This window comes from Lissotriton helveticus, chromosome 7 (genome assembly GCF_964261635.1).
Source record: "Lissotriton helveticus chromosome 7, aLisHel1.1, whole genome shotgun sequence".
Lineage (NCBI taxonomy): Eukaryota > Metazoa > Chordata > Amphibia > Caudata > Salamandridae > Lissotriton > Lissotriton helveticus.
This window is the reverse complement of record NC_136068.1, coordinates 136155145-136396078: the sequence shown is the minus strand read 5'-3', so window position 1 is coordinate 136396078 and position 240934 is coordinate 136155145. Positions and strand designations below refer to the sequence as shown.

General features: G+C 45.5%; 1 protein-coding gene and 1 long non-coding RNA gene across 3 annotated transcripts; one reads left to right on the top strand and one right to left on the bottom strand.

The window, feature by feature from the left end:
• Positions 1-33816: 33816 nt before the first annotated feature.
• LOC144766664 (uncharacterized) lies at positions 33817-217653 on the top strand. The gene is made up of 3 exons (XR_013597870.1): positions 33817-33885; positions 34015-34060; positions 217611-217653. It is a non-coding gene; the product is annotated as an uncharacterized LOC144766664 (long non-coding RNA).
• Positions 77010-144762, bottom strand: HM13 (histocompatibility minor 13). 2 transcript variants are annotated; one of them, XR_013598502.1, is made up of 13 exons: positions 144372-144696; positions 117528-117626; positions 117352-117434; positions 115266-115354; positions 112968-113053; positions 112016-112141; positions 102663-102720; positions 99912-99995; positions 97324-97360; positions 96299-96401; positions 95932-96017; positions 86178-86378; positions 77016-78433 (listed from the first exon to the last, which is right to left on the bottom strand). XR_013598502.1 is itself a non-coding variant. In XM_078651738.1 (12 exons), the coding sequence occupies exons 1-12, from the start codon at positions 144552-144554 to the stop codon at positions 78361-78363; spliced, it is 1107 nt and encodes a 368-aa protein (XP_078507864.1). In that variant the 5' UTR covers positions 144555-144762; the 3' UTR covers positions 77010-78360. The 2 variants fall into 2 exon arrangements, 1 of the variants encoding a protein (XP_078507864.1); XM_078651738.1 differs by lacking the exon at positions 86178-86378 and having other exon boundaries at positions 77010-78433; positions 144372-144762.
• Positions 217654-240934: the final 23281 nt, after the last annotated feature.

The following is a 240934-nucleotide window of genomic DNA, read 5'->3' as shown; positions in this document are numbered from 1 at the left end:
TTAAGAAAAAGAACAGTCACTTTTTGCCAGATTTGCACATATGTAGTAGAGTTCTTTTCTCCTCTTTTTTGCACTGTAATTGTGTAATTTGTACAAAAATTGGTTTTATAGGCATTAATGCCGTTATTTTGTTTTAACTCTAAAGTTTTATACTTTTACGAGTTTTACATAACCAATGCGTGATATTGCACAAATACAATTTGGTTTTAGAGCATTTATGCTGGTATATATGAATTCTAAAATGCGATGAATTTTAGAGTTTTTAGCCATTTTTAAAAATTTTGTAAATGTAATAATTTTACACATATTTATTATTTATTATTATTTATGGCATATGTTGCACAGTTATAAATAATGCATTTATGCAGAAATATATAAAGTGACTGGTATATATTGAAAACCGATTGCACAAACAGGTGATGTAAATGTAACATTGCATATTTAAGTGAATGTATAGATTGTCAGTAAAAGTATGTCTTCACTTTCTATGCACCACGTGGTGAAAATGAATGAAAAAATAAGTATTTATTGAGGAAGTATACTGCATTGTCGCCATGTGATCAAGGTTACCTGTTAACCGAAACGCGTCATGCCGGAAGAAAACCATGAGAAGAATTAATAAATCTTCCTGAAATACTTGTTTGCTGCCTGGTGGTCCGTCATTCTATGGTCCGACAATGCCGTTTTTCAGAATGTGCTAGGATATATATATATATATACATACATACATATATGTATATATATATGACCGCAACCTCCTCCAAAAGAAAGAGCAGTGACCCAAGGAAAAAGTTGAAGAAGCACTTTATTGCAAAACAGTCCCAGGCGAATGCATTTCGGCGTGTCAGCCTTCTTCGGGGCCCCTCTCCATATGCTTCTTCTGCTGCGGCGTAGGCAGTCCTGCCTCGCTGTTGATACAACCACCTTGCTCCGCCCCCTGATGTCAATGGACACACCTGTGCACTCCCACGTAGAAGGACTGCAAGTCCCAAAATGCCGCTGTGTGGTGCATTTGGGACCGGAGATGCCAGGCGGGGTGACACTGATGGAGTAGGGATCGAGGACAGGCACAGCATCAGGATCAGTATGGGAGGTGGGGCAGTCCAACAGTCCGGTGCCTCCTCAGTTTCCCCTTATTGACCGCCGCAACCCTGCCGCCAGGAATCCATGGCAGGGATCGGCACAGAAGTCCATGTCACCCAAATAAGGAGGTTTGGAAACCTCCTAACCGCTGTCTCCTCCTGGGGTTGTGGTGGGTACTGGGCGAAATTGCAACAGCAATTCAGAAAAGATGCTCGGCAGAGCGGGCCAGAACGTCCAGACCACTTATGCGACGGGGGTACACTGTAATGCGCTCTGGCAAAGCGCATGAATTAAAGATCGCAACCTCCTCCAAAAGAAAGACCAGTGACCCAAGGAAAAAGTTGAAGAAGCACTTTATTGCAAAACAGTCCCAGGCGAATGCATTTCGACTTGTCAGCCTTCTTCAGCGCCCCTCTCCATATGCTTCTTCTACTGCGGCGTAGGCAGTCCTGCCTCGCTGTTGATACAACCACCTTGCTCCGCCCCTTGATGTCATTGGGCACACCTGTGCACTCCCACGTAGAAGGACTGCAAGTCCCAGAATGCCGCTGTGTGGTGCATTCGGGACCTGAGATGCCAGGCGGGGTGACACTGATGGAGTAGGGATCGAGGACAGGCACAGCATCAGTCTCAGTATGGGAGGTGGGGCAGTCCATCAGTCCGGTGCCTCCTCAGTTTCCCCTTATTGACCGCCGCAACCCTGCCGCCAGGAATCCATGGCGGGGGTCGGCACAGAAGTCCGTGTCACCCAAATAAGGAGGTTTGGAAACCTCCTAACCGCTGTCTCCTCCTGGCGTTGTGGTGGGTACTGGGCAAAATTGCAACAGCAATTCAGAAAAGATGCTCGGCAGAGCGGGCCAGAACGTCCAGACCACTTATGCGACGGGGGTACACTGTAATGCGCTCTGGCAAAGCGCATGAATTAATGACCGCAACCTCCTCCAAAAGAAAGAGCAGTGACCCAAGGAAAAAGTTGAAGAAGCACTTTATTGCAAAACAGTCCCAGGCGAATGCATTTCGGCGTGTCAGCCTTCTTCGGGGCCCCTCTCCATATGCTTCTTCTGCTGCGGCGTAGGCAGTCCTGCCTCGCTGTTGATACAACCACCTTGCTCCGCCCCCTGATGTCATAGGACACACCTGTGCACTCCCACGTAGAAGGACTGCAAGTCCCAGAATGCCGCTGTGTGGTGCATTCGGGACCGGAGATGCCAGGCGGGGTGACACTGATGGAGTAGGGATCGAGGACAGGCACAGCATCAGGATCAGTATGGGAGATGGGGCAGTCCAACAGTCCGGAGCCTCCTCAGTTTCCCCTTATTGACCGCCGCAACCCTGCCGCCAGGAATCCATGGCGGGGGTCGGCACAGAAGTCCATGTCACCCAAATAAGGAGGTTTGGATACCTCCTAACCGCTGTCTCCTCCTGGCGTTGTGGTGGGTACTGGGCGAAATTGCAACAGCAATTCAGAAAAGATGCTCGGCAGAGCGGGCCAGAACATCCAGACCACTTATGCGACGGGGGTACACTGTAATGCGCTCTGGCAAAGCGCATGAATTAAAGATCGCAACCTCCTCCAAAAGAAAGACCAGTGACCCAAGGAAAAAGTTGAAGAAGCACTTTATTGCAAAACAGTCCCAGGCGAATGCATTTCGACTTGTCAGCCTTCTTCAGCGCCCCTCTCCATATGCTTCTTCTACTGCGGCGTAGGCAGTCCTGCCTCGCTGTTGATACAACCACCTTGCTCCGCCCCTTGATGTCATTGGGCACACCTGTGCACTCCCACGTAGAAGGACTGCAAGTCCCAGAATGCCGCTGTGTGGTGCATTCGGGACCTGAGATGCCAGGCGGGATGACACTGATGGAGTAGGGATCGAGGACAGGCACAGCATCAGTCTCAGTATGGGAGGTGGGGCAGTCCATCAGTCCGGTGCCTCCTCAGTTTCCCCTTATTGACCGCCGCAACCCCGCCGCCAGGAATCCATGGTGGGGGTCGGCACAGAAGTCCATGTCACCCAAATACATATATATATACAAGGCCGAACTGGCCATAGTGGGCACCGGGAAATCCCCCGGTGCGCCACACGGGTGGGGGCCGGTTTTGGGCCCCTGGGGGCCGTTTTTGTTACAGGGCCGTTTTTGCAGCATAGCTGCAAAATCGACCCTGTACCAAAATCGTCCGAAAACCGTCCCCGGCAAAGAGCTTGGCGGCACCTCCAACCCCCCAATTAGGAAGGCGGGGGGGATGGGTGACGGCCGAGCACTTTGCCGGGGCCGGTTGTGGTTCCCAGTCCGGCCCTGTATATATATATACATATATATATATATATACGTATATATATATATATACATATATATATATATATATATACACAGACACACACACACATATATACATACATATTTAAACTTCTGCACAGAGCCTCGCTTGTGTCTGACACCAGGTTTAGAACCTGGAAGCTGCCCCTGAGAATAAGATAACACTCTTCTAATGTAATATCTTGAGTTGAGATCACAGGGCCTCTTAGATGCTAACACTGCCCAGTTAACCCGGCCGGGGCTTCCTGTTCCTGTTGTCCAGCCAATCACACTGCATATTGTAAAAGAAAGATCAAGACATGCTTCCCTGGTGCAGCTCAGCTCGTGGTTCCTCCATGGAGGCCACAAGGCCAAGGGTGAAGCTGCGCAAACAGAGGAACTGCAAAGTGCCTTCAGTGTGGGCATCTGTGCCCATCACAGCCACGAGCGGCTACTCCAGGGTTTATTTCTCCCCTCGAGGAACTCTTGGCCCTCAGGGTGCAGTTGCAACAATTATATCATAGAAAACAAACTTTACCAGTCTAAATAGTCTCGGAGCAACTGGCTCTGTGCTGGATTAGGGCGAAGACCACACTTCTGGCTCAGAATGCCATCTTCTCTCCCACCATCTGGTGGGTCGACCTAAGTGGTCGACCCAGGGGTGGCATCCGGGTACTGATGATCAGTGCTGGGAACAGGCTGGATAGCTAACTACTGGCATGTCTGGTACTTTATACCTCACAAAATAAAGGGGAAAGCGGCACCTCTCCTACACCACCCTCCTAACTACACAGCCGAACACATACATGAGTAGGAGGAATGAGAAGATAACAAAAGATGAACATGGCACACACAAAGTTTGTTAAAAATGCCCACACCCACTAGTAGTGACATCCTTTATCATTGGGCTTGCTAACAACATCCCTGCACAGACCAACGCCTGGGATGGAGCATATGGGTGGGAAAGACAATGCAAACAAACAATTTCAGGGATTATTCATGTGCAGAAGTTAAGCTTAAATCAGGCTCAGGATTATCCTCTGTATATTTAATTCATGGATTTCCTTGTCAGGATAAACAAAAATATAGAACATGGGATGGTGGTGTTAAGGAGAGTTATTACCCCTACACCCCTCCTATCTGCAAGATTGTCAACATGTTTCAGCCGTTCTTAGTAGCCCATAAGGGTAATCCGGCCTTCGTCAGGACTATAGATATAACCCCTACTCTCCTACCTTACTTAGTTGGTAGACAAAGGTCTGACCAATCTGGTCTGTTACAGTCTAGTCACACTGCACTATTTCCGAGTTTCATATATTGAATCACTTGAATTGGTGTGTGAGCGAGAGCATCTCCCTATTGTCACACATGCGTCAATGAAGATACGCCGCATCCGTGAGTCTCTCTGTACACTGTTCTGTTCGGTGCCAGGGTGGCCTTGGGCACCATCATCCCTGGGGCTTCCATGCCACAGCCTCCTCAGACAACATCTCACCCTGGCTCCATCAGTTTGTCACTCTGCTCCTCGCACACAGGGACACTCGCATGAACCACAACACTTTCCTGGCTACCATTGTGCGGTCTTGCTGGACTGTGACCATAGTCCCCTGGATGTCTACGATCTTCCAGATTTCCTTCTCATATGGCGCTCAGAATTTCCACCCAGGGTGGCGATCCCGCATGACCATTAGGTCACCCACGAACTGTGCCGGGGCAGTAGCCCACTAGGCCCGGCTGGCACAATCGTTGTTGTCCCTCTGTTTATTCTGAACCTCTTGCACATTAAGGGTCACTGGCTTCCAGGTGGGCCCTGCGGGGATGCAGTCTCTGGTAGGCCTACGTAACAGCAGATACATGGGGTCACAGTTCGTGCTGCTATGCAGGGCTTGCCGATACGCCCGCAGGAATCAGTGGCGGCAGCACTTTGTATCCTCATCCTGCTCCACTCCAATGCAGAGTGCACAATTCAACGTGCGCATAAAGTGCTAAACTTCAGCATTCGCCTGGGACAATTTTGGGGTCACTTTTCGATGGCAGATGTTGAATGATGATAGGTAATCCAGGAAGTCCGCCCTTGGAACAGGGACCTGTTGTCGGTCTTTAGTTAGTCTGGGAGCTCCAGCATGGTGAAGACTTTCTCTAGTACCGGCTTCACCTTCGAGAAGGTGGTGGACTGTACCATCTCTAACACCGGATACTTTGTATGACTATCCATGATCACTTCTGTAAACCGCCCATCAATAAAACTTCCTAAGTCCATGCTAACTCGGGACCAGGGTCTTAGGCAGGGTTCCTCAGTGATAGCCGTGGCAGGCTGTGGTTCCCTGCTAGCGATCGCGCAGGAGTGGCAACCATGCGCCTTTTCATCAACCATGGTGTCTGGTCCCGGGATCCAGACTTTGTCTCGTAGTCGCGCCTTGGTCTTCACCGCTCATTGGTGACCTTAGTGAGCCAGGTCAATGACCCTGGCCCTCAGGCATTGGGCATTACGATGCATCACCCTCATAACATCAGTCCTTCAGTACTGGTGCTCAGTTCATCCCTGACCCTCCAGAGCTAGGCCATTGTCGACCGTTCAATCGGAGTTAGCAACCCAGCACTGTCCAGGAAGTTCTGCCAATGCTTTACGAGGAGCGCCACTTCGGCTCTGGACAACCTTGTGTCCGTCATGGTGGCCTCCATGACTTCTTTGATCGACAGGGCCCAGGGGACATACCTCCTGCACGAATATCCATAAAGCCCCTTCAGCCCCTTTGTCCTCCTTAGTCTAGCCATTGCCAGGCTGCTCCTGGTGGTGGTGCGACAGGTAGTACACTGTTTCAAAGGAATAGGGGGTGCAGCTGCACAGCCCACCGCTCAATGTGGGGAGGGGCATGTTGAAATGCTCCTGCGAAGAACGGTACCATCGGCTTGTGATCTGTGATGACTTTGAATTGATGTCCACATAAGTGCAGATGGGAGTGGTGGCATGCCTACCAGAGCATCAGCACCTCTTGCTCTATTTGAGCATATCGAGCCTCAGTGCCTCACAGCGCTCTGCTGGCATATGCTATTGGGACCCATGACCCTTCACTTTTCTCCTACAAGAGGAATACAAGATGACTGCACCCAGCCTACAATTAGCCTACTTCGACCCAAGATGTAAGTTGCATCTTACGTCGAAGTAGACCAATGTGGCGTCTGCCAGCAGCGCATCCCTCACCTAGCGAAATGCCGTGGCAGTACGTTCCATCCACTCACAGGTGGCATTCAACTTTGTCAGTGCTCTCTGGGGTTTGGAAAACAGGGCAGGTTCGGAATGAATCAGGCACAGTGGGACGCCATACCCAGGAAGCGTCTCACCTCTGTGGCATTCCAGGGAATTGACGCCTTCCATGTCACTTGCACCTCCGTGGGGTCCATCCTTAGCCCCTCTCTCTCAAGATAACATATCCCAAAAATTTGATTGAATTCTCATAGAAAGAACACTTCTTCCAATGGAGTTTCAGGCCACAGTCGTCCATCCTCTCTAGCGTTGCTCTCAGCCTTACATGATGTTTCTCCAGGATCTCGGAACAGATCAGGATATCATCACTGATGTTTAAAACACCTACATGGCCAGAGAGGCTCTCACGGATAGTGTTATAAAACACCTCTGTGGATATGCCAGAATTTAGACGCTGTTATCTCCTGAGGCCCATGTGTGTCGAGAACGTTGTTATAAAGCAACTGGTTGGATCCAGCTCCAGCTAGTGGTAGCCGGTGTCGAGGTTAAGTTTTGAAAACCATTGTGCACAATGTAGGTCTGCCACAATGCCATCCATAGTAGCGGTGATATGCTGTTCATGGTGATTGGCCTTATTGGGGAATCGCATGTCTGCACAAAGCCAAACAGCCCCAGGTTGCTTTGGTTTGGGCTTGATTACAAGGGGTGAGACCCAGGGTGTGAGCCTGGTGACTTTAACAATCACCCCTTGCTGTTTCATCTACCGCAGTTCCTCCACCACCAATGGTTGCAGGAGGAAGAGCACTCTCTAATGGCAGAGCACCGTGGGCCTCAAGTAGACATCAAAGTGCAGCCAGACTTTATGCATACATTGACTTGTGCTCAAGGGAGGACTTCCAGGAGTACCTATCATCATTCAACATCAGCCAACGAAAAATGACCCCAAAATTGTCCCTGGCTAATGCGGAAGTGGAGCACTTTATGCGCACATTGAATCATGCTCAAGACCAGTTGGTGGTCTTGAACTGTCCCAATCCTTCAAGCTGCTGGGGAGCCAGAAACCGGTCCTAGGATGCTTGATTCCGGTCCAGAGAAGACATGGCTTGGCAGTTCGGGCTGGACTGTTCCCATGAGGCACAGGGTCAAGACTGATTTGCATATGGCCATGTCTGAACTGGGGTTGAGTGGTTAGCAAAATAGCGATGGATTAAACCCAGATCTGTGACTGGGGGTGAATGTTTTGCCATTGTGCAACATTCCGTCCATCAATAGTTGTTTTTGCATGCTCCAAAGTGAAACAACAGCTATCTCTTTCCCACCCCATCTGTTTCGCGTGTGGTGCAGAAGTAGTTTTGCATTCTGCCAACCCATGTGTGCCTTAGCGGGCGGCTGTTGCTGGATCCACTAGTTCGCTGAATGGTGGCAGCCCTGAGACAGATGAGTAGGCATATGGGCTGGGTGGCAGCGGCAGGGGTGATGCCTGTTGCTGCTCAGACATTGCGTGAGCAACACCATGGGGACAGAAGGCCTCCGACTGCCTTCTGGACCTGGTTGAACGTACAGTTGGTCACAATACGAGGGTTGACATCAGTGTTTCACATGACTGTTCCCCCCCCAACTGAGTGCTTCTTTGCTGGAGATTGAAGGGTGTATGGCTGGTTGCTGCATGCCCTACACGTGGGATGTGTGGGCTGCTGTTTCCGAGACCTCAGGCCAGAAAATACCCATAGGCAGGCAAGGCAACTGTGAGTGTTCCCCTTGCACATCAAAACGTTCTCTCCCTAACTCAGAAGATTCCTCCATGAGGGTTCAATCCTCAGTATGGCCAAGTCACACACTCGCCTGGAAATCATCCAGGCGGCGAGGTGAATGCAACACGCCATCAGGTAGCGCTGCACACTCTCCCTCAGAGTGGGCCACCAGCCGCATGAACCCCACTCACGACAGAACAGACCCGATAGGCATCAGACACCCCAGGGCCTCAGCAGGCAGCAGGGGAGGGCCCAGGTGTGTAAGCCCAACAGGAGCAGCAGAATGAGGCGATGCAGAGACCTAAGCACAAGCCTCATGAGCATCACCCCCTATGCCACAAGCGGCATACAAACTCTCCTACCACTGGAGGTGGGGCTGCATCGACAGCACCAGCGTGGTCGCGACCAGCCTCGTCACCAATATGGAGCCACAGCGGTTCAGTGATACAGGTAGGTCGGGATCGATTCAGGCTTCATAATAGAAAGCACTCAGACACTTAATATGAGCATAGCTGGAGTGCCACGAGCGGCCGTTGCAACGTTTATTTATCCTCTCTGGCCACGCCCGGCCCTAGGGGTGCAGTTGCAACTGTATCGTAGAGACCTGGTTGCACTCTACACCTGGCTATATGCCTCACAAGCTAAATAATGGGCCTCACTACATATCAATTCAGATCTAGCCCTAAACAATCCCCAAATGAAAAAAATCTAGTTGCACTTCCCTGCGTACCCCCCTCCCCAGTCACAAACAACCACATCTTGGGTTGCCACCTGGCTGGATTCTTTTAGGTCGAAGTCTACCAGACAGCGCACCAGTCTGGTTTGCTAACAACATCTTGGGGACATTCGGAAAACATCCCTGGGAATGCATTGCACCCATTGCTTACCATTGGCTTTGTAACTCACATTTGCTTTCTTTCAATTTGTTGGCTTTATTGGTTTTAGACTGTCCAGCTTGATCTTGTCGCCTATGCCCAAACCCTATTTAGTGTAGGGGTGGCGGAATTTGCGCAATCGCGATACGCAAATCTCCGCGAAACGGTAAAAAAATCTCCGCGAACACGCAGAAATTCTGCGAATACACGGAATTGCTTGTTCCCGATGCTTTTTTACTGTTCGCAATCGCTGTTTGCGTGCTCGGGGGGAAATATCTCACGAACACGCATTTTGTGAACGCGAACAAGAAAATTTCGCAAAGTCGCGGAACGGAGAATCTTGGGCAATTACCCAAATTCCGCGAGCGGAACAGAATTTACCGCCCAGGCCTAATTTAGTGTATTCTTCCACTAGTACTGAATTTCTGTAAACAGTCCTTTAAATCTTTTTCCTGTCACATTTGCTGTGCATTCAAAGACAGAGGGCAAATGTCAAACTCTGTCTTGCCGGGAGGCTGGTGTTTACTTTTCTTTCTCTGACTTCAAGGTGAGAGGATTTTTGTGACAATCCTGCTGGGTACCCATGCGAGACAGAAAGGCTGTATGATGGTTTTTTTTTCTAGCTGTACTACTCGGGTGTGCTGTACGATGTTATTTTTTTTTCTAGTACAAACACATATTTCGAACATGGAAACCACAAATGAAGCAATTTTTTTGGTAACGCTGAAGCGTGGTGGAAACAAACATTTTAATTTGACCAAAACAAGTCAATACACTAAGAGATGACATTTCCACACATTGTTTGTGCTCTATATACTTTTATCAGTAAAACTGTATGTTTGTACAAACATAATGATCATTTCAATTGAATATGTGTTGTCTGTAATAGCAGTGCGCTACCACATCATGCATACTACACAACTCTGTATGGCACTGCACTCTACTCTGCACCACTCCACACAATATCAATCCACTCAATGCCTCTCTACACCACACTACTCTACTATGCACTGCTGCACTCTTTGCCACTGCACTCTAAGCTAGTACACTCTAACCTACACTGCAGTCAACAACAATGCACTCTATGTCACTGCACTCTATGCCACTTCCCTCTACTCTGAAATAATCTACTCCATGCTGCGACATTCCACTCTATGCCACTGCAATCTACCCTGCTCCACTCCACTCTAGGACACTCTACTCCCCTGCACTCTAAATCAATGCACACTATTCCAATCTACTCTGCACCACACACCATTATACTGTACTCTGCAACACACTACTATATGCCACTCCACTCTACACCATTTCACTCTCCGTCACTTTACTCTGGCTTCATTCTACACCATTGCACTCTATGACGCTCTACTGTGAGCCACTAAACTCTGAGTCACTAAACTCCAGGCCACTAAACTCTGCGCTGCTAAACTCTGCGCTGCACCACTCTACTCCAATGCACTCTGCACCACTATAATCTACGACAATCCACTCCACGCCACTCTAATCAATTGTGCACCACTGCACTCTTTGCCACTTCACTCTACATATCTCTACTCTGTACCACTCTATTGATAGCCAGTGCACTCTACTATGCACCACAGCAGTCTTCGCGTCTGCACCACTCTACTCTACTCCATTACACTTTACGCCATTGCACTTTATGCCAGTGCACTATATGCCACTCTATTCTGCAAGACTGCACTCTCTGCTACTGGACTCAATTAACTCAATGACACTCTATGCCATGGCACTCTACTCCGCACCACTCCACTCTACGCCAATGTAGTGTATGCCGCTACGCTACTCTACTCTACTCTACTCTACTCTACTCTACGAAATGGGTTCTTATAAAGCGCATGGCTACCCGGAGGCATCCCAGCGCTGTAGCAGTAACCAAAGAGAGAGCACGCTTCTATGGGAAAAGCCAGGTCTTTAAGTGTTTTCAAAATGTGAGGTGGTTGGGTTCTTTGTGGCGATTCAGAGAAAGGGCATTCCAAAGTTGAGCGGCGTTGTAGGAAAAGAGCAGTCCCCCGCTTATGGCTTTCTTGATCTTGGGTCTTACTGCTAAGTGGAGCTCATCTGAGAGTAGTCTTCTGTTGAATATGTAGGGGCAGATCGGATTTTTGATAATAGGTGGTCCGATTCCTCGCAGAGACTTATGAGCTACACACAGGGCTTTGAAATGTACTCTATGCCATTGAAATCTCTGCAACTCAACACCTCTGCACTCTACCCTGCTGGACTCTACTCTACCCTGCACCACTTCATTCCACTCTGAAACAGTCTACTCTATGTTACTGCACTCTATGTCACTGCAATCTGCTGTGCACCATTCTTCTACATCTCTGTACTCTATGCCATGGTCTCAACACCACTTTACTCAAAGCCAGTGCACTCTACGCCCATCCACTCTGCACCACTGTACTATATGCCACTTCACTATAGTCAACTCTATGGCATTCCATTCCATGATACTCTACTCCACTCTAGGACACTCTACAACACTATTCCACAATGCTCTATGCAACTCCCTCAACGCCACTATACTCCACTCTTTTCTACGGCATACTAGTCCACTTTACTGCTCCACTCTACACTACTCCAATTCAATTCAATCCACTCCACTCAATGTCACTCCACTCGGACCCTCTATACCACTGTACACTAACCAACTCTAAAACACTTTACTCCACTCAATGTCATTCCAGTCTCCTACACTACTCCACTCTATAACACACCTCGACACTGCTCTGCACCACTCCACGACACACTTTGCCACTCCACAACACTACTCTGCACCACTCACCTCCTCTCTAGGCCCTTCCACTCTATGACACTTTACTCCCTCCACAAATATCTATGCCGCTCCACTCTATGGCACTCCGAACCACTCCACTTCACTCATCTCAATACCACGCCACTATGCACCACTCCACGACTCTCTATGCCACTCCATAACACTCCACTCTACTACACTTCATTCTCCTTTACCCCACTAACATTTAGCCACGCTGGTGTACAACATGGCTAAAACACATTGGCAAAATCAATAGCTCTTGCATAGGCGAGACTTCTTGGCTTTGCCAATGCTCGTTTTCACTAGCCTGGCCGACGTTTTTAAGTTCAGGGCAGTAAATATATTGGGAAAAGTTGTGAAATCTGATACTTTTTTCCTTAAACAGCCTAAAACAGAAAACACAAAAAAATCAATTGAAACGTATTTGGAAACTGTCCACATCATTTCACAACGATTATCAGAGCAAACAGAGGGGTAAATGCGATTTTACCAAAGAATCTTGACAATTTTATATAAATTCCTTTTCTTCTTCTAGCTCTTGATTGTACAGATCGGCAAAATATAAACAAACTACTGGTATTTATGTTTTCTAAACTGGCAACCGTGGGTGCGCGGGCAAGATTGCTGGCCGTTGAGACGGGCTTCCGAGTCTCTCCGTCCCCACCACTGGGATTTCTCGCCTTGGAGCCTACATGCTGAGGTTTCTGAGCCAGTTTGAGGGGGCCCAGCATTGACAGCCAACGGGGCACCGGCGGATCAGCTTTTTTCAGCCTGCTGCGCTGTGGCCACGGTGAACCAGTGAAGTGCGAGTGGGGCCGCGGCTGCACATGATGGCGTTCTGGCTGCACCGGAGTTGACCGCTGCCACAGCTTTGAGATCCTGTAACACAGCCAGGGCCGAGCCCAGACCGCTGTCACATGGCTAGGCAGCGACACTCCAGCCCAGGTAGATGACGAGGCTTTGGTGGAGCGGCCTTTCACTTGGCCTGCCGTCCAACTGCTGTTGCGGACAGGGAGGAGGCCTGACACTCCTGGGAGCAACTACAGGCTAATCCCACTACCTGGTCCCTGTCGCGCCACTGGAGCCATCCGAAGGACCAGCACCGAGGGTCCAGACGGATTCCTGGTACCGGGGATCCGGAGCATCTGGCTGAGGGCTGTACTGAATCTCCTGCTTAGCAAGCCCCCCACTAGGTTGGGGTGAGAACCTGCGGGACATACATAATAGCAACAGCAAGACAGCCCAGGACTCAGGACAGCAGTGAGAAGAGCACCATCCCCCCTCCCCTCGTTAGCCCCTAGACCCTTGCGCACAAGATTGGTGGCCCTCCTCGCAGTGGTGCCACAGCTGAATACGCTTCAGTGAGGACAGCAGCCGCAAGGCCTTTTGATCTTCTGCTGCCACATTGAGCTTCAGCCCCTACCGACTTCAGATAAGTTCCACAATAATCCACTTTACCCTGCACCATTGAGGGTTTCTATTGAGATTTGAGCTATCATGGACACTGGGCCTCCGCGCACCAGTTGTACTTTGAGCCCTGTATGCCAGGTTAGATGGCGTGGAGGGCAGCAGGTTGACCTTCACCTTGGCTTATCTGAAGGGATTGCACCCTTGGGTTCAGCCCTGAGCACTGCAGTGTTATTGGGTGGACTTAGGCATGCCCGGGGATCAGAGTCTACTGGCATATACCATCCAGAAGTACATCTGGAGTATATAAGTGGATACCTCAATATCACCCTTGCACTACACACTAGTGACGATCCCCATTGGGCTACGACCCACAAAGTCCAGGGTGCTCCTTCCAGAACTCAAATCTAAACATCCACAGACTTTGAGACATTTCTTCGACAGCTCCAGCTTGTATGCCAGGGATACATAATTTCCAGGCGGGAAAACAAAGGGTTCAACTCCAATTATAGCTGTAGGAATACTATAGGTCGAAGACATCATGGCTTCTGGAAGGGGGAAAAAGGCCCGCACACTGAAGGACATGCTCATTAAAATCCTCGGACCCCAATCGGATGAGTCCCTCTCAGACTTAGGAGCAGACACTGCACCGGACTCGGGGGGGGGGGGGGGGGGACAGATGCTCCAGTAACTCAATCCTTTATTGAGGCCCTGTTTGCTTCTTTGCAGATGATCTCCAAACCATTAACAAAGATCTCTCTAATGATTTCATGCCATTACGTCGGGACATAGATAGTGTTTCGACACTTGAGGATCACGAACCAAGCCAGGATGCAGAAATTAAACTTCTCCAACAGGAGGTCCTCCATCTCCGTGACCAACACTTAGACCTACAGGCCCACACAGAAGATCTGGAGAATCGGTCATGGCATGATAACATCCACATCAAGGGCATTCCTTCACGTGCAGAAGGATTAGATATTACATCATTTGTAACTGAACTTTTTCGCTCAATTGTGGAAGCCTCACCAAAGCCTGTAATCAAACTGCACCACATTCATCAGGTGGGACCCAAAAGTCCTGCCTTGGCACCCCCAGCTAATATTTTGAGATGTGTCAATGAGTTTCCGCTGAAGGAAAGCATCCTCCAATTGGCTCGAATCAAACACCCGCTACAATTCCAAGAACTCAATCCGATTCAATATAAGGACCGTGCACACCTACCCTTCAGAAACGCAGGGTCTGTCGCCCAGTCTCTACATACCTCACATCAGCTGGCATATCGTATTCATTGGTTCAAGTCTTTTGAAAAGTTTTTTGACTAGATGGAAAACTGCATAAGCTTTGTTCGTTGGAAGAGGCATGTTAACTACTGGGCATTGAGGACACTCCCCTTGAGCAGTCTCAAGCAGACCAGCGCAAACGGGGGAACTGGAGAGACCTCAGAAGGCAGAGTGGAAGACTTTCTCATTCAGAATTGCACCCAGATCCCGAGACCACAGCTGAAGGCACGACAGGCAGTGTTGGGGACACTCACTGGGGATTCACCTGGTGCAAAGGCAACATGAAGCTGGCTGCGCCCTTCCTCTCTCTTTGTATATACTCAGCAGAAGGTCCGGGCGGAGGTGGGGGGTGGAGTATTGGTTACTGCACACCCTACTGTCTTCTGTTTCATAGTGTTTCATGCCTTGGAGACTATAAAATGTTTCAATGGTTGCTTATTTGTTTACTTTTTGGGTTTATTTTCCTTTTGGGGAACCTACAGACTGTGATCTCACCCTCACTAGCGACATTCATGGGCTGCGCTCCAGAGCTTATAGAGCTTTTCCCCAGCAATATTTTTCATCCAGTACCACTAAAACTACGGGGGGAGCAATCTTAGTTTCAAACTCCATTTGAGGGAAGATAGGCCCCAAACAGACAGAAATTCGAGGTAGATTACTTGCCTACTCAGTGACAGTGGGCTCTCATACTTTCACTTTGGAGACCATTTACACCCCTAATGAAGGACAAGAACTCTTCCTTCGACGTGCAGTGTCAGAGGTGCTCAACACTCCAGACCTGTTGATTATACTAGGAGAGGACTTAAATCTGGTTTTCAATAATGATTTGGCCAGATCAGCCCAGTGTCATGGTCATGACGGGGCACTCTGACGTGAAGGGGCACTTTGGTTGGGTGACATAGGTTTATCAGGCATCTGGCGGACCATACAAACGCAAACACAGGATTATACATTTTAGAGACCTTCAGCCAGGCTGCAGGTTTTCGAGTTAACGTACACAAATCCCAAAACTCTTAACTTTAGGACAGCCACACAGGATATCCTACAACGCAGCTATCCTATACAATGTGCAATAATATCACTCCCCTATTTAGGGACCCAACTCACTGCCACGTCCCAGACAACTGCTGCCCTCATATATAAGAGCTTTACCCACCAGATAAAATCAGATTGAAATGGATGGGGACCCTATCGTCTCTCAGAGCTCGGACTGTACCCACATTTTTTTTTATCTTCAAGGCTCCTTAAGCAAGATGGATTCACCTAGTTTCTCTCTCCCCCAACGGCAATTGTTGGCATCCCAGATTTTACTCCAGGTCTGGATCCCCTAGCTTTCAAGAGGGACCCTTACCCTATGAGAGCCTGCGTTCTGACCATGCCCTGCCTGAAACAGAGGTTCCACTACCTTCAAATCAGACATTTGTTAATGCACCCTTCAGTTTGCCCTAAGGCACAACAGTATCTTACCCCTTTTGAGAAATGGCCAAAACACCCAATACACATCTTTTAACTGATTTGTATAGCCTCCTCCGATCTGCTGTTCCTCAGCCCAAACCCACACGCCGGAAACAATGGAAGACTGAATTGGGCCGTTCGCCGACACTGAGGGAATGGGGAGACATTTACTAACGTGCACAGCATGTAATATGGCCAGTACTGAAATGGCTACCAAGATCATCACATATTGGTACCTCACACTTACCCATTTACACAAAGGCAACCCTCCTCGCAAGCGTGATTGCTGGTGTAAATGTGGCTACCCAGGGACTCTACTGCACTTATTATGGGAATGCCCCAAACTCCCATCTTATTGGGCACAATTGCCTAATGACATACATTTTCAATTCAATACACAGCTCCTCCATTTTCCAGCCTATACCATCTTGGGATTACCCAACACACTCACCTTCCCACTTAAACCTTGTTGAGAATGACAAATTGGTTTGACTCTGGGGGCAGCCCTGCAAAATATTCTTTCACCTTGGGGCACGGGACAGATTCTGACTTACCAGGGATGGTTACACCGAATATGGTGTATCCTAGAGATGGAGCGCCTGACCCTTTCTCTACCAAATCAGGACTCCTCCTTCCCTGACTTATGGTGCCCTTTCCTGGCATTATTAGCTTCGGAGTTCCGAGAACTCACCTGCCCCGGGTATTTACACCTTCTCTAATTAACTGAGGCCCCCTACAGCTCTCCACGAGAGGGCTCTGGTTGACTTGTCCCATCTCAGTCCACGATTCCGCACGCTCACGCCCTCTCGCATGCATTCAGGTTCCCTGACGGGGGGAGTTAGGGTTGTTAAGAGTATTTATAATGGTAACACTGCTGATGGGCCAGTGGCCCTTGTACTGCCTTTCTTTTGTTCTGAAAACAGTAAAGAGATTTGAACCATAAATATGGCAACCATACCCTTATAACACATGTCTCCATGGGCAACACCTTTTTCCCCAAACTTGTGCTTAAATTGTCATAACCACATCACAACCCACCCAAAACCTATACCTCTTTCTCTCACTTGCCAGACCAGTTGCAAGGTTAACCTTAAGTGAAACTTAATTTGAACTCCTGACAACATCCCACCTAGAATACCCCTCTGCAGAGGCCGAGGTGACCCTCAAGAGCAGGTGTACCTTTGTCAGGCACTTGGAGACATCGGTCGGGCTGAAACTGGTCAACGCTGGACCGGACTTTGCTCGTTTTTTGTGCCTGCAGCTTCAGGGAGATAGTAACTATCTCGAGGGAGTTCTTTGGCAATTTGCAAAGTGCTGATGACCCTCCAGGGTTTGTGGAGGCCATGAAGAGACGAGACAGAGGACGGTGATGGTCGAGTTGAGGCGGCAGGCAGTAATTTGCATCCAAAGTCCACAACGAGGTCTGCAGTGCTCGGTCCAACAGTGTTTCTTTGTTCGTCTTCTTCTTGTGTCCGTGGAATCTATGTTAAGGGGCTGGGGATGCCACCTAAATACTACATTTAGGGGCATTTACAAGTGAGTGACAATGAGCCCCTTACCTGGGTTGTCTACACCCTCTATTATACCCACTTCCTGTGGGTGGGGAATATAGCCCTAGCCCTGACTGGAGAAATCTCACTATCTTCAAAATGGTGGGCACTGAAAAATGTGCTTCACCTCGCCTCCAACACCTGTGGGGTGGAATTGACAGAGGTGGGCACCTCCTATTTTTACTTGGTTTTTCCACCAAAAGGGGTGAGGAAAGGAAGGTGGGGTTGCTTCTTCTATCAAAGGTTGCAGGGCCTTTGAAGCTCACCAGCACAGATGGCTCTTCCTGACCTGGGAGAGATTGTTCTAGACCTCTGAGCACTGAGGCGCTCACCGTATGAGGTCAGAACTCTGTCTGTTGGTGACAGGCTGTCTTAGACCAGTCGGTGACCACACTAAGGGTTGGTATGTTTCAGGGGACCCCTCTATGGGGACCTCTGTGTGCAATTATTAACAAATCTAATACTGGAATCAGAGCAGGTTTATTAAGATGAGATGTTTGGTACCAAACAACCCACAGTAGAGTGAAGCCATCATAGAGCTGGGGAACTCGTGTTGACGAGTGTCCAGCCCATGTACTCCTCATGGCTTCCCTGTTCACTTACAATATCCATGAATCAACATGAATACTTCAGGGGGATATCTGCTCATGCAGATGTGTCCTCACAGGAGACATAGTGCACCCTGCCTTAGGACTAGAAGGCCTACTTTAGGAGTGTCTTACCTATATCCCATACAGTATCTGTGGGCACAGCACACCGGGATGTGTACCATGTTGACTCTTCGGTTTTGTCTGCACCAAGGCAAGCAGTCTGCAATGGCAGCATGCATGGCCTTGGTGAGGGCACCCTAGGTGACACAACTCATGCTGCTACCCACGGGGTCCCTCTTCAGTGACAATGCCCTAGGTAACGTGGGTACCAAATACCAGGGACTTAAAAGGAGCACTGAAGTTGTACCAATTGGGAAACAAAAGGTACAGTTTAGGGAAAGAGCTTCTGGCACAGGGGAGCTGGTTGGCCGGGACCCTGTGCACTTCCAGCCAAAATAACATAATTTTCCAGGCAAAAAAGTAGGGGCTAACCATGTCCAAAAGAGGCACTTTCATACATGGCTAATTTGCTCTGAGTACCATGCACCACACAGCTCCCCAAAGAATAAGATACTGTTCTGGGGAAACCAGCCTCACTTTCACCATGGTCTGGCTGGAACAGATGTGCCACAGAGCAGCGACAGGGAGCTTATTCACTGTGACTTCCTGGAAGTGACTCACACCCTAAGGGATCACCAGCTTACCTTCCGGTCCCACTTACCAACTAAGGGACACTACAACATGCTAAACTCTCTCCTTCTGGGGATAAAGCCACATGGGCTCCTCTATGGAGCACGCACCTGTGGGTTTCCTGGTACAGGCAGAGTCTCCTGTTTGTGCCATGACTTGCGACACTCATAACACCTGGGTGGGTGAAAGGGTGCCCTGGGCCCTCCCAACTTGTGCTCTGAAGTGGTATGAGAATTGTTTCTTTCCAAACTTTTTTGGGGTCATTCGGGAAACTTGTGCTTTATCCCTGCCGTCCCCTCTCTCTACTGAGGAGACCTGTACACCCATGCCTTTTTGGACACTCTGGTGCAGATCCAGAGGTCAGCCTCTTTCCCAAGTTGTCTGGGCACCTGGAGCTTGGTATCAACTAGGTGCTTGTATAGCTCAGCAAAACAATTACTTAGAATGTGCTCCTTCGTAAACAAACTGTACAGCCCATTATAATCATTCACTTTTCTGACCTTCATCCAACCATCCAGTGCCCTACTGTAAAAATCAACAAAATTAACCTATTACTGGTGTGTCTGCCTCAGACTATTCCTGAATTTCATGCGATACTTTTCTGGGGTTAAACCAAACTCTGTAATAAGGGGGTTATACCTCATACTAGCCCCCCTATGGAACTCTATGCATACATATGGCCACTGTATATGCTGCAAACCACTTATCAATGTAATTCCCGAACCACATAACCAGGCACTAGGTTTCTGGAGATGTGAACTCCTAACTCGGTTCGGCACTTCACTATCACACCCCTTCACCATCACTGGACTCAGAGGACCTCTTGGCCTACAGGTCCATCTCTCTCTGGCTTCTCTCATGGGCCATTACATATCAATGGTGTAACCCAACAATAACCTGAAGGCCCTGGGTAAAGTGTAATTCGCAACAAGTGTGGTACAATCAGAGACACCAACAGAAGACATAAGACTAAACTCATTTGCTTATCCTAATTTCCACCTCCTCAGTCTTGAGGTACGGGGTAAGCAATCAATAAGGAAAAGAGTATACAATAATACCAATACCTATGTCTGACGTGAAGATCATTATATCGTCGGCATAAAGTGCCACCTTTTTTTCCCAATCACCAAAAATAAAAGGTTTAATAAGTGCGCTATCTCTTAATGTTTGTGCAAAAGGTTCTATATACAAATCGAAGAGGAGAGGAGATAGGGGACAACCCTGCCGGGTTCCTCTGGTTACATTAAATGACGCTGTAAGACCCCCATTAATCAAAATTGAAGCAGAAAGACTTCGATATAAGAGATCTATTGCCCTACGAAATCTATCTCCAACGTTAAACTTCCTCAAGGCCTCCGACAGGTACAACCAATTAACCCTGTCGAAGGCCTTGGTAGCGTCCAACATCAGAACAGACAAAGGAAGTATCTCCTTTATGGCCACATCAATGGATCCTATTAGCTCGTAAGTTAGCTCATTTAGTTGCCTCCCTCTTATGAACCCCTTTTGATTCGAATGAAGTATATCAGGAGCGACCTGACCAAGCCGTTTAGCTAATATTGTGGCAAAGATTTTATAGTCGGCATTTAAGATTGAAATAAGCCGATATGAGCCACAGTCGGAAGGGGGCTTCCCTGGCTTTAAGATAAGCGTTATAGAGGCTTTATCCCAAGAGGAAGGCGGTGCTACCCCTTCCCTCAATATTTGGTTAAACAAGACTGTTAAGATTGGGGATATCTCAGAGATCAAATGTTTGTATACCTCGCTCGGTAAACCGTCGGTTCCTGCCGCCTTACCCCCTTTCGAACCTCTTATAGCCTGCTCTACCTCAGCTACACTTATTTCCTCTTCCAAAAGTTTGCTCTGTTCTGATGACAAAGAGGGAAGGGGAATGCCCTCTAACCAGTTGCCAATATCGTTAGTACTGATATTGAGATCATCCTGATATATTAGCTGGAAGAATGTTTTAAAGATCTCTCTAATTTCAGCGTCACTGGTAAAAGTACCCTTATCTGATGTAATTGAGGCGATGTTATTACGGACCCGGTCTGATTTAGTTTTCCAGGCCAACAGCCTTCCCGCACCCTCCCCATACTGGAAGTGAGAGAGTTTGCTTGCCTCCCATTTCTGCAAGACTCGCTTCTCCATTATCGAGGACAAGTTGTTTTTAAGCTTGTTTAGCTCTGCTAGTTTCAGGGACAGATTACGATTGTCTATAGATCTGTCAGTATCTATACAAGACTGGATAGCTGACATACTATTCTCAATAGAGGAAATTTCTTCCCTATACTGCCTTCTTCTATGAGCTACCCTGTTCTTGACTGTTCCTCTTAGTGAACATTTAAAGGCGTCCCATACTATGCCTACTGAGGCTGAACCCGTGTTGAAAGTGAAGAATTCGCGAGTCTCGGATTGGAGGAATTCAATATCTTCTACTGATGTAAGAAATGACCTGTCAAATGACCAAAGTTTCGGCGGAAGAAGACTTAGTTCCCCACTCCATTTCCAGCTTCATCGCTGAGTGGTCCGATAGATGAGATGGGATGTAATCTACTGAAATGATGGAGTCAACCAAAGATCTACTTGTTAGGATGAAGTCTATTCTTGAGCTGTGTCTGTATTTTAGATTTTTAAAAGAAAAACACTGTTTTTGGCCCTCTCTCAGCCTCCAAATATCAACATAACCATATTGTTTTATTAAACCCAATAAACAATTTCTTCATTTGGAGGGAACAGCTTATCCAGAAGCGATAGATCTTGCTCTTAAATTTGGGAAAGTTTCTGGATACGAAGTAAATGCTTCCAAAACAGAGTCAATGACCTGGAACACAGTCTTAACTACTTCTAACGAGTCATCTAGACCTCAATTACGTTACTTAGGGGTAAATATAGTTAAAGACATTCGGATCGCCTCCTTAAACTTTTCTTCAATAGCAGCACAGTGTCGTAAAAATATGAGGGATTCCACTCACTATCCTAGGTAAGGTTAATTTAGTAAAAATGTGTATTCTGCCTAAGGTTTCTTTCTTATTTAATTCAATCCCACTCTTTTTTGATCCCAAACCAATTTCTAAACTTCAAAGCGCGATTTCAACCTTCATTTGGAACAGTAAAAATCCAAGAATTTCTTGGAAGAAAATACGACGCCGCAGAGAGAAGGGAGGGTTAGCGGGGCCGGATCTTCAGATTTATGCATGGGCTTTTCAGCTCTCACACACCCGAAAGTTGCTAAAAGTACCAGCGGCAACAGGGGTAGGCCAAATGTTCTCTATGTTATTGAACTGTGAGGGAATTGGACAGAGCAGTTTTTTGTTCAAATTCGGAGACCCAAAATTTAAAAATAAAATACAACTAAAGACCTTAAAGGGGATAGCTTCCACATGGTATAGAATGAGGCAGGCAATTAAATTAGGTTACTATCCAGAGAGAGCTCCAATATGGGACTTGCCATCTCCCCCAGCTTGGGCAGAAGATACATTAACCCAACCATTAAGAGCGGCCGGCATTAACACCTGGGGTGATCTGTTTATGGACGGTTCACTACTTCCTTGGGACTACTTAAAAAACAAGGTGGGGCCAAGTTTGTCTAGATTCAAATTTATACAAATTTCAAGCTGGTCCCACGCTTACAACACACAGACATCCCGAAGCAGTAGTCTACCTATAGGAGCCAGTAGCGATTTAGTAACGTGTCTGCTAGATAGTCCCCCTGCAAAAAAAGAAATATCTTTGTGGTATAAGAAGATTATAGAGGAATTAGATGGTCAATTTTGCCTCCCAGCTACATTATGGGCTGACGCATTGCCAGATATAGATTTGGAGGAGCTTTGGTTAGCTTCGTGCGAGGTTCTGTGGGATCTGGTGAAGCCAGCTTGGCTGCGTCGGAACCATATCTTCACAATTCACAGGGCCTATTATTCCCCGTTGAGACTGTCAAAATTTTCATCGACAGGCCCGGTCTCGTGCCCGAGATGCCTAATGGTTGCCGCATCTGATATCCATATGTTCTATGAATGCCCAGAAATAACAACATATTGGAAGTTAATAGGAAGTGATTTATCGTTGGCATTGGGCTCTCACCTTTCTATAGATCTTGCTCTTGTCATCTTTGGTCTGAAGAATAAAGTACGTAATGCAGCTTCCAACCTCATATTCTACTCCATTTTGGCAGCTCGCAGAGAGATCTGTAGACATTGGAAGGATGCTCAGCCTCCCACAATTCATGAATGGCGAACCTCGGTACTCCAAATCTCCAAACTCGATCTAGCTAGAGGTGGAAATCCAAGTAGAAGAGCTTTTTGGACACAGTTGGCACGGTCATATTGAGCCTGGGGTTTTTATTTTTTTATTTATTTATTTATTTATTTCCCCCCCCCCCCCAAGGAGTCCTATGATTAATGCGAGCATTGCCAACCATTGTTTTTAACAAGGAACAAATGGGGCTACAGTTTCACGGGCACTATCTTCCAACGAACAGCCCTAAATGGGAATCTCCAGGTCTGTGCGAATGTACTGATGGGATTTTGCTTCCACTCTCTCCAACTAAGATCTCCCTCCCAGCTAACGCTGAGTTGGTACTGAAACACAGCCGGTTTTTCTTATCTCTGTGGCATATTCCGGATTGGATAGATTGGAGCTATGCACGCAAATGAGGATATAAAAAAAAAATAATAATAATAATAATACCAATACTTATCACACACAAAGAAGTAAATTCATGAGTTTTTTTATATGCAACTTGACAGTGTAAGTTATTTACATACAGTTGCTCCAGATAGAAAGATAAGAGAAGGTGCTCAAAAAGAGGGTCTGTGTAGGAAATTAGGTTAGTGAATGAAAAGAGAAAGTCATACAGATAACATAGCCATTATATAGAAGCGGGTCGGTTACATTTATTTGTACATCATAAATGTGATCTCATTGTATAGGGTAATAGTTTCAATCATAGTTGCCCCTTTTATAGACGAATAATCCAATCCAGGCTTTCCAAAATGTCCCCTGGCATCAGTGACAGAGCAGACAGGCTTAACTTACGGCAATGTGTAAAGTATTTATGCAGTAGCAAAACATAAATAAAGTAGAAATCCAAAAGAATAAGAATCTCAGACCAAAGTTAAAATATATACTACAATTTAAAAGACACAATGACAAAAATCCAGCAAGGGAAACTGGAGATATGATTTTTTTTAAACGTTTTAAGTAGGAATAGTGCCAAAAAGAAGATAGGCCAATGAAAGTCAATGGTAACAATAGTGTAGGACCTAGGCGCAATTTGACGCGGACCGCGATGGAGCACGGATCAGATATACCAACCAGGTTCATCATGGTCAAAGATTTGACCTTTTGACTTTAGTCCTTTAAGTCGAAATCTTTTGCAGGGATACACTTCTAAGGCCCTCAGGGGTGGCACTTAGAGACCCATAGGGTATCAAGCAGAGCCCAAACAACAGGGTCCATTCCACATCCAGTTGCAGGAAAAAGGCTTCTTGTAGCTTGTTGTGGCCCTGTAGCTCTTACAGAAGGGCAGCCTTATGAACCTTGGAGTCCACTTCTCTGTGTTGGTTCCAAGAGAGCAACAGGTCCAGACCCTCAGGGTTCCTAAGTTACAGACAGCAGGTTCAGTCCTCTTCTGATCTCACACAGGTCCAATAGTGTTCTGAAGTGGGTGCCTGGAGAAGGCACATTGTAGGAAGCTGGCTCTTTATAGGATATACCAAAAAGAGATATATCGTGCAGAGTCCAGGTGTTCCCTTACTAGTGGACAGGCGCTAGCAATCCCAAGGGGGTAGTGTGGTCGAGCAGCCTTAGGCTTACCAGAGAGGAGGGTTAGACGTCCGCAAAATATACATACGGTCAATAAATGATGCACATGACTCAATAAGGAGATCCACAAAAATAAATAAATGATATATATATATATATATATCCTTTCAGAAGATGCCCTGCATTAGAGACGCACTCCTCCAGCCGGCGAACTTTCAAAGTTCTTTTATTTCAGAAACAGGCATTTTCATTCCGCTTTTATACATCCTCCTGCCTGACGCGTTTCAGAGCAAACGTGCTCTTTCTTCAGAGGCAAGCTGGGTGCACACAGTGGCTTTGGTTCCCATAGTTCCCTGCGTTAGCACATTAATTAGGCCTCCGGTGTGCCTTACTCAATAGTTTTTTCCTGATGCACGCTGGAACTTGTGGTGTAATTCCATTAATTAATGTCCTCCAGTGGATTTGGTGCAATACAGAAGCAGGTGCCCAATATTAGTCAGAAAAAAACTACCGTAGATTGAGGGTCTATGGGGGAAATATTTAACGACCGCTGAATGTGCAATCCCCAATTAACATAGCACACAAAATGCACAATTGCGGTCAAGGTCATGTGTATATGGAAAATGAGTAGGTTACTCTCTCTAACATCCATGTGATGCCATGCAACTAACTTGGGGAGACATCCCTTAAGGATAAGAACCCTCACTCACCCGAAGGTGACATGCTTCATCATATGGGTCCCCCTTACCAGTGTGGAAACCCTGGTCCACACTGGGAGCTACTACTCCGGGATCTTAAAGGAGGAGCTCAGAGATGTTTTCTTGGGCAAGGGATAGTAATCCCATATGTGAGCAAGGTAGGTGTAGTGAGAATAGCAGCGCTGTGTATAACAATAACAAGTGAGATTAAAACTATCTAAGGGGATGCACTAACTAGTTTATTAATGTGCTCCGCTTGACAGGGTTAAAAAGGAACAGCACAGTGGTATAGAGATAGAACCACTGTCACTAAATGGTCGACATGTTTCAGCCTCTTGATCACACAGTATCATCGGCTTTCTTCAGGACCAGATGGTATAAATCGTGATATTGCTGCTGCCAGTATGTGACAAAAAACAAAATAGGATAGAATAGAAATAATACTCCACCGGTATTCCTGTCTACTTTTCTTATGATCAGGTCATACCCAGGTATCTGTAGGGTGAAGTAACAAGAAGAGAAAAACATATACACATTTTGATCAAACTCACACATGCACCTTGGATGTATATCATCCATTTCAATGGTGTAATATATTGGGTTGTTACACTCATAAGGACTTACCCTCAATAAGTAGGAAATCCTGCCTCACCTCAACCTTGCAGACTGCTCTGGGAGGAGGCCCCGCACTAGGGGAAAAAATCAATACATATTCATGTACCTATACTTAATACTGCAAAAAGCAGAATGTCCAACAAGTACATAGTACAATTTACACTTTAGGGCTCAACATAAACAGGAAGTCTAAAGGCACCAAGAGGGCACATAGTACTAACCCAAAAAACAACCACAAGGGGAAGCATAGAGGGAGAGAGTACTTGAGACTGAGTATATTCCCTCTAACTTGCCTCTTAAAATAGGAGTTTAAAGCATGTTCCAGAAACCCCTATATATATGTGTGAGGGAGCCGTGAGGAAGAATGTTATTACAACTAAGTCTATTTCCAGGACCTCGCCTCTTTACAACAAATTACCAAAACCCCTACAGTCTTACCTGTCCGTCGGTACCTCGTGGCTCGGATAGAGCTAGCCCCGGGAGGTACCAGACGGCAGGAAGAGTTGCTCCTTATGTAGGGTACCGGATTAGTTGATTCACCCCAGCTGCTGCTGCGGGGGCCTGATATCTTCGGTGTGTCCATACTGATCGCCTGTATTGAAAAACGCGCATGCGTAGAAGGTCGCTGTTGCGGACCCAGGCATGCGCATTGTACACACTCCACTGTGTGTTGCGCGACCAAACGCGTGAAACAGTGTCCCGTTACTGCGCATGCGTTAAAAATAGCGCGATCAAGTGTCTAGGTCCCGCGCATGCGCGCGCTGACCTTCCCTGACCCGAAAACGGGAAATCTATGTAAACACTTGTATCAATCATATAAACACCCCATACTGGCAGATAAAGGAGTGCATGAGGAGATACTCCATTTAGCCCATATATTAGTAATTGGCTGAAAAGAGAAGTAAAGACACACTACCCCATTACACCAGTTGGGTGCATAAGATTGGGGTTTGCCAGAGAGAGCAGAGCAGGCCTGCCCCAAAAGGAAATAACCAAGAGAAAAACTGTATTAGGTGTCATCCTGTAAGCCTGTATTCAAGACACAAGCTAAGTGAGAAACCTTACATGTTTGGCACAGCTCTTTAATGTGCTCAAAATAAATAAATAAATAAACTGAATACATAAGTGCAATGAGTAGCTCCTCTAAGACCTCAATTCTGTATTGGCAGCTTAAGTAATGTACTAAGTGAATGTAAAAGCACATTATACCCATATTCACAAAGCCACCCATGGGATGTCATCGTTCAACCCTCCAGTTTCAGTTTTGAGAGTGTAAACCCATTTTTGTTCTCTACGTAGTAAGTAGTTAGTAGAGTCTGTCAGATGGGGAGGTATAGAAGGTTTATCCAGGACCACGCACGCTATTGCAATTGGTGTGGTTTTGTATCAACCATGGTCTGGAAGTGCCAATGTCAATCTCCAGAGTTTTGGTTATTTCCTTTTGGGGCAGGCCTGCTCTGCTCTCTCTGGCAAAACCCAATCTTATGCACCCAACTGGTGTAATGGGGTAGTGTGTCTTTACTTCTCTTTTCAGCCAATTACTAATATATGGGCTAAATGGAGTATCTCCTCATGCACTCCTTTATCTGCCAGTATGGGGTGTTTATATGATTGATACAAGTGTTTACATAGATTTCCCGTTTTCGGGTCAGGGAAGGTCAGCGCGCGCATGCGCGGGACCTAGACACTTGATCGCGCTATTTTTAACGCATGCGCAGTAACGGGACACTGTTTCACGCGTTTGGTCGCGCAACACACCGTGGAGTGTGTATAATGCGCATGCCTGGGTCCGCAACAGCGACCTTCTACGCATGCGCGTTTTTCAATACAGGCGATCAGTATGGACACACCGAAGATATCAGGCCCCCGCAGCAGCAGCTGGGGTGAATCAACTAATCCGGTACCCTACATAAGGAGCAACTCTTCCTGCCGTCTGGTACCTCCCGGGGCTAGCTCTATCCGAGCCACGAGGTACCGACGGACAGGTAAGACTGTAGGGGTTTTGGTAATTTGTTGTAAAGAGGCGAGGTCCTGGAAATAGACTTAGTTGTAATAACATTCTTCCTCAAGGCTCCCTCACACATATATATAGGGGTTTCTGGAACATGCTTTAAACTCCTATTTTAAGAGGCAAGTTAGAGGGAATATACTCAGTCTCAAGTACTCTCTCCCTCTATGCTTCCCCTTGTGGTTGTTTTTTGGGTTAGTACTATGTGCCCTCTTGGTGCCTTTAGACTTCCTGTTTATGTTGAGCCCTAAAGTGTAAATTGTACTATGTACTTGTTGGACATTCTGCTTTTTGCAGTATTAAGTATAGGTACATGAATATGTATTGATTTTTTCCCCTAGTGCGGGGCCTCCTCCCAGAGCAGTCTGCAAGGTTGAGGTGAGGCAGGATTTCCTACTTATTGAGGGTAAGTCCTTATGAGTGTAACAACCCAATATATTACACCATTGAAATGGATGATATACATCCAAGGTACATGTGTGAGTTTGATCAAAATGTGTATATGTTTTTCTCTTCTTGTTACTTCACCCTACAGATACCTGGGTATGACCTGATCATAAGAAAAGTAGACAGGAATACCGGTGGAGTATTATTTCTATTCTATCCTATTTTGTTTTTTGTCACATACTGGCAGCAGCAATATCACGATTTATACCATCTGGTCCTGAAGAAAGCCGATGATACTGTGTGATCAAGAGGCTGAAACATGTCGACCATTTAGTGACAGTGGTTTTATCTCTATACCACTGTGCTGTTCCTTTTTAACCCTGTCAAGCGGAGCACATTAATAAACTAGTTAGTGCATCCCCTTAGATAGTTTTAATCTCACTTGTTATTGTTATACACAGCGCTGCTATTCTCACTACACCTACCTTGCTCACATATGGGATTACTATCCCTTGCCCAAGAAAACATCTCTGAGCTCCTCCTTTAAGATCCCGGAGTAGTAGCTCCCAGTGTGGACCAGGGTTTCCACACTGGTAAGGGGGACCCATATGATGAAGCATGTCACCTTCGGGTGAGTGAGGGTTCTTATCCTTAAGGGATGTCTCCCCAAGTTAGTTGCATGGCATCACATGGATGTTAGAGAGAGTAACCTACTCATTTTCCATATACACATGACCTTGACCGCTATTGTGCATTTTGTGTGCTATGTTAATTGGGGATTGCACATTCAGCGGTCGTTAAATATTTCCCCCATAGACCCTCGATCTACGGTAGTTTTTTTCTGATTAGTACGGCCTTGGCCGTGGGTCTTTCTAACCTATTCGTAGTCATTAGTTTGACTTTACATCTTTGCAGTTTTGGGCTCACTAGACATTGGGAGTTCTTATCGGTTCTTTAGGGTCCTGGTACTGTATCCAATTTTTAACACTTTCTATCATGGCAGAGAGACTGGGCCTGTCCTTTGATGAGGAGATGACACGGGAAATACTAAGTAATCCTAGCATTTTGGACACCGTCCAAACGGCTGGATCTAAAACTAATGACGACTGGACCAAACTCAGTCTCTTGAAGAAATCTCATTCAAGGACTGAAATACATGGGCTGATCATGATTGAATACTTTAGGGCCAATTGTGCTCCATCTGGCCTGATAGTAACCAATACTCCACGTCTCTTTCTTAACGATAAAACATTCTTACGCGATTGGTCTCTGATTGCGTGGAAGTGTACCAGAGACTGGTTAATCTTGATAATAACGACGGCCAAGAAAGCAGCCGATCTTATTTTGGTTGAAATTCAAACTCTTGAGGCAAGCATCAAACAAGCGATTGTAAGCTTAGTTTACAAAAAACAAGCGGATAAAAAACAAGCTGAAGAAACGTGCAAAAAACAATTTGAAGATATCAACAAAACTAATGGGGACTTAAAAGAATCCATACTGACTACCAAAATTGCAAAATTCAAAAAAGATCTTGATAAATTTGCCATGGATAAGGTTTACCCATACACTAGTGATGATTATGTTGCACCTCAATTCAATCAGAGAGGAGGTAGACAAGGGTCTAACTATTCAACATCATCTAGTGATGACGACCAGACCCTAGATGACAACATGTCTTATGGTGCCCAGGGTGGCAGACCTTCCAATCGCCGTGGAAGAGGAAGGGGTCCAAGAAGAGGGAACAATTTTGGACAAGGATTTAATCCCTGGTGGCAACCACCACCATTCGGAAATCCCCCACCGAACCAGTTTGCCCCCTATCCATTCTATCCACAAATGATGCAACCACAGCCTTTTTTAGGTTTTGGCCCCAACAACCCAAGAGGCAGAAAAAGAGGCCAAAAGAACAGAGTAAATTGGAACACACCAATATCCACAACAGCGACGGGCCAATCGTCAGGAACAGCATCGACGAGCGGCACGAACAGATAATTGTCAATTTGAGCGCATACAAGCCTAATACAACAGAGCTACAAATCCTTAAGAGAGGGTTGGGATTTGTACCCACTTTCAAGGGAGACGCATTTCAAACGAGAATGGAATTAGCGGCCTTCTTTAGGAAAATACGGCTCAATGCTTTTTTCAAAGACAAAGACTCTATTGACAACACTGATGTCAACACTGGTCTACGTCCGAAATCGACATTTAATCCTCCAACACATCTGATTCCAGCCAGAATAGTTGCATTTGAAGAAGCAGTGCTACATGACTTTGAGACTATTAAAGTGAGCAATCAGAATCAATTCCAGAATCTTTCCAGGATGGAGAAAGCAGCCCTAGAAAGTCTGTCAAATAACCCCGATCTGGTGATAAAACCAGCCGATAAGGGTGGAGCGGTTGTCCTTCTAGATAAAGACACATACAGAGAAGAATGCTTACGCCAGCTGAATGATTCCAGATCCTACCGTAAACTTCTCTTGGATCCTACCAAACGTTTGATCAAGGAGATTGCAGTCAAAGTGGAAGAGGCCAAGACTAACAAATGGATCACAGATCATGAGGCCCAATATCTAACTGTGGCCTCTCCGATCACACCATATTTCTATGTATTGCCCAAAATACATAAAGCCACTAGACCGCCTCCAGGACGACCGATTGTGTCAGGCATCGGTTCGGTGTTAGAACCTCTTTCAACGTTTGTTGACTCATTTCTTCGACCTATGGTGGAACTAATGCCCACCTTCATCCAAGACACGAAACAATTTCTTAAAGAGATTGAGGACCTCCCCTTTGATACAGCCAACAATTGGCTAGTCTCGTTCGACGTGGAATCCTTATACACTTGTATTCCACAAGAACAGACTCTAAGCACCATCAAATCGCTGTTACAAACCCAGGACTGGAACAGCATCACACCGATCAACTTCGTGATGTTCTGTGCGAGGAAGGTGCTGAAAGAAAATTTCTTTAAGTTTGAAGATCAGTTGTATCTACAAGTTTCGGGAACATGTATGGGGAGTGTTTGTGCCCCCAGTCTGGCTAATCTTTATGTTGACAAGGTCGAGCAAGAGACTATCCTTGCTCCATCAAACCCCTTTCTGCATCATCTATGTACCTGGAAAAGGTACATAGATGACATTTTTGTCATCTGGCGAGGCAATGAAGAAACGCTCACACTGTTTCATGATTGGCTAAATCAGCAGGACGACTTTCTGAGATTCACTTTGGAAAGCTCCAAAACCAGTCTACCGTTTTCTAGATCTGCTGATTAAACCCAACAACGGTGGATTAACAACAGAGTTATATAAAAAACCCACCTCTTGTAACTCTTTACTACCATTTTCCAGCTATCACCCTAGAGCCCGTCGCGAAAACCTGCCATTCGGACAATTTTTACGCATTAGACGTAATTGTACAGGGATGGCAGAGTATGAAAAGCACGCAAGGGCCCTGTCACTTGATCTGCAGGTCAAAAAATATCCCAAACAGCTCATCAAGACCGCTAAGAAAAGGGCTGGCAATAACAACAGGGAGGCTCTTCTGGAGAAAAACCCTCCTAAGGAACCGAACAAGCGCATCACGTTTGTCAACACTTTCTCCAGCTTCTCCAACTCGGTGAAGAAGAGTATTAACAAACACTGGAACATTTTGAACTTGACACACAATACTCTTCCCCGACCTTTGTTCGCTTACAAACGCAGTTCAAACCTGCGCGATAAGCTGGTTCATACCCGTCCTCAAAAAATGAAGAGTGATCACCAACAAAATACCCTCTGGAAACTGCCTCCGGTGGTGGGCCACTTTCCATGTGGCTCATGCTCTGTATGCCCCCAGACAGAAAAAACTCTGGAGATTGACATTGGCACTTCCAGACCATGGTTGATACAAAAACACACCAATTGCAATAGCGATCACTTAGTCTACTTAATCTGGTGTCCATGCCAACTTAAGTATGTTGGCATGACCACCAGAAAAGTTAAAACACGCATCCAAGAACACATGAGCACCATAAGATGTGGGAAGCGCTCAACCAAGCTTACTAACCATTTTTTGGACAAGGGACATCGTGACACTGATTTGCACTGGGTGGTCCTGGATAAACCTTCTATACCTCCCCATCTGACAGACTCTACTAACTACTTACTACGTAGAGAACAAAAATGGGTTTACACTCTCAAAACTGAAACTGGAGGGTTGAACGATGACATCCCATGGGTGGCTTTGTGAATATGGGTATAATGTGCTTTTACATTCACTTAGTACATTACTTAAGCTGCCAATACAGAATTGAGGTCTTAGAGGAGCTACTCATTGCACTTATGTATTCAGTTTATTTATTTATTTATTTTGAGCACATTAAAGAGCTGTGCCAAACATGTAAGGTTTCTCACTTAGCTTGTGTCTTGAATACAGGCTTACAGGATGACACCTAATACAGTTTTTCTCTTGGTTATTTCCTTTTGGGGCAGGCCTGCTCTGCTCTCTCTGGCAAACCCCAATCTTATGCACCCAACTGGTGTAATGGGGTAGTGTGTCTTTACTTCTCTTTTCAGCCAATTACTAATATATGGGCTAAATGGAGTATCTCCTCATGCACTCCTTTATCTGCCAGTATGGGGTGTTTATATGATTGATACAAGTGTTTACATAGATTTCCCGTTTTCGGGTCAGGGAAGGTCAGCGCGCGCATGCGCGGGACCTAGACACTTGATCGCGCTATTTTTAACGCATGCGCAGTAACAGGACACTGTTTCACGCGTTTGGTCGCGCAACACACAGTGGAGTGTGTACAATGCGCATGCCTGGGTCCGCAACAGCGACCTTCTACGCATGCGCGTTTTTCAATACAGGCGATCAGTATGGACACACCGAAGATATCAGGCCCCCGCAGCAGCAGCTGGGGTGAATCAACTAATCCGGTACCCTACATAAGGAGCAACTCTTCCTGCCGTCTGGTACCTCCCGGGGCTAGCTCTATCCGAGCCACGAGGTACCGACGGACAGGTAAGACTGTAGGGGTTTTGGTAATTTGTTGTAAAGAGGCGAGGTCCTGGAAATAGACTTAGTTGTAATAACATTCTTCCTCAAGGCTCCCTCACACATATATATAGGGGTTTCTGGAACATGCTTTAAACTCCTATTTTAAGAGGCAAGTTAGAGGGAATATACTCAGTCTCAAGTACTCTCTCCCTCTATGCTTCCCCTTGTGGTTGTTTTTTGGGTTAGTACTATGTGCCCTCTTGGTGCCTTTAGACTTCCTGTTTATGTTGAGCCCTAAAGTGTAAATTGTACTATGTACTTGTTGGACATTCTGCTTTTTGCAGTATTAAGTATAGGTACATGAATATGTATTGATTTTTTCCCCTAGTGCGGGGCCTCCTCCCAGAGCAGTCTGCAAGGTTGAGGTGAGGCAGGATTTCCTACTTATTGAGGGTAAGTCCTTATGAGTGTAACAACCCAATATATTACACCATTGAAATGGATGATATACATCCAAGGTACATGTGTGAGTTTGATCAAAATGTGTATATGTTTTTCTCTTCTTGTTACTTCACCCTACAGATACCTGGGTATGACCTGATCATAAGAAAAGGAGACAGGAATACCGGTGGAGTATTATTTCTATTCTATCCTATTTTGTTTTTTGTCACATACTGGCAGCAGCAATATCACGATTTATACCATCTGGTCCTGAAGAAAGCCGATGATACTGTGTGATCAAGAGGCTGAAACATGTCGACCATTTAGTGACAGTGGTTCTATCTCTATACCACTGTGCTGTTCCTTTTTAACCCTGTCAAGCGGAGCACATTAATAAACTAGTTAGTGCATCCCCTTAGATAGTTTTAATCTCACTTGTTATTGTTATACACAGCGCTGCTATTCTCACTACACCTACCTTGCTCACATATGGGATTACTATCCCTTGCCCAAGAAAACATCTCTGAGCTCCTCCTTTAAGATCCCGGAGTAGTAGCTCCCAGTGTGGACCAGGGTTTCCACACTGGTAAGGGGGACCCATATGATGAAGCATGTCACCTTCGGGTGAGTGAGGGTTCTTATCCTTAAGGGATGTCTCCCCAAGTTAGTTGCATGGCATCACATGGATGTTAGAGAGAGTAACCTACTCATTTTCCATATACACATGACCTTGACCGCAATTGCCCAATATTAGTCTACAGGGATTGGAGTTCGTGAAAAGAGGCTGCAGATGTCAACTGGGAGGCCAGTCGGGCTGAACCAACAAGGGGGCTCTGGGCTCACAATGCTCAGGATGCGAGGACACCTTGGGTCCTCTTCTCCACTAGCCAGGGGTGACGTGTGCAGAGGTATCCTTAGGCGTTGGGTTTTTGTCACCCGGAGCGGTATAGGGGGCCTGCAAACAGAGGCTGCAGGCGGAATCGAGAAGTCCACAGCAGAGAAACCGAAGGTGGGCTTCGATTCTGGAGGGTTCGGAGACCACATTGGCACTGTTAGCCCACTTCACTTCGGCTAGGTGGCTTGGGTGCAGTGGTGCTTTTTGCCGTTGGGTTTTCAGGGTCTTGCATCCTCACAGTTCTTCCTTGGATCCTGCAAGGTGCAGGGGGAGCAGTTCTGTTGTTCCACAGGAGTTGCTGGTTCTTGGGCGAAGTGCTGGTGGTTCTCTCAGGCTTTGGAGAGGCATCAGCTGCAGGACAAGTTGTATTTTGGTGCAATTGTCGAAGTCAGCAGGCAGGCTGGCAGGGATGGCACCAAGTCAGTTGTTGGTTCTTCTGTTCTCGCAACTCCTCACGTCCGTCGTCTTCTTTCAGGTTGGCAGAAACGGATTTCCTGGTGCCAGGGGCTCCCTTAAATACTGAATGTTGGAGCATTAGGGGAAGTGAAGCATATTTGTAAATGGGCAACTTATCCATGGGATCATTACGCCCCCTATATGACCACTTCCTGTGGGAAGTGGGAATAACCCTGTCCCAGAATCCCTATGTTTACCATCACAAAGAAGGCAGACTCTGAATTTTCGCATTCACTTCAAGTAGCCCACCTTAGGGGTGGAACTTGCCTGAAGGTGAGCACGCCTCTCTGACTACTAATTTTCCCACCTTGCCCAGGTACCAAACCTGATCAATGGGATACAGGGGCAAGGGACTCGACATCCTCCCCTGTAAGGCTAGCACACTAGTAGTTGGTAGGTTTTCAGGGGGCACACCTAAGGTGCCTTCTGGGTGCATGTATTATTAAATCCAAGACTGGAATCAGTGTGGGCTTATTAATACAAGATGTTTGAAACCAAACATCTCAGTCTTCAGAGAAGCCATCATGTAGCTGTGGAACTCGTTTTCACCAGTGTCTAGCACATGTACTTAAAATTGCTTCGATGATCACTTGTACTGGCAGCAATTGAACGTACCAGCACACGGGCATATCTGCTCATATAGGTATGCCCACACATGTAGTATAGTGCACCCTGCCTTAGGGCTGTAAGGCCTGTTGTAGGGGTGACTTACCTATACTGGATGCAGTGTCTGCAGGCTTGGCACACAGGGAAGTGCGCCATGTCGTGTTTTCACTTTTGTATGCACCAAGAAACGCAGCCTGCAGTGGCAGTCTGTGGGTGTTTGGTGAGGGGTCCCTTAGGATGGCATAATACTGCTACAGCTCTTAGAGAACCTCTTTAGCCTCCTTGCACGAGGTACCACTTACTAGGGTCTTACAGGGAGTGTGAAAGGTATTGCAATTGTGGTACCATTGCACATTTTTGGGAAAGAGATCTGCCACGGAGGACCTAGTTAGCAGTAACCCTGTGCACTTCCAGTCAAAATACCTTCAAATTACCAGGCAAAAGTGGGGTGACCATGTCAAAAAGGGGCACTTTTCTACACACTTTAATGCCTGGCACTAGCTAATAAGTGAGAATGACTCCTGTGCACGGCCTAACCAATAGGGTGAACGTTCCTGGGGGCAACCCTACCAACTTTGGGAATTTTTCGGCCACACAAAACTTGGGGGCATATTAGTTATAGGTCTTGCGTCGCCCTGCACCATGCAAAACGATGTAGGGCGGCGCTAAACCTACAACGAGATTTAATAAAGTCACACCATGCAACCCTGTGTCGCTTGGCAAATCTAGCATAAGGCAAGGCAGCACAAGTTGCTGCCATACGTTACACTGCATGGTGAAGGTATTACATGGGTGAAGTGTGGGTGTTCCCACACATCTGCCTATTTATTCTGACAAATTCCCAGATTTACCAGAGTGTTAGATCTGGTAATGCATCAGAACGTTATGCTTTGCCCCAAGCAGCGCAACAAGGAGAAATATCTTCACTTCTCCTCATTGTTTCTTCTTTCTAAGTGTGCTGCAAAGAAAATGCATCTGAGGATTATTTTTGTTCAGGAAGGTGGCCCTTGATGCACAAAAACAATCCTGCCTACCACGCATGCACCCTTGCAGCATGGTGCAAGGGTGCCTTCACTGGCAGAGCATTCCTGCCTTCTCCCTTTCCCTTGAACTATTGCATGAATCCTCCAAATATGCTCTCTCCTTCAGGTTACCGTACCGATCACTGCGCCGTTCTCCCATATGGTTATTTAATCAGTATCGAACATTGTTCCTCCTCCACCTTGCCTTGCTTTGGAACAATGGATTTGATCTGTAAAGAGTGGACTCACCTCACTCAGCCTGCGCACAAAAAGCACTCAGTCACGCCAATCGTTTTTAATCCTTTCTCACCCACTTGTTGCCCCACACATCTCGCCGATTTTAAACCCACGACAGTCACCATTGTTTACATGCCTAGCAACATTCATGTTTATCAACCTATGTTCTTTCTGTTTTCTTCCCCATTTTCTTTCCCTGTGTCATGTATATATACAGTAATGCGATAAAGGCATAGTGCAATTGTAAATTCTTAAAGACAACAATGAATTATTAAGTTGTCCTTAGGATGATGCCCAGTATCTAGTGTTGGCATCGAAACGTCGTCGACACCAAAAAACGCCATATACAATATGATTATACAATATTGTAATGTGCAATGGTGTATAAAAGAATGATTTAAGTCTGTTAACATTTTCAAATAGGAGTGTAAAGACGTATTTCACCTTGCCCTTTGGCCATTCTGTGTTTCGTTGTTTTGTCTCATTGTTTCGTGGGTCACGGCTGTGCCCACTTGTCATCAAGTGTTTCTAACAATTCAATTTTATATATATATATATATATATATATATATATATATATATATGTAAAATAAATTCTTGTCCGGCTGGACAAAAGACATACTACCCATTTAGAGTATGATTATTGTAAATAGGTGATTCTTCCTTTGAAAATAGGGACCAATGTTCTCTATAACATGATACTGCCCAAGGTCCCTATACTATACCTTTTGGGTTCCCTTGTTTTTTTGTAACAGTTCTCCCTTTCATACAGCGCAGCAAGGTGTCTTGCCGTGCTGAATGAATGTTTTTTTATATAAGCCCCTTGGGCTCGGAGTGCTGGGGTTGTGTGCAGGGAGTGTACTGTGGTAATCCTAGTGTCCTACCACATCCAACAGTAAAATCAAGTTTTGTGTAGTCGGTGTACATCCTCCCCTCCCCGCCAATAAACTGAGTGACAGAAGTCTGGTAGAACAAACTAGGGTTTTCCAGCAACCAGACAGTGGATACACAAAAATGATCTTGCTTCCTGTTTTCCTGTTCTCAACACTTGAAGTGTGCCCCAAGTGATTGATATATTGATATATATATATATATATATATAGCGCTACCAAATGTTGTCCACTTTGGAGGCTTATGGGGAACCACTATTCAAGAAATAATTGTCTTATCTATATAATTTTGAATCAATTTGATTGCTACCCCGCCCCAGCTACAGGTGGACCCATGCCGATCCACGGCGAGATTTTGTATTTTGGCACTTTTCGTCCATAAATGTTATTTATACTGGCTTTGAAAATGTATAATATATATAAATGCCTGTATGTTCTGGACTATGCACCTATCCCCCATAATTTAAGATTCACATACTAAATTGGAATTTTTACTAGGCTAAGATGGCGGCCGTAACTGGAATGGTCCTGTTCCACCTAATCCGTCTTCGCTGTTGTTTGTTCAGTGACGCGGGAACATTTAAAAAGGGATGTGAAACTGGTAACTTTGTAACACTGACGAAGGAGTATATCCGAAACGCGTCTGTTTCGTATTCCATCTGCTGAATAAACGAATTGATGGTGGCTTCCTGTGTGCCCGAGTTTCTGTTACAGATTGACAGAGTTGGTAGCGCTATCTATTTCGCGGTAAGCACCGCCGCGTTCGGGCACCCGCCCAGGAGTGCAGAGTTCAGGTGCAAAATTGGAGCGTGTATATGTATGTGTATATATATATATATATATTCACACAAAATGGTTACCCATACGGAGGAGCCCAAAACAAGGTGAGTAATGCTTTAAGTCCATTTATTGATGCAGAGGCTGCCAACATGGAGAGTGGAAACATCACGGCAAAATGTGCAGCCTTACGGGCCAGCGCCCTTTGTCAAAGGCTTGATCCAACATCGACTCTCAGCGTGCTGTTGTTTAAATGTTCACCGGTACTTGTCCAAGTGGGCGTGGCTGTCTCACACAGCCTTCTGGTACCTGTAGTTGTATTCCCCAAGTGAGGCGCTGTGAGGTGAGCAAATACGGAAAATTAAAACCACAGTGGGTGCTCGGGCTGTCTTCACGAACACCATGTCAGCTTGTAATAGTCTCTGGCAAGCTCCTTGTTCCTGTTAGCTGACAAGCGCTGGTTAGCGTTGTCTCAGGACCGCTACTGCAGCTGAGCTTCCTCCACGACCGGGTCGGCCGTAAACATATTCACACAAAATGGTTACCCATACGGAGGAGCCCAAAACTTGGGGAATACAACTACAGGTACCAGAAGGCTGTGTGAGACAGCCACGCCCACTTGGACAAGTACCGGTGAACATTTAAACAACAGCACGCTGAGAGTCGATGTTGGATCAAGCCTTTGACAAAGGGCGCTGGCCCGAAACGCGTAAGGCTGCACATTTTGCCGTGATGTTTCCACTCTCCATGTTGGCAGCCTCTGCATCAATAAATGGACTTAAAGCATTACTCACCTGGTTTTGGGCTCCTCCGTATGGGTAACCATTTTGTGTGAATAGGTTTACGGCCGACCCGGTCGTGGAGGAAGCTCAGCTGCAGAAGTGGTCCTGAGACAACGCTAACCAGCGCTTGTCAGCTAACAGGAACAAGGAGCTTGCCAGAGACTATTACAAGCTGACATGGTGTTCGTGAAGACAGCCCGAGCACCCACTGTGGTTTTAATTTTCCGTATTTGCTCACCTCACAGCGCCTCACTTGGGGAATACAACTACAGGTACCAGAAGGCTGTGTGAGACAGCCACGCCCACTTGGACAAGTACCGGTGAACATTTAAACAACAGCACGCTGAGAGTCGATGTTGGATCAAGCCTTTGACAAAGGGCGCTGGCCCGAAACGCGTAAGGCTGCACATTTTGCCGTGATGTTTCCACTCTCCATGTTGGCAGCCTCTGCATCAATAAATGGACTTAAAGCATTACTCACCTTGTTTTGGGCTCCTCCGTATGGGTAACCATTTTGTGTGAATATATATATATATATATATATATATATATATATATATATATATATATATATATACATATATATATACATACATATATTTTTTTTTTCATCAATCTCCCTATGGTTCGACCCAGAGTGAGCGTCCAAGGACATGGAACTGTGCCGAGTTCGTTTGGGAATGCAGACTGGCTTCACTTGCTGGAATTCTTTCTTCGGAGGCCCACCAGAGGGTAATACTTGTTCTTTTAATCACACAGCTTCACGGAACCTACTAAGGAGAAATTGTTTTAAATTCAGGGGCATTCTCGAAAATAGCAGAGCCTTGGTACTACACATCCCAGAATGCAATGATACTTACCCATGTGAGAGGCCCACTGAAGGGCAAACAAAATAAAAAGCAGACTGGGACATATGCCTCCTGATTGACGCTGTGCACCTGATGTAATGCCTGTGAACAAGGAGTTCAAAAACCCCTAAACGCGTAAGGCTGAGAAAATAAAGCTCCGAATTTTGAAAGCTGGTAGCCCGCACTGAGTTTGTTTTCGAGTGATCCTCGAACCGGAGGGAGATTGATGAAAAAAAAAAAAATATATATATATATATATATATATATATATATATATATAAATAAACAGCAGACCTGTAAAGCAGGATTTGACAATCGAGCACTGCTGCCACTGGCACACATACATTACAGCATGGTATGTAAAGCACATGCTTTTTCAGCACTCAATCCGTCGTGATGTAGGCCAAATATGAGTTAAGCATATAGCAATGGAGCTTCCATAGAGTGGCCCCACTCCCATGATGCAGGTAAACCGGCCTGGCCATGCTACAGAATACTCATCACAAAATGGTATGCTGCCACCACAGAGCTCATGCTACTTAGTTCTTCGTAAGGGCAGTACCCCATTAACATTCAAGGGCCTTTTTCCACTCCCAACAGACCCACTTCCCTGATGAGACTAACCTTATCTGGAGAGGTAGAGTAGTAAAATTGGTAAAACCGACTTGAATGTCCAGAGGCATTCCCGTGGCTCAATGCTGCTCTTTGCTCCACCACAAAACATACTACTTGAAAAGAGATAGACCTCAACAAATTGGGATTCTCGCCCTTCATAGTCATCAACCACTTCAATGGCTTATGATCTGTTTAAACTACAAAGCTAGTGCCAAACAAGCAAGTGTGGAACTTCCGTATGGCCCAAACTATTCCAAAGCACTCTCTCAATACCTGGGTAGTAATCTTCCATTAATGAAGGCTGCCGGACGCTCTCTACCTTTGTCATCAATTTGAGCTAACACAGCTCCAACTCTTCAGTCAGAGGCATCGGTCTGTACAATGGGAGGCTGACCAGTCAGGTGCTTTCAGTAGAGGTGCAGTGCATATCACCTTCTCCTGTTACTCAAAAGCCTTTTGATACCGCTTTGATACCAGTTCACTTTTCTGGGATGCTTCTTGCAGGTCAAAGCAGACAATGGGGAAACAATACTCCCATAGGTTGCCACCAAGTTCCCTTAATCTCCGGTGAGTCCCAGAAAGGCTCTCACTTCAGTCTAGGCAGACTCCATCACAGACTCAATTTTGGCATCCAACAGGCAGCACTTCCTGTTCCCATCCTCCTGCCAGGGTACACTACAGAGGACTGTCCCACCTCACAGTTGGTTGCATTGATGGTAAGTTTCGCCTTCCTTTATCCTATCCAACACCTGTCTAGGTGTCTCAGGTGGTCCTGGCATGATTTGCTAAGCACTATAATGTCATCCAGTTAACCCCACAGAACTCCTCCAGCCCAGCAAGTACCTGGGTCACCAGTCCCTGAAAAGTAGGAGGAGCATTCTTCAACACAAAGGGCATCACCTTAAACTGATACAGACCTTCTGGCATTGAAAATGCAGTCTTCTCCTTAGCACTTGTTGTTAAAGCAATCTGCTAGTAATCCTTGGTCGAATCAAAGGTGCTCAAGTTCTTTGAAGCAACTAACCCTTCCAGTAGCTCTTCCGCTCTTGGGATTGGATGGGCATCAGTCTTTATCACCTCATTGAGGGTCTCAGTAGACCGCTCACAACCACAAGTCAGTATGATGGAGCAAGGATTCGCACATTACGCGACTTGCTTGAATTCATGAACCTCGAATAAAATATAATACATTAATCCAACATGTATGTCTTACTATTTTCCCCGTTATTCCGACATTTTGGGTGTCCCAGTGAAGCTTGCATATGTGTTTATTAACATTAATACGCTTGCTAATGAAAATGGCCGCTGCTTGGCGGGTTTCCTTCTGCGCATGCGTTGGTCACACTCACGTGATGTGACGTACTTGCAGTTCTGGTGGGAATCTTTTGCGCTTGCGCATTGGCTTTAAGATGGCTGCTTTGTGTCCTCACATGGTGAAGCTTGCGATGATGCTTTCGTGTTGTCATTTGTTTGCACTAAAACCCTAATGCCATAGTTTATATAAAGTAAGGGGTATAGAGTAGCTATTCAGGGTATAGAGTAGCTATTCATGGTATACAGTGTATTCATTTATTTTTGTGTTTTAATTTGTTTTCGCTTACTTTTCATGTACCGCGATTCTGAGGGTCTGAGAGACACTCGTAACGCCATGTTGAGCATCCTTACTGCGCATGACAGTCTTCTGCCGGTGGCATTGACAGCGTGCCAACTGAAGGTCTCTGCCAAGAGGCTCCTGAGAAAGTGACCTGCGACCTAGCAGGAGAAGCTGAAATGTTCTGCAAACGCAACAAATTTATTAATTTCCATCGTATTCTGTAGAGCATGTCATGGGAACCCCAAAATCAATAGGCGGTCGCAGAAATGTTAATACCGGCTTGTAGTAATCAAATGTGATTGGTGTGTTGAGCTATCCTACTTGGGGACCAATCAAAATTTGGGATTCTGACACTTGCAACATTTGGGGGGTGGTACACTGACCCGAAAACAGTATAACTAGCCTAGGTTTAGCTAGAGAAATTGTCCAACTTGTCCGAATAGCTGACCTGTCACTGACCCAACGCACTCAATAGGTGACTGATACAGAGAGCTGCGGAGCACTCTGTCCGAACTTTCCATAGACTCGAGGGGTTTTTCTAAGAAACCTTAAGTGCTGGCGGAGCACTTTGCTGGGGAATTCGATACCCCAATCAGGGTTCTGGCTGATAGCTGCAGAGAGTGTGGAGCGCAGGCGTTGCTTCCGAACTGCGGGTGCTGGTCGTTCCTTGGTGGTCCTGTCCTGATCCTAATCTTGGTGTCCTGTCCTGTCCTGTCCTGGGGTGTCCATACTGCACCTGCTGCCCTGTCGATGACTGTCCTTCCTTGGGGTCCCTCCCGTTCTTAACTGACCTGTGGCCAGGGTTGGTCTTCACACCATTCTAGGTAAATATAGTACTGAAACTCTATGCTGCACCTTACTATTTTTCTGTCTTTCGCTTTAATAAAGACATATTTGCATATGTTGATTTTCCATGCTTTCTGCACTACTAAATGATTTTATCATATTACATTGTCTTACCCGTTCTTCAAGTACATTCCTTTATAGTTCATGATATATAGATGTTCCTTTTCTTTACCCATCCTTTAGTGAATTCAAGTAATCACACAGTTTTATTAGCATGGTTTACTCTTACTTTACCTATGGTTCCTCTTAATGGAGAAATATTTCACTGTGAAATTCTAGTATGTTCCTTAATTTTCCCGTCCTGCAGACATCATACTGAGTCTAAACTCTGAAACCTATTTTAGTGGATTTTCTGTTCTTACATTCCTTTTAGACCCATAAATGGCTGGTTTGATTTATTTTCTTTATGGATATATACTCTTTATAATCTTGGTAATAGATGGTCTACTTATTGTAAATCTTATGCTTTCTGAATCTGAACTTTAGATAAAGGTTTTTAAAACGTCTTGAGTTTGTGTTTATTACCTGAGTGCAAATATAGAAAGTATTTTTGGTATCTGCCTTTCTTTTACAGCTAGCTCCCTGATCCATTGTGATCATAGGTACCCGTAACGGTGGATTGGTAAGTCGGGTACATTAGAAATAAAATAGGAAGGAACAGGGATACTGGTATTAGAGTGCAAGGTCACCTGATTAATGTCTATGATAAATTGATAGTTTATGGGCCCAATGGGTATATGGTAAAATTGTTGGTTAGGTGACCTGCGCGCTCTATCAGTAATTTTCTGGTAGCAGAGGAAATGGTTAGGGATTAGTTAAGATAGGTAGGTCGGATGCTGCTATAAAGATTTTGCTGCTAACTGTGAACATTTTATTGCTACTATATTGAAATCACGTGAAATGTTTTTGCTTTGAAAAATTATGAAATGTTTCAAATTGTTTTTTCTATTGTTATATTGATAAATGTACTAATACACTAGTTAGTGATTGTTGTGTGTTGTCTGGAATCCCCGGGGAATTGAATAGCGGGTGGTGAGGAAAATCCACGCCGTGGTGAGGTCACTGGCTCTAGGAAAATTGGTGCAGGTTAGGCAGAACTGGAAGCACTAATTAGGGTTTTCTGAATGTATGCTTGAATAAATGATAGCAGCGAGTTCGCTGGCAAAACTTCTATTGTGACATAACCTAGTAAGGGTCACACACGGAAGGAATAGCAGGTTCGTCGGAGCTTGGGTGATAACAAAGGGGTTCGCTGGTGAAACTTTGGACTTAGTATATATCCCGAAAAGAAGTGGATGAGTCAAAAGAAGTAGCAGGTTCCCTGATGCTTGAGTGAAGGGTAGGCGGAAGAGATCTATCCGTAGTGTATGAAAAGTAGACAGAAGAAGTTTATTTGCAGTGAAACGTATCTTTCCTTTCTAGACACTAGAGTACAGTGGCGAATGTGTTTACGTTGTTAAAATAACTAAAAGAGAAATAAAGTTTCCGTTACCTTGCAAAGGAGGGAGTCAGTTGCGGAGTTGCTCTGACGTCACACTGTGCCGCGCTGGTATTGGTCGAAACAGCGGGTGTGTAGCGGAGCTGGAATTGTAAAGGAGGGGTGAGCGCCGAAAGCGTGAGAACCTGTCTCGCGAAAAGGCCGCGCACCCATTGGTCGAGATTATTTGAAACCGTGCACTTGATTGGTTGCACGAAAATAAAAGACGCATTTGGATTGGGAGTGATTTTATAAACAAAGTCGCTTGTAGGAAGTTATATGTGGCATTCGTATAGACCTGCGACTAGACCTGATCCGAGACAGTTAGGGTTTGAAAACGATCAGTGGAAAGGTCATAACACCAGTATTATGTACGGAAATAAGAGAAAATTGACCCTTGTAAACAAAGTGAAGAATTATTTCAAGAAGGACAAGCCTATCAAAACTAGAGAAGGTGTTGTCATACCACCACCTAATACTCCCGCATCTTTCATGATGTTTGATAAAGGGTACCATTCATGTGTATGGTTGGAAAATTGGGCGGAGTACACAAAGGATGACGGAGTTTTGGCTTTTCCGTTAGAAGGTACATTCAATGGCAGAATTTTATTTAATTTGAGAACCCGAATGAATGATTTACATCCCAGACCTAGATTGACGCAGTACGAAGCATTAGAGGAATGGGAGATAGAGGCTTTTGAGAGAGATAAGCCCCGAATGGATAAAGGATTAACCAAATGGTATCCAAAATTGAAGCAAGAAACCAGAGATAAAAAAATGAAACTGGAGACAGAATATGATAGTAGAAGGACTGTATCCAATGATGGCGATGGGTGGTCCTGTGGGAGAGAAAAAGGCAGAAAAGACCAAACACTGGGTAACTAGTGGGGAATCGGATGACGATTATCTGGAGGACTTGTTCATGAAGAATCCACCTCCTTATAACGAAAGACCCAGATCCTCTAGTGTAGGGGACGCGTCCAGAAGACCCCCTTGTCAGGAAGGGACTAGATCTGTAAATGTAGGAGACGGCTGTCACCTACCTCCCTATAGCGAGGGCCTAGGACCCATGGGTGCTAGAGACACCTGTCCAAGACCACCGTTTAGCGAGGAGTCAAGATACTCAGGTGAGAGAGACTTCTGTCCCAGACCTCCTTACGAGGGTGAGGCAAGACCCTCAAGCACAGGAAATCCGTTCTCAAGACCTCCGTATGTGGAAGGACCGAGATCCTTAAACACAGGAAGTTTGTTCCCTAAACCTAATTATGGTGAAGGACCGAGTATGACGCATCCTACTGCCCCGAGTTATGCTCCAACTTTGACTCCACAAGTATTGCATGAAAAATCCCTAGAGCGGTTATTGGAGGAAAAAGAGCGAGAGGCTCTAGCCAAACAAAGAGCCGAGATAATTCAGAAAATCTCCCAGTTAAATACAAGCCCTGAAGCTTTGACAATCCCACTGACTATTGGACCAGTTGTTCCTTTGTATGGGGATAGACAGGGGAGTCTAAAGGCTCCGATTATTTCCCCAGCCAGAGTGCAGCCGAGAAAAGAGCCCTTAATTGTAGATGATCAGACCAGTGAATGTGAATCTGAGGTTTCACTAATGGATTTGCCAATCAGAGAACTCGGAAGGAGTTCACAGAAAAGGCATAATCCTTTCAATACAGGAGAGATTCAAATGGAATCGACTTCGGGTACTAAAAGTGTCACAGTAGTGAGCCCTGAAGAAATTGATAGATGGAGTCGAGAATTAGAGAGACAAACTCCTCAGTCTAAACCCTTAGATATTTACAAACTGAGAATAGAAATTGAAGAACTGATGGCAGGAAACGTGGGGTTAGACAGATTAAATACATATTCCGAGGAAGAGCTTCTATTTATCTGTAAAAGTCTTACCCGTAATACCACAGTGTTCCATGAGAAGTTAACAGACACTGCCGCCAGTATGGGAATAGATATTGGGAAATCAAAGCCATTACAGAAACCCTACAGAGCAGAATTTTCAGACAAAGATCTAGAGAATATGAATGTGTCAAGAAAGAAGGTACAGATCAAGGAATTGTTGAACGTGTTGCAAAAATGGGGAGACCTGGAAAAGTGGAAAGCCAGGTGGGCAAAGAAAAAGGAAGAGGTTAGATCCAAACAGGCGACTTCTGAGTTTGCTTTAAAAGAAGCTGACAAGCCAGAACAGTTATATCCTATGCGAGAAGTGCCTGGTGGAAAATATGTGCACGTTCCATGGTCCAGACAGGATATTGTGTATTTTACTAATGACTTCCCGAAATTACGAGAAAAACCCGTGGAGTGGTACAGACAGGTAGAAAGGTTTGTGAAAGTACAAAAATGCCTGTGGAAAGATCTGGATGGGTTTTTCGATTTAGTAGTTCCCGTAGATTTGTGGACTGAATGTAAGGTTGCCATTGGTTGGCCTAGTGAAGAATACCCGAGGGACTCTAGAACGGGAGCTCCTTCCAATGAGGTAATGAAAAAAATACGAACAGGTAATGTTACACCTGAAGGGAAAGGTGCCTGCAAAAGAAACTGATTGGACCAGAATAGATAGAACTACACAGGAAAGAGATGAGACTGTGCATTCCTTTTATGAAAGACTGCTACAAGTGTTTAAAACATACAGCGGTATAGATAACATCGAGATGAAGGATATGACCCACTTCATTTACAGGTTTGTAAACGGTTTAAGACCTGAAATTTGTCAATGGATCAAAGACAATAAAATTTGTTGGCAGTCTAAGAAAATAGATGAAGTCTTGCGATACGCAAAGTATTGCGAAGACGAGATGGCTGATAAGAGAAAGGCTCTGAAAGAAAAGGTTATGTGGGCACAAGTAAAACTAGCGGAACAGCAGGAAAAGCAATTGGGTAAAATGAATAAAAATTCCCAAAATCAAAGTTCTGGGGGTGGAGGGAAGCCCAAAGTGAGAACGAGTCGAGAGGAAGCCAAAAAGAAGTTTCCCTGTCACCAGTGCGGAGAAATAGGGCACTGGAGAGACGAGTGTCCATACGCACAGAATAATAACCCTCAAACCCCTGATTTAAATCCGCAGACGCAGAATGAAAAACCAAGAAAGACCCAGCAACAGGTAAAGGGGAGTCAGTTGCCCCGTGCACCTAGGCCGGATTATAAGGGAAGGACACCGCAAGGTGAAGACATAGATATTTGGGGAGGAAAGGAGGATAGAAATGCAGCAGCTTCGCAATTTTTGTTGAATGATACTTTCCTCTGTGACGACCAATACTGACGGGGCCTGAGGGGGGAGGACGAGGAGTGCGTACTTGGCGCCTCCTTGCCGGTAGACCAGTCTGGGCCATACATTGAAGGAAAGGTTGAAGGCAATGATGTCACCTTTCTGTTGGACACTGGTGCTACCCGTTCTACTGTGAGAACAGCAGCCGTTCCAAACCTACCCCGCTCGGGAGAAGCAATCCAAGTAGTGGGTATATCTAATCAATTGATTAGTACCCCAGTTACTGAACCCATGGAGATTACAATAGGGAACTTCAAAGAAATGCATAGATTTGTTGTTTGTGATACCAGTCCAGTAAACTTACTGGGACGTGATTTGTTGTGCAAAATGAACTGTACCATCTTTTGCACACCAAAGGGCGTCGAAATTCAAACACCAGACGAAGATGGAATATACAAATTAATGTTAATTAGACCCGACTCAGAAATTAAAAGACTGACAATACAGTACTTACCTGAAGAACTCCAACAGACAGTGAAGCCAGAAGTATGGGACTTTACTGGAAAGGATGTAGGCTTAATGGCAAATGTAGATCCAATTAAAATAGCAATGAAAGAAAATGCAGTTTACCCAAATACTAAACAGTACAAAATGAGTGCAGAAGTAAAAACAGGAGTTGCCATTGAAATAAAAAGATTGCTAGAAGCGAACATTATACAAGAAGTGTTGAGTAGTCCATGTAATTCACCCATAATTGGAATCAAGAAACCTAGTGGTAAGTACAGAGTAGTGCAGGACCTGAGAAAGGTAAACAAAATCGTTGTCCCTTGCTGCTCTATTGTTCCGAACCCAGCAGTGATCCTATATCAGATTCCCTGGAATGCTGAGTGGCTCACTGTGATTGACCTATGCCATGCATTCTTTTCAATCCCATTGCATCCAGACAGCAAATTTCTTTTCTCATTTGAATTCGACTCACGTGTTCGTCTGGAATCGCGTCCCTCAGGGGTATACAGAAAGCCCCTCAATCTTTAATCAGATTCTAAAAAAGTGCCTTGAATCATTGGTCTTACCTGGAAACTCAGTTTTGGTGCAATACATAGACGACCTCTTGGTGGCGTCTAAGAGCCAGAAAGACTGTGTTGTTGACACCATTGCCTTACTGAACCATCTAGGTGAAGGAGGACATAAAGTATCACCTGACAAACTACAGTTCTGTACCAAATCAGTAAAATATCTGGGGCACCAGATAGAGAAAGGTATCAGGAAAGTTACTTCAGAAAGAATCAGAATAATTCGAGACATGCAATTACCCAATACTCAGAAAGAAGTCTGAATGTTCCTTGGAGTTGTAGGTTACTGCAGGCAATGGATTGTGGGATTTGCAGTCCTAGCAAAACCTTTGATAAAAATGACAAAGAAAGGAGCACAGGACCCAGTGGAATGGAATGAGGAAAGCTTGACAGCATTTACTAAATTACGAGAATGTCTGATTATTCAAAAGAATTTTCACTGTTTTGTGACACACGAGACAATTGTGCACTGTCAGTCCTAACCCAAGCCCATGGTTTGACTAGACGTCCAGTGGCGTATTTTTCTGCTACTCTGGATCCAGTGGCTGCTGGATTACCAGGATGTTTAAAAGCAGTAGCTGCAACTTGCATGAGTCTTGAACAGAGTGAAACCATTGTTATGGGACATCCTGTAACTGTGTATGTCCCACATGCAGTTGTAATTTTACTGACCAGAACTAAAACCCAGTATCTCACACCTAGTCGGCTGACTAAGTATGAGAGGATTCTCGTAGGTGCTCCAAATGTAGTCATTACCCGGTGTAACATACTGAATCCAGCAACCTTATTACCCGTGTCACTGATTGCAGAAGCAAAGGGAGAGGTCGAGCATGACTGCATTGACCTAACTGAGTTCAGTACTAAACCACGCCCAGATATCAAGGAAATGCCCCAGCCTGTAGAAGATTACGAGCTGTTTGTGGATGGCTCATGTCTGAAGACACGAAGTTGTAGGCCTAAGTACTGCTTATGCTGTAGTCACGGTAAAACGCACTATAGAAGCATCCTGGCTATTTGGAGTAAAGTCTGCACAAGTAGCCGAATTGGTTGCATTGACAAGAGCCTGTAAAATTGGGAAAAACAAAAGAATAACCGTATATACTGACAGTCAGTACGGTTATGGAGTTGTGCATGACTTCGGCCAATTGTGGCTGCAAAGGGAGATTCTGACTTCTTCAGGTACTCCTATCAGAAATGGAAAAGTTGTACAAGAATTACTGGATGCAATCCAGTTACCAAAAGAATTGGCAGTGGTCAAATGTGCTGCTCACAAATCTGGCAACGACAATGTGACAGTAGGAAATAAATATGCTGACCAAGTAGCCCAACATTGTGCCAGACATCGAATGTCTGTCAACATCAAATTGGGGGGATATGGAAACAGCTGCCAACTTATGATGTTTGAAGATGTGCTTACATGGGAAGAATTGAAAGATTGGCAGCATGCAGCAACACCAAAGGAAAAGGAAAGATGGAGAAAGTTTGGTTGTCAACAGAGAAACAGGGATGGTGTCATTGTCGGCCCTGATGGTATGCCTGTGTTGCCTGACAGCTTGCTTGCTTCTATGGCCAGATTAATACACGGGGATACACACATTGGTAGGGATGCCATGATTCGTGTTTTCCAACAGACATGGTACAGCTCGAAGTTCAGGAAAGTAGCAGAGTCACTCTGCCAGAGGTGCTTGACATGTCAGCAGTTCAACGCTGGGAAGAAAACAGTAGTTGAAATAGGTAAAATTGGGAAGGCAGGAGGTCCTTTTGTAAGATTGCAGATTGACTTCATTCAGTTGCCATTCAGTTGCCCCTTTGTAAAGGAATGAGATATGTCCTTGTCATTGTCTGCCTATTTTCAAAATGGGTAGAAGCTTACCCGGCCAAGAAAAATGATGCCATCACTGTAGCCAAGTTGTTACTGCGAGAGCTAATACCTAGGTTCGGGGTTCCAGTCACAATTGAATCAGATAGAGGTGGGCATTTCCAGAATGAAGTGATTGACCAGCTTTGTAAGGCATTCAAGATCACACAGAAACTGCACTGTGCATATCTTCCAGAGGCTTCTGGAGTAGTGGAACAAGTAAATGGCACTATCAAGTCGAGATTAGGAAAGATGTGTGAATCTACTGGCATGAACTGGATAGAGGCTTTACCTCTTATTCTGATGGGAATCCGAAGTATTCCAGACCGAAATACTGGCCTGAGTCCCCATGTTATGTTATGTTATGTTACTGTTTGTTTTGTAGAGCGCTCAGCTGCTCCAAAGAGCGTCCCGGCGCTTAAGATCATCACACCAAATACCAGCAGCAAACACACAGCCATAACAGAAAATAAAACCAGAATTAACCATAACAGCATTACATAGCAAACAGGTGAGTTTTAAGTCCTTTCCTAAACACCGAGAGATTGGTGCATGCCCGCAGCGTCAGGGGCAATGTATTCCAGAGGCGGGGTGCAAGGTAACTAAAGGAGCGACCTCCACAGCGAGCACGCATGTAAATGTATTGCGACTTATATAGCGCACGTATCACCCGAAGGCATCAAGGCGCTTGCTTAGGGAACCCGTCCTGGTATTCCCCTGTGAGATACCCCGGCAGGGTATTCACAAGGTGAAAGCCAGGCATCCCGCCACGAGGGGCCGTAGTGGAGATTAAGCAAGCTATTGCCCAGAGTCGCAGAGTGTGACCCCGTGAGTCGAGTAGGCACCGGAGCGAGAATTGTCGAGTCCGTGGAATTTTTGCGCCCGAGACCCACCGAGGCGGGGAATCGAACCCTGGTCCACGGCCGATCTCAGTTTCCGGGTCTGCCGCCTCTAACCACTGAGCCACGCTTCTCCACTCCCTGATGGGAAGAGTGATGAGACAAGCATGGGTACCAGGACACAAACTAATAAACATTTCTGATGATTTGGTACTAGAGTACTGCAAGCAACTGGGTGACCAAGTGCGTTCTATCTCTCGCCAGATTGGGGAAGACGCCGTCGCCAGTCCAGCAACTCCAGTCCATAAATTGGTTCCAGGTGATTGGGTGGCCCTAAAGAAACACACTCGTTCGAATTGCCTTGCACCGAAGTGGGGAAAACCGAGACAGGTGATTCTGGTAACCACAACAGCAGTGAAGTGTGCTGGTGTACCAAAGTGGATCCATGCAAGCCATACCAAGAAGGTGACCGAAGAGGAAGCAACTGAGGCTGAAGGTTGTCCAGCTGAGGGGTCTGCAGACGTTGGTCCCGAAGTAGTTGATGAAGAACAACCGAGCTCCAGTCAAGACGAGTGGATACCCCTAATCGACCTGACAGAAGATCCCATCAGAACCAGAAGCCAAAACTACGCAGATAGAGAGTGGAATAGTGAGGAAGAGACAGGAACAGAAGGAGCTACTCAGATTATTGAGATTCACGTCAAATCTGAGGAGGAAGAAGATCAGATAGGGAGAGAACAGGTGATTGACACACCTCCAAGAACTCCTGAGATTGAAAAGGGACAGACAGAAATTAGGGCGAAGGTTCAAGCAGAAGAAAATCAAAGGTTCGAAGTGCTTGAACAGGATCAGATAGAAATAGACGAAGGTGTTCAGGACACAGAAGTTGAAACTCAGGAAAGACAAATCCAGTATACACCTAAACAAGGCCAGCTTAGCAACCAGGCAGAAGAAACAGATATAAGACCTGGAACTAGTCAGACAGGAAGGGAAGAAACAGAAGCAGAAGTGCCACAACAAAACGAGAATAAAAGAGCATTAGAAGAAAGCCAAACCACAGTGCCAGCTAAAAGACTCAAGAAAAAGAAAAATAATGAACCAAGATTTATTAAAAGACAGACAGACTAAAAACAGTAGAAGAAAAGCTTGAGGAAAGAAAGCAAAGTTCCAGTAAACCAAAGCAAACTGGAGAGAGCTTCAAGCGAAGAAGCGATCGAATAAAAAGACAGAACGAAAAGTACCAGGATCCTGAATGGACTTACTTGGTGTTGGAGGAATTTGAGGATCTTGATATAACTGACGAAAGTGACGAAGACCTGACTGCTGTCCAGTCTGCTGAAGAAGACGAACCAACCTGAAATTGCCCAGTGTAAGCTATCTGTGCAAAGTTACAAAGAGGGGTTGGAAAACTTCTGTTAAGCGGAGATGTCTGATTCAAATGTGAATGGAAGACCTAGACGTAATTGTTGTAAAACATGCTGCCAAGTATGTTTATGTAGTGTAGCAATAGTACTGATCCTTTGGATAGGACTAACTATAACCCTTCCTTCAATGATGAGTAAGAACCCAAGTTCGTACCCAAATAATAATTTACCTGACGACACTGTAGAAACACACACTAAGATTACACCACGAAGAGTAGACACATTGGACAAACCACTGAGCCTGAAACGGAGACAGTTAAATTTAGAAGCACCAGATGAGGAAGCATTGCACTTTAACAAGATTAAGAAAAAGACTTATTTAAATGTTTTCGCAAACCTATTATTGCATTATGTAGAGACCATGGAAATAGACGACTGTTATGTCTGCATCAAGCTACCTACTTCTGTAGCTGAAGGCGTGACTTATCATCACTTGCCCTTAACCTATGGAATTTCCTGTAGTATACTGACTAGCTTATTTTACAAAAGAGGACCTTTAAAGTATTACTATTCAAACTATGACGTGACATTTTCTGAACTCCCTGTTCGAAGAAATCTAAACCCTGTAAAGACAACTAGAGACGTAGCTAAGTTCATGAGTGATTATTTTCTAACGGTAGGAAAAATTAATATAGATGATGCACATAAAAATAACCTGACCTGTTCTTTACATGAAAAGGAAAACGAGTTTCTGGACATGGTAGAGAAAAGAAGAGAGAGTTTTCAAAAGAAAGCCAAAGACAGGAACCATAAAGTTCCTAAATGGGCAGATAGTATAGGGAGCACCTCAAATGGTGGAGCTACTGCTGCTATGCTCCTTGACTTCGAAAAGAAGGGGAAACTGTCTTAAAAGGGAAATGACTAGTTATTATAACAAGGTTTTCATCGGTTCCAGTGAATGTGAGCATAATTACAAGGTAATTGGAGGTTGGGGTTTCAAAGATGGGACCGAGCCTGTGTTTCCTGGAATCTATTTTATTTGTGGGAACAAGGCTTACTTCAAATTGCCCGACCATTGGTACGGGAGTTGCTACTTTGGTATCGTCTTCCCGAAGATATACCATGTGGGGAAAATCACTGGAAGCAATGAAGAAACTAACAAATGAGTACGCAATAGAAGAGAAACTGCTGGAGAGATCGTAGGAGATATTTTTAGCGCAATAATACCTGCAGTGGGAGTGGTTCTGAACTCGAACAAACTTTGCAGATTGTCTACCGTAGTAGATCGGTTATCTACCGACACTGCTGGAGGTTTCCTGATGGTCAATACCGAAATGGTTGCGATCAGATCTATGGTTTTGCAAAACAGACTTGCTCTTGACACCTTATTAGCAAAAGAGGGCGGAGTCTGCCGAATGTTGAAAGCGCAACATTGTTGCACTTACATACCTGACAAAAGTGTAGGAATTCAAAGGTATGTAAGGAAGGAATTAGTTACTTACCTGTACACTATAGTTCTCCAGTATTATCTTTCATAGATTCACATGCTTGTATCTTCCCCGTCGTCATGGTGGGAGTCTCACGGTAACAGAATGACCATAGCAGTATCATAGAGAAGAAAAAACTGCATAGAAAAACCCCTAGGGACTGTAATATTTGGTAACCAGACCTCATCCTTGTTTGGTCCAAAAGTCAGCCAATCAGCATTGCTGCCCTGCCCTCACACTCCCCAGCAGAAGCTTCCTGCCTTAGATTTCCGGCCCCAAGTGAGAGACCTGGATAATACCGAGACAATAAGTTCTGCCTGAGAAACGGGGAGGCGGGCGGGCGCATGTGAATCTATGAAAGATAATACTGGAGAACTATAGTGTACAGGTAAGTAACTAATTCCTTCTCCAGTATTACATCTTTCATAGATTCACATGCTTGTATCAGAGTAGTAAGTAGTATCCACAAAGCTTGCAGCGTTTCCAGGATAGAACCCAGAAGGAAGTTCTGCAGCTGAAATATCGTTATAACATGATCTGAAAATACCTAGGGCAAATAAGAATATAAAACCATGTATAAACAAATCAGATTCTTCTTAAAGATATGAAAATATATATATATACACATATACCTCTACACATTGTATAGAATATTAAACAAGCAACATAGAATACCTTATTGAAACAGACGTTTCAGAACAGCTTGCCCCACTGCCGTGTCCTCCTTCCACGCAGTGTCGAGACAGTAGTGCTTGGTAAAAGAATGCACACTTTTCCAAGTTGCTTCTCTGCAGATGTCAGGTAGAGACACTCCTGAAAACAGGGCTATCGATGTAGCCATCTTTCTTGTGGAATGAGCAGACACTCTGGAGACAAGTGGTTTTCCGGCTTTCTCATGGCACTTAGTGATAGCCGATGATATCCATCTGGCGATACTCAGTCTTGACAGAGGTAGCCCTTTTCTCTGTCCTTCAAATGCAATGAATAATTGTTTTGATTTGCGGAAAGTCTTCGTTCGTTCGATGTAGAATTTCAAACATCTAGCAATGTCTAGAGAGTGCAGCGCTCTCTCTGCCTCAGATGAAGGATTGTTGAAGAAGGTAGGCAAAATAATAGGCTCATTCAAGTGAAAAGTAGTAGGGACCTTGGGTATGAACCTAGGATTTGTTCGTAGTATCACCCTGTCTTGTCGAAATTGCAGAAAAGGCTCTTCCACTGAAAAGGCTTGAATTTCGCTAACTCTCCTCGCCGAGGTTAGAGCTAGCAGCAGTGCTGTCTTCCAAGATAAGAATTGTAAGTCTGTCTTGTGTATAGGCTCAAATGGTGGTGCCATAAGCTGCGTCAAGACTGTATTGAGATGCCAGGGTACTGGCGGACGTAAAATGGGTGGAAAGGCTCTAAAGAGACCTTTAACAAACTCCTTAATCAGTCTGTGAGACCAGAGGGACGGCTCACCAGGAATTCTTCTAAATCGTGAAATAGCTGCCAAATGCACCTTCAGCGAAGCATGAGATAGGCCTGCTTTTGATAACGACAATAGGTAAGGAAGAATACCTTCTGGGGGTACCGTCAACGGATGTAGACTTTGACTGGTACACCAGTGAGAAGCGTGTCCATTTGGCTGTGTATGTCTTGTTGGTTGACATAGCTCTGGATTGCGAAAGTATTTGTCTGCAGTCTTGTGGAATACTCAAGGCTTGAAATTCCCGCTCATGAAGTTCCATGCGGATAATTTTAGCGATGCTAGGTCCGGATGCAGGATTTGTCCGTTGCTCATTGTTATGAGGCTCTGGAACGTTGGGAATTGCACCCTGTTGCCTTTCGACATCTGCAGTAGGTCTGAAAACCATGCCTGCCTTGGCCAAGCCGGTGCTATCAGGATGACGTGACATGGCTCTGATCTCATTTTGCGAATCACTCGTGGTATTAAAGGAAATGGCGGGAACGCGTAAGCGAACATTCCCGTCCAGTCCATGTGAAACGCGTCTCCCTTGGAATCGCGCTGAGGGTACCTGGACGCAAACTGAGCGAATTTCGAATTGTCCCGGGTTGCGAACAAATCGAACGTTGGTGTGCCCCATCTTTGGAATACTCTGTGCAGCTGAATGTCGTTCAACTCCCACTCGTGCAAGACACTCGTCGTGCGACTGAGACCATCTGCTCGTGTGTTGAGGATGCCCTGGATATGCTGCACATGAATAGAAATGTTGTGTTTTATCAGCCATTTCCAAATTCTTTGCGCCAGCGCAGAAAGGGGTTTGGATCTTGTTCCTCCTTGCTTCAGAAGATAAAACATAGTCGTGGTGCTGTCTGTCTGAATGAGCACCGACGAGTTCTGGATTCTGGGCAGGAAAGCTTGAAGTCCCAAGAACACCGCTTTGAGTTCCAACATATTTATGTGAAGCTGTGCTTCCCACTCTGACCAGTGGCCCTGGATCTCCAGCTCCTGGAGGTGCGCGCCCCATCCTTGTAACGAAGCATCTGTCGTCATCACGTATTTGTGATCTTGAGGTGCAAAGTTGAGACCCTGATTCAAGTTCTTCAGAACCTTCCACCATGACATCGCCACCTTCATACGATGAGTGATGACAATCCGATCTTCGAAGGTACCTTTGGATTGAACCCACTGCTCGTCCAGATGTTCCTGCAAGGGTTTCATTCGAAGACGGCAGTTTGGAACCAGTGGGATGCAGGAGGACATCATCCCCAACAATGTTTTGTACATCCGCACAGAAGTGCACCTTTTTGTTTGAAGGGATGTTGTAAGGCTCATTATCTTTGCCATCCTTTCCTCGGAAGGGTATGCTCTCGTTTCCTTGGTGCATATCCAAGCTCCCAGGAATTGAATGCCCCGATTTGGAATCAGTGAAGACTTTTCCAAGTTGGTCCTTAATCCTAGCCGATGGAAAAGGCGGATGCAGCACTGAAGGGACCTTCTGGCTCTTGTGAATGATGGACCTGTCACCAGCCAGTCGTCCAGATATGGGTAAATGCAATGCCCCTGTAATCTTAAGTGGGCCGCCACCGGAGCCATGCATTTGGTAAACACCCTCGGGCCGACTTGAGGCCGAATGGTAACACTTTGAATTGGAAATGGCGACTCTCCACGGCAAATCTTAGGTATTTCCTGTGCTTCCGATGGATAGGAATATGGAAGTATGCATCCATGAGGTCCAACGAAGCCATGAAGTCTTCCCTTCTTAACAGTAGGAGGATCTCCTGTAACGATAGCATTCGGAAGGGAATTTTCTTTATATATTGATTCAAATCCCTTAAATCCAATATCTGTCTCCACTTCGTAGTTTGCTTCTTTTTGATGAGGAAGAAATGCGAATAGAAGCCTTTCCCTCGGTGTTGTTGAGGTACTTCCTCTATAGCCCCCTTCTGCAAAAGTGAATGGACTTCCTTTTGCAGTTCCTGACGATATTGATGTTGTCTGAGCACCGGGGATGATCTGGTGGTATTTGCATATACTCCAGGGTATGGCCTTTGCTTATTACATCCAACACCCATTTGTCCGATGTTATGGACATCCAATTGTCGAAGAAGAGAGACAGATAATGGTCGTTTTCCGGGATCTGTTGTGTGGGGAGCGCCAGCAGTAGATCATGGTCGCCTGTGAGATTGTTGGTTCCTTCCTCTATTGGAAAACCTTCCTCTGGGTTGTTGCTGGAAAGAGGAATTTGAAGGCCTATATTGATTGCCTGCGTTGTATTGCTTATATCCCTGCTGGTTATAAGGCTGATATCTATTGGATGGAAATGAAGATCTCTGAGTAAACTGGCCCCTTCCACCTCGCTTACGAAAGGACTGGAACCTTCCTTGCTGAAGTGAGCCTAGCGCCCTGGCGGTGTCCGTATCGGACTTGATGCCCTGCAGCGCCTCATCAACGTGTTTGCCGAATAGATTTTCGCCATCGAAAGGCATGTCGATAATCTTCGCCTGTACCTCCGGACGGAATGATGTAGCCTTCAGCCAACCCTGTCTTCGGAGAGAAACTGCTCCTGCCATCTGTCTGAAGGCCATAGAAGAAACATCCATGGCAACATCAATGGATTCCGCGGCCGATTTTGCCCCATCACGGAAAATAGCAGCCGCTTCCTCTTTTTTATCCTCTGGGAGTGCAGCCATAAGTGGTGCCAAATCCGACCACATTTGTCTGTTAAAACGGCTAATCAAGGCCATCGCATTGGCCGCTTTAATAGTGGAGGCTGCCATGACTGCAAACCTCTTCCCGGCTCCATCCATTCTCCTTCCCTTTTTGTCTGGCGGCACCATAGAAGTAGCCACTGGGTTTTTGGAATTTCTTTGAGCCGCTTGTGTCACCACCGACTCCGGTCTCGGGTGACCTATCAGGCAGGCCGGAGAAGACTCTGGAGCTCTATACTTCTTTTCGATTCTAGGAACCGAAACTGCGATGGAAGCCGGCGTCTTCAAAATCTTTAGTCCTTCATCCCACAGGTGAGGAATGATCGGGATTGAGCGAGCAGACTTTCTGGCGTCATCCTTAAAATCATATAAGAAACATTCAGTTTCTTTGACCTCCATGTCCAGGTCAAACCTCTTAGCCGCTTTTTCCATAATGTCATGAAAACCTCCGATTTCCTGAGGAGGAGAAGTGGTTGGCGGAGGAGTAGGTGAAGGATGAGACGGCAAAACGTATTCATGCCATTCCTGCCCTACTATAGGCTCTTGAAGGATTTCACCTTCCTCGGGTTGCTCATCCTCGTCAGTGTCCGTAAGGTCATCCCTGATCGTGACCACTGGAGGTGACCTCACAGGCTGAATGTGAGGAGTAGAATGGGCTCTTGGAGGCTGTGAAGCAGGCGCCTGTGTAGATGGTATAGGCTTATTCGCCTCTGGGAAACGACGATAATAGTCGTCAATCATGAACCTTAGGTCAGAAACCAAAGCCGTAGGAATGGAGATTGACTCTTCTCGCGACTCCTCTCGCGACTCCTCCTGCTGCTCCTCGTCCTCAGTATAGTCGCAAGTCTCCTGAAAGGATTCATATCTTGTAGATTGAGACTGAGCCCTCTCCTTAAAGGAAAACACCTCTTAATCATCTGTGTCCTGGCTCTTTATTTTAAGTTGCGAAGGACTGTAGGCCACTCCAGACGAGTCCTCTCCTTCCGAATCCTGCTCCAGCAAGGAAGATGGAAGCAGAGGCGAAATCTGCGTCCACGACGTGAATTCTGCAGATTTGCTGATGGTTGCTGAACCTTTTGAAGACTGAAATGAGCGAAACGATATCAAAGTCTTCGATTGAGGTGATTTGAACGCATTTGCCGTTGAAAGTGCACTCGTCATCGACGGAGACGTCGTCGACGGAGTCATCGTCGTCACTAAAACCATCGTCGGCGGGACCGTCGTCGACGGGATCCCCGTCGACGACTTCGACACCGATTTTGTCGTCGACGGTGTCGTCGATGGATTCTTCGTCGTCGACGGATTCCTCGTCGTCGACTGATTCTTCGTCGTCGACGGATTCTTCGTCGACGGTAAGATGAAGCTCGTCAACGTAGTCATCGTCGATACGGTCTTAGCTCCCGTCGTCGACGCAGCTGTCGTCGTCGAAATAGTCGTCGTCGACGGTGAAGTCGTCGACGGAGCAGAAGTCTTTGCCACAGATTTTACAGCAGGAACCAGGGAACTGGTCGCAGGAGCAGACCCTGCCCCCTCTGACCTGACAACTTCTTGATAGGAGTAGGGGGAAGAGAAGAGGTTTCCTTCACCTTAGCTTTAGCCTTTTTAGACTCCACCATTCCCTCAGAATGTGAGGCCTTTCTCTTTTTAGGTGTCAAAGGAGCAGAGTCCTCACCAGAGTCCGAATCTGATGCGGCCTTCTTCTTCTGAAGCCACAACAGTAGCCGAGCCTCTCTGTCCCTCAGAGTTTTAGCAGAAAAGGTTCTACAATATTTACAATCCTTAGCCACATGCTTTGGATGTAGGCAGTATAAGCAGTCCTTGTGAGGATCTTCAGAGAAAAGCCTGGCCTTTCAACAGGATCTGCAAGGCCTGAAAAGCCTCTTTTTAGAGCTTTCAGCCATCACAAAAGTAATAGGTACACACAATACCTTAATCCAGAAGGTTAAACAGTTGAAAAACCAAAGGTCAATAGTTCACACTGGAACAGTAAACTGAGCAGAACTCAGGGAGACTCCTTTCTCACACGAAGGCGGTTGGAAATCTGAGGCAGGAAGCTTCTGCTGGGGAGTGTGAGGGCAGGGCAGCAATGCTGATTGGCTGACTTTTGGACCAAACAAGGATGAGGTCTGGTTACCAAATATTACAGTCCCTAGGGGTTTTTCTATGCAGTTTTTCTTCTCTATGATACTGCTATGGTCATTCTGTTACCGTGAGACTCCCACCATGACGACGGGGAAGATACAAGCATGTGAATCTATGAAAGATGTAATACTGGAGAACATTACAAATTTGGAAAAAAGAACTTAAACCACTGGAGGTTGACAGTGCCTGGAAAAGACTTACTGATAGTCTCTCTGCTGTAGGTCATTGGTTTGCACAATTAGGTAGAGGTTTGTTGTTTAAGGTACTGATGCCAATTGCCATAATAAGTTTCATCATATTCCTCATATTTGTCTGTTGCAAATGTCGCAAACACCAAAAGAAGTACTCTGTGAATAAGAGGTGTGAAAAGGAGTGTGGATGAACTTGAATTAGAGGAACTGAATAATCAAATTTACAAGAGGGTGAAAAATTCTCACCCTAACAAAGAAGTTAAAGAAAAACTGAATCGAATGTTGGAAGAGATTGAAATGAACAAAGTGTGAGAAAAAGTTGGCATCTGATTCCATTGGTTTTGTGATGATAGTAAATATCATCAAAGAGGGGATTGATGGAGCAAGGATTCGCACATTACGCGACTTGCTTGAATTCATGAACCCCGAATAAAATATAATAAATTAATCCAACATGTATGTCTTACTAATTTCCCCGTTATTCCGACATTTTGGGTGTCCCAGTGAAGCTTGCATATGTGTTTATTAACATTAATACGCTTGCTAATGAAAATGGCCGCTGCTTGGCGGGTTTCCTTCTGCGCATGCGTTGGTCACACTCACGTGACGTGACGTACTTGCAGTTCTGGTGGGAATCTTTTGCGCTTGCGCATTGGCTTTAAGATGGCTGCTTAGTGTCCTCACATGGTGAAGCTTGCGATGATGCTTTCGTGTTGTCATTTGTTTGCACTAAAACCCTAATGCCATAGTTTATATAAAGTAAGGGGTATAGAGTAGCTATTCATGGTATACAGTGTATTCATTTATTTTTGTGTTTTAATTTGTTTTCGCTTACTTTTCATGTACCGCGATTCTGAGGGTCTGAGAGACACTCGTAACGCCATGTTGAGCATCCTTACTGCGCATGACAGTCTTCTGCCGGTGGCATTGACAGCATGCCAACTGAAGGTCTCTGCCAAGAGGCTCCTGAGAAAGTGACCTGCGACCTAGCAGGAGAAGCTGAAATGTTCTGCAAACGCAACAAATGTATTAATTTCCATTGTATTCTGTAGAGCATGTCATGGGAACCCCAAAATCAATAGGCGGTCCCAGAAATGTTAATACCGGCTTGTAGAAATCAAATGTGATTGGTGTGTTGACCTATCCTACTTGGGGACCAATCGAAATTTGGGATTCTGACACTTGCAACATTTGGGGGGTGGTACACTGACCCAAAAACAGTATAACTAGCCTAGGTTTAGCTAGAGAAATTGTCCGGCTTGTCCGAATAGCTGACCTGTCACTGACCCAACGCACTCAATAGGTGACTGATACAGAGAGCTGCGGAGCATTCTGTCCGAACTTTCCATAGACTCGAGGGGTTTTTCTAAGAAACCTTAAGTGCTGGCGGAGCACTTTGCTGGGGAATTTGATAACCCAATCGGGGTTCTGGCTGATAGCTGCAGAGAAGGTGGAGCGCAGGCGTTGCTTCCGAACTGCGGGTGCTAGTCGTTCCTTGGTGGTCCTGTCCTGATCCTAATCTGGGTTTCCTGTCCTGGGGTGTCCATACTGCACCTGCTGCCCTGTCGATGACTGTCCTTCCTTGGGGTCCCTCCCGTTCTTAACTGACCTGTGGCCAGGGTTGGTCTTCACACCATTCTAGGTAAATATAGTACTGAAACTCTATGCTGCACCTTACTATTTTTCTGTCTTTCGCTTTAATAAAGACATATTTGCATATGTTGATTTTCCATGCTTTCTGCACTACTAAATGATTTTATCATATTACATTGTCTTACCCGTTCTTCAAGTACATTCCTTTATAGTTCATGATATATAGATGTTCCTTTTCTTTACCCATCCTTTAGTGAATTCAAGTAATCACACAGTTTTATTAGCATGGTTTACTCTTACTTTACCTATGGTTCCTCTTAATGGAGAAATATTTCACTGTGAAATTCTAGTATGTTCCTTAATTTTCCCGTCCTGCAGACATCATACTGAGTCTAAACTCTGAAACCTATTTTAGTGGATTTTCTGTTCTTACATTCCTTTTAGACCCATAAATGGCTGGTTTGATTTATTTTCTTTATGGATATATACTCTTTATAATCTTGGTAATAGATGGTCTACTTATTGTAAATCTTATGCTTTCTGAATCTGAACTTTAGATGAAGGTTTTTAAAACTTCTTGAGTTTGTGTTTATTACCGGAGTGCAAATATAGAAAGTATTTTTGGTATCTGCCTTTCTTTTACAGCTAGCTCCCTGATCCATTGTGATCATAGGTACCCGTAACGGTGGATTGGTAAGTCGGGTACATTAGAAATAAAATAGGAAGGAACAGGGTTACTGGTAGTAGAGTGCAAGGTCACCTGATTAATGTCTATGATAAATTGATAGTTTATGGGTCCAATGCGTATATGGTAAAATTGTTGGTTAGGTGACCTGCGCGCTCTATCAAGTAGACCCTGGCTTTGGGTCTAGTGTTGCAGGACTAGACAATGAACTACAAGATCTCACAGAGATACCCAGGGCCAACATTTTGGCAACTTTTGCCTCAATGCATCGCTGAACCCGATCAGACATTCTGCCCTTCACCGGCGGACTATTCCCTGTGTCTACATCATGCACACAGATGGGTGACAACCCTAGCGCCAGTGAAAAGGAACTGGAAAAATGTCCCAATACCTCACTACGATATCTCTGCTGCTCAGACCTTAACTCAGGGGGTAGGTGAACCCCTTCCACAGTGCTATACCCCCTGACACCATGCAACTAGTAAGGAAGAAGCTCACCACATTCAAAGTACTCAGCCGTAGCCATGCTATTCACTGTAATCTCGTCGGAGGTAAGACTCCAGCCTATTCACATGGAACACCCTCGTTGGTTTCCTTGTGGCACCGGTGTCCCCTAAGGGACTAATTAGGAGTGTGGCGGTGCGGAAGTGGCCCGCCAGATTACGAGTTTCTTGGGTCCGGTGGGCTGTTTTTGGCAGTGCCTCTGAAAAATAGGCACCGCAATGGGCAAGCCAAAAACAGTCCATGCACTGCAAGGACTATAATGTCCATGCCTTGCAGGAAATGGGGTGCATGCACACATGGAGGGCACAGTTTGTACTCTCCCCCCCCGCATGCATCCCCATGCAAATGAGTAACAGGGGGTCCTGTAGGGCCACATTTGTTTCAGGACCACCAGCCTTTACATGGAGGAAAACCTCATGACACCGCTGGTGATCCTGAAACTTGTAATAAGCATGGCGGTGCCGCAGCAGCACCACCAGCATATTATCACGGAGGCCCTGACCGCTGTGCCACCGTAGGGAATGGCGGTTCCATGGCGGTGGTGCAATGGTGATCCGACCACCCCATGTGAAATGGGGCGGTCAGACTGCAGTTGGGTGGACCGTACCTGCCACACCCCCGCAAGTCTGGCGCTCCTTAGACAGCAAAACTCCTAATAAGGCCCTATGTAGCTTACCTCAAAACTTCTGAACTACTTTGTATTGCCAACAACATTTGTCCTCCAAAGCCCCAGGACAAATTTGTTTTAACACCAACTGCCCTTGATCTTCCTGATACCCAGTCAGCGTAGCTCTCTGGTCGTAACATTCATTCATCAGCACTGGGCTAGCCTAAAGGTTTTCCTTTTTTTTTTTTTTTATATTTTTATTGTAAAACAGAAGGGTTTTTTCTGGCACACACACAACACAGAATACAAATAAAATTAATACATATAATAAATCAAAGTTACTATCAAGAAAAACAATATAGTACTAAACATAATCTTCAACACACAAAGAAGAATAAAGGTGGAAAAAAGACCATAAATCAAATTAATAATTCATCAGTCTACATTTGCATTTGACCTTTCCTTCCATTGATGTACCGGTTCCCAAATTTTCCTTCCCCAACTTTTTACCCTTTTACCTTTTTTCCCAAATATACCCTTTTCGAGGTTAAATGTCCCTAATAGTAAAGCAATCCACTGCTGTATTCCTGGCGGTAGGGGGTTCAGCCAAACTCTAGCAATCAACAACCTGAGAACCGCCATTGCTACGAATATAAATTCACTATGGTCGCCTTCACAGTCCCTGACACCTAACATAATTACTGTCGGTGTTAAAGTCACATTTACGGCAAGTGTATGGACCATAAAATCCTCAATGCCTTTTAATAAGGGCCTTAATTTAGGACAGAGCGCAAACATATGTATACTATCTGCGGCAATAGCATTACATCGCCAACAATTAATCCCTGTAGTTGCACCCCACTGGGCTATGCGATCTGGAGTATGATAAAGTTGGTACAGCGTTTTAAAGTGTTGCGATTGTAATGGGGCAGAATAAAATGCTGAACAACCTAACTGCAAGGACTTCAGAAAAGACTCACTCGAAGACCCTAATTTTCCAGCCCATTTATTACCAAATCTGTCAGTATCATCCTTCTTCGTCTCAGCCAACTGGGCATAGAAATACCGAATGGAGCACACCCCACTTTGCGCTATTGCTTCCATAATGTTATTTGTATTAAATCCACCTGCCCCTCCTTTTTTCTTAGAGAGAAAACTCCTAGTCTGCAAGTACTTAAAAAAACTATATCTTGCTATATTAAATTTAGCCATCAGGTCTGAAAATTGCAGTATGTTACCATCTAAGTTTAGCATATCTCCTATATTTTTAATACCTTTACTGTTCCAGTCTGCCATAATGGTATCAGAAAAAATTAAAGGGGGTAGGGATTTGTTCCTATACATTCTAGTATACCTGTTAAATCTCCCTAGTCCACAATTTTTTGCAGCAGCACACCATACATTATAAGCTGCGGCAACTGTCTTGAAACGTGTACGTTTGTAGTATGATGAATCTGTACAGTTTAAGAAAGCATTTGCTGAATCTTTGCCCAAAACAATTGAATAAATCCTAGTTGAGATAGCTTTAACTTTCAGATCCCCTTCATTTGCTCCGATTAGACCTTGAATATATTGTAATACCGATGCCCAGTAAAAAACCTAAAATCAGGAACCCCCCAGCCTCCCCTATCCCTTGGCAACGTCATAAACTTGTATGCCCGTCTTGTCTTCCCGTACGACCAAATACATTTATTAAGAATTGCCTCAAGCTTGTTAAACCAAACAGACTCAAACAAAGGAGGAATAGTACGAAAAAAGTAAAGAAATTTAGGAAGTATAAGCATTTTAATAATATTAGTGCGGCCCACTAACGTAAGCCTAAGATTATTTATCCTCAGCAAGTCCGAGCTTACTTTCTTTAATAAGGGCGAGATGTTACGCTCAACTACTGTCCCTAAGTTGGAGGAAATTTCAACCCCAAGGTAGACTGCTGCAGGGACCACTCGTGGATCATTACATTGAGCTGCTATATTTTTAATAATCTGTGTTTTGGCTCTATTAAGCTTATAGCCAGAAATATTGCCAAAATTTAGGGCTTCTTGTTCTATCTCGCCAATTGCCATTTCAGGATCAGGAGTAATTATCGCGACATCGTCAGCGTATGCCATTACTTTAAGTACTATCTCATTTACGCACATGGGGGGGATACCGGGATTAAGTTCAAGTTTGCGTAAATACGGATCCATATATAATGCGAACAAGAGAGGAGAGCTAGGACAACCTTGCCTTGTTCCTCTTTTAATCTGCACTGCCGTTGTTAATTCACGATTGATTTTAATTCTAGCTGTTGGATCCCTATAAAGAACCTGAATTGCTTTTATAAAATTATCACCAAACCCCATAGAACTCATTAGCACCCACAAGTACTCCCAAGCGACCCTGTCGAAAGCCTTCTCGGCATCTAGAAATAAAGCCGCGACAGGGCCGCCAGAGACCTCCATGGCATCAAAACAGGTAATCACAGTCCTGACGTGTTCTGCAGTCCCTTTCCCCGGAATGAATCCGTGTTGAGCTGGGGTAACTAATTTTTCTATGACAGCTGACAGCCTTGTAGCCAGAATTTTCGAATAGAGCTTTACATCAGCATTCATTAAGGCAATAGGTCTGTATGACCCAGGATTTATGGCGGGTTTACCTTTTTTCAAGATAACTATAGTTTCAGTCTCACCCCAAGATTTTGGAATTGAGATATCCCTCTGGGCTTGAACTAGTGTGTCCAGTAGCTCCACTCTAAGAACTGATATAAAAGTTTTGTAAAATTCAATTGGTAACAAATCTGGACCTGCAGCCTTAGAGGATGGGAGATCTAATAAAGCTATTGACATTTCTTCGAGCGTTATAGTGGCCTCGAGTATAGTATTTTCCTCAGAATCTAGTTTCCCAAGTTGAATGTTTCCTAAATATTCCCTAATTTTGTCAATATCTACCTCAGTCTCTTTGTCATATAGTCCAGTATAAAACTTCCAAAATGCATTCCTTATTCCAGCAGAGTCAGAGATCAAGTTGCCTGAATCATCCACTATATTTTTAATGTCCCCTGCATTGACTTTTTGTCTGGACCTAACAGCAAGAATATGACCAACCCGCTCGCTGAACTCACAAGCCTGCTCCTTCTTTGTTAAATAACTAACTGCTGTCTTATTAGTAATTTTTCCGCTATCTCCGCCCTTAAAACCATAATCTCCAACAATGGTTGATCCAGCGGGAGCCCCCTCATGATTAATCTACTTAACTCAGCCTCAGCGTTCAAAAGGGAGTTAACTTGCTGATCGATCATTTCTCTTTCTTTTTTCCGTCTATATGTTGAAAAACTAATTGTCTCTCCCCTGACACCTGCTTTAAAAGCATCCCAAATAAAACCACTACTAGTGCTCCCCATATTGTTGAGCCAAAACTCGCTAATCCATTTTTCCATGTGTTTACAATAACCCTCGTCTTGTAACAGAGCTCGCTCGAATGTCCATCTGTATGGTTTCCTACCTAGCCCATTTAAACTAAATGACAATAACAGTGGGTTATGGTCAGACACCAAACGGGGTAACTTCTTAATCTGCGTGTTAGAAATCAAAACATTAGAAATTAAAAAATAATCCAATCTTACTGTTATATTGTGAGGAGCAGAAAAAAACGTATCCCCATCTATCTGCGGCTGCAAATTGGCCCATACATCTGAAAGAGCATTATGCGATGCCATATCTACTATCGCCCTATGCACCCTTTTCTTCCTCGCCACATATGAATGGCTCAGTTGTAGCTCAATATTTGCCGGTCGACTAATATTAAAGTCTCCGCAGCAAACGATTGGCTCCGACCAAGTTGAGAGTTCATGATCCAGAAAATGGAATATATCTGGGTCATCACACGTTGAACCGTAGATTGAAACCAGTGTGAACCTAGCACCTCTGAAACCTATTTCTGTAATCGCCCACCTACCCCAGGTATCTTCTTTATTCCTAAATACTGTACAATCTACTCCTCTCCCCAGAATCGCTACCCCACGGGTTTTGGAGGCTTGTTTAGTATAAGCTAAGACTTTAAAGCCAGTCTGTTCTAGCAAAAACCCTTTTCCACCCTCCACATGAGTTTCCTGTAGACAAATTAGATCAGGAGACACTGATTTACAAAATGCAGAAACTCGTAGCCTTTTTTGGAGATCATTGAGGCAACAGACATTAAATGACAAAATTCGACAAGTCATCAAAAAACATCATAGATTAGCACCAACTTCCAATTCCAATTCCGACTCTTAACCAACCCCACCACTTCCTTTTTCCTCCATTTGTACAAAAACTGCACCTGCCTCAAACTACATTTCACTGTGTATGGTGTGTGCCATTTCCCCCCCCCTCTTCCCCCTCCTCCCTCCCGTCTCCCTGAGCCCCCCCACACTGCCCCTCCCCCCTCCCCCCCTACAGGCAAATAGGTCACGAATGACCTATATGTGGACCCTAGGGAAGCAGCAGCCGCTACTCCTCCCCACCGCTAAGCCAACAAATCCGGCATATACAAAATTTAAATCCATTATTTGTTCTCCTTATATCCCAAAACTTCCACCATGTAGGCCTTCGCCTTAATCTCTGAAAGGAAAAATTTAAATTGGCCCTTGGTCACAATTTTCAATTTTGCCGGGTATAGCAAATAAGCTTCAGAGCCCAGAGCCTGAATAAGTGGTATCAGTTGCCTCAACCTCCATCTGCGCTCAACTGTGGCATGGCAAAAGTCTGGTCTTGCAAAGAACGAGACATTGTTATAGGAGCGTCTTGACTCTGGCTTCGCTTTGTCCAAAATCAGCTGCCTAAGGAGAAAATTCCCAACAAATATTAATAGAGCCCTTGAACGCCCACCCTGTGCACCAGCCTGCGGCTGACCCCTTTTAAGAAATAAGGGAAAGCGATGGGCCCTTTGAATTTCAGTTTCCCACTGCCAACTAGATAACTCTGGAAAAGCCCCCTTTAGCAAATTAACCACAAACAATCTGGGGTCCTCCCCTTCAAGACCTTCCTCCACGCCTAGCAGTCTGATATTATTACGACGCTGCCTGTTCTCAAAATCTTCCAACTTCCAATTGACATCCTCAGCCACCTTTTGATGCTCTTCCTTATATGTTTTCAAGTCTCTCAAGTCATCTTCCACTTTACTAGTCCTTTCCTCGACATGTCCAACTCTCTCCACCATCTCATCTTGTCTTTTACTTATGGTTCTAAGCTTATTCTGTATCTTCCTTGATTCCTGTCTTGCCCTCCTACTCTCCCCTCTAGCCTCAGATTGCATTAATTTCAGAGTGTTAAAGAGAAGATCAAGTGTAACAGGAGGCTGCGAGGATTGAGTAGGGCCATGTTCTCCAATCAGTGTTGCCGGACTGTCTTGCTCCATAAACGAAAAGGTAGTGGTAGAATAATCCCAAGCTAGCCTTTTAGTAGGATCAGTAGTACTACTTGCAGTGGAGGGTTTCCTTTTAGAGAGGCGTTTTTTCTGTGAGGTTTTCCTAGCGGGGGAGCTGCTGACTGAGTCAATACCCGTGGATTCATCTGATGGCTGAGACTGTGACTGAGACTGTGACTGTGATTGCGTATCTTCATCGACAGAGTAAAATCTTTCCACAGAAGCCGAACCACTAGCGATGCCGATCTCGGCAGAGGTAGAGGATTCACCTCCTGATCTAACCACCCCACTTTCCATGCCTAGGTCCATAGTTTCTGCCCAAGTTAGAGGTTTAGTCAGCAATGTACCTCCATAGGCTCCATCGGTTGCAGTAGCCTCCGTTCTAACAATAAGATTTTGACCAAATAGCTCGGTCTCCAACTCTGCTGCTGGTGTCAACGCAGAGGGCCTTCGAATTACACCTAAAGGTTTTCCATTGCTTGACTCACGTATTGCTCAATCAACTTACTCAGGCCAAACACAAAATCCACTACATCCTTCTGTGAAGACTGGCGTCCCATTTCACCCCTTCTCCAACTAAGGCTCCCCAAACCAGAGGTCAATACAGAATCTCAAAATTAATGAACACTAACCCTCTTAATGCAGAATCTCTCAGTATACAAACAAGAGACATGTCATGGGAAGATCCTCAGTTCCAATTCCTAATTCAATGAGTGAGATCTTACAAAGGTTCTCTGACAGAGTTCCCATTATGCTCTTAAGTGTTTTATTAAACCGCTTCACCAAACCATTAGTTTGTGGATGTTATTCTGTGGAGAAATGGTATGTAATAAAAACTTGCTCCCACATCTCTCCGATGTAAGAAGAGTTTAAGTTGGTTACCCAGTCTGAGATTACCGTCCTTGGAAATCCAACCTTAGGACGCTCTCCCGCCCAGGAGAGCTCTTGCTACCACCCATGCAGTCAAGCTCCTCTGAGTCACTGTTTCTGCGTACCTGATGGCATGATCCACCACAACCAAGACCAGCCACTCACAGTCATACAGCATATGAAAAAGATTTCACACCTTATGGAGGTCAATCCAAGAGAGCCTTCAATGACACTTGGGATCAAAACTCAACAAGTGGTTTGCTGTGGTTAAGTTTAGGAAAAAAAGGAAATTAAGCTGAATTTGTTACATTTTGGTAGTCCTTTCCATATGACTATCAGCCATTCTCCAAAACCAAATGGCAAATTTAATTTATACTCTTCTCAATAAACAATCCAGGAGACACCCACTTGAGTCTTCTTCACTCAATGGATGGTTCTGCCTCTATTGAGAGGGGCTTTGTGAGCTTTGGCTCAATGTAGGAGTGAAGCATTCAAAGCATGACTATGACCAGGGCCACTCTAATTATGCGGCAGCAGCGGAGGACCAAATTGTGCGGCAACAAAATTAAAACTATGCAGTGTAATCCAGCACATTTTGTGATCGTATTCCTTTATTAATTTATCATTCGGTCTCGCCTAAGCCAGCGCACGCGCTGTCTGTCGAGACTTTTAGTAAGGGCTTCAGAAAATGCTACCACTGTGGCCTAGAGTTGCGGTTACACACGCGCTCCCGTCATGGCTCATTAAGTGCATCGCTCGCGGGCACCCTTCCAGCCCGCGATCACTTTCACTTTGATGGGCGCGTCACGCGCACAACTCCCGGGCTTGTCTTCCATGTCATCACTTGTTTAGCTTGCTTTTAATCAGTTTATGTGTTTTTACTCCCTTTTAATTTGCCTTAAACATTATTTTCGCCAGTACTCTTCCTACACAGGGGAGCCTGTGCTTCACGCCAAAGTCGCTGGGACTCGGTTTGCATTTTACTTTTCCCTACCGGTTTTTATTCAACTCCACCGGACCGCTTGCAGCACTCGCCACTCTCCTGATAACACACCTCCCTTGAAAAAGCAGCTGGGAGCGCATCTGCGCGGCTGCAACAAGGTTGGTGCAAGTTAATTTCCTTGTACAACACGGAGGTGCCGATTATTGGAGTGCCCTGACTCCGTCAGTAGCACCACCTTGGGTGAATGGCTCATCCCTTTTTAGCTTGCTTTTAATAAGTTTGTGTTTTTACTCCCTTTTAATTTGGATTAAACTTTATTTTTGCCAGTAGTCATTCTGAACAGGGGAGCCTGTGCTTGAGGTCAGAGGACTCTGGACCTCAGTTTGCATTTTACTTTTCCCTACCTGCTTTCACTCAACTCCACCGACCGCTTGCGGCACTCGCTACTTCCCTGACCACGCCCCTTTCATGACAGGCTTGAAAAAGCAGCCGGTAGTGCCCAGCACCCATTCCCCTGGCCGTTTTATTCCAGCCCTGGGCCAAAGACTCACCTATTTCCATGAAGCACTTCTGGCCTTATATTTCCCTGGTAAAACCATGCAATGCGCCACCTGGTGCCCTAATACCTTACTGGAACCTGTTACTCCACTGGGCAAATCACGCAATAGAAGTGGGCGCTCACCACCTCACTTGAAGCAGTCATTGGCCATTAAACCAGTACTTTCTACCATTAAGGTTAAGGGTCACAAGGACTCCTCTCAGTTCAACTGCTCTTTTTGAATAGCAGATCCTCAGTGAAGCACTTTTCAGTATTGTGTGAATTCTTACTAATGTACCTCATTGATATGTTTGTGACAGAAACTTGGGCTGGTAATAACAAAAGGAGAGAGAGGGTAAAGGGCACTCTTGGTCCCCCTGATCAATCTTGTAAAACAACGAAAGAGTGTAGTGAAAAAGTGTATAAGCACTAGACACAGAGTAGAAAAAATAGAAAAAATACCCCTGAATGAATCACGTTGGAAATCAGCGGAGATTTTTCAGGAAGCCCTCACTCACCACCCTGGGTGGTGACATGCTTCATCATCGAGCCCACCAGGAGAAGCCGAATGCCTCCCTGGTGTGCTACAACGCCAGATTACTACGGAGCTAGTTCTTTGTGGCAAAGGTGTCAAAAAGAAATGTGAATTAAAAATGTCAAAGACTGTACCATACAAAAATTTATTCAATGGTCAGTTTGACATAAGTAAAATATGTGTGGGAAACTTACCAGTTAATGACTTGGTTGTTTCCACTTAAAGTGGGGTCAACATGTTTCTGCCCAAAGAACCAGCTCCGCAGTAACTCTGTCTAGTGCTTATACACTTTTTCACGACACTCTTTCGTTGTTTTACAAGAAACTTGGGCTGACCAATGCTCGGGCCCAGATATCATAGCTTAGAAAACAACAATGGGTTTGCCCGGTGTCCCCCAGGACCTGGGATTAGGATTAAATAAAATAAACAGCGGTCCTGTCGGGTGTGTCAATTTCTTTTAAGATTCAAAACAATATTGGCTTGTAATCACAATTCATAAGTCTTTTGGTAAAAGAACAATGTAACACACACCGGAAAATAAGTTTCAAATTATAGATTTGAGGATCAAATCAAATATTGAAGGCTAAAGCAATATACATATTTAGTTACGCACAAAGGGAATCAAGTGACTGTGGTCACTTGTGGTGATAGGGGATATGAAAAACACACTATATACAGTACAAAAATGCAGTGCAGTGAACAGGGAGAGAACATTCTGGTTCGTCTTGACAACTTTGTACATATGGCCCACAGTCAATTCAATTGTTTCCTTATATACATGGGCAGTGTAAAGACATATTGTATGAGTCGACGTTTCGACCCAAATTATAGCGCAGGGTATGATGCGTCTTAGAAGGGTCTTCTTCAGGACAAGTGTGTGGGGGGGGGGGGGCGGAGGTATGTAGCAGAGATGCAGAATGCTAATAAGTCTCTGCAGAGGTGGGGTCCAAGCCAATCAGTCCAAGTTACCTTAATGAGTTTCTTTCAGGATGTTAGATCTCCACCAGCCGGTTGGAGTCTGTGACCAGTTAACGCGTGTTTACGGATTCAAGCTGCATCCTGCCTTCTCTTACTAAAAGGCAGGACGCGGCTTGAATCAGTAGGATGATTAGAAGGATCCATCCAGAACATGGAGCAGAGGTATCTTGGCAACACAAGCGGTCCAAGATCACCTGAAATGGGTCATATCCATTAAGTTAGGGTCTTTGACTTAATGCAGCACAATTATGCTGGAGAGAGGACTAAGAGTTGGGTTCACTGCTGACCGGCAGGACAGACGTCTAAATCAAAAGAGCTGATCCTCCTTTTGTAGTAATACACTGAGAATCATTAAACAGGATAATAGTAACAATGTGTATTGATAGCGCTTAGTATTAGCAAAGCTGTGGTATGAAGCATTCCAGTACCAAAGCAGTACTGTTCAGGAATCTCACACACAAGCACCTGAATGTGTGAGATTTTACTAAGGTATACCACACAAAAGGTGCTGGGAGTCAGAGACGGAGTGAGCAATTTTGTCACTTCTAAACCAGCTGCAGGTATCCAAAAGGTATGTATAGGTCACCCCCCCCCCCTTGTTATTGTGGCATGCTTCTTTATTGGTGACCTACCCACCACAATGTGGGTGGCAATCTCAACTGCTAGACGGGAGTTCAGATACATTTAACTGAATAATAGCAGGATCCAGAATTATGGTAAGAATATCTTGGGACATACCTCAAAGGTATTTATTGGGACACTCTAGATAGGATTAAAACCGTATATTGTGGCGGTCAGGTGAATTTTAATGAATCATTCATTCACTTTCATCTAACCAACATCTTTTGGCCTTCATCCATGCCCCTACGAGTCATCGGCCTTCGTCAAGCCTTTAATTAGTTCAGTATTCCCACCTATGCTACAAGGAAGGCAAATCACTGTTCAACATACTTGGTTCAGATTGGTACCTCCAAAGATATTAAACAAATTGTTCAACAAATAGCTTTCTTAAACTGAAGACAGCTCCCCGAGTGGAGTGGACATTGGGAAACCCCATATAATAACAAATTATCCAAATGCACAGTGGTAGCTCCATCATGGCCACACAGCAAACCTATGTTCATGCATGTGTTTTCACACTCCTCTATTGTTCTCACCCCAAATTTGGTTTACTTTTGTGTTTAGGATAAGAGGGGGTTCTGCCCTGCAGTCACACACAATTGTGGCCCTGACATGTGAGAAAAGAGACTCTACAAAATGAACGTCCATTTTAGTTCAACAAGCCCTGAAGTGGCAATTGAACGTAAAAATTCACTAGGTGGACTTATGACAGCAGCCATAGACCAAACATTATAGATAATCGTGTGGGTTGCTTATTTTTTTCACATATCTAGCTTATCATGTGCTCCTTGTGTATGTCATTTGTTGTTGAGACAAAACAATATCCATTCCCCACATACAGAAATAAAAGTAGCAACTAGATGGGTTAATATCAGATTTTATTAGTTTGGCTTTTTGTCAGTTTCATTTGCTTCCTTCTTGGTCAAAGACTTTCCTTCCTCTTCCTGTGTGTATCTCCTCTGAAGCGTAGCCCTGCTGCGCCTCAAGTTCCTCCATGTATCAGCCACCACGTCCTTGACTTTGTTTTTTAATTTAAAAACAGTCGCTGCCATGCTGCTCCTATTTCATGACACGCTTCAGCACACTTTATTCCACTTTTTATTTTTTTTACCACTCAAAGACTGCTCTGTCTTGGGGCGGTGAATAAATTACAAACTATACTAGAAGGATGTCACTGTAGCAAGTGAAGTCCAACCCGTTAAGAGTACAAGGGAAACCTGTAAATAAGCATGTGCATCTTACAGGGGTCTGTCAGTTTGGTGTATAAGCAATTTTGGGAATGATCTGGAGGCAGTAGATTGATAGGAGGACTGACAATCTCTAATGCCATATATTGCAAGGCCCACTAAAAATCCGAATAGCGGCTTCCAAACAATGTTATTATTTACAACAACCATTGATATTTCGGGCCAAGGCCAAGGATTGTTCAATATTTATAAAAGACATAAGCACACTAAAAAGGAATACACTACTCTACTAAATCTGGGTTCCCTCTTTAAGCCACAAATCCCAGAAAGAAAGGTAATAAGAATCCACAGTGTGTTTTTGGAGAATCTCAAGTTTCCTCTAAAGTATTTGTGCCTTCTACCCTCAGAGTGAACAGATTATTCTGAGGTAGGCGCATCTCAGCCAGTTCTAAGAACAACACCCAATCTATTAGGTTTAGTAACCAATCAACTCACATCACTCACCCTTATGGCTTAAGGGGTCTGAACAGTAGATTTCCTGCAGGTACACTCCAAGTCAAGAATAGATTATATCGGATGTAAACTGAGAACTGGGTTACCGTACATGATTTAATTGTGGTACCCAGAGACGTAAATTTGAGTGCCATATTACAGAAGAAGCTTGGTGATCTAATTTTAGGTTTATGCCTAGTTCCTCTATCACCAAGTAAAGTAATCAAGGACTAACAGGAAACACCACCAAGCAGTAGTTGTACCATGTCTTCTATAGGCAAAAAAAGGGCAGTGGACCACTGGACCCGATCTTGTCCCTATGGGCTTTTTGCTCCATGATCCTTATCACTTATGGGTGGCCCCACAAACACTTAATAAACATACAGAGATTGCCTGGTTTCTTCCAGACTCCTGGCTAAAAGCCACTACCGCCATTAAACCAAAGCATACATGGTCATCTAAAACTCATCCGGTTTAAGTGGTGGACTGAATAGGAAGATTTTTCAGTAACTTGCTCTGCTCCAGGCTGAGGATTACATTGAATTGATGAAATTGCTGATGAACTGCTAAACTGATTTCAGACAATCAATACATCTTTGACCTTGGCGACAAACTTCAATGAATATCAGCAAATCCACTACATGTGCAGAACACCATAGTGGAGGTTTTTGTCTTTAAAAATGTCCAAAATAAGACCAGGCAACTGCTGTAGACTAGTAGCTGATCTACAACCAAAGGCTGTACAGTACACAACACATACAGACCTCTTTTTCCAACATATTTGTATTGTGTGGCACAAGACCTTACATGTTCCAGTTCAACTGAATTATACTCATGAAACATCTTCATCTGCACAGTCAGGTTTAATACCTCAGAAAGCAAGTCAACAATACAAAATGTAAAAATGGCATGTTTTTCCTCTTTTCCCCCAACCTAATAATTAAACTTGACAACAAAAATACTTACAGGAAAGGTTGCGGGTGGCAGAAGCTGGACAGAAGTAAGAAAAGGGCTTGGGGAAGGCACAAAGACAGAAGAGGTGGTAGCAGTGCCTGTCCACAAACATGAGTGAAGGGGGTGGGACCCACGCCTGCTCACACAGGAAGTGGGGACGCAATAATACCTGCTCCCAAAGACACAGGATGACGAGCTGGTATGTTAACAGAGTATGTTCACACTGATAGAGGATACAGCAAGAGCAACGCTCACAGAAAATGGGTATCTGGAGAGCGACTGCACGCACACTGTATGTCCGGATCAGCTGTTTGCACAAACACTGGATGTACGGAGTGCCTGCTCACACTCTGTATCCGGAGACCGCCCACACAGACATCGGGTTTTGTAGCAATTTCTGCACAAACAGACACAGCAGGGATGTCTGCAGTGCCTGTTTGCACTGATTCAGGATATTGGGAGCACCAGTTCACATGGGCATAGAATCATGGCAGTGGATGCGCACTCGAGAGACTGGAGGGATGGTACGTCGCATGCCTACACACAACCAGGGATGTTGGCAGAGCTTTGTCTCAGATGTGCACAGCTGTGAGTTCCTTTTCAAACGGAGACAAACACACCTGCTTGCACATATACTACAAGGAAGGTAACAGTACCTGCTCACACAGATATGAGCAATAAGAAACAGCTGCGGGTGGGTGTCGGCACACAAACCTGTGGGTGCCTACTTGCACAGGCACATCAGGTATGATCTAATGATCTAATACCTGCTTGTATTGAGAAGCAGGATTGCATGTGCACAAAGACATTTTGGAGATTGCTGGAAAACTTGCCTGCAATCTAACATGAAAGCGCCTATTCTCATAGATAAAACGTGGATGGCGAGTGTCTGCCAGCACAGACCGAGCTGAGATGAGCACCTGCTTGCAGAGAACAGTGGGGTGGTGGAACGCCTGCTTTTACAAATAAAGTGTTCATGTGCGGTGCACACAGACACAGTACAGATGGTAGGAATGTCTCCTTTTAGACACAGGGAATCATAGGAGGTGCCTGCTGGCACAGGCAGTCCAAGGATAGTAATGTGCCTGCTCAAGCAGGCAAGGGATACAGAAGTCTGCCCTCCATTTTCCCAAAGTTTCTTTTCCTCCTGAAATAGGGGGCAAACACTTTTGCAGTGTTTTTCTCTTGGTTTTGGGATGACGGATCCAGGCTGGCATCACAAGTACATATTCAGCTGAACATCAATTGTCTTTCTTCTCAGTCTCTGTCTCACTTTCGGTGCCTTCAGACGGTTCCTTTGGGCTCTCGTCATACCTGTGGACAAGGAAACAGAGAAATCATATTATTCAAGACATAAATCTCAAATCCTCTGCATCCGATCTGGGTTGGAGGCACTAGGTGGGAGCACACCACTGTCTGCCAAAGGGTGCCGATAAGGAGGGTGGTTTGGTAGGACTGGAAGGCTCTGCAGTGCACGGCTGAAGGCTTGCACTGCAGATCAGAAAGGGACTGGGTATATGCACGGGGTCTGCCCATAGGCCAATCATGCACCAGCAATTCCTGGGCATTGCTGGTTTGAGAGAGTTAGGGTGCATCGCCTGCCCAGGCCATATTCTCCGCCCTAAGACTGCTGCATACCCACAAAAGTCATACAAAGTGGTTTTCCATCGGCCAGGCACAGCTAGAGGCCATGCACAGCTTATTTGGGTGGGACAGGGCTCAACATACAGAACCTGCTAAGGTGATGATAGGCACAGGGTTTTGCCACAGGCTTTTTTGCATGACCGAGGGTATTGCACATCAGCCTTTGTGTGGTATATCATAGAAAAATAAATTCTACGAAAACCTTTGTTAAATGGTAGGTTGTGGTTACCTTTGCAGACATAAAATTAACATATGTTAATAAAACCCTCTAAAATGTCCTTTAAAAAACTACCTGTAAAATTGTGTTATGGTTACAATGCAAAAGAAAATTTCCCACTCATGGTAAGCTCAGCAACTACCTGTACAGCTCAAGAAAGCATTATGACATCTCAAATGACATCCATCACTCATAGGGAGGGGGGGGGGCAGTTTAGCCAGTCCACAGTGTGTACCACTAGTAGGAGTAGTTCGTTTTGTGGACTTGAGGTTTTTACGGTAAAAAATGATGTATCTGTAAGAGACATATATTAATTATAGATTACTTATCTTAGAATTACCCCCAGACATCAGACTGGATCCTGAGAATTTTTTTCTTAGCAGTAACCTGTGAGTCGGTAGGTGGCGTCAGTCAACCGCGTCCGTCGTGATCACCGGGGTGACGTTGCGGTGTCTACTTAAGACGCCTTCCCCGCAGGCTCACGTCAGTTCTGACACGACTTTTCACGCCAGAAGCGCAGAGCCATGCAATACACTGACCACTGGTGCACAAAACTAGGGCCCTGCAAGGGAGTCCCTATAAGTCAGTTCGCAGAACAGGTAGGATGGGTGGGGTGGGCAGGAATCGATCACTAATATATGTCTTACAGATACATTGTTACAGAAGGTAAGTAACTTGTTCATCTGAAATAGAATATTAGTTATAGATTCCTTACCTTAGAACAGATACCCAGCAATTCCAACCCCGAAGGTGGATCTGTGAACTAAGTTCACACCAGAAAGTCCCTGAGAACAGGGGCGAAAAAGCGGTCTCTCTGGACTTGGCTTTCCAGGTAGTAATGCTTTGTAAATGTGTGCAAGGATGCCCATGGGGCTGCCTGGCAGATGTGAACCAGCGGAACTCCACGTCCCAAAGCAGTAGTAGCTGCCATCGCCCTGGTAGAGTGCGCGCGCAGTCCTACTGGAGGTTCCTTTTTAGCCAAAGAATAGCATATCTTAATGCGTAGGACAACCCATCGACAGATGGTACGTTTATGCACTGTCCAACCTTTCTTGGCACCCACATAACCCACAAATAGTTGATTGTCCACCCGGAAGTCTTTAATGCGGTCAAGGTAAAAGGACAGCGCACGTTTTGGGTCCAGATGGTGGAGTCTCTCCTCTTTGGAAGGGTGTGGAGGCGGGAAGAAGGTGGGCAATATGATGGTCTGACCTATGTGGAAGGAGGTAACCACTTTGGGCAGAAAAGAGGGTCTAGTGTGAAGAATCACTTTATCCGGATGGACAGCAAGAAAGGGAGGTTGGGAAGATAAAACCTGAAGCTCACTCACCCTGCGAGCAGAGGTGATAGCAAGCAACAAAGCAGTCTTCAAAGTAAGAAGATTAAGAGGACAATTATGTAGTGGCTCAAAGGGTGTACACAAAAGATAATTGGAGGACAAGATTTAAGTCCCACTGGGACATTATGAAAGGAGAAGGAGGAAAGAAGAGTAATGCCCTTCAGAAATCTGTTAACAATAGGGGACTTGAAAAGAGAAGGCTGATTAGGAAGGCGACAAAAGGCCCAAATGGCTGAAAAATAACCTTTAAGAGTGCCCAGAGCAGAGCTCTGCTGGGCCAACGAAAGAATGAAGAGGAGAAACTCTGAAAGGGGGCAGAAAGGGAACCCGCAGCCTTTACTGTGCACCATGCCAAAAATGTATTCTATCTACAGGAGTGTACTGTTTTAGTGGAGGGACGCCTGGCTGCCAAGATAACATTACACACTAAGGGAGAAAGGTCGAAAGCGGTCAACTGTTGCCGCTCCACCTCCATGCAAGGAGGTGGAGGCTGGACAGGTTCGGTGGAGGATCGTCCTGTGCCGCTGCGACAGTCGATCCTCCCAAAAAGGAGGATCGATGGCCATGCTCAAGAGCTCAGGGTACCAGAATCTCTGTGGCCAGTCCAGAGCCACTAGAATGACTTGTGCCCGGTCGCGCTTGATCTTCTTCAAGTCTGGGCAGAAGTGGTACAGGCAAAAAGACGTACAGGAGGCCACAACTCCACTTGTGACAAAAAGCGTTGCCAGGCGAGAGATGCCTTGAAAACCTCAACGCGCAGAGCTGCGGACATTGAGAGTTCTCTTCGGTGGCAAATAGATCTAACCAAGGCTCTCCCCACTGCTGAAAGAGACCTCGCACCACCTCAGAGTGAAGACGCCATTCGTGATCCATCAGGCACCGGTGGCTGAGTTTGTCCGCCCTGGGATTCAGGGAACCTGTCAGGTGTTGACCCGCCAGAAAAATGCCCTGTTCCAGCCATGTCCAAAGGCGAAGAGTCTCCTGACATAGGGTGCACCACCCAACCCCGCCCTGTTTGTTGCAGTACCACTTGGCGGTGGTGTGGTCTGTGAACACCTGCACTACTCTTCCTTTGACAGACGGAAGGAATGCCTTCAGTGCAAGACAAATCGCTCAGAGCTCCAGAAAATTGATGCGGAGCCCGGACTCCGCCGGAGACCAAAGGCCTCTGATCTCCACCTCGCACATATGGCTGCCCCATCCCAGGAGTGACGCATCGATCACTACCGTGAACTCTGGTTCGGGAAGGGAGAGGGATCTCCCGTTGACCCAATCCTGGTTCGTGAGCCACCACTGCAATGGACTTGCAGTCCCCTCCAAGATCTAGACAACATCAATTCCCCTAGTGCTGCGCCCACTGGAACTTCAGGACCGACTACAATGCCCGCATATGCCATCTGGCATGATCCACCAGCAGGATGAAGGAGGCCATAAGGCCCAGCAGCCTCAGGGTCCTTCTCACCAAAATTCGGGATAGAAGCTGAAAAATCGGTATCATAGCCCGAATGTCCCGGACTCGCTGCTCGGGAGGATAGGCCCGAAACTGCTCTGTATCCAGAACTGCTCCGATGAAAAGGAGCTTCTGCAAGGGAATCAGGTGTGACTTTTGCATGTTGAAAGTGTACCCCAGCGAATGAAGGAGGTCTGCCGTAGCTTGGATGTGGGGGGCGACAGCCTGGGGCGGGTCTGCCTTCAACAGCCAGTCGTCGAGATAGGGGAAGACTGGAACCCCTGATCTGCACAGATGGGCTGCGACTGCAGCCATCACTTTCGTGAACACCTGAGGGGCGCTGGTAAGGCCAAAGGGGAGCACTGTAAACTAAAAAATGCTCATGGCCTACCGTGAACCATAGGTAACGCCGGTGGGCAGGCAAGACGGGGATGTGAAAGTAAGTGTCCTGCAAGTCCAACGCTACCATTCAGTCTCCAGGGTTGAGGGCAGAGAGGACCTGAGCCAGGCTTAACATTTTGAACTTCTCCTTCTGGAGGAAGCGATTGACGTCCCGGAGGTCCAAGATAGGACGCAGGCCTTTCTACTTCTTGGGGACCAGGAAGTAGTGGGAGCAACAACCACAACCTACTTCTGGCACAGAGACTCGTTCAATAGTTCCCTTGGCCAAGAGAGCCGTAACTGCCTGGCAGCAAAGGGCCAAGTGATCCTCTGACGCACAATGGAGAGTTGGTGACACGGAGGGAGGGACAGTCTCGAAGGGGAGGGAGTAGCTCCTTCAGACTATGGGCAAAACCGACCTGTCCGACTTGATGTTGTGCCAGTAGCGGAGGTGATGTCGAATCCCGCCGCCCACTGGCAACTGGTGACCCTGAAAAGTCACACTAGGAAGTTTTGGAGGCTGTTGCAGAGGGGGCATTGGTGGACTGGCCTGCTCGCTGACCCCTAGACCCGCGACGCTGGGTCCCATGTCCCAGGCCATGCATAGGCTGGGTAGCGAGCGCAGCCCTGTGGTTCTGGGAATCCCTTCCGTAGCCACGAAAGGCAGACTGCAGGGAGCGAGAAGTTGCTGCAAGGCCCAAGGACCTGGCCATAGCCCTAATGTCCTTTAAGCACTCAAGCACGTTGTCCGCCTTGTCATTAAACAGGCGACGGCCATCAAACGGCATGTCCAAACGTGTGGATTGGACATGCTCCGAGAAGCCAGATGCTCTCAGCCAGATGTTCTCAGCCAGGTGTAGTGCCTCAGTGCTACGGACGTGGAAACAATTCTACCCAGCGATTCGGCAGTATCCAGCCCACACTGGATGGTGAACTTGGCCGTGTCTCGACCCGCAGCAACAGCGCGGGTGAACACGGCCCCGGCCTCCTACAGGCACTGTGGCAGCACTTGCGCGACCTTATCCTACACTATGTGTGTATAACAGCCAAAGAGACATGCGGTGTTCACCGACCGCAGTCCTGAGCTGGCGGAAGATAACATCTTCTTACCAAGGTGGTCCAGCTTCTTGAATTCTATATCTGGGGGAGCAGTAGGGAACGCACCGTTTCAAGATGAGGCTTGGACCACCAAGCTCTCAGGGGTAGGGTATTGGGAGAGGAAAATTGGGTCACTCGGGGATGGGTGGTGGCATCGGGCAATCATCCTAATCACAGGAGCCCCTGTGCTGGGCTTGGGCCAAGTGCCCAGAAGGATGTCAGTGAGAGCCTCATTAAAAGGCAGCAGGGGCTCCGAAGAGGCTGCTGTCGGCTGAAGCACCTCAGTCAGGAGGTTAGTACTGAGCCATTGTAGGAAGCTCAAGTCCCAAGGTATCAGCCACCCCCCAACACCACAGCGTAGGAAGCTCCCTCCTCCGTAGCCACGGTATGGGAGACAGCATACCAATGTCTGGGGAAGTATCCAGACCACTGGCATTATCCAACTTCTCGCGCCAGTCCGGCTCCTCAAGTTGGTCTGCTAGAGTGTCAACAGATCCCCTGCCAGTCCTCCTCACCCTCCCCTCTGGCTGCCACTAGAGGCGATAGGGTACGTCAGGGATTTACAGCGGTATCAAAGTACCCCCAAGCGCCGGTACAGATGTAGGACGACGCCGGTATGGCACCGGGTCCACGTCGTTGGTGAGGCTGGGGTCGAAGCCGGTTGGGGGCACAAACGGCGTCTGGGGTGTCGTCACTGGAATCGTCACTGGGGAAGGTGTTGTGAGGTCGACTGGCGCCGGTACGGACCCAGGCATGGATCCATGGGGGCCCCAGAGGCACCGAGGCCGGAGCCGCTGGCATCGAAGGCCCAGGGCCCCCAGCAGAGGTTGTGGGGCCCAAAGGCGTGCCAGCAGAGTCAGGCTGCCCAAAAATGCTATGGAGCATGGTAAAAGGGAAAGGGAGGGAAGCGCGGAACCGTCCCAGGAGGCTCCGGAGATGGAGCTGGAGAGACACGACGCTCTGGGTGTTGCGTCAGCCGACGGACAGGGAGAAGGCGAAAAGCGACGATGCTTCTTAGCCTTCTTTTTGTGCTTCAACTTGCTGGAGGAGTGCGAAGACGTCAAGGAGGAATGGTGATGACTCCGCAACTGGTCCCACGACCTTCCTCTCGACTGGGATCTAGAGCAGCACGTAGCAGATTGCCGGGCCTCCAAAAGCTTTCGAGACCGCTCCTGCAAAGACTTCAGGTTCATGGCCCAGCAGTTGGAGCATGACTTCGGATCATGGTTGTGCTCCAGGCACCAAAGGCACGCGAGGTGCGGATCGGTAACCAACATCAACTTGTGACAGGAGTCACAGGGTTTGAAGCCAGTCAGACGATGGGACATCCCTCATACTACCAGGAGTCAAAGACTTAAAAATGACGTTGACAAAAGTCGAAAAAGGGTTAGTCAAAAAGTGACTAACGAGCACACACTCCCCACGTCTGCACGGGGTGATGCAGAAAAAGCAGTAACCGATGTCAGCGCACAGGGTGGTCGTCTAAGTAGACACCGCAACATTATCCCGGCGATCACGACGCCAGACGCGGAGTCGACCAACACCACCCACTGACGCGCAGGGGTACTGCCAAGAAAAAAATTCTCCGGATCTTCGGATCCAGTCGTACGCCTGGGGATAATTCTAAGGTAAGGAATCTATAACTAATAGTCTATTTCAAATAGGCAATATGCAGCTGCCTTCAAAAAGTTGACATATATGACATCATTAGATGCAAAGCGTTCCCAGTCCACACTGCGTTTAGCCAAAGTATGTGCTCAATCAGCTCCGTTGACTAACAACTGGTATAGCCACAATTTCACCCCTTTTCCAGGTTTGGTTACTTGGAAGTTCTTTGAAATTATACAGTGCTGCCTTTAAGCGTTTCTTGTGGTTACTTCTCGTTCACAAACTCATTACACATTATCCGAAGACTGTGCGAGGATCTAACCATTTTACATCACAACCACCACATCATGTTGAACTAAGTTGGCACTTTCCACGAGGCACTCTGAGCCCATGCATACAGTGGGAAAAGAATAAAACAGTTCTCAAAATTCTAAGAAATCCTGGTGCTAAAGCCAGAAGTGACTGTGCCGACTCCTAGACAGCGGCCAGCATTTTTTTATTTTTAATACGAGGGCACCTAGCAAAAATGGATAGCATGAACCCAAAGTTAATATTTTCGCGGAATTAATATGAAGACATATTATTTTAAGCAAACTAAAACACTACACCAAGGCTTTCTTGCCAAGAAAAGCAGACAACGAATATTTAATTTTATTACCTACTGTATCACAAACATATGCAATGTAAATAAGCTGAAGTGAAATATTTCATTGGCATTTGAAAAGAAATGCCCCAAAAGTCATGTTTTGTTTTCTTTTCCAACAATAAATAAAGTATGTGAAATGTAATCAGTTTTGTGGGTGGGAGGGACATACACCATGAAATGTTTCTGAGAGGCATGTTTAACGGTACCTTTATTTTCTCAGTATAGCATATGATGCAAGAAATATGGCCATGATATTGAGCATTCCTGCTTTAAAGCACATTTTCCCAAGTACATTTTCAGAACATCATTGATCTTCACAGAAACATGGTAAAAAGGGCTGATTGAGCCGGAAACATGCTTACCACAACCCACCCCCTGGACATCTCTTTTCACCTGTAGTGGAGGTCACCCCTACCTTGGAAGGCATGCCCTTATTTTATAAAGTCAGAATAATGCTATACTGGGCTCTGTAGTCAGAGACTGACATGAAACCCCTGGATCGGAAGAATAGGCTTCTCTCAAAACCAGAGATGGGTCTTACCTCCCTGGAAAAAGGATTAGATTTTTGGACTGCTCTCCTGGTGGGGTGGACAGACTGTTCTAAACAAAAGCATGGGTTTTCGGGCCCTTTTCGAGGAGCAGATTCAATTAAGACAAACCATCAGTATTCCCTACCTGGACAATGGGAGGAAAAGTGATAGGAGGGAGGGAACAGGCTCCCACCCCTACATGGTGCTGGGGTTGAGTTGCCGACGTCGGCGGGGAGAAGCAGACTTCTGCTGCATGGAGTTAGCGAGACTGGCTGGAGAGCCGGAAACCGTAGGGAAGTGAGTGAGCCGTGGTGTGTGAGGCAAGATTTCAGTAGAAGATTCATAGCTGCAGAAAAGGAGCGTAAGACAGGAGTCAGACAGAGAGGGGGAGAGAAAGGGTGGACAGAAGGGGTGAGAAAAAGCGAGAAGGAAGAACATGTAAGAAAGTTTTTACTTGCAGCCATTTTGCGTTCCACCCCTCCCATCAATCTTTTTTCTCTGTAGTCACCCTCAGGTTTCATCTCATCCGCTAAGCGCACCATTAACATCAACTTTTATTGGCGCTGGCCTAAGGGTTAGTAGCCGAAACTTAAATGAATTAATATGGAGAGACAGCATTATTGGTAAAATGTCAATCCAAAATAGATCACCTATAGATTTCACCAAACACATATATTTACCTGATCTGCAGTGCACTGAGGAGCTCCTCTTAAAGCTGTACAACTACTCCATGTTCAGTCACTTTAGCAATGATTCTGGGTTTTACAGAAATATTCTGCACTAAGTTGCTGCAAGGGCAGATCCTGAAAGTCTGGATATTGTATGAAGCAAGCACTTACCACTTCTGTTATAAATGCTTAGTGCAAAAATCTTCTGCATGCCACTGTGATTTAGTGGGCACAAGTGTTTAACCACAATGCACCAGACAGCTACTATGAATTGAGCCAAACATCTTATAACTGTCCTTCATGGAGATGTAGTAATGTAAAAGCAAAGCATAGCAATGTTGATAGTAAATATAGTCATTAATGCTTAATTCAATGGATTATTATGTCTCAATAGATATTTACTTTGGGCAGTACAAATGATTTTTCCCAACCTGCACTGGTTAAAGTGGTTGGAAAATGACAGGAAAAATAGTTCAGAGTCAAAAAGAGATTAAAAAAACATGAAGTAGTACCTGCTAGCGAGAACTAAACCATGTATAATGAATACATTTGTTGGGGTGCTTCCAACTCGGACTACAGAGAAACAAATTCATATCACTTCAGTACTTCAAAGTCTTTAAAAAAAGTGAACATGCCGACACACACGTGTGTCTTCAGCAAGGGGTATTCTTTGGGTCCAGTGCTTGGCGACATTGTTCCATTACATAATTAGGGGGGGGGGGGGGGGGGGGGGGGGGGGGAGGGAACTCGGAACAAGTGCTCATATTTAAATATAAAAAAACCCAAGTCAATGCCACACCATTTTAATGTTATTCTTTTTGCAGTCACATGCGGCCTTCTGAAAGCTGCTCCTTACGTTTCATTCCGTTAAGAGTTGGAAAAGTCCTTTGTGTCTTCATGACAACAACGCTTTCAAAGCCCAATACAAATCTGGAGTTCTGAAATCAAGGCGCCCTCTTAATAGCCATGTGAAATTTTACTGTGGAATACATAAAATCATGAAAATAAGTAGGTAGAATTGGCATACAGCTGCCTACTCCATTGGCTTTGAAAAAATATTTAATTCATTGTTTTGAAATCATCGAGTCTGGATCCACTGGTTAGAGCCAGTCATGATGATTCAGAAGCAGACTTCCCTTTACAGTTCCAGAGAGATCATGATGGTTGGACTTGGTACCTAACTTTAAAGACCATTTCCTAGATGGTATATATAAATATTGAGATATAGTGCAGCTGCAAATGGATAATCTTGACCACGACTGCCCCTTTGATGCCCCTAGGGTACTTCACAGAGGGTGCTAGATGAAGGAACTGTAAGACCAGTTTGATGCTCAACCGGTCAAATTAACTGCATTCATAGCGTCCCTAAGAAGCTGGACACAGATTATCTGCACCCTGAAACTGTTTATTACTTCGACTTGGGTGTGACCACTGTTCGGAGGGTGGCGAGTAGCCTGGGGTTCAGCATACTGAACGGTCTATAAACCCAGAGATAAAGACAGTGAAATAGGGTGCAGACGTAGAGTAATCCTGTTGCACTGTATTTCTAGGTGTGCCTACTCTTGTCACATTGACAGACATGGAGGTTGTTTAAAAACAGAGTAAAGCAGACGAGCCACACAAATGGGCAACAGCTCAACAGTTCCACAAAGTAAAACAGAAACTCAGCTGTTACTAGAAAATGTAATGCTAAGCCTGTACACACTACATACCTTTTTTTTGGGGGGGGGGGGTGTCACATCTTCATGTATTATGAATTGAACTCCCTTATTTTTTACTTAACTGGTAATAAAGATCCTATTGTTCGATGAGATAAGAGCACTTGTTGGACACTGAGTTACTAACAATTCCTATGCCTACTCAAATTACTAACCCCTACCACACTGTACTGCTAATTTTGTAACTGTTGGTGGCCCACTGAGACCTGTGCTTCGGCAAGGCAGCTCACTATGGGCTTTCTAAGGGACCTCCTATAACAATTTCCGAAAATAACAATAGGGGAAGAGGAGAATGATTCGGATAGGGATCGTTATTTTGCATGATCTGACCTGAAACGGCTGGAATTCTCAGGAATACCGATTTTGGTACATGTACAAAAGGAAAAGGGGAGATTTGGGGGAATGAGTCTTTAGAGGACAGGACCGGATTGGCCTGCTTTGGTGGGCTTGTCACATGTGTTTCCATTAAGTAGGGTTTAAAGAAATGCATTATGTTTTGGCACATGAAAAAATGTAATTAAAGTTCAGAGCCTCATCCATGCTTCCATGTTCAAAAAGAAAAAGGTTTTAAAATATATAAATATAAATATATATATATATATATATATATATATATATATATATATATATATATATATATATATATTCCTTCACACCACCAAGGATTTTATGATCTCTCTCACCGAAACCCTTCACATGTATGTCACCCTAAGCCTAACCCAACCTGTAGATCTAACTTTACCATTGACCCTAGATCTGAAACAAGTTTATCACACCGAACTCCAACTGTAGCGCCCTCTCTCTTACCTGAACGCTCACCCCATTTATCTACCTTTTTCTCCAAACTTCTCACTGCTCACTTTGTTTTCTCACTAATTGTTTTTCAAACCAGTTATTTAAAACCACATATAATTTGAAATGAATTGAAACTATTTATGGACTGAATTGGATAAAGGTCTAGAGCAGTTAGGCCCCTTGTACATAGCTTTTTTCTCATTCATCATGTCTCTACATTGATTTAACTAATGTGCAGTTCGACATTTTAGTCACATGGCGCTATCGCCAAAACTTTCCCCAAATTCCATGCATGTCGCAGTTACTAAATTTGTTTAGGAAAGGTGGAAAAAGTGAAAGATGTGTGGCTTTCCCAGGGCGCCACAGCCCTGATCGTGCAGGAGGCTTTATGTCAGTATCTTCTTCCATTGCTGCCACTGTGACTTCCTCCATGTCCACAACACTGAGGGTGCTCATGGAAGAAAGAGTGCCTCAACTATAGTAACATCAGAGACCATCTGGTTAGAGCAGCATTACCTAACAAAAAAACATCCCAGACACTTACTGCGATGTGGGGCATACCACCCGTGCGAGGCCATTTTACATGTGGAGGATGCAGTGTGTCATCTAACCATTGAGAGTAAGAAATTGGTCTATGGCACCATTGACGTAACCTTGAACAAATTCTCCAACTGTAATACCAACAATGTTGTTTATGCTATTGTATGCCCTTGTAATCGGATCTATATAGGTCAAACAACTCAAAAAGTCAGGATTCGAATTTAGCAGTATCGGAGCCGGCTAAGATGCCAAACACTGAATGCACCTCCGGTGGAACACCTTATCAGGCATGGACATACAGAGAATGACTTGCAATGGAAAGTTATTAACGTGATTCAATCACCACCGCGCAGCACAGACATCAACAGAATTCTCAATAAAGAAGAACTAAAGTGGATTCTGCGCACTAACAGACTACATACTGGCCTGAACCGCAAGGAGGATTGGACCAACCTGATCGAATCCCCTTTTGAACCATGGCTGTTACAACCTTCCTTGGGTCCCTTTTACATGGGCCTCTGTGATCCCCTTCCAACCGAGAATCCGGGCACTTCACCACGATATTTATTTCCTGGTTCTATACAGTCCTGATAACTATGGACATTGCCATCTGCCAATATATGCTGTATCCGTTACTCCTGCATACATATGAGACTGTAATTGATTAGCTACTGTTGTTTATACATATGCTATCTACTATGGCCATGGTGTTGGTCCCCACTATTGCTGGCAGACTTTTATTCTGTGTATAATTCATTCTACAACCTGGATGCATATAACCTTTTACATGACCCAGTTTTTGGTCAGTATATGGACTTCGTTTTTCAAGTTCCCTCTAATTTTCTTGGGCCATATACATTATGGCTTAGTCCTCCTGTACATATTGAATTTAACACTCGCATCCCTTCTCTCCAATTTCGGTAATTTTCCTAACAACGCCGCCCCTCTTCTATCTCTCGTTGACCCTCGACTGCCCTTATACTCATTCAATACGGCACCTGCGGATTTCCACACCACTCGTCCTTCAGACACTGTTCTAAGTAGTGCATGCGTGGCTCTTAACTGCCACTCACTCTAGATTTACTGGCACAAGCATTCAGCAATCTCCCGGCTCCCGGTCAGGAGCACGTTCAACTACCAACAGGTGGGTAACCTTCCAGGCGGCTTGCCAGAGAAGTCATTTTTGTGACTCGCTTGCCATCGCCTTACTTTCCTCCTTTTCCCAAGTGCCCTTTCTATCGCCTCATTGAACGCGGACCACAGGGCGTTTCGGGCAGGACATTGTTTCTTGACTTCCTTTCATTGTCACCGACACATCGGTTGTTCGCAAGCGGCTCTATTTTATTTTCACCAACTGTGGTGTCTACGTCGAATTGCTTGCACAGTCTACCCTCCGGCTCCTCTCCTAGATTGGACTCCCTCACCAAGGATCAATTAACACGGATCGCCTTCGCAATCCAGGTCATTGTACCTAGGTCAGTTCCCTCTGGCTCCACCACCTAGCCACTTCACAAGCAGTAGAGTACCTTGCCCTTCTATTGCGACGGCCGCAGCACTGTTTTCCACCTGTTCGTGTTCATCATAGCACTTATGTAGACAGCACATATAAATCACCACAGTACCATGTAGAGTCAGCCTGGTATTGCGCGCTACCGTCGTCTTTTTTTGGTCACTCTTCCGTCAATGACAAAGGCATGTTTTATATTTCACCACCCAACTGCCCCTTCCCTAACCCCATTTCTTTTTGCTTTTTTCCTCCTTCTCTCCTTGCCTCAATTCGGGCTCTCAGGCATTTTAAACCTTTAGTACTGATTATGTCCCCCCCCCCCAGGGATCGAAACGTCGTCACCCACACCGTGACTCCTTATGTATGATTATTTATGTGGAGCACAAGTTGTTTTTTCCCGCATTAGGACAGTTCTCAACATGTATCGTTAATGTCACATCTTGGAGCGAACGCCTGAGGTCTGGAAATCTGTTGATTTCCATACCACGCCACGTTACCCATAGGATTGTTAATGTATTTATTCCTTTTTAATGTATGTTTAAATAAATACAATATTTTCCATTTGGATATACTAACACAGTTCTAATTGTAGTTCTGTGATTATACTCTTATGTTGTCTGGTAGGGACCCATGTCTCCTTCAATAATCAACTATAGTTATAGTACAAAAATGATGGACCATTTGCCTCATGCCCCTTAGTCTGTTGCGACAGCTACTTCCAGCATCCTAGGTAATGAATCCTGCTCTCAGCAACTTCACATCGCACAAGGCAGAATTGTTCATCTGCTGTTGACTGAATATGGAAAATGGGGAGGCTGGTGTGGGATGGTTGGACGGGCTACACTACTGTGCCACATTCAAGGGTCCTATTGATGCTCCTCTGGTCCTTTTTAGGTCTCCCGACCTGTCAATGCGCATGCGCATTGAGCGGAGCGAGACTATAGGGGCTTAAACAGACTTTAACTAACTGGCGATTTGATGCTGTGCCCGTGCGCTTTTAGGTCAATGCGCAAGCGCATTGACCTAAAATGCGCGTGCACAGCATCAAATCGCCAGCCATCTGTTCTCCTGCAGCTCTTCCCGCTCCGCCCCACAAGCTTCCCCCAGCGTGCGCTCTGGCTCAGCCGAGCCGCACTCCTCCCACACCTTTGAAGTGAAGCTTCACTTCAAAGGCCCCTGCTGCTTCACACTGTGTTGCATTTCTCCTCCCCCCTCCCCACAGCAATGCCCTCCGCCATCCGTACTTTCACTTTGACGGCCGCAGGCCGTCTCTCGTGTTTCTCCTCCCCCCTCCCAGTGTTTTTTTTTTTTTAAAACTTGTTTTACTTGTTTTTAAAGCACACATCTTTTGCTTCTTCCTGCGTTTCATCTTTGAAATGCTGACAAAAACAAATCTGGTCCATTTCTTTTCACGTGAACGCAGCAAAATACTGCGTAAACGACGGCTTCGTTACCTATGCTGGCGATACATATAATGTGAAGCAAAACCCTTTCACCCGTTTCCTATGGTAAAGGATGCAAACGTATTAGCTAGATATTCAGCACATATTCAAAACGATTACAAACATGGCCCTGAGCAAAGTCGTACAAGAATTTGGCAACTGCAAGCAGCTAACTTACGAGATCACAATAAAAGGGACTCGGAATGGTGCACCCTAAAGACTAACAGTGATTTTGCCTAGTGATTCGGAAAGCGGACTAACAAGCATTTGCAATGCAACAGGTCTCGCAGTTTTGAGAGTCTGAGCTATTGGCATTGTAAATGGTAATGCCTTTATTTCTGTGTTGGTTTTCAAAACATAAATAAAAGGCATTGTCATTTACAATGCCAATAGCTCAAACCCTCTCAAATGCGAGACCTATTGCATTGCAAATGCTTGTTTCAGGGTCCCCACTAGCCGAGGCTGGTTTTGCCAGGGCACAGACAGTTGGTAAACTAAAGTCTTCACTGGAGGGCACAAAAGTAGTGGCCTTTCTGACCCCAGGCTGGTTACACCCCGCAATTAAATACTTTTAACCCCACGTTAGGATGATCCCCTGAGAACAGCGACAATGTTTTCCATGAGTGCGAGTAGAAGACATGCACACTAAAGAATCCTTCTTACAGATATTTACCAGCTTCCTTAAGCATCCACAACCAATGACTAAACAAAAGAAAATGTGCAGGAACTCCATTACCCAGGACTCAAGTAGAATAGCTTGGACTGCTCTGGCTTCAAAACCATGCTAGAAGGAACATTAAACAACCATTGGCATAGCCAATAGGTCGCGCTTTTGGGACCTTATGTGTTTATTTTGAAGTTTTGGCTATGTTGTAGAGTATTGTGGCTGATGTGCCTTATATAGAAAAGTTCTAATAAAAAGTATATATATGGTACTTAGTGGTAATATATGGAGTGTATGTTGCATTTAGTAGTGTTTAATTATGTGGCATGATTATGTGGTTTTGAGTGGTGCTATGTGGAGTGTATTTATATTGCATTGCGTAAAGTGTAACTATGTGACACTGATTGATATTATGTGTTTTGTATTTATGTTGTATTGAGTACAGTAATTATGTGGCATGTAATGATGTGGTATTGAGTGGTATTATGTGGAGTGTATGTTGTATTCAGTAGAGCGTAATTATGTGGTTTTGAGTGTGGTTGTGTGGAGTGTATTTATATTGTATTGAGTAGAGTAATTATGTGACGTGTTATTATGTGACACGGATTAATATTGTGTGGTTTGTATTTAAGTTGTATTGAGTAGGGTGTAATTATGTGGCATGTAATTATGTGGCACTGAGTGATATTATGTGGGGTGTATGCTGCATTTAGTGGAGTAATTATGGGGTGTAATTATGTGGTTTTGAGTGTTGTGTGGAGTGTATTTATATTGTATTGAAAAGAGTGTAATTATGTGGCGTGTTAATACGTGGCACTGAGTGATTTTATGTGGATTGTATGGATGCACATCCACAATGCTCTGCAACATAGCCAAAACTTCAAAATAAACACATAAGGTCCCAAAAGCGAGACCTATTGGCTATGCCAATGCTTGTTAGTGAAGTCACAACCAGAGTGTTTAAATGTTTTTTTAGAGGCCCATTTTTATTCGAGGCTTCCGTGTTTGGTGAGGGTGTTATGCTCATTGCCTGTTGTGTAACGTTTTACCATTGCTGTCACACTTAAAAAAAAATATTAAAAAAATTAATGTAAAATAAAAAAATCTGTGCTCTTCTAATGCTCTACTCAGGGCAGTGTTTGCTGCCGGACGTTATTTTATTTATTGTTAGACTATTTCTATGGCACTGACTGACCGGCCAAATGGCAACAGAACGCTGTAACAAGCACTTTCTTGTGCCTCTGCAATTAGCAGTAGGTAAAGCTGCTGCCTTGATAGTAATGCTTTTACCTCCCTGGGAAGGATGAAAGGTTCAGCTGCATCTGCTGCGAGTCAAACTCGTACTCTGCTGCTTCTTCAAGAGCGCTGCAAGATGCCTTAGCCCGCTAGGCTAGAGTGAGAATGTTTTCATCCCTGTTACTGTGTGTGTGTGTGTGTATATATATATATATATATATATATATATATATATATATATATATATATATATATATATATATATATATATATATATATATATATATATATATATATATATATATATATATATATATATATATATATATATATATATATATATATATATATATATATATATATATAATTTTGGGACCCAGTTGTCAGAGCATACAGAAATGAATGTGTTGTTTTGTAAAAGCACAGTAAGCGAACTGGATGTGTAAGAATGTAGTTTAAACATAATATGCTGGAAAGCACACCATGGACGTGTAAACATAATCACTTTTGTCTTCTGCGGACCCATGTGTTTTTAGGAGAATGGCAGGCATAGTAGCTCTTGAAATGGTTACTTTTTTGGGTTTACATTTCTGCATGCGTGAAAGTCCGCAAAGTTGGCTTAGGATGTAAAACTGTGACCGCAGTCCTAGTATCCTGCAAGTGCGGACGAGTGAGATGGCATGGGCTGCATGTGTTCACACCCTCCAGTGGAGGAAGGGGGGGCCCATTGGTGGAGGAGAAATGGGCGAGAGAAGGGATTGCAACTTATCAAGGGACGGACTCCTGAAAGAGCTATGTATTGAGGGCAGGTAGAAGTGTGTGCAAGCAGAGAGCAGATTGGAGTGCTTGTGTAATCAGAACCAAAGATCTTTTGGGGTTAGAAACTGACGAGCATAAAAAAAATAAAAAAATAAAAGACCCACAGAGCATTTCCTTTACGGGACCGAGCAGGGGGCACCATCTGTTTGCAAGTTAATTACAAACATATGTCGCCAAAGCTCGCTCCCGCAAGGGAATCGCCAAACGTGCATGCGTTGCCATTGAAAGCAATACAATGCGTGCACGTTTTGGGCCTAATAAGCAAATCGATTTCAAGAGGTCTCCTCCTATGCAGCTCATAGGCGAGACCTAAAAAACGAGTGGTTGAGCACTGATGCACATATCGGCCCATGACTTCCACGAACATCATCCTACGTATGCCATGCAGAAATGTGGACAAATATAAAAAACAAACGCAAGTAAACATGAAATACACAGAACACAACCATCCACTGTATAAAACACGCCACCTGCAGATATTTGAATTGCACTGTTTGGAACGAGTCTTACCTGAACATATCTGCGATTTCACCTTTCACAAGCGCTACCAGCAAGGGAAAACCAATACAGGCGGGAACCAGGTAGAGGAGAGCTGGCTGTGAGAACAAAGCCAAGAATGGATTAATGGAAAATAAAGAACTATCAGAAACCAGAATCCACAAAGCACAAGTGACGCATTCATAATAGTTAATGACGCACTCCACCAGTAATAGGTTTTCTCTCAGGATACCATCATCACACAACATGATAGGGGAGCGTGTCTGCCTAGGAAGGGAATGATTTCTATTGTGCTTCACTTTTACATATCTTCACACTGGCTTCAGCAGTCGAGCACAGAATAGCGACACAAATGGTTATAACAGCAGAGAGGACATACCTGTGCATGCTTGAAGGTGTGCATGACGAAGATGGTCAAGCCCAGTCCAAAGATATAAGCCAGGAAGCTGGTATAAAAGTAGGTGTGGGAATTCTTCTTCAGACTATGGAGAAAGACAAACAGACTTAGCTTCTAAACCATTTATGGAGTTATACAGAAAAAGCAACAATGCTTCCTATGACACAGGAATCCCATCCCCGCATTGTAGCCTCACCAAAATACATACTGATGCTTTGTAGAAGATCAGCTTTCAGAAATTGCTCACCCATTCATTCTCTTTAGATCACCACTGTCCTAATGTACACAGCTATGTGGGCTGAAGTGGGTCTGGGAGTCAGTGATTCCAGGATCACCTCTCCAGCATTCTTCCAGATCTAAAAGTACTTACACAAAACAATGCAGTAAGTAAAACGACCATAGCTGGTTACGCGTATAAACGCTGGTAAATCTGCATGTTGTTCCTCTTTTCACTGCTGGTGGTAGTTACCTTGGAAAACTGCTATTTTTGTATTCACTCCAGCACACATGTAGCTGTACATAACACAGAAGAGAGGAGTAAACTTTTCCACCCATGTTTTTCACTTGCCTTTATGTGCCAAATCTTAAAGCTCTTGTGTGAAGTTAAACAGGCTCACAACACGCACACCAGAAAAGTCTTGGCTGAATGTAATTATCTCGACACTTACCGAGATCATGGACTGAAGGATAAGGTGGTTTAACTAGAATATTTCTGTTTTCACCTTTTTTGCTACATTGCACGCACTAATCAAGCGCAGACGTAGCACCACAGGACCTGGACCACCGACGCACTGTGGAAGACGTCGTCAGTTACAAATCTCCACCCCAGTCCCACCACTACACCAGTGCCTAACTCGCAGCCCTGCTGCAACTCTGAATCCACAGCGACCAGTCCGCTTAAACTATTCCTTCGCTTCCAGAACTCTCATCAAAACCTCTATAGGCTAGTGCCCAATACAAATATGCCGCCTCATCAATATTCCTTCTTCATCCCCGCCCCAATTTACCTGACATCAAATCGCAGAAGGAGGGCAATGAAGATCCCTGTTAAGGAAGTAAAAGAAAGAGCTTTTAAAAAACAACAAGACAACAGTAGGCAGGACAGAGTGCATGAACATAAAACTAAGGCAGCTGCCTCCCAAGCCTCTGATCATGTGAAGTTTGGAAAGAACCTTCATGACAAATGAAGTTAAAGCACTTGTTGCCAAGCAAATGGCCTACTAGTTCAAGTATATGCCGAAATGACTGAAACATACGTTTCTAGCATGTATTTATGGAGTAAACATGACTTGCATACAACTAGCGTGGTGTTTAGAAGCGAAACAGAATTTTGCTTCTAATAGGAGAAACCCAGCAGTATTTGCCTATTGAGCACAAAATCATTAAATTCAGTATTCCATTAATGTGAACGAAATTTAAAAAAAATTTAACACATACATTTGGATGTCTTAAATTGAATTTATTTATTCAAAGTTTTATATAGCGCGAACAAGATCTTTACAGATATCAGAGCGCTTCACAGAGACAGGGGTAGGGGCAACAGGACTCATTGCCATCTGTTATTTATGGTTAAATATTTTAATTATATAAATTGTGCTGGGAGGAAAGAAGAATAAGAAATATGCGATCAAAAATTATACAGGAGTGCTTGTCACTGTAATTAAAATGAAAGCGTGCTCACCTTCGGTATGAAGAGACATCTTTTAGTACTGTTCATCTAGTCAGCAACCAGAAGTCTACTACCAAACACGACTTGACTACTACAAAATGCTTTTTGGTACAAGTACGGTTCTCATTACAATAAGAATTAAAGAGCAAGACGCAGTTTCCACCACAAAAATGTATATGTGCATGTGAACAATGTAAAATTGAAGAGTGTAACACATATGATTCAAGTTCTACTACAAAACACGCACACATCAGTAAGGGACAGATTGTATTGTGCAATGACATTTTGGCCATCGGCCCACAGAATAGTTTGTCTTACAGTAAGTTTTACTATGCCTTGGAGGGGGGCACTTAATGTTTTAAGGAAGGCAGTGAGTGGCCCAGGTGCAGGCAGAAATGGGTGCTGAGGGTTTACATTGCCAGCATGTACTTCCTGTAGAACTGCATTTGAATGAGCCAATGCTTGAGGGTCACAGCAGGAAGCAGTCATAATGCAACAAGTATGCGAGAATCAGACGTGTAAGGGAAGGTGAGAGGTGTGGGACTAAAACGGCCTCTGGGTAACAGACACACTATCAAATTCTGAACACCTGGAACAGACACAACCGCTGACGCACTGATTAAGAGTAAAGTGCTCAGTTCGGATCTCTGTACAAACAAGCATTGGCGCAGGATTTGCAAATGTGAGTCACTTGATACTAAACCCTCACTGTCTACATACCCTCACCAACCCAGGTGCAACCAGCCAAAATGTATCAGAGAAAAGGGGCCAGGAATAGGGAACCGTGCTGAATTCGAGATTATAAATACTGATTTCAGATATTATGCCACATTTCAAGCCAAATACTTGAAATAGGTGAGATACCCAACCCTGAACACACCCGTGTCCGGGCAAATTGTATTTAGTGAGTGCGGCAAATACTTCACTTTTTACGTGACCACGAGATGGGAGCACAAGTACTTCATGCGCCAACGCGGGATACAAATCTTGCTGCACTCGAGCTGTGTAGTTAACTGGCAAACTTTGAAGATTACCGTGTAATGAGCATCATTACAGTGCGATTCGGGATAAGTCTCAAGGGCAGAGGGCCCTTGGTCCACTGTCTACAATGGACACCTGCTTTATGTTTTTTCTGTGGAGTACTTCACCGCCTGTTTGGTACAGCATCACTCACTGTACAGGGTGATTACAGGGAGATGCGTGTGAGCTCCCAAACACGTTTACTTGAATTCACACAATATATATATATTTTTTTTAAAAAGGAGGTGCCACAAGAGACTTGCTGTTTGCAAGTGCGAGCGTGGGGTGGGAGGTCTGCTTGGGAAACCTCACTGAAGGCAATGCAGTTCCAAATGACTACTAATGATACATCCATCCCCCCACCAATCACCGTGCGGCACATTTCAGTCAGCTGTCTCGCAGAGTCAGAGAGGGTCTCCTTCTGATGGCCAGAAAGCGCGGGTAAGCCGGGCGCCCTGCCTGTTCTGGGCGTCATTGGCTGACAGCCTCTCCTTTGCCCTAGTATTCACTCTAAATACGTCTGCCACCCACAGGGAAAACCCCGACTACTGTTCGTCCCACGGACGGACCCAAAACACAGACCCAGAGAACGACTGACAAGAGTTGGGACAGAGCGCCCTCGTGAGGGGGGCGTGCATATTACAATATGTTAAAGGTTTACAGTGAAAATAAAGAGGCTGCTGAGACTGGACGTTGACTGGACTACAATGGGGGCCAGGACGGAAGGTGATTTTCGGTGAACAGAAAAAGTTGTATGACATCGTGTCGTTTCTGAAAATCTAAAAGTGACAGATCGTTGTAGACTGATGAGACAGCTGAAGGCCGGTAATACTGAAGGGCACGTGAATCTATTCCAGACACACTGATGGAGAACCATCATTCTCTGCTTTAGGGGGATAAACATACCTGGAATCACTATATCACCGAGCCCCAACATGGCGAAGTTATTCGCCAGCAGCCCCTTCTCCAGCAAGTCCTGGGGGAAAACCACTGGAAGAGAGAGAAAGCACAACCATCAACAGAGGGAGAAACAGTGACAGGGCAGAGAGAGAGGGAAACGCAGTAGTACAAGAGGAAAGGGACAGAACAAAGAGGTGTGAAGGGATGGGCAGGACAAGAGGAAAGGGACAGAAGAGGTGTGAAGGGATGGGCAGGACAAGAGGAAGGAGACAGCCTAAAGAGGCGTGAAGACATGGACAGCACAAGAGGAAAGGGACACAACAAAGAGGTGTGAAGGGATGGGCAGGACAAGAGGAAGGAGACAGCCTAAAGAGGCGTGAAGACATGGACAGCACAAGAGGAAAGGGACACAACAAAGAGGTGTGAAGGGATGGGCAGGACAAGAGGAAAGGGACAGAAGAGGTGTGAAGGGATGGGCAGGACAAGAGGAAAGGGACAGAAGAGGTGTGAGGGGATGGGCAGGACAAGAGGAAGGAGACAGCCTAAAGAGGCGTGAAGACATGGACAGCACAAGAGGAAAGGGACACAACAAAGAGGTGTGAAGGGATGAGCAGGACAAGAGGAAAGGGACAGAAGAGGTGTGAAGGGATGGGCAGGACAAGAGGAAAGGGACAGAACAAAGGTGAGAAGGGATGGACAGGACAAGAGCAATGTACAGAACAAAGAGGTGAGAAGGGATGGGTAGGACAGGAGGAAAGAACAGAGGCATGAAGGGATGGGCAGGACAAGAGCAAAGGGACAGAACAAAGGTGTGAATGGATGGGCAGGACAAGAGCAAATGTACAGAACAAAGAGGTGAGAAGGGATGGGCAGGACAGGAGGAAAGAGAACAGAGGCAGGAAGGGATGGACAGGACAAGAGCAATGTACAGAACAAAGAGGCATGAAGGGATGGACAGGACAAGAGCAATGTACAGAACAAAGCGGCATGAAGGGATGGGCAGGACAAGAGCAAATGGACAGATCAAAGGTGTGAAGGGATGGGCAGTACAATAGGAAAGAGACCGAACACAGAGGTGAGAAGGGATTGGTAGGACAGGAGGAAAGAACACAGCGTTGGCACAAGAGGAAAGGAACAGAACAAAGAGGTGTGAAGGAATGGGCATGACTAGAGCAAAGAGACAGAACAAAGAGGTGTGAAGGGATGGGCAGGACAAGAGGAAAGAGAACAACTAGAGAAGTGAAGGGATGGGCAGGAGAAGAGGCAATGGAAAGAAAGAGGTGTGATGGGATGGGCAAACGGAAAGCAACCAAGCATGAGGAGGCGTTCAGGACTAAACAAGGCATGGAAGGTGCGGCAGAGCAGATGAAGGACGAGATGAGATGGACAAGGCACAATGAGACTGAAGGCTAAGGGGAAGGTTTATTTGATGGGCAAAGTGAACAAAGAGTAATGTAGGGGGGCAGCTGACAGAATGGGCAGAAGGAAAGAAAAGATCTAGGTGAGGTTCTAATTGATATTAAAGACACTGGTGGAAACAGACAACAAGCATTTTCAATGCAATATGTTTAATTAAATAAATAAGCGCGGCCGCTAAACTGAAAGCGGACTGCGCCGTGAATCAAATAAGTGAATAAGTGTGCTGCTATAGTTAAAGCAGACCACATAGTAATTTAAATAGATACAGTAGTAGGCGTGCTGCGATGTCGTGTGTGGAATAGGGGAAGAGCATTAAGGAAAATAGTGCTCAGCAACTTATAAAGCACAGCATGTCACACCACCAGTAAAAGGTCCAGTCCTTATGGGCGGTAACTAAAGGAGACAAGGCGGTATCAAGGAGGGACTAACAAGCCGCAGAATGAATCGGAAGCAAGCGTTCGCGAAGGACAATGGCACAAGCCAATTAAAAATATGGGTGGAGAGTGGGCGGGGCTTACAGTGCATAGCCTAATACAGCATGCCTTGCAGAGCAAGTAGAGGACAAGCGCTGCTGCTAGGCTCAACCTAAAAAGTGAGAAAGAAGAGGGCAACAAAACTGAATCAAAGAAACAAAAAGTAAAATAGGCAACGACAAAGCCAACTCATCTGGCTTGTGTGTTAAGAGCTCTTCTGAGTTGCCTAGGGAGAACAGTCTTCAGTGGGATGGTGCCGAGTGAGTGCGCCCAGCATGGCTAGAAATCTCTAGTGTTGAGCCCCGGCGAGAACTGAAGAAGCTACATCGGTTTGCTGCTAAGATGTGCACACGTGTGTGCGGTAAGGAACGTCCTTTCCTCATCACCAAAACCACAAAGTAAAGTTAATGGCATAGTGTAACCATTCGCAAAATTCTATGACTTCTTATTGCTTACATAAGCGCTCACAACAGACAGTTGTAACTAGATGCTAGTGAAGAGCAAGGAGTGATGGGAAAGAGTGAAGGTGAGGATTGACAAACCGGTGAGAGGAGTCTACACAGGAATCAGGGGAGATGCAGAGTATTTTGAACTAGAGTAAGAAGCCAAAAGAGGCTTCCCAGAGGGAACATGACAGAAGCGCCAAGGAAACAAAAGGGGCCAAGTTAGGGCAGAGGACCACCACAGGAAAGATTCAGTGAGGCAACAGAGGAGCATAGCCAGGTGGAGTGATCAGATGAGAGAAAGTCCAAGTTAGGAGACGGCAAAGATGAAAAAGAAGTAGGGAGTCAAACACGGACAAGCGAAGCGGAGGCCAAGCAAAGGTACAGTGGTGGGGAGCATAGGGAAGAAAATATATACTTACATTTTATTGGTGCCTCAAATGATTTCGCAACAGTGACCATGACGTTAGTCCCAAACACCTAAGAAATGATTTAACAGATTGTTACATATCAAAAAACACAAAGTTCCTCATTCACATAAAAACACTTCCCGGGGCTGTTCTTCTGCCCATCATCAGATCTCATGTTTCTCTTATCAACCCAGTGGTGCTCCAAGCACCATGTGACTTCGCCCTCACTAAGTCAAGGAGGAAGTCTGTGGACAGTGAAGGAGGTCACGACTTTGGTAAGTGGAGGATAGTTATAGCAGTTATGGTAAAAAGTGTGGAAAGAAAAACACAGTATCACAATTTTTTTTTATATTCCGTGTTTTTGACAGTCACTTTAATGTGGGATTGTTTAACTTCAACCAATTGACAACACCCAGAAACTCGCATCACGGATTCAAGGAGCTTTACAGCTGCCACGTTCTGCCAGACTCCATGAACAAGAACTACATATAGGCTGAATACGACTCGCTTGCCCCTAAAGCCTGTGCTTCCTGGGAGCAGTAATTAACACCCTCCAAATTGTAGATCTGGGCAATATTTGCTGGAATCTTTATTTGTGCATGTTTTTCTAACACTATCATGTCTCCTGATAGAAACTCATACCCAATTTGACTATAAAGAAACTCATACCCAATTTGACTATAAAAAAAAAAAAAAGGTCATTAAGGGATACAAAAAAATGAATAAAAAAAAAAAAAAGACAGAAGCTAAACCTACAAGAACTGAAAACCAATAGTTCACAGGCACCAATTTACAGAAGATATCACCAAAGTATAGCCGTTTCGCTGGGATTTCGACAGACACGACATAGCAACAGTAACTTACGTCACAAGAAACTAGAAAAATGTAACATTCAGCAAAGTATTCAAAAGCAGATAACAGCTTTGTGGCCTGCTGATGAAACCACCCGTGTTCTATATAAATATATATATCAAAAAGATACAAAAATGTAGGGTTCTACTGTTCAAAGAAATTTTAGAAACGCCAAAAGGTAAAATTCAATTTGCTTTTGGAAAGGAATCAAACAGAAAATTGCTAGTACTCAAGAACACAGGTTATCTATCCCTAATTGGCCCCAATCACTCATTTGTAGACATGCAAAACGATTCAATTTGAACAACATAGTTCAGACAGCTGAGCAGCAAGAATATGTGAGAAAAGCTTTAGTCTAAAAAGGCCCAAAAGCTTTAGTCTAAAAAGGCACACTCAAAAATATCACAAACCACAAATTCACAATTCTTCCCATCACTAGCACAGAACAAATCTATTCCACCCATCAGTCTATTCTGTCAAATATGTCAATGGGGCTGGACCTGCTCCTGGATAGGTATGTGTCTTTCATGGGGAACCTGGACTTGACGGCTAATTTATCGAAGTCTTATGTGATGGTAGTGGGCCCCAAGTCAACTAAGAGCAAGACCTTTAAGGTCACTAATTTTACTTTGGGCAAAGTCAAGTCTGTTCTCTTACTTGGGGTGTCCTATTTGATGCTAACATTTGTTGGAAACCTCTGGGGAAGGCAAAAAGAGCATGGGTTCTCAGATCTATGGTCAGTTTTTAGTTTGGCACAGAGGGTTGGGTCTAGGGTGCCGAGGGACCTGCTAAAAAAAATCTATCAGGCTAACTACATCTCGCAGGTACTATACAGCAGTGAGGTATGGCGGGTATGCCAAGCTGGACCGAATCCAATCTGCCGAAAATAATTTTCTTTGCAGATTGGTACAGGCTCCATACTCCACTCCAGCTTTCCATGTACAGGTGGGGCTTGGGCTTGTCCACGCGTCCGATTTGATATCCCTTCGTCCCCTCCTGTGTTGGATTAAGATTTGGAGCACAGCGGAATGGTCATTAAATTAAATGATTTTAGCAGACGGTTTGGCTCTTGATCGGTCACACAGAATATCTTGGGTGGTCTATATTAAAGCAGCTTTTTATCATATTGGTAAGTCAAATATTTTTGAAGATCCCTCCTCTCGCTCAGAGTGGGAGGTAGGGCATTTCAAAAGGCTGTTCTTAGAACATTTACTCCTAGAGAGAGCGCACCTAGAGCTCCAGAAAACTTCAGTTCAGGGTCACGTAGTGCTAAAAACTGAGCAGGGATTGGAGCCATATCTTGCCACGGTCTGCTTACAGCTCAATAGGTTTTACTGGATAGATTCAGGTTTAACCATCTGCATTATATTTTGGCTTTCCTTCCGGGGTGGTTACGGCCTGAGGCAAGAGAACCATGCAGCTGCGAAAATATGTCTGCGCAGGATATGCTGCATTTACTATGTTTTATTCTTACTATAGATGGCTGCGGAAGCAATTTTTAATTACTTTGCTGAAATCCATGAATTGTAATGAAGTTAGACCTGCCTTAATGTATCTACAGATGTTTCGAACAAATACTGTTATCTTCACAGTCCTATCCTTTTTATGAGCAGCTTGGCTGTCTAGAACATCGAGATTTTATTACTTGCCTTATTACTCACTATTTATTATGTCATTTTATTTGTGCTGTTATTGTCACAGAATTGATAGCAAAGTTTTGGTTTGCACTATTTCCCTTTATGAGGATTGCATCGCTTGAATCAAAACTTTATGATGAACTTAATCCCTCAATATTAGGCACCTTATTAACCTGAATTCATCATTGAGTCATTAAAATGTTGTTTACATGGAGTGGTTTTGTAATGCATATGCACTTTATGAAGGTTATTTAGTGCAGCCTGGTACGGTTTCTTACTGATTTTAATGGATGTTACTTGTATTTGTATAACCTTGTATTTATAGAGGATGTGATAATATCATATACTACACTGTAATGGATTATGTATTTTATATGATGTGTGTGTGTGTGAGTTTTATGGCCAAAATTGACTGAATAAACATATTTATCTATCTAAATCTATTCCACCCATCAGCCTGTTCCATCAAATATACTTATGGATGCACGGATATACAATTACGTTTGATAATTCAGATCCGCAACACATCCAGTTTAAAAAAAAAAAAAAAAACTTAAAATACAAAAATGTTCAGAGAGATTAAAATTCTTAATCTCGCTCACGGAGAAAAAACAAAATCAGGCAAGGAGGATCAGAGCATGGTAACAGTGCTTAGTGCGTGGGCCAATATCAGATTTAGTTGAACTCAGTTAACACACCGGCACGAATTATGTATTTAGTAATATATTATGAAAGGCATGGAATTGCCTACATGCATTTAGATCCAAGTGTGTAATATTTAACAATTTTATATAAAGATCCAGCATTACAGAGAGTATTAGGTGTTTTTTTTTTTACAGAGAACTCGAATTGTACAAACTACTATAACACTTTTCCATCGTGAGGTTCTTCTAATGCATTTGTAATAACGTTGTTTTCAGATATTCCTTTTAAACCATTGCTGTTTGTTTGCAAACTAGAGCCCAATTATGAGATAGTCAAGTCAAGTCAAAATTTGTATAGCGCACTACTCACCCAGAGGGTCTCAAGGCGCTTGAGGGAGGGGGTTCGCTATTTATCAAACAGCCATGTTTTTAGGGTGCGGAGAACTCCAAAGTCACCTCTGCCTCCTTGCCCTGCCTCCCCAACATCTAGTAGTCTAGACCTAGCCCCTCTGTTAAAGTCTGTCAACAACATTGCCCAAAATACCTACAGCTTTCATTGTCAATCGGTCGGGTCTAAGAGGGATTTGCTGGGAGGAAGTGAGGGCAGTGTAGGCCATCTCCACCCACCATAGGAACTGTTGCAGGTGGAAGTTCTCTAAGTTCAGAGGGGGCTCAGGGGGTGTTCAGACTAGGCCACCACAGTTGACAGAATGGCCACCTTCTGGTAAACATTGCTGTAATTGGGCACAGAAGAGAGGGTCTTTTATAGAAAGATGATCCATAATGCTCAATTCAGAAATGCAATGTGCATTAGGTCCAGAAAGATCATCACTTAAACACATGTTTGCAGCTAACATTCATACAACAATACGCTATCCAGAAGTGTTTTTGGGCAAAGGCACCGTGCATGTTTTCAGTCTGTGATACAGCAGAGATTGGGTTACTGCTTTCTACATCTTAAATGTAAGCAAGATGTGGGCCCCACGTCCACTTAATCACCAGCCCTGAGGTACGGTGCTCATGGACAAGGCAGTCTTGTCCATAATGCGAGTAACATGCCGAAGATAAAGACGCTATGACACATTCGAACATTTTGAAATCACGGAATGGAATAACCAACCTTGTCATTAGTGTATATTTTTCATTCACACGTCTATAAAATGCTATGACTGGCTCCTCCAATATGAAAGCTTAGAACGCTGGCATTGACTGCATGTTAAGGGAGGCTGGGTACCAGTGATATAAAGCAGTCAGGGTCAGGTGGCATATCTTTCTAGGCTATTTCTTCTTGCATCTGCATGCTTCAGCCTTCTACCGGTCAGGCAAGTGTTCTGCCGTCAAAGATTTCTCTCAAGGGAGGGCTTCCTCACCTGAAAGGGCGTGGCTTTGGCCTATATCACATCCATAGTTGGTTTTCACTGCTGCACAGCATCCTTTTATAGAAATTGCTACTTCTATCATAATTTTAAGCAGTTTTTGTCATTGTTGGCTATTTATTTATTGAAATGGAAGGGAAAAATATGTATGCTGCTTTTAACAAACACAAACAAAATATTTCTTCTCCACCAAGTAGGTCAAACATTGTGGAGTCTGAGGAACCTTCTTTATCCACTTTATTAGAGAAGTTATAAGCTGTTTGTTCCAATACAGAAAATATTGCCTCCGAAATTAAAAATATTCGCAAAGATATGGCAAGTTTTTTTATGAAGGTCTCTGACAATGCAATTCAAATACGGGATAACAAATTTAAATTGATTGTTTGATGCCTCTTACAGGAAAAATATTGCCAATGAGTGGTCTCTTGCTTGACTTAGAAAATGGATCAGAGAGGATAACCTACATATTTTTAATTTGTCAGAGGGTGTTAAAGGGAATAATTGCAGGCAGCATTTAGAAAAATAGCTTTGGAATATTTAATATTACTTTTCCAGGGAAATGTGAACTTGATAAGGCACATAGAATTCCTGCTCTTCATAATCCTAGTCATAACAAACCTCGTCAAATGATTTTCACGGTTCGGATGTCATCATCATTTGGTGATGATTCGGAAAGCAGCAAGAGAGATTCCGTCTTTGATGGGTAATGGTCATAAACTTTTTATTCACCCAGATGTTGATCAAGAAACTGCCAGAATTCGCAAGGAATTTTCGGACCGCAGATTTATTTATTATTTTATTTATTTATTTGGAATTTTATATAGCGCGTAGTTACCTTCGGGCGTCCCAGCGCTTGTCCAGGCAGCAACAAAAAGCCACAGAACCAGATCAACCACATCAGATAGGGAATAGATGTGTCTCCAGAAGCTTCCGAAAACGAAGAATACAAGTCTCTAGGCGCATTCTCAGCGGAAGCGCATTCCAGAGAGTGGCTGTGTGAACCGAAAATCTTCTGCCGCCAGTACGGGCCTTATTCACTCTAGGAACCTGCAGCAGATGTTGATGGTCAGAGCGCAAGGTTCTGTTCGCTTTATAAGGCACCACCAACTTCCTTAGAATAGGGGGTCCCTTCCCCTGGAGGATTTTATGTGCTGTGCAGAGAGCTTTAAATGTAACCCTCTCCCGCACTGGAAGCCAGTGCAGTGTTCTCAAGGCGGATTTAGCGGACTGCCTCCTTGGCACATTCGTCAGTATCCTAGCCGCAGCGTTTTGAACCCGCTGAAGCTTGCTGAACGTGGCTTCAGGGGCGCCAAGGAATATAGCATTACAGTAATCAAGTCTTGAAATGATCAGCCCCTGAATGAGTAGCTTCCTCGATGTCAGAGGGAGGAGGGGCAACACTTTCCGGGCTGAACGGAGAAGCCCGAAACAGACCCCTGCCGTTTTCTTAGCCTGGGTCTTGAAGGTGAGGTCTTGCTCCAACCACACCCCCAAGCTCTTGATCTCCTGCTTAGGACTGGGGAACTTGCCCAGGCAGCTGGGCCAGATGGTCGAAGGGAGTGAGGTGAAACTTGTGGCCTAGCAACATTATTTCGGTCTTAGAACCGTTCAATTTAAGCGCCGATTGGCACATCCACGTGTGTACTTTGGTCATACATAGGCGCAGCGAATCCGGGTTCTTCACCAATTGGGACAATGCAACCACCAGCTGAGTATCATCAGCATAGCGGATGATTTTTATCCCGAATGGGGCAACCACATCCTCCAGGGGGGCCATATAAACGTTAAACAATGTGGGGCTTAACGAAGAGCCCTGTGGCACCCCACACTGGAGGGGGATAGATGTTGACCGTTCGCTGCCTTCCCAGACCTGATAGGTACGGCCACACAAAAATGACCGAAGCCACTGCAACGCCACTCCTGCTACCCCCACATTGGACAGCCGTTGGATCAACACTTGATGGTTTACAGTGTCAAAAGCCGCACTGAGGTCCAGGAGGATCACTGCCACTGACCCTCCTGAATCCAAAATGCTCCTGGCTTCCTCAACGACTGCCAATAGGGCTGTGTCTGTGCCCTGCCCTGGCCGAAAACCGGTTTGTGACTCTCATAACAGACCGTTGGATTCCAGAAAGTCTGACAGTCTGTGATTAACCAGTCTTTCTGCGATCTTACCAAGACCCGACAGCAGAGAGATGGGCCTGAAGTTTGCCAAATCTGATGAATCCAGATTAGGTTTCTTCAGGAGAGCCTTTACAAGTGCTCTTTTCCAGCTCGGCGGCACCACACCCTGGGCAAGAGATGTATTAATCAGGTTAGTAACAGGGACCGCAACAGCAGATGCCACTTGTTTCAGAAACCTCATAGGGGCCGGATCCCCAGGAGAGCCACTCATCATAGATCCCAGCTCCTTTATGACTTCTGCAACAGAAATTGGACCAAAAGTGTCCGATATGGCACAATCTCCTCCTACCTGGCTGTCCGTGTCTGCGCTCAGCGCAACTTGGGGCAGCGCACTTATAATATTCTCTATTTTTAAGCGGAAATACTCCGCTAGCTCCCTACACTTCTGAGCTGGGTTATCCTGAATCAACGAGGGCTCAGGAATTTTGAGGAGCTTCTTTACCACTTTAAGTCTCTCTAGAAGAGTTGGAGGAGCTTTTTATTCTTTCCTCAAAGAATTGGGCCTTGGCACAGCGAAGGGCGTTTTTATATGCTCGGATTGCTGTGCGATATTGGTCCCGACTAGCCGCCCCCCAGTCTTTCCTCCAAGCCCTCTCCAGCCTCTTACATCCTTTCCTAAGGATTCGCAGCTCCGATGAATACCATGGGGCAGACCCCATCCTCTTTCCCCTCTTTGCGACTCTCTTTTTAGGGAGAATGGCATCCAGGGAATTAGTCACCCACCCCCGAGGCAGACCTCGACTAATAAGCTGTGGTTTAAAAAATTACCTTTTTGATCAATCTACCATGAGAATAAGGAAAGATAATTTTTCCAAGTCTTTTTAGTGCTCCGAGGATCTTGGTCTTTTCCTGGATCAGCAGTTACCGAATCATCTTTTCTAATTTCTTCCTCATAACTCGCCTATCTTTTATACATTCTTCTTTGAGGGCTTCATTTGGGCTGGCTGATCTCGTCTCTGCGTATGTGCGATCCTAAGCTATTATTTATGTTTTTATGTTGTCGTGTTGTTGTCTATGTTGTCTTTTCTGTGCACTTCCCTTTTTACCTCTTAAGCCTTGTTGGAGCTCCTTTTTATTATGTCAGTTTCTTTACTCTGTTTTACTGATTTTCTTATTCTATACAAATCAGTAAAAGTGCTGGTATAAAAATGCTTTCTTTTAATGTTAAAGGTTTGCGCCACCCTGTGAAAGGTACTAAGGTTCTTGATTATTTATCTAGACATACCGCTGATATTTGTATGCTTCAGGAGACACATATAGATGATACAGTTTTAACTTAGATGAATAAAAAATGGGTTGGGATGATGCTTTCTTCCCCAGCGCATAACCAGAAAAATGGGATATCTATTCTTTTAGCCAAAAAATGATGACATCTTCAAATTGTAAACAAGCGTTCCAATTCCAAAGGTTTGTTATAGTTGTACTGTTCTTCTACTATGCTTCCCCCTTTTTTAGTTTTCCTTTTTTTTTTTTTTTTTTTTTTTTTAAACATTCCTTCACCCCCTGCCCCCCCATTTGAGAATGTTTGGGTACTTTATTGACTTCATGTTCTCTTATATTACATTTGACATTGTTATTAGCTTTCGTATTCTATGATGTATAATTCTCTGTACTTTTATCCGGTGCTCTTTTTTGTATGGTCTTTTGTTTCCTACTAAAATTCAATAAAATATCTTTGAATAGAACAGCCGTACTCCACCAAGATGGGAGACGTTAATTGCCAATTCATTATGCATCTAGGACATGAACCCAAATGTTATGGCAAATAATTAACAGTGGTTAACTAAGTTGCTGCTGGGTTATTAAAGACTTAATCAGTGTGTGGTTATTGGCATAATTATGTACGTATCTGAGGATTTCAGTTTACTACTTGGCATGCCTTTCTCTTCAATAAAAAACAAATCTGGCTTCAGCCATACACAACTTTTGCAGAGAAATTCGGATTCTTAGAACAATAAATAACGGTGGTTAACTCCCTATTCAGAGTTCAATAATGCTCAATTGATCGGAATGTGGATATTGGCTTAGCCAATGAAAATCCTCAGGCTGCTGGCATAAATTACCGTTTTTAATAAACACATTCAAATTCCTACAGGGAATAAACACTGCAAAATAAGAAAGCACCTTTAAGTTGGGAGAGTACTTATAAAACTAGATGTTTGGCATACAAGATTTCAGCCAGTATCAGTGGGGGGGGGGGGGTGCACATTAGTAAAAACACATTACAACCAATCTCCTAGCAGACGAGGTGCAGAACAAACCACCAGAAAAGCCTAGGAGAGGCACTAAGGCACAATAGCCCTAAAACACAAGAACATTTAAAAATTGTGTGCCCTGAGGCATATAGAAGTAGGTCAATAGATAGACTTCATGGGACTTCATTTACACCCACATTCTAGGCTGTGCTAATTTCACCCAAAACGAAAAACAACTGATTTGTCTCAGACTCAGCTGATGTGTGTGAGTCAACATGTTTTCAAGGCATATAGGTGAACTGGAGAACAGCACCCACTTTCACAGCATGCACAAAATTAAGCTCACCTCCCTCTCGTGGTGAGACCACAAAGCATATACACCAACAACTGTGTCCCCACATGCTAAGTTCCAAAACGCCCTAGGTATGATGTCGACGATTTCTTCCCGCACCAGTTATGTGTAGTTAGAGGCCTCACCCAGAACACATCATACACAAAAAGTCCGCCAAGCAGTATGCAGCCCGTGCTGACGTTGTTCAGGTGCAGCAGCTCCACGCCATTGAGTGCAAACGCCAGGCCGAAGAGGTTATTTGCTATCCAATGCTGAAAAACAGAGAAGTCATCATGAGCTTACAATGAAAGAAAATGACACACAAAGGATTTGCATCTATCGGGCCTGTGGGATCACCAGCAGTCTCAGTCAGAGGGCACCATCCACACATCAGCAATATGTCTCACTCAACAAATTCTTGATTTAGAATCAGTAAAATAAGATGCATCCCTTTTCTACAAAGATCTACAGCTGCCCAGAGGTAGACATTAGAGGCTTCCACAGAGCATTAGAATATTGGAATACAAGCGTAGGCGTGCCGAGAAGCACACTTCGATTCTTGATATTCTAGTGCAGAGACCATAAGCGGAGGAATCCTTTTATAGCAACAGTAGAACAGTTGCAACCCATCTCTAGTACTACACAATTCATCTGAAGTCTCACTGCCAAAACTGGAAGTCCTCTACATCTGACTAGAGTACTGAAAATATAGATTTGGCCAATAGACCCAGAAAGGCCAACGATATGAGACCAATCAACAATTCACCTGCTACCCAGAGTGACTTAAAAACCAAGAATGCACACACCCAAAAACAAAATCAAACCTTTACTCTGGTGCAACAGCCAAAACACTCATAAAATTCAGCAACAACCAATACAAAATCACTACTTCAAACACAATTTATAACTAAAAACCACAAATGCATTTGACTAAACATTCAGGGTTAAAATGGGACAACAGGAAGTAAGAAAAGAAATTGCTATTTCAGGTCTTGCAGGTGCAAAGATTGACAGGATGAAAGAACGCATAATTCAGACATACCCATTTTCTGCAATTACTATTGATTCTGTGCACCCAATGCACTCTCATACACTTACCTTCTTTAGCATGTACCAGACCCCGACAATGCTGCTGAGGGCTACACATACTAGGTCCTTGGTGTCAAATTCATAGTTTAGAATTTCTGCAAAACAAAAAGGATTTGTTTCAATTTGGAAACAATCTCCATTGCTCTCCAAACAGGAAGCAACATGAAATTTCTGTAAAAAACTGCATACTACGTTGCAGTAAGCAAAGAGGATATTAGCTGGAAGACTAACCAACAGAATGAGTATACCCAGTAAGACACCTCCAGACAAAAAATATAAAACTAACAGTCAATAGCTGGCATTGATATGGCTTGATTCTGTTAACCAGTGGACCCATCGGCTAGCCAAACCAACCAACCAGCCAGCCAGCCAAAAAGCTAAGGAGAGCGAGGAAGCAAAAAAGTAATGAGGAAACAAATGACCCTGGTAGTGAGGCAGTGAAGCCACACAGGTACTAAGCTGAAGAAAAACGAAGTCAACAGAATATGGGAACTATGACTGAAATAAGGGGATAATTATTTTTGGTGTTTTGTGGGTCTGCTCATAGGAGTAGTCCATAACGCGGGCTGGATCAATAGCAAATTGGGTCAAGTGACATTTTGTTTTCTGACTGGTGAGGACGAGTCCTGTGCAGAGGTAGGTTGTCCAACTTAATTTGGTTATAAAGTGAATGCTCTGTTCAAGGTCCCGGATCTATAAAAGCGGTGAGCCCTTAAAAGCAGTAATAAAATGCTGTATTATTCACTACACATAAACCAAGAATGTTCCGATTTGTGAGGCAAACAATCAATTGCTGGCCTCCCCACCCAAGACCTTCCTGCATTATTCTTAAGGACAGAAAGGGCACTGGGCTGGGTATCTACTCACGGTCGCTAAACACCAGAGAACCAAAATAACTGAGGTCAAGTGAGATGTTTTGCAGCACTTTCCATGGGACATTCACACTTGAGGGTGGCATCAGTTTGTGGTTCTCGTGTGCAAAGTTCAGATTTTGATCCATGTGGAAGTTTTAAAATTTTGCTGCAGGCTTTAATGGGATGGCTTTAAGGCTGTGGGGGCTGAGCACCATCTATGTCACACTCTCCTTGCAATCTTTCAGGTATCCTGGGTTGCTAAAAGATGGAATCCAGGCACGGAGTGTTTAAATGTTTATTCAAAAAACATGATGCTTATGATACCTATTGTTGCGAGTATATTTTTAAAGGTTTTCTGACATGAAGAGTTTGGACCTCGCCTTTCAGTGATCTGCCTTCATGTTTAGTCTTCTGCAGGCACATTGTTTTACAGGTGGGCTGATTGTAGGTGTTTGGAAGGGTCTTGAGAAAAGCCAGGTTTTGTAGATTTGTGCCCTTTGGATGTACAGAACTTCTTGGAAGTTATCCTCAACTCTACCAGAAGTCAGCGGAGAGTTCTTAGGGGGTGGTATCACAATATAGACTTTGAAATATTATCCTGCAACACTTACTGTAAGATATTGACTTGCACAAAATAGTCAAGCAGTGCTTGAAGTTAAATGAACAGCATTTGGGGGTATAGGGGCTCTTAAAGGGGCATGGTCAAAATAGCATAACTAGGAATCGTTTACAAGAAGCATGACCAATGCAATCAAGGGTGTGGGTTAAAAATATCTTAAACAAAATCCTGTGCGTTACAGAGTGTGCATTGTGAACAGTATTTGGGTGCTTATTGAGTTTTCTGTTATTGCAGCAAGCCATATCACACAGAAACGAACATGTGCCAGAAAACAAGCCAGACCTATTGGCTTTGCCATGCATATAAGCAATAGCAGATAAACGAGTAACAACGATTTTGTTGTGAATAATTAGAAGTGAAAAAATTTTCAATCTGGGGAAGGGGTCTTCAGAGTATCAACGACTCGTGTTCGCCCCTTCACATCTCTTTCATCTGCAGTCCCTCACTCCGTTAGTCACTTAACTAAGCATTCGATGAAAGCCTTTGCTGGTTTTGGGTTGGGTTATTTGACCCATCAATTAAAGTCATCTATGAACAAAGTTTTTGTACGTTGGCCATTAGGCATAAGGCCAAATAAAGAATTAGTGAGCCTTGTGCTCTCCCGTGACGCACTCCCCTTCCATTATATTGATAACCAAGTGCATTTTACCACTACTGTTTTTTGTTACCACTCGTACACAAGTAGGAAAGACACAGAAGCATCAGTCAAAAGTCCAGACAACATCAACCAAACAGTACAATATCAGTAAGGGAAAAAGAGGTGGGTGCTGTGGACAGACATACACTGGGAATGGATGCACAGAGTCACTGAGAAGGACAGAAGCTCAGACATACCTTCTTTGTTCTCCCCCGTTCCCTGTACAAAAAGCAGGTGGTACTGTTTATTGGGAAAGTTCTCTGGAAAAAATCTTGTCATGAGAGGGCTGAAAAGAAAAGGGTGTGTGGAAAAAGCACATGAGAGTAGATCAGTAGACCAAAACCTGCATCATAAGAACATGACGTTTATACAGCATTGTTATCAAACATGCTCCATTACGTATTGTTGCGAAAAAGGATTTATGACAACTAAATTCTACTCATTTTATCAATCATGAGAGGAGATCAGGCTAAGCAAGCTAGTCGAACCTGTGGCCTGCAGGCTGCACACGCCCTACTTATCCCTCCAAGTAATCCTATGAAATTCTTTCTAATCCACTGCCAGGAATTCGTGGCTGACCAGGAATCCCCCCTTTGAAGCTAAGAGCCTTGAGTTCTGCCCTCTGTGCTTAAAGACATGGCGAGTGCTGCCTTGTATGACTGGTATAACTAAATACAATATCCCAACAGGTGATATTCATAAGACAAATACTTTTGTATGCACAAGGCATTACACGAACATGAGTAAAGGAGACAGTTGTTCAAATAACAGGGTTGTTGGAATTATTCTTATATTTCAAAAAAGATAAAGGACAAGGTCATATTCATACAATTGGGGCAGCACAGCGAGGAAAAATTCAAATGACAACCAGATATAAGCTTGGTGCTCAAATATGTACAAGTAGTCAGTGGCGACACAACTGACATACTGAACAGCGCAAGGTGAACGAAGTGAAAGATATATACAGTGGGTGACTCAGTGAGTGACAAAGTTGGAGTGACTTTACACTTATAATCACAATTTAAACAGAGCCAAAATAGAACATGCGCCTGTAGTTGCGCTGCGGGGTCGACGAAGTTTCGGTCCTCAATTATTCGGGACCATCCTCAGGACATGGTTGCCTCAATTAAGGTGCTGGTAAGAAAACAACGATCGGTCTGAAGGATCCGATCTTCTGCAGGTGTGGAGTATTCCTCAAAAGGGTCTGGAACGAGTAGGAAAAGGAATCTCCAGATGGGAGGAGTCTTAGTTGTATGGTCGAATTAAGGAGTCAAAGTGAACCGGACCAGGGTAAATCAAGGTAGAGATTCGGAATAAATTCGTGGTGTAACTCCAGTCAGAGATCAGGCATTCAATGACTTCCGCATTCACTGAATGCCTGATCTCTGACTGGCGTTACACCACGGATTTATTCCGGATCCCGACCTTGATTTATCCAGGTCCGGTTCACTTGGACTCCTTAATTCGACCATACAACTAAGACGCCTCCCATCTGGAGATTCCTTTTCCTACTCGTTCCAGACCCTTTTGAGGAATACTCCACACCTGCAGAAGATCGGATCCTTCAGACCGATGGTTGTTTACTTACCAGCACCTTAATTGAGGCAACCATATCCTGAGGATGGTCCCGAATAATTAAGGACCGAAACGTCGTCGACCCCGCGGCGCAACTACAGGCGCATCTTCTATTGTGGCTCTGTTTAAATTGTGATTATAAGTGTAAAGTCACTCCAACTTTGTCACTCACTGAGTCACCCACTGTATATATCTTTCACTTCGTTCACCTTGCGCCGTTCACTATATCACTTGTGTCGCCACTGACTACTTGTACATATTTGAGCACCAAGTTTATATCTGGTTGTCATTTGAATTTTTCCTCGCTGTGCTGCCCCAATTGTATGAATATGACTTTGTCCTTTACCTTTTTTGAAATATAAGAATAATTCCAACACCATGTTATTTGAACAACTGTCTCCTTTACTCATGCTCGTGTAATGCCTTGTGCATACAAAAGTATTTGTCTTATGAATATCACCTGTTGGGATATTGTATTTAGTTATACCTTTGAACCCTAATCCTGACCAGGTTTATGGGTCACACTCCTGTTAACCCTTACAAGTCTTGTATGACTGACATTTTACTGCTACTGATCACACTGACTGAAGCACAATCCATCCGAGACATCTGGGAACCAACACACACCACACTTGTGTTGTTCAGTCTTACATACACAAAGTCTCCCAACAGGAAGACCCAAGTTGCAAAACTGCTGAAAGTGGTTACCTGATGGTGTGTGATAAGGCAAGGATGCCCAGGACGAAGAAATACATGGAGAGGAGGAGGTTGATGTACTCTTGGGAAAATATCTGAAATGAGAAGATAATATCCATATTAATCAAGACGTCAAATGGGGTACTCATTCCACAGTGCCATTCTCTTGCTGCAGTGCAATTGCTTACCTTGAAGAAGAGGTAGAGTCCAAAAAGGGTGCAACTGGCAATAATGGGAAATCTGGCAGCATCCCGACTCGTGATAGTCTCCGGCATGTCTGCGGGGTTCTGCATGGAAAAATAAATGAGGCATTAAAATATATACATCATACTTTATATATACACACACATGCATCAGCTAAATTCCCATATTGAACCCTAGTACAGAAGCCTTGATGGCGGTGTGGTGGGGACATCGGACACATACCCAACCACCAGCCTACAGATCCGTAGTCTGGTCCAGATGCATGGCAGAGCACAAGAGCAACTCTCCGAGATAAGCATACTGATCCCCTGAAGACAGGGACCAGATCGAACCACAGCAACAAGATCTATACAACATTACACAGTAAACTACAGATCCTGCTGTAAAACCGGTGTTTCATTATCACAACTCTGTATCTGGCGGACCCTTCAGTCACTTCGTTTTATACCTTTGCAAAGATGGTTCATGCTACCAATAACTTTGTGGGCATACTCCCTCCAAAGAGCAATTACAGCACAGTGTCCACAACTTTCAAACATTAAACAGTCCTGCTACATTTTGCCCCCATAAATCTTTGCTGTGAAGGTTCCAACTGAAATATTTACTAGTGCAGCCTGTCACCACCATCAGCCAAAAAAGTGAAGGAGGACCACAAAATTGTCAGAATGTTTAGAACTAAAAGAAAACAAACCTGTGTAGGCGGAATTTCAGAATATAGACATATGTCAACAAACATTATCCATGTTGGCGCCAAGAGATGAGAGAAACAGAAAAAGTTGATGTTAGATGTTGTGTCTGTCCCAGGTATCTTAAATTTACACTGGCCAATATCCAAGTGTGCTGAGAGAGGAAGAAATTAGGTGTAATTTCTTTCCTGACAGACAGTTTTTCCATTAATTTCAATTTTTCCTATTGAACGGACAGGAATATGAAAAAAGTGAGACACACCACGGCCCACTGAGATCCTCTTGCGCATGTATGTTTGTGCAAAGGTGGGCGGGTAGGGTAGGAGCACATTCGCAGTGAGCTGACTGCAACAAAGTAGTTTCTTTAAGCCTTCCCCAAAAATAAATACAGAAGGTACAGTGGCTACTGATGCATTGGTACAATTAATCACGCTCTACCACCCCCCCCTTGATTCCTGGTTTATGCACTCGTGGGAATACCATTTCCTCCCTAGTGTACTGCAGTTACTAGGCCAACCACTCAAATACTGTGCTTCTTACCATCTTCTTCCACATCTCTTTAGAAGTCCTCAGCAGAAGATTACAGATGGAGCAATTAAGATTGCGTCTTCCACTCTACACTTCAATATAAATCTTGCTTAGTCTGAAGTTTACTCTAAATTCTCCATGACCCAGAAGCTGTTTTAGCTTGCGTACAGAATAGGTCTGCCCATGTTACACTGCTTTTAATCCCACGCATAAGTTGCATCACTTCATCTCAACACTGCTGCTGTCCTTGGTTTGGATGGGTAAGAAAGTAATGGACATTACATTCATGGGTAAGCATGTACAACGCACCACCCCAACATGCATGCAAACACATCAAGCAGGAAAGGTCCAAAATCTAAGTACACATATGTGCGCACTCACACTACCAGCAAACGTACTTGACACAGGATGTTACACTCGACAGACATCCCACATTTACAACGCAGTGTACATTAAAGAGCTCCTCTTTAAACATATCTTACATGGGATATGCACCACTGAAACAGATGCATCCCACACAGAACATTTTGATCTTGAAGGGAAAAAACCATCAAGACATCTTTAACAGCTCTTTTGTGCATGTTGCCTTCGCTGTGGCTGTTGACTCTCCATCTCTAGCATTGTACTACACAACTTAAGGATACACAAAGTTCATAGTCTAGCATAGCACCAAAGTCTAAGTAGAGAGTATCTACAGCACCACGCATCTTTTTTATCATTCACAAAAGAAATCTCGAGTTGTCCAACAAACTGCCAAAGTTATAGGATGATGATGGTCTACAGTGGAGAGGAGGTTTCAGAAGGAGCTTAACTTGTAAACTTTAGACCTCAGTCTAAGATCACCCCACTGAAAATTATTATAAGAGCCTACTGATTAGGGACCACCAAGTTCTGCAGGCCAACACAGTTAGCTGAGCAGTGACTAACTTTTGGGTCGGATTCATTCATAATAAGAGGATAGAAAAGTGCCATCGCATGCGACAGCCCAGAGACGGTGTCCCAACAACTGTGCGATGATACTGCCGGGTTTTTTGCAAACAAAATAGACACTATTTACCAAAATATTGCTCAAGCCACTAATGTCGTCGATATTAAAGATTCCTTGCCTAGTCCACAGCTCGGAACAGTGGGCCTTGGCCATCCGGCACTGTCTGCTATCCCTGAGATCAGTCTGGATGATGTAAACTCACTGATTGGGACGATTAAATCGGGCAGCCCGGCGGACCTTATCCCCGCCCGAGTGATGCATCTTATAGGGAATGCTCCGAGTCCCACCATTCAGATGGTGATTAATCGCTCCCTTGCTGAAGGAGTGGTCCCCCTGGAATGGAAAAAGGCCCTGGTTAAGCCCATAAGGAAAAACACTTCCGTTCCCTGGTCGGATATGACCAACTTGAGGCCTATCTCCCTTTTGCCGTTTGTCGGCAAACTAATGGAGAAGCACGTTAATCTCAACCTCTCCAGTTACATAGAGCAGACCGGCTGTTTGGACCACTCTCAGTCAGGGTTTAGACCCAGGTATAGTACCGAGACGGCCCTCCTTTCTGTCACGGATACTATACGTATGTCTCTGGATAGGGGTCTATCTGTGGTGTTGGTGCTGTTGGACTTGTCCGCAGCATTCGACACCATATCTCATACCATCCTCCTAACAAGATTAAGGGAGATCGGCATAGAGAAATCTGCCCTGGCGTGGTTCTCCAGCTTTCTGGCAGATCGTACCCAGCAGGTCAACATGGGCACCTTCAGTTCCACCTCCACCAAAATCACCAGAGGAGTCCCGCAGGGCTCTTGTCTCAGCCCTACGTTATTTAACGTTTATGTCTCCTCCTTAGCTGGTATTATGAGGTCTTTTGGGTTTTTACCCATCTCATACGCTGATGATACACAGCTACTGTTTACCTTTAAAACCTTTACCCCGGAGATAAGGCAAGCGTTCTCGAATGGCATGACTGCGGTCGCCGGCTGGATGGCCAGGAACTTTCTCCAGTGCAATGTGGGGAAGTCGGAAGTCATGCTGTTCGGGGAAGCAAAAATCATGTGGACCCCTGATTGGTGGCCTACAAGTCTGGGTGCGGCCCCTTCCCCCAAATAGGTGGTGAAAAATCTGGGGGTCCGTCTGGACCAAGACCTCAATCTTGTACATCATGCCAACACCACGGTGGGGTCTTGTTTCCATATCATCAGCCTCCTCCGGAAAGTGTTCCCCCTTCTCCCTGACAGCACAAGGAAGACCTTGGTCCAGGCCCTCGTATTGAGTCGCCTCGACTATTGCAATGGTCTACTTTTAGCGGCCAATGAAGGAGTGCTTAACAAGCTTCAAGTGGTGCAGAACACCGCGGCACGCCTGGTGACAAATGCCCCCCCCAGAACACCATCTCTGCCCCTTCTCAAACTGCTCCACTGGCTTCCTATCCGGAAACGGGTGGAATTTAAGACCTGCTGTGTGGTGCACAAGAGTCTCCACAACTTAGGGCCGCCCTATCTGGCCGAAAAATTTGTCCATCATCACCCCCCCCCCCGCAATCTACGGTCCAGCAATCAGCTGTTACTACAGATTCCCCGACATAACAAGACCAGACAGGGAGGACGTGCCCGCTCTGTTATGGGTCCCCGTCTGTGGAACAACCTCCCTCTCTCCCTTAGACAGTGCTCTAGCCACCCAGCCTTCAGGAAAAGCCTTAAGACAACCTTATTCCAGTATTAGCGCCTGCTCAGACCTGTTCTCCTACAGCACTGCGCGGAGATACACCTTCGGGTGTGATTCCGGCGCGTTACAAACCCTCAAATAAATAAATAAATAAATAAATAAACATGGACGTAGTGTGGCAAGATCCCTCTCCTTTCTCATCCCTGTCAATATGTTCTCTGGCCCTCCATCTTGAGCGCGACACCTCCCACCATACCCATCTGGGATTGTTCCCTGTACTTCACCTCATTCTTTCTCCTAGCCGGACTTGCCTGCACTCCTTATAGTGTTTACCACACTGAATTAATAAGTTGACATTTAGAAAGAGACTTTTAAAAAGGAACAGCCTTAGATAGTGATATTTCACCGTGTCCCTCCTTCCACAGTCATGTAGATTATCTGGTAACAGTCATGTTAAATAAAGTAGGCTTCTTGACTGGAAACAAATTGGTCACTTTCCTGAAATTCACAAGTTACTAAAGTTTTAAAGGGCATCGATAATTAAAATAAAGTGTAGAGCTCTTCATCCCTTATGGCATAAAAACGTCTATCTTAAGAAAGAAGAGTTAGATCGTTTCCAGATAGGGCCTGGGTCATATGCAACTATTTAGAGTAACTTTGGTGGTGGAAGTGTGCTATTGCAGTGGTTAACCTTTTGAAGACCCCCAACGTAATAATTACTGGAACCCAGGGACCCCAGAGAATCATGTTTGGAATCTGTGCACACGGCCTGAGTATTTTTTATTTCAACCGCACAACAATGCACATTAAAAATAACTCAAACAAACACACAAATAATGAAATATCTTAGTTAACTCACAAATTAAACAAGCATTGGCATAGCCAATAGGTCTCGCATAAGTGTTTAGCTATGCAGCACATTATCCTATGTGCTGTGCCACCAGGGGTTGAAAGGCCACACAACTGCTGCAGACTGTGTACACTTTATAAGTAGCAGCCATCTACAAATGGTCTGATTTACTAATGAATTTTGAGGCAGGTGGTACTTGTAGCATCAGACACTCGGTGTCAGGAAGTGGCAATGATATCATCCTAAGACCTCCACTGTGTTGAACTGGCAAACATAACATCTACTATCAATAAGTAGGGCAGGTAATATATCCCAGAAACTCATTGTCAGCAGATAGAACTTTAAACAACCCAAAGCATTCAGTCAAATAGTACCACTTGTAATAACCCTAGATACTCGTCGGTAAGTTGAAAGCATAGCACCCAACATCTGCCACTGCTAGAAACGGGTACTTGTAACATCACATGACACTTGCTGCCAAACTGTCCGAAAATGGCATTTTAATATTCAGAGCCAAAGAAGGGCGCTTGGAGCATTACAAGAAACAGCGCCAATCAGTAGAAATGATAACACCAGAAGAAATCAATTTTTAGAAAGTACCATGTAACAACACCCTAACAGAGTAACATCTAAAACCAGAGACATCCAATGATAGATATGTGCTCTGGAAACATCATCAATATCAGATTATCGAAAATGGCATGCACAGCAGCTCAAGACACCGAGTTCTTAACATACATTAAATTACAGAAAGTCTCATTCATGGCATCTAATCTCAAAAAGTGACACTTGTATTCCCCCCCCTTCACAGACCCTCTGGGTCCCCACACCACAGGTTAAGAACCGCCGTGCTAGTGGATTGAGCAAGGGATTTCCAATATGTTTTTTCCAACAAACTGTCATTGATATAAGCCGTGAGTAGAAGTTGTGCTTCGTAATCATAGGTTAATGGGCTTCTAGGGTACAACACAATCCAAGGGTGAAGAATTACTGTTACCCAATCCCATGTTCTTGCAAGGATAGAACTAGAATTTATGAAAACCTCTAGCAAGCAGGCTTTCCCCTAATGGGCTTGTCATACCAGTCTTCAGAGAGCTAAACAGGAAACCGCGTCTATGACTTCTGTTCCTCCTAGCATCTGTCTATGAGGGATAGGCAAGCTGGGTAAAACAAGAGAATGCAAGCAAATTATTCAAGAAAGAACGTACCCTCTGTGAACACTGGTTAGAAACTGTGAAGGAAGAGTAGGGAGGGCAGACTGCAGAACCTAGAAAGGCCGACAGGCAGCTGAGGTGGAGATCTTGAAGACCTACAGTCTACTCTACTCAAAGATTAGAAGGCCAATAATGAACATACAGAAGCTGTCAACGCACTACCAATTAAAACACTTAAAGCTGCATGGTTTGGGAAGAAAGGTGGAGGGGGGCTACAGGAGGATAAGATAGATAAATGACCAAGATAGATAAATGACCAAAGAAAATGCCAGTAGTTTTGATATATGTATAGTGACAGTACTAGCATACATGCATCAAAAATATTTTCAAAGAGAAGACTAAACAAGCATTGGCATAGCCAATAGGTCTCGCCTTTGGGACCTTATATGTGTTTAGCCATGCAACAGATTATGTTGTTGCACCAAGGATATTGTGCTCCATAACTAAACACTTATAAGGTCCCACAGGACCTCAGGCTACAAGCATTATAAAGAATTCCTACTGACAAACTATTTGATCGTCCGTCTTAGGCCGGCCAAACAGTCATGCGCACTTTGCATGTTCTCCATCCATGCAGTATCACGGCCTGGGTGGAGAACATGCCCAGGCTCCCACTCCCTCTCTGAGCATCGAACCAAATGCTCAGATCACAGCGCTGCTATAAGCAGAGTTGTGATTGGATAGGGGAGTCTACAAGACTGGGTGCTTCCTGTTCCTGGGAGCAACCAGGAACAGAGAACAGCAGGTAAGTTTCCTTTTTTTATATATTTCCTAACCCCCAACCTGCCCCCACCAGTCACCTACCAGCCGTCACTGATTGAAGTTAAAAATAAATAATAAGGAAGTAACTAGGGTATCCTGCACCACTAAAGTAAAGAAATACCTCCTTTATTTTTAATGACATCTTGCAGCAAAAGTGTAAAAGTATGATAGTCTAATAAAAATTCATTAAGTGTATTTCATTAACAATGCAGAACCATTTCACCTTAGTATAGGACATATCAGTAGGGTGAAAAGTATTTTTTAAGTGATAGTTTTGAAACATGAATCTGGAAACATTCGTTCTTCCCCACCCTGACGGAGGCCAATAGTGAACCAAGAAGTAAGTCAGTTGTGAACATTATAGTTTAATAAATCAAACACAGAAGTTTTTATAAACACATCCTGAAGTTATGTATGTGATAATGAATAACAAGCATTTGCAATGCAATAGGTCTCGCATTATGAAAGTTTGAGCTATTGGTCTTGTAAATGACAATTTTTTTTATTTATGTGTTGGATTTTGAAAATAGCTAAATTAATAGCTTTGTCATTTTCAATGCCAATAGTTATAACTTTCGCACATGTGACGACTATAGCATTTGTAATGCAACATGTTTTGTATTTACGTGACTTAGATGTATTGATATTACAAATAGCAACGGCTTTTAATTTTTTTAAATAATTAATACTTAAAAAGTGATTGTAATTTATATTGGCAATAGCTTAAACTTTTGTAAATAAAGTTTGTGAAAATTATGTTCAGTGTATTTTATTGTGATGAAAATCCAAGAACAGAAGTGAAATAACATCTTTTTGTGACATTTGTAATAAAGCTTGAAACATTGAGAGAACATAATTGAACCAGTTGTTGAATGGTGGCGCTGAGTGATGCTGTGGTGGCGCTGAGTGATGCTGTGGTGGCGCTGAGTGATGCTGTGGTGGCGCTGAGTGATGCTGTGGTGGTGCTGCTGAGTTCACTCTGAATCTGCACTCTGAATCTGCACTCTGAATCTGCACGAACGAGCGAAGGAACCTGTACGCAGAGCGGGGGTGCTGCAAGCGACTGAGTCACTTCATGTACATCGGACAGGGTGAGTGATGCACGTGTACCCTAATTGTGCTCTCACTGTCTTTTCGTGCGCCTGTCACTCTTGGGAATGTCTGCTACTATCAATCAATGAATCGCAATAGCAGAGGTGGACTGGCTCGTAAATGAAGGCCGGTGGCTCTGAAAGGCTGTTCTGCTGGAAGAAAAGTCAGCCGAATATCAGAAGGCAAATGAAAGGTGCTCTCCTTTTATTGCTCAAAACGCTAGAAGGCCTTCACGCCAGGCAGGCTAGATAGAATGGAAAGGAGTCTCTTAATCTAATATCAGAGGAGAGTCGAGGGGACTAGAACACACTCGCCTAATGCAGAGGAGAGTTTGGGGCCTGGCGCGAGCCAGCATGAGAGTGAGGAACCAGCTCACGAGAAACTATGTGGATGAGTGCTGCGTCATCGTCAAACACTCATCTTTCTAATTCAGATTTAAAAAAAATATATATAGCACATGTGTCAGGGTTGTTCATGTGGCAGAAGTATAGGTGACAGTAGTTGGTGCTGCAGTGTTGGTTTGTGAGTGCTAAGGTGTTTTCTACTTCTGCATCGAATGGGAAAATGGCAGGAGTGAAGAAATGCTGGAGGTAGGGGGCGAAGAGGGGGTGGGTAATAAATATCCGAAAGCAAAGGAGGCAGGTCCCTAGAACAGAGGAGAAATACGGCTGAAGTGAAAGAATAATACGTGCGAGACGAGACCTGGAGAAGCAGACGGACTGCAGGACGAGGGAGAAAGGCAGAGGACGAGAAGACTGACAGAGGAAGGAGGCAGAGAAAGGGTGACTATCGGAAGCAGCAACGAGGGACGGGGAAAGGCACCAACCCAAACAAGGCGCACAATGCCCTGTGACCGCAGCTCTGTAGTAATGCTGACCAGCATTTTACAGCCATCGCGCGAGATGTTGTATGTGCGCGGAGGGAAGCCGGATGGGGGTGGGAGAGTCTGGGGCGTGAATGCGAGCGAGGGGAGACAGGCAGATTAGGGAGATGCGCGTGCTTGTATGGTCACGTGACCCGCTTTTGTGGCCACGTGACCTCACATGCACTGTGAAGAAACCGCAGTGGTTTCACTAGACGATCGAGCACTTGAATTCTCGATCCCTCAATGCGCTTGCGCGCATTGTAGGTCACGAGACCTAAAAATGATACAGAAAAATAAAACGCATGCCTAAAATCACACTATTTGTTTAAGTGGAGAAGCCGTGATTAATCCCAAACTTTTTTTTTTACATTGTGCAATTCAAACACTAGATGTATATGCTTTGCCTCCCCTACACCCACCTTGCCACAACCCCCTCCCTCCTTTGCCCCGCCCAGCCCCCACCCTGCTGGATCATTGCGGCCCTCGGCCATATCACAAACCAAGCTTTGTGGCCCTGGGAAAATGTTTGCGAGTGCCCATGCTTTAGAGTGAGTGCCGACAATGCCGGCCTGTTTACTGTAGAGGGTTACTTTGCCCTGCTAATCTAAGGAATGTACAGTAGGGTTCATCTGAGACTTTAAAGCGGCCGGGCACTGTAGCCATATAGTGCACAGTCCCAGCTTCCAAGAAAACATAGGCGCAGATGTTTACTGTCGCTTCAGTAGTCCACAGTCAAATCTTCCATCGGCCTGCTCTGGCCAAAGCGCGTACACAAACATTACTGAAAAGTTGGCACTTCGCTGGAGGTCAGAACGCTAGTGAATGCAGGAGAGCGGCAGTCATGTTCAGGTACCAGCGTGGGGAGTAACTGCCAGATGTGGAACCCCCTGCGCGTGCACATCACACGGCCCCGTCTCCAGGCTCCTTTGGAACCCCGCACACACCCTCCCTTCCAACACTTCATATCCTCCCTAGCAATATTCGGGAAAAACGGAACAAACCCCAACAGTAAAGCAATCAACAGAAAATGACACACGAAATGCAAGCACAACAGGACAAAAACAATATGACACTATAGATCACGGCAAGTAATGCAAATACGTCAGATGGTGCCTGTTTCTTGCAATAGTTCATCCACAACCCTTCCCTCATCTGCCCCAATGCCTCTTTCCACTCTCTCTCTCACTCACCAAAACAGATATGGTGCACGTGTACAACCGTCTCCTGCACCACACCTCCCATCCACAAAAAGCACACACTTGGTTTGCCACCTTCAAACGTGAGCACAAAGGTTTGTCTGCACACGTTCACGTCACTGACTAGCGCCAATGATGCTGTGCCACGCCCCAGGTCAGGCCCGACACTGTACCAAGACAGGCAGCACTGCATCACGCAACGACCGTGGGAACGTTTACAGAATATTGTCGTTAATCGTGTCCAACTGTGTAGTCCTAATATTGTGCCAGGGGATACAACACAGCATCACATAAACTATGACATGTTTATACGTTAGTGCATTCCTAATACTGTGCTCGACCAGAGCACAAGCATCAAGCAGTGGCTGTGAAATGTTATGGAAAATTGTCGATCAATTTTTTCCACTATGTAGTTTGGGTCAAATATTGTGCCTGGTCATAAAACACAGCATTACAAAATAACAGTGGAATATTTAAATAACAAGCATTAGGAATATTGTGCGGGCTGTACAACACTCATCGAGCAATGGCTGCGAAACGTTTAATGACTATCGTCTTTTTTTTATAATATATATTATTTTTTTTAAGTGCTAGATTATTCAACAAATACAAAAAGACCAATTGATTGAGGGAATGCTGAACAATGTCAAACATTCCCCCACAGTACAACGATCTGGGCCTAAAGCCATCGTTTTTTTTTTGCCCACAATGCCATTCAGTTCAGAGCCATATGCAATTTAGTTTTGACCCTGCTCCCCTGGGAACAGTCCAGCCCGAGCTGCCAAGCCAGGTCCTCCCTGGACCTGAAACAAGCATCCTGGGACCGGTTTCGGGGTATCACCCCTCCTCACCAGGCTAGCTTGAATCCAGTGGCATGGTGAGCACGGGAGCCAAGCCTGGGCATACCCATCCCACTTGGGGTGACAAATGCAAAAAGAACAATTGATCGACTGAATGCTGAACAATGTAAAGCATTCAACCCCAAATTGAAGTGGCACAGTGAGCAAACGAATGATGGATTAAACCTAGATCTCTTGACTGGGGGTGAGTGGTTGGAAAGGCCCAGCACTCTGTCCATCATCTTGTTGTATTTGATTATTCAACGAGGCTAACAAGCAATAACCGAGCAATGTTAATAGAATAAGGCCATGTAAGAAATTAGATTATTCCCCACTTCAAGAATACCAAACCTGCTCATGGTGAACCCTCAAAATCACTAAAGTAACCTTACCTCAACCCCCTGGTTGCTATGGCAGAGTAGACAGGCTTATCGGTGTGATGAGTAAATAGTTTATGCAGTACCAAAACAGAAATGAAGTTAAAATGTAAAAACAATAAAATAATCCCAAACATAATAAGAAAAACAAGCATTTACAATTCAACGGTCTTGCCTTTGCAAAAGTTAGAGCTATTGGCATTGTAAATGGCAACATTTTTATTTATGTGTTGGTTTTGAAAACAGATAAATGGCAGTCATTTATAATGCCAATAGCTTAATCTCTTGCAAATGCAAGACCTATTGCATTTACACCCACACAGCGCCACACACACAGCGCCACACCCACACCCACACAGAGCCACACCCACACAGAGCCACACCCACACAGAGCCACACCCACACAGAGCCACACCCACACAGAGCCACACCCACACAGAGCCACACCCACACAGAGCCACACCCACACAGAGCCACACCCACACAGAGCCAATCAACCAATCAATCAATATCATTTGTAAAGCGCGCTACATACCCGTGAGGGTCTCAAGGCACTGGTGGGGGCAGGGGGGGGGGGGGGGGGGAAGCTACTGATCGAAAAGCCAGGTCTTGAGAAGTCTTCTGAAGGCCAGCAGGTCCTGGGTCTGACGTAGGTTGGTAGGGAGAGTGTTCCAGGTCTTGGCGGCGAGGTAGGAGAAGGATATCTGCCGCCGCCGGTTTTTCCAGACGCGTGAAACTGTGGCGAGGGCGAGGTTGGCAGAGCGGAGGCTGCGGGTGGGGGTGTGGAAGCTGAGTCGGTTGTTGAGGTATGATGGTCTGGCGTTGTGTAGGGTTTTGTGTGCGTGGGAAGGAGTTTGAAGGTGATCCTGTTGACAGTGAGCCAATGCAGGCCTCTCAGGTGGGGTGTGATGTGGCTGCGTCGGGGGACGTCGAGGATCAGTCATTCCGAGGCGTTCTGGATGCGCTGCAGCCGTCTCAGGAGCTTGGTTGTTGTTCCTGCGTAGAGGGCGTTCCCGTAGTCCATCCTGCTGGTGACCAGGGCCTGGGTGACGGTTTTTCTTGTGTCGGGGGGGATCCATTTGAAGATCCTGCGGAGCATTCGTAGGGTGTTGAAGCAGGAAACGGAGACGGCGTTGACCTGCTTGGTAATGGAGAGGGCGGTGTCGAGGATGACCCCCAGGTTACGTGCATGGTCGGTGGGTTCTGGGGCCGTTCCTAGCGATGTTGGCCACCAGGAGTCGTCCCAGGCTGAGGGGGTGGGACCGAGGATGAGGACCTCCGTCTTGTCTGAATTCAGCTTCAGCCTGCTGTCCTTTATTCCTCTGTGGAGGATGGCTTTGGCGGTGTGGGGGTCTTCGGTGAAGGAGATGATCAACTGGGTGTCATCGGCGTAGGAAATGATGTTGAGGCTATGTTGTCGTGCGACGTGGGCGAGTGGTGCCATGTAGATATTGAACAGCGTTGGGCTGAGTGATGATCCCTGTGGAACGCCGCAGATGATCTTGGTGGTCTTGGAGCGGAAGGGTGGGAGGCTGACACTCTGGGTTCTGCCGGAGAGGAAGGACGTGGTCCAGGCCAGGGCCTTCTCTTGGATTCCGGCGTCATGGAGGCGTGCTGTTAGGGTGCGGTAGCAGACCTTGTCAAAGGCTGTGCTTAATTTGTAAAATATGAAGTGCAGGTGCTCACATTTTTTTAAGGAGGCCACACCCACTTCCCTCGGCTCCACCCTTGGCCCCACCAAGCATTTCACACCTCAAGACCACCTGCGCCACCATCAGAGATCTCTGATCCCTTGCGGTTAATGTAGTCCAAGTGCAGCCTGACCGCCCTGGTCATAACAGGGTATGAAGATAGCCACTCCCACACTCTGTGTGTCTGGCTGTCCGTGGACCTCCAGACTCGTAATAAGGCCCTAAATGACCTTCTTAATTTCCAATGGAGTGTACCTTTACTGCCTCAAGTCTCAAAATGCGCTAACTCATCCCTCACCATCACTGCTGAGGTCTTGAGTTCTACCCCGTGGGTTCTAAAGGACTTCATGATTGTGAGAGTCACTGGTAGTGTCCTTTTGCTAATGCTATAACCGGACTTTAGATGTGTTCATTTTTTGTCATCACTGCACCCATAAGTGCTACAGGAGCCAGACAGTTTTACCTTCGCAGACTTAATATTGGTGAACAATATGGGCTATCATGAGAACTAGTGAAACTCTTCCACCTAGCTTTGGTGGTGCAGCACCAGACTTCCTTTCAGCAGGCAGACACGTCTGAGTGATGGCAAAGGTCTGTGCACTGCAGGAAGACAGGAGAGTTGTGCAAATGTCCGACGGCGGCGCTGCCAAACTCTCAAGACTCAACATCGGACAGTTCGAGAGTAAATACTTGTTATTGATGCTTAATTAAACCATTGGCTTTCAAGGGAGGGCTCCCCCTTAGCTCCTCACTTGCCTCTTCTGTAATTTCGTTCTACGTGATGGAAATGCCAGACGCCAATCACAGGTAATCACGCTGGGTGGGTTACACTTAAAAGCAAACACCGGTCATGTATTTTTAATGCGTCCACGTGTGGCGGACATGTGCAGGGCATGAACCTCTTCTGCAACATGCCAGGGGGGGTGCAGCCTCATTCTCATTGGTAGGCTGCAGACGTGTGTTGCTGAATGCTCCTGCAGGGCGGGTCAAATGTCTAGTCATTGAATTTCACTCTTATTTTATGAATAACAGTTTACATTTTTTATGAGTTCGACCTCTATCTGCCTACTAATTAGGTCTGGCAGAACCAAATCTACTCGAGCTCGAGTCATGTTATGTTCTGCCATTTGCATAGCCTAAGTGAGTCTTTACACTGGCAGGTCCGTACTGCGGCCGGTGCCCCCGCCCCACCCTATTGAAAAATCACGATTGTGAGGATGATTGGCATTGGTTTTTTAACTAAGGTCGGACTCGTTAGGAACTTACTTAGGGCCTGGACGGGACTGGTGCTACTTCTGCTGTTTAATTGGCAACCAGACACTCTCCACAGTATGGCTGATCGATACCCGGGTCAACCGAGCCATGACTGTCGGTCTGGGCCTCGGGCAGCAGGGGCCGGAGGGCGACTTGAATGCGATGACTGCAGGTCGTGGTTAGCGAGCTGTCTGCTGCGGACTGCGGTGGTTATGCTGGGGGTGGCAACGAGTAAAAAACACTGCGCATGTTGCCGCACAGCCCCTAACCCATCCACCAAAATCCAGCCCAAAAAACGCCCAAACCAGTGTCCTCCTCCGGCCCGCGGCCCGCCCCAGCAGCAACAAGTAAGTGGCTAAGGCAGCTGGCTCCGCGGCGCGCAGTGCGATGAGGCGCCGTCATCAATCAAGATTCAACACAGAACACAGCTCGTTTAAATACATTATATATATGAATAATATACAGTCAATCTGAGAATCAGAGTGTGAGTGTGACTGACTCACTCACTCCTCGGAGATGTGATTGCGATGCAAAAAAACCACGCTGTGGCACGAGAGTCTGACAGACAGACAGTAGTCAGTAGTGTAACTTTAAATTATTGAAAAATGTGATGTGCGCGCAGTTCAGCAGATGCAGAGTGTAGACCCGGCCCTGTCATATAAGTGCCGGTGCTAAGCACCGGCACAAATTAAGCCCTGCTGCTGATAGGTCCAGAAGGATGAGAGCAACACACAGAGCCCCCAGAGCATAATTCCAAGAGCCAATGTAGTTTTAAAATTACTTGTGAAGAAGCATCCGGGGCACCGTGGAGGCGCTGACAGCTCCCACCGATCTTGACAGGACACTCTCCACCCTTCCTGACTGGTCACTTTCCACCCAGCTTGTTATGCCACTTTCAGTCCATCGTGATGTAACACGCCACACGTCGTGGCAAGTCACTTGTCAGGCGACCCTCCATCATTCACTTGCAGCTTTTCCGGACAGATTGCGCCCACCCGTCCTGACAAGTTACTCTGAGACTCTCCTGACAGCTGCTGTCCTCCAGTCGTCGTGACAGCGTACACCCATCCTGACAGGACGGCTCCCCCTGCAAAGTGCCCACAGCACTCACTCCTCTCAGTGCTGGGGCAGGGGGCACAGCTCCTAGAAGCGGCGAACAGCACTGTAAGAGAAGGCATGTATTCACCAGGAGCAGGGCGGCAGCGGTGCCCGGGGGCGCGGCTTTCCATGCCGGGGCAGGAGGCTGGGTGCTGCTGGAGGCGCTGCTACCGGACGGGGAGTTCTTCTGTGCGCTGCCCCGCTGCCTCTCACTGCCCCTCCTCCTCCTCTCCTAGCCCTCCCTTCCTCCCGGCAGCCGCTCGCGCTTCCTTAGACTAGGTGCAGAGGTAGCGGCCAGGCTCCCTGCCGGTGCGCCGTGCAGAGGCCAGAGGCACAGGCAGTGCTCGAGCCGGGACATGCTGCCCGCACGAGAGGTGGCTCACCGCCACAGGGGGGCGCTGCATAGTGGAGCGTGTGGAGGTACTGATGCTGTGTGTTGTGCCTTATGTTATCTCCTTGCTTGCTGCTCAGCCAGTATGTATGTAATGTCTGAATGGAATGTTGAGTGATGGATGACAGAGTGAATAGAATGTTAGTGTGCCTGGTGTGGATGTGGAATGACAGTTGATGAGAGAGGGCTGAGCAGTGAACATCCTGTTCCTGGTGGGGTTTTCCTGATTTACTCCTATTCATCTTACTTGAAATAAAGAGCTTCAAGAATTTACATGACCATTCATCATTTAATACACTACATTTTGGCGACGATTGAAGAACTCACAGCGTGCTACATCCTATTTACAAGGTACCTTCAAGCAGTACTACCCTAAAGAGAAGAATTCAAATAAGGTAAAGAACTTTTACATTACTAAAAGAAATTTCCCCAAGCAACCTGGCACTTCGAAACCCCACCAGTGACCCCGAAATCGGTCGCCCTAAACTCTCAAGTGCCAGATCTAACTCAAGGTCACAAACCCAATGAGAATTGTTTGACCTTTAAATTAAAAATACTGTTAAGAAGAATGCCTAACGAGTAAAAGACTATTAAATGTCAAGTACTGCTCTGACACTCACTTACTTGCTACCAAGAAGAAGGGAAAAAACGAGTGGTTTTCATTTAAAATTCAGTTGTGTGGAAGTCTGAGAGCAAGAAATTTAAAAGACTGCTACAAACAGGAAAACGAGTGGTTTCTGTTGGAAAACGGGTTATTTCCTTTAAAATTCTATCGTGTGAGAGTCTGATCTTCTGAACTTATTTCAGTAACAAATGATGTGGCATCTTACGTTATTCCAACTGCCTTTCACACGGAGAGCTCCTTCCACGGTGAAGCCATCCTGCTTATGATGACGTTTAAGAATCTTTGCAAGAGTGCGTGTCACGTCATGACGATCTTTCCCAGCCATCTGCATATTCGTTTCCGTGGTAACCGGAAACAATGCTACGCCATCCATCTTGCGGAGCGCATTCCTCTGACACTCTGCCCGCGCTGGTATTTCATAAGTCACAGCGCCTTTCTCCTTGTGCATATCAACTCGTCTTCACACACGAGGTCAAGTTTGACTCCATTTCAATTACAATTTTGCTGACACAGGGGGAGGCAAGTGGAGAGAACGAACGCTGACGCCGTATTTAATTTCCTAGTTCAACTAATACTTTGCTGTGACAGAGCGAGGTAAATGAGGAAGAACAGATACATTTGGGACTTAGTGAGAGAAGTACTATCGGAAGTCTTCAAATATTGTCATTCTGTCCTTTTCTTTTCACGTGGACCTGTCAAGCCTGGAGGTGTCGCAGCAGATGAAATACTGACAGAGTAATATTCATTCTTCATTCTTTCTACTTAGTTTTCAGTTACGTTAGTCATCATCTTACTACCATCTGCTGGATAAAATCGGTACTCTACTTGTCGTTGCTTCATAGAGCTCTAATTTATACATGAGAGCTCATTTGCTTACTACTTAAAGGTTATGTTATAGGTATTTCAGCATATTTCAGCAATTTACATAACACTGTAAGGCTATAGTAACTGATACAGATATATCACTAAGACTGCAATGTTTATGATTCATACACCAATTCTTTTTAAGCTACTTTTCTGTTAATAGGGTTGCAGTGATGTTTAAATAATTTATACAGCTATGTTTAAATAATTTATACTGATATTTACGTTGGTGCTTTATTTAAAATAATTCTTCCAACCATCTAGTAGGTCTGCTGTTCTGCATTCATTATTATTTTACAAAATTTTATGCAAGGTGTTTTTACAGCTATTCTTATAAGTCTGTATTGCTTCCAATGCTAATTCAGTAATCCAATAGTCCGTATTACGTTTTATGCTTCATACAGTATTTCGAATATGTGTTACTTTCAATGCTTTTTACACTAATTCTTATAAGTCTGTTATATGTTTATGCTTCATACAACAATTCAGGTATGCCTATGTTTCGTTATATACTTTGTACAGTACTTCAAGCCGGTTTTACTTTCAATGCTTGGTACAGCAATTCGAATGAATCTGTATTACTTTCAATGCTTGATACAGCAGTTAGTCTGTATTGCTTTTATGATTACTTTCAATGCTTGGTACAGCAATTCGAATGAATCTGTATTACTTTCAATGCTTGATACAGCAGTTAGTCTGTATTGCTTTTATGATTTAATTGATTGTTGTTATTTACATATTACGAATTTAGTGCTGCAAATTTTAGCTTCGTGTTTGATGCTTCTTATTTTGCTGATACTTTAAGTTTAGAGGTTATTTTCTTCGTAGGGTTATTCAGAGCTGGTCTCTATACTTATTCAGTGTGGGGTGTGCACACGCCCTTCCTACTGTTTTTACCCTACGTAATCCTATTACTTAGCTTCTCTATCTGTTGTTTCCTCTTGTATTGCTATGTATTATATAATTGTGTTTATTTCCGTTGAAGAAAAGGGGATATGTTGTGCCTTATGTTATCTCCTTGCTTGCTGCTCAGCCAGTATGTATGTAATGTCTGAATGGAATGTTGAGTGATGGATGACAGAGTGAATAGAATGTTAGTGTGCCTGGTGTGGATGTGGAATGACAGTTGATGAGAGAGGGCTGAGCAGTGAACATCCTGTTCCTGGTGGGGTTTTCCTGATTTACTCCTATTCATCTTACTTGAAATAAAGAGCTTCAAGAATATACATGACCATTCATCATTTAATACACTACACTGTGCAGCGAGGGGGCATACTGGAAACACTGCGCACTCGAGGGCAGAGACTCCGAGCTGGCAGGGGCGTTGGGGTTGTTAAAAAGGAGTGAGCAGTGGATCACCCACCAACAGGATGGAAGACACTTTGTGGGGTTAGAGTATGTGGAGCAGCTCTGTTAGAGATAAAGTGTGGGGGCAGCTCTTTTGGGGATAGAGAGGGGGAGAGGTATCTCTGCATGGACTGATAGGGAGTGTGCATGAAAATATAGAGGAGTGAACAGTGGAACACCAACAAACAGGAAGGGCGACACTTTGGTGTTATAGTGAATGGGGTGGGGGGCAGCTCTGTTAGTGATAAAGTGTGTGGGGGGCAGCTCTTTTGGGGATAGAGAGGGGGAGATGTAGCTCTACATGGAGTGAGCAGGAACCAGGGAGTGTGAGCAAATATAGAGAGGAAGCGGGTGTAAAAAGGAAAGTACACAAGGTGGCAGAGTGGGGCGAACACCTGACTGTGTGAGGGAACGAACCTGAGGAATGCACACATCTGCGTGACGTAAGGGACGCCGGCGGCGTCATGAACCACGCACAGTAGGAGCTCGCGGTACAGTGTCCACAGAGCGCACGAGACCGGTCACAGGGGAGAGTGAGAGATTCGATGCAGATTGGTGCGCGAGGAAATGCACGCGCGCGCTGCTAGATGCGGAGGAGTGCAGAACTTGCAAACGTTAGAATATGAAGAATGTGCACAAGAGGTGCCGCTCATAAGAGGGATGCTTGAAGAAACACACGGGACGAGTGAGAGGAATTATAAAGGGCAGCACGAGGGAAGGCACAGAAGGTGCACGCCTGAGAGGAATTATGAAGGACAGCACGAGGGAAGGCCCAGAAGGGGCACGCCACGTACATGGATGGATGTGCATGAGACAGCACATGGAGATATATATACACTTCTGAATTAGGGAGTTCCAGCATGGTGCAAGGGTGCATAGAGCCCGATAGTATATCAGCGTGGTGCAGGGATCAGACGGTCTCGATCAGCATGGCATTACGGAAAAAAACAAGCGCTGCCTTTTGTCTTTTAGCCCCGTCCTTTCCACACTGGGCTCCCGGACTTCCTGCTGGGGTAAAAGGTTCCTTATCTTCTTTATGGGGCCATCTGGACCCATAAAGAAGATAAGAAACCTTTTACTTCAGCAGTAAGTCAAGGAACCCAATCTGAAAAGGACGGGGCTTAAAGAGAAAGAAGAACGTCACTAGGATCTCTTCTCCAATGGCTGGCCACCATTTAGGAGGCCAGCCAATGGAGAAGAGGGGCGGGGCTTAACCTCGCTAGTGATATTCTCTCTATCTCATTAAATCTCGCCAGCGAGACTGCGCAAGCGCAGCCATCGCTGGCTGAGACCTAAAAATAGTAAAATGTTATAAACAAAATTACAAAAATCAAATATGGGCAACAAGAGAAAGTTTTTTAAAACGTTTTATTTAGGAAAGCACCAAAAAGAGCAAGGTACCAATGATATACTATGGTCGCTGTAGACCAGGACCTATGTGAAATTTCAGAATGACTGCGAAGAAGCGCGAGTCAAATGCAACAACCAGGTTAGTTCCAGTGAAAGATTTTACCTACTAATTTCAGTCTTTATGTCCCAATCAACCACAGGACTACACTTCTAAAGCTATCAAGCACATCAGGGGAAGCATTTAGAGACTCACAGGTTGACAAGCAAAGGCCAGGAACCAGGCCCAGTTCCCAATGTTCAGATGAGTACTTCCAGTAAGAGGCCTCTTATAGCTTTTTTCTCCCTGTAGCCACTCAGCAGGTCAATGAATTAATCCTCGGAGCCCACTGCTTTCCTCCTGGGTACAAGAAAGAGCAGGGCCAGTCCTTCAGGGGTCCAGTCTGCTTCTGATCTTCTGCAAATCCAGGAAGTGTTCTTAAGTGGGTGCCTGGAAAGTGTTTGCAGGAAATGTGGGACGAAAATGAATGTTTGCACCTGGGTGGTTTTACTTCATATTCAGTACCAGCAACTCGTTCCGCCAGTGGTCATGACAGAGGCGGCCTTAGCACCTTAGTAAATCTAGGTCTTAATTGTAGAGTAGAAGTTCTGAAGTCTAATTTGAAGACCATTCTGAGTATTCTTTTATTTGCCAATAAGCGTAGATTGCTTTTTATTAATTTTTACAAGGCAGTCATGATGAAGTATGAGCCGGTTGCTGACACCAGTCTCAAAGTATTTATTGATGACGTCTTTCAATCTGAACCCCCATTTACTATGACCATGTTAGCTGGGGATTTTAATTTGCATCCTTGTTATTCATGCCCAAATGAGCACTCATTTGTTAACCAGGTGCATTTTTTAAAATACTCGCCACGGTGATACTGCTAATAGTTTAATTTCGGAGTTTAACCTGATGAACTTAATGGATCTTAATAAGGAGAACCAGACTGAGAGAACACCAACATTTAAGAGGGGTGAGGGGCATAGCTCTGAAATGTATTATATTTTTGTCTCTCTCTGCTTATCCTCAGTTCTTTCAGAATATAAAGTATTAAGGCACAGCCCGAGTGATCATAATCCCCTGACTGCTGTTTTTCACTGGGATAAAAAAAAAAACCATTGGAGAAGTATCTTTATATAGGGAGACAATCATTACGATTTATCAGGGACGAAGGGTGAGGTGGGCCTCTACTGTTCCCTCAGTTTTTGTACAAAATTTGGTTTCCACTTGTCGAGCTGATTTTTATTCCCGTTTGTCTGAAGAAGAGTCAGTTCAGGGTATCACAAAGTCCTTTCTAAACATTAGCAGGTTTGTTAAACAGTGCTTTGTAGAGCAGGTGCACTCCCTGTGATCTGTGAAGAAAGATGGTTTGATGGATGTTGCTCCAAAGCACACAAGGATCTTTGGACCCTTTTGCATGTGACACCCAGATGCCAGGAGAAGGTAAAAAAAAGAGCTAGGGCTGCATATGGATTGGCCTGTAAGGATCGTAAAGCCCAGCTCAAAGAGGAGGCCTGGGACAAGTTACTAACCGCTAGCGAGACAGTACCGCCTTTTGCAGAGTGGTTAACTGACCTCTTTTTTAGCAATGATCATCTCTCTAACCAGGCTTGTATTATCACATCACAAGCCTGGGTTGATCACTTTAAGGCCATCTATAGCTCTGAAGTTAAGGATGGGGAATTGAAGGATACGAGGAGTAATCTGCATATTGTTTTCAACTATCTGAGGTCATAGCAGCTATTTCTCGACAACCATCAAACAAAGCACCTGGGCCTGACAGGGTGCCAGGGGATCTTTTTAAAACGGATATAGACTTGTGGACTCCCTTGCTAATGAGGTATTCAAACTCAGTAGTCAACTGACTTCTTTCACTAGCTTGATCTCAATCAATAATAGTCCCCGTTTTTAAAAAGAGCAACAGCTCAGACCCAGCTAGTTTCAGGCCCGTTTCTCCTATTGACTCAGGAGGTGAAAATTATTAGTCGGATCGTACTAGACCGTCTCTCCGAGTGGGCAGAGGAGAGAGGCTTTTTATCTGACCTACAGTATGGCTATATGTCAGGACGGGTAATAGCGAGCAAAATCTGAACCTTTACCTACTTATTTTTAAGTACACTAAGGTCAGGAAAGGCGGGGGAAATCATTTGGCCCTCAAGGACCTTAGCTCTGCCTTCGACAGAGTCATTCATTCCAAACTATGGTCATTGATAGCTCAGATGGGAGTAGACTCTGCATTAATTAATTTTGTGTATGATTTGCACAAAGATCTCTCTGCTAGTGTTAGGTATGGCTCTAACGTGAAATTCACTGAGCACTTTAAACTGTGGCGTGGGGTTCGTCAAGGCTATATTTTAGCAGCGTTTTTATTTATTTTTTATATTAACTAAATAGAACAAGATGTGTCAGACCTGGGTGTGGATGTCCCCAAAGTAGGAGGCCGTTCTACACCGGCCCCGCTTTACGCAGATGACACAGTTTTAACTGCTCGAACAGCCAAGGGTTTACAAAAACATAACCTTTTTATTTATTTTATGAACAGATTTGACCTTACTACCAACCTCTCGAAATCACATGTAATGAAGTTTGGTCCGCCCAATACGAAAAACTATAAAACTTTGTAGTAGACGGACACCACGTCAGTCAGGTAGATAAGTTCAGATATTTAGTGGTCCAGATGGACTCTGGTCTAAACTGGTACCCACTTATAACTCAGAATGTGATGTCCTTCAATAGAGCCACGTTTAGCATTGTCGATTTCTCACGCCGCTTGGGCGCACCCACATTAAATCTGTCTTGGAAATTTTCAGGGCTAAAAGCATCCTACTAGCGAGTTTTGGCAGTGGAATTTGGGGCTATGGCCCAGTCGCCCCGATTCGAGTAGCAGAAAATAATTTTAAGTGGCCTCCTGGGAGTCCCACAAAGTGTACCATATGAAATCGTCCACGAAGAACTGTGATTAGGTTACATTATCGACAAGATCCGACTTTGCCCCTTAAAACTTTGGCTATCAATTTGGACATAGGAGGAGCTTGGTTTTAATAGATTAATATTGCAGGATTGTTTAAAATTGGACAGGCCCTTTCTGATCCCTTTGGCTGGCTTATATCTCCCATAATATGATGTCTTTAGGGAGGCCCGATTTATATGCTAATCCCAGCAGCATAGTTAGCTCTGATCACAAATGGGTTGCAGCGGCATTAATGGCAAGATGGCAGCGGACCGGGAGGACTCTGCAATATTGAAACTCTTAGTCCGACATGCGATCTTAGTGAAAACTGTTAGTAATTTAGTACCCTATTTGACTTTGAACAGGACACGTCATCAGCGACGCTTATTGATTTTTTTTTGGGTTGAATCTATTTCCGCGTTTAATTTTTTAAAATCATGGTTGTGTTAAGGATTCGGAATTGCCCTATGTGACTGTGACAATGTCTCAGTCAATGATACATTACACATTGTTATATGTTCAAAATATAATACCCTATGATATAAGTTTTTGCGACCAATTTTAAGAATCAATGAATTTTACTCAAGTCAGGTCGGCTTTACTGTATTTACAGTTTTTAAATTCACCCAAAGTTTGTTATCTTTCAGGGGTTCTAAAGCAAGTGTGACTATGTGGATGCCAATGTTTGTTCTTTTTAACCGATTTGTCTTTTATGATTTTATTTCTAAAATAGAATTAAGATTATGGCTGACTAACTGGGGAGCCTTGAGGCGCCACATTTATGCCTGACACAAGCTAATGGGTAGTGGTGACCCCTGAGCACTCACTAACCAATAAGGTAAAAGGTCCCAGAGCCAACCCTAGTCACTCTTTTCAGTTGTTCCAGTTGGCCTTACTACAAATAGGCTCAAAATACCATATGCCAGTGCATTTTCAAGATGGCAAAAGCCTTCGGCCACTCTAAACTTGGGCTCTAAGGGTTGGATCTGTGTGGGAGTGTCGTAAGGAAATAATCAATGTCCTTGTGCATCTAACACTAAAAACCAGTTTAAAGCAGGCATATACCCAAAACAAAACCAGATAACAGCCAGACAGGCTATACACAAGAATTGTCTTGGCCACCTGTTCTCTCCTTTTCTAGTGTGCCCTAAGTGTTGCATGTGGCTTAACAGCTCTGTCAAGAATGATTTGACAGTGTGGTATCACATAATGCCCACAGCCCACTGAATATTTTGTGAAATTCAGGAGTCACCTGTGCCCATTCAGGGTAGCCTATTGTTAGTTTCGGGGAGGGTGGTCATGCCACATGTCATTCACACCTATTCAAGGCTGGGAGCTGGCAGAGGTTTATGCTTATTAGCAGCCTATCAGGCCAGACAGGTAAAGGGTACCTTTCCAAAACTAACTTTTCCTTAACATGTATTAAAAATCAGAACACAAGAATTATATAATCCACATTTGTATAGCGCACAATCACCCGTTAGGGTCTCTAGGCACTGGGGGCCGTCGGGAAGATTAAGCAAGCTATTGCCCAGAGTCGCATGGTGCTGGGCTAACCTGCCGCCGGAGCTCGAACCCTGATCCCCAGATTCCAGTGTCAGTCGCCCTGGCCGCGGCGCCACACCTCTCCCTGAATTGGATTTTTTTTAATAACAATTAAAAATAGTGATCCCATTATTTTTCTTGCTGGTTCCATTCCCGAGATACCATATTAGTATTTTAATCTGTCCTTTGGTTTTCTTCCTCGGGGAAGGTAGCCAGTTTTGGCCTCGTCATTGTAGAAATGCAGTAGCATTAATCTTCTACATGTCCTATTTTTAAATACCATGCACCCTACCAGGCTTACACAAGCTGGACTACATTTAAAAGGGCATTTTTACCTGTCAAAGGGTTATTTAAACAGGTTGCGCTGCAGGTTTTACACTGCGGCAGCAAGGCTACAAAAAGGTAGGATTGAAGCCATGTTTCTACAGGTACTATAGTGGATGGCACAACAAGTGCTCTCCCTCCACAAGCAGAATTTAACTTCCAGGTCCTAGATACACTTTCTACACCTTATACTGGGGGCTTACAGGCATGTTAAATGTGCCAATTAGGAATAAGTCAATTCAACTATGTTTAAAGGGGGAGCAATGGCACTCCATTTCTGGTTAGCAGGGGTAAAGTGCATAGAGTTCTAAAGCCAGCACAAATATAGGTTCCAGCAAAAGAAGAAAAATGTGGGGTGACTATATAGAAAAGGCAGATTTCCTACCGGCTTGCAACATTGTTCAAGAGTCAACTGAGGCCTAGTATTGTGTCTAGTTAGGCAACACAACATAAAGCAATAACTGAAATATTTATAGAATATTGTTTAGCAGGTGCACTTCATGCCTATTATTGTGCAGGGCCATACAACACACACCAAGCAATGACAGAAATGTAAACATAATATTGCTAAAGTGTAATTTATGCATGCTATGGAATAAAGTCATTGACATTTCACAAAGCAATGACTGTACTTTTTATCCAGTAGACACAGAGGTTTGCTATAGTAGCATATATTTCCTTTCCAATACAATGACACGTATAGGCCTAGTGACACCACGAATAAGTCCAGCATACACCAACACCAAAAACCAGCAAAAAGGTACAGCTCATTTCATTTCAAAAGGAAACTTTGGGAAATCTGTGAAATGTTTAGACGAGAGGCCTGCTCCCATGCGGATATTAACAAATAATGTAAATAGTATTCTTGTATTTACATTTTTACCCTACTACAGTACATTCTACTGTTTAGACAACCATCTCTGAGTTCAGCAGAAGAAAAATACATTTGTGATGAAAACAGGTGCGGGGTGGGGTGGATGTATTTCTGCTAAGTACTTGTTATACACTAACAATATCTGAAGAAGAAAAGTATCAAAGACATAAGGGCCGTTCACTAATTCGAAGGATCAACGACTAGAAGCGCTGCGCTCCTCTTGTGGGGTAAATATTACTTGACAATGTATTTTGACAGCTATTGAGTCTTTCATTTTATTTCAATAGTTGGTAATACAAGACATAAATGGATGCAGAATCTGACACTCACCTCCACTTGGTAAACATTAACCTAAGCTATAGCCCTAACTCTGCCTTTCTAAAACTAAGAATTAAGCCTCATAAGGGGTGTGTTTTTGCGAGGGGTTAAACACTTAAATAAGGTCAATATAAAAAGCTGTAAACACACACCAAACGTCTATTTGCACAAGTACATTAAAATCAGTGTTCGGTCTTAACCGGTTCGTCCACATTTCCTTGCCAAATTGAGACATCTAATCCAAAACAGTGGAATTGTAGACCTGTTCGTGAATATTGTTTCAAAATGGAGATGCTGGTGTAAAGTGACTTTTGGCGTCACATTACATTTCACACCAAGACAGACATCATCAGCAACGTTTTAGAATGCATGTTGCTGGTGAATGATAGAGGTGCAAGACTGGGTAAAGGAAACCGTTTTTCCCATCGCTGGGAGACCTCTTTAAGGTATTTCTTTTTGACATAACAGCAGCGGATCAAAACCACAGAAAAAGCATGAGTGTGTACGGGGGCAAAAATAAGCAAATGCACTAGATTTCAAAACGCGAGGAATACATGACATTTTTTTTATTTTTATTTAGTGCATTTTTATAAAGCGCGGACATTACCCGAAGGTGTCAGAGCGCTGTACAATAGAACCAGTTACGTTACATTTGCTTGATGTTTTTTGCAGATGGCTTTCACAACAACTAGGACCAAAAAGCACCATAATTCGGAGACATATTCTGCCCACATTGGCGCCTCAGTCCAGTCTACTTAATTTTGAAATACGCTTCTTTGTCACTCTATAAGGCCAGTCTCTAAATCTCGCTTCTCGTGTATCCCCCACCTTTTTTTTTCTTCAAGAATAACCCCTTTCCAACCTTTCTCTCTTTTGGCTAATATATTGTCATCCTTCACATCAAGGGCCCCTACCACATTATGGATGGCCTTCCGTCCATGACCCTTATTTCATCCTTGCCGTTTGTTTCTTTGTCTCTCCAACTGGTCCTAACCTCCCAATCCTTGGACTGCTCCTTCATTTATATCCTGCACACACATGGCCAGTCCGCTCTCTTCCCACAGACACCATACCCTGCCTCCCCTCTGGGCTCCATACCTTGCTCTTGGCGCAGGTCACGCTCCGCAGGGCTCCGTAGAAGATGGGCAGCAGCGCCATGATCATCAGGCTCCCGTAGGCCAGCGCCGTCCCCTCGGGGGAGGCCGGCAGCCGGGCAGACGCGTTGGAAGCTGTGGGGTCCGAGTCGTTGATCAGCGATGGGGGCGGCTCTACCTCTGCCATGGCTGCAGGTTCGTGGGGCTGCGGGGGTTCAGGAAGGGAAGGTGCAGCGCCGGGGCTGCGTGGAGCTCTGTAGGAGGGCTCCGGGCAGGGAAGAGACTGCTCTGCCAAGCTCCGATGCTTTTTGGTACCGGTAAGGCCACGTTACCTAAACAACTAGGAAGTGACGTCCCTCCCGGATGAAGCACTGCGTACGCTCCACTTTGTCCATAGCAACGGGTGGCAACGAAGGGCGGGCCCGGTAACTAAGGAAGTGCATGTAGACGCAGAAACAGAAGGCAAACCAGCCGTACTGCTCTTTTAAAAGGAATCCGGTAAACGTGCCTAAGATCAAAGACAGACTGTACAGTAAAACCTTCATTTTATAAACCACAAGAAGTTTCGAAATTGAGACTGGAATTAACAGGTTGAACTGCCTTCTCGCTCGAACCAGTGTGAATGACACACCTGTTCTCGGGGGCGAGGTAAGGAACATCTGGGCATTTTCCTCGTCACTAAAGTTAAATTGAAACATTTATTCTCCCCAATTGCATTTTTTTTAATTCGCTATATTTCCAATCTAATGGTAAATTATGCATGCAGTTTAAATTTTAGTGTGGTTTTTAGCTCAAAAGATAGACTCAACGATACCTTCCCCACTACGTGTACCACAATAAATTGTTCTGCAAACAAACTCTCTTCTGCACTCTCAATACAGCTCATCCTTATCTGCCACCCATCCTTTGCATACACTCCCTTTTACCGCCCAGCCCTTCCTTCCTCCTCTCTCGAACACTCCTTCCACTATCTATATAGACTCCTATGGTTTTGCATAACTGTATTTCAATCTGTCTACTCGTCAGTTTAACATCAAGGGCACACCTCACCCTTTCCCCATTAACGGCGCATCCTAAACCTTACTACCTAAACCCTATTAATCTACTTCTAGTCACAAAATTGGCTGCCACCGTTTCATGCATTCCAATAAACCCGATTCAGACGGGATACTCCAGATTTTAGGAGCCAAAAGTGGTTTTATTTTAGCTGTCTCCCTACCTCTTCAAAAATGTTGTGATGTTTGCGTTTTCAGAAAGCACAAAAATAATCAAATAAGAAGTACTCTTCTACCCTAGTACCACTAATCTTGGATTCTGGAGTAGCATGCTACCCACACAAAGTACTTCAGTGCCTCACCAGGGGCAGTAAGCGCTATATAAATGCAATTACATTTACAATATGACAACTAAACCGTGCTTAGGTCTGTAACCTGACCAGCGCTCTTTTGTAAAGGTCAACAAAAAACCCTGAGAAATTCAGGAAAATCCAGTATTTTTTCCTAGTTGAATTATAAGCTTAAAATGGCAACTATCATAAAGAATCATTTTAAACAATTCAGTATTAATGATTTTGTAGTAATTGAGCCAGACACAGGATCCGGATAAGTTGAGTTTAATGGTAACTACATGGTCGTGGAGCCAGTAGGCAGGGGTTCTACTAGGCTCAGCAGCCCAAGACTAACAGACATGCATAAACATTCTACAGCACTAAGCAACAGTCAAAGTTCTGTAGATAACATATAAAATATTCTACTATAAACATTCTGTACATTACTACACACCTTCCCTTCTTCTCAAAACGAAAAAATATATAAAACAATACATAAAAAAAATATTTACTTGAAACAAGCAGGTTTTGCACAAGATCTGGCACGCCTTCTAATAATAGCAGGAGGCAACGCATTTTGTTGGACACATGAAAATGAAACATTAGAGTTTGAAACCACATTTGACAAATCACGAAGAATAAGAGAAGCATTAGAAACATGCACAACTTTGGACACTTTGGACAAATCCGACTAATGCCCACCCTCAACCTGAACAGCATTCTCATAAATGTTACTAACGCGGAGTGGTTTACAAAATTTGCTTTCCCCTTTCTTTGCATAGACTGGAGACTTGATTTTGACAAAATCCCCAACGTTAAGATATGACAATTTAACACCGTTCTTAGCGTCAAACCCTTCCTTTTGTTTATACTGGGTCTCAAAAACATTTTCTTTAACCATAGACATCAGTTTATAAACACTAGAGCCAGATCTCAAAACTTTTGACATCCACCCAGGTCTAAAAGTGGTGTTTGCCTTCCTTCCCCTCATGAGCACAAAAGGTGCAACCTTAGTGGAGGAGTGAGGCGTGGTCCTATAGAACCAAATCATGTCATTGAGGGCACGCACTACATCGTGATTGCCAGCTCGAGCCCATTTTACACACTCCCCAACAACACAATTAATTCTCTCAACAAGTACATTTGTCTGGGGATGATAGAGTGAGATTCTCACATGCTAGAAACCTGAAGACTGCAGGAAAAACTGAAATTCCCTGCTCACAAATTGCTTGCCATTATCAGAAACAATAACTTCTGGAAACTCTTCCCTCCAGAACACATCTGTGAAAAAATCAATGATGACTTTAGTATTAGCATCCTTGACAAGTCTTATCTCAGGTGACTTGGAAGCGTAATCCATAAGAACTAGGATGTATTTATTCTGTCCACATAAAACATCATATGGTTCCTGGACGTCAATCCTCACCTTAACCCATGGACCATCAGGACATTCAATAGGAAGTACAAGAGAAGTAAACACTTTCAGACTCTTGCCCGAGGCACTACAAACGCAATACTCACGGACCATGTTCTCCACATCAGCATCGGTGCACGGCCACCAAAAGCATCACGAATGTGACGTTTGGTAAGTGTGGCACCCAGGTGTCCTTCATGAGCTTTTTTCATAATGTTCAACCTGAGGACAGACGGAGGAATGAGCTTTTCACCTCTCAACAATAAACCATCCTCTAAGGAGATTTCGCTCTCAACCTTGCAAAAGGGTTGCAACAAAGGATGCATATTTTTTAAATTACATTGCGAATTTAGAAGATGTCAACGGTACATTTTCTCCTGAAAGGAAGAAAAGAATGTTACTGTATTCGCTTGGTCCAGAGGGTTTGCGCATTTTTGAAGAAATGCATACTCATGAAAGAACTGAAGGAGACTTAGATATTTTTAAAAGTGCTTTATTAGATTTGGATGACCATTTTTCTCCCTCAGTGTGTATTGCTGTGACTAGGCATGCTTTTTTCCACAGGAAACAAGGGAAAAACGAATCTGTTGAAGAATTTGTTTCAGCTTTAAAAAAGTTAGCAAGGAAATGTGAATTTGCTCAACTACACGATGATTTAATCCGTGAGCAAGTAGTTATGTATACAAAAAACAAAACGTTACAGGATAAACTATGGGTTGGGGGAGATAAATGTCTTAAGGATATAATTGTCATAGTTAAAAAAGCAGAATTATCTGATCGTTGCGCGAAGGCTACCTTATCACATGATAACAAGATTCCAGAACAAACTGTTGGGAAAATTGTTTAAAAGAAAGCAACATTTAAAGGTTATAAGGCTAACTCGTATGAAAAAGGGAAAACTGAATTACGTGATAGAAGGAAATTTGAAGGGAATGAACAAAAGAAATTTAGTAATGTAATATGTTATAGATGTGGGAGCTATTCGCATGCAGCTACTTTTGAAAAATGCCCTGCTAGATCTGCCAAGTGTTTGGAATGTGGTTTAGTTGGTCATTTTTCGAGAGTTTGCAACAGAAAGAACAAAAAAAGTTCACAACAAAAAGTAACGTATGTTCAACATGAAGATGATACTTCTGTATCAGAGTCAGATGATGATGATGTTCAAGTGAATTTAATTCAGAAGAAGAAGGTAGTTTTGAATATCATTTGTGACATATCATCAAAACCCTTATGCTACATCTCATTAGGTGGTATCACAGTCACACTTGCTGCTGATTCGGGTTCACCGTTCACTATCATTCCTCAAAAAATGTGGGAGAATCAATTTGTGGGAAAGATAGGAAAATGGCTAGAACCCAACGATGTTGCAGCAGAGGGGTACACAGGTGGGGAGATTGATATGTTAGGTTTTAGAACTCTAAATTTTGAGTTTAAAGAAAGACAAGCTACCGGAAAATTATATGTAGCGAAAGTTGGTCCACCAGTTCTAGGGTGGAAAGATCAAAAGTTACTGGACATCATACTAAATCCAAATAGCAAAGAACAAGTGTTAGTTGCATGTGAAAGTGTGGATACCAAGAAGTGGGTATTAAAAGAGTTTCCTGAAGTGTTTGAGAATCGCATGGGGAAATTGGAAGGTTTCACTCATAAAATCCGTTTGAGGGAGGGTGCTATTCCCAAGATTCACAAAGCTAGGAATATTCCATTTATCATCAGAGAGGAGGTCAAACAGGAGTTGGATAAGATGTTGGCCAACAAAGTGATGGAACCCATTGAAGCTGCCGAATGGGTTTCACCTTTGGTCGTAGCTCGTAAATCCAATGGTCGAGCCCGTTTGTGTGTGGACCTTAGGTATCTTAACGATAACATTGTTGTGGACCAATTTCCTCTCCCTAGAATCGATCAAATGCTTTCCCTTACACGGAATGCCAAGTGGTTTTCCACTTTGGATCTCTCCTCTGCTTATCACCAGGTTGTACTGGATAAGCAGAGCAGACAATTTACGTCATTCTGTACTCCTTTTGGATGTTCTAGATTTATTCGCATGCCGTTTGGGTTAGCATCGGCCGCTGCGGTCTTTCAGAGGTTAATGTCGAACCTTTTCAACCACATTCCTGAGGTAGTGGTCTTCCAAGACGACATTCTCATTATGGGTGAGGACAAAATTCATCATGATACCTTTTTAAGAGAAGTGTTGTCCATTCTCAGGAATAATGGTTTGATTGCTGAAAGCAGCAAATGTAAATTCTCAGAAAAACATGTTACTTACCTAGGCCATGAAATTGATGGGTCAGGTATCAAACCAAAAAGCTCTTTAGTTGAAGCAATTTTGAAAGCTCCTTCTCCCAAGTCGAAGGATGAATTGAGATCCTTTCTGGGATTGGCAGAATTTTATGCTAAATTCGTAAATAATTTCTCAAGCAAGACATATGACATGTGCATATTAATGAAAAACAAAGTTCCTTTTCATTGGAGTAGTGATTGTCAAAAGTCTTTTGAGACCATCAAGAAATCCATTGCACGAGCCCCTGCATTACAGGGTTTTGATCCTGTTGCTGATTCCATTGTTACTACTGATGCTAGTGGTACAGGTTTGGGAGGGATATTGTCACAAATTAATAAGAAGGGTGAAGAAGTGGTGGTTGCTTTTGCGTCTCGTTCATTGTCCCCGACAGAAGAAAAATACTCTGTCATAGAAGGAGAAACACTTGCGTGTGTGTGGGCAACGGAGTATTTTAGAAAATTTATTTGGGGAAAGAAATTCCTTTTAAGGTCAGATCATAAACCTTTAACCAAATTATTAACTACGGAAGGTCTTTCCAGAGCATCGGCTAGAATAGCCAGGATGTCAATGAGAATCCAAGATTTCGTCTATAATGTGCAGTATGTGCCGGGAGCAAAAAATGTCATTGCTGATTTTCTCAGTAGGCATTCTTTGCCTCTCAAAGAAGTTGCTTCAGATCCTTGGAGTGAATGGTGTGTTGCTGCAGTATTTGAAGCCACTCCCAGTCTTTCAAAGAGTATGTGGGAAGAAGAATACAAAAAAGATGAAGTGTTACGTGATGTTTCGAACAGAGTCATTCAGGGATGGTGTAAGGATGACAAACTAAATATCAAGCTTAGACCTTTTTGGGAGGTCCGAGATGAATTGGCCTTGGATGGAGATTTTTTGTGTAGATCCGGAAGAATCATACCACCTCTAGGAATGAGAGAAAGGATAATTAATTTAGGCCATGAAGGTCATCCAGGAATCTCTAGAACTAAGAAAGGTGTCAAAATGTTATACTGGTGGCCTGGAGTTGATTTAGGCATTGAGAGACATGTTCGCAATTGTATTCAATGTGAAACCTCAGATAAGACACAAACAAGCATTTACAATGCAATGGTTTTGCCTTTGTTAAAGTTAGAGCTATTGGCATTGCTCTTGACACTCTGAAGCTCCACTCTGAAGCTCCACTCTGCACTCTGAAGCTCCACTCTGCACTCTGAAGCTCCACTCTGCACTCTGAAGCTCCACTCTGCACTCTGAAGCTCCACTCTGCACTCTGAAGCTCCACTCTGCACTCTGAAGCTGCACTCTGAAGCTCCACTCTGCACTCTGAAGCTGCACTCTGAAGCTCCACTCTGAAGCTCCACTCTGAAGCTCCACTCTGAAGCTCCACTCTGAAGCTCCACTCTGAAGCTCCACTCTGAAGCTCCACTCTGAAGCTCCACTCTGAAGCTCCACTCTGAAGCTCAACTCTGAAGCTCCACTCTGCACTCTGAAGCTCCACTCTGCACTCTGAAGCTCCACTCTGCACTCTGAAGCTCCACTCTGCACTCTGAAGCTCCACTCTGCACTCTGAAGCTCCACTCTGAATCTGCACTCTGAAGCTCCACTCTGCACTCTGAAGCTCCACTCTGCACTCTGAAGCTCCACTCTGCACTCTGAAGCTCCACTCTGAATCTGCACTCTGAAGCTCCACTCTGCACTCTGAAGCTCCACTCTGAATCTGCACTCTGAAGCTCCACTCTGCACTCTGAAGCTCCACTCTGCACTCTGAAGCTCCACTCTGAAGCTCCACTCTGAAGCTCCACTCTGAAGCTCCACTCTGAAGCTCCACTCTGAAGCTCCACTCTGAAGCTCCACTCTGAAGCTCCACTCTGATGCTCCACTCTGATGCTCCACTCTGAAGCTCCACTCTGAAGCTCCACTCTGAAGCTCCACTCTGAAGCTCCACTCTGAAGCTCCACTCTGAAGCTCCACTCTGAAGCTCCACTCTGAAGCTCCACTCTGCACTCTGAAGCTCCACTCTGAAGCTCCACTCTGCACTCTGAAGCTCCACTCTGAAGCTCCACTCTGCACTCTGAAGCTCCACTCTGCACTCTGAAGCTCCACTCTGAAGCTCCACTCTGCACTCTGAAGCTCCACTCTGAATCTGCACTCTGAAGCTCCACTCTGCACTCTGAAGCTCCACTCTGAATCTGCACTCTGAAGCTCCACTCTGCACTCTGAAGCTCCACTCTGAATCTGCACTCTGAAGCTCCACTCTGCACTCTGAAGCTCCACTCTGAATCTGCACTCTGAAGCTCCACTCTGCACTCTGAAGCTCCACTCTGAATCTGCACTCTGAAGCTCCACTCTGCACTCTGAAGCTCCACTCTGAATCTGCACTCTGATGCTCCACTCTGAATCTGCACTCTGAAGCTCCACTCTGCACTCTGAATCTGCACTCTGAAGCTCCACTCTGCACTCTGAATCTGCACTCTGCAGCTCCACTCTGAATCTGCAGCTCCACTCTGCACTCTGAAGCTGCACTCTGAATCTCCACTCTGAATCTGCACTCTGAAGCTCCACTCTGAATCTGCACTCTGAAGCTCCACTCTGAATCTGCACTCTGAAGCTCCACTCTGAATCTGCACTCTGAAGCTCCACTCTGAATCTGCACTCTGAAGCTCCACTCTGAATCTGCACTCTGAAGCTCCACTCTGCACTCTGAAGCTCCACTCTGCAGCTCCACTCTGAAGCTCCACTCTGAAGCTCCACTCTGAAGCTCCACTCTGAAGCTCCACTCTGAAGCTCCACTCTGAAGCTCCACTCTGAAGCTCCACTCTGAAGCTCCACTCTGAAGCTCCACTCTGAATCTGCACTCTGAAGCTCCACTCTGAATCTGCACTCTGAAGCTCCACTCTGAATCTGCACTCTGAAGCTCCACTCTGAATCTGCACTCTGAAGCTCCACTCTGAATCTGCACTCTGAAGCTCCACTCTGCACTCTGAAGCTCCACTCTGAATCTGCACTCTAAAGCTCCACTCTGAAGCTCCACTCTGAAGCTCCACTCTGAAGCTCCACTCTGAAGCTCCACTCTGAAGCTCCACTCTGAAGCTCCACTCTGCACTCTGAATCTGCACTCTGAAGCTCCACTCTGCACTCTGAAGCTCCACTCTGCACTCTGAAGCTCCACTCTGAATCTGCACTCTGAAGCTCCACTCTGCACTCTGAAGCTCCACTCTGCACTCTGAAGCTCCACTCTGAATCTGCACTCTGAAGCTCCACTCTGCACTCTGAAGCTCCACTCTGCACTCTGATGCTCCACTCTGAAGCTCCACTCTGAAGCTCCACTCTGAAGCTCCACTCTGAAGCTCCACTCTGAAGCTCCACTCTGAAGCTCCACTCTGAAGCTCCACTCTGAAGCTCCACTCTGATGCTCCACTCTGATGCTCCACTCTGAAGCTCCACTCTGAAGCTCCACTCTGAAGCTCCACTCTGCACTCTGAAGCTCCACTCTGCACTCTGAAGCTCCACTCTGCACTCTGAAGCTCCACTCTGAAGCTCCACTCTGCACTCTGAAGCTCCACTCTGCACTCTGAAGCTCCACTCTGAAGCTCCACTCTGCACTCTGAAGCTCCACTCTGAATCTGCACTCTGAAGCTCCACTCTGCACTCTGAAGCTCCACTCTGAATCTGCACTCTGAAGCTCCACTCTGAATCTGCACTCTGAAGCTCCACTCTGAATCTGCACTCTGAAGCTCCACTCTGCACTCTGAAGCTCCACTCTGAATCTGCACTCTGAAGCTCCACTCTGAAGCTCCACTCTGAAGCTCCACTCTGAAGCTCCACTCTGAAGCTCCACTCTGAAGCTCCACTCTGCACTCTGAATCTGCACTCTGAAGCTCCACTCTGCACTCTGAAGCTCCACTCTGCACTCTGAAGCTCCACTCTGAATCTGCACTCTGAAGCTCCACTCTGCACTCTGAAGCTCCACTCTGCACTCTGAAGCTCCACTCTGAATCTGCACTCTGAAGCTCCACTCTGCACTCTGAAGCTCCACTCTGCACTCTGATGCTCCACTCTGAAGCTCCACTCTGAAGCTCCACTCTGAAGCTCCACTCTGAAGCTCCACTCTGAAGCTCCACTCTGAAGCTCCACTCTGAAGCTCCACTCTGAAGCTCCACTCTGATGCTCCACTCTGATGCTCCACTCTGAAGCTCCACTCTGAAGCTCCACTCTGAAGCTCCACTCTGAAGCTCCACTCTGAAGCTCCACTCTGCACTCTGAAGCTCCACTCTGCACTCTGAAGCTCCACTCTGCACTCTGAAGCTCCACTCTGAAGCTCCACTCTGCACTCTGAAGCTCCACTCTGCACTCTGAAGCTCCACTCTGAAGCTCCACTCTGCACTCTGAAGCTCCACTCTGAATCTGCACTCTGAAGCTCCACTCTGCACTCTGAAGCTCCACTCTGAATCTGCACTCTGAAGCTCCACTCTGCACTCTGAAGCTCCACTCTGAATCTGCACTCTGATGCTCCACTCTGAATCTGCACTCTGAAGCTCCACTCTGCACTCTGAATCTGCACTCTGCAGCTCCACTCTGAATCTGCAGCTCCACTCTGCACTCTGAAGCTCCACTCTGAATCTCCACTCTGAAGCTCCACTCTGAATCTCCACTCTGAAGCTCCACTCTGAAGCTCCACTCTGAAGCTCCACTCTGAAGCTCCACTCTGAAGCTCCACTCTGAAGCTCCACTCTGCACTCTGAAGCTCCACTCTGCACTCTGAAGCTCCACTCTGCACTCTGAATCTGCACTCTGAAGCTCCACTCTGAAGCTCCACTCTGAAGCTCCACTCTGAAGCTCCACTCTGAAGCTCCACTCTGAAGCTCCACTCTGAAGCTCCACTCTGCACTCTGAAGCTCCACTCTGAAGCTCCACTCTGCACTCTGAAGCTCCACTCTGAAGCTCCACTCTGCACTCTGAAGCTCCACTCTGAAGCTCCACTCTGCACTCTGAAGCTCCACTCTGAATCTGCACTCTGAAGCTCCACTCTGCACTCTGAAGCTCCACTCTGAAGCTGCACTCTGAAGCTCCACTCTGAAGCTCCACTCTGAAGCTCCACTCTGAAGCTCCACTCTGAAGCTCCACTCTGAAGCTCCACTCTGAAGCTCCACTCTGCACTCTGAAGCTCCACTCTGAAGCTCCACTCTGCACTCTGAAGCTCCACTCTGAATCTGCACTCTGAAGCTCCACTCTGCACTCTGAAGCTCCACTCTGAAGCTCCACTCTGAAGCTCCACTCTGCACTCTGAAGCTCCACTCTGAAGCTCCACTCTGCACTCTGAAGCTCCACTCTGAAGCTCCACTCTGCACTCTGAAGCTCCACTCTGAAGCTCCACTCTGCACTCTGAAGCTCCACTCTGAAGCTCCACTCTGCACTCTGAAGCTCCACTCTGCACTCTGAAGCTCCACTCTGAAGCTCCACTCTGCACTCTGAAGCTCCACTCTGAATCTGCACTCTGAAGCTCCACTCTGCACTCTGCAGCTCCACTCTGAAGCTCCACTCTGAAGCTCCACTCTGAAGCTCCACTCTGAAGCTCCACTCTGAAGCTCCACTCTGCACTCTGAAGCTCCACTCTGAAGCTCCACTCTGAAGCTCCACTCTGAAGCTCCACTCTGAAGCTCCACTCTGAAGCTCCACTCTGCACTCTGAAGCTCCACTCTGAAGCTCCACTCTGCACTCTGAAGCTCCACTCTGAAGCTCCACTCTGCACTCTGAAGCTCCACTCTGCACTCTGAAGCTCCACTCTGAAGCTCCACTCTGCACTCTGAAGCTCCACTCTGAATCTGCACTCTGAAGCTCCACTCTGCACTCTGAAGCTCCACTCTGAATCTGCACTCTGAAGCTCCACTCTGAAGCTCCACTCTGAATCTGCACTCTGAAGCTCCACTCTGAAGCTCCACTCTGAAGCTCCACTCTGAAGCTCCACTCTGAAGCTCCACTCTGAAGCTCCACTCTGCACTCTGAAGCTCCACTCTGAAGCTCCACTCTGAAGCTCCACTCTGAAGCTCCACTCTGAAGCTCCACTCTGAAGCTCCACTCTGAAGCTCCACTCTGCACTCTGAAGCTCCACTCTGAATCTGCACTCTGAAGCTCCACTCTGCACTCTGAAGCTCCACTCTGCACTCTGAAGCTCCACTCTGAAGCTCCACTCTGCACTCTGAAGCTCCACTCTGCACTCTGAAGCTCCAATCTGAAGCTCCACTCTGAAGCTCCACTCTGAAGCTCCACTCTGAAGCTCCACTCTGCACTCTGAAGCTCCACTCTGCACTCTGAAGCTCCACTCTGAAGCTCCACTCTGAAGCTCCACTCTGAAGCTCCACTCTGAAGCTCCACTCTGAAGCTCCACTCTGAAGCTCCACTCTGCACTCTGAAGCTCCACTCTGAAGCTCCACTCTGCACTCTGAAGCTCCACTCTGAAGCTCCACTCTGCACTCTGAAGCTCCACTCTGAATCTGCACTCTGAAGCTCCACTCTGCACTCTGAAGCTCCACTCTGAATCTGCACTCTGAAGCTCCACTCTGCACTCTGAAGCTCCACTCTGCACTCTGAAGCTCCACTCTGAAGCTCCACTCTGAAGCTCCACTCTGAAGCTCCACTCTGAAGCTCCACTCTCCACTCTGAAGCTCCACTCTGAAGCTCCACTCTGAAGCTCCACTCTGAAGCTCCACTCTGAAGCTCCACTCTGAAGCTCCACTCTGAAGCTCCACTCTGCACTCTGAAGCTCCACTCTGAAGCTCCACTCTGAAGCTCCACTCTGAAGCTCCACTCTGAAGCTCCACTCTGAAGCTCCACTCTGCACTCTGAAGCTCCACTCTGAAGCTCCACTCTGCACTCTGAAGCTCCACTCTGCACTCTGAAGCTCCACTCTGAAGCTCCACTCTGAAGCTCCACTCTGAAGCTCCACTCTGAAGCTCCACTCTGAAGCTCCACTCTGAAGCTCCACTCTGCACTCTGAAGCTCCACTCTGAAGCTCCACTCTGCACTCTGAAGCTCCACTCTGAAGCTCCACTCTGCACTCTGAAGCTCCACTCTGAAGCTCCACTCTGCACTCTGAAGCTCCACTCTGCACTCTGAAGCTCCACTCTGAAGCTCCACTCTGCACTCTGAAGCTCCACTCTGCACTCTGAAGCTCCACTCTGAAGCTCCACTCTGCACTCTGAAGCTCCACTCTGCACTCTGAAGCTCCACTCTGAAGCTCCACTCTGCACTCTGAAGCTCCACTCTGAATCTGCACTCTGAAGCTCCACTCTGCACTCTGAAGCTCCACTCTGAATCTGCACTCTGAAGCTCCACTCTGCACTCTGAAGCTCCACTCTGAAGCTGCACTCTGAAGCTCCACTCTGAAGCTCCACTCTGAAGCTCCACTCTGAAGCTCCACTCTGCACTCTGAAGCTCCACTGAAGCTACACACCGCGCAGGGCAGCTCTGGATGCTGATGCGAGAGGCCAGCTGGGAGGCGCGCTGCTCGTCTTCCTGCTCGTGCTGACTCGGAGAGAAAACTTGTTTTCATTGGGAGAGCGGCCTTCAAAGACCCGGTCACTGCGCCTCTCCGAGTGTTTAGCTTGGGATAAAATGGGCGCAGTGTTGTGGTGATGACAGTAGAGCAAGGGAGGTGCCGGCAATGCCGGAACAGACTCGGGGGCGTTCCCGGCGTCGCGTGACGTCGGCAAAAGGGAAAGAATGTCAGGAACGCCCCCGTGTCTGGTCCGGCATTGACGGACAGGCCCCTCGTCCAATGGCAAGGCTCCGTTTACGGAGCCAGCCAATCAATGACGAGGGCCGACCCAAAGCACCCTACAGTTCTCAACAGGATTTCGCCTGCGCGAAAAGCTGCGCAGAGCGCTCCACTCTGAAGCTCCACTCTGAAGCTCCACTCTGAAGCTCCACTCTGAAGCTCCACTCTGCACTCTGAAGCTCCACTCTGAAGCTCCACTCTGCACTCTGAAGCTCCACTCTGCACTCTGAAGCTCCACTCTGCACTCTGAAGCTCCACTCTGAAGCTCCACTCTGCACTCTGAAGCTCCACTCTGAATCTGCACTCTGAAGCTCCACTCTGCACTCTGAAGCTCCACTCTGAATCTGCACTCTGAAGCTCCACTCTGAAGCTCCACTCTGAATCTGCACTCTGAAGCTCCACTCTGAAGCTCCACTCTGAAGCTCCACTCTGAAGCTCCACTCTGAAGCTCCACTCTGAAGCTCCACTCTGCACTCTGAAGCTCCACTCTGAAGCTCCACTCTGAAGCTCCACTCTGAAGCTCCACTCTGAAGCTCCACTCTGAAGCTCCACTCTGAAGCTCCACTCTGAAGCTCCACTCTGCACTCTGAAGCTCCACTCTGAATCTGCACTCTGAAGCTCCACTCTGCACTCTGAAGCTCCACTCTGCACTCTGAAGCTCCACTCTGAAGCTCCACTCTGCACTCTGAAGCTCCACTCTGCACTCTGAAGCTCCACTCTGAAGCTCCACTCTGAAGCTCCACTCTGAAGCTCCACTCTGAAGCTCCACTCTGCACTCTGAAGCTCCACTCTGCACTCTGAAGCTCCACTCTGAAGCTCCACTCTGAAGCTCCACTCTGAAGCTCCACTCTGAAGCTCCACTCTGAAGCTCCACTCTGAAGCTCCACTCTGCACTCTGAAGCTCCACTCTGAAGCTCCACTCTGCACTCTGAAGCTCCACTCTGAAGCTCCACTCTGCACTCTGAAGCTCCACTCTGAATCTGCACTCTGAAGCTCCACTCTGCACTCTGAAGCTCCACTCTGAATCTGCACTCTGAAGCTCCACTCTGCACTCTGAAGCTCCACTCTGCACTCTGAAGCTCCACTCTGAAGCTCCACTCTGAAGCTCCACTCTGAAGCTCCACTCTGAAGCTCCACTCTGAAGCTCCACTCTCCACTCTGAAGCTCCACTCTGAAGCTCCACTCTGAAGCTCCACTCTGAAGCTCCACTCTGAAGCTCCACTCTGAAGCTCCACTCTGCACTCTGAAGCTCCACTCTGAAGCTCCACTCTGCACTCTGAAGCTCCACTCTGCACTCTGAAGCTCCACTCTGAAGCTCCACTCTGAAGCTCCACTCTGAAGCTCCACTCTGAAGCTCCACTCTGAAGCTCCACTCTGAAGCTCCACTCTGCACTCTGAAGCTCCACTCTGAAGCTCCACTCTGCACTCTGAAGCTCCACTCTGAAGCTCCACTCTGCACTCTGAAGCTCCACTCTGAAGCTCCACTCTGCACTCTGAAGCTCCACTCTGCACTCTGAAGCTCCACTCTGAAGCTCCACTCTGCACTCTGAAGCTCCACTCTGCACTCTGAAGCTCCACTCTGAAGCTCCACTCTGCACTCTGAAGCTCCACTCTGCACTCTGAAGCTCCACTCTGAAGCTCCACTCTGCACTCTGAAGCTCCACTCTGAATCTGCACTCTGAAGCTCCACTCTGCACTCTGAAGCTCCACTCTGAATCTGCACTCTGAAGCTCCACTCTGCACTCTGAAGCTCCACTCTGAAGCTGCACTCTGAAGCTCCACTCTGAAGCTCCACTCTGAAGCTCCACTCTGAAGCTCCACTCTGCACTCTGAAGCTCCACTGAAGCTACACACCGCGCAGGGCAGCTCTGGATGCTGATGCGAGAGGCCAGCTGGGAGGCGCGCTGCTCGTCTTCCTGCTCGTGCTGACTCGGAGAGAAAACTTGTTTTCATTGGGAGAGCGGCCTTCAAAGACCCGGTCACTGCGCCTCTCCGAGTGTTTAGCTTGGGATAAAATGGGCGCAGTGTTGTGGTGATGACAGTAGAGCAAGGGAGGTGCCGGCAATGCCGGAACAGACTCGGGGGCGTTCCCGGCGTCGCGTGACGTCGGCAAAAGGGAAAGAATGTCAGGAACGCCCCCGTGTCTGGTCCGGCATTGACGGACAGGCCCCTCGTCCAATGGCAAGGCTCCGTTTACGGAGCCAGCCAATCAATGACGAGGGCCGACCCAAAGCACCCTACAGTTCTCAACAGGATTTCGCCTGCGCGAAAAGCTGCGCAGAGCGCTCCACTCTGAAGCTCCACTCTGAAGCTCCACTCTGAAGCTCCACTCTGAAGCTCCACTCTGAAGCTCCACTCTGCACTCTGAAGCTCCACTCTGAAGCTCCACTCTGCACTCTGAAGCTCCACTCTGAAGCTCCACTCTGCACTCTGAAGCTCCACTCTGCACTCTGAAGCTCCACTCTGAAGCTCCACTCTGCACTCTGAAGCTCCACTCTGAATCTGCACTCTGAAGCTCCACTCTGCACTCTGAAGCTCCACTCTGAATCTGCACTCTGAAGCTCCACTCTGAAGCTCCACTCTGAATCTGCACTCTGAAGCTCCACTCTGAAGCTCCACTCTGAAGCTCCACTCTGAAGCTCCACTCTGAAGCTCCACTCTGAAGCTCCACTCTGCACTCTGAAGCTCCACTCTGAAGCTCCACTCTGAAGCTCCACTCTGAAGCTCCACTCTGAAGCTCCACTCTGAAGCTCCACTCTGAAGCTCCACTCTGAAGCTCCACTCTGCACTCTGAAGCTCCACTCTGAATCTGCACTCTGAAGCTCCACTCTGCACTCTGAAGCTCCACTCTGCACTCTGAAGCTCCACTCTGAAGCTCCACTCTGCACTCTGAAGCTCCACTCTGCACTCTGAAGCTCCACTCTGAAGCTCCACTCTGAAGCTCCACTCTGAAGCTCCACTCTGAAGCTCCACTCTGAAGCTCCACTCTGCACTCTGAAGCTCCACTCTGCACTCTGAAGCTCCACTCTGAAGCTCCACTCTGAAGCTCCACTCTGAAGCTCCACTCTGAAGCTCCACTCTGAAGCTCCACTCTGAAGCTCCACTCTGCACTCTGAAGCTCCACTCTGAAGCTCCACTCTGCACTCTGAAGCTCCACTCTGAAGCTCCACTCTGCACTCTGAAGCTCCACTCTGAATCTGCACTCTGAAGCTCCACTCTGCACTCTGAAGCTCCACTCTGAATCTGCACTCTGAAGCTCCACTCTGCACTCTGAAGCTCCACTCTGCACTCTGAAGCTCCACTCTGAAGCTCCACTCTGAAGCTCCACTCTGAAGCTCCACTCTGAAGCTCCACTCTGAAGCTCCACTCTCCACTCTGAAGCTCCACTCTGAAGCTCCACTCTGAAGCTCCACTCTGAAGCTCCACTCTGAAGCTCCACTCTGAAGCTCCACTCTGCACTCTGAAGCTCCACTCTGAAGCTCCACTCTGAAGCTCCACTCTGAAGCTCCACTATGAAGCTCCACTCTGAAGCTCCACTCTGCACTCTGAAGCTCCACTCTGCACTCTGAAGCTCCACTCTGAAGCTCCACTCTGCACTCTGAAGCTCCACTCTGAAGCTCCACTCTGAAGCTCCACTCTGAAGCTCCACTCTGAAGCTCCACTCTGAAGCTCCACTCTGAAGCTCCACTCTGAAGCTCCACTCTGCACTCTGAAGCTCCACTCTGAAGCTCCACTCTGCACTCTGAAGCTCCACTCTGAAGCTCCACTCTGCACTCTGAAGCTCCACTCTGAAGCTCCACTCTGCACTCTGAAGCTCCACTCTGCACTCTGAAGCTCCACTCTGAAGCTCCACTCTGCACTCTGAAGCTCCACTCTGCACTCTGAAGCTCCACTCTGAAGCTCCACTCTGCACTCTGAAGCTCCACTCTGCACTCTGAAGCTCCACTCTGAAGCTCCACTCTGCACTCTGAAGCTCCACTCTGAATCTGCACTCTGAAGCTCCACTCTGCACTCTGAAGCTCCACTCTGAATCTGCACTCTGAAGCTCCACTCTGCACTCTGAAGCTCCACTCTGAAGCTGCACTCTGAAGCTCCACTCTGAAGCTCCACTCTGAAGCTCCACTCTGAAGCTCCACTCTGAAGCTCCACTCTGAAGCTCCACTCTGCACTCTGAAGCTCCACTGAAGCTACACACCGCGCAGGGCAGCTCTGGATGCTGATGCGAGAGGCCAGCTGGGAGGCGCGCTGCTCGTCTTCCTGCTCGTGCTGACTCGGAGAGAAAACTTGTTTTCATTGGGAGAGCGGCCTTCAAAGACCCGGTCACTGCGCCTCTCCGAGTGTTTATCTTGGGATAAAATGGGCGCAGTGTTGTGGTGATGACAGTAGAGCAAGGGAGGTGCCGGCAATGCCGGAACAGACTCGGGGGCGTTCCCGGCGTCGCGTGACGTCGGCAAAAGGGAAAGAATGTCAGGAACGCCCCCGTGTCTGGTCCGGCATTGACGGACAGGCCCCTCGTCCAATGGCAAGGCTCCGTTTACGGAGCCAGCCAATCAATGACGAGGGCCGACCCAAAGCACCCTACAGTTCTCAACAGGATTTCGCCTGCGCGAAAAGCTGCGCAGAGCGCAGCTTTCGCTAGGCAAAACCTAAAAACTCTTAATCCACCCTCATCGTCATTAGAGTGTCCAAATTTGCCATGGCAAAGTGTTGCTTTGGATATCATGGGACCAATTACTTGGCAAGATGATGATGTTAGGTACATTTTAGTTCTTGTTGACTTGTTTTCAAGATGGCTTGAGGTGGAGGTTGTAACTAAAGTGGATACACAGAGTGTAATTAAATTTTTAGAAATGTGTTTTTTAAGAGAGGGTTTTCCAGCATCCATTCTAACTGATAATGGTGCCTGTTAGAACCTGAGATGCCAGGTCACCTAGGGTAGCCTGGCCTAGGGGTAAGACAAGCAAATCTAGAGGCACAGTGCGAAGGTTGCAGACCACCCAAAAGTAAATCCACGCAATAGCACTTAAAAAGGACACTACACCAATTTGTTGTAAAAATACGTTCTGGTTTATAAAAATAATTTCTTTGTATTTTTACTTTTAGGATTCACAATTAAATTACATTTCAGTTTGTGTGGAATTAAGCAGGAATATTTCTCAACTCTAGATCATATTAACTACCAGCATTTATAGTATAGACACTTCACTTAGACAACTGGCAGATAACTCTTACTCTTTTATAACTCAGCTAGATAATGACTGTACTCAGCTTACTTTATATCACCACTAAACACAGCATTACTTTAAGATTTGGCAAGAACAGCTCCTAATCATATCAGAGCAACACTTTCATTTGCATGGAAACATTACAGGTCTTCTTCTATCTATTTGAATGCAATAGGGATAGTCCCACTTAACTCAGCATTTAATTAAGTCCCAGAAGTAGTTGCAGGGGGCTAATATATAGCGCACTATACTTGTTTCCCACAGTTCCAGTAACCTCCTCCTTCCAGCACACAGTCACTGAGGGTTTCCTAAAGTTCCTCCCCACTGTAGGCTGCACAACTGTGGAACTGATCAGTGCATAAGTTATTCTCAAGTTAAGCACTAGCGTCACTCTCCCCCTTCTGAACACCTCCTTACTTGTTTCCTACCAGGCAGTGGTAGTCTGGCTGCACCAGAGGGTGAGGGAGGGACAGAGAGCAAGACCAAAGAGAGCCACGCGCTGGCGAGATACACCAGCCCCTGGGCCCCTCAGCTCTCCACTGCGTGATACCAGCGCTTAATCAGGCAGATTTCCCCAACTTTCTTCAGCCACTGTTAAGCTCTTCACGCCTCTCCTCCCGCTCGCGCCAGCCTCACTTGTAGGGCGCTTGAGCAGGGGAGAGAAGCTCTTGATTACCACTACTGCCGTAGACCTCCCGGCTTTCCTCCTCCGCTCCTCACGCTGGCCGGGGACGCGCTACTCTCGGGGGCATGCGCAAAGCGCTCCTCGCTCCTCAGCTGCCGCTCCCACCTTCACTGATCCGGCTCCGCCTCACGGAGCCCGGCGGCGCCACTGAGCATGCGCGAGTAATGAGTGTCTCACCGCCTGAGACCGCGCTGTTCGTCCGACGCTGCTCTCCTCCTCCGCCCACTCGGAAATTGTCATAGGCTTCCCCGGGTCTGCTCCTCACCTCAGGGCACTCAAATACAGCTCCACAACGGCGCCGCTCGCCTAGCACCGGATTGGGGGTTTGGAAGGGCGGAACAGCCCGTTTTCTCCTGGCTTCTGCTACTCTCCTCAGTGGCGCTCCACCACAGCAGATGAGAGATAACGCTCCAGGGGTTTATGAATTAGGGGACAGTCTAGAACAATTTACCAGTCTCTGGAATCTTTATGCTGGGCAGAGGACTGCACACCGCAGCGCTGCAGTCTCCTTCTCCTAAAGGCTTCCCCTGTACAATTTAGACAAGGGGCAAGCTAGGCGCCCAGGGTCTCCAGTAACTTCCCACAGCGGGGCCAAGACAAGTAACTAAAAGGGGAGTTGTGGGATGGACCAAATAGGCAGCTTCCCAGTCCAGGAGGTCAACCCTAAGTCTAACCTTTTCCCACCCTTAGCTACAACCTGTCCTCCAGCTGACTTCCACAGGTAGACAAAATGGCTGCCCCGCATTCCGCCTTTTATAGGCTGCCCTTCAGTGGTCCAGAATGGACCAGAAGGTTCTGGAATGCCCTATGCTGGTCTATGGGTGAGTTCTGGACTTGGCAGTTAGGGCAGTTGGTAGCCACCATTTTGTGGCTCCAACTTTCCCTGTCAAAACAGGCCTCTGGGCCTGAGGTAAAAGATTATGGGGGGGGAAAAGAACACCTATCCCCTTGACCAACACCTATAAAAAGTAGTAGACACAAAAATATTAAGGGAATGAGGGGCAAAAAGGGGACAAAATAAAGAATAATGAGGAGGGACTACGCAAAAAATCCAGGCAGGTCTAACACGCGTCCCCCCCAGCTGAAAGTGGGGAGAACTACCCAACCCCTTGGGAGTCCTCTTCACTAAGGCGGAAATACCTGGAGAGACCGTCTGCATTGGCGTGGTCCACTCCAGGCCGATGTTCCACCCGGAAGTCCATTCCCTGTAGGGAGATGGACCACCTCAACAGCTTGGGATTTTCCCCCTTCATTTGCATCAGCCAACGAAGGGGGCGGTGGTCAGTCTGAACCAGGAAGTGCGAGCCAAAGAGGTATGGCCGCAGCTTCTTCAGAGCCCACACCACCGCAAAAGCTTCCCTCTCAATGGCACTCCACTTCTGTTCCCGGGGAAGCAGTCTCCTGGATAAGAAGACTACAGGCTGATCCAGGCCCTCTTCATTTAGTTGCGATAACACTGCCCCAATGCCATGTTCGGATGCATCTGTTTGAACAATGAACTCCTTGGAGAAATCGGGAGCCTTCAGGACCGGTGCTTCACACATGGCCTGCTTCAACTTTTCAAAGGCTTGCTGACAAGCCTTTGTCCAAACTACCCGTCGAGGTTGTTTCCTAGAGGTGAGCTCTGTGAGGGGCGCTACAATAGTGCCATACCCCTTCACAAAGCGACGGTAGTAACCTGTGAGGCCCAGGAAAGCTCGGACCTCAGTCTGTGTCTTGGGGGGTTCCCAGGCCATGATTGCCTCAATCTTCGCCTGCAGGGGCTGCACTGACCCCCTACCCACCAAGTGTCCAAGGTACACAACCGACCCCTGCCCAATCTGGCATTTGCTGGCTTTGATGGTCAATCCAGCTTGTTTCAGGGCCTGGAGAACTGCTTGCAAATGTTGTAAATGGTCCTCCCAACTGCTACTGAAGACAGCAATGTCATCCAGGTAAGCAGCAGAGAAGCTCTCCATTCCAGAGAGGACCTGGTTCACCAGTCGCTGAAATGTGGCAGGGGCGTTCTTGAGCCCAAAGGGCATCACACAGAACTGGAAGTGTCCCTTAGGCGTGGAGAAGGCTGACCTTTCCTTTGCTCCATCTGTCAAGGAGATCTGCCAGTACCCTGAAGTGAGGTCAAAGATACATAGGTATTGGGCAGCTCCTAGCCGGTCAATTAACTCATCCGCCCTAGGGATTGGATGAGCATCAGTCTTTGTAACTGAGTTCAGTCCTCGGTAATCCACACAGAACCTCAGTTCTGGTATGGTGCCCGGTGGGGCGGCTTTTGGGACTAGCACCACCGGACTGGACCAAGGGCTGCTGGAAGGTTCTATCACTCCTAGCTCCAACATCTTGGCAACTTCGCCATGGATGCTAGCCTTCACCTTGTCCGACAGCCTGTAGGTCTTGGACTTCACTGGGGGGCTGTCTCCTGTGTCCACATCATGGGTACACAGGTGGGTTCTTCCCGGGACAAGGGAGAACAGCGAAGAGAACTGCCCCAATACCTGGTGGCAATCCTCTCGTTGCTCAGGAGTTAGGGATGGGGAGAGAATCACTCCCTCCACCGACCCATCCTTCTCTTGACATGAAAAGAGATCTGGGAGAGGCTCGCTTTCTGCTTCCTCAGCACCATCAGTCACCAACATCAGGATGACCTCTGGCCTCTCATGGTGTGGTTTGAGGCGATTGGCATGCAGCACCCGTAAGGGTTGCCGCGGGGTCTTAAGATCCACCAAGTAAGTGGCCTTACCCTTCTTCTCCAACACCTCAAATGGGCCTGTCCAACGATCCTGAAGGGCACTTAGCTCTCCAGGTTCCATCACCCATACTTTCTGGCCAGGCTCCAACTCCACCGGGTGAGCATTTTGGTCGTACCATTCCTTCATGACTGCCTGACTGGCCTCCAAGTTGTCAGCAGCCTGCTTCCACAACTTGGCCATCTGGCTCCTGAAGGCCAGCATATAGCTCACCACATCCTGGGGAGGTTTTCTGGGAGACTTCTCCCATCCATCCTTCACCAGGCTGAGAGGCCCACGCACAGGGTGCCCATACAACAATTCAAAAGGGCTGAAGCCCACTCCCTTCTGCGGCACCTCTCTGTAAGAGAACAGCAAGCAAGGTAGGAGAACGTCCCACTTCCTCCGTAAGCTCTCCGGCAGACTTCTTATCATGCCCTTCAGGGTCTTATTAAACCTCTCAACCAGTCCATTGGACTGGGGGTGATAAGGAGTGGTGAACCGGTAGGTCACCCCACACTCCTTCCACATTGTCCGCATGTAAGCTGACAGGAAGTTGGTCCCCCTGTCAGACACAACCTCCTTGGGAAATCCTACCCGGGTAAAGATTCCCATCAGGGCCCTAGCCACCACAGGTGCAGTAACAGTCCTCAGAGGGATGGCCTCTGGGTACCGTGTGGCATGATCCACCAGAACCAGGATAAACCTGTGACCAGCTGTTGTTGGTGGATCCAATGGCCCTACAATGTCGATGCCCACCCTTTCAAAGGGGGTGCTAACGACAGGAAGTGGTTCCAGGGGAGCCTTTAGCTTCACCCCTGTTTTCCCACTGGCCTGGCAGGATACACATGTCCTACAGTATGTGTTGGACGCCGCTTTCATCTGAGGCCAGTAAAAGTGGAGAACAAGCCGTGCAAAGGTCTTGTCCTGGCCTAAGTGTCCTGCCAGTGGTATCGCATGAGCCAATTCCAGCAGAAAGGCTCGGTATTGCTGCGGGACCACCAAGGCCCTTGATGAGCCAGGTAAAGGTACCTTAGGTTCACTGTAGAGGAGGCCATCCTCCCAGTAAATATGGTGGTGTCCCGTAGCATCACCTGCTGCCTGGGCTTCAGCCTGACGCCTCAGTCCCTCAAGGGTAGGGCACTCCCTCTGCCCCTTACAAAATTCCTCTCTGGTAGGACCTCCCTCCACATGCCATTCAGCAGGGATGGGTAAATCCTCCAGAGAGTCTACTCCCCCCTCCATGGACTCCTGGCCTACCACCACAGGTGGCCGATCTGTCCCATGGGGCGTGGAAGCCGAAGCAGGCTGTCCCTGTCTCCGTTTCTGTCCCTTTTTGGCAGCGGGTTGGGCCATTGTTCCAGGCTCCAACCCAGGCGAACTCCCTCTCTGGGCAGTCGCAGACCGTGTGCTTACACAGGCCCAGTCAGGTGTACCCAGCATCGCAGAATGCGTCCGGTATTCCACCTCTCTCCAAGTGTTGTGCTCCATGTCATTCCCCAACAGACAATCAACTGGCACGGCAGGGCTTACGGCAACTCGAAGTGAACCTGCAACCCCTTCCCACTCAAAGGGAACCTCAGCCACTGGATAGTGGCCCATTCTGCCGTCAGCCATCGCGGCGGGGTGGAGTACATTAGGAACAACCTGCTCTGGAGACACCAGTTGACTTCTCACCATAGTCATACTGGCTCCTGTATCTCTCAGAGCCTCCCCTCTTTGGCCATTGATGGTAACCCATTGCCCATACTTTGTAGTATTTGGGGGCACCTGGATCTTTGGTACCATCTCCCGCTCTCCCAGGGACACTAAGGTGACACCCGCCCACTCACCCCCCTTATCTAAGGGCAACTCCTCCCCGAGCGCTACACTAGCTACTCCCGGTGACTTTCCTCCGGTGGGAGGGGGTGGTCTCTTTGGGCATCTGACATCTCCCTTATAATGTCCAACACCACCGCATTCAAAACAGTGGGGAACCCTTGGCTGCTGGCTTTGGCCAGGATTAGGGTTTCTGGGCGGGTTTGCCCTAGGGGTGAAACCTGCTCCCTTACCTTGGAAATTATTTTGGGGACCTTTGGAGAACTCCTTCTTTTTATCTCCTCCCTCTTTCTTCTGGGGGGCGCCCTGTCCGGCTTTTTGAGAATCCCCTCCAGTCCCCTTTGAGGACACCCGGGTACTTGCCCAAGTGTCCGCCTCCTCTGCAAGCTTCCGGGGATCGGTCAGCTTGCTGTCCACCAGGTGTTGGCGCAACTCGGGAAAACATTTCTCGAGGAGGTGTTCTTTCAAAAATAGATTGTACAGCCCCTCATAGTCTTTCACCTCGCTGCCCTTGACCCAACCCTCCAAAGCTTTCTTGGCGTAGTCTAAAAAGTCTACCCAATTCTGGGTACTCATTTTGTGACTTCCCCTGAATTTCTGTCTGTACCTTTCAGGGGTAAGTCCAAACTTTTTCACCAGTGCCACCTTCATTGCAGGTTAGTGGGTTTGCTCATCCTGCTCCAGAGCCAACAAGGTGTCTCTGCCAGCAGGTGGCATGTATTTATACAGCCCACCTCCCCAGTGAGTTTCTAAGATCCCGTGAGCCCTTAAAGAAACTTCGTAGGCGGCCAACCATTTGGCAATGTCATCACCTGGGGTGTAACTAGCAATGACATCTTTGGGTAAATAGGGTCTGGATTCCCTGGTGTTCACTTTATTTTCGCTGCCACCATTATCAGGATTGGGAGACCTTCTTAGTACGGCTTGTAGGTCCATCTCCTTGATGGTTCGCTCATGAGCTAACCTCCTTTCCTCCCTTTCCATATCCATCCTAGCTAATTCCAACTTCATTCTCCTCTCCTCCCTCCTATCTTCTAGCTCGGCTTCAGTTAAACCCCTGTCTGAGACGCTGCTGCTTGCCCTTGAAGGAATCCTGGGACCTGTCAGCAGATTCCCACCTCCCACTTGGTTCAACAATGCAGCCTCAGGGACAGTGTCCTCGTCACCCTCTTCAGTTTCTGGTTCCTCCCTTAAATGAGCTTCCACCCATGCCCTTATGCTTGTCAGCAACTCTCCTTTCTTGGCACCTTTATTAAAAAATACCCCTTGATGCTGACACCAATCTCTGAGTTGGGCCACAGTATTGGCTTCCAGCTCTTTAAAATTCAATTCCATCTTTCGCTATGGGATAGAATCAACTCACAGGAGAAAACCAAGAAGTGACCTGGGGTTAACCTCCACCCACCACCAGAAATACATTTAGAAAAAACAAAATTCAAATTAGGAGGGCCGCAAGGAGAAAACTCCTGGTGTAGGTTAGTGTATTGCGTTAAATTACTAGTGAGTAGCTGCAACCAAGTCAGTATCCCACCGCTAGGCACCAAATGTTAGAACCTGAGATGCCAGGTCACCTAGGGTAGCCTGGCCTAGGGGTAAGACAAGCAAATCTAGAGGCACAGTGCGAAGGTTGCAGACCACCCAAAAGTAAATCCACGCAATAGCACTTAAAAAGGACACTACACCAATTTGTTGTAAAAATACGTTCTGGTTTATAAAAATAATTTCTTTGTATTTTTACTTTTAGGATTCACAATTAAATTACATTTCAGTTTGTGTGAAATTAAGCAGGAATATTTCTCAACTCTAGATCATATTAACTACCAGCATTTATAGTATAGACACTTCACTTAGACAACTGGCAGATAACTCTTACTCTTTTATAACTCAGCTAGATAATGACTGTACTCAGCTTACTTTATATCACCACTAAACACAGCATTACTTTAAGATTTGGCAAGAACAGCTCCTAATCAGATCAGAGCAACACTTTCATTTGCATGGAAACATTACAGGTCTTCTTCTATCTATTTGAATGCAATAGGGATAGTCCCACTTAACTCAGCATTTAATTAAGCCCCAGAAGTAGTTGCAGGGGGCTAATATATAGCGCACTATACTTGTTTCCCACAGTTCCAGTAACCTCCTCCTTCCAGCACACAGTCACTGAGGGTTTCCTAAAGTTCCTCCCCACTGTAGGCTGCACAACTGTGGAACTGATCAGTGCATAAGTTATTCTCAAGTTAAGCACTAGCGTCACTCTCCCCCTTCTGAACACCTCCTTACTTGTTTCCTACCAGGCAGTGGTAGTCTGGCTGCACCAGAGGGTGAGGGAGGGACAGAGAGCAAGACCAAAGAGAGCCACGCGCTGGCGAGATACACCAGCCCCTGGGCCCCTCAGCTCTCCACTGCGTGATACCAGCGCTTAATCAGGCAGATTTCCCCAACTTTCTTCAGCCACTGTTAAGCTCTTCACGCCTCTCCTCCCGCTCGCGCCAGCCTCACTTGTAGGGCGCTTGAGCAGGGGAGAGAAGCTCTTGATTACCACTACTGCCGTAGACCTCCCGGCTTTCCTCCTCCGCTCCTCACGCTGGCCGGGGACGCGCTACTCTCGGGGGCATGCGCGAAGCGCTCCTCGCTCCTCAGCTGCCGCTCCCGCCTTCACTGATCCGGCTCCGCCTCACGGAGCCCGGCGGCGCCACTGAGCATGCGCGAGTAATGAGTGTCTCACCGCCTGAGACCGCGCTGTTCGTCCGACGCTGCTCTCCTCCTCCGCCCACTCGGAAATTGTCAAAGGCTTCCCCGGGTCCGCTCCTCACCTCAGGGCACTCAAATACAGCTCCACAACGGCGCCGCTCGCCCAGCACCGGATTGGGGGTTTGGAAGGGCGGAACAGCCCGTTTTCTCCTGGCTTCTGCTACTCTCCTCAGTGGCGCTCCACCACAGCAGATGAGAGATAACGCTCCAGGGGTTTATGAATTAGGGGACAGTCTAGAACAATTTACCAGTCTCTGGAATCTTTATGCTGGGCAGAGGACTGCACACCGCAGCGCTGCAGTCTCCTTCTCCTGAAGGCTTCCCCTGTACAATTTAGACAAGGGGCAAGCTAGGCGCCCAGGGTCTCCAGTAACTTCCCACAGCGGGGCCAAGACAAGTAACTAAAAGGGGAGTTGTGGGATGGACCAAATAGGCAGCTTCCCAGTCCAGGAGGTCAACCCTAAGTCTAACCTTTTCCCACCCTTAGCTACAACCTGTCCTCCAGCTGACTTCCACAGGTAGACAAAATGGCTGCCCCGCATTCCGCCTTTTATAGGCTGCCCTTCAGTGGTCCAGAATGGACCAGAAGGTTCTGGAATGCCCTATGCTGGTCTATGGGTGAGTTCTGGACTTGGCAGTTAGGGCAGTTGGTAGCCACCATTTTGTGGCTCCAACTTTCCCTGTCAAAACAGGCCTCTGGGCCTGAGGTAAAAGATTATGGGGGGGAAAAGAACACCTATCCCCTTGACCAACACCTATAAAAAGTAGTAGACACAAAAATATTAAGGGAATGAGGGGCAAAAAGGGGACAAAATAAAGAATAATGAGGAGGGACTACGCAAAAAATCCAGGCAGGTCTAACAGTGTCCAGTTTAGATCAGACCTGATGAAAAGTTTTGTTACCAGTACAGGTATTGAGCAAAAATGTACCGCACTGTATCATCCCAAGAGAAATTCCGTTGTGGAGAGAGTGAATAGGATGCTCAAGGGTGTTTTACAATTAGCTAGGAAAAGTAACAAGAATTGGGATGATGAGTTGTACAAATTAGTCTGGTCTTATAGAATTACAGAGCATGACACTGTGGGTGAGAGTCCTTTTTGTTTGATGCGTGGGAGATTTCCTCATTGTAAGATTAATCCAGGATGGATTGGTAGAAGTAGGAAAGTGGAGTGGGACTCTGATGAAATTAGACAATCTATTTTGAAATCGCAGAGTAAGAAAAAAAAATATTATGATGAAAAGCATGGTACCAAAGAGGTCAATGTCAATGTTGGGCAGTTAGTGCGTGTTAAGTCTGCCAGGAAAACAGGGAAATTGCGCTCTAAATTTTCTGAGCCCAGGATGATTACTAAAGTTATGAGGAATACTGTTGAATTGGATGATGGCACGATTCACCATATGAGTCGTATTGCTTTGGCAGGGAAAATCTGTAGAGGAGGTGTAGACAGTAGTGGTTCAGACAGAGATTATTGGTGGTTAGATGTTTTGTCTCAGTTTGAAAAAGGGTGATGGTGAGGTGTCAGGTCTGTTGTCAGATAAGCCTGTTCAGACACAATCTCAGAACATATCAGATACTCATATTTCTGTGGATTCACACAGTGAGTTGGTTGGTGAAGATCCAGATGTACATGTTGGTGCTGGTAATTCTGACACTTTGGGGTTGCGTGACTCACAACATCTTGAGTTGTCTGACCAAACACCTGAAGAATGTGCCAACCCACTGGAAAATATCAATGTAGAAAAAAGTTGTGTATCTGGTAAACATACCAGACACGGAAGGGAAATTATTGCTCCTAAAAGATTTGAGGATCTTATTCGTTTTTAAGTAGTAAATGTATGATTAGAAATATTTGTATTTTTCTTTAGTTTTTATTAATTTTATTTCTTTGTTTTTTGTTTTTTATTTAAGAAGGGAGATGTGTTGTGATGGTATGTATCTTTAAGATAGAACCTTATGATGTATTGTAGAATGTTATCAAATGAATAGTGTATGCACATGGCTAAGCGGTTACTGGATTCTGAAAGGGCATTCTTGGCTTGACTACAGATCCAGCTGCATGTAATTTCTTTGGCTTGGAATAAATACTACTTACATAAATCTTACCAGAAGGCTTAGTCTTATCTACCTTGAGAAGATACTACAGTCCTCCCCAAAAACCAAGACATCATCTTGAAACACTAGGACGGAATCTAAGTCTTTAAGAATATTGTTCATGACCCTTTGGAAAACAGAGGTAGCAGACGCTAACCCAAAAGGCATGCCGCGGTACTGAAAAGTACCCAAGGAGGACATAAATGCAGTGAGGTACCTAGATTCAGGATGGAGCTAAACCTAATGGTATGCACTGGCAAGGTCAAGCTTAGAAAAGCATTTAGCACCCTTGGTGGCAGCAAACAGATCACATATTTTGGGTAGAGGGCGTGAATCAACCTATATTTCCTTGTTAAGGGATCTCAAGCCAACACAGACTCTGAGTTGGCCATTTTTCTTGCGGTCACGACCAAGAGAGAAAGCCACAAGGAGGATTCAGCAGCTTCAATGACCCTCTTGGCACACAGATCCTTGAGTTCTTTCTCTAGGTCAGACCTAACACTATAAGGTACTTGTAGTGATGTCTTCATAAATAAGAGGAACTCCTTGAAGTTGTATTGAAGTATTTATTCCAATAAGTAGTTCAATAGATAAAAGTACATGCAGTAAGGAAAGCAGGAAACAGTATACTGAATCATAACATTCCTATTTAGTACAGTACAATGCAGCAGATTCTATTACTCATAACAATTCTAACAAACCTTAAAGCAACAAGCACTCACTACACATCCCCTTTCCTTAAAATACAAAAGAAAGAAAATAGATAGTAATTACTGAAGAACAAAATCATCAAATTTGCTAGGAGTGCGAATAGGTCTACCAAAACTGCTAGACCTAATAACACCAGGATTTTGAGTGTCCTCTGCAGAAGGAAGGTTGGAAACAATATCTGCAGGACTTCCTTGATGAGGAGAAGGACCAACAATAGTGTTCGCATCAGGACAGAGATGTACGAGGGAACTACTGAGACATTCAGGAACAGAGGAGCTAGTTCCAGGAACCGCTGCATCATCATAAGGTTCAACAACATCCCTCACATCCCCCTCCATTAGATTTGAAAAAACATTCAACCACCTATAATCTCTAGATACACGTTCACACTTTTTTGAAGTAACACCCTCCTTAGCTAAAGCTATGCGACTCATGTGGTGAATACTTCCATCCTCAAACTGAACAGTGTTCCTCATAACTTTAGTGATACGCATAGGATCCGAGAATCTTGATTCCAATTTCCCTGATCTTTTTCCCGACTTTACTCTGGCCCACTGTCCAACTTTCACAGACACTTCTCTAGTACCATGTCTGTTATTAAAAAATTCTTTATTCTTATCCTGAGAGACTGTAATGGAGTGTTTAACACGATCAACATCCCAAAGATACCTTTGGCTTCTGCCCATCCAACCAGGATTAATTTTACAGTGGGAAAATCTTCCACGCATTAACCCGAAATGTTTCTCACCAACAGTGTCGTGAATAGTAATCCTATACGACCAAATAAGTTTGTTCAATTCATCCTCAAAGTTTTTATTGGCTCTTTTCGCCAATTGCAACACACCTTTTATAACCCTGTTGACTCTTTCAACGACAGAATTACCCCTAGGGTGATACAAGGCTGTAAACTTCTGTTCAATTCCAATATTGTTCAAAAATACTTTCATAGCCTCAGACTTAAATTGGACGCCATTGTCCGTTAAAATTGAGGCTGGAAAACCTTCTTTCAAGAAACATCCCTCCAGAAATCTAGTAACACCCTCCTTAGCTAAAGCTATGCGACTCATGTGGTGAATACTTCCATCCTCAAACTGAACAGTGTTCCTCATAACTTTAGTGATACGCATAGGATCCGAGAATCTTGATTCCAATTTCCCTGATCTTTTTCCCGACTTTACTCTGGCCCACTGTCCAACTTTCACAGACACTTCTCTAGTACCATGTCTGTTATTAAAAAATTCTTTATTCTTATCCTGAGAGACTGTAATGGAGTGTTTAACACGATCAACATCCCAAAGATACCTTTGGCTTCTGCCCATCCAACCAGGATTAATTTTACAGTGGGAAAATCTTCCACGCATTAACCCGAAAGGTTTCTCACCAACAGTGTCGTGAATAGTAATCCTATACGACCAAATAAGTTTGTTCAATTCATCCTCAAAGTTTTTATTGGCTCTTTTCGCCAATTGCAACACACCTTTTATAACCCTGTTGACTCTTTCAACGACAGAATTACCCCTAGGGTGATACAAGGCTGTAAACTTCTGTTCAATTCCAATATTGTTCAAAAATACTTTCATAGCCTCAGACTTAAATTGGACGCCATTGTCCGTTAAAATTGAGGCTGGAAAACCTTCTTTCAAGAAACATCCCTCCAGAAATCTAATAACTGCTTTGGTATCCACAACATGAACAATATCTACTTCCAACCACCTAGAGAAAAGATCAACTAAGACCAAAATGTATCTTAAAGAACCATCCTGCCAAGAAACAGGTCCAAGGATATCTAATGCGAGACATTCCCAAGGTAAATTCGGACATCCTAAAGACGACAAAGGAGGATTCAAAGTCTTCTGGGTTTTGTCTGCCTGCTCACAACTGAAACATTCACGAACTTTTCTTTCTATATCGATATCAACTTTAGGCCACCAATACAAAATTTTAATGTTTCTCTTGGTACGAGCTATACCGGGGTGACCGTCATGGCCTATATCGATGATCTTGTTCCTGATGCCAGAAGGAGGAACAATTCTTCCTGCCCTGCAAACAAAATCCATCTCCACACTTAACTTGTCTCTAACCTCCCAAAATGGCCTTAAATTAGGATCAGTCTTAGCTTCATTTGACCATCCGTTAATAATTTTCTCCTTGACTTCACGTAAAATTGCGTCATCTTGGTATTCCTTCTGCCAGACTACTTTAGAAAGACCAGGAACGTCATCAAATACACCCGCCACACAGTAATCCTTCCATGGATCATTGTCTAATTCTCTAAGCGGTAAAGAAAACCGGCTCAAAAAATCAGCTATGACATTTTTGGTGCCAGGTACATACTGCACATCGTATACATAATCCTGTAACCTCCCTGATAATCTAGCAATCCTGGCAGATGCTCTGGAAAGGCCATCAGTGGTTAGCAGTTTCGTTAAAGGTTTGTGATCAGATCTTAGCAAAAACTTCTTTCCCCATACATATTTTCTGTAATGCTCCATGGCCCACACACATGCCAATGCCTCTCGCTCTATGACCGAATACTTTACTTCGGAAGGTGACAATGAACGAGAGGCAAAAGCTATAATCACTTCATTCCCCGAACTAGATACTTGTGTGAGGACACCACCAATGCCAGAAGCACTTGCATCCGTGGTTTAAATGGATTCGGAATGGGGATCAAAACCTTGTAATGTTGGCGCCTGTGCAATATCTCTCTTTATGTTTTCAAACGCTTGTTGGTAAACATCACTCCATTCAAACACAACCTTGTTTTTCATCAGAAGACGCATGTCGTACGTCTTTTGGGAAAAATTATTTACAAACTTCGAATAGAATACTGCTAAACCCAAGAAGGATCGCAGATCGTCCTTGGATTTGGGTGCAGAAGCTTTAAGAATGGCCTCAACCAATTCTGTCTTGGGTCTGATACCGAAGGTGCCAATTTCATGTCCCAAGTATGTAAGGGACCTTTCTGAGAACTTACATTTAGTTCCTTCAGCCACAAGCCCACTGCTTCTAAGTATTTCTAAAACTTCTCTAAGGATGGAGTCATGATGCGTTTTATCTCTTCCCATAATTAAAATATCGTCCTGAAAGAATACAACTTCAGGGATATGGCTTAAGAGATTAGACATCATACGTTGAAATACTGCTGCGGCTGAAGCTAAGCCAAACGGCATTCGCTTGAACCTATAACAGCCAAAAGGTGTGCAGAAAGATGTCAAATGTCTACTGCTTTTATCTAAAATCACCTGATGATAAGCAGCTGATAAGTCAAGCGTAGAAAACCATTTTGCATTTCGTGTCAAGGAGAGCATTTCATCAATCCTTGGTAAGGGAAATTGGTCCACCAAAATGTTATTGTTGAGGTATCTCAAATCTACACAGAGACGGGCCTTGCCATTGGACTTGCGAGCTACGACCAAGGGCGAAACCCATTCAGCTGCTTCAACAGGTTCAATAACCTTATTGGCTAACATTTTGTCCAATTCCGCTTTAACCTCATCACGTATTATAAAAGGTATATTTCTAGCTTTATGCACCTTCGGGATTGCACTTTTTTTTAAATGAATACAATGAGTAAAACCTTTGAGTTTTCCCATATGACCCGAGAATACCTCAGGAAATTCCTTAAGTACCCACTTCTTTGTGTCTTCAGACTCACATGAAATCAAAACTTGTTCTTTGCTATTGGGGTTAAGAATGATATCTAGGGATTTCTGGTCCTTCCAGCCTAAAACGGATGGACCAACTCTTGCCACATACAATTTTCCGATTGCTTTCCTTTCTTTAAAACGGAAAATAAAGGTTTCTGGCTTTTGTCTGCATTCTTATAATTGAAACCCTCATAAACTTTTCTTTCTATATCGATATCTACTTGAGGCCCATAATGCAAAACTTTTATGTTTCTTTTGGTACAAGCTTTACTTGGGTGCCCTACATGGTCTATATCGATGATTTTGTTTCTAATGCCAGAAGGAGGTATAATCCTTCCTACCCTGTAATTAGAATTCATTTCAACACTTAACTCGTTTCTACCCTCCCAATAGCAAAATATATATCTCTTTTTCTTCTTAATCTTTTAGTACCTTTTCAAAAATTTGCTAGATACGTAACATATAACTTCTGCATATAAGTTTAGATAGGTAAAGTAACTTCAAATATTGCATCAACACACCAAATATGCTTTGGGTCGTGGACAATTCCTTAAAGCGGTAAAGAATGCTTACTAATAAGCCAGGAACACACTGTATTTTATACACAACATCTTGATTATTCCAGTTGAAGATCAGGATATATTTCCCTTATTTTGTATTATAATTAAGTGAGTTGCTTTCATCAACTAAAACAACGTGAAATGGACTAGACTTCCTTAAAGGAATTTGTTGTTGAATGTATCCATGGTTATAACCGGAATATTTGAAGATAAAGATCTGAGAAAGGTGGCCATAACGGTTCGATCCTAACCTCTGAGAAATTTTAGCGGTTGAAGTTCAATAACTTTATGTCTTTCCATCCTAATACTGGTGGACCATTTCTTGCAACATACAATTTTCCCATAGCATGCTTTCCCTTAAAACGAAACACAAGGGTTCTAAACCCTAGAATATTAATGTCTCCTCCTGCAAAATTTTTGGCATTAACATCATCGGGTTCTAACCACTCTCCTATTTTGTCCACAAAGTGACTTTTCCATATCGCTTGTGGCACCATAGTGAAAGGTGAACCTGAATCTACTGTCAATTGTAATTTAATTCCACTGAAAGAAATATCATAAAAAGGAATAAATGATGAGAATTTAGAGGCATTTAAACCCACTTTGTCCCCCTTTGATGCAGAAAAATCATCTTTGTGTCGAACATGGACCTCTTTTTTGTTTAACACATTCTTTTTCTTTCTGTCGCACATTTGTGATAAGTGTCCACCCAATCCGTACTCCCACCAATTAGTAGAAGTAACAGGACATTTTTCAAGGGAGATAGCATGTGAACATTCAACACACATTAGGTTGTTACACTCCTTTTTCCCTATATTCCTAAATCTTCCTCTAACACGGAAATCAGTTTTCACTTCTTCAAACAAATCGGTTCCAAGGTGGTTCTTATACCTCGTTCCCTCTTCTACCATTTTCTTTACTGTTACTCCTGACGACTTGTTATCTCGCGATAACATAGTTTTAGAACGAGGATTAGACGATTCTGCCTTTCTAACTAAGGCAATGATATCTCTAAGACAGTTATCACTCTCAACTCTTATTTTGTCCTGTAACGACCTTTTCCTGGTATGTCCAAACACCTGGTCATAAGTTAAATTATTGTAACATAGAGTAAATTCACATTTCTTCGTTAACTTTTCTAAAACTGGAGTAAATTCCTCCCCAAATTCAGCCACACCTAATGAGGGAGAACAATTTTCATATAAATTTAATATAGCATTTTTGGAAACAATTAAATCCCTTACTAGTTTTTCATGTGTATGCATTATTTCAGGAATGAGTAAACTTTCTGGACTAGGTGAGTATAATAACCTTTGTCCCTTTTTTGTTCCTGAACCACTCGTTGTAAGAGACATAATTGATGGTTTTACAGAAAACAAATACCTGAAAGAAAATTGTTTAGTTATTATAAATGACCCCTTCGTGACTGATGTCTAACACGATAACTAGACAGTTATTTGAAACACCACTTCATGCACAATGGCTTCGTGAAATAACAAATGAAATTCGAATAAACCACTTAGTGAATAATGTTTTCATATAAATTTGAATATACCACTTCGTGAATTATGTTGTTACCTAAATTTGAATAACCCACTTTGTGAAATGTTGTTATATAAATTTGAATAACCCACTTCGTGAATTATGTTGTCATATATATTTGAATAACCCACTTCGTGAATACTGTTTTCATATAAATTTGAATAAACCACTTCAAGAATAATGTTTTCATATATAGGAAAATTGATTGTAATAATTAGTCCTTGTATTCTTTGAAAATTGAAAACAACCACCACTTCTTGTACGATGGTCTCGTGAAATAACAACTGAAATTCGAATAAACCTCTCAGGAGTAAAAACGTCATTGACATCTTCCAGGTTCGCTATATAATTCAAAAAGTATTCCTTCCAGTCTAACCATGCTACCACTGGTTCTCCTGGGATAGATAAAAATTCCTTGGGAGAATTAATTTGTAAGTACGGAAGATGGGTGTCTCTGTTTACATTGGTATCTCCTGATGGATTGTATCTTGATGGAGAAGCTTCAATGGACATATTGATGAAATGTAAAGAAAAATGAAGAGAAAGTACTGAAAATGTTTTTTTTCAATAAGAATAATCCCCAAGAAAATGAATGTGCTTCAAGAATAAACTTCACGCTGCATTGACTTTAAAGAAATTGTCTTGTGCCTCCAGAAAAATACAAAGTCAAAAATATGCATTCTGAAATTGCTAGGAAATTCACTTAGAATATGAAATAACGCTGTCCAAATAATATGTAGTTGAAAACGCTATTAAAATAACAATAAATACCTACAAGAAAGCAGGAGAAAACGCTCTTTGTTCCGGTGAATGCGTTGTCCTGGTAACCACAAGATGGCGGTGGAGAGCGTGATGACGTTTCTCCTACGTGGATGACATACACGTAGGAGCGTGTACGCACAGTACAGGCAAACGCGATTAGAATGCAGAAGCCCAGCGTGGTGCAGCGCGTCGTTGCTAGGAGCGTCAGAAGCACCGAGGCGCGGCTGGGAGCGAGACGTTCGGTAAGCGTTAAGCGTTTTTTTTTTTTGTTTGTTTTTTAAAAGTACACAACGCATCCACAACGCAACCAACTGAATCTAAAGTAAAAACAAACAACTTAGCCGATATTATGCCAAAAATAGTCGGAATCTCTTCGTGAAAAACAGTCGGCTTCCCTTTGGGATGGGATAGGATGTTCCCTTTTTATGTAAAAGTCAATTGGGAAATTACACGCGAAGGTTAGAAAGTTAATTGAAGATAAACGTTGGAGCTACAAATTGCAACTATCCACAGACGAATTGGAATGGGTGCTTCTCAAGAAAAATTCCTTTATGTTACTCACGATTAAGGTTGAGAAGAACCAGATGATTTAAAGTTGAATTTTCAAAGCATATCTTGCGAGGATAAAATCGTAGTGGAAAATAAAATTGCAATTTGTGCCCATCTCGTTGCCAAAATCTGTAGTGATGTCTTCATAAATAAGAGGAACTCCTTGAAGTTGTATTGAAGTATTTATTCCAATAAGTAGTTCAATAGATAAAAGTACATGCAGTAAGGAAAGCAGGAAACAGTATACTGAATCATAACATTCCTATTTAGGACAGTACAATGCAGCAGATTCTATTACTCATAACAATTCTAACAAACCTTAAAGCAACAAGCACTCACTACAGTACTCCTCTGAGTTTGTGCTTGCCAGGTGTAGCACCATCCTTGACCACAATTTTGTGTTTGAACCCTTTGATTTTTACTAGCTGTTCCCTGAACACAGAGGGAAATGTAGCTTTCCAAGTCTGTTGGGTATTGTCACCGCATTCCACCACCAACACTTGTTCAAGGGTACCAGGTCTTAAGATAATACCTAATAGACCCTGGTGAAACCAGCCAAGGATATTTAGACCCTTGACTGCAACATAAATCTTTCCTGTGGTGCGCCTTCCTTTGAACAACATATATTGCTCAAAAAATACAAGTAGATCAATCGTGTGCCCTTCATAGGACACAGGGGATCGATCAGGAGGAGACCAATCTATAGCATCACCCCAGGTTTATTCAAATAACTTTTTAGTTATCATTGTTATGCGAGCACCTGAATCAACAAGCAAAGGAAGAACCTTCTCCCCAACAGTAATATCGACAACGGGCTCCACACATTGAGGATCACCCTCAATGGCTTTAGTAAGGGAACTGACGTGTTTATTTGCACCGTACAAGGCAAATTCATGCTCTTCATAAATCACTGATATGACTTCGAAGTCACTCTCACAATCAGAATCAACAACGGACACAACCAGTTTCTTGGAGTTCCTTCTTTTGAGACAGACCTTGGCAAAATGTCCTACTCTCCTGCAATAATTGCATGTGACAGTAATGGCAGGACACCTACCATTCTTTGCATGTGGAAGATTACCACACCTCAGGAAGATATTAGGAATAATACCTTCAGGCTTGACCGGTTTGGGAAAAACCTTTGTACTTAAATTCTTGGCCTTAATCTGTGATTTACTAGTATTAACCAGATTAACACTTTCATTAACCTTATCATTACTTCTGTCATCGAGTCTTTCAGAGACCATAGATATTTCAATGCTCTTAGCAATTTTGATTGCCTCATCTAGAGTAGGATGACCTAAACTTAAAAGTTTTTGTCTAATGTCTTGTCTTTGCATTGACAGACAAATTGGTCTCTTATGAGCTGATCTGTGAAATTTTCAAATTTGCAGACCACTGCCAATCTCCTCAAGACCGAAATGTAAGAGTCCACATCTTCATCATCTGTTTGTTTTCTCTTGAAAAATGTATGTCTTTAAAACCATGAGACTGGGCTGTTTGTCGAATCTATTTTTCAATTTTAAAACAGTCTCGCGATACTCGTCCATGCCATCACTTTCTTGAGGAGACAAATTAGGTAAATGCTTGTAGATAGATCTCCCTTCAAACCCTAGTGAGTGAAGAAGAAGGCATCTTTTCCTGTCAGCACTATATCTGGTTGCTCCTATGGCTCCCAGGTAAGTTTCAAATGTATCATACCAGATTTCCCATCGAACCGGGGGTTCACCTGGAGTGTCTAAAAATGCAGGAGGTGGGGAGACTGCTTGCATGGTGCACATGCTGTAAATAGACTGAAATAGAACTAAAATAGAGAAGAGAAAAAACACAATAGTACACAATGCAAGAGAAGGATGGTGTGTGTATCACTGTGTGACACACAAAAGAAAGGAAAATAAGTACCTTCAAAGTTGAGCTGGTGTGGTGGGGAAGTGACACGCGTGTAATCGAAAAGTAAGAAACAGGGTGTGTATATCACCAAGTGACACACAACTCAATAAAAAAAAAACAACAAAGTAGATCCCATGAAGATCCGGAGATGCTGTGGGTTTGGAGAAAGAAATTCCACAAACAAAGATGGCCACCAGAGCGTGGCGTGACGTGATGACGTGAAGCGGCATGGCGTTGCATGACATAATGTAACGCAGTGATACAGAGAAGAGGAGAAGCTGAGTGACAAAGAGCTCTAGGTTGCTAAGTCCGTAGTTGCCAGATGAGAAAGAATACCTGAGAATACCTCGGTTGCAGTTTGAAAGATGCTGTGCGTCAGGCAGGGTAAGCACGAGGACTTTTGTGGTGCGTTGGGCTTGAGGAGCAAGCACGAGAAACAAAGTAATGTTTCCCAAAGAAAGGCAAATATATGGGGCAATATAAACTGAGCCAAACAACACAGAGGCGCGCTGGTGAATAGCAAAGAGAAAGAGTCCCTCATTGGCTAAAGATGGAAACGCTAGCGCCCTACCGTAGAATATGAGTCCACGCAGAAGGAGAGACCACTCCACACGATTAATCTGTAGGGTCCACACAAGGGGAGGCTCCACTCTGCAAGATGAGTTTGTTGGTGTGGGAAGTAACAGCTTCCTTCCTTGGATAGTAGAGACTTCTTGCTTCTTTGAAGACCAGAAAGCAAGATAGGTGATAAAGTGAAGGTTGTTGCACGCAGGGTGTGAACATGTAGTTTTCCAGCTCGTAGCCAAATGTCTGTAGTTATTGAGCCGGACACAAGATCAGGATCAGTTGAGATTAATGGTAACTACATGGACGTGGAGCCAGTAGGGAGAGGCTCCACCAGGCTCAGCATCCCAAGACCAACAGACAAGCATAAACATTCTACAGCACTTAGCAACAGGCAAAGTTCTGTAGATGACATATAAAACATTCCACTATAAAACATTCTAGACATTACTACAGATTTCCAAAAGATTATTAAAGTAAAATGAAAGGGCAAATCATGCTACAAAAGAATAAAGAGAATTACAATAATAATAATAATAATCTTTATTGTATATGGTTATTTAAAAACCTTTAGAAATATGAAAAAAGGGCACCCATATTAAAAAAATACAAATCATTTTGTAATAAAAACAAGTTTTAGGTGAATACATAAAATACCAGATAATTTACAAGTCCCTTCAGGTACTAGCAGCATTATAATTGCATTTAACAAGTCTGTGCAAGGGCTGAGATGGGCTATACATAGATAACTGGGTGAAACAGGAAGTAAGGCGGGCTTGTTATCTATTACTTCAACCAGCATTGGCATTTCTTGTCAGTAGTGGCTTGTCAAAAGTAATGCTCTTCAGCCAGGCAATGTCAACATCGTACCAACACCAACCAAGTGTTTTAGGACATCCTGGGCGCATAGACAGGAAGGGCTGGGCGAGGCGGTTACCACATATACTGGGTCCCCCTACGAGTGCAGACGCAGCAGGACATGCTAACAGGTGGGGCGATGGCAACCCCAAGGCAATTAAGGGGACAGCCGGCCGTAAGCCACCCTGGGAGGGGTGGTGTAATTGTGAAGGCACTGGAACAGCTTTGGTAGAAGCAGAGGCCCGGGCAGGGGGGGGGTCTCCCCTCTCATCACTCTGGGTCTGACAGCTGGGAGGCAAATTTTGACTTTCCAGGGTAGGAGGGTCCTGATGCCAGAATTGAATTTCCCCTGGTGTAAGTTATGCATCCATCCCTGAACAGAGGGGTTTTGGGTTTATCAGTCTAAAATCCACAGGGTGTTTAGTAAGGATGGGGGCACCTGTCCAGATGGGGCATGCTGGCCTCATGTTCAGTATGGGCTTGGACTTGTTTTTTCGGGGCCTGGGAGCGGTCTGGTAATCAGCTTGATGTAGGTGAAGATGCCTACCTTGGTGTGGGGGGCCCTGGATGTGTCGGTGGCCACCCCCAGGGCTGTGGAGGAGTTACAGGGCGATCCAGGGGCTGCAAAGTACAGATGGGTACGATATGCAGTGGCACAAGGGTGCTAAGCCAAGGATACCCAGGGATGTCTTAGCGTGTCCCCTGGAAGAACTACGGCGCCCCGTTAGTCCTACGGGCGGTTGTGTGCCTGAGCAACCGGGGGCTGCCTGGAACGCTCTGCCCCCTTCAGGGGGTGCGAGAAAGGGAGTGGACTGGTGGTCCACTGATGGGAGGGGTGGCCCCTCCCAAAATTGGTCATCACCGATTGGCGATGGCCACGGTGTAAGTTGGCTCATCAGGCGGGCAGGCAGCAGAGGGGCTGGCCTGCCCCTGGATCGCCCGTAAGATAACCCACCCTGTCGGCATATTTTGTTATGCAAAATAAACCTGCAGCAATATTCTCCACTAACAAAGTGTCTTGTGGTTTATTTATGTATGTTGCGTTATTACAACTGGTGAGTGTTGCCGATATTGGCACTATGCCAAGGCTGCCCGGGGGGCCACGAAGGGGACCCTCCAACAGGGCGGCCGCCTTAGTGCCACAGGAAGGCACAGGAGGCAGCAGACTAGGCTCCCAGGTCCAGGGACCAGGGCGTCAGCCCGCTGCGTCACTTCCAGTCATTGGAGGGGGAGGACAGGGGTACATATGCCTTCCCCCGCCCACTGTGCAGCCTCTTGACCGCTGCCTGTCTCGTTGCAGGGTCGACCGCTGCCCGTCTCGCTGTTTCCCGCCCTACCGCTTACCCTGCGGACGGCCAAAGGGTGGTAGGAGGGGGGGGGCGGGAAGAATCTAACTTATTATTTTGTGTTGCAGAAGGAGTTACAGGGCGATCCAGGGTCTGCAAAGTACAGATGGGTACGATATGCAGGGGCACAAGGGTGCTAAGCCAAGGATACCCACGGATGTCTTAGCGTGTCCCCTGGAAGAACTACGATGCCCCTTTAGTCCCCAGTTGTGTGCCTGAGCAACCGGTGGCTGCCTGGAATGCTCCTCCCCCTTCAGGGGGTGCGAGAAAGGGCGTGGACTGGTGGTCCACTGATGGGAGGGGTGGCCCCTCCCAAATATGGTAATCACCGATTGGCGACGGCCACGGTGTAAGTTGGCTCATCAGGCGGGCAGGCAGCAGAGGGGCTGGCCTGCCCTTGGATCACCCGTAAGATAACCCACCATTGTTGCCAAATTTGGTTATGCAAAATAAACCTGCAGCAATATTCTCCACTAACAAAGTGTCTTGTGGTTTATTTATGTATGTTTCGTTATTACAACTGGTGAGTGTTGCCGATATTGGCACTAAGAAGCCAGGGCATCAGTGGCGTAGCTGGCCCTTTGGCCGCCCATGGAGGTCACTGCGTTTGCCGCCCCATGGCGGCCGCATTCAAAGGGGTGGGGGGGCTGGCGAGAGTGCTCCTTTTCGTATGCCACCCAGCGGCGGCCGATTGAAGAGCGTGGGGGTGGGAGTGGATTGCCTCCCGAGATGGCAGGTAAGAGTGGGGGAAGGCCGCCGCCCCCAAAACGTGTGCTGCCTGGTGGGACTGCCCCCTTTTGCTACACCACTGCAGGGCGTAATGTAACAGATATTTGCTTGTCATGCTTGACTTCCTGGATGGCCACCTAAAGACCTGAACCTTTTATATGCCTGGAGAATACATTTAGTCAAACAGATATTTAGGGCCTTGTCTTGTTTTGGGGCTTAATATTGCTGTAATGCTCTGCCGACAGGTTCAGACTCCCTATTTGTTCGATTCAGCCCTAAGACTTAATTTACGCGAGTCCATCATCACTGGGCAGATGCACAGTACGTGCTCCAAGGATCCACCGAACATGCCACAGCCCCTACATTTGGTTTCTTGTGTTGGATGGCGCCAGCGGGCTAAATGCTTTGAAAAGAGCCACTCACGCAGTCTGAGAGCCATGAATCTTAGTTTGAAGTGCAAGGAGTATGTGCAAACAAGGGATGAGGATGGAGAAACCGGATGATATGAGTTATTTACTGCCCAATCGTGCTTGCGTTTGGCTAAGATTGCTCTGTCTGCGTGATAGGAACAAAGATGGATACGTTTCTTTATACTTGATTTGAAAGCCCTTTGATTTGGATTTAAGTTCCACAGTTCATCCGCAGTCAATTGTTGCACACAATAATTTAAGAGAATTTAAATAAATACCTGTCTAGCTAAAGCCCATGAGAAAGGAGGCAATCTTTGCCCCTGCTGCTTTCAGTCCAGTTCCTGACAGTTGAAAAGGCAGCGGCACCTGCAATACATGGCCTTCAACACAGCAGCACTCTTCTGCTCTACTTGGAGATAATGACCTATTGTGTGCATTTAATCTTATCCTTTCTGGTCAGTTGTAGGTCAGGTTTATTTAATAGAAAATATTTGTTGTGTATGGCATCCACTGGTAGCCTTCATCATGAAGAACCAGATCGAAATCTGGTTATTCACTACAGTGACGTTGCAACAGTGGTTAACAAACATGCTTACTACTGTTGTGACGTCACTCAATGGAGAGCTTGCTTCCCTATTGTTTCATTGCCTTGTTTGGGCCTTTGGAGACCCCAAAGCAACAGTGGAATGGAAATCTCACCCACCTTCTTCCTCCTCTTCCGGATCTCCATAGACAGGCAGGAGAACGCGGTTGGTATTGTGCCTGCGTGAGTTACCTTCTTCCAGGTCAGCGCTGGTTCCCACAGACCGTATCTCAAAGATCCTCTATCAGTGCTGTGCCAGGCCTCTGTTCTCCTCTGCTCCTGTCTGGAAGTTGAAACCAAGGCAGATGATTTTGTGCACCATGCATAAAATAGCTTTATAGATGAATGAAAAGTAAATAAGAGGGATCTTTTAAACCTCTGGGTTGTGAACAACATCATAGACAATTCAATCTTCACTCTTGTTGTCTATCAACGTCACTCCCTCACTTAAAAAAATCCCATTATTTCCTGTTGCCCATCTATAATTGTATATATTATCAGGTTTGTTTCACACTAATGTTGAGATTTTTAAAGCATTTTTCCGATGTCACCCAATGTGGAAACATTGGTGTGAATGGTCATGTGAAAGTCCTTCTTGGGACATCATCAAATGTGTTAAAACTTTAGAGGTGTAATTTATTTACCAAACCTGTCCATCCGAGGTAAATAGCAGGTTAACAGACAGTGATTGGAAGTATGTATGAAAATAAAATAGAAAATAGCTGCCAAGAGCTATGAGGACTTAACCGGTTCGGTGGCAAGGAAGTAATGTTTACGTCCTCGGCTGTGTCACTTGTGTGCTAAGGACATAACCGTTACGTCCTCGGCACAACACAAAATCCCACTGCTGTAAACAGCCGAGGAATTTCCTTTTTATTTTGTTTGCCTTGGGAGGTGGGGAAGAGCTTCAGCAACCTCCGGAGGTATTTTTTTTTCCAATGTAATGATGATCGCGCACATGGCACGCTGACGCCATTACACTGAAAGCCAAACTGAAATGAGCCGATCGGCTAGTTACAGTTTGGCTGCTTCAGTGTTGATGAGGCTATCTCAGCCCCTCAAGTACCGTAACACACGGGAGAGGTATAGTTAGAAAGGGGAGAATCTCCCCTTTCCAATGGTGCCCTTCTCTCGTGCGTCCCTGCTTGGAGATCGCCGACAGGAGGGTGATCCCCAAGAAGGGTTCTACAACTAGACACCAGGGAGGAGGGTAGAGCGGCTCCTCGGGCAAGGACCTTTGCTTCCCCCATTATTATGGGCATAGTCAGTCTTTCCGCCTCCCCCTGGGGGCAGATGTGGGCAACAAGCCCCAATCTGCCCTCACCCCCCACCCCCGGAAGGCACACTAGACACCAGAGATTCTTCCTTTTTCAAAACCTAGGGTTGGAGGCTGCCTAAAATGGGCATGCCAAATCCCCCACCCCCAAAACAAAAGGGACAGTCTTTATGCCGCCCCTGGGGGCCAGATGGAGGTTATTACCCACTAGACAGCAGAGGGTTTTCTATTTTTGTTATAGAAGAGCGATTTGGGCTTCCCACAATGGGTAAGGCCATGCCCCACCCACAATAACAAAAAAAAGTATTTCTGCACTAGCTCCTGATTTGACTCCCCGGGAGTGGTTGAGGGGGGTGCAGAAGGCCCGCTAGGCACCAGGGGTTTTGTTTTGGAGTATGTAGGGTTGGGGCTGGCCATAATATCCCCCAAAAATAGCCATAGTCTTTCTGCCTCCCTGGGGGGCAGATGGGCCAAAGGCCCCCGATCCTGCTCCCGGGGTAGAAGGGGGGGGGGGAGAATTGGGGGAATGCTGGGTGGTAGTAAGTTTGTGCAGGAGCGGTGACCTCGTAACCTTCCCACAGAGAAATGTGAGAAAAGTTTGACTTTTTAGCTAAATGTAAGGTTTGCCAGGTATTCTGGTTAAGAAAACGATGAGGGATCCACGCAACAGGCCACACATGTCTGGACTCCCCAGGTGTCTAGTTCTCAGAAATATCTAGGTTTGGTTGGTTTCCCTAGATAGCCACCAACCCGTGACCAAAAACGCAGGTACCCCCTATCTATCACAAAAAAACTGATTTTGTAAGGGGTCACCTGCATTTTTTGTCCCAGGCTCCGGGGCCATCTGAGGAAACCTATTAAACCCAGACATTTCTGAAAACTAGACATCCAGGGGAGTCCAAGGAGGTGTGGCTTGCATGGATCCCTCAATGCTTTGTTACCCAGAATTGCCTGCAAACCTCAAATGTAGCTAAAGAAAATCATGTTTTCCACACATTTCTGTGTGGGAAAGTTGTGGGATCACCGAGCCCAGACAAACTTCCTAGCACCCAGCGTTCTCCCAGGTCTCCCGATAAAAATGGTATTTCACTTGTGTGGGTGGGCCAAGGGCCAGCGACAGGGAAGGGCTCAAAACCTATTGTAGTGGCATCAAAAATTATCATTCACAAAACGGCCTGGTTTTGCAAGGGGGTCATCTGCGTTATTGGTCCAGGTAGGCGTGGCTTGTGTGGATCCCCCAAGGTTTTCTTACCCAGAATCCCCTGGTGGTAGGAAATTAGTGTCAGCCCAGCGATCCGACAACTTTCCCACACAGAAATGTGAGGTAAATGTAATTTGTTTTATCAAAATTTGAGGTTTGCAGGGGATTCTGGGTAAGAAAGCATTGGGGGATTCATCCAAGCCACACCTCCCTGGAGTCCCCTGGGTGTCTAGCGTTCCGAAATGACTTGGTTTGGTAGGTTTCCCTAGATGGCTGTCGCATCCAGAACCAAAAACGCAGATGACCCCCTTGCAAAACCATGTCTTTTTGTGATCGATAATTTTGTAGTCTCAACAGTAGGTTTTGGGCCATTTCCTGTCACAGGCTCTAGGTCTGCCACACAAACGAGGTACCATATTTATTGGGAAACTTGGCAGAATGCTGGGTGGTTGGAATTATTTGGCTCCCCACAGATTCCAGAACTTTCCAACACAGAAATGTGAGAAAATGTGGTTATTTTGACAAAGTTTGAGGTTTGCAAGGAATTCTGGGTAACAGAACCTGGCGAGAGCCATGCAAGTCACCCCGTTCTGAATTCTCCTGCGTATCTATTTTTCTAAAATGTACAGGTTTGCTAGGTATCCCTACGTGCCAGCTGAGCTAGCGTCCAAAATCCACAGCTAGGCACATTGCAAAAAATGGGTCTGTTTTCTTTGGAACAAAGTATGTGTCCACGTTGCGTTTTGGGCCGTATCCTGTCAAGGGCACTTGTCCTACCCACATAAGTGAGGTACTATTTTTATTGGGAAACTTGGGGGAATGCTGGGTGGGAGGATGTTGGTAGCTCCCTGCAGATTTCTGAACTTTCCATCACAGAAATGTGGGAAAAATTTGTTTTTTGTCACAAACTGTGAGGTCTGTAGGGATTTTGGGTAACAGAACCTGGGAAGAGCCACAACAAATTACCCATCCTGGATTCCCCTAAGTGTCTAGTTTTAAAAAATGTACATGTTTGCTAGGTTTCCCGAGGTACCGGCCGAGCTAGGCCCCAAAATCTACAACTAGGCACATTGCAAAAAAAGGGTCAGTTTTTGTGGAAAAATTTGACTTGTCCCTGTTGCGTTTTGGGCCGTTTCCTGTCATGGGCACTAGGCCTACCTGCACAAGTGAGGTACCATTTCTATTGGGAGACTTGGGGAAACGCTGGATGGGTGGAAGTTTGTGGCTCTCTACAGATTCACAACTTTCCATCACAGAAATGTGATGACATATTTTTTTGTGGACGAAGTTTGAGGTTTGCAAGGGATCTTTGGTAGCAGACCCTGGTGAGAGCCACACAAGTCACCCCACCCTGGATTTCCCGGTGTGTCTAGGTTTCAAAGATTTACAGGTTTGCTAGGTTTCCTTAGGTGCTGGCTGAGCTAGGGCCCAAAATCCACAACTAGGCACATTGAAAAAAAATTGTATGTTTTCTGGGGAAAAATGCGATGTGTCCATGATACGATTTGTGCCGTTTCCTGTCACAGAACTAGGCCTACCCACACAAGTGAGGTACCATTTGTATCAGGAGACTTGGGGGGAATGCTGGGTGGGTGGAGGTTTGTGGCTCCCCGCGAATTCCAGAACTTTCCATCAGAGAAATGTGAGAAACTGTGATTTTTCTTTTTACAAATTTGGAAGTTTGCAAGGGATTCTAGGTAACATAACCTTGTGAAAGCTGCAAAAGTCACTACATCCTGGATTCCCCTGAGTGTTTAATTTTTAAAAATAAACAGGTTTGCTCGGTCTCCTTAGGTGCTGGCTGAGATATGGCCCAAAATCCACAGGTAGGCACTTTGCAAAGAAAGGGTCAGTTTTCTGTGGAAAAATGTGATACGTCCACATTGCGTCTTGGGCCATTTCCTGTCACAGGCACTAGGACTACCCTCAGAAGTGATGTACCGTTTGGATCGGAAGACTTGGGGAATGCTGGGTGGGTGGAAGTGTGTGGCTTCCTGCAGATTACAGAACTTTCCATCATTGAAATGTGAGAAAAAAAGTTTTTTTTTAATTTTTAAATTTTTTTTGAGGTTTGCAAGTGATTCTGTGTAACAGAGCCTGGTGAGAGTCACACACGTCACCCAATCCTGGATTGGGGATTGGCTTGCCACAGTGAGACCTGGCCCGAAAGGAGAACGACAGTGCCCAAAGACCAATATCGCCTATGGGGGTCCCTGGTAGAGTGAGACTAAGTAAGGGATTGTTTGCCCCTCCTTGAACAACGTGGTACGGCAAGGAGTAATGCAGTCAACAACAAGCTACAGTTAAGCTGTTTAATGCATAAAGAAATAAAGGTTACTTTCACAAGAAGACATAAAGAACAACGATAACCTTCACCATCAAGCAATTCCTTGCGGAACCCCCTCGGCCGAGAATGCCGTGTGAACCTTGGGACCAACCGTCCTCCGCAAGAGCACCCGTCCTGGTATGCCCATCAACGGAGGGCACTGTGCAAAACAGCGGCCGACAATGCCGCTCGAGTTCCGCTTGCTGAGGCAATGATGTCTCTCAGCTGAGTCACAACACACGCGGTAATTCAGCGCTAATGCTCCTAAAAACGGGTCTATGGTGGTTGCTTGGTTTTGTCACGCTTCCATAGACTCCCCCATGCAACTGACAGGTTCCGTGGTTCCACTCGGCATGAATGAAGGCTCCGCTTCCTCTCCGGTTTTCGAGAGCCTCTGACAAAGCACAATGTTGTCCTAGGTGTAAGGGAGACAAGCACCAGCCTTGCGCTTCTCCCAGGGGTAAACTAGCACTGCTAGCATTCGGCAATATCCGACGCTGTTCCTGGTTTACGGCCGCCCTTTAAACCCGGACTGGCCTGCGCATGCTCCGCGCCTGGCCTGCTGGGAAATGAAGTCCGACGCGCTGTGATGACGCTCCGCGCTCTGCCGGTCGAAAGGTGCGGGCGAAGGAGAGCGGCTGTCCCGGCCTCTTCAGAGCGTCTCGCGCTTCTGGTATTCGGACGAGGTAAGTGAGGTGGGATGCGATCCTGACAGTACATCCCCCTCCCATCAAAGGCCCAGCCCCGGGCCTGCCCTTGTAGGGTGCTTCCTGTGGAACGTCTCCACGAGCCGAGGAGTGTGCACTCCTGAAGCAGGCTCCCATGACTGCTCCTCAGGGCCGTAGCCCTTCCATGCCACCAGATACCATAACTTGCCCCTACGCCACTTGGAGTCTCGTATACCTTCCACCTCGTATTCCTTGTCCTGTTCTACCACCACCGGGGAAGGGGTCATCCGCCGGGTCTTGGATGCCGGTTTGAGTAGGGAAATATGAAACACTGGATGTATGCGCATATGCGATGGGAGTCGCAGCCACATGTTCACTGGGCTGACACATTCAGTAATGCGGTAAGGACCAATGTATCGCGGGTGGAACACGCTGTGTTTGTGGAATCGCAGGTTCTTGTTTGACATCCAAACGTGATCCCCAACTCGGTATAGCAGTCCTGGCCTCCGGTGCTTATCGGCTGTGGCCTTGTACGCCGCCTTGGCGCTGTCCAGGTTCTTTCTCAGTTGTATCAGGGTTCCCTTAATGCCTTCCACTCTCCGAGTTGCCTCGGGCGGACTTTGTTTTTGGATCGGATGCAGGAACGGAAGAAACCGTGGGTGTTGTCCGTAGTTACTGTAGAACGGGGACGCCTTCGTCGAGCTGTGTGTGGCGTTATTGTAAGCGACCTCTGCAACCCACTCCTCCTTGCCTTGTTCTATGAAACAACGCAGGTATTGCTTGAGGGACTGGTTGAGCCGCTCGGTTTGGCCATCCGTCTGAGGATGGTAGCTAGTGGACAGGGCTGTGTGGACGTGTAGTGACGAACACCATGTCTTCCAGAACTGGGCCGTGAACTGCGAACCCCTGTCGGACACGATTATGCTTGGCAGCCCGTGCAGCCTTACTACATGCATCAATAGCAGTGTAGCCTGTCGTCCTGCGGAAGGCACTTGTTTACACTCCACGAAATGCCCCATTTTCGTCAGAAAGTCTACCACCACTAAGATCACAGTGCATCCTTGATCCCTCGGTAGTCCCACTATAAAGTCCAACGAGATGCTCTCCCAAGGCCTCGAGGCTGTTGGAAGAGGTTGCAGCAGTGGACTGCGATGATCGGATTTCATGGAGGCACAGGTGTCACATTCCTTTACCCATTCCTTGACATCCGTTCTCATGGACGGCCACCAAAACTGTCTGGCAAGATACTCAAATGTCTTTGCAACCCCGAAATGTCCAGCGCTGGGTGCATCATGACACCAACGAAAAGCTTGTTTCCGTAGATGCAAGGTGGGAACCAACATCTGACGTCCGTGTAAGGGAATCCCATCCTTCACCTGCCACGCCCTGTGGTAACGCAACCATGTCTTCCAAGCAACGGACTGGACTCCCCGCTGTATTCCTCGTATGAACGAGTCTGGTTGTATCACCCCTAACACCTTGGCGGGGTGGATGATAGGTCCTATCGTCGAGGGGGGTTGTGTCGTCAGCTCCGTTTGATGAGAAAGAGCGTCCGCCTTCCTGTTCTCCGCACCTGGTCTGTACGTGATGTTGAAATGAAAACCAGAGAAGAAGAGCATCCACCTCAGCTGGCGGGGAGAGAGGAGCCGAGCCGCGGTCATGAACTGGAGGTTCCGATGGTCCGTGAACACCGTCACCACATGTCTCGCCCCCATCAACAGGTGTCTCCAGTCTCCTTCTCAGCGATGTGATAGTTTCTCTCCGCATCGGTCAGCTTTCGAGACATGAAAGCCACAGGGTGTAGGACTCCCGAAGAGGCATGCCGCTACGATAGAACTGCCCCTATAGCCACCGCAGAGGCGTCTGCCTCCACGATGTAAGGTTGTTCCGGGTCCGGATGCGCTAGGACAGGGGCCGTTATGAAAGCTCGCTTCAACTCAAGGAACGCTGCCTGAGCTTCAGAGTTCCAAAGGAACGGTTGGGACTTCCGTAGCAGCTGTGTGATGGGAGCAACGAGACCAGAGAAACTGTCTATGAACCTCCTGTAAAAGTTGGTGAAGCCGATGAAGCACTGCACATCCTTGACGCTTTGGGGAGCAGGCCATTCCTTTACCGCCTTCACCTTCCTCTCCGCCATCTCCTGCCCCTTCGGGCTCAACATCACTCCTAAGAACTCCACTGACGAGACGTGGAAATCACATTTGCAGAGCTTGCAGAACAACTTGTTGTTCCTTAGGATCTGTAGGACGTTTGACACGTGTCCGACGTGGCATTCTTCTGTTTCCGAATATATCAGGATGTCGTCAATGTACACCACTACATAGACATCCAATATCTCCCTGAGCACGTCGTTTACAAAGTACTGGAAGGCAGCAGGGGCGTTACAGAGCCCAAAGGGCATCACTAGGTACTCGAAGAGGCCGTATCTTGTCTTGAACGCCGTTTTCCATTCGTCCCCGCTCCTCATGCAGACCAGATGGTAAGCGCCCTTAAGGTCAAGCTTGGTGTAGATCCTGGCTGTTTTCATCTGTTCCAGCAGCACGTTGATGAGGGGTAAGGGGTAACGGTTCTTAATGGTAATGGCGTTGAGGGCCCTAAAGTCCAAACATGCGTGCTGTTCTCCGTTGGCCTTCGGTATAAAGAAAAGGGGGGACGCCGCCGGAGACTTGGAAGGCCGGATGAACCCCAGGCCCAGCATGTTATTAAGGTAGGAGCGCAAGTGGAGGTTCTCTGTTTCTGTTAGCGCATATAAACGCCCGCTTGGTACGCATGCTCCTGGCACTAGGTCTATCTGGCAATCGTATTGCCTATGGGGAGGTAGTGCTTCGGCTTGGACTTCGTCAAAAACATCCTCATACTTGTGATGCACCTCAGGAAGACACACATCTTTCTCCACTGCCGTGGCTACTACCTGAGACATAGCCTGTGATTGCCTCCCCTTGATTGAGGTCGGTTTGCACTGCAGAAGACAATACTGTGAATCCATGTTCACCACTCTTGTGATCCAGTCGATCGACGGATTGTGTTTTTGGAGACAGGGTAACCCCAGGGTGACTCCGTACTGAGGAGCCGTTATGATGCTGAAGTCTATCGCTTCTTGGTGTCTTCCTTCGTATCGGACCAGTACTTCTCCCGTGTGGTGGCCAATAGGTCCCGAGATGAGTTTGCGCCCATCCACTGTGTACACGTCCTCTGGTACGTCTTTTCGTAACAGGCGGATGCCTGTCCGGCGTGCCTCTTCTGCATCCATGAACAGGCCTGTGGCTCCTGAATCAACCATGGCCGCCGCGGAAACCCATATGTCCTGGACTAGTATCTTCAGGGGGATAAACAGGTGCCTTTGGTTCACCAGTTCAGCGTTCTACAGTGAAGGGATGTAGTTGCGACTCCGAGAAGCCCTTTCTCTGTTCCGGGAGTCCTTTAGTTTTCCGCCATTGGTTCTACTGTTGCTGCAGTAACCAGCCTACCGGGCCGAAAACGACTGGTCTTTGGTTTCGCCGGACATTCGCGCATGAAGTGGCCCTTCTTGCTGCAGTACAGGCAAAGGCCCTGTTTGCGACGTGATTCCTTTTCGGTTGCGGTAAGACTGGCTCTGATAGCCCCGATGTCCATCTGTTCAGGCCCCTGAGTCGGAGGAGTTTCCGACGGCCCCATATGGCTACCCACAAGCGGCGCTTTGTCCTTCCTTTTATGGTCACCTCGTCGCTCTCCCATCCTATGCTCCAACCGCAAGACCAGACCGATCAATCCTTCACAGGTGTCTGGCTGGGGGTCTATCTGCGCGATGACATCTTTCAGCTCCTCGCTCAGCCCTTGATGGAAGAGCGCTGCCCTCTTGGATTCAGGCCACTTAGTTTCTGCCACCAGGCGTCTGAACGCGTTTAGGTAGTGTAGCAGACCCTTGCTGCCTTGGCGTAGCTCCAGCAGTTCCCTCTCCGCTGTGTAGGAGTCAGCTCTGCGGTCGAACACCTTGATGAACTCCTCCCTGAAAGCTTCCCAGTCGTGCAGTAAAGCATCGTTTCTGCTCACGAAAGGCACAGCCCATTGAGCTGCGTCGCCTGCCAAGTAGGAGATCATAAAAGCAACCTTTGCTTGGTTGGTGGGGAACGACCTGGGCTTGCACGAGAAGTGCAACACCACCTGCGTCAGAAACAGCTGCACTGTGTTTGACTCCCTGTTATATCTCTCTGGTGTTGCCAGCGGTATGGAAACCGGCATCTCCACTACCACTGCCACCGGTGGGGTGGTGTGTGCAGCCCCTGCACCGAAAGGGTTCCTCTGGCTCCCATCCAACCGTGCCTTGAGGTCAGCGGTTTCCTGTCGTGAAGCGTCTAACTCGACCTTGACCGCGGCCAATGCCGCCAGTATGTCCTCCATAGTGGCCATTGCTTCGACAAACCGACCAGGAAGACGATATAGTGAGGTCGGATATTTTGTTATGTTCTTGGTCTTCGGGATCGGCTTGCCACAGTGAGACATGGCCCGAAAGGAGAAAGACAGTGCCCAAAGACCAATATCGCCTATGGGGGTCCCTGGTAGAGTGAGACTAAGTAAAGGAATTATTCGCCCCTCCTTGAACAACGTGGTACGGCAAGGAGTAATGCAGTCAACAACAAGCTACAGTTAAGCTGTTTAATGCATAAAGAAATAAAGGTCACTTTCACAAGAAGACATAAAGAACTGAAAGTCAACGATACCCTTCACCATCAAGCAATTCCTTGCGGAACCCCCTCGGCCGACAATGCCGAGCGAACCTTGGGACCTACCGTCCTCCGCAAGAGCACCCGTTCTGGTATGCCCACCAACGGAGGGACTTGTGCAAAGCAGCGGCCGACAATGCCGCTCGAGTTCCGCTTGCTGAGGCAGTGATGTCTCTCTGCTGAGTCACAACACACGTGGTAATTCACCGCTAATGCTCCTAAAACGGGTCTATGGTGGTTGCTTGGTTATGTCACCCTTCCATAGACTTCCCCCATGCAACTGACAGGTTCCGAGGTTCCACTCGGCACGAATGAAGGCTCCGCTTCCTCTCCGGTTTTCGAGAGCCTCTGACAAAGCACAATGTTGTCCTAGGTGTAAGGGAAACAAGCGCCAGCCTTGCGCTTCTCCCAGGGGTAAACTAGCACTGCTAGCGTTCGGCAATATCCGATGCTGTTCCTGGTTTACGGCCGCCCTTTAAACCCGGACCGGCCTGCGCATGCTCCGCGCCTGGTCTGCTGGGAAATGAAGTCCGACGCACTGTGATGACACTCCACGCTCTGCCGGTCAAAAGGTGCAGGCGAAGGAGAGCGGCTGTCCCGGCCCCTTCAGAGCGTCTCGTGCTTCCGGGATTCGGACGAGGTAAGTGAGGTGGGATGCGATCCTGACACCTTGCTGAATTCAAAATGTTGTCTTCTTTTTAGAAATGTATAGCTTTTTGGGGTTCATTATTGGTTTCACAGCCATATCTACCACTAAATGGAAGGAGGTTGAAAGCACGAAAAATAGGCTATGTCCCAGTAAAATGCCAAAACTGTGTAGAAAATGTGGGTTTTCTGACAAAATTCTTCCTGTTCCTGAAGGTTGGGAAGGTGGTGATTGTAGCACCACAAACCCTTTGTTGATTCCATTTGCAGGGAAAAAACCTGATGCTGACTTCTGCAACACTTTTTCCCATAAAACCGTAAATATAGCTGTATTTTGCATAATTCCTCTGTTCCCTCCAGGGAAAGCCACAAACACTGGGTATCTTTAGAATCCCCAGGATGTTGGAAGAAAATGATGCAAATTTGGCCTGGATACCTTATGTGGACAAAAAGGTATGAGGGCCTAAGCGCGATCTGTATTCCAGTATTATAGATTCCAACATTTGGGCAGTTCGCAAGTGTCACACATCTTGTGTTAGACTAACACATGTTGGAAAATTTCCCACATCTCCACTAGGTGTTAGATTTCACACATAATCAGCTGAACATGGATGAAAGCCTATTCTTTTAGACATTATTTTTTTTTAATAAATATTTTTATTTCGTTTTGAGAATAAAACAGAGCATGAATATACAATACACAATGAATGACATTCAACACTGGCCGTGTGGGGTAGTTATAAGAGCAAAATATCTGTCGCAAAGGGGGTTGAGCGGCATGGGCGCACAAAGAAGCAGGGCCCCAGTTATATTGCTCATGGTTACAGACAATAGAAACAAACCGCATGTCTTTCAATTCTCTTCTCCTGGTCCTTTGTGCAGCAGAATCCCTCCCTCTGCTTCTCCCTCCACTTCCAGATCGTAATATTTTATCCATGGAGCTCATTTTTTCGGGAACTTTCTAGGACAGCCCCAGCCTTGTATGTCACTTGTTCCGCAACCATATATAAATCAAGACTTACCCTCCATTTGTTAAGAGTAGGTACTTGCGGGCCCCCCAGTATCTAGCTATAACCCGTTTGGCCACTACCAACCCCAAATTGGCTAGTACAAGTTTGCGTCGTGGGATGTCTACATCTGTCGGAATTCCCAAAAGGAGAAACCTTGGCTCAGCTCTATTTGGACTTCCAGTATCTGATTGAGCCCACACAATCTTCCCCCAATAGGCCTCTTTTAGACATTATTGTCTATGTGTGCGCCACCCCACAGCTGCCATAATCAACCAATCCGAAGATTTGTTACACCATTGCTAGGATAGGGCATGTAGGTTCTCACCCCTTGTGAGTGCCCTGATCCTGAGTAATCATTCTCACCTTCTCATACCTGGAAATGAGAGAGGGAGGTGTGTAAGCTGCATGTTTACACAGAGCCCTCTGCTTAACCTACGTCTTCTGATAATGGTGTGGAATGGTGTAGTCAGAGCTAACTGCTCAGATCCTAACTGATTCCGCATTACCACAACATGCCCATAGACCAGATTCAGGTGGGATACTGACAATTGTTTAAGCTCCAAATGGCTTAATTTTAACAGTCTGCCGCCTAAAATTGCCTCGGTTTCAGTAGAAGTCAATGGGGAAAATATGTTCCTACGATTTCTTTTCAAAATCTCCCACTTTCCCGTTTTTAAATGTTAGCATGTATGTTGCTATGACACACTGGACAGTACCAGGCAGCCTCTAAGCCACGTTGCCGCTAGGATCCCTGTACTCTTGCAAAAGACCACAGTAGGGATCTAACCAGTAGCGGCTACTTGTACAGTGGAGGGGGAGGGGGGGACATAAAAATAATTTTTTTAAAACAAGTATAAATAAAGAAAATATAACTTACCTGCTCTGACGGCCGCCTCTTTGCTCCTGATCCTCGTGTCCTTGTCAAGAGCCTGCTGCACACTGCCTAGGCTCCCAGCTCCCAATCCCAATGCTGCTCACATGCTGGGAATGCTATTCCCAGCATATGAGCAGCGCTGGGATTGGTCTGAGCACCTCGATTAGGTGCTCAGGCATAGACTGCGAACCTGTGTTGGTTACTCCACCCAGCTGTACAACACAGCTCGCTCGGTGGAGAAAGGCTAAGTGCGCATTACTGTTTGCCCAGCCCCAGAGGGCCGGCCAAACCGTCATGAGCACTTGCCAGTGCCCACCACTCTCTCCCTCCTCCCTGGTGCTGCAGTCCCAGGCTGGGAAGCCACACCCTCCCTCGGCTCGGCTCGGTGTAAAATGATAATAAAAATGTTTTATTATCATTTAATTTTTGTTCTTTGCCTCTGCTGGCTTTCAGTGGGTGGGTTGGGGGGAACGCTCCTCTGTGATAACGGTGGAGCCGCCCCTGGGTCTAACCCTGACAGTTAGACCCAGCCCTTGGCACTGACAGACAGCACAGAACATATTTGTGTACTCTGTCATCAGGGCGGGACTGGCTGTGGCGGGCACCGGGCAATCCCCCAGTGCGCCGCACAGGTGGGGGGGCCGTTTTTGTTACAGGGACGTTTTTGCAGCGTAGCACCCACAACCGGGCCGGTTTTGGTTCCCAGTCCGGCCCTGTCTGTCATATAAGATGATGTGTTCATGACGGTTGCATTTCTGTTCATCAGCCACTGTGAAGTGTTCAGTCAGAGGGAGATTAATTTACCAGTCTTACACAATGCATCTGGCAGCTCTTTGGAGGAGCTCTTCCCTTGCCTGTGCTGACTCCCTCCTCTGAGGCAGAGCCTCTCGCAGCTGGGCCACCACCTGGATAGGGATTTATCATCGCAAAAGGGCCTACTTGAATGGCTCCAAACCTTTGTATGAAGACCTTTACTTCTTACTACAACACATACACTATGCAAATGGAAATAATTCAAAACCTGCACACCCACATGCACAAGAACAACCATGCATACATTTTAGAAACAATATATTCAAGGGTCTCGCAGTTGCAAATCCGCCAGCAACACCTACTTGAGTCAATGCAAGAAATGTCCCAGGGAACAGTAAGTCAATTAGGGCCATATGTATCAAGCCGTTTTTTGAATCGCAAAGGCCAAAATCCGCAGAATTTCGGCCTTTGCGACTCGCAAACGGCCGTTTTGCATGTTTTGGAATGATTAAAACATTCCCAAAATAAGGAATTGCAAAGTTGTGCGATTCCTTATTTTTCCATAGCATTTAGGGAATCGTAATTTTGCGATTCCTTAAATGCTATGTATGTAGCATTTGTGGCTTGCGAATTGTGGTTAAGAATTCGCAAATTACCACCAACTTGTAGTTGATGGTAACTTGCGAATCCTTCCAAAAATGCACAATTCGGCATTTTTAAAGGTGGCATGTGATGCACACACATGCCCATAGGGCATGTATGTGCGCCATATGCACACACATGTTCTTTTCAGGGGTGCAGCAGGGTGTCTTTGAGACACCCCTGCACCCTTGCAATAATTCTCAAATTGCGATTAGCAAATTGCGAATTCGCAATTTGAGAATTATTTTGCATTCATTCCTATGGGCCTCCTGGCCCATAGGAATGCATTGGAAATTATTCCTTAATTGCGAATTCGCAAAATGCGAATTCGCAAATAAGGAATATTAAGGAATCGCTAAAAAATAGCGACTTTTTTCATACATACCATTTTGCAATTCCTAAATAGCGATTCCTTAAAATTCGCTTTTTAGGAAATGCAAAATAGTTTGGTGATACATATGGCCCAAAGTCTATTATGCAAACTTGGGTGAATTCATGCACATTTTCCTTTTTGGAGCCTAGCCTGCAGGACAGCACAGTTTAGAAAGTGAGGCGTCATAGTATTGGGTTTGTAATATCGGCCTTCACAAGTATTCACCCCACAAATCGACTTGCACTATGTTGTCAACGTAAGCAAATGTGTTAGACAAATACATCTATAATTCCCCACATATGCTTTCCATGATAATATTCTGGTATTCGATATTGGAAGACTTTCAATGGAATTTGGATATTTGAAATTCTTTAAATTAGTAATTGTGACGTAGGCTGTAACCAACTACTTGAAAGGTAAATTAGGTGGTAATAAATGTTTTTACTAATGAGCAGTCATTTATAATTTGCTGTGCTACGTTGTGTTCTCTAGGGGTTGTCAGAGACTGTTGCCACAACAGAGAGCAGTGCAAAGCTGCTTGCGAAAATACAGCACAAGCTGTCCTCATGTGTTTAGCGGCCAATAAAAATATTTTTGAGTTGCTAAACACATTCTGCTTTTCACACTCAGAGCTGCACCCAAATTTGGTCTACAGAGCAACTACTTTATATTTTTATATGTATATAGTTTTTTTTATATATTTATATTGTTTATTGTTTATATATAATATAAATTTATATATATAATATATATATATAATAAAAAATGTATATAATAATATAATAATATAATAAATAATATAAAATTATACTGTTCCCATGAGGCAGGGGGTCAGAGCTGATTTGCATATAGCCAGTGTCTAACCCAGGGTGGTGTGGAGTGCAAAGAAACGATGGATTTAGGCCCAGATCCTTGTCCTGGGGTGAATGTATGACATTGTTCTACATTCTGTCCATCAACTGTGTTTTTTGCAATTTTCTACAGAGCAACTACGCCAGAGACTGACTAAACTGTAATGTAGGTTTTATGAATGACTGTGGGAGAAGTGTGGTCACTCTTCCAGGAGAAACATCGAACTTTGATGCATATTTGGTGTTGATTTGTGATTTTCTGCTATCATCCATAGCACACAAACACCACTAAACAGAAGCTTTTTTCTTTGTAAAATGTATAATATGCAAGGCTGTGTGCAGAAATTAATCCCTGGAGCATGAACTCTTTGTTTTGTGAGATTCAAGAATGTAAAAACATCCTTTGGTGGTCAAATGATCTAGGTTCATTTTATGTTGAAAGATTTCTCTTAATTTAAAAGTTTTTACATCTAAAGAAGGTGCTTGTACATGTTCAAAGGCTTTTGCTGTTCCATGAAATGTATAACTATCTACAATGTACAGTTTCGTTTTTCTTTGTAACATACGCAAACCCTTTTTTAACCATATTTTTAGTTTATTTGGACTCTGGCCTACCAGCCTGCCAAGTCAGCCAACATTCTGTCCTCTGCTCCTTGGAGCAAGAGCTGCACACCACAATAAGAGACCCCATCTGCCTCAGGGGATCTCTATGGCTTCCATGCATCTACCAGTGCAGAAGATGCACCGTACGTGGCGCGGTTTGCTGAGTTTGCGTCATGATATTGTTGACCCCATTCAGTATTTTTTTATTTTTTACTGAAATAAACTCCCAAAGCACACGTTTCTAAAAGTGATGTCCCTGATGTTCCAGGAGGTTTCTCCATGTGTTTTGAGGACATTGACCCCTGGGACAGCTACACGGTGCATCGGCGCATAACGCTCGAGCCAAGGAAATTGAGTGCAAGTTGCCCCGCTTAGTGGCCTACTAGTAGACAGACTGGCAGGTCAACAATCTCCATTGGTGAAGGCAGATGACATTCCACTGGTGGAAGACCATTAGGTCCCCCATCTCCATAAGGGGCAGGGTAACCTCAAGGCTGGAGGTTGCGACAGCTGAATCTTTTTTTTTTTTCAAAACCAATTTTATTGAGCAAGTAGGCAATAAGAGAGTGGCATCCCACCAATCGGAGATCACCACCAACATTACAGGCACAGTATATCAGATAATCAGCAAGTATTCAAATATGCAGTGAAAATAAGCTCTATATTAACAAACCCCGAACCCACCCGGTCCCACGACCCCTGTCCCCCCCCAACTCCCAGCAACTCCCCCTACCCCACCCCCCCATGCACGTGTACATACAGCAGCGGATTAAGGGCATAGGCGTAGTGTTACAGGAGTGTCACAGAGTCAGGCCTACAACGTCCATTCAATCAGGTGTCCTCTTCTCGCTCCACGGGGGGATCCAGGGACAGACCCCGGTACTCGGCCCACCGCTTCCAAATTTTGTAGTGTTTGCGAGGGCAGCCCCTCGCCTCAAAGATCGGCCTCTCAAGGCCCATGAAATAGTCCAGGCCTGCCTTCCACGCTGACAGGGGAGGGGCCCTCACACTCTTCCACACCTGTGCTAGGTCTCGCTTGGCTGCAACCAGCCCCAGAAGCAACAAATGACGCTTATAGACGTTCCCACTAACACCCTCCATAATATGCAGCAACCCCAACCGGTGGGTGCGGGGGAGGTCCCAGCCCAGGACTTCAGATAGACTGCCCCACACGCCTCTCCAAAAGCCAGACAGCCTGCCACACACCACACAGTATGCAACAGGGATCCAGGCACCATTCCGCAGCGCAGACATTCTGGGGACGCAATCAGCCCAGCTCTCCACAGTCGTTCGCGGGTGTAGTAGGCCCGGTGCAAGTATTTAAATTGGATGAGCCGGAGCCGTACTGCAATGGCGGCCCCACGTGGGGATTCTAGTGCTTCTCTCCAATCGTCGTCATCTAGGGGCCCCACGTCCACCTCCCAAGCAGCCCGAAGAGAGTGTAGGGTAGAGGAGCAATGGATAACTAGTGTCTGGTATATCCGGGATACCTTCCTATCTCCCAGGTCCCCCATAAAGACCTTCGCCTCGACAGGACTGAAATCAGGCAAGGAGTCCAGGTTAGCGATGCTCGGGGTGAGGGCATGACGTAGTTGCAAATATCGGAAAAACTGGGACTGAGGCATTTGGAACTCCGTACGTAGTTCCTCGAACGATTTGAGGGTAGTACCGGACATGACTTGGCCCAGTAGCGAGATACCTATCGCCTCCCAACCCTCAAAGCCTGCCAGGGCCGCGAGCTCCGGGAGTAGGCCATTATGGCAGAGCGGCGTCTCGGCCGTCAGCCTGCCCCACCAGCCCATGCGGCGGAGGGTCTGTCTCCACACCGCAAAGACCACTCTGGTAACCGACGGCAATGCACGACGCAGACGAACTGAGTATAAAATGGTGTGCAGCGTGTGATCACCCATGAGCGCCCGCTCCAAGGCATACGCCGGGTCCCCCCTGTCACTGTACCACCACTCATTAAGAACTAGCAGTTGGGAGGCCTGGTAGTACGAGAGGAGATCAGAGGCGGCCAGGCCCCCGCAATAGGTGGACAGGAAGCACGTTTTCAATGCCACCCTGGCCGCTCCACCGGCCCACAGAAAACGACCCAGCGTCGAGTTGACTTGGCGAAACCATTGCAGACCGATAGGGTAGGGGAAGTTTTGTAGCTGGTATAGCAGTCGAGGAAGCGCCACCATTTTGAAGATGGCCGACCTCCCAAAGATATTGAGGGGCATTCTGGACCAAGTCTTGACATCGGCTTGGACCCGTTCCCAAACCGGTAGGACGCCACGATCCCATGCCACGGCGCGTGATTCCGAGAGATAGACGCCAAGGTATTTCAGCCCGTCCGTCGCAACTCGCAGTCCTGCAGCCCAGGGGTCCACCACGACCCCGCCACCCAGCACCCATAGAGTGGACTTGCGAAGGTTGAGCCGAAGGCCGGAGACCTCACCAAAGATGCGCATGACCTCCAGTACCCGGGGACCCGAACGCTGCAGGTCGGTAATGAAAAGGAGAATATCATCTGCATATAATGCGATTCTATCCACCAGGTCTCCACCCCACTCAAACCCGCGTATCTGGGCATCCGCTCGCACCCGGGATGCTAGGGGCTCCATTGCCAGGGCAAACAGGTACGGGGACAGCGGGCAACCCTGTCGGGTACCGCGTCCAATTTGAAAACGCCCGGACGTGGCTCCGGCCACCCGGACTGAGGCCGTGACGTTGGTGTACAGTAGTTTCAAATACGATAGGAACACCGGACCGAGGTTTAGGCGGGGCAAGAGCGTAAACAGGTAGGCCCAACTCACTGAGTCAAAGGCCCTGTCCACATCCGCTAGTAGAAGCGCTGCCCGCTCACCCCGAGCCCCCATGGCATCTATCGCCGCCTGCGCCCGCCGGATATTGTGGCGGGTTGCCCTGTGAGGCATGAACCCGGCCTGATCAGGGTGGACCAAGGCGGTAATATGAGGCAGCAGGCGGTTCGCCAAGGCCTTAGCCAAGACCTTGGCCTCTACATTCAGCAGCGAAATAGGACGATATGAGTCGTGCCTGTCAGGGGCCCTGCCAGGTTTCAGAAATACCACGATCTCGGCATGGCGCCAATCCGGCGGCAGCTCCCCCACCGCCCGTGCTGCCTCAAGCGCGCGTCTGTATTGGGGCCCCAGTTGAAGGTGGAACTTTTTGTAGAATTCGCATGGGTAACCACTCGGGCCCGGCGCCTTCCCCGTATTGAGTTGTCCCAGCGCGTCCCCGAGTTCCTCGGCCGTAAGCGGGACCTCAAGCGCAGTTCTAGTGTCGTCGGAGACGGCCTGTGGCAGCAGGCCATCAAGATACGCAGAAAGCTCCTCCAATGCCAGGGAGTCCTGGGGGGCGTATTGTGTCTCGAAGTAATGGGCGAAGCTAGCTGCGAGACAAGCCGGATCCGTCACCACCGAGCCATCTTCCGCCGTGAGGCCAGGCAGCGTGAGAGGCTGGAAGGTAGCCTGACACAGCCGGTGGAGCATTGTGCAGGACTTGTCCCCCCATTGATAAACCCTGCTACGCGTGGCGAGCCACGCCTGTCTGGCCTCATCACGCAAGGCCGAGGCATAGGACTGCTGCGCCTGCAAGAGCTACCGTACCGCAGTCTCATCCCCACCCTCCCGGCCACGCCGCTCCAAGATCTCTACTCGGGCCGCAGCTGCCGTAATGGCCTCCCGGCGCTCTCGTCGGGCAGCTGCACACCAGGCGATATCAACACCCCGTATAGTGGGCTTCAGTCCCACACCGTGACTGCGCCAACGTCCCCCTCCGGATTTTCGCGCCAATAATTATCGATTGCTTCGCGCAAGTGATGTACGTATTCCGGGTGCTGTAGATGCCACGAAGACATCCGCCAACGAAACGGTTGTCGGTGCGTGAGAAGGTCTATGGTGGCCACTACTGGGGAGTGATCTGACAGACCCCTGGGCAGGATAGCAGCGTCTCTCACACGACTCAAGCAGGCACCAGGCATAAAGATGTAGTCCAGTCTCGAGAAGGAACCATGCACTGCCGATACATACGTGAACTCACTCGCAGCAGGGTGAAAATGGCGCCACACATCAACCCAGTCCAGGCTGTCCGCCGTTGCACGCAGTTTAGTATGCGGGGGAGAGGAGGAGGAATCCATTGCCACAGGCGCACTTCGCCGACGGTCCAAGCTCACATCCATAACATCATTCCAATCGCCCCCAACCACCGTCAACACCTCCGGCATGTCATCCCACACAGCAAAGAGTCTCTCCGACAAGGCCCACTGCATAGGAGGAGGGGCATAGACACTGCCAAAAATCACTGGTTCGGCACCCATCCGTCCCTTGATGAAAACAAAGCGGCCCTGGGGGTCTATCCACTGCCTCTCATGAACGTACGCCACCCTGCGATGAACTAAGATAGCCACCCCCCTCGATCCCCTCGCAAAGCCGGCATGATAAACCTGCTGAAAACCAAATCTCTGGAGGCTCAGGACCTTAGAGCCTAGCATATGAGTTTCTTGGAGCAGCAGCACATCCATCGCTTCCCTCTTCCCCCAGCGCAACACTGCTCCACGTTTGATTTTATCGAGCATCCCTCGCACGTTCCATGTTACAACTCGGATGACCTTATTAGGAAGCACAGCAGTTGGATCAGCCATCATCAAGACAGTCACCCCCGGTAGGCCCTCCGCGCCACCCCAACACACCCCACCATTCGTAAGATCCACCATCAATATACACGTGCAGTCCCACCCCCCCAGCCCCAAACAGCAACAAACCAATCCTTCCCCCCTCCCCGCTCCCCCCACCCCAATACCTCATAGAACACTGAAGTATCTGTCGCGGCATGGAGAGACCCGGGTCCAGAACCGAGGACCAAGGGCCCACCATACCAATGGATCCCAACACCCCGGTCACCACTCACTCACCCCCCTCCCACACCCACAGCTCGTGAGGGTCTGAGGCCCTTAGAAGTCGCCTCCCGAGCCCCACAGCATTCCCACAGAGAGCCCCATATCGTGACATGCGTAGAAAGTCTGGCACCATCGGGTTCCCAGTAGCTGATCAAGTACAGAGTAGGGCAACACATTACCAGACAGGATCAAGGTCCAGGCCCCCCCAGAGTTCAGCTGCCAGCATCCGAGTGTTCAGAGTCCATAGTGCCACTGGTCTTTGTCGCACTGACGGAGGCCGACCGTTTACGTGACCTGGACCTCCGATGTCGCCCCTTCCGGTTCGGGCGGTTCGTCCGCTCCGGCGATGAGCCCCTCGATCCGCCCGGGTTCAGCCCCGGCTGGGGATGCGGCCTGACTCTTACCGCCTCATCCGTACACCGAAAGACCTCCTCGGGTGAATCGAAAAAATGTGTCCGGGACTGGTGCACCACCCGCAGGCGGGCCGGGTATAGGAGAGAATACTGGAGTTTCAGACCCCGCAATTTAGCTTTAGCGGCCACAAATGACTGTCTCTGCTGCTGCACCAGCTTCGTATAATCCGGAAAGATCATAATAGTGTGATTTTCATAGGAGAGCGAACCCTTTTTCCTTGCCTCTCGCAAAATGACATCTCGGTCATGGTAGTTCAAAAGTCTTGCAATTACAGGCCGGGGGCGCTCACCTTCCGGCGGCCGTTGTGTCAGGGCCCTGTGTGCCCTTTCAATCACGAAACAATTGGACAGTGCCCCCTCCGGTAGCCAGTCCCCCAGCCATTGGGTCAAAAACTGCACCATGTCATCTTTCTCACACCTCCCCGGAAAAAACCTATAAATCGTAGGTTGTTTCTCCTTGCGCGTCCTTCGGCATCCTCCACCCGGGTAGCGAGTGTCTTCTGGTTGCGCTCCACCTCCGCCAGTCTCTGCTTCAGTGCGCCAATGTCCGTCTCCGTCACCGTGATGCGAGATTCGGTCTCAGTAATCCGCTCCACAGCATTGCGGAGATCCTGGCGCAGCAGCGTAACGTCTGCACCCATGGCCCCGATCTTGGCATCAAGCATGTCCCGGGACTGGGTGATGGCCGCCAAGATGGCCGCATTGTCCGGCCCCGTCCCGCTGCCACTGCTGGACGCCCCTGATCCCCCACTGGGCCCCGTGAATTTGTCGATTGGGCCTTGTTTAGGCGGGCCTCCTCCACCGCCCCTGGTCATTGTTACCTGTAATCCCAACGTTGTCTCTCACCAGGCTGCCGTCTGCGGCCTCGGCGCCGGAGACCTCCGCCCAGCCGGACCGTCCATTCAAGATCAGGGCGGACACCTCCCGTATCAACCAACAGCCAGTCTCCAGGAGCAGACCCGCTGACGTGGGCACAGGGAGCCCCGGGTCCCGGCCGAGCGCCACCACAGGCGTCCCGGGGGTGCAGAGTGAGAATTACGGCTTCCAGGCCAGGCCAGTCGCAAGGGCGCGAAACTTGAGGCCCCGGTCTCACAAAGGTGGTGTAGGCCTCCACAACGCCGTATTGTCCGTGAAAGGGGCTCCCAGGCACAGCTCTCGTATACAGGGCGCCCCCACACCTCGTAGGCCACTGGAGCTGCAAATTCGGGTCGGGACCCGCCCAGTTGAAGCGATCTCCGGCGGCCTGTCACCGACCGCCGCTCGGCGTCTCGAAAATCCAGGTCCCGGATCCACTGCCAGTGACCAGGCCGCACTCCGCCGCCGACGCCGCCAGACCCCAGGATATACGGAGCCGCAGGACCAACGCACCGGAGGGGTCAGAGCACCCCCCGGAACCGATGCCACTCCCGTGGTATAAACTGCGGGCTCGGGGGCCAGGATAAATGAGCAAGTTATGTCCGGGCCGGCGGGAGCTCTACAAAGCTGCGACCGCCATCCTCGCCCGCTAAGCCACGCCCCCACAGCTGAATCTTTTTGACAGATGTCCCACATCCACCATCCTCCGAAAGAAGCCCTTAGGGCCAGATGTGTCAAAGGGTTTTAGCCATTCTGTGTCTATGGGAAAATATGTTCTTACATATGGCACTTATACTTTAGTGCTATAAATGTGACTTATGTGCAGGGAGTATGCACAGTCCTGTACCTGGATCCATAGTTCAGTCTACTTTTCACTGGAATGTGCCATGTGTGCAGGGAGTACGCACCGTCCTGTAGCTGGATCCCTTGGGTGCATGATCAGCCACATTTTCATTCAAATCAGTTAAGTATTTCTAATAGCATTTAGTGAAACTTTTTTTTTTGTGCAGAGTCTTATATAGCGCGAACTTGACCTGAAACGGATATCAGAGTGCTTTACATAGGACCAATTATGTTACATGAGGACACACATTCAATTTTTTATTAGGCATCGGGAGATTAAGTGATTTGCCCATAATCACAAGATGTATAGCATCATTGCGAAACCCACTGTGGGTAAAAATGAACTGTTTTTATATGCTGGACTACTAAGCCCATCATGCCTTTATTCTTTCACCAACTGCATGCCGCCCACTGAGGGACATGAACCAATCATTGAACATGTAGAATTTGAATAAATAAGAACCTTCGCACTCACATGTAAGCTGGCTCTGAAGATGGACCACGAGTCTTGAAACGCGTCAGGCTAATTACTTACACCTTGAAGGGGATATGAGTTGTCTTTGAAGACCGGATGGCAGGCTGGCGGCTGAGTGCGTCCTGTAAAAGCTTCAGGGCCATGGTTTTCATCGATTTACACGGCGGCCCGCGCCGCGACAGGACTGCACCATCCTGGGTAACTGAGAGGCTGGGGCGGAAACTTTTTCTGTCTGATACAGCGAAGCCAGCCCGACGTAATGAACTTGCCTCTCCTTCAGGTTCCTACCAAGGAAATAACATGCGCTAAAGAATGCAGTGAATGCGGAACCCACTGTGGGTAAAAATGAACTGTTTTTATATGCTGGATTACTGGGCCCATCATGCCTTTATTCTGTCACCAACAGCATGCCACCCACTCAGGGATATGAACCAATCATTGAGCATGTAGAATTTGAATAAATAAGAACCTTCGCACTCATGTGTAACCTGCCTCTGAAGATGGACCACAAGTCTTGAAACGCGTCAGGCTAATTACTTACACCTTGAAGGGGATGTGAGTTGTCTTTGAAGGCCGGATGGCAGGCTGGAGGCTGAGTGCGTCCTGTAAAAGCTTCAGGGCTATTGTTTTCAACGGAACCCCTAATTAGTGAATGTGTGCCCCAAGGAGGTGGCGGTCCCCGGTCTGCATGGGGGGGCTGAGCCTCTCAAAAATTATTATGGCATTTAGCCCCGGGGAGGTGGTAGTCCCCCGGGGGATGGGGTCCATATTCTTTAAATTAGCTCCGTGGAGGTGGTGCTCCCTGGGGTAGACCCCCTCCCATAATATTAGAATTAGCCCTGGGGAGGTGGCAGTCCTCGGGTCAGTGGGGGGTCCGCGAGGCCCCAATATTCTTTAAATTAGCCCCTGGGATTCTATGTTATGGACTCCCATCCCAGGATGCCTTGCAATGAATACTCACCTGAGTTTGATTGCAAAATAAATAAATTAAAGGGAGAATGCTGGAGAGTCTCTATGCGTTAGTGATTCACTGTGCAGTAAGACTATGAAGAAGGGCGTTGGCCCGAAACGCGTCAGGTAATTGCTGGTGCTGGAGGGACCTGTGAGCTTCCCTGACCCTAAGGACGCCGACCAGAGAGTGTGCCTTGCCTTTTGGGTAACTTGTGAGTCTTCATACATACGGCCGGCCCGGCCGTGAGGTGCACCGCCGCGGATTCCAGCAGCTCCGTAGCTGTTCATTGAAGAGCGAGGCAGAACTGAACATGCGAGTGGTAAAATGAGGGAAGATGTCTTTGGTACACCCAGGAGAAAAGAACTTTGATATTTTAACATTGAGTTGCCAGCAGCCCACTTGAGTTCTATGTTATGGACTCCCAGTCCCAGGATGCCTTGCATTGAATACTCACCTGAGTTTGATTGCAAGTTGAATAAATTAAAGGGAGAACGCTAGGGAGTCTCTGTGTGTTGGTGATTCACTGTGCAGTAAGCCTATGAAGAAGGTCATTGGCCCGAAACGCGTCAGGTAATTGCTGGTGCTGGGGGTACCTGTGAGCTTCCCTGACCCTAAGAACGCCGACCAGAGAGTGTGCCTTGCCTTTTGGGTAACTTGTGAGTCTTCATACATACGGCCGTGAGGTGCACCGCCGCGGATTCCTAACTTTCCATGACAACCCCCAAACTTTCCATGACAACCAGAACCTACCTGACACTTTTTTGGGAACATTTCATGAAGGTTGGTCAAACGACGCCAAAGTTATAGCCAAGTCAAAAAATGCTTTTCCTATGAAAACTAGGTCCTAAACCCTCCTGTTGTCTCTAATAAGTCCAACACAGAGGGATTGCTAAGTGGTCTTCGGAGGCCACACTCCCTTTCTCCACCACTCTGCAAACTTGGCAGGTAATGCACTATTGGTTGGGGAATGCAATACACTTTACTCCTGAGGGACAGGAAGCCCTCCTGGTACATCCTATAAGTCCTACACCGTGGGATTCCTGAGAGCTGATCGGAGGCCCAGCCCCCTTTCTCCATTACTCTGCAAACATCACTACTAGTTAAAAACCCATGGAAATTCACTGAAAAAACACAAAGGTTACAGGGACATTATAGATAGGAATTAGCATTTAAAAAACCTTAAATTCACTGAAAAAAACAAAGGTTACAGGGATGTTATAGTTAGGGTCAGATTTCACTTTTTCAAAACCAGAGAAATTCAGCAGTTATAGCTACCTGCCCTAACTATAACTTACGCCCCCGCAATGCACTGCTTATGGCCCCACATATTACACAATTCATAACATGGTCACTGGGTGGTAGGAAATTTGTATCAGCTCGGTGATCCCACAACTTTCCCACACAGAAACGTGAGAAAATTTGATTTTTTTCAGCCCAAATCGAGGTTTGCAGGGGATTCTGGGTAGGAAAACATTGGGGGATCCACGCAATCCATTACCTCCCTGGACTCCCCTGGATGTCTAGTTTTCAGAAATGTCTGGGTCTGGTAGGTTTCCCTAGATGACCGCTGAGCCTGGGGCCAAAAACCCAGATGACCCCCCTTGCAAAACAAGGTTGTTTTGTGATTGGTAAATTTGACGTCTCCACAATACGTTTGGGCCCTTCCCTGCCACGAGCACTTGGCCCACCCACACAAGTGAGGTCACTTTTTTATCGGTAGACTTTGGGGAATGCAGGATGGGTGGAAGTTTGTGGATCCACGCTGATTCCAGAACTTTCCATCACAGAAATGTGAGGAAAAGGTGTTTCGTTTTTACAAAGTTTGAGGTTTGCAAGGGGTTCTGGGTAATAGAACCTGGTGTGAGCCATACAAGTCACCCCATCCTGGATTCCCCTGGGTGTCTAGTTTTAAAAAATGTATGGGTTTACTAGGTTTCCTGTTGTAAACTGTATACTTAACTTATCGGTGTTTTGCATTACTTCCATGTTCTTCCCTCCCCGCTATTCTAGAATGCTATTATGCCTGTAGACTCCTAAACTGCTGCGCTCCTAATAAACTCACCTATCTACATTAAATGGTGTGTAAGTCTACTTACAACAATTTGGCGACGATTTGTGCCTGCTGATACCATCGTACCCAGCTATCCGACACCCGAAGACGTGGTGGAGAAATTCTCTGTCGGAAGCGGAGCGCAGAAGGACCCAGCAACGACGAACCCAGTGATTCTGAAAATCTCCTACCGTGAGATTTCGAACATCGGACACCTCATCGCCTCATCGGTGTACTCCAGAGCTGTTTTTGGACATTTGACCGGTTCCTCTCCTCTGTAACCGTGAGTAAAGCTGTATCCTAGCAACAAGCTTCAAAACCCCTCCCGTGTACTCGAGCCCAGAGCCCAGAACACAGATGTCTGACGTACTCAGCGCATCTACATGACTTCCGGCCATAATGATGTCAGCACGCTAGGAAGTCAGACGTGCGCTTCAAGCCTCGTTTTCACTTGGGCAGCCATTTTGAAGGTCCAAATTGAACGCGCTGAATTTACCGATCTCCTCATTTCCAGACAGGAGCCTAACACGTCGGTTTTTCACTCGATTGTGAAACGAAGGTAATTATTCTAACTATATTGTCAAAAAAAAAACACACTTTATATCATAATGGCAACAGCTCAGAATATAAATATTACATCTCCTCCACCTTTCCTAAATGAACCAGGGAATCCCCCTGTACCATGGGAGGATTGGTTCATTATTTTTGATAACTACTTAGAGGCTATAGATGGGCAGGAATTCTCATCAAAAAGGAAGAAAGCAATATTATTGAGTACACTTGGGAAGGAGGGTCAAAGGATTTTCAGATTTTTACCAATCGCCTTACAAGCAAATGGTGAAGCAATTCCTGATATGTATAAAGAAGCAATCTCCAGATTAGAAGTTAAGTTTGCCAAGGAGGAAAACCTTGTGATGCACCGGTACAAATTTTATACCCAAAAACAGAGGTCAGAGGAGGGCATAGATGACTTTGTCACACGTCTCAGAGAGTTATCAATAAAGTGCAAGTTTGGAAATATGGCGGAGGAACTCATTCGTGACCAGCTGATAGTACAGTGTAGTAGTCGGAAAATACAAGAGAGACTTTGGGCGGCCAAAAATCCAACCCTCAAAGTTGCCATCGAATTAGCACAAGTTATCGAAGAATCGGAGAAATGCATCAGGGTCATTGAGAACTCAAAAAAGAAACAAATGGATCAAGAAGTGTCTATAGTTTCAGACAAGGAAGGGGATTATGATTCCCAATCTGGTGTAGAAGACTCTGTTGCTGTCATCAGGAATAAATGGAAAACTCTTCCTAAGAAAACCACTCCTCAAAACAAGTTTTGCAGTAGATGTGGCAGTTATTCGCATTCCTCAGAGGCCAGATTTTGCTTTGCCACAAACAAAGAGTGTTTAAAGTGCGGCAAAATAGGACATTTCTCTAAGATGTGTAAAACTAAGAGCAAACAGAAAGTTGCTGTCGTAGAAGATTCCTCAAGTGAATATGGAGGAGACAAATTATTAGTAATTAGAGACTCGGATGTTGTGATTGTCAATGACCAGAGGATGAACAGACCCAAGGCCATCTTTACAATTGACAAACGCGAAGTATCGCTTATGGTAGACACTGGATCCCGCCATACTATTATTCCCCAATCAACATTTAAAGAACTTTGGTCCAACAAGACTCTACTTGAAAGTGACATTTCTCCCAAAGGATTCCAGGGAGAAACCATAGACATTATTGGCTACTTTGAATCTAGCATTGTGTTCAAGAAAAGGTCCATAATGGGGAAGGTGTATGTGTCGTTGGATGGACCACCTATTTTAGGATGGATTCACCAATACGATCTATACATAATCATTAATCCAAGAGCTCCTGACCAAGTCATGGTTTTGGAGGATGACTCGATAGACATGATTTTGAGTGAGTTTGCGTCTGTTTTCAGGAGTGAATTAGGCGAATTGAAAGGCTATTCACATTTGATTAAAATGAAAGATGGGTGCATACCTATACAACACAAACTCAGGAGGGTTCCTCTCGCTATTAGGGATGAGGTGAGAGCGATATTGGAAGAAATGTTACAGAGTGGGGTCATCGAACCTGTAGAAGCGTCACCGTGGGTTTCGCCAGTAGTGATTTCAAAAAAATCGGATGGCAAGCTACGCTTCTGCATTGACCTTAGGTCTGTAAATAAATGCGTAGTTGCAGACATTTTTCCACTCCCAAACATCAATGAATTAGTGTCTACGCTACAGGGCGCCAAATACTTTTCGAAACTTGATCTCAAAAGCGCTTACCACCAGGTTAAATTACATGACAAGTGCAAATTCATCACTTCATTCATCACCACAGAGGGTGTCTTTCAGTTCACTCGTTTACCATTTGGTTTAATTTCGGCGGCAAGTGTATTCCAGCGTTTAGTACATGAATTATTTAAAGATCTAGTAAAAGTAATATATTTTCAAGATGACATCCTAGTATTTGGCAGTTCTGTAGAGGAGCACAACAAATTAATTAGACAAGTACTGCATAGAATAGGTGATGCCGGACTTACATTACGTAAGGAGAAGTGTGTATTTCTTGTTCAACAGATTGAATACCTAGGGCATGAGATCTCTGCAGATGGAATTAGACCTAAGAAAGATTTATTACAAGCGATAAGGTCAGCCCCTCGCCCTAAAGATAAAGACCAATTGAGATCCTTTGTAGGTCTTATAGAATACTATTCTAAATTTGTTAGCAATTTCTCAGAAAAGACTATTGAGTTGAGGAGTTTGCTCAAGAAGGGTTGCAAATTTGTTTGGGGCGTAAACCAGGATTATGCCTTTGAAATGATCAAGGAACAAATTTGTAAGGCAGGTGTTTTAGCTCCCTTTGACACAAAACTTCCAACGATTCTCGTGGTTGATGCTAGTGCATTTGGATTGGGTGCTGTACTAGTTCAGAAACATGGTTCTTTAGAGAGGTCTGTTGCCTTCGCCTCTAAGACATTATCAGAAGCTGAGAAAAATTACAGTGTAATAGAGAAAGAAGCTTTGGCTGTAGTGTGGGGTGCGCACTATTTCCGGACATATCTATGGGGCATTAGTTTTACTATCAAAACTGATCATAAACCTTTACTCAGGATTCTTGCTCCAGGTGGAGCTGTTAGAGGTTCTCCTAGATTAGCCAGGTTAGCTTCAAAATTGCAAGATTTCCATTTTCATGTAGAACACATTCAAGGTTGGAGAAATCTCCAAGCAGATTGTTTTTCAAGATTACCTTTAGCAGCAACGAATACTGACCTTCAAGTTGATCTATTAGATGAGAGCGTTGCATGGGTACAGGATGTCACCTCTTTTGGAATAGGTTCATTCTCACATCAAGATTGGGTTGATGCCATGGAGAGTGATGAAGTACTTAAAGAGGTGGTCAAATTACTTAAGGATGGTTCTAGGAGAGAGAGTTCTGTGCGAATCTCTGTTCGTCCTTACATTAAGATATTGGACGAACTATCTACATGTGGAGAAAACATAATTTTACGGAACGACAAGTTCGTTCCGCCATGTAACATCAGACACAAACTTTTTGACATTGCACATGAAGGGCACCTTGGGCAGACATTAACTCAACAGAGACTCAAAAACAATTTCTGGTGGCCTGGAATGGATGCACAAATTACAATGTGGGTTGAACAGTGTGAGTTGTGCAAGGAAGGAGAAAAACGTTTGAAAGTAGCTGTAGGCTCTAGCATGGGCGAGATAGAGTGTCCTGAAGTACCGTGGCATACCATATGTATGGACTTCATTGGACCCATGTCTGAGCTTCCCCTACCTCAACGTTTTGCCATTGTGTGTGTTGATGCATTTTCCAAATGGGTTGTTGTTAACTTTGTCAACGACATCACTACCGAGACCACCATTATGTTCCTTAAATCCTTATTTCATTCTGAGGGCTTTCCAAACGTGATTGTCACAGACAATGGGACTCAATTGGTCTCACAGAAAATGCAGAATTTTCTTTCTAATTCAGGTGTGTCCCATCACCGTACCTCACTCTACAATCCTCAAGGAAACGGTTTGTGTGAGAGGGTAAATAGACTAGTGAAAGGAACAATACAATTAGCTGTCTCTGGAGGGTGCAATGTGTCTGATATTGTTCAACAGATGGTTTATGCTCATCGTACGACAGTGCATGGAAATTCCATGAAGTCTCCTTTTGAGATTTTACGGGGAAGACCACCGAGTACTAAGCTAGTTCCTTCTTGGTTCAAGCAACTCTTGTTGAACCAAGGATCTATTGTTCCTAAGTCTTCTCCAACTGAGAGCCGTACTATTGCAAAAGGGGATATGGTTAAAGGTAAACCTGGGAGATGTACAAAAGGTTTGTCCAAATTTCGAGGGCCATTTATTGTAAAAAGAGTTTTTTCTAACTATGTACTCTTGGATAATGGGGAGAAATGGAATCTGAGACGTGTTGCTGTATACCAGAAATGTAAACGAAATACATCTGTTTCTGTTGTTCCTGCTTCTTCTTTCTCCACTAAGGAAGGGGATGGTAGTGGTTATATGCTTTTATCCCATGAATCCCAAGAATCTGCTCCCTCCTCCTCTTCGGACAGGTTCTGCTCTGGAGGTGGTGATGCATCGGATTCTAGATCTTCTGTCACTTCATCAACAATTATTGAATCCTCTTCTTCTCTACCTCCTCCTCTTACTACTTCCAGATTTCCAAGGTACCGCAAACCTCCCAATTATTTAAATGATTATCTTTGTAATTAATATGTTTCCTTTTTTTATTGTTTGATTTATAAGGAAAGGAGATGTGTTGTAAACTGTATACTTAACTTATCGGTGTTTTGCATTACTTCCATGTTCTTCCCTCCCCGCTATTCTAGAATGCTATTATGCCTGTAGACTCTATATTCTTTCAGGGCAGTTGATGGATCGCTCAGCAGGCGTTGGGTCCTAAACTGCTGCGCTCCTAATAAACTCACCTATCTACATTAAATGGTGTGTAAGTCTACTTACAACATTTCCCTAGATGCTGGCGTAGCTTGGATTCAAAATCCACAGCTAGGCACATTGCAACAAAAGGGTCAGTTTTCAGTGGAAAAATGTGATGTGTCCATGTTCCGTTTCCTGCCGCGGGCACTAGGCCTACCCACACAAGCGAGGTACCATTTTTATTGGGGTACTTTGGAGAATGCAGGGTGGGTAGAAGTTTGTGGATCCACTCTGATCCCAAAACTTTCCATCACAGAAATATGAGGAATCTTTTTTTGGGGACAAAGTTTGAGGATTGCAAGGGATTCTGAGTTACAGATCCTGGTGAGAGTCACACCGTGATACCTATTTTTCACTCTTTATATTTTACCAAATGAATTGCTATATAACCGGTAGACATTGGAAACCCATTAACCCATAATTGGCAAGTCCTATATATCACCACAACCAGAAGGGTCCAGCAAACGTAACGGTATATTGCTACAAAGAATTTGCTATCGTTAGAAGAAGTTACATGTGAAAACGTTGGCACAAACAACAGTTTTTTTAAAACTCATTTTCAATATTTGTTTTATTTCAACTGTTAGTTTCTATAGGTAAACCTTGAAGGATCTACACAAATGACCCCTTGCTAAATTCAGAATTGAAAGCACAAACAAATAGGCCATGTCCCTGTAAAATGCCAAAACTGTGTAGAAACATGTGGTTTTCTGATAAATGTTTGGCTTACCATGAAAGCTGGGAAGATGGTGATTTTAGCACCACAAACCCTTTGTTGATACCATTTGCAGGGAAAAAACAGACACTTTCGCAGCACTTTTTCCCCAGTTTTCCCCCAAAAAAACAAAATGTTCCTGTACTTTGGCTAATTTCTGGGTCCCCTCCAGGGGAATCCACAAACCATGGGTACCTTTAAAATCCTTAGGATGTTGGAAGACAAGGACGCACATTTGTCGTGGATACCTTATGTGGACAAAAAGTTACAGGGGCCTAAGCGCAAACGACCCCAAAAACCCTTAAAAAGGCTTAGTACAGAGGGGAAAAGGTTTCGCAGTGAAGGGGTTAAACCCTAAAATGCTACTTACCACTGTCCACCATTAAACCTTAAAACGACCCATACCACCACGATCCCTAAACACTAAAATTACCCTCACAACCCTATACCACTACCCATACAAAATCCCTAAAATTACCTTTACCACCCTTTACCACTCCCCAGCCATAAAGCCTAAATTATTCTTACCCCCTTTACCTCTACCCACCCCTAAACCCTAAAATTATCCTTACCACCCTTTACCACTATCCACCCCTAAACCCTAAAATTACCGTTATCACCCTTTACCACTACCCATCTTAATAGCCTAAATGTACCCTTGCCGTTATTCGCATTAAAAAAGAAAGATTAAAGTGACTTTATAGTTAGATATGGTAATAATATCTTACTTGGCATTAACAAACCTCAGACATTAATTGAAAAAGTGACTTTATAATAAGGTGGAAATGTCAGTTAAAATGTTACAATTAAACTTTTTTTAAAGCATTGAAATTCATCAGTTATAGTAACTACAACTTGTGCTCCGCCATGCACAGTGTTGTCGTCAATGATGTCAGTTTAGTTGTCATCAGTAATGTTATCAATGATGTCACAGAACGTATAATGAACGTTGTAATATGTGAGGTCATAAACAGTGCATGACGAAGGAGCGCGAGTTATAGTAACTTAAAATAACTGTTGAATTTCAGTGTTCTTGTTGGTTTAAAACTTTAAGTTTATGTCACTTTAACCTTTGATGTTTTTCAGTGAGTTCCTGAATGAACTTCTGGTGCAATTGGGTTCAGCTATTCACGTGGTGTCGCTGTTCAATTTTCCGATAAAAAATGGCTTTGGGAAATAGTGTTTTGGATCCCCCCACTATTATTCTCAACCCGCTTGATGGATTGCCTCAAAACTTTCCAGGAAGGTGGATGAACTTTTTTGGGGAAAGTTTTGTGAAGGTTTGTTTAACGGCATCAAAGTTATTAGCAAACTAATAGACGCTCCTCCTATGGTAACTAGATTCTAACTGTAACCGCACAATGATGACCTGCACTGTGTAATAAATATAAATATGTATACATAAATATGTGTGTGTGTGTATATATGTAACAATCAACATCCCGTTCCTCCAAAAAATAGGACTCGACACGCTCGGGTTTTCTTCAGCGATTTATTCCTGCAGTTGGTAACGCGTTTCGACCGTCAAAGCGGTCTTGTTCACAACAATGAGATATCGCCATTTTGTGCTTTAAATACATCCCTACCCATTAAAGTGACAGTGCAATTCAGTTCATGAGCAACTGAGAACATTAGAGTTTTATGTTGAAACATTCTCAGCTGTTAAAGTGACAGTGCATTGAACTTATTCAGCAACCCTAAACAATAAAGTTGTTTTGTCATATGAACAATAAAGTGTTGTATTCACTGTTATTTTTGATTATTTGTTTTTAATGCTTATTCCAGTTTCAGAAACTGATTTCCTTTCCTCCTTAAACATTCTTCATTTTTATCGTTTAGTATTTTTTGGTGTTCCAGTTCAAAACAAGATAAGTAAATTAAGAAAAAATATAATAAATAAATTGTCGCCTATGGTATTGAACTCATTGTACTGTCCCATTCAAGCACAGGACGCTGCAAGCCTGCAGCCTGTATTCCCCGTGCATCTATTAGTGACTAACCTCTCATCTCTACTGCAGTGTATATTTCGGACATGCACAATCGTTGTTTTAGCACTGTAATAGCAATGAATATTCACAGTGCTATTTGTACTGCCTTAATCCATTGTATTGCACCTCCCACATCGAATATTTGCAGCTCACTCTTCACTAGAATAGTGACTATTCCGAGAATGGTTCATCAGTCAATATATATATATATATATATATATATATATATATATATCATCAAACAAAGTCTGCCCTTTTGAATAAAGCCTCACAGCCACAGGTTATATTTCAGCCATTTAATCAGGATGTGAACAGCAGCCTCCAAGTAAAACGATGTCCTCCAAATTCAAACGCCCGACGCGTTTCGTGCTTCCTGAGCACTTGGTCACGGGCTGGGATTTGTAAGCAGTTCAAGAGTCAATTGGCACCACCTGTGTTCAAGTACCATGCCCCAGTGGGGTGAAGACGTTTGTCTTCACCCCACTGAGGTTATATTTTTGTTGGATTATTTTGCACTTCAGGAGCCACTCACTGGAGTAACACGTATTTGGCACTACAGAGACCGGCAAGCAGCGCCTGCTGTCACGCCCACTGGGGCATGGTACTTGAACACAGGTGGTGCCAATTGACTCTTGAACTGCTTACAAATCCCAGCCCGTGACCAAGTGCTCAGGAAGCACGAAACGCGTCGGGCGTTTGAATTTGGAGGACATCGTTTTACTTGGAGGCTGCTGTTCACATCCTGATTAAATGGCTGAAATATAACCTGTGGCTGTGAGGCTTTATTCACAAGGGCAGACTTTGTTTGATGATTAAAGGCGGCCAGGCTCGGTCGCGAATGAAGCCCCGCCGCGCTGCGGATCTCCGCTGGTGTTTGATGACGCCAGCACTTTGGAGGGCCATCGGAGCCTGGATGCCGACGCTACTCTGCAGCCTTTCAATTTTAAGACGTTTGTCTTCACCCCACTGAGGTTATATTTTTGTTGGATTATTTTGCACTTCACGAGCCACTCACTGGAGTAACACGTATTTGGCACTACAGAGACCAGCAAGCAGCGCCTGCTGTCACGCCCACTGGGGCATGGTACTTGAACACAGGTGGTGCCAATTGACTCTTGAACTGCTTACAAATCCCAGCCCGTGACCAAGTGCTCAGGAAGCACGAAACGCGTCGGGCGTTTGAATTTGGAGGACATCGTTTTACTTGGAGGCTGCTGTTCACATCCTGATTAAATGGCTGAAATATAACCTGTGGCTGTGAGGCTTTATTCAAAAGGGCAGACTTTGTTTGATGATTAAAGGCGGCCAGGCTCGGTCGCGAATGAAGCCCCGCCGCGCTGCGGATCTCCGCTGGTGTTTGATGACGCCAGCACTTTGGAGGGCCATCGGAGCCTGGATGCCGACGCTACTCTGCAGCCTTTCAATTTTAAGACGTTTGTCTTCACCCCACTGAGGTTATATTTTTGTTGGATTATTTTGCACTTCACAAGCCACTCACTGGAGTAACACGTATTTGGCACTACAGAGACCAGCAAGCAGCGCCTGCTGTCACGCCCACTGGGGCATGGTACTTGAACACAGGTGGTGCCAATTGACTCTTGAACTGCTTACAAATCCCAGCCCGTGACCAAGTGCTCAGGAAGCACGAAACGCGTCGGGCGTTTGAATTTGGAGGACATCGTTTTACTTGGAGGCTGCTGTTCACATCCTGATTAAATGGCTGAAATATAACCTGTGGCTGTGAGGCTTTATTCAAAAGGGCAGACTTTGTTTGATGATTAAAGGCGGACAGGCTCGGTCGCGAATGAAGCCCCGCCGCGCTGCGGATCTCCGCTGGTGTTTGATGACGCCAGCACTTTGGAGGGCCATCGGAGCCTGGATGCCGACGCTACTCTGCAGCCTTTCAATTTTAAGACGTTTGTCTTCACCCCACTGAGGTTATATTTTTGTTGGATTATTTTGCACTTCACGAGCCACTCACTGGAGTAACACGTATTTGGCACTACAGAGACCAGCAAGCAGCGCCTGCTGTCACGCCCACTGGGGCATGGTACTTGAACACAGGTGGTGCCAATTGACTCTTGAACTGCTTACAAATCCCAGCCCGTGACCAAGTGCTCAGGAAGCACGAAACGTGTCGGGCGTTTGAATTTGGAGGACATCGTTTTACTTGGAGGCTGCTGTTCACATCCTGATTAAATGGCTGAAATATAACCTGTGGCTGTGAGGCTTTATTCAAAAGGGCAGACTTTGTTTGATGATATATATATATATATATATATATATATATATATATATATATATATATATATATATATATATATATATATATATATATATATATATACAAGTAAATCGCCACCGCAAACCAGGTGCCAACCTGAGAAACCAATGACGAAAAGCAGACCCACATTTCGTGCTTCAATCAGGGGGTTTTATTTCTTCAGTCAGCCCGCCGCCATAACGCGTTTCGCTTCCAACGAAGCTTGATCACATGGCAAGTTGCGATAGGCGGGGACCAGTATTTAAAGTGCTAGTGCAATAGTGAGTCAGAGGTAGTACTCGATAACATAGAAGAAATACTTTGCAGTGGCTGTGTAAACTTATCAAATTGAAACAATTCTACAACTTAATACTTTTTTTTAATAAAAAATGAATAAATATGTTAAAATCATACATCATTTAAAGTATTACTATCAAAATTTCTTTTCTTTAAAAATCACATCACTGATTCTAAGAAAACATCTTATCCTCCTCTGCAGCATTAAATGCCTTGCCAGTGCAAAAATACAGCAATTGCTGCAGACCGTTTGAATAAAATTATTTGAATTTAATCTTATGGCCACTGATAGTTAAAATCTGCATTACTTCTAGCTAAATAGGTTATACTGCCCATGTGGGCCCTAAATCAACAAGATTCTACTCTGACCACAAGTCACATAACCAAATCCTACTGGTCACTAGGAGTCATAATTAGTGCAAATGTTTGGAAATGTGCTAGTGCTTGTGCAAAACAAGATAAAGTACCAAGATGAGTCTTGGTTAGACCCCCCACCTATTAAAAATTGCTTACTTAAGATGTGAGACTCATCATTATTGTCTGATTTAAAAAGCTCCGCAAATCATTTGATTACAGTACACGAAATTCCTGAATTCATAAAGACATAAACAGAATGGAAACGCTAACTACACATCGTAATCCTGCAATACAAAAAATGTGATTGCTTAAGTCAATGTAATTCTCCCCCCTACACAGACCTTGTTATCATAAACAAGTGTGCAAATCCTCAGTGGCATTAAGTCCATTCGGTGTTTACTATCTAATTCCAGAATGTATCTCGTTTCGAGAAGTCGAAGCCTCGCTTCTCTATCCCCTCCTCTTTTCAGAGGCCAGACCGAGTCAATAACATAATACTGGACATTAGAGGGATTGGAACCATGCACCTCCTCTAATTGTCTGGCCACTGGGTAGGCTTGATCTTTACTGATTATAGCCCTTATGTGCTGGAGTATTCGTTTGTGGGCCGGCAATCTAGTGCTCCCCACGTACCTGAGCCCACATGAACACTCCAGCACATAAACTGCAAAATCTGTTTTGCACGTTAATCTTTTAATGATTTCAAGCGGTTGTTGTTTAAATGGGCTGGTGTAAGTGCTCTTATTACATCCGTACTGGCAAGCCTTACATTGTGCACATTCTTTTAACCCTTTGCTGAAGGCCAACCAAGTATTGGACATCTGTGGTTCTAGGGAATCTTTAACCAATGATTTAGCCATAGACGTACACCTTCTGAAAGTGAGCATTGGTTTTTCTGTCACCCTCTGACCAATGACTGGATCCCCTTTAACAAGGTTCCAGTTTCGATACATAATTTTTCTTATGTCAGAGTTTTGCCTGCTGTACGTCAAAATCATGCTGACTGAATAATTTCATTTTGGGAGGCAATGGGCGCATTCCGAGGCTTATGAAATAGTGCCTCACTCCGAGACATCTGTTGGGTCCTTCTTATGGCTGACTCAACAGTTTTTTGGGAGTATCCCCTCTCCAAAAATCTTTGTTTGCTAGCCTCCTGTGCAGCCGCACATTCAGTCTCAACACTACAAATACGTCTGATCTGCAGCATCTCCCCATAGGGGATGCTGCTGATCAGATGGCGCGGATGGTGACTCGCTGCGTGTAGGATAGTGTTGCCAGCTGTTGGCTTCCTGTTAAGTTTTGTGGCTAGAGTGTTATTGTCCACATACACTTGCATGTCCAGAAAGCTAATAGAAATGGCATGAAGATGAGACGTAAATCTAAGGTTCAGAACATTGGTATTCAACTCATTGACAAACACCCTAGCTGCCCTCTCTGTTTGCCGCCATACAAAAAACAAATCATCAATGTAGCGGAGATACAGGACAATATTTTGCTCCATGATATCCCGGAGTTGCCCCAACAGGACCTGTTCCTCCCACAGTCCCATGTGCAGACATGCATAACTGGGGGATAAACAGGCCCCCATCGCGCCACCCCTGGTTTGCTGATAAATTTGGTTGTTAAAAACAAAATAATTTTGCTCCAAACACATTTTTATCATGGATATCAGCATTCTATTGTGAATTGTACAATTAACTGGGCGAACTCAGTCCTTTAACCCAATCTTGTAGAAAGAAATCTATATACTTTGATATGTTTTCAAGGGAGCTGTTTATTGCTGATATAATGGGTCGCCCTGGGGGATTTGCGCAGTCTATGTGTATCTTGGGGATCAAATAAAAAGTAGGGATTACCGGGTGTTCTTTCTTTAAAAACCTAAATTCATCATCCGTGATTAGTCCACCAATTCTCCAAGCTTGGAGTTTTGCTGCTTGATCCACCCATGCAGCTTTTACCACCGGCAAATTGCTCTTTTTATAACAAAAAGTGTCCCCCAACTGCGTTTCAGCTTCCACTAGATATAGATTACGAGGCAACAAAACCACATTGCCGCCTATGATTGTATTGTCCAAGTTCAACTTCTTGATCAATTGGGCATAGCACCGATTTTGATTGCTTATGGCATGCCTTTTGTTAGTGGCGGTATACAGTTTCTTAAGATCCTGAATCACCATATCGTGATATATGTCGATGTTATCATGCACCATAGTGGGTAGAAATGTGGACTTGGGTTTGAATGGGTTTACACATTTGATAGCTGCTTCCGGCCCTGTACTGGCCACAAGCTGTTCACCTCCATCCGTTTCATTCTGGAGTGCCCAAATCTCTTCAAATGCTTCCCGATCTCCCACTGTTAGTAAAGAAGGGCTTTTCATGGCCGCAGTTGGTTTCTTTCTTTTTGGTGCCAGACTGTGAAATATATATATACTAGCAGCCCGTCCCGACGTTGTCCGGGTATGAAATAGAATGTGCGTAATGTGTGTATTTGGCAAGGGCAATTTATTTTAAAATCTCGCGGTAGACAACATTTTTTGTTTCATTAGAATAGGGACGGAGAAGGCCCAGCTGCAGCCCTGGTTGATGTTAGCAGGCGCGTGTAATTGGTGTAGTGATCCGCCGCCTGAGCCCGGCTACAGCCCTGGTTGATGTTAGCAGCCGCGTGTAATGTCGTTGAATGAGAGAGTTATCAGCCGCGGGTAAATCCGTTTAATGAGAGAGTTGAGTGACAGCGAGTAGGAGAGGCTGCAGTAATTGTCCCCGCAGACACGCTCATTTGCGTGTTCCCCCGCTTGAGGCCCAGATGCAGGCCTGTTTGATGTTAGCAGGCGCGTGTTCCCCCGCTTGAGGCCCAGCTGCAGCCCTGGTTGATGTTATCAGGCGCGTGTAATTAGTGTACTGATCCGCCGCCTGAGCCCGGCTAGAGCCCTGGTTGATGGTAGCAGGTGCGTGTAATTTTGTTGAATGAGAGAGTTCAGTAACAGCGCACAGGAGAGGCTGCAGTAACGTTACTTACCAGGTCTCCAGGTGAACGCGTTGGTCACGCCCCCAGCACACGGCCACAGCAGACGATCTTCTGATTAATGTACGACCCACATGGCATGAAGGGCGGAACGTAGCACACGCCCCCAGCGTTTCTCACGCCCCCAGCGTGCCCCTTGATGCGGATCAATTGCGTTCACATGGCATGAAGGCCGGACACATGCCCCCAGCGTGCCCCTTGATGCTGCGCAGCAACATAATTGGCGCTTGTATGTACGACTCATATGGCATGAAGGGCGGACACACCCCCCCAGCGTTTGTCACGCCCCCAGCGTTTGTCACTCCCCCAGCACACGCCCACAGCCCACGATGTGATGGAGGTACCACATGCCCCCAGCGTTAGTCACGCCCCCAGCCCACGCCCACAGCACAAAGCAGACACGCCCACAAGGATCTACTTTGCTGGCACGGTTCTTTTACCTTTTAAATGTATGGAGGAGTTGGCCTAACGGCTAAGGCGCTCGACCTCGGACCTGGGGATCTGGGTTTGAGTCTTGGTAACGACGCCAAACATCCTGTGATTCTGGGTAAATCACTTAATCTCCCCGTGCCTAACAAAAATGAATGTGTGTCCTCATGTAACGTAACTGGTGCTATGTAAAGCGCTCTGATACCTGATTCAGTTCGGGTCAAGTTCGCGCTATATAAATCTCTGCAAAAAAATAAAAATAAAATAAATATGGTGGCCGTCTGCATAGCCTATGTCCTTCTGCTGCAACTGCCCTTTCCAACGCTGTATTGGGTGTTGTGATTGATGCTGTGGTTACTGAGATTACCCGACTCAAATGTTTGGGCTCTCTCTTTATAATATTAGTATGGATATATTCCGAGAATGGTTCATCAGTCAAGGATTCTCAGCCTCATTGAGTGCAGTGCCTGTCTTACAGTGAACCACTCAAGAATGAATTTATCCACAAAAGAAGGTGACACACCAATGTGGTGAATTATTTTTAATTTCTCACTGGGAACCGTATGCCCTCCAGTGGGCAGTACTCTGTGCATGAATTTGTCACTTTACATTGAAATTATGATTGCCGTTATTAAGTTAGATGTGATTCATTTGATAAATTACGATTGTCGTTATTTAATTAGATGTGATTCATTTGATAAACAAGTAGAAATGGATTATATAATTTTTCTCAAAACAATAGAATATTTGCTGATATGATATAATAAATTCCATGAGAGGTTTGAACTCAGTTTCATGACACTGAATATCAACTTGAAGTCTTAAGATGTGAAGCCTGTTGTTGGAGCTAAACTTATATCAATATTTGATTTTTAAGATCATCCAAATGAATCCACAAACTGATCGCCTGATAAGCTTGTTGCTGTTAAATAATTGTAATTTTAAATATATAGCGCTTACTACCCCTGACGAGGTGTTGAAGTGCTATTCGGCGAGTAGTGCGCTATTCCAGAACCCAAAAAGGATTAGTGGTGGATTCATATAGGGAAATATGAGTTAATTTGAGCGGGAACATGCAAATCTGTTAGTTGAATTGAAAAGGGTAATGGAGGGATAGAAGAGGGAGAGTTTATAAAGTGGTATTTGGGAGATCATAGTAGTAAGATGAGGTTTGGGTGAGTAAAAGGAGAGATGGAGGAGGGAAGAGTCTCTGTAAAGGGTTTAGGAAATCATAGTAGTACAATGAGGTTTGGGGTGCGTCAAAGGAGTGATACATGAGGGAAGAATTTAGAAAGGGTTGTTTGGGAGATCATAGTACTAAAATGAGGCTTGCGGTGAGCCAAGGAGGGATGGAGGAAGGAAGAGTCTAGAAAGGGGTATGTTGGAGATCATAGTAGTAGATTGAGGTTTGGGATGAGACAGAGAGGGGAGGTAGAGGATATATTGAGAGAGGTGTGGGGTGAGACAGAGTAGTGCATTGGAGAGAGTCAAATGTGTGTTTTTCTTCTTCTGCAGTAGGAGTAATGTAATAAATAAATTGATACATCCAACAGCTCACCGAATACCTGGAACAAAACCACCTACTTGACTCCTCATAATCAGGATTCAGTGCCAACAGCACTGAGACCATGCTGATCACCACCACAGATAACACCAGAACCCTCCTCGACCGTGTAGAGACTATGACCTTGATCCTCCTTGACCTCTCTGCTGCGTTTGACACCGTTTCCCACCACATCCTCATCAACAGACTTTACAAACTTGGCATACAGCAATAGGCCTTCAAGTGGCTCACCTCCTTCCTTACAGGATGCGCTCAGAGCATCCGACTGTCCCCCTTCATCTCCGAACCCTAGGACATCATATACGGGTACCCCAAGGATCATCCCTCAGCCTCACCTTGTTTTATACCTACATGACCCACCTCACTGACATCTTGAGATCCATGGCTTCAACATAATTTCATACACAGACAACACTCAACTTATCCTCTTGCTTATTGAAGACCCCTCCACCTCCAGGACCAGCTTCTATGATGCCATGACCAATGTAGCCAACTGGATGAGAGACACCTGCCTTAAACTCAACTCTGACAAGACAGAAGTGCTTATGTTCAGGAAGACCACTTATGTATGGGAACACAGCTGGTGGCCAGCAGAACTTGGACCAAGACCCACACCAACAGACCAAGCTCGCAACCTAGGCATTATCCCTGACAGCGAACTGACCATGAAACAACAAGTCAAAGCAGGCGCCACCTCCTGGTTCCACACCCATCTCACACTCTGCAGAATCTTCAGATGGTTTCCTGTTAACACCAGAAAGACCGCCACTCAGGCCCTCGTCACGAGCTGCCGTGACCACGGCATCGCTTTCTACGCCAGTATCTCCACCAGGCTCCTCAGAAGACTCCAGGCCATACAGAATTCCGCAGCCGATTCATCCTGGACCTCCCCAAATGGACCCACATCACCCCCCACTTCAGAAACCTCCACTGGCTCCCAATCCAGAAGCGATGCAGGTGCAAGATCCGCACGCCTATAAAGCTCTACAATACAAAGGACCAGTCTACATCTACCATTGACTGAACTTCCATCTAACCGCAAGACACCTGCGCTCCTCCTCACTTGCCCGTGCGTACATTCCTTCTTTTACATCGCTGCCAAGACCTGGCACGAACTGACCCTCCATCTTCGAACAGCACCGTCCCTGGCGGACTTCACATAGAAACTCAAGACAAGGCTTTTCGACGGAGACGTCGCACCTACCGCGCCCAGATATCCTTAGGAGTGACGGTGCTATGCTATACTAATGACAACTGATTGATTAATTAGTACATAACTACATAGAAAGGGAATACATGTATAAGGAAGATAATATATCGAGATTTAAAGTTGTATTGTACAAACTCAGACTTACTTTCAAGTGTTGCTGTACTTAAAGCTAATTGATTGGTGTCTTTTTATAACAATTTTTTTATAAGATCTTTTCTTCAGTATTTCAATAGTGAAGCACTTGTAGATAAAATAGTTATGATAATATTTAAGTATTGTGATAGATGAATAAAACAGAGACCCATAAGCATCTATATATATTATATATATATTATATATATTATATATAAATATATATATATATATATTTATTTAAGCATAAGTAATATATACATTTTTAAGCAGACCTAAAGAATATCTATATACTTTAAAAAAAACATAGTTATTATACATATTTGTATAACGAAATACACCTATCTAGATATATACATACATACATATAATACAAATATATATGTTTACAAACACAGGGATATGCTGTACTTGAGCATTGTGGTTATGTAGGAAAGAGCAAACTCTTGAGAAGTCTTTTGAAGATAAGATAGTTATCCGTGGATTTTATGTTTAGGGGTTTTGACTTCCATAGTCTGGCTGCTTGAACAGAGAAAGATGTACCACCTATGGTTTTTTACTTGCATGGTAGGGTTTTGAGGCGAGGTGCCAATCTTGAGCGGAGGTTCCTTTGTTGAATGTATTGCATTGTGGATGATGCGAAGCAGCTTGAAGGTGGATCTTCTGGCAACCCGTAACCAATGAAGGGCCCTCAAGGCAGGAACGATGATCCGTGGGAGAGGCCATTGCTGTAACCAAGTTTAGACAGTATAAGAGATAGTGGCTTGGACCTTGCGTGGAAATACCAGGTGGGTAAGATGCATCACAGAGTTTTCATGATAATGAAGCTTGATCTTGCTAATTGGTCCACTTTGGCTTTCATTGATAACTTGGAGTCCATGGTAATTCCAAGGTTTATCACTTCCTTAGATACTTTTGGAGGTGGGCCCAGATCGTCGGGCCAGCCGCAGAGTGGGTCATAATTTTTATAATCGCCACATGTAAGTATTTCAGTTTTGGAAGCCTTCATTGAGATGGCTTAATGCCATCCACTGATCAACGGCTCTAAGGCAACTGACAATTTTTAACTTGGCAACTGACAATTTTTTACTTTCCAATGTCTTTGGGGCTCTCCAGTTTAAGGAGTATTTGTATGTCATCTGCATAGTTATAGCATGTGATCTGAAAATTCATTATTATTGCCAGCAATTACTTCATGTAGATGATGAAATGCATGGGTGAGATGATAGAGCCTTGAGGGACCTCTGCTTTTTTGAAGTACGGTTTGAATGAGAAATGGGGAGTATGGATGACATTTGTTATGTTTTGAAGGTAGGATGTGATCCAGTTGGGAGCAGTCCCTTCTATGCTGGCTTCATGGAGTCTTTGTATCAGAGCGTCATCGTCAACTGTGTCGAAGGCAGCTGAGAGGTCCAAGAGAAGTAGTCGAGCAACCCCAAACAAGCAAACAAACATTTCGGGTTTTTTCATATTCCCAGTCTCTCATAGACAATTGAAACATTCCCTCTCGTATAGAGGGAAAAAACTGAAATGCCTGATGTCACTTACATACAGCATGATCCGTATAGACCTTCGTTTGGAAACGGCCACTGTGTCTCCAAATGCATGTGCTGATGTTAGCTGTATTCCAGTCCCTCGCCACAGTGGCCGTTTCCAAATCCAGATTCAGTTTCCTCACTCTATGCAAGAGGGAATGTTTCAATTGTCGATGAGAGACTCGGAATATAAAACACAAAATGTTTACCATGAGGCTGAAAGCAAAAAAACACTCACTGACATGGCAACCAGGGAGACTGGGATTGATTGCTACCAAGACTTTGTTAGTCCTTCGTTGCTGGCCATGTTTCTGTGCTTCCCCAATGAGATTACTCTTGATAGCATTTAAACGTGCGTTATGTTTGGGGCTGAGTTGATGAGCACTGAAGAAGACAGAATGCCTAAATGCATTTGCTCAATTAAAATCGAATTGAAAGTGTCCCGTGAGTGCTCCTCATTTGTGCACCATATATATGAACACTCCCGCTTCCTTAGAAACATCCAACGAAGGAGACACGGCTATCAAGCTGTTAGGAATATGGCTTCTTTTATTGTTTCATGTCACCCTCAACCCGGACATATGAGAGACGCGTTTCGGCTTCGCAGAAGCCTTTGTCAATCTGATTGGCGCCAGCATCAAGTGAGTATATATAGTGTCCTTCCCACTTAAGGCTTTGATAAACACAGAAGAAATACTTTCAAGCAATGCTATATTATGCACATACTGTCCCACGTAAAACAAAATTATGTGCTTAGCTCAGTGCTAATGATCAGTTTGTATGTTTTACCCTAAATTTAAAAGCATGAATGATAAAAGGTGCGTTTCAAAACTATGCATAATATCCGCCTTAATAGGAATTTTTAGTACATTGAACATATGGCGCCCATCACTCGTAGTTTGTTGCCTGTTAATCCTACACATAATATGTAAAATAGTTAAAATAAAGCGGCACTGCTGTATGTTACAAAATTATCTCATTGAAACAACCTTTACCCAAAATGTAAAGCTCCAAGAGTACCCGGACCAGTAAAAGCAAACCTCTGACCTTGGTTGCGAGGAAATGATCATAGCTGTATGCTAAAAATACATAGACTGCAGCTACGCTCATAAGGGCCTGGAGATTCGCAAACATGCCCCCAAACTGAATTATGTATCGTTTAAACATTAAACAGACTTAAATATCAAGCTCCCTGCGCAGGCCTATATTTAAAACGGGACTACCTGTCCCATAATGCAACTTGTCAGGAACATATTTAATGGGCAGATGTCCTTGAAAGAGTCAGAGAGGTATCGATATAACATGACAGGGCCAAATAACACCACATGGACAAAAAGGACAATAAAATATCGTCTCTTAGGGGTGAAAGCCACAATGTCTGTGGTGACGAGCAGCGCCAAATAAGAATTTGAACAAAGCACAAACTTCGGGTAGAGGAGGATCGGTAATCCACAAAGGTTCCATGTGCCAAACAAGCCTCACCGCATACGCATGGGCGTCGGCGGTGCCCGGTCACCAGAGGGCGCCAGTCTCATGGGCAAGGCATTTTTTGCAGGGGAAATGCTGACCCTGTGCTGACAGTCGGAAGACCGCCCCGCTGCAGGCTCTTAGTCTCCCCTTGCTGTCATCCTTAGTCCTTTTCCTGGCTGCCCTTCTGGCGGCTCACCCACTATATATATATATATATATATATATATATATATATAAACTGGCGGTCGCCAGTAGGTATATATAGTTAGGACCTAGTTACCATAGGAAATTCCGAACATTCTATTGGGAATAACTTTGGCGCCGATTGAGGGATCTGCCTGTAATTTTCCTTAAATTTGCCTCGCTCCGCTCCGCTCCTTCCCTGAAAGTTTCGGGGGAATTCGTCAAGCGGGGGGCCGAGAAAAAAGGGGGGTCCCAAAACATGTTTTCCCATGTTAATTTCCATAGGGACATTCTGACAAGGCTACAGCTCGAACGGCTGAACGGAATTACACCAGATTTGGCAAAATGGTAGGGACTGGTATGCAGCAGTGCCTTTTGTATGTTTGGTGTAAATCCCTCCAGTAGTTCTTGAGAAAATTGAATTTGAAATTTTTCAAATGGCATTTTCTATGGGACCTTTAGACACGGCTACAGCCCGAACGGCTGAACGGAATTACACCAAACTTGGCAAAATGGTGGGGACAGGTAGTAGTGCCTTTTCTATATTTGGTGAAAATCCCTCCAGTAGTTGTTGAGAATTTGAATTTGAGCAAATTATATATCTATATGCGCTCAACATTCTATTGGGAATAACTTTGAGGAATCTGTGTGTAATTTTCCAGAATTTCGGCCAGCTCTGCTCCTTCCCTGAAAGTTTTGGGGGGATTCGTCAAGCGGGGGCCGAAAGGGGGGTCCCAAAACGTGTTTTCCCCATGTTAATTTCCATAGGGACCTTTAGACACGGCTACAGCCCGAACGGCTGAATGGAATTACACCAAACGTGGCAAAATGGTAGGGCCTGGTATGCAGATGTGCCTTTGCTATGTTTGGTGAAAATCCCTCCAGTAGTTCTTGAGAAAATTGAATTTGAAATTGTTCAAATGGCATTTTCTATGGGACCTTTAGACACGGCTACAGCCCGAACGGCTGAACGGAATTACACCAAACTTGGCAAAATGGTAGGGACAGGTATGCAGTAGTGCCTTTTCTATATTTGGTGAAAATCCCTCCAGTAGTTGTTGAGAAAATTTAATTTGAGCAAATTATATATCTATATGCGCTCACCGTACGCTCATCGTACGCGTACGTGCGCGTACCCTTACGTGCGCGAGCGAGTTTCTGATTGGCTGGCAGTCGACTGTCAACATTCCAAACTGTCCAAACCAGGAAGTGTTGGCCACCATCTTGTTTTTCAGGAGAACTAAGGCACAAGAGAGCCCAAAACAAGAGTGGAAAACACGAAAGGGGGGCAGGGTAGAGACCCCCCAACCCTCTAGCCCTTCTCAGGGGGTCCCAAAAGGACCCCCAAGGGCAAACAAAAAAAAAAATCGCAGGGTACACGCACCGTGCGCATACCCCACGATTTTAAAAATATATATATATTTTTTGCACTTGGTGGTCCTTCTGGGACCCCCTGAGAAGGGCTAGGGGGTCAGGGGGTCTCAACCCTGCCCCCTTTTCGCGTTTTCCACTCTTGTTTTGTGCTCTCTTGTGCCTCACTTCTCCTGAGAAACAAGATGGCTGCTCAGGTGGTCCCAGAAGGATAATACCATATATAAACGTTATCTGCTAATAGAATTAGCATTTACAAAACCTTTGAAATTTATTGAAAAAAAATATAGGTTTCACGCCTGATATAGTTAGGAATTAGCATTTAAAAAACCTTGCAAATTCACTGAAAAAACCATAGGTTTCAAGCCTTATATAGTTAGGAATTAGCATTTAAAAAGCCTTGCAAATTCACTTAAAAAACCATAGGTTTCAGGCCTTATATAGTTAGGAATTAGCATTTTAAAAACCTTGCAAATTCACTTAAAAAACCATAGGTTTCAGGCCTTATATAGTTAGGAATTAGCATTTAAAAAGCCTTGCAAATTCACTTAAAAAACCATAGGTTTCAGGCCTTGTATAGTTAGGAATTAGCATTTAAAAAACCTTGCAAATTCACTTAAAAAACCATAGGTTTCAGGCCTTATATAGTTAGGAATTAGCATTTTAAAAACCTTGCAAATTCACTTAAAAAGCCATAGGTTTCAGGCCTTATATAGTTAGGAATTAGCATTTAAAAAACCATTGAAATTGCTCCTATATAGTTAGTTGTACTAACTATATTTCGCGCACCCGCAATCCACAGCTGATGATGTCACATATTACATCATTCATGACATGGTCAGTAACATCACTGATGACATCACTGATGACATCTCAAATGACATCACTGATGACATCACTGATCACATCACTGATCACATCACTGATGATATCATTCATGTGATAATACGATGCACCTCCTCACACTCTAATATAACCTTTGATACACCCAGTTTTAAATACAGACTACCATTCTTGAATCCATTGACACACCAATACCAGTTACTACATACACACTCACTGATTCCTAGGTCTACACACACATTCACTCATTCACCCATAGAATCACTCATACATACAGTCACTCATCAATACAACACTATCATATGCGCTCATACACCTATACAGACACTCACACACTGCCACTCATCCATGGAGTTACTCACACACCTAGTCAGTCATGCAAAGAATCAATCACACTTCCATTTCCTCAACTATACAGTTATACACACAACACCTTACTTATTCAAACATATACTAACACATACTTACTCTCTTATACAATCACTGATACAAGTACACAATGATCCATACAGCCACTCGCACATTCACTGGCTCTCATGTATAGTCATTTATAGATGCCAACTCTCACATGCACTGTGTTTTACATATGTACTTACTTGGACATGTAGCACTGATATATCCATTCACTCACCAACACACCCATGCACACAGTCAACCACCCATATAGCTGTTTCCACATGCACTCTTGAACTCATACACCTAGTGAATCAACTGCTCCACATCTATGCACAGAGTCATACACCTCCCAGCCACCCACACACACACTCAGTCTCCCATTCAAATACTTGGGCAACCAATCAATAACCCATATAGCCACTCATATAGCTACTGATCAACACATGCAGCAGCTTACACAACAACAGACATACTGATGCACACATTCAGACAGTTTAGTCACTAACCCATGCATTTAGTAAGACACATTTAATCACTCACTCATACAGTCACGCACCTACTAAATCCTTCATCCAGACACTTATACATCAACTCATTCTTCAATATGTAAAACATATTTAAACTTTACAGAAACACACAGTCACTGGATAATGTCATCAGTGATGTCATTTGAGATGTCATCAGTGATGTCATCAGTGATGTCACTGACCATGTCATGAATGATGTAATATGTGACATCATCAGCAGTGGATTGCGGGTGCACGAAATATAGTTTGTACAACTAACTATAAAGGAGCAATTTCAATGGTTTTTTAAATGCTAATTCCTAACTATTTAAGGCCTGAAACCTATGGTTTTTTACGTGAATATATATATATATATAAAAAAAGTAAAAGAGCATGAAATTGAGATAAATGTTAATGATTTACAATGAAAAACGTAACAGCTAAATTAAAAAACTACATATCCCAGAAAGCATAGAGGCGCTGGCTATCCCCAACAGGAAATGATGTGAGATGTAATTAACTATATCAAACAGGGGGGAGCCAAGTGGTCGGTTGATCGTGAGCAAGGTATTGAGTAATACCGAAACGCGTAGATCGTAAGCAGCTGCCTTTGAACTTGCATGGAATGTAAAGGAAAATAAAAAGAAAAATTGCAAAACGACCTGTGGAGTGCGACCCAATTGTTTCCCCTGTCGGAGGAATTGTGTGAGAATTGGAAGTGGCGTGGTTCAGCTGCAGGGTGCCGCACCCGTGTTGAGCGCTGCAGAATCGGCAAATGGAACCGCAGTGGATGAATATATATATATATATATATTTATATATATATATATATATATATATATATATATATATATATATATATATATATATATATATATATATTATATATATATATATATATATATATACACGGGAAACTTTTTGCAGATATCGCTGAAATAATGAACATGAGTGAGTGCATTCTAAACAGCATGCAAAAGCACCTCCCACTGGAGGGAAGAAATTTACACTGTTGATTGGACCATAGGCCCCATAATGCAACTATAAATTCGGCCACACGAGGAAATTAATTTGAATGGAGGACATCAGGCTGTGGGAACAAGCGGCGTGTTTGGGTGCAAGGCTTCCCTCTGAAGATGTTCCAATGAGAACGAAACGTGTCAGGAATGCACCTCATGCTGTTTTTATTAACTAGTAAAATCTGCAAAGAATAAGTTTTCGTGTGCGACTCAACCTCTTTCCCGCTGGGGAGAAAATGTTATATATATATATATATATATAATCCCAAATTGCCTAAGCTTGTGAGAGGCACACTACAGGATTCTTCCCTCCGGGCTGGTAGGCTTTGCGTGACTCGTTGCTTCACTTTTCATTAGTGTGCCCGACGCGTTTCGGGGAACCACCCCCTTCCTCATGGGCTGCAACAAAAAGCACACGAGATTTGCATCAATTTCATCTGGACTTGATTTTATTCATGACAAGCCCCTCTGTGGGCGTATGCTAAGTGCACTTTGCTTACAGCGTATTATGGGACTTGTGGTCCGTTGATGCAATACAATTTTCAAGTCTTTAAGTAAGTTCATGTGTCCATTTATAAAATAGTGCATGTCTTTATACTGCCTTGAGTAGGCTGCGTTGCAAACCTATATACCTATTCAGTAATTCCAAGATCTACACACACATCCACTCATTCACCAACAGTCCCTATACAGTCACTCATACATGTACTTCACTCACCATATGTACTCATACACCTATACATCCTGTTACACACCGCCACTCATCCATAGAGTTACTCACACACATAGTCACACATGCAAACAAAGTATCAAACATCCATTTACTTGCATATACCGTTATACACACACTACCACACTTACTTCTACAGAAACTTACACATACTTACTCTCTTAAACAATCTCTCTCTCTCACATATACCCACTTATATACACCAATACTCACATATACTAGTTTAAAACATATGTAGTTACTCATAAAGACACTATTGAGACAGTCATTCACTCACTAACACACCCATACACACACTCATCCACCTATACAGTCCTGCACATATGCTGTCTTCAACACATACAAACGGTGAGTCACTTATTCATGCATCTATGCACTAAGTAATACCCCCCACCGAACCATACAGACACTCATACTGATACGCAAAAAACAACTAATAAGCCATATAGACACACATGTAGCTACTCACCAACCCATGCAGTCACTTTTACACAAAGTGAGAGACTGATACAGATATTTACATATTTAAACATTACTAACTAACCTGTGTATTCACTAAGATACACTTAATCAGTCAGTTATACAATCAATAAAAAAAACATTTAGACATTATACCCATTTATTCTTCCATCGACCTTGAGATATATATAAATCATATTTAATTTTCAGAAAAACACACATTCACTGGATGATGTCATCAGTGATGTCATTTGAGATATCATCAGTGATGTCATGAGTGATATGTGACGTCATCAGCAGTGCATTGCGGGCGCGCGAGTTATAGTCAGCTGAACTAACTATAACGGGGGAATTTCTATGGTTTTGTGCGAGTGAAATGTCCAACTAACTATGACGTCCCTGAAACCTACGTTTTTTTCAGTGAATATATATATATATGTACCACGTTGCACAGAGTAATTTAATTAATAATAAAATTCATATCACCAGCAACCAACAGCGTATCCAAGTGTCTGTTTTCTCCGATGGTGCCTACAATGCAGTTTAGAGCGTAACTATATATATATATATATATATATATATATATATATATATATATATATATATATATATATATATATATATATATATATATATATATATATATATATATATATATATATATATATATATATATATATATATATATATTTATAAGAATCCTTCCCAATGAGTAGAGAGTGAAGCATCAGGGCTCGGGCACAGACACCAGGTTGAGTGAATTTAGTAGATTTATTTGACAGACATAGTACACATGACGCATTTCAGCCGCCGACCGGCAGCCTTGTTCATATATATCTGGTAAGGCACCTGCGTGGTAAAGGCTGTTACCCCTATGTAATGTGCCGAAAGGCATTTTTCGACGTCTGTCTCACAGTACATATGTGCATTGTCCTATCATATCACGAGCAACCTTTTCATTAATGGTCCAAACATAAGCGCTATGATGAATATGCACATTTTTCTTACCCTTCTAACCAGTTTATTTTCAACCTTATATAATGACTTACTTTCTTTGGTTTCACGCTGCGTGGAAAGAGGCACCATTCGATTTATGTGGGTGGGTAGAACCCCCTGGTGGTCGCTTGTGAGTAGGCAGGAGTTCCCCAGGCCTCCATCCTTTTGGGTGTTGGCCCAGAGAGAGTTAGGCGACCTAAATTCTGCAGCACAGGTATTCTATCGTATTCAGTTGGAATGTATACATCCTTATACGCTTTGCAAGGCCTAAAATATTTTTAAATGAATGGATATTCCGTATGTACAATTTATAGTGCTTCGTCGCCATGACAAGGATATGGAAGCACTCTGATTTTTCATCAGCCTATTGGACACCCTGTGGATGCATGATTAAAGCACGTTGGTTGTAGATTGTCCCAGCTAAGGGGAAAGTTGTGAGTCACGAGAAAAGTTTCAAAGTAGACTGGAAAGGTGGCATGGGGCCTTCAGAGCACAGTCGCTCTAGTTTTGTGGATGCATATATATGCTGATATTGTTATCAATTAATTGCAGTTCACTGTGCCTGTATGGTCCATTCATCATCTTATTGGATGTGGAGCAAAATTAGGAGCCCCCAATACTTATTGGTACATCCAGGAGCGCTGTGTAGATTTGTGGACCCATTTTGCAGTGTCAGGGTCCATTTAATAGAGGGAGGATACATTTAGTTATAGGGTTTGCGACATAGTTTGCAGAATTTCCGAGTGCCGGAACACCTGACCCAGTTTTTCCAGCAGGAAAATCAATTTGGGATTAGGGTGGCAGTGCATCCTATCCGTGGCCCCTACCAACTTCCTTCTAGGGCAGGGGGCTCAAGCATGTGATGGCCTCTTTCCTCTTGCAACCTTTTCCACCCACCATCTCGCACTGGCCTCCTGCTTATATTTACCAACTGCTCATGAGCATCAGTCTCCATAGTATTGGAAATTCGATGCAGAATGCGCCCTAAAATAACCAGGTCTTCAGAGTTATTCCACATTCCATGGTGATTAACTCATAATAGGCGTACTTAGGGAAGAGGTGTGGCGCAGTGACCAGAGCAGCTGATTCCGGAGCAAGGGGGGCATGGTTTGATCGCCGGCGGCAGCTCAGCTCAGCATCATGTGACTCTGTGGAATGTATGACGTTACAACGCATACATTTACAACGCATGCCTTTGCAACGCAGTTTTTACATCGCAACATCCTTTACAACGCACTCTATTACATCGCATGACACTACATCGCATTTTTAGAAACTACCTTTACAACCCATTCCATTACATCGCATTATATCTTTACAACGCATACCATTACATTGCATTTAAAGTAAGTATTGGATAGTATAAGGGTATAAATTACTATTCTAACTCCAGGGGGTGCAAGAGTAGAGTAAGTGTTGGATAGTGTAGGGGTAAAAATTACTATTCCCACTCC

Excerpts from the sequence above, each read along its gene's own strand:
- HM13 (XM_078651738.1), bottom strand. The coding sequence starts at position 144,554 with ATGGCAGAGGTAGAGCCGCCCCCATCGCTGATCAACGACTCGGACCCC. Across the intron at positions 117,627-144,371 it reads TGACCTGCGCCAAGAGCAAG|AACCCCGCAGACATGCCGGA; the intron begins GTATGGAGCCCA and ends TTTTCCATGCAG. Across the intron at positions 97,361-99,911 it reads CGGTGATATAGTGATTCCAG|GGATCTTCATTGCCCTCCTT; the intron begins GTATGTTTATCC and ends CTTCCTTAACAG.